Below are 229410 nucleotides of genomic sequence, written 5' to 3'. Positions count from 1 at the left end.
CTGGGGCAGACTGATTAATGAAATACATGCTAAGTATTGCTGCCCCTTCAACAGAATCAGGATCCAAATTTGTATACGTCTTAATAACTTCTACTAGCCGGTTTTGGAAAAGAGCAGGGTTTTCCTTTTCTCCCTGAGTAATTTCCCTAATTTTTTGAAAATTTATCTGCTTTTGAAATGCTGTTCTTAGGCCTTCTATCAGGCAAATTACCATATGGTCTCTCTTTTCTGTATCCTCACTCTTGATAACTCCATCCTGGGTCACTAGTGGGAACAGCAGCTGTTCTTGGGGGGTATTTTATGGGGTTATCGCTAGCCAAACGATCTCCAAATTCTTGGGCTTGTTCCCAGATCTTCCTCTTCTCCTCAGTGGTACAACAGATAGAGAAGAGGATGTGAAATTCACCCCAAGAAAGCTCAAATTGTAGGGACAGATCCCTAAAACCCTTGGTAAACTTAGTAGGGTCTTCTGAGTATCTTCCCAGCTTCTCCTTAACCTGAATGATCTCTGAAATGAAGAATTGAACATGTACCCTGATTGTCCCCATAGAGGAGGCAGGCACTTCCCTCAGGGAAAAAGCCTTGAAGTTGCTGTGGAGACTGAGGCTTGGGGAGGGATATAGGAAGTCCCACTTCTTGTGAGGTAGGGACTGGGCAGTGCTGGCTGAACTAGACTGGACTGCAAGGCCAGGGGATCAGGCTGACAAGGGAGAAAATCAGTTGCTACCTGAGAAGGGGTAGAGGTCAGAGGGGAAGATACCCCAGAGACCCAAGTGGGTGCTACCTCAGAGAGAGGAGCTAGGGGAGGAGATATTGCCATGGGGGCAGGGTCTGAGGCTGGAACCTGAGTTGGGATTGCCTTGGGGGTAGGGCCCATGGTGATAGATATTGCAGGGCCTGCAGTAGAGGCAGGCCATGAGGCCAAAACCTGAGTAGGGGTCCCTTCAGGGAAAGGGGCCACAGAGGGAGGCATCCCAACAAGACCCTTGGCTGGGACCTGAGCAGGGGTCACCAAGGGGGGAGGGGCCGAAGCCCTGGGGGCCATAAGAAAGGGGTCATCCAAAATGTCCTGTTCGCCCCCATTGCCCTTTTGTGGGGCAGCTTTAGCTACAAGCATCTTACAGTCCTTTCTGAGGACAGGGTTCCAAGAGAGCTCCATGAAGGCCATCATGTAGGCAAGTTCCATCCACTTTCCTTCTTTGCGACAGTATAATTCTAACTGCAAAAGAGTATTACGTTTTAAAGTCCCAAAAATGGGCCATACTTCGTGGCCTTCTAAGTGATACTGAGGCCAAACAGTATTGCAAAGCCGTACCAGCTTTTTCTTTTTAAGTTCTGCAGAGCAGCTAGATTTTTCCCAATTTCTCAAAAGACAACCTAAAGGTGAACTTGCAGGAATTGAAACGGTTTGACCCATTTCAGGCGTTTGGGCTGGAAATTCCTTCCTCCTTAGTAAAGGAGAAGTTAGGAGTAAGTGTAGAGAGACAAACAAAATAAAACAAGACAAAAAAGCCCACGAGAACATACCTGCTGGAGTTTCCCAATTCCCTAGTGTGAAGAGAATTGAAATAATCTGGCATATGCTTCTGGATGGGGCATCTGTCCATGTCCTCCATGCTTCAGAAACCATGCCTAGGTCCATGGCCTCCAATATAGCCACTGGACCAAGAACCACCTGAGAGCATCAGGCTGAGTACAACAAGACAGCCTCCTAGCTGTCTGACCCACTGGGACCTGCTGAGGTCAGGCCCGAAAAGCACCTCCAAAATGCTTGGAGAGCGAGGGGGGTGGGGGTTGGAAGAGGAGGAGGCTTACCTTCAAGTCCTTGGCTGGAAAGGAACTTGAGATTAGCAGTGCTTCCCGGTCAGGGAACCATAATGAAGAGGTTTTGGGGTGAGGGGTGCTCGACACCCCAAAGTACCAACACACCGGGTCATGCCGAAAGAATTTGACTCAAGCTTTCTCAGCCAAGGGAAAAGACAAAGTTTATTAAGAGTTAGCCAAATAGGCCTGCCCCAAGAGATCCCACCCCTTGCGACGCCTGTAAGGAAAGCAGGCCAGATCAATCTGAGCTAGATTGGATCTGACCCCCTTCATGGAGGCAAGATGGAGATTATATACACCAAGATTGTGGGAGGGATTGAGGGGTGGTCTGGGGTGACCAGAGGAGGGGTCTAGGGAGGGACTTGAGGAGGAGTCTAAGGAGGAGCTTGAAGGGACTGGGATGAGGTCAGACTCCAGGGTGGGAAATAGCTGAAGGCTACATGGAAATGACAGACAATAAAGGGCTAGGGTAACAGAGCTAGGGTATAGATATTTTGATCAGGATTAAGGGTGGGAAACAGCTGGACAATAGAGGGCTGGGCAAGGTAGGTATTTGGGCCTGATGGTTATAGCCTCAGGCCAAGGCCAGGTCAAGTGGGAAGATTCAAGGAGAATTCAAGGGTTCAAGGGGTTCCCAGAGACTGTGCCCTCATCAGGGTCATGGAGAGTCAGACATGAAACAACAACAACATTCCTTACGCTCTCCCTCCTCACCCAGGCCTCTTAGAATCCATAGTAGCCTTCAAAGCTCAGCTCCAACTGTGCATTTCATCCGACACCTTTCCTGATCACCAACCCCATATTCTAAAGTAGCAGCCATGACCTGGGACAGGTAAAAAAAAAATCTTTATCTTTATTAACATTTGGTTTCCTTCATCATCTTAGGTGTTTTATTTTAGGCTTTCAAACAACACGATTCTAAGAAGGGGTCTATGGATTTGACCAGACTGCCAAAGGAATCCAGGACACAGACCAAGTGAAGAGCTTCCCCAAAGCCCCTTGTATTTATTGTGGATGTACTAATGTATGATATATTACATATATATAACATATTATATACCGAATATTTATATACATTATGTATATATACCTAATACTTATATATATTAAATATACCATATATTAGTATACATAAAACATATATATATATACACACACACACACACACACACACACACACACACTAATATACTAATATATAAATGTTATGTCTTTCCTCCCCCTGTAGATTGTATGTTCCTAAAGGGCACTTTTCATTTCTGTCTTTGTTTCATTCCTGTCTTTGTATCCCCAACATATAATAGTCACCTAATAAATGCCTGTAAACTGAGTGGCTGATATCAAAAGGAGGGAATAAAAGGATAGAAAAGTAGCCTTGGAGAGCAGGAAGTGATCTACCTCCTGCCTGACCCAAAAGGCCCTACCATCCTTGCAAATCTGGGGATGGGATCAATATCATAAAGACTGTTATACAGTAGAAAGAGAGTTGAATTTGAAGTCGGTAGACCTAGGCTAAAATCTTGGCTCAACTACTTACAACCCGTGTGATTTCAAGTCACTCTGGGTCTCAGTTCCATCATCTGTAAAATGAAAAGCTTGTACTAGATATTCCCTAAGGTCCCTTCCAAATTTAAATCTTTGATCCTAGTGACAATTATAGAAGGTAAAGACCCTTTAAAGCTCTCTGGCTCCTTCCAAAGGGCAGGGCCTTCATCTCTACCAATAAGGAAAGAGATCCATGCCAGTGGGCTTTGGGTCACAAGTTATAAAACTTTATCTTGGCTGCCATTTTGTTGCAGTTTCCCATCACTGGGATTCTATCACCTGTCTCTGTGCCTTTGAACAAATTAATCCTCTCCATGTCTGGGGTATTCTCCCTCCTCACCCCTACCTCTTGAAATCTCTTCCTCCTTGGCTACTTCCTACACCTTACCTAATCCACCCCAGGCATTCCTCCCTGAAACTACTTTGTATTTACTTAGCTGTATACATCATGTTTCTCCCCAGTAGAATTACTCCTTGAGGACTAGAAATGTTTTGTTTTTGACTTGGTATCCCCAGCACCCAGCATGTACCAAATAAGTGCTCATTAAAATAGAGGCAACAGACTGGCCAGCGAATATATCAACATATTCTATCCCAGTTCCTCCTCTGAAGAATTCTTTCCTTTGTGACCCAGGACAAGTCACTTAACCTTTCAATGCCCGGAAACTCTAAGACTTGAGATGGCAGAGCCAGTATTTATCTGCTTTGGGATGGGGAGGTTCCTTAGTAAGAAGGTCCTTGCTGAAATCATTCTTCTGGGCTTTTTTTTTTTTTTTTAAAAAAAACTTCTTAGTTTGCCAAGTTTGGTTAAGAAACAATGACTTCTTTTCAAAGTTACCATAAGAGAGATCAACAGGCCAAGAGGTCTAGTTGAAACAGACTCCACTTCATTCAATCAATTGTCCCCAGGTGGAAACCCTGAGTTAAAGAAGTAACATCCCTGTGACTATATACTAAGTAGAAGAGCTAAAAAGAGAAGACTCATCTTTATATCTTTCCCCCTGTCCCCATTCAGGAGCTGTTCTCCCTCATTCTCCCTCAAGTATTTTCAGGGTAGTCTGAGAAGCACCAATGGACCTCCAAAGTGATCACCACGCTTGTGCAAGCTACACAAAAGTCTGGTGGCTTCAATTCAACAAACATTTCTTAAGCCCCTCGCTATGGGCCAGGCATTGTAGATGGAAAGACAAAATGAAACAGTCCCTGCCCTCAGGAAGTTTACATTCCCTACTGGGTTGTCTTGTCTTTTCTTTTTAAAAATTCTAATGTAGATGTTTGTTTTTTTTAAGAGCTGGAAGGGATGGTAGGGATGCAGCCTAGCCCCACCAATTTGTAGAGAAGGAAACCAAAGCCCAGGAGAGGATTTTGCTCAGGGTCACTCAGCTAGCTAGCAGCAAAGCTGAGACTGGAACCCAGGTCTCCCGATGTGGGAAAGGTGCAAGGCTTTATCGGCTTTATAAATGCTTTACCGGCGAGCCTCTCAGATGAGGCAGCCAGCCATAGATGGCTGTTTCCTCCCATTCAAATTTGAATGCGTTTTTGCTATTTCAGTGATAGGGGAGAGCAAAGAGAGAATGTATCCTTTCCCTGGGATCTTTCACCACAATAAGCTACTATTCAGGCAAAAAAAAATGCTAGTTTTACCTTGGTTACATTTTTAAAGACAAACAGCCCAACTGAAGGGAACCCCCTGTGTATCTAACCCAGTATAGGCTCTACAGAAACCCCCTCCCAACCAACACACACATACACACACACACACACACACACACACACACACACACACAGAAAGAGAGACAGACACAAAGACAGAGAGAGACAGACAGAGAGAGACAGAGAGACAGACAGAGAGATACAGAGAGACAGATGGTGGAGCCAACTCTCTATGCTAACTCACCTGGAGGATGAGGAGGATCAGCTAAGGTTGGAGCACGGGGAAATGCTGGCCCTGTCGAGGCTCTCCCACTTGTGACTCACTTCTGGTACCCGTTGCCACACAGGATATATCCCCAGAGTGACCACTGCACAAAGAGACAAATTGTTGAGAAAGTTCCTGTTCCCTGGAGGAGCCAGGAAGCACGTAAGAAGAAGCTACAGTCAGGAACGATGACAACATTACTGGTCCCTGGGGGAGATGGAAAGGATGTGTCTCTGGAGGGAGAGAAGGGGGGGAGGGGCAGAGGGATGGGGGAGGCAGTTATGGCAGAAGGCTGCCCCCACTAGAATGAGGATGCCAAGCTTTAAGGGATTTTGATGGCTTGGCCAGGGGCTTCTCAGAGGAGCTGGGGGATAAGCAGCAACACTCATTGCTTCAACCACAAACAATGGTGACAGATCCTTGGAGAACCAAGTTATTTCCAAAGGAAGTCCCCTCATTCCTTCCGGGCTTCAAAAGGCCCCCCAGCAGACATCAAAAGGCCAAGAGACAGACAGTTTCTCAATAATGAGCAAAAACAAAGAGCTGAGGGGGAAGGAAGTCCCAGAGAAATCAAAGCCAGGCCAGTCATCAAACGCTGACTTGAAGAGGAGGGAAGGAAGTCTACACTCACCTAGCAGGTCAAGGGAGACCCCATGGACCCAAGCCTTGAAGAGCTTTCCATCTCCAGGCTAGTTCTATTTAAATTCCCAACCCATGAGCTGTGTGATTGACTGAACCCAGCCCAACTCCTCTTTATTGGTCTAGGCCTGAGAAGAAACACCTACTAGGACTCAGTCTGTCCCAGCAGGTTGATGGGTGCCTTTTAAATGTGTCTGCTGAATCCAAAGCCTTTGTGAGGCTGCTCTAGTCGGCCACAGTCCTGTGGGGTTTTTCCAAGAGGTTGTTGCTAAGACACCAGCAACAGGTGTGGACCACACCTAGCCTGTGCTCCAGTACTACTGACTTCATTCTTTTCCTGAGCCCCAGGCTGACTTTAGGAATTTTTTTTGAGGTTTTGTTTTTTGTGGGGAGGAGGTGAGGGAAGGGAGATGTCTTCATAGACCTGAGGCTTTTCAAAAGAAAGAACTGAGCTTCTTGGGTTTCACTGCTAATTATTTCAATTCAGATGGGCAAATCTCTATGAAAAATCAAAGTATGTTATGAAGGAAGATCATTGTCCCTGATTGTTTTATAGGTTGCCTAGCCTAAAACTCCCTTCCCTAACCATACCCTGTGACCTCATTCCCACCCATGCCAGCCCGCATCCCACTGACATCCCTACTAAACTCTTCAAGGTTCCAAAGCCAGAGTGGGGACTAGAATTCAGCCCTCTGGAAGCTCTCTCCTACTAAGAGCAATCTGCTCTGGGCAACCCCTCCCCTCACCTGCCCCTTGGAAATCATTTTGTATAGATTTTCTATTTTCTGATATGTGTTTCCTCCCAATAAAATGGAATTTCTTTGAAGCAGGAGTTGTTTCATTTTGTTTTTGCAGCTCAGGACGTAGCACATAACAGGTATTCAATGAAAGCTTGAGTTGACTGGGTGAGGGTCTTTGGATGAACTCCTGAGACTCCCTTGCTTCCGAGGTTATTTAAATGGAGTTTAACTACAAACCTAAAGAATTTCATTTTGGCTTTAAGCAATTACTGCATGGATGTAGTTTGCTGAGTAAGCACAAGATAGAACAAGGTACATGTGAAGAAACAGCCTGTACCTTTTATCTTTTTCCCATAAACATTGCTTTGCTCTAGTTAACACATTATTGTGCCATCTATCTATCACCCCTAGCCTGTTTCTGCAGTTGCTTGCTTAGCTGCATTTAATTGTGTCTATCATAGATCATGAGTATCTTTTTTTTAAAGCAGGTGTTTCTTAATGGTGAGGGTTTTTTCTGTACTCCCATGTATTCCTGCACCTTGTTGGTATAGCCAATCAGACTAGAAAAAGCATTTCATTTGATTTTTGTTGCTTTACTATATAAAAGAAACCTTAGAGTGAATCTAATTGAGTTTGTAGTGAGCTCTTCCCTTCCTACCCCCATCTTTCTCTCTGTCTCTCTCTCTCTGTCTTTCTGTCTCTCTCTTTTTCTATCTCTCTGAGTCTCTCTGTCTCTCTCTGTCCCTCTGTCTCTGCCTCTCTCCATCTCTCTCTCTCTCTGTCCCTCCCTCCCTCCCTCTCCCTCTTTCCTCCTCGTCCCCCTTTACGCATCTCCTTTACATTTCAAGTTTTAGAAATCATCGATTCTTGACTGTGTCTCAGAAGTTTCCTTTCAGGTACCACAACCCTAGCCACATAAAAATATACAGCTGGCCCCAATCTGAAGTAGGCTGGCAGTTTCACCAGAAATGGAGCAACCTTTTTATTCCTTTCAAAGATTTTGATGGCCAGGGCTATGTTAAATATGAGCCCCTAGGGGTCCCCTCTGTTCCTTCTATGTAATGTGATCATAACCTATTACAAAGGAGGGGAGTCTGCGGCCTCGAGACCACATGTGGCCCCACCCTTAACCTATCTTACCTAACCTACCTTATTCTGCTGAGCATATATCAAGGCCAAGAGCCAAAAATACAAAGACAAAACAAAACAGCCCGCAGACTACACTAGAAGAATTCTCATTTTACTCTGCTACAGGCAGAACTTTTCTTTTTCTGTTATTTGTGTTTGTTTGTTTTGATTTTCAGTTCCAAATCTCTAGCCTGGCCTGCTCCCCAATTCGTCTTTCTCCCCCCTCCTACACCCATTGAGAAGGCAAGAAATAAGATATCTATGATATGTATTAGCCATCCACCTTAGCCATGTTGCAAGGGGGGGCAGGATAGGGAGGGGCAGAGGGGTGGGGGAGGGGGGAGCCAGAAAAACAAAGTGAAAGAAAATCTGCTTCCATCTGCGCTCAGAGTTCATTGGTTCTCTCTCTGGAGGTGGATAGCATTTTTCATCATGAGTCCTTCGGAACTGACAGAGATTATTGTATTGATCAGAGTGGCCAAGTCTTTCACAGCTGATTATCCTGACAGTACTGCTGTTGCTATGTACAATGATCTCCAAGTTCTGCAAAGTTGATCTTTTTAATACATTTCTGTCTACTCAGTTGACTTCATTGGCTTCCTAGCATGTCAAGGATAAATTATAAACTCTCCATTTGACATCAAGGCCCTTCAGAGGTAGGCCTCGCTCCCGCCTTCCAGCCTTTGTATACCTTCCTCTCCGCTCTACACTTTATGGTCCCCCCAAACTGGACCTGAGTAATTCCTGGTTTTCCAGATGATATTCCCTCTTGGGTCTCAGAGCCTCAGTGCCCCCATGTCTAGAATCCAGGCCCTATTTACCTCTGCTTCTTAGAACCCCTTATGTCTTCAAGGCAGTTCAAGAGCCCTGTTCTACATTAAACTTTTCCTGATCCTACCCCGCCCCCAAAAAAATCCCTTGTTTTTATTTTGCATATTCTGATTTCTATACATTTTGCCTACCCCAATAGAATACAAGGTTTTTTGAGGGCAAGGACTAATTTCATTTTTGTCTTCAAGTATCCAGTGCCTGGCACCAAATACAAGCTTCATAAATGCATGATTGATTATCGATTGATTGCCTGGGGCAGAGGGACTGCCCAACAAGGGAAAAGTGGTCTTGGTGGCTGAAGCCAGAAACAAGATGGTGTGGATTTATTTGGTTAAATAGAATTTATTTTGAACGGAACTATAAAGCAACTAGGTGGTGAAGCAGATAGACTCCCTGGCCTGGAGTCAGGAAAATTTATCTTCCTGAGTTCAAATCCAGCCTCAGACGCTGATTAGCTGTGTGTCCCTGAGCAAGTCACTTAACCCTGCTTGCCTCAGTTTCCTCATCTGTAAAATGAGCTGGAGAAGGAAATGGCAAACCACTCCAGCATCTGTGCCAATAAAACCCCAAATGAGGTCACGGAGAGTCGGACATTACTGAAAGGCCTGAACCACAACAACAGCATAAAGCTGAGTCAAATGGCCTCTCCTGGTTCCCAAGTCCCAGTGAGGATCACCGACCTAGGTTTTCCAGAGGACATTGTTTCAATGACCTCTCTTTGGTTGGGATGTTGCGTGTATTGCTGAGGGCGGGGAAGGGAAGGCTCAGGGTACCTGTTCTAGTCTTGTCTTGAGGGGAGTCCATCTTTGCAAGATATTCCCCGCCCCCTTCTCAAATACCTGTGTTTGTTCAGATGAAACACAGCTAGGAGGCCCAAGGTAACACGAGGCCTCAGTAAACAAAGTTGGTAATTACTACCCCATTAGCCCAGAGATTATCTTGACCAGGCCCAGGAAAACAGGTTTCTCAACAACTTCCAGGGCTGAGTCAAATAAGGTCAGCCTCCCTGTCAGCTTCTAGATAAGAAGTGTACCTCTCTCTATAATCCTCAGAAATGCTGACTTTTCAGGCCTTGGCTTTCATTCGGCTTTAAAAAATAAAAAACAAAAAGAAACCAGAATGATTCTCCCAGTGGCAAGTGGCAGTCAACAGAGGAATGACTGGTCTGCCTCCTGTGTTTATGTAGTCCTTTCTTTAAAAGGGGCACAAAACACTTTCCATGTGTTAGCTGGCTCTCTCTTCACAGTGCTCCTCTAAATGGAGGGATGGAAAATATCACAGACTTAGAGCATCTTGATCTTAGAGTCAAAAAGAGACCTTAAGATCCTCTATCCCAACCCCCTTGTTTCATCTTTTTGTTAATTGGTCGATGCTTTTTGCTTTCAGCACCACAATCAATTCCCAATTTTGCCAACTGCATGGAATCCTCCCCTAGAACCAAGAAAAACAAAACAAGCAAACCAAAGCAAAACCCACAGATAAAGGGACACCAACTGACATAGCAGCCCATAGTCTATTCTCAGAATCTGCCCACTCTCTACCGAGGGGGAGTGTGCTTCATTATTGGTCTTCTGAAGCCAAGAGGTACCATCACAGTTAGCCATAGTTCAGACTTGTTTTGGTGTCCTTTTAATTTATACTACCGCAATCATGCTGCGCTGTTCTGCTGCTTCTCTTTACTTCCTTCTGCATTAATTAATCCACAGAAGGTCTTCCCAGGTGTCTCTGAATTCCCCAATCTTGTCTTTTCTCAGAATCACAAGGTCACAGAATTTTGGTGTTGGAAAGAACGTCAACAGTCATCTAGACCAACCCATATCTGAAAAAGAATCCCTACTACGACATGCCAGACAAACAGGCATTCAACCTCCGTTTGAAGGGGCAAGCTATTGAAAAGAGTCATCATGCTTCTCCCCTCTAAACACCCCTAGTTACTTTAACAACTCTTCATAGGCCATGGACTCAAACTCTTTGACTATTCTGACTGCCCTCCCTCCAGCTTGCCAATGTCTTCATTATGAGGCTTTCATATCCCAAACTGAAAACAACACTTAAAATGTGGTCTCTAGAGTACAGCAGGCCTCTCACCTCCTTATTTCTGGAAGCTAAGCCTCTCTTAATGCTCACCAAGATTACATTAAGGTTTTAGCTGCTATGTCACGATGCCGATTCATACCGAACTTATAATCCACAAAAACCTATGTTGCCAGGAGATTCCATTACAGTTATACGCAGCACTTTGTATGTATTCTCATTAATGGACACCTACTCTTCTTCTCGCTTTTTTTTTGTTTTTTTTGGCAGGGCAATTGGGGTTAAGTGACTTGCCTAAGGTCACACAGCTAGTACATGTGTCAAGTGTATGAGGCCGGATTTGAACTCAGGTCCTCCTGACTCCAGGGCCGGTGCCCTGCTCACTGTGCCATCTAGCTGCCCCTTCTTCTTGCTTTTTACGGTTACAAAAAGAGCTTTTGTGATAATTTTGCTATAGTTATATGGGACCTTCTTTTCTGTTATTGATCTCCTTGAGCTGTATACACAGTAGAAAGGTCATGGACAGTTTAATCATTTTTCTGATACAATTACACATTTGGACCAATTCACAGTTCAATCAGTAGGACCTGACTTCCCACAGCCCTTATCTTATTTGTCAGTGTTATGGGTGTGACGTGAAACCTCCATCTGGGTTCAGTTACCATTCTGGAATGGTGATCTGGAATCCTGAGCTATTTCTCCCTTCTGTTTAGGAATTGATGCTGATGTAGCAGCTTAATTACTTAACAACTGGCATTTTTAAAGGATCTTGGCCACTATGATTAAGATATCTAGCCCAAGGCTGCCAACAATCTCTGCTTGTTTCCAAGACAGCCTAAAATGGAGATTGTGCTTCTAGCATTACATATGCTCCCAAGAAGCTCCATGAAAAGAAGGAAGGAAGGGAGAAAGATTTCATATGGATACTTTTCTCTAATAAATGCTTGTTGACGTGACTTATTGACTACCCAGGCAAAATAGAAAAAAAAGGGGCAGTGCTCACAAATTAAACAACATATCCTATAAAATATTCATAAAATAGGTGATGGGAATAACCTAGAAGAAAGGTTCCTAGGATTCTATTTCCCATAGTGCCCTAGGCCAAAAAAGCCCATTGTTTATTGGGGGAGATTTTCTCTTGCCATTAGTGATTTGCAGTTTTTTAGTATCAACATTGATAGTTTGCATTTCTTCTTTTGAACACTGTTCAGAGCTTCTGACAATCCCCTCACTTTATAGATGGGGAAAATGAGGCCAAGCAATAAGCATTCACTAAGCACTCCCTACATCCCAGGCACTGTGCTAGGAAATGTGGACACAAAGGCAAAAATGAAAGACTCCTTGCCTTCAAGAGTTTTCCTTCTATGGAGGAGATACCATGGTGAATAGAGTGTGAGAGTCAGAAAGTCTTGAATTCTAATCCTGGCCCAGCTACCTATTAGCTGTGTGATCCTGGGGCAAGTCAAGTAAACCTCTTTTGGCCTCAGTGTCTTCACCTGTAAAATAGGAAGAATAATAGCACCTACTTCACAAATAGGTTCAAAGGAAATAACAGATATGAAGTATTTTGCAAGCCTTAAAGTATATAAAATTTTAGTTATATGCAAGTTATATAAATATATATTTAGGTATAAAAAGTTAAGTTATATTATTATATTATGTTATGTATATTATATTACATTACATTGTATTATATTACATTATATTACATTATATTATATTATATATTACATTACATTCTATTATATTACATTATATTATATATTACGTTATATTATATTACATTACATTATATTACATTATATTATATATTATATTATATTACATTATATTATATATTACATTACATTATATTATATTATATTATATTATATTATATTATATTATATTATATTATATTACATTATGTCATATGTTAAGTTACATGTATAACTATATACAAAATAAGTGCCAAGTGAAAGGCAAAGGGCTGACAGCAGCTGGGGGGATTTGGAAAGGTCTGACTCAGAGGTTCCAAGAGATGAAGGAATTTGCTGGAAGTCACTTGGTCCCTTGTAAGGGGCTCTTGAGAGCCTGATGAGCTTGGGAGTTGAAGCCCAAGGACAGTCCCGTGGAAAAAAGGAATTATCTGGGGCTACACGGTCTGGCTCGGCTCCTCCTCCTCTGATAAGGCAGGCTGTGAACAGCACATGCCCCCTTTCCAAATAAGCACTGGACATGAGTTGTCCACGAGCTGTGATGCATGGCCCTGGGGCTCCTGATAGGCTTAGAGGATCGTGCACAAGCTTGCTTGCACCCAGTAACTAAGGCTAGTACTGCATAAAAATCCTGCTTGCTGTAACAATAAAGGGAGTTACTAACCATCTCGTCTCCCGCCTCATTCATTGTCCGCGAGATCAGGCCTTTGCTGGACAAAGGCCTGGGAGTTGGGGGGGCAACGGACCCCAACAGTCCCTCCTCATTTTAAAGGTTTAGAAATGTAAGTCACTCAGGGCAACACAGCAAGTTGACTGATCTGCCAGGATAAGAACCCACATGGCCCCTTCCCTGGGATAGCTCCAGCCATCTCCAGCTATAATTCCAAGACATGGTGATTGTTCAAAGATTGAGAGGGACATTCAAGCAAAAGGATGAATGCAGCGCAGGACTGCCAATTCAAGTGGGTAACTACAGCTCAGACTAAGGCATGAAGAATAACTTGCTTCCCACGTTTACTTCAGTGGGTTGGAACACAGGACAAGAGAAGCCAAGGATAAGAGTTTGACAGGCACATGAAGGAGCTGCTTTTAACATGAGTCCACAGATTGACCTGGCATCAAAATAGCCCTTGTGAATTTAGAGTCTGCTTTAAGAGAAGCAATGTCCGGGATGAAAGAGGCAATAGTCCCACCAAACTCTCTCTCAGTCAAACCACTACAGGAGTGTGATAGCCATTTCTGAATAGTAAAATTTACAGAGGCAGTGACGAAGCAGAATCAGTCTACAAGATGGCGAAAGGCCCAGAGACCTTACCATTCCAATAGTATAATAGCTATCTGCATGTATTTGAAGAACTGTCTTTTGGAAGAAAGATTAGGCTTATTCTTCTTGGGTCCCAGAAGGCAGAGCCAGGAGTGATGGATAGAAGCAGATGAGGCAGAGTTCGGATCCATTTGAGGAAAAATGGCGCACCAATTAAGAGTTATCCCAGTGTGGAATTGGCTTCTTGGAGCAGTAGTGGGTTCCCCTTACTGGAGGCTTAAGAACAAAAGCTGGATGACCCCTTTAGGGGGCATATTTAGAAGAAATTCATTCTTAAATATAGCTTATCTAAATGGCTTCTGAGATGCTATAATTCCATGGTTGACATATGGCCCCTAATCTGCCTATGGTAAGCAGTAGATAAGCAACATATCCAAGAAAATCTCCCCCAATAAAGAATGGGCTTTTCTGGCCTAGGGCACTGTGGGCAATAAAGTCCTAGGAATCTTCCTCCTAAGTCATTCCCACCACCTACTTTATGAATATTTTATATAATATAGTTTCATTCATGGGGACTGCCCTTTTTTTTTCCATTTTGCCCAAGTAGTTAATTAGTCACGTCAACAAGCATTTATTAGAGAAAAGTATCCACTGCTGAAATCTTTCTCCCTTCCTTCCTTCTTCTCATGGAGATTCTTGAGAGTATATGTAATGCTAGAAGCACAATCTCCATCTTAGGCTGGTCAGGAAACAAAAAGAGATTGTTCACAGCCTTGGGCTATCTTCATAATAATGGCCAAGACTCTCAAAAAATGCCAGTTGTTAAGTAATTAAGCTGCTATATCAGCATCAGTTCCTAAACAGAAGGGAGAAGTAGCTCAGGATTCTAGCCCACCATTCTAGAACCTGGTGTTTGAGCAGGAGGATCAAGAGCAGGCCCTGCTCACAGACTAGCTACTTTGCAGCTGTTAGCCCAAGGGAAGAACTTGATTTCTGCCACAAGAGGAGAACTCTGGAAGCTAAGATCAAAGACCATGTCAGAACTTGCCTCTGCAAAAAAAAAGTTGCTCTGATTCACCTGGCCTGAGGAGATGTGCTGCCAAGCTGGAAAAAGCCCTGCCTGTGGGGCCAGCAACCAGGAATTGCAGGAGCCGCCCCCCAACAGGGAGCAACACCCTGGCTGTAGAGCCATCAGAGGGAGCAGCAGCAACATGAAGCACTGATTAAGTGCCTACTATGTGCAAGGTACCATGTCACATACTGGGAATACATAGAAAAAACTTAATATTCTATTGGAACACTCAATCCCCAGATAGCAGATAGAAACTAATTATCCCCAAACCATCTGAGTAGCAAAAGTAGGAGGGGAAATAATCCTATCTCTTAAGGGCAGAGCTGTGGGGAGATAGGATCTGCTACACTGCCGTTGGTGGGACCATGGATTTGCTCAAATATTTTGGAGAGAAGCCGGGCAATATACATTAAAAGATGCAAAATTGGCCAAACCTAATGACCCAGTGATTCCTTTACTAGAACTTTACCCTAAAAACATGATTTAAAATGAAAAGAACATATTGACACAAAGCTAGTTATGGCTATACAAGAATATCTGTTCATTTTATTTGTGATTGGAAAAGAAATAAGTACATGGGAAAGAAGAATGGGAATGGGAAGCTGAGATTTCCCCTACGTGCCCAATGATTGAACAGCATAGTGTATGGATAAATGACATTACATTAATATGGTAGAGTAATGCAATGATGTTAGAAATAAGAAATGTAAATCTAAGGAAATATAGAAAGACCTATATTTAGTGATGAAAAAAGAGACCCACAGAACCAGAATTGTTCCCTCATTGCCTGTAACTATCTACTAAAGAAAAGAAGAAAAGCCATGAGATGAATGAACTTTGGAGTGACTTGAAAACAGACGCAGAAAATGTATTTCTTGTTGGTTTTATGGCCATTTGTTTGGTTCTGTTATACGAAATGATATAGCAGGTTATGTGAGATTCAGTGTCTTCTCTTTCAATTGGTGACCAAAATGCAGTTTAAATTGAAGAGAGAAAATGATCCTAACTCTCATTGGCAGATGCTAGGAAGACAGGAACATTGCTGTTGGTGGGATCATTTTGGAGAGCCATAGAAAAGAGTGCCCAAATTTATAATATTCTAAATAGATATATGCATTGGAAAGAAAGGCCTAATAACAGTGGCAGGGCAGGTGACTGGGGACAGGCACTAAATACCAGGAGAGAGGCAGAACTAAGAGCTGAATATGGGGAATAAGAATGAAAGGTAAGGCTGAGTAGGACAGCTTCAGAGCTATGTGACAGAATCACAGACTCTCAGAGTTAAGAGATGGGCATTTCTGCGCCATCTAGTCTGACCTATTACTAAATAATAGTCCCTACCCAACATGTCATCATAGCCATGTGCCAAGAAGTCATCATCTTCTAGCCTTGCTAGAAGACCGCCAGTGAGGGAGGCATCTGCTCCTCCTGAGACTTCTTACTACACACATGGATGGCGCTAATTGTCCTTTCAACATGGGAAAATTTGCTTCTTTGCAACTTCTGCTCATTACCATTAGCTCTGCCCTCTGTGCCCAAGCAGAACAATCTGACTATTCTTCCATGTGCCGGCCCTTGAGATATTTGGGGATAGCTACCATAATCTCCAGATTTCTTCTCCAGTCTCAACGTCCCCAGTTCTTTCAGCTAGTCCTGGTATGATGTGGTCTCCAATCCCCTCATCATCAAGATAAAAACTGTGTCCAGAACTTAACATAATGCTCCAGGTTTGTTCTGCCCAGGGCCAAGGCCAGCAGAAGTATCACTCGGAAATAGAAGGGATAAGTACCAGAGATTAGGGGCTGAATACCAAGGGTGGAGGTTAATATCAGGAATGGAAAAGGAGGCCCAGGAATGAAATAAGATTCTCAGGGATGAGATGAGACCTTGAGGGACAAGTGTATTAGAGATGGAGGATGTGGGTATTAGGAATGAGGCTGATCAGGGGTGGAGGGATCATTGTCGAAGATAGTGGTGAGTGCCAAGGATACGGACTGAGAACCAGGGGTGAGAGTATCAGAGAGGAGGGAGTATCGGGATTGGGGCTGAATCCTAGGGAGGAAGAGGGTATCAGTGATAAGGGAATATCATGGGTAGGGGCCAAGTACCAGGAAGTGGGATGATATCCAGACTTAGGGAATGAGTATCTATAGGAAAAAAACAAATTTATGAAAGCATATGAGACATACAACGAAAAGGACATTGAGGGACTCAGGGACAGAGAAAGCCTGAAAGACAAAGAGATACAAAAAGTCAGGGAGAAAGGAAGGGCATGGCATTTGAGAAGTGTTGGGGCTACTATCCTGCATCTGGCACAATTCACTCAGAGTCAGAAGGCTTAAACAAATAGTCCTTTTACTAAAATCATATTCCAAAATCCTCAGCAGGAAGCAATTCTCAAGGACAGTTTGCAAGCAAGCAGTGCAAGGGACAAAAAAATAAATAAAAGCTGGCTGGCAAGAAGGCTAAAAAGCAGCAAGCCTGGAGGTTCAAGAGCTCCCTAGCAAAATCTCCCAAATTATTTTCATTCTCCTCCTCTAAGTCCCAAATCAATCTACTTGAGGACAAAGTAAACTTCCTCTCTTATACAGCATTAGCTGGAATTGTGGAAGTGTGTGGAGTTCACTCATTCCCTGCCCTCAGTTCCACCAATACCCTGGCCCACAATAGGGAGAAGCTCAAACCGAAGGCGAGATGGAAAGTGATCAAAGTAGACAGAGAAGATGTGAAGTATTGGGATAGAGAGGAATCTCCCAGAAGAAATCATCTTCATGCCTAGATTAGGGCACCCTTGTGCCTCATCTCCCCACTTGAGAGCCAAAGGCTCTCAGGTGCTACAGGTGAAATAAATGGAAGTTTAAGCATCCTCTCTGTTCCCTTCCTCTTCTCGTCCAACCATCAGCTTGACTCCCAAGGTCACCTAGGCACCATGGACCTGCCAGAAAAGATCACTGCAAGGGAACATGCCCATCAGTGTCCTGACTCTCATTCTTCTCATTTGTTGCTTGGGCTTCTTGGTTTCCAGTATGAGAAGGAAGGGAGTCAGTGCCCATAGAATTGAACTCCAAAATGTTACTTTCGGGGAGGGGCGGGGGGGGGAACAATAAGAAAATTCATCAGGAGGAACACAAGCTTGATATCATCAAGGAAATCAATGGGAAAAAACACAGGAAGGAAGGGGACTTAGCAGTGCCAGATCTCAAAAAAAAAAAAAAACAAAACAATTTGTAAGAAATCAATTGAAATGAACGAAAAGAAATAAAGATTGATCGGTAAAACAAAATAGGCATCCAATACACAGAAGTAAATGAGCATAGCGACTTAGTGTTTGATAAACCCAAAGACCCCAGCTATTAGGGCAAGAACTCACTATTAAACAAAAACAATTGGGAAAACTGGAAAGTAGGCTGGCAGAGACTAGGTATAAGCTAACTCTCACACCATATATGAAGGTAACCTCAAAAGGGATACATAAACTAGACATAAACAATAATATCATATGCAAATTAGTGGAGCATAGAAAAAAATTATCTGTCAGGACTATGCAGGTTACAGTTCATGACCAGACAAGAAATAGGAAGGTTCACATGGATAATAAAATGGATAATTTTTTATTAAAACAATTGTTTTAAAGATTTTGTACAAACAAAACCAATGCAGCTAAAACTGAAAGAAAAACAGAGCAGAGGATGGAATTTTTGCAAAAAGTTTCTCTGATAAAGCTTTTATCTCTGAAATATAGGGAACTAAGTTAAATTTACAAGCATAAGAGTCATTCCCCAGTCAATTGGATGGTCAAAGGATATGAATTGGCAGTTTAAAGAGGAAGAAAACAAAGCTATCAAAAGCCAAATGAAAAAAATTCTCTAAATCACTAATAATTAGAGAAATACTAATTAAAATAACTCTGAGGTACCACTTGACATCCATCAGATTGACTAAGATGACAAAAAAGGAAAAAGACAGATGCTAGAGGAATTGGAGGAACATAGGTACAATGAAGCACTGTTGGTGGAGCAGTGAACCAGTCTAACCATAAAGGAAAGAAATCTGGAACTGTGCCCTAAAAGTTATTAAACTATATATACCCTTTGACCAAATAATACCTCTACTAGGCCTAAACTCCAAAGAGGTCAAAGAGGAAAGGGAGCCATGTGTACAAAAATATTTCTAGCAACTCTTTTTGTGATGGCAAAGAATTGGAATCTGAGGGGATGCCTATCAATTGGGGGATGATTGAACAAATTATGGAATATAAATGTGATGGGAATGTTATTGTATAATAAGAAATTATGAAGGGATGGTTTCAAAAAAGCCTGGAAAGACTTGTATGAACAGATGCAGATTAAAGTAAGCAGAACCAGAAGAACAGTTTATACAGTAACAGCAATATTATAAACATAATCAACCTTGAAAAACTTAGTACCAACCACAATTCCAATACTCAGGAAGAAATATGTTTTCCACCTCCAGAAAGAGAGTTGATAAGACTCAGTGTACAGATTGAAGCATATTTTCTTCTATTACTTTTTCTTGGAACATGACTAATGAGGAAATTTATTTTGCATGTCTATACATATTTGTACTGATTTTTATTTTTCTTGCCTTCTGGATGAGTTGGGGAAGAAGAGAAGAAAGGGATAGAATTTAGAACTGCAAATAAAATTGAATTTTAAAAAGTCAGCGTTTCAAGAACATGTAATGTCTATCTAGTCCAATAACCTAATTTACAAATGGGAAAACTGGGGCCCACAGGAAGGGAAGTGACATATTCAAGGTCACACAGCTGACTAATTCAATTTCCTGTAGCTCTCTGCTTCCCATACCAACCAGTGGTAGGGGGAAGCGACCATGATTGGGATCAGATTCCTAATCTTTCACGTAAATTCAAATATTGGTCCTTCCTCAGACCCTAAGCAGAGATATCAAGGTCCCTTCTTCCCACAGACATTCTCTCTTCTCAGGTTCCTGCCACCCCCCAGAAGGAGGGAAGGACAGTGTCAAAGACAGGGACAGTAAATGGAAAGAGAAAAAGAAAGAGTGGTAGAGACAGGAGAGAGGAGTGAAAATGAGAAAGGGAAAGAGACACAAAGACAGAAAGGAGACTGGAAATGAGGGGGAGAGACAGAGACAGACAGAGAAAAAGAGAGAACAAGACACAGAAGGGAGTGAAATAAAGTCAGAGAAAAATAAAATTCAAGAGACAAAGATAGAGATCCAGAGAAAGAGAGACAAGTGAATGAGTGAGAGGGTAAGAGATAAGCAGAAACAGGAGGGGGAAAAAAACCTGCAAGAAAGGAGAAGGGAATTAGCATTTATTAAGTGACTGCTACATGCCAGGGACTGTGCTGAGCATGCACTTTACCAATATTGCCTCATTTGGTGCTCCTATTAACCCCAGGAGTAGGTGTTATTATCCCCATTTTGCAGGTGAGGAAACTGAGGCAGGCAGCAATTAAGTGACTTGCCCAGGGTCACACAGTTAGTGAAGGTTTGAGGCTAGATTTGAACTCAGGTATTTCTGACTCTGGCTCAGAGGAAAAGGAAAGGGGTGGGGGGAGGGGAAGAAAGGGGGAGAAACAGAAGGGGGAGAAACAGAAGTGGAAGGAACTGGTGAGGCTCTCCATACAGGTGTAGCATGGGAATTCGTGTATGGCTCACAGGGAAGCAATAATAGACATCCCCAGTCTCTTCTCTCTCCCCCCATCCCACCTCTTCTCTAAGGGAGACTTTATTTCTTGCCAGGACAAGCAGGGCATTGGAGCCAGAAACTTGACCACTTTGCTCTCATCAGAAAGAGGGATTCGCCAGTTAGAATTATATCTATCTTCTCTCTTAAATATTATTTGCCTAGAGGATGTGATTTTGGGGTTCACTCTAAATTCCTGATTATTCTTCATTCATGGGGAAAGGAGGACTCCCTTCCCACCAAATACATAGCAAGTAACAAAGAAACGCATTTATCAAAGAAATCAGAGAAAGGTAATGTAGAATGCACGCCAGACAATAGAGTGAAGAAACTGTCTTGTTGAGAACAAGGTGACTCAGCTCAACCAATAGGGTCCCAGATCCCACCCAAGGGAAAATTTCCCCAAGTCTCAATGTAGCAAGCTGGGGGTAAGGACATGATGGAGACTCCTGGCTTCTTTCATGTCGACTTCTTCCCAGTCTCATTCTTCCATCAAGCAACCTGAAGTGGGATTGAAATTGTCCATCTTCTCTCTTGAAGCTGGAAGCCAGAAATACCCAAAGCAACTGCCAACCCCTGAAGAGACTGAAGAAACTCAGAGAAAGTGAAGAGACTGAATCTCGCATCTCTCCAACTCCACCCCACCCCTCGCCCATGTGCAGGGCATTGATTTCCACCAATGAGAAGAGTCCCCTAACAATGGGCTTTGGGATCCATCATGGCACTGTCATGAAGGGAAGGGTGAAGCTACCACTTCTTGGGAAAAACATTGGCACACCTGGTCATTCTCATAGACAGCGCTAGGCCCTGGTTCTTGCAGCACTAGTCAAGTTTGCCAGCCTAGCACATGAGGCCAAGGACAGTTGTATGTGTTGAGGAAAGTCATGGTAGGATGGGCAAGGCTGGCCCCGAAGAAACCCTGTGAAAGAGCCTTAGGAAGCCCCCAAATGCCCCACTACACATGCACCAGCTACCTCTTCTGATAATCCCACTGTCCATGCCCCCCCCCTTGGAATTTTCTTCCTTTTGGATCAGCCCTGTCCTCTCCAGACTCCCTGATCCCAACACCTGTTCCTGTGATGAATGTCATCATGGAAACCAAGACCTGGGTAAAGGGGAAGAAGCTTGTCAGATACTTTTTTTTCAGACAAGAGGCCCTTAAGGGAAAATAGAGGGGATTCAAAGCAAGAAGACAAGGGTGGGACTTCACAATTTTGCCCCAAGCTAGCCCTAGACACATACACAGGTGCAGACCCACACTTAATACACTGCACATGCATGCACCCGTGTACTCCCTGCTGCTGTGTGTGCACATACACAAACCTCTACAAATACACACACTTCTGCAAAGGCCCACATGGGGCCCTGTAATTCTGGCCTGGGTGCCCAACATGCACTTTCATCTCAGGCTGTCAATAAGCGCCCAGTTAGATTGGTTCCAGACCAATATAATCAATGAGAGGGGAGTCACAAGAAGGAGAAAGACAGTGATCATCAGGTATGGAACCCTGGCATGAAATCCTTGGCCTTAGTCAAATCCATTCACTCATCTACTCCATTCATTCACTCACTTACACATTCACTCACTTGCTCATTTATTCACCCTTTCATTCCTCTATTCGTTCATTCATTCAGCTAATCTTTATTGAGGCTCTTCTATGTCCTAGGCACTCAAATGTGACCATTTCTGCCACTGTCCCAAGGTCAGTTTTATTTAAGGAAAAAAAATACATACATTCTGGGGGGAAAGAAGATTCCTCTTAGCCTAACTGAAGGGGGTTATTTGGCAGGGGCTACAACTTGAGAGATGCCCAGCAATAAACTGGCACCAGGCACAGACTGGCTTGAAGAAAGGCTACAAAATTATTCTGAGAAAAGAATCTAAGCAGGCCCCTTCTACTCCTGCCCTATAATCATGAGGCGGAGGGGGATTCAGGGTGGGGGGGGGAAGAGGTTTAGAGGGCAGGATCAGTCCTTCACATCCACAATTAGTGGAGTGAGGTGAGGTGAATGTTTGACGCCCATGGAGAAGGAAGGTGCCTGTGGCTTATGAATGGTGACCGTTTGTACCTCATGGGAACCAGGACCTGGGTAGTTTGCCTTGTCACGGGGGTACCCAAAGAGCTTGCCCATGGAGTGGATGGGGCTCCGATTCTGGTAAACTGATGGCTCAGGCCTGGTGTGCACAGCTGGACCAGGGCTTTTGTGGATATCCTTGTTGAAACGCCATGGGTCTGAAGTGGAAGCAAAGCTATAACATGGGGCAGAATGGTTGACAGGGGTGCCATACCCCAGCCGTCGGGGCTGGGGGTAATGGTTAGGGGCTGGGTTAGGATCAGAGACACGATATGGACAGCGGTAGCCTATAGTGTACTGAGGTGACCGGCGCTCCCCAGGGGGATGAACTTTCTCCCAGAAGTATGTAGGGGGCGCTGGTGTAGACCACAAACCTAGAAGTCAAAGGGGACATCATTCAGGCAAGGTTAGCAATAGGGTCTGAGATGGGAACATTTACGAGTGGATTCCCAGTTTGTTTGTTCACGTCCCCAGTTCCCAGGAGGGCAGCCTTCTCAGGAGGGAAGTGCAGCCTCAGCTGGACACACAGCCGTTTGCTGGCCCTGATGTACAGGTCATCTCAAACCCTTCCCCAGGTGTAACATGCCTGGCTCTAGGGGGATAGACTGGCATGGCCACTGCCACAGATTGACATGATCCCTGAGGATTATATGACCAAAGCCACAGTCCCCACCCCTCTAGCCACTCCCAGAAGGCAGGGTGATCAGCCAAACACAGAGGTAAGGAATGCACAGAGGAGCGCTAAGGGTCTCAGCTAAATTAGAGCCTTTATCGACTTCTTGGCTAATCTTAGCATTCCTTGGACAGTTCCTGAGATCATTCTAAGACATCCCTATGTGGGAGACATTGAAAAAGAGAATCATTGGGCTTTGGAGGAGGACACCAGAGAGATGCCAACGACCAGTAAGGGAGCACACTGAGGTGGCGCCTGGCCATCTCACCTCCAGTGACCATCTATGAAAGATCAGTGACTTCATCTGTCTGGTAGCTAAAAGGACCCTGAAGAACTTAAGATGGCATCAAGTGGCAATCAGGATCAGATGATGGTCAGAAAGAGACCACCCCACACCTTTTATCTTTAAGACAAAAACTCCTTGTCGAGGGAAAGGAAGAGTGGAGGTAAAGGAAGAGATCTTGGTAATGTCTGAAGAACAACACAGGCAGAAATCTGGGCAGGAGAACTTGAGGTTTCAGACCTTCCAGACCCACTTCTCCGAAGTTTTAAAGCTGATACTATTGATTTCTTCCTCACTGTGACAGAGTCCATTTAAACTAAATGTGAATGAGTAACCATGCAAAGCGGGGGAGGAGATTTGAATCTCAGTGGAAAAGAGCCTAAGCCATGAGATTATTCATGAGTAATTATGTTCATGTCCCAGTTTGATAGCTGAGGAAAGCCCTCAGAAAAACCTAGGCATTGGGGAACTGGCATTTCATGAAGGCACCAAGAAGGAAAGATTGTAACAGCCCAAATTTTGAGCCCTGCTCAGTAATTTGACTGGCTACTGAAATGGCTACCTCATTTAGAGATGCCCAATGACCAAGCTGGGGCAGCCTGAATGTGCAATAGCCACTTCAAGCCATACCTCCTAGTGTTAATACATGAAACACTAACCCTCCTTGCATTGAAGTAAAGATATTATCTACAATCCAAGACATGAGGGACCTCCTAATTCTTCATGCAACCCCACACAAATGGGAGCTTGTCATTCTTGTTGTCATACAAAGATTGACTTAAGGCAGGAAGATGTGAAACAGTGAAGACTTTTCAATGCTTAAATGATCATCAATGAGCCTAAGGACCTATTGTCCAGACCTCGTGAGGGTCTCCATACTGAAACATGGATGTGGACCTGACCTCCAGGGTCCAGGAAGGGCATCTTTATTCTTTACCCATTTCCTTGCTGTTTTCTCCAGTCTCAAGATCACAGCAGAGTGCTCTGGATTTGGGGCCATAGAATGTGCATGTCTCCTATGCCAAGGCAGGCAGTCACTAGGGCTTCAGAACATTGACAAAAAAAGGTATGGGCTATCCCCTGAGGCCCACCTAGAATGAGAACTTCCCTGGGGCAAGGAGAATGATATCCTTCTTCAAAAAAAAACCTATCAGATAAGTATACATCAAGTTCTGTCGCAAGTGTGCCATAGAAAAACAACAAAGCCAGACCTCCTCCACATTTGCTTTCTCCACATGTCCCCCAGCCTATTAAGTGGCAGATTGTTGTAAGGAACACCTACACTTCTAACAGAATCTAGAGGGCCTTCCTCAGCTGTGAAATAAAACCTCTAATTGGAAACAACCTCTGCGAGGAGGTTTACTCCTTCAAGAACAAGACTCTTATAGATATTGTAGGCAATTTCAGGCAAGGAATCAGTGGCACATATGAGACTAGGTCAAAGCTGTCACAGAATTTAGGCCTGGATGGCAATAGGGCTTTATGGGTCATTGCTAAATGCAGAAGAATTTGAGTCTTCGTGTTACCAGTTCCAATCATGTTCACACACAAGCACACCCCTCATCACATATCCAATCCAGCTGCCAATAATGCCGGCCCGTCAGGTTGTTCTAATCTCACTCCAAGATGACCCGCACTCAAGACATTATGATGGCTTCTTTTCAGCCTTATTTTTTGACTTCAGACTTTGTATGAGAACCAGAGCCCTTCTGGAGGTAAAGACTGGGCTGTTCTATTTTGTGTCCTCTTGGCTCCTGCTACTTTCTCTGGGTAATGAATGTTGTATTATTCTAGAATCTCAGGAAAAGCTCAGGCTGGGGACCTGCAAGCTTTCAGTGCACTGCCCTCCTGGTATGAGCTCTGCAAGTTCCTGGCCTGGATTTTGGATCTGAACAATACAACTGCAGACTTGCCCCTGTTTGGAAATCCAGTAGACTGCTTCCATACTCCATCATCCAACTGGAAAGTTCTGCATGTTCAAAGTGACAGAACAGAAGGCTCCCCTATGATTCAGGCTTTTTGACCTGGTTATTCTGCTGCAGGATTCAGATTGGACTAAGGGCTAGATCTGAGACCCTGCACTGCCCTGGAATCAGAGTCATACAGCTTCTGTTCCCTTCTGTACTTGCTCCTACCTCAGTCAAAAGCCCATGACTATTTCATTTATCAATTTTCACCCCTCAGCAAAAGTCCCCTAATCAGTCTACACTGGATCTATGACCCAGGACTGGGCAGTAAATGGCAGCTGCCATTTGGTATCTGTTCCTGCTCCCTGTAAGGTCAAGCCCCTTTATTCCAGATCTGGGGCACACAGCCTCAGTCCTCTTTCAGTCTCTGTACTGGACTGCTCCTCAATGCCACTCCTGGCTAGACCCCATTTTTAGTGTCTACAGAACTCTTTTGTGTCTCCCTATGCTGACCTGGGCTAGAAAAAAATGACTCAGGGGGCGGAGTCAAGATGGCCACATGAAAATAGTGTCTTACCAGAGCTCTCTCACAAGGTCTGTCAGATTCCTATAAAAAAGTGAATTTGAGCAGATTTGAGAGAGTTAGAAACCGTGAGCAGTCTGAGTGGGGCAAATTTCCGAGCCAGGAGAGTCTGAAAGGCCGAAGGAACGAATCTGTAAGCTTGGAGAGTGCTCGGCATGCGAAGCTGCCCCAGGGGGCACCAAAGCAGAAGCGGCCGGCTGGGAAACCCACGTGGGAGACAGGATGGGAGAAAGCTGAGCTCCCAAAACCGGCGGAGATCCCCAGGCCTCCCAACACAGGACAGCAGTCGGAGAGGCAGCGCAAGGCCACCAGTTGTGAAACACCAACTCCTGAGGCTTGCAGCCCAAAGGTATGAAACACGGCTTCTTGAACTTCTGGGAGACATAATGTCCAGGTAAACGGCTCTAATCCCTCCCCTCCTCACCCAGAGAATTCCTCGGAAACAAACAATGCTGGAACAGAGGAGATAGAAGTGGGGCTTCAGTGGCCAAATAGTAGAAGTTCATTAATCCCAGAGGGGCAGAGGCAGCAGGGGTCAACACCAGGAGCCCAGACGTAATCTTGCTCCCCTAGGGAAAGTACCCACACCAGCTCAAACAATAAAGAGCTGAGACCATTGCTGAAGAGCAACAGTGCTGGAGAGCAACCGTGCTGGAGAGCAACCCTAGAGAAAGAGACATCAGGGAGCCAGACTTCTCCCCCACACCTCAGGAAACTGAAGGCTATATAATTCACAAAGCTAACAACTAGACTCACAATCCCCAGAATAAGAAAGCTGGGACAGAGAGCCCTGAGCCCCAAAAGCAGAAATTTATTGTAAAGCCAGGAAACAGCTAACCAACATGAAGAAGAACACAAAAAAACAGAGGCAAAAAATGACTCACTTTGTTTTTTTTCTGTTATATTTCTCAATCACAGCCTAGTGTAATCTAAATCTGGTGTAATTTTCAAGATCTATCTGAAATGGTTATGTGCATAGAACTTGGCTCTGCTCCTTCCTGCTACTCCACTGTCTTAGTTAGTCCCTAACGCATGCTTTCTTATCACTACTCAACAATGCTGGTATCATAATAGAACCTGCAACAGAGAAAAACAAACCACTGCATGCCCTTAAACTCACCCTGCATCTCTGTGGACCATTTGAGCTTCCAACCCCAAGCCTTCATATGTACTAATTTTTTCATCTCAATGGAACAAGGCTCTAAGCCCCCAAACAACTCTCATTCACACGGACTTATTCTCCTCACTCTATATTATTTACCAAAACTCCTTCTACACACCCAGGAGGCTCAGCTGCACAGCTGTCCCTCCTTTGCCAGTATACAAACCACTAAATAAAGCCAACATATTTTTATTCTAAGCACAAAGATCCCCTCGAAGAAAAATCTCAAAAACAGGAGCATCCCCTGAGCATGGGACCCCAAAGGAACACAAGCCTGCTTCAAACAAACTGAATCATTGAGATCGGTAATGACCATAACCGGGGATATGCTAATAAATGTTTAACAACTGGCTCCACTTTTAAAGTTTAATCTGAATTAACATTTTCTCCATCACTTTAAGTCTAAGATAATCAACAAGACAAAAACTCAAGCCTTGATTTGTAGTATTTCTCAGTTTCCAAGGTACAAATTACCCCAATGAGAGGTTAACAAGATTCTAGAGAGCTGGTTAGAGGTAGCTCCAGCACACTCCTGAACGTGACTGTATCCCCTCTAAGTAGTACTGTCAGTTCTCCCAGGGCAAGTTTGATCACCAACTGTTCCCTGCTTAGCCTAGCACAATGATTTCTCTCCACCAGCATTAATTAAGAAGAGTTACAGGAGGTTCCCAATTTAGTCCTTCCTCTCTCCCTGACACATCAATGTCACATTCTTGGTCTCAAGTCCTCTCCCTCTTCTCCTCCCACCAATCTCTCAAACAGACTACTATCACATCTATTATTTCTTGTCAGGCCTTTGGAGACCAAAGGCTAGGCTGATGTAGTTATTGGTTTCTACAAAATACAAACCTGAAGGATTTAGGTGATCATGGCTGCTGGGCTTTCAGAAGTGCCTCCTTCAATGCCTTTTCCTATTCAGTTCCCCATTAAGAGTTTCTGTCTCCACACTTACTAGCTGTGTGACTTTGGGCAGGTCACTTAACCCTAATTGCCTTACCTTCCCCTCTCAAAAAGAAAAAAAAATAGAGTTTCTGTTCCTCAATGTCCCATAACCTCTGGTACAGACATGCCAGAGAATAGGAACGAGGTCAGCAAGCACTGTCAGGAGCATAGCTATGGGAGTCCTTATGTCAGAATCATCGCTGACCAAACCGTCCAATATTCTCTGAGCTCCAAACCTCAGACAGGCTATTTACATGACCCATTACACAAAACATAATCAGAAATGAAAACAATACAGGGGAACATAAACATAGACATAAAAGAAAACCTCCCTGGTGCATGATAATCTATGAAACCATGCTACTATACCATGAATAAATCTCACTTCTCATGCTCTCAACATGTGTCAACAGAATCTGCCCTGCAACGAATGTTGGATAACAAAGGTCCTGGCTCTCTCTGCCTATAGACAGCCTCAGAACAGGAAAGATGTGGTGTCTTCTTAGAATGACTGGCGCAGGGGCCCCACAGCTGAATTTCACTGACTCCCTGATTGTACTAACCTCATCAATCATTGAGAACCTAGAAACAAATGCATAGTAAAAGTTGACAGCACCTCCAATGTGCTGTAAATCCTTTTTGGGAGGGGGCAGGGCAATTGGGGTTAAGTGACTTGCCCAAGGTCACACAGTTAGTACATGTGTCAAGTGTCTGAAGCCGGATTTGAACTCAAGTCCTCCTGACTCCAGGGCTGGTACTCTACTCGCTGTGTGTGCTGTAAATTCTTGACCTCCAGTGGTGAATGCTTAGATCTAGGTCTTCTGTCCTTAGGATGAATTTCCAAAATATCACCTGTTTCTGATAGAATGCACACTTCTCTGATTTGCATTACAAGCCATGATGAAGTAGGCAGGCTATTACTTCTTACACCCATGGTACATATTCCTATTTCTGATATGAGACAGGAAGGGTATCATCCTAAAATGTTGTACAGTTTGATCCAGGAATTCTGCAAGGACATTATCAATTGAATGCTGAAGTATTGCTGAGGCATTCACCAATACCCCAGCATTCATCGTGCCCACAATGTTTGTAGAAGAGCCATCTTCTACTGGCTGAAGCATGATTCAGATGAAGTTAGAGGACTCCCACAAACCCAATTTGGTACAAATTTATATCCTTCCCACCCTGATCTCCTCCTAAAATGTCAGAAGTTAGAAGAAGCGGGGAATGGCTATGGACCATAATTTCATTCTAGCCCCAGTGCAATGGTGCATCTCTCCCTCCCTTCAGGCACAAATCTCATCATCAGGGTCAGATGAAAATATTCCACAGGTAAATTCTCCTGAATTCACTCCCTCAGCACCATGCCTTTGAGCATACTTAGTACAAAACCTGTCAAGGTACCAGCTGGAGGTCGGGGAGACAGTCTCAATCACACTGTAGAGCCAAGTGATCTGTCCTTCCCTGTAAAGAAATAAATCAAGGTGGTTTCCATTCCCTTTCCTCCCAGTAGCAAGGTGATTGTATTCGAGAAGGGACTTCCATGTGTCTTCCTTGGGTGACTCCTGTTTGGCCAAGCTGAATTGGCGGCAGCCTCACTTGATAAAGTGGCCATGCTAGTGCAAACAGCCTAGTGATGACCACCTTGTACATACTACTGTAAGGTTAATAAGATAATAAGATATAATAATAAGTTAATAAGATCTTCCCTGCCCATCAATAGGCCTCACGTGGAGCTCATTAAGGGAAGCTTGCTTGCTTATAGGGAGGCTTGCACACCTTTTGTTAATAAGCTAATTAAGCAATGAGTCTGGTTGTGATGCCTTCTGGCTCTGAGCCTATTAGCTGAAAGAGTATTTATTGTGAGAGGTGAGGTTTTGCTTTGGGGGCCCACTTATGAGAAAAACATTGTGATTGCCTGATCAAGACTCTGAGGGGCCATATGTTCAGAACTCCCCAATTCATCAGAGGTAAAGGCTCTCTCGATTCAGTGGTGGATGTAAAAGCTTTGATTCAGGCAGTAGAACCATGTCTGTTGGTCTTTATTTCTCTGCTGTATGTTATTCTTTGTTTATATTTTATGTAATTAAAAATATTGTTGATCCCCTGAAACAGCTCTCTTTCCTTAGTAAAGCAGATAACAGAACTCACACTAGCAGTCATCCTGGGTATGGCTGCACCATGACCGTTACAACTGCCTGTCCCATATATCTGACTGCCATGGTAGGAGAATGGCCTCCTAACCCACCAAACTCTATTTCTCAAGTTGGGACCTTCCAGTATATCCATTCAACCATTCATTCAAGGATGTATTTCCCCCAAGAGACACTCTCAAATCTCCAAACCTGCTGTTAAACTACACAATCTTCTGAAGTCCATGTGGACAGGCCCCAGAACCCATACATTGACTTTTACCAGAAGAGTTATCATGACAGGACACTTGATCCTTCACTGTCCGCTTCAGTCCCTAATCCTCATCTAATGGACCTCAATCTGAGAGGGCTTCCTAGCTCCTTCCTGGCAGACCCTCTTTCCCGTTGGCTTAACTGAGGTGTTACCCATCGGGGTAAACCTACTCATCGCTAGCCTGACAAAGAAGATCCAAGGCCATATGTAAGGGAAACAGAGACCATGAAGATAAACTGATGATCTCTCCCCCCAGGGGAATGAGATCTCCTCCAGGCTGCCACCAGTCTGGGCTCTGGACTAGCCTGTCCTTCCCCTATCTCATCTCTAGGTTCTTGGTCTTGAGTCCAGCGCTTCCTCTTCTCCTCCCATCAATTTCTCAAATGGACTACGGTGTCTATCGTTCCTGCCAGACCTCTGAAGACCAAATGTCCTGCTTGGCAGCTCTGGGGTTCCTTAGTCAGATCTCAAGATATATCTACCCGTAGATAGCCTCCTCTCAGATCAAAGTAGCCCTTGGCTGACAAAATTTGAGGTGCAAACAACCAATAACTTCCCGACTCTTTCTCAACACAGCCTTTGATTGTGCCATGTGCCTCAGGTGTAGGGATCCAAGAACTCAGAAACTCCTACTTTGAAATGCTAATAACTCCCCAACTGGGGATCTCCCTTCCTCCATAAGAAAGAACGGAATCACAGACTGTTGGAAAGAATCTCAACAATCCCGAGAAAGAATCCTAGCCCCAACAGACTTGACAAGTGGCCACAGCCTTGGCTTAAAGACCTCCAGTGAGGGCAACCTGATATTCTCTCAAGCTGATCCATTCCCCTGGGAGCCAGCTCAAGACTCCATTGGCCTTTTCACCGCTTCCATCACTGGCCCTGGTTCTTCCCTCTGGGGCTAACCAGAACAACTATACACATACAGACACATATATGTATGTATATATACATATGTGTGTATACATATACATATATACATATACAAACAGAAATATATATACACTACCATTCTCTTAGATGTCCTCTCAGTCATAAATACTTATAAATCATAGAGTTGCTCCTGGTAATCTTTGTGCAACCTGAACTAGCCTTTCTCAACTTATAGAAGAAGAGAAGACTGGTTTCATTGTACCAAGATAGTTAAGACCATAAGGAAGTCAGAGGTCTGCAGTGGTGCTCCTTGCCTATAATCCCTGGGGAGAAATGGAGGAGGAACAGATGCCAAGGCCAATGGATTGATTGAGTTCTGGGGTCCTGAGCTGCCACAGGCCTAAAGATGATTGGATCTCCACACTAAGTCTGGTGAGTCCCTGAGTGTGAAGGGCTACCAGACTACCCAAGGAGGGGTGAAACAGCCCAGGTCAGAATAATGGATCAGGTTAAAGCTTCCTTGCCAAACCTGTGTATGGCCATTGAGCTTCAAACCTAGGCAAGATAGGGAGACCAAGACTCAGAAAAAAAGATGAAACCAGGGCAATTATCTGTGGCCCAGAAAGTCAGCTTCTAGTGCCAACAACCTGGACAAGGATACTAGTCTCTGCTTCTTAGGTTGACTCTAGCCAATATATACAAGTAGAGAGAGTTCAAAATAGTGAACCAGTGTTCCCAAATTGGCTCTCACACTGCTGAGTTGGCTGCTATGTCAGGAAGAAGTGAAAGAGCCAGACAAGGCCTCTGTGGGACTCCGGGGAGCCTGGTTTCCTGGGTGGCTTTCTCTCTGTGTCTGTGGGTTCCCCTTCTGTTGCATTGAGTAGCTTTAGCAATGGTCTATGCTGCCCAGTTGATGGATATCCAATTCACATCAAAGGTCTTGGGCAATGATGACGCTGTGTCCCAGTGACTGTCAAGATAGTTGCATCATTGATAACACTTTCCAAACCCTTTTCTATTCTCCCAGTCATGCTTATGTTATCATAGGTCATGGGAGTCATCAATCAAGGTTTATAGAATCCTAACTGTATAATTCTGACATCTCTATCACCCAGGATTTGTTATTCCAGTGGGAAAATATTGCACAATCAGACACACTGTTAATTCTTTACTGTCAGCTTTAGGTCATTACAGACCATCCTTAGAAGTTAACGTGCCCATATCAGTGTGACAAGATGGTCAAAGATGGATAAGATCCCTGGGGAATCAAGACAGACTCGTGCTCTTTGATAAGGGTTTCCAGGAGTGATCTACACCTAACATCTTGGTGGATCAGCCCGTGCTTCCCTCCTGGCATGTCATCTCATTGCAACCACAAAATCCTATCGGGCAGTATCACAGACACACCAACAGTTTTTGTATTATTACTGCCAAGCTCCCTGGGTGGGGTGCTAACAGCTGTTTCCAAAGCACCTGGGATTTCCAAAGCTCCTGGGATGTCCAAAGCAGGGGAAAGGTGTAGAAGGTGGTGAAACAGGAGGAATGGTGGGAAGCAGGAGCCCAGGCTAGAAGCAGCTCCCTCCTATGTCTCCCCACCTAGGAACCGATGGGCACACCCCTATCACCAGAGGAAGAGAATCCTCTCCTCCCAATCCCAACCTATTCAGGTCTGTCCTCCAAACACGATTCATAGCACAGTCTCCAAGCCCCCATCCATACACCCCTTTCTGCCTGAATGCTCCCCTCAGTTTCCTGGTCACAGCCCTTGTTCCTCTCCTCCCTGTGCCATGGACTGCCAGATGAGAAATGTGCTGCCCAAGATCATGGAAATGTGTGGGGAGAAGGCATTGGCAGATGCCTCAGGAGGCAGTAGCACCTAAGAGGTGCAATGGATAGAACGCTGGGCTATCAATAGGGAAGATTTGAGTTCAAATCAAGCCGCAGACACTAACTAGCTGTGTGACCCTGGGCAATGCATTTAACTGTACTCTGCCTCAGTTTCTCCAACTGCAAAGATGGGAATAAGAATATCACTATTGTTGTGAGGGTCTAACGAGATGACATCTGTAAAGCACTTAGCACAGCGCCTGGCACGTAGTAGGTACTTTAATGAATCCTCCTCCCCATCTGTATACTGAGAGAGGGAATCCTGAACACATCGAGTCCACAATGTCATTGCATTGACACTGTGGTATCAGCACTGGGGTGTCCATGTGGCATTGATTCATAGATACTGGGACACGGGCTTCGGAAGATCTGTGCACAAACCCAGATCGTGTCTCTAGAGTCCTAGGCCCGCATCAGCACAGATGCAGCAGATTAAGGAGGGAAGATGCCCAATATGCTGCCCATGGCACCACTACCCAAGAGCATCCCCAGACCATTTCTGGCTCCTCATGATTTGATGATATGTCCACAGAAATGTGTGTGCAGCAGAGTGCAGAGGGGGCTGTGTTAGAGCCCATGGAGTTGTTGGTGCAATAAGACAAGAAAGAAGCGGGTGCCAAGCGAGCCATCTCCCCAAAGGAGCACCTTCTCAGGCAAAGAAGTTACTGAAGATAAAATAGCATTTCCCAGATGTTTGCTGCTCCTCTCTGTAACCTGTTAACCCCAGCTCTGTGCTACCTTCCACAGCTTCATAGACTATTGCTTTGATTCTGGTTTCTGCCTTCTGACATCTCCACTGCATTTGATAATCCTGGTGAATTTTGGCTCAACACAGCCTCTGGTCCTCTCCCTTCTCCCCCTCTTCCTTCACTTCTCTCTCCCCCACCAAATGGCTGCCCCATTTCTCCTCTTCCGTCCAAAGGAGAGGAATCAGACTTCCCCTACCGTTGATACATATCCAGGGTGGTAACTCAAGGTCCCTCTAATCCTCTCCATTTTAAAAAACCTCAACAGGAAGCTTCACAAGCCCACAACTTCCAATCCCCCGTGACAGCCCAGCACCGTACCCTTTCCCCATCTTACGTAAGTTCGCTATCCGCTCTTCCATTGGAACCTGGGGGCAACTCGACACTCCAAAGCGGGTGAGCCTGGAGTCATAGTAATGGCAAGGCCCAGGACTGCACGAGTCAGAAATCCCTGCGGAGTGGATGGAAGAACAGCATATGCATCAGACCCAAGTCCTAGGGTTGGGACCCACAGTGGTAACTCCCTCTGACACTATAGCATTAGCACTGGGACATCCATGAGCATTGCAATGAGGACATTAAGACATGGCCTGGAGAGGATCATGGAGCCCATCCCCCTGCCCCACAGCAGCATTTCCCTTCTCAAGTGTCTTTAGATCTGTGGGCTTTAGGGCTGGCAATTGGGAGGCATATGGGGGTAACAATAAAACCTTCCAGGGACCAAGGCTGTGTCAAGAACCTTTCCTGGAAGGATTAGCCACCACAAGGAGTCACTGATCTTGGTTTGAGTTCTTCCATAGTTCTATGTCTTGCTAAAGAGAGATGGTAGGACCAAAAGGCCTCTGGGAATACACTGCTAAGAAATGTGAACTGAGCCAGATTAGCGGAGACCTAATTTGAAAGAAATTAGAGATTCATAGAAACGCATCTGTAAGCAAATAGTAACCCAGCAAATCATGATCCTAAGTGAGGCTTCATTTACAGAGCCCCAGCCCTGTTTTAATCCCTCTATAGGAGGTAGAATTTAGTCAGTGACCTTCTCAAAGACACAGTGACATGTTGAGATAACAGTGCATTCAGGCACCTTCATGACTCATTCAGCTCAGAGCTCCTGCCATGAAATCTATTAAAGGCAAGTTCCATTACTGTGTCCGAGGCTAGTGTAAAAGGCCGCAGACTGGTCTTAGGGACTGGGGTGGGATTGGGGGAACAACATTCAGAAAGCCTGGTCCATGAGGATGAGGTGGCAAGTTTAATCCTACCAGTCTCTGAGTAGACTTAAATGATGAGACCTTCCCAGTCTGGAGAAAACGAAGCTCAGAGCACCCTGAAATCATACCTTTGGAACTGAAAGAGATCCATAAATGTCATCTAATCCAACTCCTTCATTTTAAGTTAAGAAAATTAAGGCAGAGAAAGGTCAAGTGACTTGCCCACAGTTACATGGATGGGAAGTATCAGTCAGAATGTGAACCCAGGTCCTTTGACTCCAACTTTTCCAGTGGAGTATATTACCTCCAATTTATTGGGCATTAGTCCATATTTCCAGGATCAGGATTACTGAAGGGCAGTCTCTGCCCCCACAAATACCCTAAGCCCCGATTTCCATATCCACATCCTACAAAAGTGTTTACAACACTGCCCTGCCCCATTCTCTTCCCAGACAACAGGATTTGACCAAGTCTGGAAAGGGAAAGTAGCTTCAGCTTGTCCTCGGCAGCATGCCCTCTCCACCCCGCCTCCCCGGGCTCCCATTCTCCATCTCTACTTCTTCCCCAGAATCTCACGCTTCTCTGAGTGCCCGGTATGGAAAGTATAGGCTGGCGCTCTGTGCATGGAGATATCATGGCCTACGTAGCCTGTGCAGGATGGGAGGAGGTACCTCCCGGGCCCAGGACCTAGCAGGGAGAGAGGAGAAGGGAAGGAGAAAAGTCAATGCATCAGAATCTGATATACCATTGTCTTCCTAGAGACAATGAACAAGGACATCTTTGCCCACCACTGGTGAAGCAAGCAGCTCTCAGTGACATATGATAAAGGAACCAGGAAGACAACCCCACTCTTCCACTTCCCACCTTTTCCATCAATATTTCTCCCATCACTGTGCCTGGAATTTACCATTAGAGTTCCATTCCTTTGGGTTATGGCCTCATCCCCTATAATGATGCAATCCCCAAGTCCCTGAAACCTTCTTTAAATGGGGATGGAGGTCTCTACTCACTCTTCATCAGGGCCATAAGGACTGGGGTCTGCATAACTTCCTGCCTCGAGGGTCCTGATGAGAGACTCTCCTTTGAACGCTCAGCATAAAAGATGATTTTCTTCAGTTTTTTCAGTTTTTTGGTCCCCATGGTGAGGGGCCTGAGGTGCAGGTAGTAGGAATAGGTCAGCAAAGACTAAAGCTTGGAGTCAGACCCTAAACAAACAAGCAGACAGCTGGATTTGTCTGTGGTATGTAGGGGAACAGGGTTTCTCCCACACACACCTCCCAGAGTTCCCTATCTCTTTCTCCTTCGCTCCTCCTCAAAATTCTGCCTGTCTCAGCTATACTCCTCTGGCCCATTCAGCAGGGCCTGGGCAGAGCCCAAGCCCCTCTCACCACCACCACCTTCTCCAGTTCAAGCTGTCTAGAAAATAAGATGGCAGTTGGAGTTCAGGGAAGGTCGAAGGGGGATGACATCAGATTGGAACTTGGAATCTGGAGGTGTGTTTATTTCTTTGTTGCCATGGAGCCCAGACAATGTCCTGGAGGTTCCTATGCAGACCCCATCTGCAGAGTCCTTTGGATTCAGCCCACTCCGTTCACCCACCAGCTCCTCCCAGGATAAATGGATGGGGGATGAAGAGGGGACAAGGTTCCAGAGCTGGGGTGGGGTGGGAGGGCAAGGGGGTTACCCAGGAGTTAGTAGGGAGATTGGTCATGTTATCAGAAAACTAGGTCATGTCGTTCTTATAACGTTGGGAAAAGAGTTTGACAGGCAGGAAAGCAGAATTATAGAATGTTAGCCAAGCTAAAAGGGACTCTAGAGACATCCCAGAGATTCATTTCCTTGTTTATAAGGCAGAGGGGGTTTAATGGGTGGCATTTAAGATCCTATCCAATTCCGACGTCTTTGACATTATGAGTCTAGCCCAACCTCGCCATTTTGTTATTATTTAATTAACTAACGACCTTTTCTGTTTTTTCTTAAAGTGGCAGTAAGATACAGTGGAGAGAATACTGGGTTTGGAGTCAGGGAGATCTGAATCCAAATACAGCCTCTAACATTCCCTAGCTGTATGGTCCCGGAACAGGTCCCTCTGTGTGCCTCAGGAAACACTCTAGGATTTACCTACTAAATCACAGAGGGGTTGTAATATGGGACAAGGAACTCCCACCACCACTACTGGTAAAATCAGAGCTCCTTTGTCTATTCCATTACGTTATTTTCATAGATACAGAAAATTGAAGTGAATTGCCAAAGACTGTACAGCAAGTTAGTCGAAAGTGATGGTTCTGTGCAGTCAGCAGCTTGACTGTCCTTTTAGAGGTCAGACACCAGCCACGTGGACAAATCACTTAAACCTCTACTTAAATTTCCTCAACTGTAAAAGAAAAAAAATGAGGATAACAGCCCTACTGCTTACCTATGGAACCTTGGGAAGTCGTTATCCCCTTTGGGGTTTCAATCTCCTCATCTGTAAAATTAGATGGAAGGTCCTTTTTTCTAGCTCTAAATCCGTGATTCTGCAATTGGCAGAGGGGCACCAGGAGAAGGCGCAAGACCGGACACAGGTCTCCCTCACTTTGCTTCTCTCAAGGGACTCACTCTTTATGAGCATGCACCTCCTTTCCTTCCCATCAGCAGCAACTTTCATATAGTGCCTTCAAATTTGCAACACACTTTACATATGTTATCTCATTCTTATCCTCACAATACTCTGGGAGGTAAATGATATTATTAACCCCCATTTTACAGATGAGGAAATTATGGTAGATGGCAATTAAGTGACTAGAAGTTACTACTAAGTGTTCGAGACAAGATTTGAACTCAAGTCTTTCTGGTTCTAAGTCCAATGTCCTATCCACTGTACCACCTACCTAGTTGTATTTTCCATCAAGGAAGGAAACACAAGACCTTAAACCAGGAACTTGACCCAAACTGTCCACCACAGCCTGAACTACATGAATTTGCTGGAAGCTCCCAAAATGGTAAAAAAAAAAAAATCCCAATTTCAGACTGCATGAAGAAAACAAGGAAGATGAATGTGCTGTGTTCTCCCCTGGAAGGTCCACATCCGGAGGATCACTTTTAGTACTGGGCACATTTTCGTACTGGGAAGGATGCTGACAAACAGGAGCATTGCCAAGGCTGTTGACTAGGATGGAGAGGGTCCTGGAGACCAAGCCATGTGAGGACCAGCTAGAGCAACAGGAGCTGTTTACCTTCAGATTTCTGACAGACTCTCAGAACCAAATAGGAGCCATGGAAGAAAGTCACAGGAAGGTAGTCTCAGTATAAGGAAGACCTCCTTAGCACGTGGAGCTGTCTGACATTGGAACAGAAAGCATAGTGGGATTGTGAGCTCCCTGTCACTGAAAGAGTTCAAGCAGAACCGAATTCCTGAAAGAGGTGAGATGTTGAACTAGATAGCCTGAGGTCCATCCCTTCTAACTCCTGATTCTGTGACCTGGATTCATTTTTACAGAATCATAAACCAAACCATGCTTATTTTTGTTCTCCTTAAAAAACCACCAGATGAAGCCACTCAAACCACTGCCAGACCAAGAAATTTTACTGATTTTCTAAAATAACTTAATCACCCATTGACATGAACAGTCTTGACCCCAGAGAAGAGATGAATAAATTGTACGTCCCTTGATGAGGTGGGGGACCATGAGTACAAAATGTTGCATTTTCTAGCAGATGTGGTCACTGCGTGGTTTGGTTTTCCTTGACTGTTTTTCTTTATTACAAGGGAAGGCTCTCTGGGTGGAGAGATGATTTGCTTGTAAATGACATGTATAAAAACAAAAAAATCAATAAAACTTTAATTAAAATGTTTAAAAAGAAAGAAAAAAAATGATTGAATCAAGACCAAATTGAGATCAAGACCAAAGGAGCTCAGCACGGAGAAGCTGCTTCACTATCACTTCAAAAATGAATGAACCAAATTATTCCAGCCCAAAATCCGTTTCTCCTAGGGCATTCAATTCCCTTCAGACCATCAGTCATTCCAGGCCCACTTCTGACAGTGCCCTCTGCTTTCCCAGGGAGATGAGAGAGAGCTTGGGTGGAGTTCCAGCTACAGCACAATATTGGTTGGTGCAGAGTCCTGGGCACAGAGCCTCCTCACTCCTCCTAGTCAGCTTTTCCAATCTGCTCTTGAACAGAGGCAGCAACAACAGGGAGAGGAAGACAGGGAGTGAGGGAGAGAGCGAGAGAGGAAGTGAGAGAGGGAGGGAGAGAGGGAGAGGGAGAGAGAGAGAGAGAGAGAGAGAGAGAGAGAGAGAGAAGTCTGTGTGTCCCAGCCAATGTGGCCTCCTGCCATGTTTACAAGCCGCTGAGGTACAGGACGAGGGTTGGAGGAAAGGGAAATTGGGGAGGGGATGGAGGGTTGGGAACCCCCTCCCACCTTCATCTCCCCAGTTGGCCAGACTCCCTGGCCTCACTCCAGTCCTCCTCTCTGAAATGTTTCCACATGAGGCCCCACCCTTGCCCCCTACCTCCTCCTCTGCGTCATCCCCAGAGGCTGGTCTCATTTAGGAAACTGAGGCCTGGGACTTCCTTCACACACACGATCCCCCCACAGCCCTGGAGTCAAGAATGAAATCCAGCTTCCAGCAAAACTGTGGGCTCTCTCTCAAGCACCCTGAGGAAATGGGTGGCCAGGTCTGAGTGTTAAAGAAGAAACAAAATTCAAATCTGCTTTTCATACCTGCTGCCATCTCTAGTCACTCAGTAACCTCAATAATTTAATAATTACCCCCTCCAACATTTCTCGGAGTAGCCTCTCTGTCCACACTTTCCATCTCTCTTACTGCTGTCTGCCTCTCCACAAGGTGTGGACACCCTCCTTCTCAGTTACAGACCAAAGCAAGAAAGGCATTTTCACAAGAGCTTGTAAGTGATTTAGGAAAGGGTGAAAATACAAAAAATCAACAAGAGTTCTAGAAATACCAAGTTATAGAGTTTAAGAACGCGGCCCTGCTCTCCTTCTCTCCCTCTTTCTGTCAGCCCTTTCTGTGGAGGGGCTGCTATTTCTTCTCCGGAACCATGCCTGCCCTCAGACCCTTCGTGAAGCCTAAAATCGTCAAAAAGAGGACCAGGAAGTTCATCCAGCACCAGTCTGACAAATATGTCAAGATCAAGAGAAACCGTCGTGAACCGAGAGGCATTGACAACAGGGTGCAAAGACAATTCAAGAGCCAGATCTTGATGCCCAGTATTGGTTATGGAAGCAATAAGAAGACAAAACACGTGCTACCAAGTGGATTCAGGAAGGTATTGGTGCACAATGTCAAAGAGCTTAGAAGTGCTTCTGATGTGCAAAAAATCTTACTGTGCTGAGACCGCTCATGATGTTTCCTCTAAGAACTGGAAAGTCATTGTTGAGAGAGCAGCTCAGCTAGCCATCAAGATCGCCAGTCCAAATGCTAGACCGAAGAGAATGTAGAAAATTGAGACGCTACTGTTGGTGGAGCTATAAACTAGTCTAACCACTTTGGAGAACAATTTGGAACTGCACCCAAAGAATTATAAAACTTTGTATACCCTTTGACCCAGCAATATCACTACTAGGTCTGTATCCCAATGAGAGCAAAGAAAAATGAAAAGGACCCATATGTAGAAAAATATAGCAGATCTTTTTGTGGTGGCAAACAATTAGAAATTGAGGGTATGCTCATCACTTGGGGAATGGCTGAAAAAGTTGTAGTATAAGATTGTAATGGAATACTACTGTGCTATAAGAAACTATGAGGAGGACCTGGGAAGACTTATATGACACGCAACGTGAAGTGAGCAAAACCAGGAGAACGTTGTACGTAGTAAAACAATATTGTAAGGATGATCAACTGTGTAAAACTTAGCTACTCTAAACAAAACAAGGATCTGGGAAAATTCCAAAAGACCCATGATGAAAAATGCTCTCCACCTCCAGAGAGAGACCTGTGAACTCTGAGTGCAGATTAAAGCATACTTTTAAATTTTTCTTTGTCTTTACTGTTTTATTTTGTTTGCATTTTCTTTTGCAACATGGCTAAAGCGGAAATATGTTTTACATGACTCCACATGTACAATCTACATCAAATTGCTTGCTTTCTCAAGGAGTGGGGCAGGGCAAGAGGAAGAGAAAGAACTTGGAACTCAATTTTTGAAAAAAAAATATTGTTTAAAACTTTTATATGTAATTGGCAAATATTTAATGAAATAAATAAAGTTAATTTTTTGAAAATGGAAAGGCCCCATGATCTTTAGAGTATAACAGCAAAGCAAATGGTAATGCATCTTTAATGTTATTTCCACTGATAAAACTATAGACATTTCTGATATTGAAAAAAAATCCCATCAGCTGATGAAAGTGAGGGGGATGATGATGTTCCCATCATCACCTCACATTTCTTCTGCTTCTCTTTCATAAGCCCTGACTTTCTAGAGGGGTCCTAAGCATATGACATTTTCCTTAATCCTTTCCACAGTTTTCAGACAATTTGAGACTATTCCACCAAGTCCCTACAGATCTGGAAGGTAAACAGGAAGAGCTTCAGGAGATGGTGGAAGGAGGAGAGCTTCACATAGGGAATGCTTTTTTTCATTTTGTTTTCACTAGGTTTAATAATCTATCTGACCAAAGCATGCTGAATAGCAACATCTTGCTAATATTGGGAGTTTTGACAGTGAGAGGAAATTCCAGATACAGAGTGGGGAAGAGTCATAGATTTCTTATTTTTAACATTAATGAGCAGTATTTCATATCATCTCCCAGCAAAATCTGAACCCACTTAGTTAGCAAGCAGTTAACCTGCTCAGCGCTGCCGCTCCAAGTTGCACAATGCAACAGTGAGAGAGGTTTTCCTACACATGTGCCAGAGAGACTCTGATGAGTCCACTTGGCTGGTGGAGCACCACCTAATAGACAAGTCAGATATTATATTCCCTCACTGGATAAGTGATATAATGACAAACCATCATCTTTAAGAAAGCCAACACACGACTACCACCACTGCAGGGTCCCAAGTGTCTCATGGTGTACACACGAAGTAGCAAATAGAGTCAAATGACTCAGGAAGAGTAATTTCGTGACAGGCCCGCCTTTCTTCTGCCCTCTCATCTACTTCTCTCCTCTCCTCGCCAGTTCATCTCGGACCAGACCAACGTGAGCCACCCCATTTCTGGCTTGACTCAACTTGGCCTGGGCCTAAGTGATCAACCCCACCCTCCAATTTCCCCTAAATTAATTGAACTGGCCAGAGGGAGAAGAACCATAGATTTCCTATTTTTAGTAGGAATTTTCATGGGCTTCTCTTATGAATACCAGAAGCACAGTTGTCTCTAAGCCCTCTGAGTAATGACAGTGATGAGCATTGTGCTCATTGTGGACCCCAGGCCAGAACGTCCTTTTTCAGCCTTGATGACTCCCAAACCAATTTGGAGGTTCACCTACCTAAGCATCCTATAAGCTCCAGCTTCCTTTCAGCCAATCAGCAAGCTTCACAAGTGAATGTAAGGCTCAGGTACTAAATCCACATCTCTACATAAGGACTAAGGTAGTTAGATAGCTCTCTCTACCCTCAAGAGTGAACGAACCTTGAAGAACCTCACTCCAGACCATTAACTAGAATAATGCTTTATGTCATCATCGTCATTGTTTTTGTTCAGTCTTTTCAGTTATGTCTGATTCTTCATGACCCCGTTTGAGGTTTTGTTGGCAGAGATACTGGAGCGGTTTGCCATTTCCTTCTCCGGTTCATTTTACAGTTGAGGAAACTGAGGCAAACAGGGTTAAGTGACTTGCCCAGGGTCACACAGCTAGTAAGCCTCTGATTTGAACTCAGAAAGATGAGTGTTCCTGACTTCAGGCCTGGAGTCACTATCCACTGTGCCACCTAGAGCTGCCCACCAGAGCAATACTTATCCAAGATCAAATGTAGGGAACTCATTCCCCAAACCTGTAAGAGAGAGATAAAGAAAACACTTGTTGAATTGAACTACAGATGGGACAGACATAGGAGTGGAAGAAAGGAGATATCCGGGCCTCTAGGGAAGAAGAGAAGGTAAATGGTCATGTCCCCTCTAGAATATTCAGGCCTGACCTTTGTTCAATCTCCCATCTATTCCCAGCAGGCAGTTCTCATCCCAGGATCAAGGGAAGGGAAGGAAGACATAGAGCCAAGAACCTTTTCCCTGATTCCATGGGGCAGGGAAGCAGGACTAAGGGTGAGGCGAGGCTGGAACCTCTGATTCAAGGAATAAATAACCACTTACAGAGAAGCTGGACAACCTGATCCAAAACCCCACCCTTGATCAGGGAGATCCCGGCACGGTAGCCAGCAGGGTCTAAGAAATGGAACCTTGGGTTCCCAGCCGTGTCAGCAAAGGGCTTCTCTATGGCTGTTCATGCTGCCCCTCTATCAATCTTTACCTGCTAGTGGATTCAAGTGACTGTGCCAAGACAACTTCTCCAAAAAGTCCTCCCTGACTAGCCCAACTGATTTTTTTTTTTGAGGGGGAAAGGCAGGGCAATTGGGGTTAAGTGACTTGCCCAAGGCCACACAGCTAGTAAGTGTGTCAAGTGTCAGAGGCCATGAATTCTAATAGAGTCTCTACTTCACTGGATCATGAACTCATAGACCTACAACTGGCAGGAACCTTAGGCCACCAAGTCCAACCCCTTCATTTTGCACAGAAGGAAACAGGCTCAAAGGGGCAAAGTGACTTATGATAAGCGGAAGTCCTTTGGCCCTTTGTGTACAGCTTGGACAACTGTATACACTTACTTGTATTCTATCATGTGTCCTGGGACCTGCCCATTACTTTCTCTTGTTTTTTACCCTAGGACCTAAAACAACCCAGCCCTGTAATAATCTCTCTCTAGGAAGCAGAGATTGTTCTATTAGGATCATATCTTCCTTCAAACTATTCATTCATTCATTCAATAAGCAAATATTGAGCACCTGTTGTGTGTATGACATGCATTTATAACATATATGTGCATATACATATATATATATATATCCCCAGCTAGATGACTACTACAACAATAATATGTAATTATGATCCCTCAGTCCACAAGCTGTGTGGGCCAGGCACCGTCCTAGGCACTGAGGATATAAAGACAAAAACAAACAGTCCTTGCTTTCACGGGACTTACTAATAAGTTCACATGTATTTAGGACTCTTAAGTTTACAAAAACCATAATGCATATTCATATAGCTCTAAAGGCTAACAAGCGGCAGCTGGTGGCGCCATAGTGCATAGAGTGCCAGACACCGCGTCGGGAAGGCTCATCTTTCTGAGTTCTAATCTGGCTTCAGACAGTTACTAGCTGGGTGACCCTGGGCAAGTCACTTAACCCTGTTTGCCTCAGTTTTCTCATCTGTAAAATGAACCGGAGAAGGAAATAGCAAACTGCTCCAGTATCTCTGCCAAGAAAACCCCAAATGGGGCCATGAATAGTCAGACGCCACTGAAAAATGACAACAACAAAGACTAACAAACACGTGTCTCACAACAACCATTTAAACTAACTGTGGTACCCGTTTTGCCGATGTGGAAACCAAGGCTGAGAGATATTAAGTGACAGCTAAAATGCCACCTTCTGCAAGAAGCCTCACCTGATCTCACTGAACGTGAGTCCTGCCTCCCCTTTGTGATTATTTCACATTTATTCAGTATCTGTCTTGGTTGTTTGTAGTTGTTTTCGTATTGTCTCTCCTTGAGGGCACAGGCTAATCTTCTGCCTTTATTTGTATCTCCAGCACTTGAGACGGTGCCTGGCACATGGTGGGCATTTAATAAGTGCGTGATGACTTATCTGGGGTCACACAAATGGGTAGTGTTGGAAGCAAGACTCCCACCCAAGAATTCTGATTCCAAGACCCAGCTCCTCCAAGACAGGCAGGGACCAGGTCACATGAGCATATTATGTATTCATATAGTCCTTTAACAAACATTATTAACTCATAGCCCATTCTACAGATGGGGAGACAAGAGCCCAAAGAGGCTTGTTCAAATCCTATTGCAAGTTATTGTCAGAGTCAGGGCTAGGACGTACCTAAGAGTCCTGACTCCCCCTCTCCCCTCACCCCTCCCCCCGGATTTTTTCCATTACTGATTTTTACACTGGAACCTCTCACTGTACCCAGCGCCATGCTAGTCACATAAGGCACGCACTGCTTAAATACTTGTTGAATGCTAGTGGAAATATATGGCTTTCCTTCTCTCAGCCTTCGTAGCTTCAATCATCCCTGGTAGGCTGCCAGGCGTAGCAGAGTGAGGGTTAACAGCATGAAATAATATTTAGAAATCCTCTCTTTCCCCCCTCTTCACCCCATAAAAAGAAAAAAAGAATGAAAGAACACATGGTGAGTACAACTATATCTAACCATGTCATGGTGCCCTCCGGCCATGTTTATATATATCACACATGTACACACACATGCACACCAATCTCTTGCTTACTGTGGGGACAGGGAAGAGCAGATGTTACAAGGGGACAGGCCCACAGAGTTTGGACTTCTGTCTCCATTACTCCCAGCTTGGGAGGAACTTGGAACAACTCTCTGGCTAGGACTTCCATTCTTCCTCCCCCCACCCCCCCAACCTCATTGGCTTCCTCGCCCCAGCCTGGGCCCCCGGAGTGTAGCAAACAGAACCCGTTTGCTCCTGAATTGTGTAATTGTTGGGAATAAATAACCCTGTTGAAACCTTCGTCCCCCATCATCACCCCCCTTCTCCAGGCTGACTGAGTGAGGGATTTGTGTCAAACTTGGAGGGAGCCTCCTGTGGTAGTTTCCATCTGAGAGTAGGGTGTGGGGAAACTGAATACAGAAGCCTTGCTGGCCTCCAGGGAGTCTCCTGGCCCTGCTTCAGAGAATTCCCAGCTAAAGGGGTCCAGGAAACGTACTCAGATTCAAGCCATCCTGGACCCCTGCTCTTCATCTATGCAGGCCTTCATACTCTATACTCCAAGACTTCAGTCCCACTCCAGCCTTTTAAAGGATCCAGCTTCACTCTACTACAACTCCAACCCTTAACCATGCCAATTTCAGCCCTTCACATAGCTCCCAGCCCTTTCTGTGCCCCATCCCAAGTCCTTTCACTCCCAAACACAGCCTTCCTCCTCTTCCTCCCTTGACCACCAACCAACTGTAGCCCTTCCAAACCAAGCTCTTCCTACCTCTTTCCCCAGCCCTTCATGCGTCCAGCCCCAATCCTTTGCCCTGAATGTGAACAAAATGAACATTTGACATTTCAGCCTCTCTGCACCCCCCTGGAAGAAGGCACTGGTCATTTACTTGCTGGTTCAACAAGTCTTTGCTGAGCCCTGAGCTAGGTACTGAAGGGAATGACAAAAGAAGAGTAAGACCCCATTTTTGCCCTCAAAGAATCCATGGTCTGGTTGAGGAAACACCATCAAAACACAACTCGCATCACCAGCCTGGGTGTCCTACAGGCCAGAAGGGGAGTATAAATATGAAAGGTTGTGGGAGAATGGAAAAGGGGGAGATCCATAAAGGCTTAGATGGTGAGGGGAGTCTCCCGGGAGGAGAGACGGCTTGATCTGGTCCTTCAATGCCACTGTCCCCCTTCTGGGGGATGAAACAGAGGCAGAAGGTCAGGGTTTATAGCCTCCATCCAGTCCAATCCTCACCCCACCATCAAAGTGATCTTAAAGAGCATCTGACCATGTCACTGTGCTATTCAATAAAGTCCAGTGGCTCCTTATTCTCTCAGGAAGCCTTCCCTAATGTCTCTTGATTCCAGGGCTTTCTCTCTCTTAATTATTTCCTATTTATCCAGTATCTAGCTTGCTTTGTATAGATTGGTTTGCCCGTTGTCTCTCACCGTTCCATTGTAAGCTCCTGGAGCGTAGGGATTGTCTTTTGCCTCTTTTTGTATCCCCCAACACTTGGCACAGTGCCTGGCACATAGTAGGCGCTTCATAAATGTTTATTGAGTTGAATTGTTGGTTTTTAAAACCCTTCACAGATGACCCCTCTCTACTTTTCCAGTCTTATACCTTACCAACCTCCACGATCCACCTTCACTGGCCTTCTTGTTGCTCAGACATAACACTCAGTCTCTTGCCTCTCTGTATTTTTCTTGCCTAACCTCATGCCTGGAATGCTCTCACTCCTCCTCCTGCTTCTATAGCTTCATTAAAGTCTCAGCTAAAATCCCAACTTTGGCAGGAAGCCTTTCCCAGTCCCTTTCAACACTGGTGCCTTCCCTCTGAGATTGCCACCAATTTATCTTGTTTGTACAAGATATAATTGTTTGCATATCATCTTACCTATTACATTGTGAGTTTCGTGAGGGCAGGGACTATTTGCGTTCCTTTGTATCCTCAGTATTTGACACAGGGCTTAGCACATAGTAGGCACTTAATAAATGATTGTTGACTTGAGTCACCAGCTCCTAAACTCTATGATTCTAGATGAGGAAGTGTTTATATGCTGCCTACTATGTGCTAGGCACTGTGCTAAGCACTTCACAAATATTTTATTTGATCCTCACAACAAATCTGCAAGTTAGCATCCCCACTTTACAATTAAGGAAAATGAGACAGAGATTAAGTGACTCGATCAGGGTCACAAATTTGGCATCTGAGGCCATATTCCTGATTCCAGAACCAGTGCTCCATCCACTGCTGGCCACCTCTCTGTATAACCAAGGGCTACTCTTACTATGGCCCCCTCTCAGATACTCATATCTGTCGTTGTTCAAATTCATATCTCTGAGTAAACATAATCAATATGGGTCTTCATACTAGACTAAGGAAGAAGACACATGGTTTCAAAGCAAAGAATTAACACAGACCTGCAGTGTAACGACAGGTATCCAACACTCGTGGCATCCATTTCTATGCTACCATCCCCAGTGTGTCTTCTGGGCTTGCTAAACCACTCTTCCAACCCCACTGTGCCCCCAACATGGTAAGAAAAGGAAACACCAATTCACTGGGGGAAAGGAGTCAGTGCCTTAGACTGAACTAGTAACTTGTCTTTTTAACTCCCCACAAACAGCAATCTTGAGTGGAACATGACCAGAAATTACCATAGAGAGCAAAGCCCTATTGATCTTTCTCAAACAGCAGCTGAAGGCTAGGGCTTTCCTAGCTCTCATGACACTGAAGTCTAAGATTGGGGCTCATAGATTTAAAGCTAGAGATAACTTAGTCCACCAGTCTCAGTTGACAGAGCGGAATGCTGAAGACTCTCGGAGATGGTAAAAGACTTAACCATAAAAAATGAGGAGCAGACAGACTTCATAATAACCTAGAAAGATTTATATGATCTGATGCTGAGTGAGGGGAGCAGAATATGATTACAGACACACGGTATCTGCGATGACTAACTTTGATAGACTTGGCTCTTCTCAGCAATACAAGGTTCTAAGACAACTCCAAAAGACTCCTGATGGAAAAGCTATCCACATCCAGAGAAAGAATTACAGGGTCTGAATGCAGATCGAAGCAAACTATTTGCTGTCTTTTTTTGTTTTGTTTCTTTTTTCTCATGGTTCATTCCATTGATTATAGTTCTTAATAACTTGACCGTTGTGAAAATATGTTTAGTGTGAAGGTATATGTAGAACCTATATAGAATTTCATGCTGTCTTGGGTGGGGAGGGGGAGAAAATTTGAAACTCAAAAACTTGAGGAACTGAATGTTGTAAACTAAAATATAAATAAATTAATTAATTAATAAAATAAAATAAAAGACAACCAAAGTCACCCAGGAAGGAAGTGGCAGAGCTGATCTCCCTTGAGAATTGGAGGTGAAGCCTAAATCTATGCCTTACCACCTGTTGGCCTGATGCTCCTTCTACCACCTGAACTAACATAGGCATAGTCCAGAGGTGACTGCTGTTTTCTTCACACTTCTCCTTCACCAACTTACTTAATAAGGCTCCTAGAATCAATTTTAAATGGCACCTGCTGGAAGCATTATCTAATCACAGGATGTACTAAGTAACGTCACCACACTGGGGAGCTCACACACAAGCTTCTGAGACATGTAGTACAAAGAGAATTTCCTTTAATTAGTGAGATTTCTTGGCCACAAGCCTTGTGGGAATATTGGGTCTATGAATGAACACACATCCCTACACAGCTATACAAGGCTAGTCAAATAATCTAGTATTGAGAGATAACAGAGTGCAGTTTACAGAGGATGTGGGTTCAAGTTCTAGACTACTTGCATGCCTTGGGCAGGTCTATCAACCTCTTTCTCGTCATACTTTATGATTTCCCTCCCCTAATACTTTGTTTCCTCTCTCCCATCGTGATTTGTTTTCTTTGATTAAGTGGCACAGTGGAGAGAGTGCTGAGCCTGGAGTCAGGTAGATCTGAGTTCAAATCCAGACTTAGATATTTACTAGCTGTGTGACCCTGAGCAAGTCACTTAACCTCTGCCTCAATTTCATCAACTATAAAATGGGAATGATAATAATAGTGCCTATCTCTCTGGGTTGTTGTGAGGATTATGATAATATTTGTATAGAACTTGGCACAGTGCCTGGCACATAGTAGGCACTTTAATAATTAATTAATTAATTAATGCTTGTTTCTTTCTTTCCTTCCTTCCATTCTTCCTCTCTACCCTCCTGCTTGGTTTTCTTTCTTCCTGGTGATAGACTTTGGGGCAGATATTCCAGGGTTCAGATCTTCATGGCAGCTGGTGATCTGCCTGCCAGGCCTGAACCATACACAGGTTGTGTAGTTGGTTGTATGCTTTAGAAAGCCCTCTGTGAAATGCAGAGAAATCACCAAGGTAGGCTCTGCTATTTGGGGGCTGAACCTATGTGTTGAATGTACATGGTTTGGGGCAGGGGTAATGAGATGGGGAGAAGGGTAGATTCACTACAAAAGTTTTCAAGTTTCAAGGAGGCAAAACCCTAAGTTTTCCACTTGTATTTTTTTTAATTCCTAAAAAGAAAGTTATTTTGGCTTAAATGCCTCATCCCACTAGCCCCCGCCCCCAACTCTACTCCCCTGAGCCCAAACTTGGCTGGTAATTAGCCTTTAATAAAGACCATGTGCCTGCTGACATGGAAAGAGGGAACAACAACTGGAGGATTGTGGAATTAATGAAGTTAATGATGCACTGGCCTGCCATGTGCTGCTGGGCTGGGGGGAGGCTCCAGTTACACGTGTTATCCAGATGAGGATGCTGGCTGACCTGGAACCCCTCTCAGGGAACATTCTCCCCCTCCGCCCCCCCAGAGTTGCTCAGAACCTGTCTCCTCATGGCATTAGCAAGAGCCCTACTCGGAATTAATTACTGACATCTACATAATGATGGGGAAGATACTAAGAAAGCGCAGCATGGAAGATGAAAAAAGCAGACACAGGACACTGTTCTCCAGCTGCCATCCCAGCACAATTGGAAAGATACAGGCAGACAGAGAGACAGACACATCCAGGCCACAGAAGTTTCCCAGGAAATTATGCAGTGCAACAACACTACCTGGATCTCCAGAGCAAGGTCCTGGCCAGCTTAATTACTCACCAGTAACTAATGACATTCCTTCTTCCTCCTAAAATGCCCCCAGCTAATGCCACCTCTACATACCTCTACACACCATGGATGACAGCAGGGCAATGGCTTGTCATTAATTTCATCTTTTCATCCCTATACGGCTTCTTCAATGTCACTCCTAACAGACATGACAAAAGTAGTTTCAGAATCATGGGATCTCAGAGAAGAAAGGGATTTCAGAAACCATTGAGTCTAAAGAGCTGCTGTGGGGTAGTGGAGATAGCATGCTGAATGTATAGTCAGGGAAAACCAGGTTCAAGTCCTACTTCTGACTCTTAATGGCAGTATGACCTTGGATAAGTCACTTAATCTCCAGGCCTCAGTTTCCTCTTCTGAAAAAGGAGGGAGTAATACTTGATGAACTCTAAGGTGCCTCCTGGCTCTAGATTTATGATGTATAGTGAGTGGATTCATTTCCACACAAAACATTCTTCTACAATGTAACCCAACAAAGGGCCATTTAACCTTTTCTCAAAAACTTATACCTCCTAAAAGCCACCACTTCCCACAATGGCCCATTCTACTTTGGGTTAGTTCTAATTAAGAATGTTCTCCTTTCATCAAGTCTAAATCTACACCTCTGAAACTTCCACTCATTGTCCCTAGTTCTGCTTACTATAGCCAAGGAAAACAATTCTAACCCCTTTGCCACATGACCACTCTTCGAATACTTGAAGATGGCTATCATGCCCACCATAAGTAATCCTCCTCTCCACGCTAAACATCCCTAGTTCCCTCATCTGATCCTCTCATGGCACAGCAGTGAAAAGAGCACTGAATTCAGAGTCCAGGGAACTAGCTTGAAATCCTGGCTCCACTATTTCCTACTTGTGTGGCCACAGCTAGGTCACTTAATTTCTCTGGGCTTTAATTTCCTCATTTGAATAACAGGGGTAATGAAGGGAGACACTTCCCCCTGCCACCTCCCAATCTACTGGACATGCACCTGAAGGGATCATCCCATGGAACATGCACAGAATTGGTCCTGTTTGTGCCCTGGGCCACTTTTGGAGAAACATATGCTCTGGCTCAGTGCTGAGGGAATTGTGCCTTGGGAAGACACATCAGACCCATTATTGTTCCCAATGAAATTGTGTTTTGGGATGACTCAGAAATCCCTAAATGGTACCTTGGCTCCCATGACAAAGAAGGAAGGCTGTGCCAAAGAGAATTAGCCCCTGAGCCAAGAGAAGCTTCCCACTCAGGAAATTTTGAGAGGAGTGACTCCATCTTCTCTTATTCTCTTTCTGTTTCTCCATCCCTTCTGTCTGTATCTCTATCTCTATCTGTCTGTGTCTATCTCTCTCTATCTCTGTATGTATCTCTCTCTGTCTCTCTATCTCTATCTCTCTGACTATCTCTGTCTGTCTCTGTATCTCTCTCTATCTCTAGCTGTATCTCTATCTCTATCTGTGTCTGTCTCTATCTCTCTCTATCTCTGTCTGTATGTATCTGTCTCTGTATCACTATCTCTGAATATCTATCTGTGTCTGTCTCTATCTCTGTCTCTGTATCTCTCTCTGCCTCTAGTTGGATCTCTGTCTCTGACTGTCTCTATCTCTCTGTGTCTCTTTCTATCTGTATCTCTCTCTCTGTCAAGGCTGCTTAGGACACTTCAAGCTCTCTCCCAGACTTTCAGTGAGATGGGGAGAAGAATCTCTCCTTCTCCCCTTCCCTCCTGCAACTCTAGCAACTGTTCATACATGAAATCAAAATCGTATGTCTATCTAGGTGAGTCTAAGATGGGATCTCGAGGCTCTGGGTATCTCTTCAGTTTTGTGTTTCACTAAGCGTAGGTAAGTGAACAGCAATCCTGAGATGAATGTATCTACCTTGGCCGCAGATAATCTGTTCAAGGATCTAACAAAGTGTTTCATGTTTTAAGTGTTAAGCGCCTAGGAGAGTACGGCAGGAATTTTAAGTTACTGTTTCATGTTTTACAAGTTTGTCAATGAATGTTCATGAGTCTTTTGTATTCTGGAATTTATTTTTGTGGTAGAGAAAGTAAATGGCTGTCTTATAGCTTATCTACATTGTACTTTGAGTACGTTTCTAGATGACCCTCTGTTGCTCCACCTTGCCCAATATTTACCCAAATAAGAATATTCTCTATTATGTACCCAATCTGATCTCTAAGCCTTTGCCTCTCCATGAGGGGATAATCCACTACCCACCAAAGAAATCCATTAAATTTTTTAATAGTTCTTATTGTTAGGAAGTTTTTTACTTCCCATCAAGACAAAAATCTACCTATTTGCAACTTCTACCCCACAGTTCCTGGTTCTCATTTTCAGAAACTGAAGAGATTGATGCAAAGGAAACTGAGTAAGAGAAAGAAAATATAACTTGCTCGAGGTAAATAAAGAAAGAAAAACTATTCAATGAGGAAGATGAGGACAAGTCTATAAGGTTGCCTGATTTCCAGTTCTAAATTTCAAGTGACAAAAGAATGGCCCCAAAGCATTTCCTCGGAGGACAAGAATGGTTGAGAAATAGATGGCAGCATTATTATAATTCCTTTCAGTAGTGCCAATCAAAACATTCTACTATTGACAAAATATTTCCATTGCACTTTCTTCTGGGCAAGTCACTTAACCCTGTTTGCCTCAGTTTCCTCATCTGTAAAATGAGCTGGAAAAGGAAACAGCAAACCACTCCAGTGTCTTTGCCAAAAAAAACCCCAAATGGAGTCACAAAGAATTAGACACAACTGAAAACAACTAAACAACAAAAATTGTAATTTCTACAATTATAATGATTCTATCAGATCTGAATGTCTGCTTACCTACTTCAAAAGCAGGAATAAGTACCAAACCAGGCTTAGAAGGATGTCTGCAGACCATAAATATGAGAGTAATAATTTCACTCCTCAAAGATAACAAAAAAAAACTGAGACCGATAGCCAGGTTAGCCATACATAGACTATTTACCCTCCTAAATCTGCTTTGTAATTTTATCATGTCATTTAAGACTCTTCACCATCTGTATTCAACCTGCTTTTCTAGTCTCCTTTCATATCATTCCCATCCTTACACACTACATTCTGGCCAAACTAGACTACATATGATGTGTTTCCAAACTCAATATTTCAAATCTCACCTCCACACCTTACACAAGCCCTGCCTTGCCAAGGATAGACAGCCTCAGCATCTGTCTTTCAGAATTTCTCTTTTCCTTTAAGGCTGACTTCGGGTGCCATTGACTCTACAGAGCTTTCCCTCATCCCCTTTCCCTCCAAATTACCTTGTTTTTCCTTATCTGGCACAGGTTGCATCCACTCCATAGAGAGGAAGCTCCTTAAAGGAGGTGACTATCTCATTTTTGTCTTTGTATTTCAAAAGCCTAATATAGTCCCTTGTTTAGAGTGGGCACCACCTACACCAAATTGAAATAAATTGAAACTGCCCACCTGCTGATAAAACTTGGACAACTCCTAACCTAAGCCACCTGCCTTCTAGAGCCTGCACTCTCAAAGGCCATGCCAGCAGAGGGCAGATTGTGCCATGCTGGAATACCATATGACACCATCTAGGGCTGGCAACAGATGGAACTCCCTTGCCAAGAACCAGCCTATGTGAGTAGAGTAAGGCTCATCACCAATGGGCTGACCCATTGGTGGATAGACTCTTTAGCCATAGCAACCCTTGAAGCAACAACAAAAACACAAAAGGGCTGTTGGTCCTGTGTGTCTCCCTTCTGATTCTTCCATGACAGTGGTGGGATGGTGGAGAAAGGAGGCAGAGAATTCGAAGGATCACACAGTTTTTAGGGCACGTGAGCTTCTTGTCTGGTGATTGAGGCTGCATTAGCCTCAGTATTCTCACTGTCATTAAGCATTTATTTATTTTCCTTGTTCTCAAAAGACTTTGTTATCTAATGAGGCATATTAAAACATACAGAAATCTACATGGTCCACTTTACATGCAGCAGAACAGTCTTTACAGTAAGTGTCTACTACTTTAAATAATAGACCCACTGAGACTCAAGAAAGACCTTAACTGAGAAATACCAAGGTCATCCACTGTATCTTGGGCCATAGCCAATTGTCTTGACTTGTGTCTTACCACTGGACTGTGATGACTCTGGAGGAGAAGGTGAGGATGAAAACTTTGCACAACTCTGCCTTACTCAAATCCAATTGACCAGAAAGTCAAGACATCACCCTCGTGATATTGTTGGTCCTTTTCAAAAAAACAAAGGACAAACAATAGCCTGTCTTCCATTTCCAGCCACATATACATATGGATCAGATTAGATAAATAAGAATGTAGCCCAGTCAGGAAGAAGATAATAACCTGACCCTCTTAGCATTTTTATTTGCTCAGGTAAATGTGAATGATGAGATGTCAGGGATGGAGAAGAAGAGAGACAGTGGCTCCACCCAAGCAATTCTGGAGGGTTTCCTTAGAAGTCCCTCAAAACGGATTTGAGGGCACAGGATCCTCATAATGAAATTACGCAGGCATGACAAGGATTCTCTAACCCTAAGTGAAATAGAACCTTGGGACAGACAAGTGGCTTCCCTTAGCAGGAGAAAGTAAACATAGAAATCAGACTGCGGTCATTCGACTTAGGTCTCTCACCAAGCTCTCTGTACACTTGTTTTCATTACTCCTCCCTATTTTTTTAAGATAAAGCCACTCATAATCTGCCACCATCTTTCTCTGTACAATTTCTTTCAATGACTTTATATTCTAATCTGGTTTGGTTCTTGTCTGTCATATCTCTTCATCTGGAAAGGAGATTCAACAATTTATTTTTTAAGTGCATAATGCAAGATCTGTGCTAGTGACTGGGTACACAAAGGCAAAACCAAAACCATTCCTGCCCTAAGGAGGCTTACATCCTAACGGACATCCATTACTTCCTGCCAGAGAGGGGTTTTCATCTCCCCATTGTGGCAGCTGTTTTATAACAGTTAAACTTACTGGCCCAGAGAACGATGTTTTTGGTTGCTTTTGGATGCACCATAAATCCAACTCCTTCATGTGCCTCTCCAAGGAAAATTTTCCAGTTGTCCTTTCATTTAGCTGGTTTTACTTATAGCAAAAACTGACAAGATTGATATGATTCAGGTCCTCCAGCTGTATGGTCATTGAACAAGGAATTCACATTCAAAGTACCAACAGCTGGTAGAGTTGTGAATGGTTGGGATCATTCTGGAGAACAATTTGGAATGCCAATAGATAGATAGATACATAGATACATAAATAGATATGTACATAAGTATGTGTGTGTGCGTGTGTGTGTGTGTGTGTGTGTGTGTGTGTATAATCATCCTTCAGTCATCCAGCAAACATTTATTAAGTGCCTTCTATGTGTGAGGCACTATGCTAATCCCTGAGGATACAATGGAAGACAAAAGACAGTCCTTGCTCTGAAAGAACTTTCAGTGATTAAAACGCCTGTACCCCCTGAACCAGAGATCCTACATGTACCCCACGGCATAGACCCCAAGGAGATCAAAGATAGAAATCAAGATCCCATGTGCTCCAAAATATTTATAGTAAAATACATTTGCCGTATTGTGCTAAATATACTGTACTATTAAAAATATTTTTGTGTTAACAAAGAATTGGAAACAAAGTAAATGTCCATTGATTAGAGAATAACTTAATTAATTATAGCATGTAAATATAATAGAATATTACTGAACGAGAAGGAATGATGACTGTGAAGAACATAGAGAATTATGGGAAGACATGGACTGACCCAAAGCCAAATAAGCAGAATGAGAGCATTTTATTTATTTATACATATATATATGTGTGTATGTATGTATGCATGTATATAATCAGTGCAACGATGTAAGTCAAAAGAATGTTTATATAGAACTGGACACTATGTAATGATATTAATCAAGCTTGACTAAGAAGAAGAGAAGAGAAAATTTACCTCCCTCCCTTTTCTGCAAAGATGGCGGCTGTGGGTATGGAATATTGTATCTGTTGTCATTAGCATGCCTATCTATTTACATACCTAGGTATTCTCCCATTGCCCTCCAAAATTTACCTTGAGTAGATTTTGTATATATTTATTAATGCATATTAATCCCCTGAAAGAATACAAGGTTCTTGAGGGCAAGGATTTTCACTTTTGTCTTTGTTTTCCCAGCATCTATCAGAGGGCCGGCAATATAATAGGTGTTTAATAAATGCGTATTGATTGCTTGATTATCAGACTTGGTGGATGTGTTAGTTTTGCTGAACTGATTTTTTTCTTTCTCTTTTTTATCCTTTGTAAGAAGAACATGCTGTGGGGGTGGGGGAGGAAGGGATATATTTGTAAATGAAGGTGATGTAAAAACAAAAGTTGTCAATGAAATTTCTTTTGAAAGAAAAAAGCAAAGTAAAGTGCCAAAGCTCATGAGGAGCAGTGGCACACCATGGCAGAGGCAAACCTTGTGCATGAACGTATAACATGAGTGGAACGGTCGTGTGGTATGTTAGGTGGAATAGATGACCCTTAAGGTCCTTTCCAGTTCTCTAATTCCATGATTCCCTACAATTAGAGGCACACCTAACAAAATGGGAAAATCCCTAGAGTAAGACTTTGGTGAAAGAATGGCTGGGTACAGGAAGAAGAAGAAGAAGAAGAAGAAGAAGAAGAAGAAGAAGAAGAAGAAGAAGAAGAAGAAGAAGAAGAAGAAGAAGAAGAAGAAGAAGAAGAAGAAGAAGAAGAAGAAGAAGAAGAAGAAGAAGAAGAAGAAGAAGAAGGAGGAGGAGGAAGAGGAGGAGGAGGAGGAGGAGGAGGAGGAGGAAGAGGAGGAGGAGGAGGAAGAGGAGGAGAAGAAGAAGAAGAAGGAGGAGGAGGAGGAGAAGAAGGAAGAAGGAAGAGAAGGAGGAGGAGGAGTAGGAGGGAGGAGAGGGTTAGCAGAGGGGGGAGGGGGGCGAGGGGGAGGCGGGAGAGAAAGAGAAGAAAAAGAAGAAGAATAAGAAGAGAAGAAAGCAAGAAGAAGAAGAAGAAGACAGAATGAGAAGAAGAAGGAAGAAGGAAAGAAAGAGGATGAAGCGGATGGAGAGGGAGAGAAGGGGGGTAGGAGGAGGAGGGAGGAGGAGGGGGTGGAGTAGGAGGAGGGGGGAGGAAGTAAGGAAGGGTAGGAGGAGAGAAGGGATGAAGAAAAGAGCAAGACGAAGAAAGAAAGAAGACTAAGAAGAAGAGAGAAGAAGAAGGAAAGAAAAGAAGGAGAAAAAAAGAAGAAGGAAGAGAAGGAGGAGGAAGAAGGAGGAGAAGGAGAGAAAGGGGGGAAGGAGGAGGAGAGGAGGAAGGGCGAGAGAGGATGAGAGAAGAGAGGAAAGAAAAAGAGAAATAAGAGAGAAAAAGAGAAAAGAAGAAGAAGAAGAAGAAGAAGAAGAAGAAGCATTTATATAGTGCTTTAAGGTTAGTTTGGCATTTTACAAGCTTTTTTTCTCTTTTGGTCCTCACAACAATCCTTGGAGCTAGGTGCTATTATTATCCCTGTTTTACGAATGGAGAAACCGTGACTGAGAGAGGTTAGATGACTTGCTCACAGTCACACAGTTAGTAGGTGTCTAAGGCAGAATGTGAACCCATGTGTCTCCGAATCCACCCTATTCCACATTGCCTCTAGCAACATAAGCTGGCAGATCTCTAAGGTGCCATCCTGATCCAACAGGCTCAGCTGCTTCATTCAGCACCAAGGGGCACTTGAAAATACTCACTCAATGTTAATCAAGCAATCAGGCCATGTCCAGATACACCGAGCTGGGACTGTCAGCCTGACCTATGCACCTGTAGTAGACAAAGCCCGAGCCTCTCACTCTCCCACGTATCCCTGGTTTCTTTAAAGCCCTCATTTGCATGTCTCCCCTCATTTGCATATTGGTTTACATTTTCATTCATTTATCCTTCAGTGCCCAGAAGTCCTAACCTTGCCTCCTTGTGTCTGGCTAGACAAAGTGTCCCAGCGTGGAAAATTAACTGCTTGGGATTTGCTGAAACATGAGTTCCTGCACTTGTATCTGGTCCCCAAGGCCCTGTCATGTGAGGGACACTGGGGAGACTCCCTTTCAGTCTAGATGTACCAGCCCCTCCATTGTCACACTGCCTAAAATTCCACCATTAAGACTCTATTGTATCTCCAACCCAGAGAAGCATGGCTGATTAGCACTTTTCTCCCACTGCTTCTCCTGCAGAATGGCTGACTCGTGTGAATTCATTCACTGGTTCCCCTTCCACGTCACTTAGAATCCTAATAGATCAATTGATCAATCAGCAAGCATTTATTTTCTTAAAATTTTTTTCAGTTCTCCTGCATTTATTTTTTCCAGCCCACTTCTTCTCCTTCCCAATGGAAGAAAAGAAAGGCTTCGTAACAAATAAGCGTAGTCAAGCTAAACAAATTCTTGTATTGGCTACGTGCAAAAGTGTATGTCTCATTCAGCATCCAGAGTCCACCACCTCTTGGTCAGGAGGTGAGCAGCATTCTTCAGTGGTCCACAACTAGGATTCATTCATTAAGGGCTGAGCAGATGCCAGGCACTAGGCTGAGTGCCAGATATACAGAGAATGGTTTAAAAAAAAGTGCCTGCCTTCAAGGAGCTCACATTCTGCAACAGAAAACAAGCTATGACAATAATTAAGAGCATCCAAGACATACACAAAATAGACAGGAGGTAATCTTAGAGGGGAAGGCACTAGCAGTTGTGGGGAACAGGAAAAGCCCCTTGTAGAAAGTAGGATTTGAGCTGAGTCTTGAAGGAAGCCAAGAATTCTAAGAGGCCAGAGGTAAGGAAGTTAAGTGTAGAAAGTAGAATTTGAGCTGAGTCTTGAAGGAAGCCAAGAATTCTAAGAGGCCAGAGGTAAGGAAGTTAAGTGGCCCATTGGGTAGAGCATGGAGCCTGGAGTCATGAAGGCCTGAGTTCAAATCTGGCCTCAGACACCAGCTGTGTGACCCTAGACAAGTCAGTTTCCTGCTCTGTAAAATGGGGATAATGATAGCACCTACCTCTCAAGGTTGTTATGAGGATCAAATGAGATAGTCCTGAAGCACTTAACACAGTGTCTGGCACATAGTGCCGTATAAATGCAAGTTATTATTATTATTTTTGGGTAAGCTAGGTGGTGAAGTGGATAGAGCGCCGGGACCAGAGTGAGAAAGACCCGAGTTTAGATTCTGCCTCAGACACTTACTAGCTGTGTGACCCTGGGCAAGTCACTTCACCCTGTTTGCCTCAGTTTCCTCATCTGTAAAATGAGCTGGAGAAGGAAATGGCAAACCACTCCAGTGTCTTTGCCAAGAAAACCCCCAATGGGGTCATGAAGAATCAGACGTGACTGGAATGATTGTGTGTTGTTGTTCCGGGTGCCGGGACCAGTACGAAGGCACAAGCATCATGTCCTACCAACAGCCATGAGTCCAATAAGGCTGGACCGTAGAGTATACAGAGTGGAAGAAGTGTAATAAGAAGACTGACATTGGTAAAAAATGTAAATGCCAAACAGAGGATTTTCTATCTGTCTTTGGGGGGAATAGGGAGCCAATAGAGTTTATTGAGTCTTTAGCCGGGGACACAAGCAGACCTCCACTTTAAGAAAATCAGTTTGGCAGCTGAGTCAAAGTAGGGAGTGAGGAGAGACTTAGGACTTGAAAGGTCCCAAAGGGGGATTGGATGAGAACTGTAGCTCTCGCCTCTCCTACCTCCACCCCACCCCTCACGTACGGCAGGACCTTCATCTCCACCAATGGAGAGTCCCGTACCAATGGGCTTTGAGACAGGGGTGCCGTGAGCATCCCTATGTACATACGAGATAGGTACATACGATTGAGAGGAAAGAGACGAGCAAATGGTGGATCAGAAAAGGCTTTGTGTAAAAGAGACGTTTGAACTGAATCCTGAAGGGAACTTTGGGGTCAAAGACATAGAAATAAGGAGCAAATACAGTCCAGGTATGAGGGACAGTCAGCGCCAAGGGGAAAGATGGAATGCGATTTATGAGGAACAGTAAGAAAGGCAGGTTGTCTGAACAGCAGTGTCCGTGAAGAGAGTCAGTGTGTAAAGAGAAGAAAGAATGGTTGTGGCCAGGTTGTGAGAGGTTCGGGCACACACATACACACACACACACACACACACACACACACCAACATGTCCATACGTGGGCTAGCACACCCAGGCAGGAACACACGTACACGCTCAAGGTCAAGTTCATGGGCAGGCACACAGAGGTGTGGAGGCTTTAGCTCTTGGTGTATAACCACACGGTCGCAGAGAACATAGCTGTTCACATACGCTGCCCAGGTGCGGGGAGGGGCCGTTTGAGTCGAGGCACCGGGCGAGCCGAACTTTTTGTCGGGCCACAGTGACCCAGACCCTGGACCTGAATTACATATAGAGTCCTGGACCATCCTGACCTTCTTTATTTCATTCCCTTCCCCATTCCAGATCTGAACTAGGAGAAGGAACCCCAAAGATCTTTAGACACCTCTTGAGTAGGTGGATGGGTGAGAGTGAATCAGAGTATCCATGATAGAAAGGTTCCTATCTCTAATCCAAGGTAAGGGGAACTCAGCCCAGAATCCAGACCCCAAGCCCCAAATACCTCCAGGAATAAACTGGATGGAACCAGTGATGATCAGGGGGCCTCTAAGGGTCCTCTCCCCATTAATCCCACACACGCCCTTCCCAAGTCTGGCCTCAGCCAGGAAAGAGGGAAAACCTTTCTCAGTTCCAACTGGCAAGCCCTCACCTCCCAGGGGAAAAGAAACCCAATTCTAGAGTCAAGCTCTACACTGGCCCTTTAAGAAGAGTTGGTGAGGGAGGGGGAGACCCAGCCTGAAATCTGAGAGGTGCTTGTTTGAACCCAGTCTGACTAGCGGGCTGCTAGCCCCTCCTCCTTGCTCTGAGCGCTATTAAATATAGTAGTAGTCAGAGGGGAACCCACTCCACATCTTGCCTCTCCTGAGCTCTCACTGGGAAATGCTCCGGGCATTGATCTGAGGCACCCAACAAAGATGCTCCTAGTTCCGAGACCACCCCAGCAGCGGCCGCGAAGGGGGCCGTTGCTCCAGCTTCTCCTCTCTCTGCTGCTGTGTGCGCTACTGCCCGGCTCGGTTTCTGGAGGTGAGTCTTCCAGGGGCTGCTCCCCTCCTCCCGTGGTCCCATTAAAACTAGCGCCGTTATTGAGGGGAGAGGGCGGGGGAGAAAGTTGAGGCTGCGGGACCAGAGGCAGGCACTGGGCCAGGGATAGGGGGAAGCAGAGTAAAGAGTCCATGTTGGGTGACGTCTCCTCTGATTTTCAAACACCTTACTCCCTGGACCCCAGGTTCCAAGCTAAAGGGAGCAGATGGGACCCAGGCCTCCTACCATGATGGGCATGGTTCTCAGGTGGGTGATTACCCCCTCACTACAAAGCCCAGTCTTGCATAGTATAACATCTGGTCTTGGAGAGTGCCCTCTTAGGGGCCCACCTTGAGGGGTGGGGCACAGGGAGAGCTGTCTGGAGCTCATCAGGTGCTGGAATCCATGGAGGGTGGGCTGGGCAGGGTGCCCTTGGGACCAGCCTCAACCCCAGGGCTCTGGGCCAGGACCACCAGGCAGGAATTGCAGTCTGCACAAATCTGCTCCTGTCAGGGCATCCACTGCCACCCCTACCTCCCACCTCTACCCCACCCAAGCCGAACCCTGCCCCACCCCCAGCCATGTGGAGTTTAGAAACGGGACTGCCAAGCCCCAGAACCAAACAGATGTCCCTCATTGCTCTCTCGTGCTGACAAGCTGTGTCTCAGCCCGCACTGAGGTCAGCTGGTTTATGAATGATCCTACTTGGTCCCTAGGACAAGGGTCTGAATGGCGGTCTCTCCCAGGACGAGTTCTGCATTCTGCTGGAGATGAAATGAGTTAAGAGCCTCTGCTTGTTCCTAGGACAGCGGTACTTGGTGCTGGATTATCCCAGTCCTAGTTTGTTCAGGGTGTGGTTTGTCCAGCCTGTGGCTTATCCGAGCAGAGGATTGTCCAGCCTGCGGGTTATTCAGGCTTAGAGTGAATCATTACATGGTAGGGATTAGAGCTGAAAGAGACCTTGAAGGACATCTGGTCTAGCCCCCTCTTTTTACAGGAGAGGAAACTGAGGCACGGGGAGCTGAAGTGCCTGAGATCAGTGTGCGGTCCATTCAGCCTGTAATCTAGCTAGGCTGTGGTTTATCCCAGCTTTGGGACAGTTTTCAGTTCTGCCCGCCCATCCTCCCCCCTCCCAGCTTGTCCTCTGGTCTCTCCACTCTAAGGTCTGGGCATTGGGGAACTGAGGAAGCAGACTCTAAACCCCAGCTCTCAACCTCTTCTGTGTCATGGGCCCTTTGGGCAGTCTGGCGAAGCCTATTCTCAGTTTTAGATGCATAAAATGAAATGCAGAGGATTATAAGGAAACTGGCTGGAGTTATTAAAATATTTATTTTAAAATAAGTTCACAGACCCTAGGTTAAGAAATGATGTGAAAAAAAGAAATAATGCAGTTTGAGAAGTTCAGGGACCCCCCAAGACTGGAATACTGGATAGGGTTATCTGGAATGAATTCACAGACTCAAGCATTCTTTAAGTCAAGGTGGCAAAGATCATAGTTACGCTTTTCCAGTGGGCAAGAGTTCTTAAGGAACCTTCCACCTTAGAGGGGTACAGTTAGAGTTTATATAGGAAAAGTAGTGGATTATCTGGCAGATATGCTAATTAGGTAACAACTTACAACTTTGGTCACTGGCGTCATTCACTACTGGAAAGCAGGGGAAGGGGTTTCTCAGGGGTGTGTTTTTGGTCTGTTACGTCTGTAGCAAGACAGCTTTGAGAGTTGATGTCTACAACTTAACCTCTGGATTGAAAATGATAACTTTGAGAATCAATACATGATAATTCTGTGGTTACAAGACAGTCCTGTTTTTACAAGAGAATTTCTTCAGAGGTCAGCTTGTTCTTGTGATGAGGAAAGATGGTTTGTTTTACGGGGCCCACTCATAAGTAATTGTGGGGAAAGGTAGTTTGTCTTACTGGGGCCCACTCATAAGTAAGTGTGGAAGAAGGTAGTTTGTCTTACTGGGGCTAACTCATGAGTTATTGCTAGGCATAGTGTCCTTGGGCTAGGGAGAAAACCATCAGGGATAGTGTTTTGAAGCTAGGGAGAAGTGTGATCTCAGAATTGAGATCAGAATTGAGGCACCCAGGCATCCCATCAGCCAGCCGGTGGTCCCTTGGCCCCATCCCCCATCCCTTCCCCTGTCTCAGTCTCCCAAGCCTCACTCTGCTCACCTCATGTGTCTGTGTCTGTCTCTCCATCTCCCTATGGCTGTCTGCCTCTCACCGTCTCTATCTCTGCTTCCCTTTCTTTCTGCCTCTGCCCCTCCTCCCCTGTCCCTATCTCCTTCTCTCTTTCTGCTTCTGTCTTTGTCCCTCTGTCTAAATTCCACCTTTCTGGCTCTTCCGCTGCCTCTTGCTCTTTGTAGATCTGTCGGCATCTGTCTCCCACTGCCTCTGCCTATGGTTACCCTCGTGTCCTTCTTAACTGACCGTCTGTCTCCCTCCCCCAACATGCTTTCCTTGGGAAAGCCTCTCCAAAGCAGGAAGACAGCCTTAGTGACCTAGGAGACCACCCATCCAGCAACGCACTGGGTGGTTCTAGCTTCCTAGTGCCCTCAGGCAGGACCCTGGACTCCCCACACACCAACCCACATACCAGCGAGGACTCACCTTGGAGGGTGCTGGCCAGCAACCCCTACTCAGAGATCTATCCCCACCCCCAACCCCCAACCTCTGCCAGTGCCTTTTGTAATTCTCCATCCATGATGGGAGGACTGCTGTGTGCAGAAAAAGATGGGACCACACCCACTTCAGACCACAGCAATGCCCAGGGTGCTAGTGACCCTGTCAGCCTCACCCTCAGAGCCCAGTTCTGGATGAGCTTTGGGAGCTTACACCCATCATAGTTGATACAGAAGACTCTGAGAAGATTCTCCGGACCCCCCCACCCCCCCCCCCACCACCACCAATCTCTCCTCATTCCACTCTTCCAGCTTCATTTCTTTTGAATATGGCCTTGGTGCCTTCAGGTAAAACAGCAGTCCACACCACCACTACCACCACTCAAGTATGAGAGTGATACCTGAGTATCGCTGAGTTTTCTATCTAAGCTAGCTCTGATGGGTGGAGTTGGGGCAGGCTTGGATGGAGGACCTTGGACAGACCAGAGGGTACCAGCCCTGGCCAGTGAAGGAGTGTAAAAACCATGCCCCTCCCACTAGCCCCAGGGTAGGAAGAACCACACCCTTATGCCCACTAATCAGATGGGGAAGCCTCAGCTCCCTGAGAGTTTGAGGGGAGAAGCATCATGAGTTTCCTCCAGGGGAAATGAGTCAGGGTAAGATACCCCATGAGTCAGGGTAGGAGAGCCTTGGGCTTCTGTCCCAGGGCTTGGGTCCTGTCAAGAACTCCATCCTTTTCTCCGAAAATCAGATAGGGCCAAAAGGCAAGAAAATGCTGGGGCCTGAACACAGTAGCTACGAGTTGGGAGTAGTGTCAAAAGACCATTTCAGGCCCCTGCTTTTGGCGTGATAAGAATACTAGGTTAAACAAGGGAGGGACTGAAACTCTACAGTCTCCCTCTTTTCAGTTCTGGTATTTGATCCTTCCATCAGTCAGATGGAGGGATGTGACCATAACTCCTGTTGCTTTGATTTAGACTTGTTTGCTTTCATCAAAATGCAATTTTAATTTTGTTGATTCATTTTGTTTTTATATCACCCAAGCTATCCTTCCCTCCCTCTACCCCATCCCAGAGAACAATCCATTATAACAAAAGGAAAGAAAGAAAGAAGGAAGGAAGGAAGGAGAGAGGAAAGAAAGAAAGAAAAAGGAAGGAAGGAAGACAAGGAAGGAAGGAAGGGAAGGAAGAAAGGAAGGAAGAAAAGAAGAAAGGAAGGGAGGGAGGGAGGGAGGAAGGGAGGGAGGGAGGAAGGAAGGAAGGAGAGAGGAAAGAAAGAAAGAAAAAGGAAAGAAGGAGAGAGGAAAGAAAGAAAGAAAAAGAAAAGAAGGAAGGAAGGAAGGAAGACAAGGAAGGAAGGAAGGAAGGAAGACAAGGAAGGAAGGAAGGAAAGAAGAAAGGAAGGGAGGGAGGGAGGAAGGAAGGAGAGAGGAAAGAAAGAAAGAAAAAGGAAGGAGAGAGGAAAGAAAGAAAGAAAAAGAAAAGAAGGAAGGAAGGAAGACAAGGAAGGAAGGAAGGAAGACAAGGAAGGAAGGAAGGAAGACAAGGAAGGAAGGAAGGAAGGAAAGAAGAAAGGAAGGGAGGGAGGGAGGGAGGAAGGAAGGAAGGAGCCAATAACTAGTCAGCAGTCGGAAAAAGTTTGACATTATTTGCAGTTTTCCACACCCATAGTCCCTCACCTCCATAAACACACACACACACACACACACACACACACACACACACACACGTGGTTTTTCAATTCATTTTCAATCGATATTTTATTGAGCATCTGTCTGGTGCTCCATCTCTACTTCTCTCTCTTTCTGTCTCTGCCTCTCCTCCACTGTCTCTGTCACTATCTCTGTATCTGTCTTTGTCCAGCTCTGTCTGTATCCTCCTTCTCTGTCTCTTCTGACATAACCCAGCCCCTCACCTACTGGGATCCCAGACGGATTTCAGACCATCCACAGTCTGACTCTGCTCTAGCTTTCTATGGCTCTGTCTTCCTTTCCATCCGTTCTGTGGTGGAATTGGGAAAACTCCAATGTCCTGCAGTATCCTGTGAGCCTTGGTCCTCCATCTCATCACCGCCTTTAGCCCCTCTGATTGGAGGGTGGAGCATGAACTCTAAGCCTCCATTTAAGGAGGGGTCTCATCTTTCACCTGGATGCTGTGTTCTGTGACACCTCCACTTCTCCACCCAATCCCAGTTGGTACCTTCCCTCACGACCCTTCAAAGCTTCCTTTTGTTTGTTGTCTTCCCCCATTCGACTGTACATTCTTTAAGGGTAACAACTTTTTTTTTTTTGTATTTGTATCAACATCACTTAGCACAGCTCCTGGCACATCACCAGTCCTTAATACATATTTATTGACTAATGTTATTGACTTAGCCTGGCTCAGGGCATTCCTCCTTTCCTACAATTCACTCCCCCCTCCTCTTAGTACTCAAAATCCTCCTCCTCCTTCTAGGCTTAGCTCAAGTCTTAGCCCCTTCACAAAACCTTCCCAATTCCTCCCCGACCTGAGCTGTGCTCTCCCCTCCTCCACTTTGCCTAGAGGACTTTCTCTGGGGTTCTCCTTCACCTCTGGGGCCATACTGCTCTGCTAGCCTATAGAATACTTCCATATATGTGCAGACCTATGCAAAGGTCCTGATGGGAGTCACTGAGTTGTTCTTATCTTCATGTCCTCTGGTACACAGTAGGTATTTAATAAATGTTTGCCTACTTGTTCAATCAACAAGGAATTATTGAGTGCTTACCCTGGGCCGGGAACTGTGATGGGACATTATTATAAGATCCATTTTCTACCATCAAATTTATAACATAATTGGGAGACAAAACCTGAAAGTGGAAAGCCCAAGGCTGTGTAGACCAAAAACTGAGAGGTTTGAACGCTTCCAACTATAAGAGTTAGGAGGAAGAAAAGATCATGACTGTGGGCTGAGGAAGTCAAGGACTGCTTGCTAAAAAAAGAGGACCTTATTTAGACACACATACACACACATACTCACTCACTTTGAACAAAATGTACCCGGCATCCACCAGATACAATCATCGTATAAACTTCAAGTCAATAACGAAGTCAGTCGTCAGCCTCAGCACTGTAACCAGGGCCGGGTGGGCAGAGCTTTGGCCCAGGGCATCAGAATTTGGAGCGCTTGTACTTCAGCAAATAGAAACAACTAGGAAGCTGCCATACGGTGACTACCTCTACTTGGTGGCTAAACCCCGAGATGAGCTCCTCTCTGCCCCCTTTCCTGCTCACTCCCTCAGAGACTGACCCCAGTAACAATCGATCAACGAGCATCCCTGAAATACCCACCACATGCCAGCCACTGTCTAGGTGCTAGGTACAAAGACAGAAACAAAACAGTTCTTGCTTTCAAGGTGGCGTGGTGGAAAAACACTGGATTTGGAGTCAGAGGAGGCATTTTTAAATCTCACCTCTCCCATTCGCTACATCTGTGGTTGTTGAGCAAGTCACATCACCTCCATAAGCCTCAGTTTCCATGTCTGTAAAATGAAGGAGTGGGGCTGGATGGCTCTAAAGTCCATCTGGCTCTAAATCTATGATCCTTTGACCATTCAGCTAGCACCACCCAAGTGTTCTGGGGTCTCTATGTCCTGTCAAAGGGCGGTCACCCTCCCAGAGGGTCTCTTCCACACTGGCCCTTGTGTCCAGCGATCTCAGGTCTCTCACCACATCCTCCTTTTTTCCCAGCTGAATTTCTCTTTCAACATCGATTTGGGGGTGCCTTTCATCCTCCTTACCCCAGGGCCTGGGGACCAGCATTGCTAGTTTGGGTTTGACTCTTCAGCCTAGGTGCCTCAGCTGACCCGTCGCTGCTTTCCCTTCTCCCTTCTCCCTTCTCCAGAGGATAAGGGTCTCCCAGGTCATTGTTTCTTGGGTAGGGAATGTGGACAGAGGTCTCGGGCATCTATTGTATTTACCACGGGTTAAGAGGAAGGGAGCTGAGCACGGGAGTGGGTCCTAGGATCCTGGCATATTAAAATCCTATCTCTGGAGCTGGGACCTCAGAGACCAGCTAGTCTAACCCCGTCATTTAATAACAATAATGATAGCCAATGTTCATATAGCATTCACTATGTGCCAGGTACTGTGCTAAGACCTTTCTGATTTTTGCCACATTTAATCCCCACAATGACTCTGAGAGGTTACTTGTGGTAACTACTTAATTATTAGTACCTACTATTACTATAATAGTAATTACTATTAATAATAGGTACTATCATTATCCCCATATTATAGATGAGGAAACAGACCTAAAAGGGTTAAGAGACTTGCCCAAAGTCACACAGCTAACAAGTTTCAGAAGGGGATCAAGAAGGTTTAGGGAGATCCAGAGAGGAAAAATAAAAGGAAGAGTACTTGCAAAGATAAAACCTTTGAAAACTGTTGTAGGAGATGGGATGGAAGATTTCGATTCTCTTTTAGAGCTATCATAAAGGGGGTGTTTTCATCAGGCAGGAGACTGGACCAGATGATCCTTTTGGTCCTATGAAGATCCAGTCTCTACCCCTGAGAATTTTACAATCAGGCTGTGGAGACCTAAGAGAGACAAAGCCCCACAATTTGTTGGGATAGATTGAGCACCAGTGGAGGAGTCAGGAAACCTGGGGCCCTGAACCCCTGAACATCTGTCACTTATAGTCACATGGCTTTGAGCAAGTCATTTTACTGCTCTAAGGTTAAATTTCCTGATCTGTAAAATGAGATAATAATATCCATCATGCTGACCTCGCAAGGCTGTTGAGTTGTAAAGACCAAATGAAAGAAAGTGCTTTGGGAACTGTAAGCTCTAAGAATGTAAAGGATTCTTACTATTTAAAGAGACCAGGGGTACAGACAGTGAGGACTGCTGGAGATTAGGGGAGAGAGAAATCCCAGAGACACTAGAAGAGAGTAAAAGGAGAAATGGATATGGACGACCTTTGTTGTTCAGTTGTTTCAATCATGACCAACTCTTTGTGACTCCATTTGGGGTTTTCTTGGCAGAGACATTAGAGTGGTTTGCCATTTCCTTCTCCAGTTCATTTTGCAGATGAGGAAACAGAGGCAAACAGGGTTCAGTGCCTTGCCCAGGGTAACACAGATAGTAAGTGTCTGAGGCCTGATTTGAACTTACAAAGATGAGTCCTCCTCAGTCCAGACCCAGTGCTCTATCTACTGATCCCCTAAGTTGAGATTTAAGCTTCTCTCCTTGCTAATCATGTAGTCTTTGTTAAATTACTCTTCCTCTCTGGGCCTCAGTTTCCTCCCCTCTACAATGAGGTGTTTGGACTTGATGAACACAGAGTCTCTTGTAACTCAAAATCCATTGGCTGTGATTGTAGGATTGAGATAATGGAGCCAAGCTTCCTAGACCTCAAAGGATGGCAAGGACCTGAAGCAGCAAGAAAGAAAGCAGGAGGTCACGTCAGGCAGCAAAGATGCTGAGGCAGGAATGAACACGGCCTGGGCGGGTGATAATAAGGAGAACAGCCTGGCTGGAGCAGAGGGTGTGTGTAGGGGCGTAGTTGGCAATGAGCCTAGAAAGGTAGGTTGGCATCAGATTGTAGAAGGCTTTGAATGCCAAGCTAAGGAACTGGAGTTCGGTATTCTTGGACCATCTTCGTGCACCCCCTAACCCTATGGGTGGCCGGGAGCAAAAGAAGAGTTTTAGAAAGACTAACCTAGCATCAATATGCAACATGTATTGAGAGAGAATTTGGAGACTGGTGGGGGTCGGGGGAGATGTCGGAAAGGATAGGATCTTAGGATCTGTAGTGGGGAGGGACCTTAGACACGTTCTGGCCCAACCATTTCATCTCACAGAGGAGAACAGTAAGTCCCAGAGAAGCTTAGGGATTTGCCCGGGATCACACAGCTGTTATCAGAGCTGGGTGAGCTGGCTTGGCTTCTTAGGGGACTTTAAGGTTAACCCTTTCTCCATGGACCTGTCAGCCTGTGGTTCCACCTCCTGACCTCTTCCTCCCCACAACCAGCCCAGACTCTCCGCAGCTGTTGTCGTTCCCCTCCCCTCCTCTGCCTACCCCACCCGTATCCTGGGGGTCAGAATAGGGCCTCCTTCCCTGCTTCAAAAAAGCCAGACTTATAAGGAGCTCTCCAACAGCACCAGGGAACAAGCTCCCTCCCCCTCCCCCCCAAGAAAGCCTACACACTGGAAATAATTATAATAATAATTAGAATTTGTATAGCACTTTATGGTTTGCAAAACCTTTTATGAATATTATCTCATTGTATTCTCAGAACCACTCTGAGGTAGGTACTGTTATCATCTCTATTTTACAGAAGGGGAAACTGAGGCAGGCAGAAGTTAAACAACTTTTGCTGTGTCTGAGGCTGGATTTGAATTTAGGTCTTCCTGACTCCAGGGATGGAGCTCTATCTACCACATCAACTAGCTGCCCCTGAATGACCTGAATGTGTCATCAAGTCAAACCCCCTACCTCTGAAGCCCCACTGAAACCATTCCAGAGCTGTTATTCCACCCTGGGTCTGCTCACTCACTCCATTTTGCTTTCACAGAATCTTAGAGTCAAAAGGGACCTCAGAGAACCCACTGAAAGTTATCCTTCAGCTCTCCTTAGTCTGACAGAGCTAGCTCCTTGTTAACCCATTGAAGCCCCTCAGGCTCATGCCCTTGGGCTGAGGAATATGGACTATTTTAACAGGAATATCCAAACTACTGGAAAGCATGGTGTAATGGAAAGAGTACTGGATTTTGAGTAAGAAAACCTAAGTTTGTGTCCCAGTTCTGCCACTTACTAGCCTCAGTTTACCCATCTGTGAAATGAATGAATTGGACTAGATGATCTATAGCATACCTTCCAGCTTTTTTTCCCCAATTTTTAAAATATTTTTATTTAAAGTTTTGAGTTCCAAATTCTATCCTTCCCTGAGATGGCAAGCAATCAGATACAGGTTATACATGTGTAATTATGTAAAACACAAGAAGACTCAAATAAAAGAAAAAATGAAAGAAAACAAGTGACAAATAGCCTGCTTCTGTCTGTGTTCAATCAGTATCAGTTCTTTCTCTGGAGGTGGATAGTGTGCTTCATCATTAGTCTTTTGGGATTGTCTTGGATCACTGTATTGCTGAGCATAGCTAAACAGTTCTTCATCCAACAATATTGCTGTTACTGTGTACAACGTTCTCCTAGTTTTTTTCACTTTACTGTGCATCAGTTCATATTAAATCTTTCCAGATTTTTCTGAAATCATCCTGTTTATCATCTCTCACAGCACACCAATATTCCATTACAATTACATACCACAACTTATTTAGCCATTCTCCAATTGATGGGCATCCCTTTGATTTCCAGTTCTTAACCACCACAAAAAGAGCTGCTATAAATATTTTTATACAAAAAGGTCCTTTTCTCTTTTTTGGATGTCTTTGGGATATAGACCTAACAGTGATATTTCTGGGTCAAAGGGTATGCACAGTTTTATACCCCTTTGGGCATAGTTCCAAATTGCTTTCCAGAATGGTTGGATCAGTTCACAACTCTATCAACAATACATTAGTGTCCTAGTTTTCTCACATCCCCTCATCCAACATTTTACTTTTTTGTCATATTAGCCACTCTGATAGGTATGAGGTGGTAAGTCAGAGTTGTTTTAATTTGCATTTCTCTGATCAACAGTGATTTAAAGCATTTTTCCATATGGCTATAGATAGCTTTGATTTCTTTATCTAAAAACTATTCATATTCTTTGTCCATTCATCAATTGGAGAATGACTTGTATTTTTGTGAATTTGACTCAGTTATCTATATATTTGAGAAATGAGACCTTTATCAGAGATACTTGTTGCAAAAAAAATTTCCCAGTTTTCAACTTTCCTTATAATTTTGCTTGCATTGGTTTTGTTTGTGCAAAAACTTTTTAATTTTATATAATCAGAATTATCTATCTTAAATATTATATTGCTTTCTGTATCTTCTTTCATCCTAAATTCTTTCCTCATCCAAAAATCTGACAGATAAACTATTCCATGCTCTCTTAATTTGCTTATTGTATCACCCTTTAGGTATAAATCATGTACCCATTTTGACCTTATCTTGGCATACGGGCAGAGATGTTGGTCTATACCTAGTCTCTGCCATATTGTTTTCCAGTTTTCCCAGCAGTTTTGCCAATTAATGAGTTTTTGTTCCAAAAACTTGGATCTTCAGGTTTATCATAGATTACTACGCTCATTTACTATAATATAATTTGTACTCAAGCTATTCCAATGATCCACCACTCTATTTCTTAGCCAGCACCAGATTGTTTTGATAATTACTGCTTTATAATCCAGTTTAAGATCTTGTATGGCTAAACTACCTTCTGCAGTTTTTTTTTTATTGATTCCCTTAATATCCTTGAACTTTTGTTCTTCTGGATGAAATTTGTTATTATTTTTTCTAGCGCTATAAAATGTTTTTTCATACTTTGATTGGTATGGCACTGAATAAAATAGATTAATTTAGGTAGAACTGTCATGTTCGTTGTAATGGCTTGTCTTACCCATGAGCAATTAGTATTTTTCCATTTATTTATAGCTGCCTTTATTTGTGTGAAAAGTGTTTTATAGTTGTGTTCGTATAGTTCCTGGTTTTGTCTTGGCAAGTAGAATCCCAAGTATTTTCTATTGTCTACAGTTATTTTAAATAGAATTTCTCTATCTCTTGTTGCTGAATGTTGTTGGTAATATATGGAAATGCAAATGATTTATGTGGGTTTATTTTATATTCCGCAACTTTGCTAAAGTTGTTAATAATTTCAAGTAGTTTTTTAGTTGATTCTCTAGGATTTTCTATCATATCATCTGTAAAGAGTGATAGTTTTCTTTCCTCATTGCCTATTCTAATTCCTTTAATTTCTTTTTCTTCTCTTATTGCTATAGCTAACAGTTCTACAGGGTGTCCCTAAAGTCTGGACACAGAGGAAAAATGCATATTTTGAAATATTTGGACTATTAACAGACCTTAGCCCCCTTGACTTCTTTTCTGTGGTATGCTAAATGAGAAGGTATACTCAATGAAAATCATAGATGCAACACACTTGATTGGACACATAAAGAGTGAGTGTGCTAAAATTGACAGCAATGTGGAGTTATTGCATTGAGTTCACGTGAATCTTGCAAAGCACATCAACCTTTGCATCCCAAATGATGGAAATCATATTGAAGATATTATTTATTAATATTCCAATTAAATAAAATGCTGTTGAAAATTTTATTCATTTCATTTCTTGAAAATATGCATTTTTGCCTATGTGTCCAGACTTTAGGAACACCCTGTAGTACAGTATTAAATAATAAAGGTGATAATGGTAATCCTTGCTGCACCCCTAATTGTATTGAGATAGTTTATCCCCACTATATATAATGCTTGCTTATGGTTTTAGATAAATATTACCTATCATTTTAAGGTAAGCTCCATTTATTCCTATGTTCCCTATTGTTTTTAATAGAAATGGATACTATAGTTTGTCAATGACTTTTTCTGCATCTATTGAGATAATCATATGATTTCTATTAGTTTTCTTATTGATATAGTCAATTATGCTGATAGTTTTCCTAATATTGAACCAACCCTGTATTCCTGGTATAAATCCTATCAGGTCATAGTGTATAATCTTTGTGATATATTGCCATAATCTCTTTGCTAGTATTTTATTTAAATTTTTTACATCAATCTTCAGTAGGGAAATTGGTCTATGATTTTCTTTCTCTATTTTGGTTCTTTCTATGGAACCATATTTGTGCCATAAAAGGATTTTGGTGGGGACTCCACCTATTTTTCCAAGTAGTATATGTGGTACTGGGATTAATTGTTCTTTAAATATTTGGTAGAGTTCACTTGTGAATCCATCTGGTCTTGGGGATTTTTACTTAGGAAGTTAGTTGATGGCTTCTTCTAAGATTGGGTTAAGTATTTTATTTCTTCTGTTAATCTGGATAATTTATATTTTTGTAGATATTCATCCATTTAATTTAGATTGTCAAATTTATTGGCATATAACTGGGCAAAATAGCTCCTAACAATTGTCTGACTTTTCTCTTCATTGGTAGTGAATTCATCCCTTTCATTTTTGATACTAGTAATTTGGTTTTCTTCTTACCTTTTCATAATCAAATTAACCAATGGTTTGTCTATTTTATAGGTTTTTTCATAAAACCAACTTCTAGTTTTATTTATTAGTTCAATGGTTTTCTTCAATTTTATCAATCTCTCCTTTGATTTTCAGGATTTTGAATTTGGTGTTTAATTGGGGATTTTAATTTGTTCTTTTTCTAGTTTATTTTAATTGCATGCCCAATTCATTGATCTGTTTTTTCCCCATTTTATTGATGTAAGCAATTAGAGATATAAATTTTCCCTTAAGTACTGCTTTAGCAGCATCCCATAAATCTTGGTATGTTGTCTCATTGTTGTCATTTTCTTTAATTAAATTACCTGTTGTTTCTATGATTTGTTCTTTGACCAACTTGTCTTTTACAGTTGGAATACTTAATTTCTGAATAATTTTTCATCTCTCTTTCCATTGTCCATTATTGAATGTAATGTTTATTGTAGTATGATCTGAAAAGAATGTGTTTACCATTTCTGCTCTTCTGCACTTGGTTGTGAGGTTCTATTTCCTAATACATGGCCAATTTTTGTTTAGGTGCCATGTACTGCTGAGAAAAAGATATATTCTTTTCAATTCCAATTCAGTGTTCTGCAGAGATCTATTGTATCTAACTTTTCCAGAATTTTATTCGCCTCCTTAACTTCTTTCTTGTTTATTTTTAGGTTTGATTTATCTAGTTCTGAGAAGGGATATTTGGGGTCCCCACTAGTATAGTTTTACTATCTACTTCCTCCTGTAACTCATTCAACTTCTCCTTCAAAAATTTAGGTGCCATACCATTTGGTACATATATATTTAGTATTGATATGACTTCATTATCTATGGTACCTTTCAGCAAGATACAGTTTCTTTCTTTCTCTCTTTTAACTAGATCTATTTTTGCTTTCATTTTGTCTGAGATCACGATTGTTACTCCTGCTTTCCTTGCTTCAGCTGAAGCATAATAGATTCTGTTCCATCCTCTTACTTTTATCCTGTGTGTATCTCTCTGCTTCACATTTATTTCTTGTAAACAACATATTGTAGGATTCTTGTTTTTAATCCATACTCCTATCTGCTTCCATTTTATGGGTGAGTTCATCCCATTGATATTTATAGTTATGACAAATAATTGTGTATTTCCCTCCATGCTATTTTTTTGCTTGTTTATTCCTCCTTTCTCTTACCCCAACCCTTTCCCTCCACACAAGTGTTTTACTTCTGATCACCACCTTTCCCAATATATCCTGCCTTTTATCAGTCACTGCTCCCCCTTCTTCTATTATATCCATCCCTTTTTACTTCCCTATAGGGTAAGATAGATTTCAATATCCAATTGAGTGGATATCCAACTGAGCCAATTTTGATGAGAGTAAGGTTTAAGCTTTGCCCACCCCGCCCTATCTCCTCCTCTATTATAATAGCTCTTTCATACCTCTTTTATGTTAGATAATTTACCCCCATTCAATCTCCCCCCTCCTTCTTCTAGTGCAATTTTCTTTCTCACCCCTTTATTTTTTGGGGGGGGTATCACCCGATCAAAGTCACCTTATATTCATACTCTCTACATATGCTCCTTCTAATTGCTCTTATAGTAATAAAGTTGATAAGAGTTACAAATATTATCTTGCCTTATAGAAATATAAATTAAATCTGTTATATTTTCTCTTTCCATTTTTCTTTTTATGTTTCCCTTGAGTCTTAAGTATTTGGAGGTCAAATTTTTTATTCAGCTCTGCTCTTTTAATTAGAAATGTTTGAGGTTCCTCTATTTCATTAAATGTCCAGTTTTTTCCCTGAAAGATTATATTCAATTTTGCTGAGTAGGTGATTCTTGGTTGCAGTATTAATTCCTTTGACTTCCGGTATATCCTATTCCAAGCCTTCCTGTTCTTTAATGTGGGAGCTGCCAAATCCAGTGTAATCCTAATGGTAGCTTCATGATATTTGAAATGTTTCTTTTTGACTGTTTACAATTCTTTCTCCTTGATCTGTGAGCTCTGGAATTTGGCTTAATGATGTTCCTGGGAGTTTTCATTTTGGGATCTCTTTCAGGCAGTAATCAGTGAATTCTTTCCATTTCTATTTTGTCCTCTGGTCCTAATATATCAGGGCAGTTGTCTTTGATAATTTCTTGAATGATGTTGTCCAGGCTTTTTTTTTTTTCCAGGCAGTCCAATAATTCTTATATTATCATATATGCATACATACATACATTATATATACGTACATATACATACATACATATATATCTTATATTATCTCTCCTGGATCTGTTTACTAGGTCAGTTATTTTTCCAATGAGAAATTTCACATTTTCTTCTATTTTTTTCACTTTTTATTTTGTTTTATTGTATTCTGATGTCTCATAGAGTTCTTAGTTTCCACTTGTTCAATTCTAACTTTTAAGGAATTATTTTCTTCAGTGAGCTTTTGTAGTTCCTTTTCCATTTGACCAATTCTATTTTTTAGGGTGTTATTTTCCTCAGTAAATTTTTGTATATCTTTTCCTCTGCTACTGACTTTTTTCATGATTCTCTTGCATTACTCTCATTTCTTTTTCCCAATTTTTCTTCTACTTCTCTTATTTTCTTTTTAAAATACATTTAAAGCTCTTCCAGGAATTCTTTTTGGGTCTGAGACCAATATATATTGAGACCAAAATATTATTTTCTTGGCTTCACATGTAGCCATTTTGATATTATCATCCCCTTCTAAGTTTGATCCTCCCTACTACCATAGTAACCTTCTATAGTCAAACTCTTTTTTTTGTTGGTTTTTTCCCTGTTTTTTCTGCCTTTTTTGTGACATGATGTTTTTATGTGAGAGTTAGTCTCTGGTTCTGCACTGTCCCAAACCTTTTGTGCTGGGACTCTGGGCCTTACTGATGGCTTTCCCCGTGCTTCATGGCTTAGCTGCTTGCTTTCTCTGGAGGGTAGGCTTCCCTTCTGGCTTGTACTGGGGGATGGGGGCTCCATGTTGGCCCCTGCTGGGTGTGGGGTTTAGCTGCTGGCCTGCTCCAGGGGTGGGGCCTTGCTACTGGGTTGCTGTGGAAATAGGGCCTCTCTGCCAGCAGGCCCTGGAGGAATAATTTTGTTCCTGATCTACCCAAGGGGTGGGGCACTGATGCTGATTTGCCATGTAAACAGGGTCTCTTCTGCCAGTAGGCTCCAGGATTGGGGTTTCCCTTTTGGCCAGCCATAGGGAAGGGTTTCATTACTGGTCAGTAACAGGTCAAGGCCTTGCTGGTGGCTTGTGCTAAGGGTGGGGTCACTGGGATGGGGCTAATCACTTGCCTAGGTGGCTACTGGCTTGCAGAGGGTGGGGCCTCATTGGTGGATTGCCCCAGGCTTGGAGCCCTGCTAGTGGCTCCCTGCTTTGAGGCTGGCTATTAATGCTGCTCCTTTCCCACCCCAGTGAGATAGAACTTTCCTACTGGGCTGGTAAGCTGCTTCCCTGCTCCTAGATCAATTCTGAGGCCATTTTTTTTCTAGTTGTTTGGAGGGGAATTTTGGAGGGCTTCAGAGGTTTCCTTTCTCTGCCATTTTGGCACTGGAAGACCGCTTCCAGTATTTTAAAGGTCAATTATTCTGAGAGACATAGAAGCATAGAATGCTAGAGTTGGAAGTAACCATAGAAATCATCTTAAGTCAGTCCAGCCTCCTCGTTTTATAACTAAGACCCAGAGAGAGAAAGTTTCTTCCCCAAGGTCACACAATTAATTGATGTCAGAGCTGGAATTAGAATCTTGAGCCCCTAACTCCCAGTCCAGTACTTTCTCAACATCTCTTGTGCCCCCATCTACATAGGGGGGAGGCAGGAAAAGAAAACCCTATTCTTGTCCTCAGGAAGCTCCCAGTCTTACCATTGCAGAATTTACTCACTTGAAACAGGCAACAGCCCAAGATAGTATAGAAGCATGTAGCAGAGGGAAGCATTGATCATCTAGAGCAATAGGAGGTCAGAAATATTGTATATCTCCATCCTCCAATATTTGGGAAGGGAAATGGCCAGAAGTAAGGGGACAAAGGAGTTGGCCCTTCCCAGCAAAGTGGCAAGGCGATCCAGTCACCCTGTCCTAGATGTGGGAGAGTGGTAAGTCTAGGGTGAGATAGTGTAGAATTTAATGCTTACCCCAATTCTAAGCAGTTCAATAGCTAAACTAACTGTACTCCCTGCTACTTACCCTCTACCCTGGCCCCTTGGCCCTCTAGCCTGCCAAGGGTTGACAAGGAGGGGCTTTTTCAGTTCTAGTGTGGGGGAAGGGCAGCATCAGGTGGGGCAGGCAGTCTGGCTCAGTGCAGGAATCGAGGACAGGCAAGGAGCATGGCTTGTGCTGAGATCACAGAGGAAGTATATATGCTTGGAGAACTGGGCGTGCTGCCACAGGGTCGGGGGAGAGGTGGGAGGGAAAGGGAGAGGGAGGGAGGGAAGGAAAAACTGGAAATAGACATGTATACACAGAGAGAAAGAGACTGAGAAACTTTGGCTCCAGAGGTGGGGGAGAAAGGGGTTTTGAAAGATTCTTTAGCCAGTGTTATGAGTAGAAGAGAGGGATCACTCTCTGCCACCCAGAGTCAAGGCTACCCTCTGTCCGAGATTTCTTGGATCTGAGCCTGGAAAGACTTTAGGACACTATGGATGGGGACAGCCCGGGAACCAAGGAAATCTTCTGCCACCTCACAGGGCCTTTATACACAGTAGGCATTTAGTACATGTATGTTGAAATGAATGGATTGTATGAGAAGCAATGCAATGCAGGTGATAGAGTGCTGGCCTTAGAATTAGGAAGACATGGGATCAAATCCTGCCTTGGCTGTTTACTCACTGCCTGGGACCCTGAGCAAGACAATTTCTTTCTCTGTAAAATTAAGAGGCTAGACTCCATAACTTCTAAGCTCTAAATCTATGACCCTCAGGCCTCATGCAAGGCACTTTCACTCTCTGACCCTCCATTCCTATTCCTAGAAATGAGGAAGCCACACCAGACAACATCTGAGGGCCCATCTAGCTCTGACCTTTTACACTTCTATGATATGGTCCCCTAGAGATGCATTCTTTCTCTCCCACATCTTTCAGGAATCAACCCAAAGACCCCCTTCTTCCAGAAGACTTCCCTGACCAACCCAGCCTACATGCTCTCTCCCTTCTTGGGCTTCTTCCAGCCCTTTACTGTCTACACCACATAATGTCTACACCACATACTCACCTACTTAATCATATATTGTCTTGTATTTTTCTCTAACGTTTCATGTGTGGGTTTCCATTCCCCTCCTCTAGTTGTGCTCTATCTCCTTCTCTCACTTCCCTCTTTCACTGGCCACTCTCAGTGACCAACATTTCAAAGGGACCTTCCAGAAATGATAAATGTCTTCTTGCCTTCTATTCTGACATCTTCATTGATTGTCAAGCAGGGAACTTCAGGCAGACAGACTAGAATAGAGAGTGGCACCATAGCAGCCAGACAAGGAAGACATGTCGGGGTTGGCTTAGCAGCACATTTCAGGGCTCCTTGGATCAAATCATGCAGGCGATCTCCTATTCCACCTATAAATGAGACCATATGATCATAGATTTGGAGCTAAAAGGGACGTCAGGACCGGCCATGCTTTAGCACCCATCCAAGATCGAGTTCAGGAAAATGAAACCCCCGCACTCCCCTTACCTATTTCCACTTCACCATCGTCCCTCCCGCTGGTCCCTCTTTCATGTAGGTCTTTCTAAATTTCATCCATCTCTCAAAGCCTGGCTCTTATCCCAAGACTACTCCAGCCCCTTCAGGCCAACAAAGCAAAACAATGTTGCCCTAATTAAAAGGCTAAGTTCTGGGTGCAGGTGGTGAGAGGAGGGGGTTGGGTTGAAATGGGGGGGTGATAATCATCACTAGCAGAGCTTTCTACCGCATCACTGTCAACGGTGGGTCTGGTCTTCTCTGGGATGGGATATTTGTGAATGGCTTGCACTCCCCTCTCCCCACCCCCACTCCCCTGGCGGGCTCCCAGATGTGAGAGCGGCCTGGGCCTTGTTCTCACCGAGGTCTGTTCTTCATCAGATTTCCTGACTTTATCCATGGTTTAACCGTTTCAGTGTGTGGGGTGTTTCAAATGCCCCATTTCTCTCCATATGCTTCTTCCTTTCTGGGGGGCAGTATTCACCAAGGAGAAACCTCTACCACCCAGGCATCAAATCCCCTCCAAGAAGAAGAGGCAGAAGAAGAGGGGGGTGGCTGCCTGTGCCCAGCAAGGATATAATCAAGAAGAGGGAGCCCCAAATTCTAGTCCATTTAATTCAGCCAGAATTCACTCATCACATGTCTATAGGGCTTTGTGGTTTGCAAAGCACTTTAACTGTTTCCCTGTGGTATACTGGAAAGAGAATTGGCTTTTTGGTCAGACGACCTGGTTCATATCCTACTTCTGACACTTAGCACTAGCTGTGTGACTTTGGTCAAGTCATTTAACCTTTATGTAAAATGAGTGACCTGTAAGGACCCTTCCAGCTCTGATAGTCTCCCCTTCTGTGAGACTGCAACCTCCCATAAGGCCTACTGTTGAGAGCCTGGAGGTTGCCCTTGGCAGAACTGGCCAGAACTGAGTGCTATAGGTGGAGAGTTCTTTCTTTTGGGCTCCTTTGGAAAATCCTAATGGATTTATCTGTTAGGTGGTTAGTGATCCCGTTCTTCCTCCTTCTCCCCCGCCCCTGGTTGGAAAATAGACCCCATGTGTCTGGGCCAAAATGCTGAGTTGCTTTAAGAGTTTCCAGCTGATGAGAAAGCACCAATGACAGCCCCTTGTGAGCAAAGGAGGGAAGGGAAGAAGGCCCTGAGCCGTGGGAATCATGCAAAGCCCAGGCTAGCCCCAGTCAGTATTTATAGCTCCCACCCCCTCTTCCTGGCTGAGGTTGGGCCTTGGGGTCCTGATGACATTCCTAAATAGGGGAACCAGGGCAGGGCTCTCTCTTCCTCTGCCAGCATCTGGGACTTCATTCCACCAGGGTCTGTTTTCTTAGGGTCTCCATGCCTGGTGGGAACGGAAATTGTTCTTCTTCACTGCAGCCCCTGCCTTACCTCCCTTCCACTCTCACCACCCTCCCAAGGGGACAGGCAGACCCCAGACAAATGTCTTTGACCCCTCTTCTGTCCAACGGTTCCCCAGGGACCAGCCCGGAAGGCGCAGGGAGGTGTGGTGGATTTGAATCCCAGAGACAGGGATTAATCTGAGCTCTGCTAGTAACTAGAATGTTAGGAACAAATCACCACTCTCTGGGCCTCAGTTTCCCTCCTTCCAGAGAGAGGGTTGAACTCACTGAGCTCTGAGAATCTTTCCAACTCTAGCATGCCCACCAGTTAGCTGTTCTAGGCTGGGTTGCTAGTTTTGGGGCCTGAGGGAAAGTGAGAGAATTTCTTTGGAATGGGTTTTGGCGGGTAGGTGGGTGGGGTCCAGACTAGACTCTGAGTTGGGATGCCCCCCCTCTGAGTGGGCTAGGCTTGACTCCAGGAAGGCAGGCTTCTGACTGGGCTGATTGTGCTGGGGTTTAGGCCCCTGCAGCTTCCTTCTGCCCTCCCCAACTCCCCAGGTCCAACAGGTGAGTAACCGCTCCCCACCCATTTATCACAAAGGCACTTTTCTTCTCCCTGTTGGGGAGGTCCTGATTCTAGGCCATTTCCCCATACAAGGCAGAAGCAGCTCTCACCCCTGAAGTCATGCATTCCCAGCACAGGGAGAGAGCTTGTCTTTTTCCTTTCACTGCTTACCCTTTGACTTGGGCAGGGTGAGCTCAAACTCAGAATCCACTTGTTCCAGGGATGTTGGTCTATTTTTAGGGCAGTCATGGTGACTTTTCCCCTGGAGTTCTTTAACCCCATAGAAAGACTCCCTGTCGCCCAGGAGGGAGAGCTCTGGCTAGATGACTCCAAACATCTGCCCAGGCGATGTAAGCAAATGGGACCAGGATGCCTGGTGGGAGTACAAAGGAAGTCGCCTTGGGCCGGGACCCAGAGTATTTGACAGCCTCGGCCTCCAGCCTGCAGGAGGCCAGAATGGAGACCAAGATTCCATTTGTTGTCCCTTCTCCCATCCCTCACAGACTGGTGAGGTCATTTGCCCCAGCCCCCTGCCTGCAGGCTGGTGACTGGCCAAGCGCTCCCGAGCAGAATTTTGTCTTCCTGGGTGGATAATCTAAAGCTCTGTCAGTCACCTTTCCCAATAATTGATCTCCCCTGAGAGTCAGGAAGTTAATTCTTCCTTATGTCTGACTCCAGTGTCTCTGACTTTGAATTTCAACTCTTTTGGTCATTATTAATTCTCTACTATGTGCCCACCTCTGTAGGGAATAAAAGAAAAAGAGCTAACATTTATAGAGCTTGAGAGGAGATATACCATGGTAACTAGAGACCCGGCCTCAAAGCCAGGAGGAAGATGTAGGTTCAAGTGCTGCCTCTGAAAGAGTTTGGCTTTGAGACCCTGGGCATATTATTTCATCTCTCAGTGCCCTAGGCCACTCTCTAAGGAAGAGTTTCTTAACCTTTGTCAGTCTGATGAAGCCTACCAACTCCTCAAAGCTGGACTTTTTAAAAAAATTCCCAATTGAAGAATATGTTAGTTAGATAGTGGATCTAAGGATGTAAATTTTTTTCTCATCTAAGTTCATCAGCCACCAAAATCTATCCACAGATGCCTTGAAGGGGGTGGAGTTCTGGACCCCAAAGCTATTCACTGCAGAGAAGGTGCTGATCTGCACTGGTGGGGGGAATTCCCCATGCTGCCGAAATCCTGGGTTCAGGCCCTAGCTCTTTGAAGCTTGCAAAGTACTTTGTAACTCTGTGATCCTCCCAACAACCCCTTCATAGGCTCATGGATGAAGAACTAAAAGGAACTTGAAGATCATTTGATTTACAGATGAGGAAACTGAGGCCAAGAGAGAGAATAAAAGCAGTAAATAGCAAAGTTGGGATTGGAACTTGGGTCTAATAATTCCAAGTTTGGGGTCCTTTCCACTTCACTATTCAGCTGTAGACTGGAATAGATGGCCCCAGAGGTCTTTGGAGGTAGATAATGGAAGATATTATTATCCCAAATTTAAACATAAGGATGCTTCCATCTCTATCACAGCAACTTCCCCTGCAAGGAGGGGGAAAAGCTCATCTTAGAACTCTCCAATGGGTGGAAGTATGTGTCTGGTCAGGATTGGGTGGGTCCCTGGCTGAGGGCCCTCTCTTTGCCAGAAGGGAAGGACAAGCAAGAGTGGGGATCTGAGCCGTGGACCCTCAGACACAGGTCTGACCTCAAAGAGATGGGAGAGGGGAATCTGCTATGTGCTGGACTCCAGAACAGGCCAACAATGTATCAAACAACTCCATTAAGCAGAAGCCACCAGCAGCAGAAGGGCTAGGCTGTGGGCATGTGGGACAACCACAGGCCAGGGAGAGGCCCCATCAGGGTGGGGTGTGGGGGGGAGTCGTGGAGGGAGAGAAGTGGGGTAATGGCTCCATGACACATTCCCCAGGATCCCACAGCCACCACCAGTGAGTGACTCAGATGCTTAAAAAAAGGATCGTTTATGTTCCGTGAGTCATCTGGGGGGGGGAGGGAGGCGGAGTCTAGGGGCTGGGGCTGGGCCCTAAATGTGGCAGTTTGAACTTTATTTTTGGCGGTATGTGGAGCTAAGCCAAGGGTACTCAGCCCTGGGACAGCTCCACGTGCCAGGGCTCAGCTCTAGGGGAATCTTTTATGGATCCACTGCTGGGCTGGGGATCACTCAACAGATGACCTCATACCTATGGAAGCACCTTCGTAATCCATCAGGCTCTGCACAAAGAACGCAGGATGACAAATGCAGAGTTGGAAAAAATCTGCCAGAGCATCTAGACCAGGGCTCTCATTTGAAAGGGGACTTTCAGGTAGTGAGAGAAGGACAGATAGGAAGTGAGAAGGCAGAGATCCCAACTCAAGTTCATGGCAGCTCAGGACAGCTAGAGGCAGCCACTTGGCAGAGCAGAGAGAACACTGGACTGGGAGTGAGGAAGACCTGAGTTAGACCTGTGGCAAGTCACTTACCCTCTGTCTCCCTTGAGTTTCTCATCTAAAAAATGGGGGTAATAGCACCTACCTCCCAGGGTTGTTGTGAGTTAATTTGTACAAAGCACTCTACCGACCTTTAAGAGCTTGTGTTTGTCCTTCATTCTCAAAAAGGACCATGACATCAGGGAAATGATGACATGACTTGCACATGACTTTGCTTTGAGTAACAGAGGGCTATGCAAGGTCACCAGCTTCACTTTCTCCTCCAGAGCCACCTGGGTCCAGTGGCCTGGTATTCACCAGGACGTCTGGAGACAACCCAGGATGCAGTGGAAGACCCTGGCCCTTTTAGGATAAGGCCTTTTTATGTACTCAACGCCCATTCAGTGACTAGGCCTCCTTAAGAAGTGAGTCAAGAGATGGCCTCTTTAATCAAAACTAAAAAAAAAAATCAAACTGGGAGGGGAAGTCCCTCAGGGTTCCTGGCCAAAAGAGAAACTGTTACTATTGGATATTCACATTCACTCCGTGCTAGGAGGTCAGGGACGTATTGACCACTCTATGAGCTCCAGAACAAATTGGGTTTAAGGCTTGGTTTTTGAGAGAGAAATCTAGCCAGTAAACCCGAAGTTAAGGAGGCAGCCTTCGGCCATGGAAATGGAGCACAGAGAGGAGGCAGAGGCAGAGGCTACTCACAGGTTGTGTTTGTCCTTGGTTCTCAAAGAGGACCATGACATCAGGGAAATGATGACACGACTTGAAGTTGACTTTAAGAGCTATGTGACAACTGTAGGACAGGGGTGGTCATTCAAGAGAACTTTGAGAACAAGGGGCTGTGACCCCAAGTTCTAGGCCTAACTCTGCCTCCTTCCAAGTTGCTGGACCTCCCTGGGCACCTGGGAGGGAGATTCACCTGGACTACAGCACAAGCATCTTGAATGTTTGCCCGGCTCATTCCTTCCCTGAGAGGCAGTAAAGATAAAATGCTGGACCTGGCATCAGGAGGGCCCAAGTCCAACTCTTCCCTCTGGCTTTTATTAGCCATGTGATCATTGGCGAGTTTAGGCAGCTCTGGCTAAGCCACACCCTCTCCCATCTCACTTTCCTCGCCTATAAAATGAGAGGGTCAGACTCAGTGACTCACTAAGGTCTCTGCCAGCTCTAAATCTGTGATCCTAAGCCACAACCTCTCTGAGCCTCCATTTTCTGATCTGTAAAGTTGGGATTTAATAGCATTAGTATCTATCTTCTTCCCATCCATCCCACCCCCAAGTCAGGAAGACAGTGGTACCTTCCTCCACCACATCTTATGTGACCTTGGACAAGTCACTTAATCTTGTGCCCTAGACAACTCTAAGACTACATCTCAGAACAGGAGACAACCTGCATTCATAAACAGTATTCCTTACACTGATGAAGTTGCATATCCCCCTCCTAAGTAATGATAACAGTGTTTGACACAAACACTTCAAGGTTTGCAAAATGATTTGCATATGCTATTTCATTTGCTCCTCACAACTCTGGGAAGTGGGTTGCTATTATATATATATACACACATATATCCATTTTACAGAAATCTGAGGCTCAGAGAGTGATTTATCCAGAGTCACACAGCTAGCAAATGCCTAAGGCCAAATTTTAGCAAAGGGCTTTCCCATTCCCAGTACATTGCTCCATCCTGAGCCTACCACCTAGATGCCAAGGCCCACTACTTACTTCATAGGATTGTTGTAAGGCTGAAACAAAATGTACATAAAGTCCTTTGCAAATTTTAAATAGAAATTACGTATTATTATTGCTGCCCCACCCCCAATCCTGCCCTTGAAATGAGTCTGGCAGAGGAAAGGAAAGTGAAGATGAGGCATTCTGTGCTCTGAGTCAGGATTATCGTGCTTGGGTGCCCTCCCTTGCCATCTCACCCCTATCCTCCCATCCCTACATCCTTATTCCACCACATCAAGACTTTTAGCTTCTTGGAACCAGGACCTAACCAGGGTACCAAGGCCAAGGCTGTTGCTTTCACCCTCACTCCCACAGAACCAGAGCATGAGGAGCACCCCCTGATCCCCTAGTCGTCAATCACCGGAGATAAAGCACCCTGCCCTTCCTTGCCTACCGGTGTTAGCTGAGTGCCAGATGGATGGCATAAGGGTAGGGTTTCTCAAGCACGTACTACTTTTCTTCTTTTTTCACAATTTTTTTTGTCATTTTTATTTACATTTACATGTAAAAATAATTTTTAACATTCATTTTTTTTTAATTTTGAGTTCTCAATTCTCTCCTTTCCTCCCTCCCTTCCCCACTCCCCAAGATGGAAGGCAATTTGATATAGGTTCTACATGTCAAGCACATTGCACTGCAGGGGTCTAGTTGGCTAGAACTTCTAGAAGTGAGGTTCCTGAGTTCCATTTAGAATTCAACCCTGTGACTTAGTAATATGCCACCTCTCTCCACCTCAGTCCAACCTCCCACTGTCCCCTAAGGAAAAGGGGTTTCTTCCTCTCCCCAGATGACCCAGGAAGGATCTCAAAACATCCTAGGAATGGGGTTGAGGGGGATAGGCAGACAGTGTTTCTGCTAGATTAGAAACATCCCCCTATGACCACCACATGCGAAGATGCCGCTGGGTTTGAGGTTCCCCTATTTGTGCTGTTTTTCCTATATGGGTTTCTTTCTTTACTGGATCTGCTCTCCAGACTAAAGTGCAGCTTCTAGGAAAGCCCCTACCTTCCCAGAGATCTCCCCCTCTCACCTACCCCCAAAGTCTGAAACTCACCCATCGGACCTTTGACTCCTTGGGCTCTATATTGCCCTCTCCTAGAACCTCTTAAAATGGAACCTCCCACCTTCCTTTGGACAGGGAATATGTTCAGCCTCTTCTATCCTAAGGGGAAGGAGTACAGTGGACACTTGCTCCCTAAGAAAAGGACCCTAAGGAAATCAGTAAGGCCCTGCGACCTGGAAAGGGGGACAATGGGCATAGACACAGGAGGTAAACAAATTTTATAGATATTACCAGTTGGACCCCAACCTTGATGGTTAAGTATCTGTAAGGTGCTTTGAGATCATCTTCAGCTCTGAGGCCAAAGAATTATGAAAATCGCCTCCCTTTGTCTCTAGTCCATCATTCCCTCCTCCTTCCCTCCTTTGAGTCTGGATCATTCCCCCTATATCTGGGGTGTAGCCAGCTCTGAGGTGGAGTGCTAGGGAGGGGGAAATAGCTACAAAATCACTACCCTGCCCCCTGGGGCAAAAAGAGAGGCCATCTTCCTCATGTTTTATGGGTTTGTTCCATATAGATGTAGTGTGGAAGGAATTCAGGGGGCCCTCAGAAAGATATCTTTCCCCCACTGCCTCTCCCGGTTACCAACTAATGCCTGAGGTTCCTAGAATCATTGAATTTCTATGTTGGAAAGGACCTCAGAGGTCATCTGTAGGCATCTTCTCTATGGCTCATTGATTAAGTGTCATCCAGCCTCTGCTGAAGCCTTCCAGGGACAGGGAACCCACTAACAAGACAACCCGACCCATCCTTGGACAACTCGCATTGGGAAGTTCTCCCTAATCTTCCAAGTCTGGCTTGAGATCACTTACACTCATTGTTCATAGCTCTGCCTCCTGGGACCAAGCATAAGGCTTCCAGCCCCTCTTCCGCCTACAGTGCCTCTGCTGTTTGGACTCGGCTATCCTGACCCACCACTGCCAGGCCTTCTTTTGTATCCTCATATGACAGTAGTTTCCTTCCTCTGCACCCGGTCTATCTTGTCAACATTCTTTCAAAAATGTGCTGTCCAGAGCCGGACACAATAATACCCCATATGTGGTTAGACCAGGGCAAAACACAAGGGGATTATCACTCCCCTCCTTCCAAACCCTAGATTTCATTCATCGTTGGGTTTTTTTTTAAGCACTATATCACACTGTTGACTCATAAAGGAATTAAGAGCTTTTCATTCCCCCCCACCCCAATCAAAGGAGAGGTATAAAGTACAATTCTGAAATTCACACTCTGATATAGTCAATAGCAAGTCCTTTCTTGAGAGCAAATTTTCATATAAAAAATTCTCACTTAGTGTTTTAAAGTTTGCAAAGCACTTTCCTCAAGACGGACCTCTCAGGGAGGGAGCGCAAGCATTATTATTCCCATGTTACAGATGACAAAACTGAGGCTCGGTGACTTGCCTCGGGGTCACACAGCTTGAGTCAGAGCCAGGATTCTAAGTCAGGTTTCCTACTCCAGCACCTGGATTCTTTTCACTCCTCCACACCAAAGGGGAGAAAACAGCAGGACCTTGGGAACAAGAAGGGGGTAAGAGGAAAAAGGCAAAGAACAGGAGACAAAATCCATGGATGGCACTGTTCTGTGGTTAGTGGCCTGCTGAGATTTCTGGGAACTCGCTCCAATCTCTCTGCTGCTTAAGCTCTGTGGTGTTGTCATAGAAAGGGAAGAAGGAGCCTGGCTAGCTCACAAAGCCCCAGGGGAAGCCAAGCTATGAAAAGCAGGTTTGGGGGGAAAGTGCCAGCCAGGTTATACTTAGGTAGCAGTGGGATCTGCTCACCCCCATGACTATAAGAACATAGGGTCCTAGATTAAAAGGGACTGAAAGAGACTTTAGAATCCTCTACTTCAACCTCCTAATTTTATTCAGAAAAATACTGAGACCAAGCAGGGAAACCTTTTGTCCAAAGTCTCATGGGCAGTCAGCACCTGAGCTGAGGTCTAGCTAGCACTTCCCACTCTGCCACATTGCCTCTCATGTTCCCATACACTAACCTTAGCCTTGTCACAAAAATTCAAACAATACTTGTTGACTGACAGAAGCTGTGACTGTTTTGTATATCTCTTATCCCTGATGCCACAGTCCTCTTTGAAAATGAAAGACAAAAGCACGACCTACAGATTGCCTTTCCTTTCCCTTCCCTACCCTTCACGGGATTCCCTCTTTCCTTCCTCTCTCTCTGAACCCTAACTCTTTCTCTTCCTCTCCCCATATACTAAAAGTAACATAAACACTCACATTGATATGTCAATTTATGGCTCCTCTCTTTCTCTTTCTCTCTGTCTTCCCTTCTGTCTGTGTCTCATTCTTTCTCTTTTGCCTCCTATTTTCTTTCTGTCTTTCTAATGCTTGCATTCTTCTCTGTCTGCCTCCCTCTCTCTTCCTCTCCCTTTTTCTCCCCACTTCATTCAGTCCTAGTCAGAGCCTCCCTAGGGAACAGGAAGGGGAAGATTCATAGTATGGACCATGCCCCAACCCTTACATCCTCAAACATTCTCCCAAGCCTGAGGGGGTGGGTGGGGGGCGGTGAGGGAGGCAGATGACCACAGCCTTGAGAGACTAACTCAGAGAGAAGTTTCCCATTCCCTCTTACTCACTCCCCCATTCCACCCCCAGCTGCTCCCTAGAAAGCAATCTACACATCCTGTCCCACGGCTCCCAGAGCAACTTTTGGTGGGGCAAAAGAAAGGAGGGAGGGGGAGGGGACCTGGAAAATGTGCTCCCCTCTCCATGGATCCCTGTAGATGGAGTGGAGGTGTTTGTAGACCAAACAGAAATCAGAGGCCCCACATTCCTTTCTTCTAGAAATAACCCAATGGATCGAAGCTGAAAAGGAGCATCTTCTTCCCCTAGGACCTTCCCTGACCTAAGGATTATAATATCCATCCTTCAGCCTCCTATAGAGCCTCTCATCTGCCCCCTAGAGAGTTGTGACTACTCTGGGTCAGTAAGTAAAAGAGTCATGAACACTCAAGTCTCTAGCCTGAGTCCTGTGCTCTGGTCACTGCCTCCTCCTCCAAACAATTTCCTGGAATTTTCCTGATGCTTAATTGGCCAGAAAGAGTGAGCAAGGCCCTGAAGAGAATGTCAAAGATAGGAATTGATCCTAGTCTAGGTTCTCTGTGGGGACTGGTGCTGCTCTGTGCTGAGGCTGATGGGGTGAGATCTCGTCCTTTTATGGGCTTCAGAATCCTAGAATGGGCCCTCCCCTGCCTCAGCTGGGAAGCTAGGTGGTACAGTAGATAGAGCACCAAGACCTGAGTTCAAATTTAGCCTCAGACATTTACAAGCTATGTGATCCTGGACAAGTCACTTAGCCTCTGTTTGCCTCAGTTTCCTCAACTATAAAATGGGGAAAATAAAAGCACCTACCAGGATTCCTGTGAGGATCAAATGAGATAATATTTGTAAAATGCTTGTTGGCACGTAGTAGGTGCTATATAAATACTCATTCCTTGCCATTTCCCTCCTTTCCTGTAGAATGAGAGTAAAAGACAGGCAAAGACTAAGTGGGTTCACCAGAAGATTCTGTGAATCCAAAGATGGTTAGACCTGGGAAAGGCCTTGAAGATTAGCCGGTCCATCCCCTGCATGAAGCCCAGAAGCACCTGGCACAGAGTCACAAGCCATAGTGGCAGACTTGGGCCTCCAACCTCCAATGGGTTCAAAACCAGGCTTCTTCTCTCTCCACGATGACAGAGGAGACTAAAGAGGGCCAAAGGAACAGGGGCCTGGGAAGAATGGAGAATTGGAGGGTACTAGAGGCTGAAATGAGAGGGTGAGGAGCCAGAAAAGGAGACAGAGAGAGACAAAGGAGAGAAGCCAACTCAGCTGGACTATAGCTAGGCATTAGGATTAGGAAAACGGTCTGTGTACTCATCATTTCTAGGCTTTTGTAAATGTTTTCTTTTTCCTTGGCTTCATAGTAAAAGCTCGCCTTGGAAAAAAGCCCATCCTGATCTCCATGGAATTAAAAAGGGAAAGATCTATTAGAACCTAGGGCGGAGGAAGAGCAAAGGGCCCCTGATGATCTGGTTGCAGGGAGGGGGAGGGAAGGCTGCAATTTCCGTTCTGAAGTCAGGAAGACCTGAGTTCACAGCCTGCCACAGCTGAGTGACCTTGGACCTCAGTTTCCTCATCTGTAAAAATGAGCAAGTTAGAATAGATGATCTCGCATGTTCCTTCCAGCTCTCAATCTGTCATCCAATGATCCTGGGAGTTTGGAAGGCAGAAACTTTAGGTAAAAAAAAAAACAAGGAAAGAACAGAAACCAGGAGGGTAAGATTTCTGCCCAGCTGAATATGTTGGTCCTTCCCTGCCTGGGTCTTCTCCATAGGGGAATGGGTGTATTTGGAAGAGGTGACTCTCTGAGAAAAGCAAACCTTCATTCCTTTCTACTCTCATGCCAGCACCCAAGTTCAATCCCTTCTGGCCTAGATTATTTCAATAGCCTCCTAGCTGATCTTCGTGCCTCGGTTCACTCCCCTCGCCAATCCATCCTTCACACCACAAAGCCTGATCTTCCTACCAGGAAAGTCTGATCATATCACTCCTTTTCTCAAAGACCTTCAATGATTCCCTTTTGCCTCTAGGATAAAGTACCGGTTCTTTAGCCTAGCGTGCAAGGACCTCCACAACCTGGCTCCAACTTCATTTTCCAGATTTATTTCATTGTCCTGCAGCCAAACTGGGCTACTCACTGTTTCCTAATCTCTTCCTGGCCTTACTGGCCTCCATGCAGTTATACACATCATCCCTATGCCTGTGACAAATTTCCCAACAATCATAAAACCTTGCTTCTGCTTACCTACCTCCCTTCTCTCCTTCAGGGTTGTGTCCTTCAGGATTTCTTGCACTCCTCACTCCATCACACTCTAAACTCCATCGTAGTTATTTTATTTGTGTACACTGTCTGTCTCTCTCTCTACTCGACTGTAATGAAGTCAAGCACTGTGAGAGATCAGTGAGAAGACAGGAGGAAGCTCAGTCACCCAACAGCTTTCCATTTTAACTACTTATTCCTACTAAGGAGGTGCTACCTTCCCAGAAGATGCTGCTACTCTCCAAGTTTCTGGAGTCCCCTGGGAAGTATGCACTCCTAAAGCTATGAACTCCCATCTGTGATGTTTCTCTCAATAGTCAGCCAGTAGATACAATTACCCCAAAGCAACAATATTTATTAAGCCACAAAGTAGCTTCTCTTGTTACTATAACATAGTAATAAACGTGTGGCTTACTCTCCCACAGATACACACAGATGCCATGGGAAGATTAACATGAATTTAGAGTATAATGATGGTGGGACACACAGGTAGCTTAGGCAACATAGAGCTTAATAGTGCAGGGCCTGAGTGTCCTTTCTTTCCTTGTGGAGCACTTTCTGCAGCTCATCTCTAGGTTGCCAGGGCTAATTCTCCCTTGAATCCATGGTCAGCTCTCTTCACTGCTGCCAGAGGTCAAGCTCCTTAACTGCTTCCACACTTAAGTGACTGCCTTGGTCTAGTTCAGTGCCCTGCCTTGGTCTAGTTCCTACCCACATAATGTGTTATAAAAGAAAAGTCCCCTCCTTCAAAAGAGGGGCTTCAAAGAGCCATGGGATTCAGGAAGTAGAAGGTAACCTAAGAGGTGGGTTAATAAAATCTCCTCATTTTACTGAGGAGGAAATTGAAGCCAAGAAAGAGTAAAGCACTTACCCAAAGTTACACGGCAGATGTCAGAACCTGAATGAGAGTCATAAGAGCTGGGTTCTAGCATGGACATTTTCTAGTTATGTTACCATGAACAAGTCATGGGACTTCTCAAATATATGAAATAGGAGACGACACTATCTATACTGCCTACTACACAGGAGTATTGTGAAGAAAAGAAAGTGCTATAGAAATAATGGAAAGGTTAAAAATTGGCTTTATATGTAAATGGAAAAATGAAATATGTTTAAATTTTAAAATAAATTAATATTAAGATAATAAAAATTAAATTTTAAATTCAAATTAAATACTGAAATAAAAATTTTAAATAATATAATAAAAATAAATTATTGAAAAGAACTTACCTAGGAATTGTAGACAATTCTACCATTAGAGATTCGCTACTTCAGCATAAGGCTACTGCATACTGAACATACTGTTAAAATGAATATCTCCAGAGGGATAATAGGCTCACCCAATTGCTTCCATTAGCTATCAGAAAGCCAGTCCCTGAGGAATGAGGGGAAAAGAAGGGCAAGTTTTGATGACACAGAGTGGGAAGGGGAACCTTCATGAGGAGACCACAAAGGAGCACCCTATTTCTTGGGGGTAGCAAATGAGAGAGCTGACAGGGAGGAATGGGCATAGAAAAGGAAGAGGAAGGGCAGCTAGGTGGTTCAGTGAATAGATCACTGGCCCTGGAGTCAGGAGGACCTGAGTTCAAATCCGGCTTCAGACACTTGACACGCTTACTAGCTGTGTGACCTTGGGCAAGTCACTTAACCCCAATTGCCCTACCTCCCCCACTCCAAAAAAAAGAAGGTGGAAGGATACAGAGGACAATTTTGTTTACTTTATCTCTTCCCAAAAATCTGACTTCCCAGAATTGTCCTGACCCTAAGTAAGCCTTGGTCAATTGCCTCTCTCCCTTCAGTCCTCTCATTGAGATTATATTTCCATGGCTTAACACAGTGCTTGGTACATGATAGGTGCTTAATAAATGCTTATTCCCTTCCTTCCCCATTTCATAGCATTCATCTCCCTGGAGCTTCTTACTCTTCATAACCCCACCTCCACAGAGGTCCCTCCAAGCTTAGCCCCTCCCCAAGGTAAAGAGAACAAGGGTGCCAGGGAACCACAGATTAAAATATATCAATTCATAGGAATTTGGGAATGATTAGGAACTCTTCACAGAGGTGGGCACAGCACTCTATAGTAACTCTCCCTCTCTGTGCTTAGAGTTCATCTAATGCAATCTCCTCATTTTAGAGAGGAGAAAATTGTAAGCTATGAAGAAGGAGTAACCAGTCCAAGGTCACTTGATGAGGAAAACACAAAACTGAGCCTTGGCCTTTCGGTCCAGAGCTCTTTCAGCTATGAAATGTTGCCTGCCCTCCTTTTGACAGTCCTCATCAGCCCCAGCAAAGCCACAAGGAAAGGCACATTACCCAAAAAAGAAAGCCATTCACCAAAATATCACCAATGTACTATTTTGAAAAACATGTCAAATTACATTTAGAACGTTTATCTTAGGCAGGTGTTCCCACCCAGTTACTGGACAGAAACACCTTCCCCAGAGGAAAACAGCTGCATTAATAAAGGATCTGCCAAGTGGACATGGGCTTGTGAAAGCCATTATTATACAGGGGTTTTCTCATTCCAGTAGCTTTTGTGGTATCCATGTCAACAAAGAAAAGCAGGGGGTGTGGTAGTGGTCAGAGTGTTACTGAACCTGGAGTCAAGAAGACTGAGTTTAGATCTCCCTCCTGACACTTACTAGCTGTGGGGCCCAGAAAAAGTCACTGAACCTCAATGAACCTCACATAACATTCTAAGACATCTGCTTCATTACAGAAGGGGTGAGATCTGTCTTTGGAGAGACTGAGCACAACATAGAAGTCACAGATCTCAGCTCTGCAAAGTAGAAATAGTATAAGTTGGCTGGTAAGTGCAGAAATATCCCCAGGTTACAGATCTGGGCATTAGAGCAGGGCATTCACCTCCAGACCAAATTGGAGGATTTAAAGTGATAAGAAAAGTAGCAACTTGGTGTTACAGAAGTACCTTGGACTGGGAGTCAGGAAACCTTGGTTTATTCATTCATCCATTCACTTAAACAATTATGTATTAAGAACACCAGGGGTAGCTAGGTGATACAGTGGTTAGAGCACCAGCCCTGGAGTCAGGAAGACCTGAGTTCAAATCTAGCCTCAGACACTTACTTAGCTGTGTGACCCTGGTCAAGTCACTTAACTTCATTGCCTAAATAAATAAACAAATGAATACCATTATGTACCAGGTACTATGCTAGGTGATAAGCATACAAAGACAAAGAAACCCAAACAGTCCCTGACCCCAAAGTTTATTCTATTGGGGGTATACATTGATAAATAAATTTGCAAAGTAAATAATAACAGCTAGCATTTACATTTAGGTTTTATGGGTTACCAGGTGCTTAAGTTATGTCACTTAATCCTCACAACAACCCTGGGAGATTGGCACAACCATTTTACAGATGAGAAAACTAAGGCAGAAGAGGTTAAGTGACTTGCGCCCAGGTCACACAGTTAGTAAGTATCTGAGTTCAAATCTGCACTTGGATCTTCCTGACTCCAAGTCTAGCATTCAATCCACTGTACCATCTCACTGCCTGTCATAGCAAACTTTCAAAGTCATTTGGAGAGGCGGGAAGGGCGCCAACCACTGGACAGAGCAGGTTAGGCCTCAAGGAGGAGACAGCACTTGAAGAAAGCGTAGGAGGTTAGGAGGGAGAGCATTCCAGACATACAGAAGAGCCTTCAAAGGGAGATGGTCCCAGGAGATGTGAGGTCATGTGAGGGGAACAGCAAATAGCCCAGTTTGGCTGAGCTTACAAAGGAAAACAACACACCATCAGCCTGGAGAGGTGTTGTTTGTCCTTCTTTCTTGGAGAGGACCAATGACATCATGACGTCTTGACTCGTAAGTGAATTGCATTTAAGTGAGGGAGAGCTGTGCAAAGCCATCAGCCTCATTCTTTCGTCCCGCCTAGAAAGGTGGGCTGGAGTCAGGCTGGGAAGGGCTTTAAATGTCAAAGAGACAAGTCTGTATTTGATCCTTCTAGCAGAGAGATAACTGGGAGCCACGAGGGCTTTCTCAAACAGAGGTCCAATGGGACAGGGTCAGGTCTGGGCCTTGGGAATAGCAAATTGACAACTGGACGGAAGACAGGTTGGAAGGACAGAGACTGGTCCTGCCACGACCTCAGTCTTCCTCCAAAACATTTTTTGGGAGAACTCTTCTTAATTTTTTTTTTCCCTCCCCAACCTCCATCCAGGACCTCTCTGAGCCTCTTTAACTTGATACTAATCATTGACTGATTCATCTCCATCCACTCCCAGCCTCACACAGAGACACGTGGAAACGCCATTCACCAGGCTCCTGAGTAGCTAACAAACGCGATTAAAATGGCAGACTTATTGACAGCCACCTTCCACCTCCCATCCTTCGAATAGAAAATAGTAGGTTTTCACCTGCAGATCATGAAATAACTGCATTTTAACACCATTGATTTCCTTTGTAACCTTCTGTATTTTATTTTATGCATTAAGAACGTTATCCTGAAAAGGGTGTACAGGCTTTACCAGACTGCCAAAGAGATATATAAAACCACCATGATGCAAAAAAAAAAAAAAGTTAAGAACCCCTGGCTTAGAGCACACAGACCAGCTTCCTCATTTTGCAAAGAAAAAACTAAGACTAACCTAAAGCCTCAGGGAGATGGGACTCATCTACTCAGTCCCCTCGACCCCCCAAACCAGGACTCTTTTCACATAAGACACTGAGTCTCTTCAATTCATCAGTGAACATTTATAAGCAGCTACTGTGTGCCAGGCGCTGTGTTCTCCACCCAGAGTTATATCTTTTTTTTTTCTTCCCCTAGAAGCATCAAACATTACTTTTCCCCAGGGACATACCCTCCCTTCACCTCACTCCACTCCCCAACTATCTTGAAAAAGATTCAATCTTCTCATTCTTACTTAGTTGTTAATGACTGATAAGTCCCCAACTGGGGACCATCTGGAACCTGGAATGGGAGAGGAAGGGAAGGTTAGAACTCTGGAGGAGGGTGATCAGGGCTCCCCCCTGAAAATTGTGCTGCTCATCCGATGTGTCCTCCTCCCTCCCCACTCTCTCAATGGTCCATACCTCCTAGCCTGCCCCTATCTAAACCCATTCTCTGAAGTCATCCCTGGGAGAAAATGGATAAGCTCATGGGCACAAAGGTTCTGATAAACTCATCCACACCAAGGAGTCCATAGCCAAGGACAACTTCCTCTTTTCTCATTCCCAGAAAGGAGATAATGTCTATGGTGCAGAAAGAGCATTAGACTGGACGTACAAAGACATAAGCCCCCCTTTTATCTTGTGTGACTTTCTTATTTTCCCCGGCCATAAAACGAGGAGGGCAGACAGATGCTTTCTGAAGTCTTTTCCAGCTCTGACATTATGTGGTTCTGCCCCACCTCCAGGTGGCTCTGGCATGGATCAGGTCAGAGTGGGCCCTTAAACAGAAGCTGAGGGGTGGGGGGGACCCCCTCCAAGCCTCCTCATCGACAGTGAGAACAAGGACTAGGCCTTTATAACCATTTCACTGACTCCATGGCCACCTCAGCCAGGCTGGCGCTGGGCACACTCATGCTCCCTGAGGAGGCTGGACCTGGAGATGAGAATAACTATGCCCCACCCAACACCCCCCAGGCCTGGCAAAGACTTGGGAGCCCTTCCCCTCAGCTGCTTCTCATTGCCTTAGGCGGCAGACTACTGTATGAGCAACAGGGTGGGTGCCCTGCTGATGGGGGTAGGGAACAGAGAAAATGGCAAAAACCCTTCCCTGACTTCTTTGAAGGTCCATGGAAAGACCCCAGCAAACTCTCTGCCCCCAGCGCCCAGCCCAAACCTATAATCCATAGCCTGGGGGCTGGGCCTCTCCCAGGGCCACAACACCTGCCAAATAGCAGAAGCTTCATGCCCACTCCCTCTCCTGTCTCTGCTTCTGTAATGGAGAGCTTAGCCCAGGTGAAGGCACTCAAAAGTACACAGGTTGTTTCTCAGAACTGGAAGGGCCCTTAGACATCCTCTTGTCTGCAGCCCCTCCTTTGACAGAAGAACAAAACTGAAGACCAGAGAAAAGTGCCCCGGCCCAAGACCTCACAGTCAGTGAGTGTTAGAGTTAGGCCACAAGCCTCCAGTGCCCGCCCTGAGGGGCTCAGGGAAAGTGCCCAGGTAGCAGGAGCCACTTCTCCCCCCTCCTTCCCCAGGCTGACTCAGGCAGCCTGAAGAGCTTCCAAGAGAGGAGAGGCCAGAGCTCAATGAGCCCCCAGCGAAAACAGATGTGTCTCTGCCTTCCCTCGGAAAGCCCCCACTCCCAGAGCCCAGCCCTGGGGACCAGAAGGGGAAAACTTTGTTGACGTTGTTCTCTCCTTCCCCCAGGCCACCCTTCCAACTCGGACAGTCTGCTCTCCCCACTTTCTCCTCTTCTCCTCTCCCAGAGTCAGCCTGAGCCCCTGTCATTTCTTCCCATTCACACACTAGTCATGGAACTCCCTATTCATGTGTGAACACAATATGTTCTCATCCACACAGCAATGCCACACACATATACTTAAGCACATATGTAGTCACTGGCACATGTGCTCACAGGGCAACAGAAATTCAGTTGAACTCAATTCAACGTACATACCATGTGCCAGGCACCAAAACAGGAGAAAGAGAGAGAGAGAGAGAGAGAAAGGAAGGAGAAAAAAGGAAAGAGAGAGAAACAGGGGAAGAGAGAAAGAAAGAAAAATAGAGGAAAGAGAAAGAGAGAGGGGGAAGAGAAAGAAAGAAGAGAATAAAGAAAAGAGAAAGAAAGAAAAAGAGAGGAAAAGAGAAAGAAGGGAGGGAGGAAGAAAGGAAAGAAAGAAAGGAAGGAAGAAAGAAAGAAACAAGAAACCCTCATGAGATTTACATCCTCCTGAGGGGCACAACAAGTAGACATATAATATGACTTTATTTTGGAGGGGCTTATTGTGAATAGAAAGTGAGTTCTTGACACCCAGCCTGGATCCATTTGTGGTGAGAACTCCCTCCTGGAAGCTGCCCCACCTGTTGCAGGCTGATCTGCGGCTTCTGGGATTTGTAGTCTTTCTTAGAGTTTCCTGGGGGTGCTAAGAGGTTAGATGTTTGCCCAGGGTCATACAGGATGTGTGTATCAGAGGCTGGATCTGAACCTAGGGCAGACCCTTGTCACCACCTCAGGCTGCCTCTGGTATATGTGTTAGTAAATATGGAGGTATATCCTAACTAGAGTGATCAGGGAGGGCCTCCCAGCGGTTGTGGTACCTAAGCCATGATTGGAGCTAAGGACTCCACTACCAGATCCATGTGCAGGTCTTCCAAAGGCTCACTCAGACCCTCTTCCTTTAGAAAAATCCACAGCTATCCAACTCTGGTCCCATTCAAGCACCCTTCTTCACTCTAGGCACCATGTCTGATGAGCTCTTCATGACTACTCCCCATTTTATAGAGTACTTACCGATTTTATGGGTAGGGAGCCTGAGGCATAGCTCAAACAGGGATGGGCAGAGATTCTCTATTTGTCACCAAGTGTAGACTGATACCAAAAGAAACCCTACTGGGGAGGGGTGATCATGAAATGCCACAAGACCTGGAGTGTGTTTCCAAAGGGACCCTACCTTGTGGTTCCTTCCCCAGGGCCATGCAGCCCATGTCCCCAGATTCTAGGACCCAAAACAACCCAAACCCACCAGCACAGGGGAGGGGGGCACAGCCCAGATGCTCTAATTTGGCAATGCCTGGAAATCGATGTACCGAGCTCCACCTCTCTATCCTTTACAGCTGTTGCCTCTTGTCCCTGGTTAGGGTTCCTGCCTCTAAGACCCCTTCCAACTGTGTTCTGTGATGCTGTGGACTGGCCCCACCATCACCCTCTCTCAGATCTTGACCTCTGCCACTTTGGGTGAGAGAACCTTCCCTTGTGACTTGCTCCACTCTGAGGAGGAAAATAGGGGAAGAAAAAGGATAGAAACAGGGAGAGGGCACGTAGAGCCCCAGGGCGGGCCCGGAAATCCGCCTGACTCCCAAGACAGGGAGAAAAATTAGAAGGGAAGAAAACACACACTGGCACCATCCCCAACCACAGCAGCAGGCCCAGCCCCTTCCTGCCCTGGGGAAGCAGAGGGGATTTTACAAAGGCTCTATTTAGCTTCTCTCTGTCCCCCACAACACTCCCTCCCTCAGGCCTCCTGCCTGCCTCCCGCCTCCTCAGCTTCTCCAACTGCAGGCCAGACCCCTCCTTCCCATCCCCTCTCTTCCCTACCCCAAACCCTAGGCGGTTGGACTCTGTGGGCTCCAGGATTTCCTCCCAAACCCTCTTATTTGCCTTCACTCCTTTTCCTCTTCCAGGCCTCACACCCACCTAGAGGGCTGGGATCCCTACCTAGGCTCATCACTCCATCATTCCCTTGTGTACCCTCCAGGACACCCAAGCCACATGCCCAGGTAAACATCATGGCACATATGTCTGGCTGTGGTTTCTCTGTTCTATGCATAGCGAGTGGAGACTCATCCTCATTTCTGAAAGTAGGCAGCCCTTTCTTGGTTGCAGGGCCCCTCCCTTGGAAGCAGAAGATCCCTGCTTCTCTGCTCTTGGGTGAATTCCCAGCACAGTAGCTGGATGTGAAGACCATGCCCCCAAGAGATAACAAATCGGCACTGGGGGCAGTAAGCCAGACACACATGACCTCACCCAGTCCCCATCTGGAGGCTAACATGGGGGATTCCCCTTCCTTTCCCCTGTCTAGGATACCGGGCCTCAAGGCTAAGGGTATACAAGCTCAGGCCTTGGCTGAGCCTTAAAGAGATACCCCAGGTCAGGAGGGAGACAGCAGGCACAACCAAACTGAACACCCCCAAGGGACTGGAGCAGATCATTATGAATGGCTGTGAAACAGAGGGAAAGGGCGGGGAAAGGATGTGAATGTCTTATCCCTGGTCAAGGAATTCTGCAGGAAAGGAAGTCTGGGCTTGGCTGTGCCTTCTGCCCTCCCCGTCCCAGCCCCCAGAAGAGCCACAGGACAGGGCTCCCCCAGGCCTTTCCCCTGGTCACCCAGGCTTACTGAGCCTGCCCTCTGTGAAGCCTCATTAACCAGCATGAGTTGGAGCATCTCAGAGAATAACTTCTTTCTCACAAGTGCCCTCTGAAGTTAACCACCAAATTTACCTGCTACATATATTGTCTATACATTGTTTGTTTGCATGCTGTCTCCCCCTAGACTGTGAGCTCCTTGAGGGTAAGGACTAGCTAGTTTTGCCTTTTTCTTTGTATCTCTAGGGACTGGCACGTAGTAGGTACTTAAAAGCCATGTTGACTGAGTAACTGACAAGTGGCCAGGACTGGAGAACAGCCATACCCTCAGTTCTAGCAAATTCCAACCTTGGCCAAGAAGATCAACCATGACTCTCAACAATTCAGGGAAGTGTTGGGCAGTACTCTTTACCTTGTTCCCCCTCATCACTGACAAGAGTCTCTCTCTAAAATTTCTCCAGCCATGGGGATAAGCTGCCCAAAACTATCCACACTCTCAGACCCAGACCCCTTTGTGAATAAAGACATGCATAAATTAATTTGTGAAATAATTGAGGGGTTAATCCACATCTGGAATTAAGACTCAGTATGTAAACTGAGTTTATAGGCTTTAGTGACCAGGATTAGAGGCCACCCTTCAGGATCATCTGTGGCCAAGAATAGGTCTCAGTATGTGACAGTTCCATCTGGCATTGGGGGAGCAGCCCTCCCTGCAAAGGTAATCATCCCAGAGAGGAGTTCAACATTTTCTGGCCTCATTTGTCCTGGGTTCTAACCCTTTTGTATCAGGCCATAGATGGGAGCTAATAGTGTATCTCTGGGTCAGCAGGTAAGGGGGTTGTGTCTCAAGATTTCAGTCCTATCTGCAGGACCATGTGTCTGTAGGGAACCATGATCAGGACCTGCTTTTCCTGTAGGGACAGAAAGGATCAGAGAATGAGAGAGTTCAAAGGGACCTCAAAATCATCTAGTCCAGGAGCTATTAACCTGATGTCGAGGGGTCTGTGAATTTAGATGGAGGGAAAATTGATACCATTCTGTTCACTCACCTCCAACCAAAATTAAGTGTTTCCTTCAATTACTTCAAAACATGATTCCGAGGCACAGCCCATCAGCTCCACCAGACTGCCCAAGGGGAGCATAGCACAAAGAAGCTGGAGAATCCCCCTTCTCTTGTCCAGCTTTGTTTGTTAAGTATGGAAACTGAAGCACAGACAGGCCACATGCCCAGTTAGTGGCAAAGTTGGGCCCTGAGCTCAGGTGTCCTAACTCCAAGCTCTGGACTCCTTCCACTCCACCAGGTCACACATGGGCCATGTGTGATGGAGAGCCCTCAGGAGTATCCCCTATTCCCAAATATTCCTCACATCCAACAGTCAGGATACTTACTATTCCACTATCAAAACTCTATTTCTTTTGGGTAAGGTAAAACAAACACCCCTGGGAATAAGAGGACAAGTAGCTGTTCTCAGCCACTGACCCCTCAGTATAAATGAGTTTACCAGAGCCTTTCCAAGGTGACAGCTACTAAGAACTTCAGGTTTGGTTAGGAGAAAGGAAGAAGAAAAAATACTGAAAGTAAGGAAACAGTAGAGAGGAGAGGTCCTAAGAGATTTGGAGAAACTGAGGCCAAGAAAAAGGTTAAGTGACTCTCTCAGTGTCCCAGAGGTAGTCATCTATGCTAGAGGCAGCGAGGAGGTTGCAATGGCTAGAGAGTTAGACATAGAGTCAAGAAGATCTGGGTTCTAATACTTGCAAGCTGTGAGATACTAGGCAATTCACTTAACCTCTCTGGGCCTCAATTTTCTTCATCTGTAAGTTGGGAGTGATGATAGCACCTTCTTCCCTCCCTGGGTTGTTGTGATGATCAAAGGACACAATGATTGTTAATGTGCTTTGCAAACCCTCAATCACTCCTGAAATGCTGGCTAGTAGTAGTAGTAGTAGTAGTAGTAGCAGTGGTGGTGGTGGTGGTGGTGGTGGTAGTGGTAAGTGTCTGAGGCAGGAATGGAAATCATCTCTTCCTCACTTCACATCCTGTTGCTTTTTTGAGAATTTGTAACTTTGAGAAAAGCAGATTTGGCAGACTTCAGGAAAGGGGGCTTCTGGTCATGCATCTTCTTAGCAAGAGCTGCCATCCAGACAGCTCTCTAAGGTTTATAAAGTCATTCACCACTTCACAGGCATTATCACAGGGGAGCCTCCCAGAAGCCCTACAAGATACATAGCTGCGGGTGTTACTGTCACCATTTCACGGAGCTGGAGACTGAGGCTCAGAGGTGTTAAGTAACCCGCCCCAGGGTCACATAGCTATATCAGCAGTGGGATTCAAAACCAACTCTCTTTCTGCCTCTAAACCCAAAACGCTTTCCCGTCTCTCAGGCTTCCTTCTCTAAGCCCTCCTAACCCCCCCCCGCCCTGGTCCCAGACAGTGACTCCCCAGTGACTAGGGGTGTCAGAAATGCAGGGGTAAGTTAAGTCCTCCATGGAGTGAGGGAAATGGAGGAGTCTGTGTTCACTTGGATCACTTGGATCGAGGAAACATCAACCGTCAGAAAGTCATTAATGAGTTGGCTGGTTGATAAAACAGAGAATCCACTCACATAATCCCCATCTGGAAGTTAATATGGGGGATCCGCCTTTCCTCCCTTCTTTAAGATGCCAGGCCTAGGTACAAGGGAAAGGACCTTAGACACCACATGGCCCAACCCTCCTTATTTTATAGCCGGGAAATATGAGGCCCAGAAGGTGGCAGGGGCTTGAGTAGAGATCAGTGGCAGAATTTGGACCACAGCCCAGAGCCCCCTGACTCCAAACTTGGACATCAGCCCAAGGCCCCCGGATTCCTCCTACTGTGATCTTTCCCTTACACCAGCTGCCGTCCATGCACACATACACATCACATAGTGTAGCCATGTAGGGGCCTGTGTGGGGTGACTATGTGTACTCACCCACCCACCCTGACTGTTTATCTATGCTAGCAACTACAGCTATTCACTGTTAAAGGGGAATGAGAGGCTCCCTTCAATGCCTTTGGACCCCAGTGAAAAGGCAAACCCCAGCTTCCTGCTGGAAGGCCAAGGACAGTTAGAGAAAAACAGTTTGAAGGCTCCTCAAATCACAGATCCGGGGAGGGAAGGAAACTTGGAGGCCATCTCATCTAGCCCCCTCATTTTATGGATGAAGAAAGGGAGTTCCAGAGAGAAGAAAGCACCCGCCCACACTTAGGAACTGAACTCGGGCCTTCTGATTCCATTTCTTTTCAATAAGGGTTGGGGGCCAGAGACAGGGTGAAGGCCAGGAAAAATGAAGGAACTGGGGAGGAGCTGGGGGAAGGAAACTCAGCCGAGAGCAAGGGTTCTTAACCTTCTCTGTGTTGTGGCTTGGACCCCTGGGCCTTCTGGTGAAGCCTCTGGACCCCTTCTTAAAAGAATGTTTTTAAATTCATAAAATAAGACATTACAAAAGAAACCAGAGGTTAGTGAATATAAAGATGTAGGTCCTTTTTCCCATCCAAGTTCTCAGACTCCTAAAATCTCTCCAAAAACCTTTGAGAATCTGTGTTAAGAAATAAAGAACCCCTGGCTTAGAGAGATCAGAGGGAAGGAAGGAGGGGGAACTAGAACGAAAATCCAGTCTTTTACAAGAACAGTAAGAGAAGGTCTTGGCTCAGAAGGCTCTGGATTCTATGCTGGACAAAGGCCACCAGAGCTGAGGGGTCTCTGGAGATGCATCTTCTGAGTTAGAGACAGCTGGTCTCCGGCAACCCCCTCTGACCCCATGAAGTCACCCTGAATAGAACTCAGTCCTCACTCTGGGAAGGAGGTTTTATTCCTGGCCTGGCAGGAGATGGAAGAGCTGAAGTTTACAATTAGGAAAGCTTTCTGTCTCCTCTGGGGCAGTAGCCCTGCCTAGGGACAGGGGGCTGGAGCAGATGACCTCTTAAGAATACAAGGTTCCCTGATTCGATGAGGGTACCTGCTCCTGGCCTCTGGCACTCACCTATTCACAAAGCCAGCATTCAGGCTCCAAGGTGGGCTGGTCCTCTATCTCCACCCAGGGTGCAATTCCTACCATCTGGGCATAGAGACAAAGAGTCTTTGGACTTCTCACGAGTTTCTGTGTACCCCACTTGTCCCCTAATTGAATTCCCTGAAAGGACATTCCCACAGCCACCATCTCCAATCAAACCTCAAGCCAGACTCCCTGTGTGTGCTACAAGTGCCAAAAAGAACCACAGAATGTAAGAACCAGAAGGTACCTCCAGGATCATCTGGTCTAATTTTCCCTCATGTTACAGAGAGGGAAGTTGAGGCCCAGAGAATGATGGTAACATATTGATTCACATTAACCTTGTACTTTAAGGTTTACAAAGTGTCTTTCTCCCAGCCCACCTATGAGGTGGGTCACAAGGTATCCTTATCACTTCTTAAAAATGAGGAAACCAGAGACACCAAAAGTCACACAGCAAGTGCACCAGAGCCTAGGCCTTCTGACACCCTCCCAGGGCAGGGCTCTCTCCAAGAGACTGCTTGCCTACTCTGCCGTGAATGATACCACTGCATGGGGCCAGGGCAGAAGAATGAGGGAGAGATGGAAACTCTCGGGGTGAAGAGGGTGGGGAAGGGGGAAGTGAAAGCTTTGTCTGGCCTCTCCAGAGACAGGGATCGGTACTTGATCTGTGTCAGCAGTTGGGATGGAGACGATATAAGCAGACCCTAACTGGCTTAAAACCCAGTTCCATCTTGATTTTAATAATAGTGGTGATGATAATAATGAACACTAGCTAACGTTTATATAGAGTCCTAAGGTCTGCAAAACCCCTGAACTATGACCTCATTTGACCTTCACGACAACCCTATAGGCTAGGTGCTATTATTATCTATACACCTTGAGGAAACTGAGGCTAAGCGTAGTGAAGGGACTTGTCCAGGGTCTGAGGAGAGAGATCTGAAATCAAGTCTTTCTGGCTCAAGTCCAACGTTTGAGCCACCAAACCAAGCTGCCCTGGGAACCCTGCTTTCTGGCCACTCTACCAGAAGCCTATAGCTCTGGAAGATTGTTGTGTGAAGAATGAATTGGAGAATGGAACACAGTAGGTAGTTGATTATTACAGTAGCCCAGATGAGAGGCAAGACCTGAACCATGGGGGCAACAGGGATGAGTGGATAGATGAATGGATGGATGGATAGATGGATGGATGGATGGATGAACAGATGATCAATGAAAAAAGTATTTCTTAAGCACGAACTATGTGCTCAAGCACCGTGCTAACCACTGGGGATCCATGCTGCCCTCAAGAAACTTTCATTATAGTGGGGAAGCAAGGAAGGGGCAAGTGGGAGAAACGTTATGGACATAGCCTGACAACTGAATGGATATGGGGACAGACGAGGGAAGAGCCCAAAATAATTCAGATTTTGACCCTGAATAAGCAGGATGATGATGGTGCCATCACAGAAATAGGGCTGTTGATCTGTAAAATGAGGGGAGCTGACCCTCAAAGTCCCTTCCAGCTCTATGATGCTGTGGCTTTGGAGGAGGGGCAAATGTTGCTGAGAAGACGATGAGTTCAGTGTTGGCCATGTTAGGGGCTGGTTAGAGGGAAGACAAGAACGACCAGGGAGAGATGTCCAGAGGGCTGTTGGAGAGACAAGCCTGGAGCTCAGTGGGCTATCAGAGCTGAAGATAGTGACCTAGAAGGCAGAGGTGATAACCAGAGCTATGGGAAAGGGGAGGGTGGAGAGGGGAAAGAGAAGAAAAGAGGGCTGAAGACTTGGAGACGTGACCAGCATGAATATTGTACAGGGGAAAGAGTTCTGGATTTGGAGGCAGAGGATGTGCGCTTAAATCCTGGTTTTGCTGCCTGTGTGACCTTAAGCAGGTCACTTCTCCTGTGTAGACCTTCCTTACCTCCTCTATAAAAGAAGGGGGTCTGACTAAATGGCCATTGGGAAGGGTTCTAAGCTTCTTCCAAGGGGCCATCACCATCTATTGCTTCCCATTTTAACTCATCTTCTTGTTAACTGAATGCTGAGTGACAGGATCCCAGATCCCTCAGGGAATTAGAGTATGGGTAAGGCATTATGCTGGGCACTGGGGCTTCAGAAAGAAGAAAAAATGGCAGAATCCTTGACCTCCAGAAGATTACGGTCCAGTGAGAAGGGAATCAAAAACGTACACGTAGGTTTGGGGAATATACACACATCAGCACAGACATAGGACAAGGGAAAATCAGATAGGGACAAAAGAGATGCCACCACTTGGGAAAATGGAGGAAGGAGCCTTCGCTTTCATCTGGGCCAAATCTGAGAGGGCTTTATGGAGGAGATGGCATCTGGGCTGGGCCTGGGAGGAAATCAAGAATCCCAGGCTGAAGGAGATGAGGAAGGAATGCATTCCAGGCATCTAGGCCAGAACAAAGTCACAGAGCTAACTAAGGAGGCCAGGACATGAATCAGGGATCAGCTATTATTCCATTTTGGCCAAAAATGTAAGAGCGTATGAAAGGGAAACGGTGTTAAATAGATCTGAAAAGGTAGCTGGGAGCCAAGATAGCTGGTTTAAATGAGCTTCATCTGATGCCTCAGGGCTTGGACAATGGGGACCTGGGCCAGGAGAGGACCTGGGCCAGTGCTGTCCTGAGGCTCTTTCTGGGAGCTGAGTGTGGGGAGTGGGGGGCAGGAGGAACAGGCATAGCTAAGTCCAGATGTCTTTCCTGCAAGGTCTCTTGCCTAGCTGCTCTCCCTGGCAGATCTGCCCTCCCTCTCAGGTTACCTTCCATTTACCCTGCATAGATCTCCTATGTACCCAGATATTTACATATTGTGTCCCCCACTAGACCATTGAGGCAGGAACTACTTTTTCTTTACTTAGCATGGTGCCTGGCTTAATAAATATTTGTTGACTCACTAACTCAATTCTCCAGTCCCTGGTAATAACATGCTCCAGTCTCTAGGTGGTCAGGGCTGTGCCTACTGTCTCCCTACCTGTCTTGGGATATTTCTTTAAGGGACAATCGAGGCCTAGGTAGGCATCATCTCCACCTTGAGGCCTGATAGCCTAGGCAGGGGGAGAAAAGAGCATGTGGGAGGTTTTATCAACCAACCGATTAATTAATTACCATCCCTATTTCCAACCCTATCCTTCTGTGCTAGGCATGTGGAGGCAGAGAGTGGGGGGGCTTTGCCCTCTCTCACTGTTTGCCTTCCATGTATGTCTCTCTCTTTTATCTTTTTAACCACTTGCCTTGTCTCCATGATCTTTTCCCCTCTTTTTTCTTGTCTCTTCATTTTTATTTCCCAGGCTCATTCAGCCTCTTGGCCTAAATTCCAACCCCCACATCCCCATGCCTTCCAATGCCTTCTCCTTGATAGTGCTGGGTTTCTGTCTGATGGAATTTTTCTGGGTCTCTTTCTGTATCTCCCCGTATATCTCAGGGCTGGTGTTTTTCACTGTCTGGCTCTTTCCTTATCTAAATTTCGTTCTCTCTCCCCTTTTGTGCCTCTCGGCTTTTGGGTGTCTGCCTAAGCTTCTCTGTCTCTATGTGTGGCTCTCTCTCTCGTCTCTCTACATGTGTGTAGTGAGCTTTTGTCTCTCTTTGTGGATGGATATCTACATGGGTCTCTTGCTCTTCCTGACCCATGTGCATGAGCCTCCCAGTCTGCCTGAAAGCCGAGCTTCCAGTCATGCCCAGCACCACCCCAAGCCGCACCCGGCTCCTGCTCTTGCTTTCTCCCTTATAAAGTAACGAGGCCACCACTGCCCAGGAATGCTCCTGTTGGGCTGCCAGGGGCCAGCCTGGCTGCAGTGGTGCAAAGAATGTGGCAGGGAGCAGACTGGCCTTGACAGAAGGGGGTCTGGGAAGCCTGAGAAACAACAAAAAGGCTCCTGGGACAGGGGGTCAAAGAAGTGACAAGGGATAATGGACGGGTGACAAACTTGTGGATTCCAGAGTGTCTTTTGATAAGTAATTTCCCCTTTAGGTATCTCAGTTTGTCCAACCAAAACTAGGCACAGGTATCTCAGTTTGCCAGTCAAAAAATGGGCAGAAGTACCTGTTTGTCCAATCAAAAGTAGGCACAGAGATTCCCTCTTGCCTAAATTGGTTATTAAGTGCTTCTAGATCCGTGGTTGGAGGCAAAGCATGAAAGTATCTTGGAGGCACCTCAGGCCTTTACGTCTCTGCCCACCTCCTATGGAATGGAGACAAGAGGGGAGATAGAAGGCAAGAGAAAGATCCAATAAAGACAGCAAGGCAGAGACCTAGAAGGAGAGAAGAGGAAAAACAAAACTTGATAGAGAGGGACATGCAAAGAGAAGGAAAGAATGAGAAAGTACAAACAGAGGCAGGCAGAGAAAGACAACAGGACACAGGAAAGGAAAAAGACGCAGAGTGATAGGCTGAGAGATTGAGAGCTATACCAAGAGACAGAGAGCGACAGACATTTGTGTAGAAAAGACAAGGGACGTGGGCAGATTCCAGGTCCTTGGAAACTGGAGACAAGAGAAGTGAGCGCCAGATTGCCACAGGCCAAAGAGATCAGCGGGCTTACTGTACTTTGGCAGGTGGATGGGAGAGAGACAGAGACATCCAGGCTGCAAAGGCATCAAGTGTCTGTCTCACAGGGGACATCCCTGGGTGAGAGGAGGGATGGAACAAGGGGGCAGGGAGCAGCTGGGGCTTACGTCCCTGGGCACAGCTCCCAGGCCCAGGCTCCTTGGGAGCAACCTGATCAATTCTGGGGCTGGGGGCCTATCGTACAGGCCAGGCACCTGGCAGAGGTGTCCCCTCAGCTTTTTGGAGAAAAGACCTGGGTGTTCTCCACCCTCCAGAAGCATGCTTAGGGAAAGCTGGGGGAGAGTTAGGCTGACCACTGTAATTAGAGATGACACAACAAGAGGGATTCTCTCCTGCTCCAACACTGATTTCTGTGGCTTTGCTTTTTGTCTCCCTCTGAAACTCCTTTTCCTTATTCAGTTTAATTCAGCAAACATTTACCATGTGCCAGGCACTGTCTTCAAGGAGCTGACGTTCTACTCCTCTCCCAAGTGAGGGCGTTGGCCAGATAGAGTCCTGGTGTTCCTTTCTGTGTGAGGGGGACTGAGTGAGAAGACACTGCTGCTCATGACAGTTTCCCCTTAAAATATTAAGTAAATAATGCATGTGGGAAAACATTGATTACACATAGCATTTTGTCAGTGTGAGGAGGCACTTAAATCTCTTCTATATTACTCCAGAATTTTCCCCCTCCTCCTTTCTCCTAGGAATATTTCATCCCTTAAGCTCCTTGAGATTCATTTATGGGTTTCTTCAATGTAGACCAGTCTGGTATAGCGAAAAGAGCACTGGGTGATGTTGGGAGAATCACTCAGCCTCTCTGGGCCTCAGTTCCTCAAATGTAGAATGAAGGGTTTGGACTAGAAGACCTCTGAGGTCCCCCAGCTCTAAATCTGCTGTCTTATAAGAGATGCCTTCCAGGGACTGGAGTTGGCACTTTTGTAGAAGTGGGGCTTGAGAGGGGGAAATGTGGAAAGCTGGGGTGACCAGAGGCTGGAGTAGAAAACTTTTAACTCTTCCTCTAACATCAGCTCCAACATCTGGGATTCTCAGCAGCTAGTAGTCTGTGCTGTGGCCCCAGCCCCCAAACCTCTGGGCTGGCTTCTCTAGTCTCACGGCCCCCAGGTCAGCCTCTGGCCACTCCAACTCTCCTCTCTTGGGAGAAGGGCCAGAACCTCAACCCAGTGAACATAGACTCCCTCTGTGCAGCTGGGGTCCCTGCTGCTCAGGAAGGGGGTGTGGGGGACAGGAAGGACTCCACCTCCAACCCTCAGAGGTGGGCTGCCAGTCCCAGACAAGCAGGTCTTGTGTGGAGCTGGGAGCTGAAGCCAGGGCTGCCCCTCAGCCCACCGGGGCTTTTTTCCACCTTAAACAAACCCCAGCTGCGAAAGAGGTGGGGACCAGCCAGGAACATACAGCCCCTTTCATGAAACCTAGCATGGAGAGGGAGTGGGGGAAGGGGGGAGAGATGGCATGGCATTGGGGCTGGGTTTTCCTGAATCCAGTTCAACTGTTATTAACTATCCATCCTCATGGTACCCAGACCTCTCCCTCACTCATCCTCACATGCACTCTGGTAGACACCCCCACTCAGAGTGACCCCCACAAATATATACCCCCTTGTACAAACACACACTGACCCCCACAAACACACCTGCACCTTGGCACATACTCACATGCTCACCAACACCCACAGACTCACTCCTCACACATACACACTGGAACCACAAATGTACAGCCTCCCTCTGATACACACTCACACCAACACATGCCAGGGAACACATATCCCTATGTATACACTCTCACACTGACACCCCAAACACACATGTCCCCTTATTCAAAGTCACGCTGGCATCCACAAACACACCCACACTTGTACGTACACATAGGCAGAGACTTCTGCAAATACGTATTTCAAACGTACCCACATGTAGTCACATTCATGCCAGTGTAGACACACTCATGTCAACACATGTATGCACATTCCTCACTAAGCCCCAGGAGCACACAAGCTCAAGCTTGTACCTTCACACATACGCTTATAAACACACGCGCACGGTGTTCTTCCCTTTCTTCAGGATCTTCACTAGCACACTCCACTTCTAAGCCTCCCTTTCTCTTAGCCTCCTCAAGCAATACTGCCCCCCAAACTCTTCCTAGCAAATTGACTCACCTATGGCTGTCTCCCAAAAAAGCCCATGCCATTAACTCTCTGGCTGCCAGCCTCAGGCAGTCAATCAACAAACATTTGTTAAACACTTACTCTGTGCCAGGCACCAGGCTAAGTACCAACACTGTCCTCAAGGAGTTCACATTCTAATGAGGGAGGCAACCTATACATAGATCAGTATATACAAGATAAATACAGCGTAAATGGAAGGTAGAGTTAGAGGGGAACACGTAGAAGAGCCATCTTCCTGATTGTGGAGAATAAAGAAGATGAGACTTTACTTCCTCACTGCACTGCCTTGTAAGGTAGTGAGCTCCCCAACACTGGGAATGTTCAGGCACCTAACAGACATATTCTAATGGGGTGGGATGGGGGCTCTTATACTAGGTGCAAAGTTGGACCAGATAAGGGATATCTAAGGTCCTTCCAAGTCAGAGTTCAATGATCTTAGAACCAGAGAGTTTTAGATCTGGAGAGAAACTAGAAGTTGGAAGGTTGAACTAGAGAGCATCTAGTCCAAGGGCGCGGAACCTGCAGCCTTGAAGCCACATGAGGCCCTGTAGGTCCCCAAGTGCGTTCCTTTGACTGAATCTGAACATCACCAAACAAATCCTTTTATTAAGGGAATTTATTCTGGGAAGTTTCGATTCCATCAAAGGGTCACTCCTGAGGACTTAGACAGCCACATGTGGCCCCAGGCCACAGATTCCCTACCCCTGATCCAGTCCAACCTTATTTTAGAGGAAAAAGAAAGAAACTGAAGTCCTAAGAGAAGTTCTTCAAGTTTACACAGTGAAGTAGTATTGATTGGGCTGATCTAGCTTGATTAGTTAATTAGGGTTGATTGGAACTCCCATCTCTTGATACGCAACCTAGAGGGTAACGGCCCCTGATTTCCTATCCTGCCTCACAAAACCAGCACAGCCTCAGCCCCCCTCCCCCATTCTGGAATCCCGCAGTGTGGACACTCAACAGCTGTATGCCCCCTGGACAAATTCCTTCATCTCTCCAACCTCCATTTCCACATCTGTAAAGTGAAAACAGTAATACTCATCCCACCTCACCCCAGTTATTCTTGGCCATGTGGTGGCCAAAGTTACTGAGGGCCAAATAAGGCCAAACTTTAAAGTACTATATAAATGTCGATTATCATCATGACTTCCCAGACTCAGGAGAGCTAGTGCCTTATGGATGAGAGAGGACCACGAGTGTCCTTGGGAATTTCTCCAGAAGAGACAGAAGGGAGGGATCCAGGCCCATCAGCAGCTGCCCAGAGCAATCAAACAGGTGCAGAAAGAGGCTTCAGGTAGAAGTCAGAACGGGGCCCCAGGTCTGGAGCTTCTATGTGGCACCGCCCCCTACCCCCCAACCCCAAGGATCCTCAGCCTGTGTCATGGGCAGACTCACAAGCCAGGCTTTTCTAGCTAGGACCAGACGAGTCCAGACTGTCCAACAAACAGTGTTCAAAGTTCAGCAAGTCTCTCTCGGTGAAAATGAAGGTCTGAAAGTTGTTTCATGCCACAGAGAAGCTGAGTGGGTCAGGAGTCTCAGAGGATTGCCCGGGGCCCAGAATTTAAGTAACTTACCCAGGGTTACAAATCGGTGTGGGACAGAGGCACCTCTATCCAAAGTACCTTGTTATCTACTGTCTAGCACATAGTAGGTACTCAATGAACTTTCACTGATTGATTCACTGACTAATGAGAAAATTTTTATAAATAGAACCTTGTTTCAAATAGTGGCACAGTGGAGACTTGGAGTCAAGGAGACCTCAGTGCAAATCCTTCCTCAGATACTTACTGTGTGACCCTGGGCAAGTCATTTAACCTCTCTATGCCTCAGTTTCCTCATCTGTAAAATGGGGGTGATAAGGGCACCTACTTCACAGGGTTGTTATGAGGACTAAATGAAATAACAGTTAAAGTGCTTTGCAAACCTTAAAGTGTCATATCAATGCTAGCTATTACTAGTGGGTTTTTTTAAACTAGAAAGTCAATTATAAATGAAAAGGTTAAGATTTTAACAAAATGCATTAATTTTTTTTTGAGAGAGGAAGGCAGGGCAATTGGGGTTAAGTGACTTGACCAAGGTCACATAGCTAGTAAGTATGTCAAGTGTCTGAGGCCAAATTTGAACTCAGGTCCTCCTGCTCCAGGTCACCACCTAGCTGCCCCCTCAAGGTTTTTTTTTTTAATAAATGAAAAGCCTATGCATTAACAGCTGCAAAAATCTTCAGCCATACTAAAATGACAGCCAACTGTTGCTAAGGGGCAAAGGATAATGTCATTTGGGCCAAAGATAATTGACCTGAACATTTTGGGGTACACCAAGTCCAGTTTCAGTCAGCCATGTAACATGGCAGCCACAGAGTTCTCAAGATGTTATAGGATTAAAAGGGATGGGAGTGGCTGTATTAGAAGCAAAGTCCCCAAGTCTGAGAAGGGCTAGGTCCTCTATGCACTGCCTGCTTAGACCATCCACAGAATGTGTTATCATTCAATACTGTACTTAGTTCGAAGGAGGACATAGACTAGCTGGAGGATGTGCAGGGGTGGGTAACCAGTTCGGACGTCTTGGGGACCCTATTAATGGGAATAAAGGTCTTTAATCTGGGGAAGAGAAAACTCAGGAGGGATGGAAAGGCTGTGTTCAAATATCCAATGGGTTGTCACGTGGGAAAGAGTTTCGATTCATTCTATTTGGCCCAAGGGATCAAAACCAGGAGCAGGGGGTGGGAGCTTCAAGTCGAGAAGCATTAAGGACCTACTGCGGGCCAGTCATTTCGCTAAGTGCCAAGAATACAAAGAAAGGCCAAAACCAGTCTCCAGATCTGAAAGAGCTCACAGTCGAATTGGGGGCCAGGGAACAGCATGCAAACAATTATGTACTAACGAGATATAGATAGGATACATCAGAGATAATTAACAGAGGGAAAGTACTAAAAATTAGGGGGGATTGGGAAAGGCTTCCTGGAAGAGGTGGGATTTCAGCTGAGGCTGAAGGAAGAAGCCAGGAAGCAGAGATGAGGTGGGAGACAACTCACAGAAACGGGGTGTCTTGTGCTGGAGGTCAGTATCACTGAACTACAGAGCAGGCTGCGTTTCAGGGACTCTAGTTTGCTCTAAGGAAAAGTATCCTAGTAAAGAAAGCCACCCCTCCAAAGTGGAACAGACTGCCACCAGGGGAGGTCTTCCATTTGTCAGGTTTGGAAGGAAGGGAATTCTTTTTTCTGGTCCAGAGTGCTTTATGCGGCATCTGCATTCTCTTCATACTCTAAGATTCTGTAACTCCGAGCTCGGGATCGAAGCTGGGAGGTTGACCCCGCTAGCTCTGGGCTCTAACTACTGGACAAAATGGTCCAAGGGCCCTTGATACGAGCTCTAGCAGAGAGATATAGAGAGAGACCTTTTCAGGAAGGAGAAGCAGGCGACCATTTGGCCACAAGTCATGTGAGCAAGAGCGGGGGCCAAGGAAAAAGGGGTTGGAGGACGGGTGAGAGAAGACACTTTCCAGAGCCTCCCAGAGCCTGAATTGGTCCATTGAGAGCTCCTGGCCCTGCCTCTTTCCTGTGGGTGGTGGCAGCAGGGTGCTTACAGAGGACCAGGTTGTGCTCTATCCCCCAGGGTGGGGTTGGGAGACTGGAGAATTAGGGGGCAATGGGAACAGGAGAGCGGAACCAGGGTCTCCACCCACCCCACCCCTTTCACTAAAAAACAGCAGTTTAGGAGACCTGGAGTTTGGCCTGGAGTTTGGAAATTGTGACAGCCCAAGAGCCTGCCCGCCTGGCCTGCACTCACCTTCCGACTCTTCTTTTTTGCCAAGCCCACTGTGTCTTGTCTTTCACTGAGACTGAGGCTCTCATGCGCTCTCACTCTCCCTCTCTCTCTCTCTCTCTCTCTCTCTGTCTCTCTCTCCCCCCCCATTTCTCCCCCACTTTCTCTTTCTTCCTCTGTCTCTTTCTCCCTCTCTTCCTTTTTCTCTCTTCCTCCCTCTCTCTCTTTCTCTTTCTCTCTCCCCCTCTCATTCTCTTGTTCCATCTCTGTATATGTCTCTCCCTCTCATCCTTTTGCATCTGTCTCTATGCGTTTAGCTCCCTCTCAGTCTCACTCTCATTCCCTTTCCTTCTGTCTGTGTCTCTCTCTTCAGGCCCTCTGAATCTATCTTTCAGGATATCAGTCTGTGTCTTTATCTCTCTTTCATTCTTTCTTTCTCTATATGCCTCTCCTTCTCTCCCTTTCAATGTGCATATCTCTAGCCCTGATTCTCACAGTGTATCTGTGTATTCCTGTCACTCCAGCCACCATCTCTCATTCTCTGTGTCTCTGTGTGACTCTTGCTGAGTCTCTGTCTCTATCTTTCCTTCTCTCTCTCTCTTTCTCCCTCTCTCTCTCTCTCTCTCTCTCTCTCTCTCTCTCTCTCTCTCTCTCTCTCTCCCTCTCATCCTTTTTCTGCCTCTGATAAACTACAGGGACCTACCCCTTATGCCATGAGTGCCCACATGGGTAGCATGCAGAGCATGGTTAAACTAGGCCACCCTAGGCCTATGGACAGTTCATCCACCTGCAAGCATGGATCTTTATTATCCACTCTGCCCCAGGGAAGCCCACAGGCATCACTGCCTCTGTAGGGCATAGGGGAAAGTGACCCCCACCCCAGACCTATAGCCACCCCTTACCCATTAGGGTCTGACTGGCCCTGTAGAAAGCCTGTTGCCATTCCTGCTACCCCAGCACTAAGACTTCCCAATTCAGCCATCTGTCCCTCCCCTCATACCCTGAGATGAAGGTTCCCTGAAGGACAGAAAAAAAAGGAGACAAAAAGAGACCCCTAGCACCTAGAATAAGGGCCAATCCTCTTCCTCCCACACACCCCGAGTTTTCCCCCATCCTCAGAAGCAGAGAACAATGGCAGCCCACCAAGCCAGCAGGAGAACCTCATTCAGCATTTACTGCACCCCCACTCTAGGCAAGGCACTGTCCTAGGTTCTAGACTTTGATATGGCTCTGTGCTTTCATCAGGCCACATTCAATGGAAAGAATGTTTGATTTGGAGTCAAAGGACCTGGGTGTGGATCCCAGTTACACTGGCTGTAACCTCGCCGGGCTGCGGTTCTTCATCTGTCCTGGGCAATAAGAGGGGTGGGCTCAAAGACCTTCAAGGAACCTTCCAGTCCAGATCTATGTTCCTATCATCATCAATGTGGTCTCTCCCTCTGCTATACGGATCATAACTGGCCACACTTTCTTATTCTAGTAAATGCTTATCTAGACAACTGGAGACAGAGACAGACAGGGAGACAGAGAGACAGAAAGAGAGGGAGAGAAAGAGGAAGAAAGAGAAAGTGGAGGAGAGAGAGAAGAAAGAGGGAGGGAGGAAGAGAGAGAGAGAGAGAGAGAGAGAGAGAGAGATCGCCTTAGTGAAAGACAAGAGACAATGAGCCTGGTAAAGAAGAAAGAAGAAGAGTTGGAAGGTGAGTGTAGGACAGGTAGGCAGGCTCTTAGGTTCTCACAATTTCCAAACTCCAGACAACCCTCCCAAGCTGCCCTAGGTGTTCCTTGCTCTTGGTCTTCAATATTTCATAAACACCAATGTAATCCCTGGGTGGCCCATCTTCTTCTGGCTCCATGACCAGCCTGTCCTACGTGTCCTCAGCATGTCCCTGGACCTGTAAAAGTCAAAGTTTCAAGGCGAGGATATCCTCAACTTCTCAAAGCTGAGGAGCCCGCTAAGTGAAAAAAGCCAAAATATCTGTAAGCTGCTTGTGGCCACGCCCATAAGGGGACAGAATATGTGAGGATCTGTTGCTGGGGGGCCTAGCAAAAGTGTATATCAAAGACTTGAAGCTGGAAAGGATCTCAAAGAGCATCTAGTCCAAGCCTTGCATTTCACAGATAAGGACACTGAGACCCAGGAAGGGCATGCTTTTCACAGGGTAGCTCAGAGGAAGTCTCGAACTCCTGACAAAGCCAGTGATTCTGTATAAGGAATCTTATCTCCCCAAACTGGAATGTGAGCTCCCTAAAAGCAAGCAGCCTCTCTTTTCCCATTCCCCCCACCCCAGTGTCTTCCTCAGCACAGGGCATATAGCAGGGGCTCAAAAAATGCCTCAGGATTCATTTGTAAGAAGCCATCCAAGGAGATTTTCCCAACTATGAAAATCCCAATCTAAGACTGTCAGCTTGAAACACTGGGAAGCTAAGGCATGCCCCTAGTTAGGAGTTCTTTACTTGGGGGGTCTGTGGAATTGGTTTTTTAAGTATTTTGATATTGTATTTTAATAGAATGGGTTTGCCTCTGTATCTTATCTTACGCATTTAAGACATCAGTCTGAGAAGGATTCTCCAGGCTGCTGAAGGGGCCCATAACAAAAAAGGAGGAACCCCAGCTTTGGTAAAATTATCTCATTGCCCCAAAGCCTTGGCTCTAACAGATCTCAGGATGCAGTGTGATGGCCCAATCATCAACTCTCCTTATCTTTTAAACAAGTTGGGGGTAGGATGATCTCTAAAGCCTCCTCCTGTTTTAATAGTACCTGAGCTCAGATCATCTTTCCCCAGTGGAAAGAGACTGCTGGTTTAGAAAACCAGCTTTGCATACCCAAGGAAGGGAGAGGAGGAAAGGGACTTGTGCCAGGGGAATGATGGCCTAGGGTTAAGTTCATTTCCAGGGCCTTCAAAAGCCTGCCTGGGCTAGGCAAATGCTTCTTCCTGGGGCCAGCTGTCTCCCCTGCCCCCACCTCCCTGCTGGGGAACTTTTCTTTCCCTTGTATGGCTGCTGGCAGAGCTCCGGCCAGGTGAGGTTGGTCATCAAGAAACAGGAGACAGATGCCAAGTTCAAAAAGAAATCATGGAAAGAAAACAGAGGCCTTGAGTCTAAAGGTACAGGGAAGCCAGAGGGAATCCATCAATGTCATGAACCAAGTGCCCAGGAGAGAGAAACCCTTAGTCCAGGCATCATGCTCTCAGGAAGCCCCTGGCCTGGGGAGGCACAGAGTCCCAGCCTGCAGGTGGCTCCCAGTGTACATAAGTAAGGTGAGGCTGTGGAAAGGTCATTGGCCTTTGAGCCAGAGGCCATGGGAAGGTCATTGGCCTTTGAGCCAGGAGACTTGAAATCTGGTCCTGGCTCTGATACTGTGTGTCCCTGAGCAAGTCACAGCAAGGTTCAGTTTTTCCATCTACAACATGTCGTCTATAAGAGGCTGAATCTGATGGTCTCTGGGGTTTCTTCCCCTCAAATCCTTAGCTTCTCTCAAAGCACAGTTCAAATGCCTCCTCCTACAGGAAGTCTTTCCTGATCCCACCCTGTTATTCACACTTCTCTTCCTCTTCAAGGGACTTTGTATTTTACTTACTTGTATACATGTTATATACACACACATACACCTAGTAAACTATAAGTTCCCTGAGGGCAGCAAATATTTTATAAATGTCTTTACTGCCAGTGCTGAGCACAGTGCCTGGCACATAGTGGGCGCAAAATAAATCAGACTTTAGAGGTAGAAAGGACCTTAGGGGACAAACAGTGCAAACCCCTCAAATTACAGATGAGAAAATGAAGCCTCAGAGAGGTTCAGTAACTTACCTGGGGTCATACAAATAGTGTCAGGGCCAGGATCTGAACCTAGATCTTCCTGACACAAGTCTAGCACTCTCTCCACTGTGCCATGTTGGGAAATGACAGGATGAGGGCAACCTTGGGCTCTGCTGGAATGCGTCACTAGGGAAGGATGCCACTGGTTGAGTCAGGATCGCAGTCCAGAGGAGAATGACTTAAGAAGAGGCAGGCAGAGAGGTCGGCGGAGGACAAAGACCTGCTGGGGTATTTTATGAACCAGGAGCACCAGGCCAGTCAAGGCTGTTTATGCAGCCTCTGAGCCAAGGCCCAAGGCAGGCAGCAAGTAAGGGAACCAAGGCTCTAGTCTTCACGGCCTTCTCAGGGCCAGAGTCACACAGGCTTTTCCCAACCCTGGAAGCTTTCTTGATTTTTTTTAACCGAGGCCAGGTTGTGAGTAGTGCTAAAGAGAGGAAGGAGACTGCAAGAAGTTTGTTTATTCCTGAGTCCTGGCCCCTCCAACCAGAGCACCAAGGCCTCCATACTGGCATGTTCCAATCCCCATCCTAACCATGCCCCAGAGGTGTCTCCTAAGCCCAGCCTCAGACTGACCACCTAGTTGTGGCCTCAGACTGGTTTCTAGGCCCAGACACAGATTCAGTGTAGTCTGCCCTCCCAACAATAAACATGATTCAGCATTGGCCTCTCTCTAGAGGAGACACTCCATGCCCATCCTAAAGTTCTGAGAAGAGTTAGTTTGGAGTCACCAGAGGTGCCTGACTGTTAACCTCCTCCATGAGGGCATTTAAAGTCAGCTTGGTGCTCAGAGCAATGCTATTAACAAAAAGTCAGGCCTCTCATTCATTATTCATCCTCATTCCTTGACCACTTGTTAAGTATCCATCTTTCTCAAAGCACTTGTGCTAGGCACCGGAGATACCAAGGGACTAAAACAAAAGAGAAAAACCAGCCAACCACTGGAACTTACCTTCTGCCACTGGGATACCACATTTGCATGGAAGAGTAGGTGTGCCTATCATTTGAGAAGGGAGGGAGCGCTACCATCTCTGGGGGTTAAGAAGGCCTTCTTTCAGGAGAGGACATCAGAGCTGAGCCCCAGAGGAAGCTAAAGATTGTAAGACAGAGATAAAGAGAGAGGGCATGGAAAGCCACTGAAAAGAGAAATAGAATGTTGAGTTTAGAGAATATGAGGAGGCTAGTTTAGCTAGAATGAAGACCATGTGAATGGAAGTCATGTGAATAAGGCTGGAAAAAAATGGATTCCGATACGGAGCCACTGAAGATTTTTGAGTAGGGGAGTGACATGGTTAGACCTATTCTTTAGGAATATCACTTTCCAGCTAGGTGAAATATGGCCTGGAGGAGGGAAGGAGGAAATGTGGAGGAATTAGGAAGCTGTTGCGATATTTCCAAAGGAGAGGTGATGAGGGATGGTTCTAGAATGGAGGTTCTATGAGTAGAGAGAAGGGGAGAAATGCAAAAGATGCTGGGGGGAGCAAAATTGACAAGATGAGGCAACTGCTAATTGCATGTGGGGCATGAGGGAGAGGGAGGAATTGAAGATGATGCCAAGGACAATCAACAAACATTTATTAAACTACAAGCCTGAAGTTTTGCTAAGTGCTAGGGACACATACACACACAAAAGAAAGAGAGAGGGAGGAAGGAAGGAAGGAAGGAAGGAAGGAAGGAAGGAAGAGTTCTTGCCCTCAAGGAGCTTGTGATCTAATGGCGGATGCAACATGTAGATAATTTATCTACCAAAAATATACAGAGTAAATTGAAGGTGGGAAGGCACTTAAAGCTGGGGGGAATAGGAAAAGCCTCCTGAAGAAGGTGGGATTTGATCTGTCTTGAAGGAAGATAGAGAAACTGAGAGGTGGAAATAAGAGAATAGAACATTCCAGGCATGGGGCACAGCTGGTGGAAATGCATGGACATGGGAGATTGTATCATGTTCAAGGAACAGTAAGTAAGCCAGTGTAGTTAGATCATAGAGTTAAGCATAAGAATGGGGCCAAGTGATGGAAAGTCTTAAATGCCACACAGAGGACTTAATTTTGGATCCTAGAGGTAATAGGGAGCCACTAAAGTTTATTGAGAAGAGTATTGACTTTGGCAGATCTCTGCTTTAGGAAAAATCACTTCACCTGCTGAGTGAAGGATGAATTGGAATAAGGAGAGACTCTAGGCAGGTAAGCCAGTTAGAGAAAAGTGATTAGGACCTGAGCAAAGGTGGGAGCTGTGTGCGAGGAGGGAAGGGGAGATGTGAAGGTAGAAATGACAACATCAGGTGACAAGTTGGAGATGTGGGGTAGGTATGAGTGAGGGGTCAAATATGTCATTGAGCTGTGAGCCCGGGCGACTGAGATGAAGGCAGTGCCTCTGCCAGTAACAGTGAAATTAGGAAGGGGGGCGGTTAGGGAAACGTGATGAGTATGCTTTTGGATGTGCTGACTTTGAGATGTCTGTGGGACATCCAGTTTGAGATCTCTGAAAGACAGTTGACGATGAGACTGGAGTTCAGAGAGAGATAAGGACTAGATATATAGATCTGTGAGTCACCTAAATAGAGATGATATTTAAACCCATGATAGCTATGTAGATTACAAAGTGAAATAGCATAGGGAGGGGGGACAAAGGGGGAGAGGAATGAGGGGGGAGAAAGAGAGAGGGGGGAGGAAGAGAGAGGATGGAGAGAGGGAGGGAGAGAGAAAGATGGAGAGAAAGGGAGGGGGAGAAAGAGAGGGAGGGAAGGAGGGAAAGGGGGGGAGGGAGGGAGAGAGAGCAGATAGGACAGAACCTCAGGAGCTACACACGAGTGGGTGCAACAGGGGTGAAAATCCAGCAACAGATACTGAGAAGGAGCAGTCAGATAGGTAGGAGGAGAACCAGAAGAGAATTGTGTCATGAAAATCTAGAGAGAAAAAAGTATCAATGAGAAGGGGTGATCAACAGTGTCAAATTCTGCAAAGGAGCCCAACAGGACAAGGGCTGAGAAAGGAAACAAGAAAAGGACAAAAGATTTAGCAATTAAGAGATCATTGGTAACCTTGGAGAGAGCAGGGGGGTCTACCATTAGGGTTAAAAGCCAATTACAGGGGATTCAGAAGTGAGACAAGATAAGGAAATGAAGTCAGGTGGAAAACATAGCTCTTTCTAAGAGCTGGTCCATGGAGAGGAGGAGGGATACAGGATGATAGTCTGATGGGGTGAAAAGTTCCAATGAAGTCTTTTCAAGGATGGAGTGGACCTGCGCATGTTTATAGACAGCGGAGAAGAGACAGTTGACAAACTGTAAGAGACGGGGGTGAGAGGGAGATGTGGAAGGAAATAATCAAAGAAAAGAACTTCTGGAGAAAATAGAAGTAGAGAAGTTGACCTTGACAGGAGGGCTTCCATTCACTCTTGCTGCAGCTTCCAAGGAAGAAATTGCAGCAAAGGAAGAGAGAATAGGGGTAATGGTGTCGAGGGGCTTTGAGGTGTAGAGTAGGGGGGAGAAGAGTTTGCTCAAGACATACAGTCTCTGTTTTCTCAGTAACATAGGGGGCCATGTCCTTTAGTAAGAGGGACAGTAACAGTGGTTATGTAAGAGGCACAAGGAAAGAAGAGATTCAGCAGAGCTGCTATGGGGGAATAGAAGGAATTGTATGCATCAGGGAGAGCTCAGCTGACATTAGAGAACATGAATTTCTAGTGGATATTCTCAGTGTGGTTGTGTGTATTCCACCATCCATCCGCAGCAACAGGAGTGGAGAAGGCAGAGAGTGGGGGTAATCCAGGGCTTTGTTTGGCAAGGCAGGAACAATGGCAGAGCAAAGAGGCAAAGGATTCCTAGTGGGGAGCAATCTGGGGTGGGACTGGTTAACTAGAAGGTCAAGACTAAAAAGGGAGAACAGAGTAGGGACAATGGACTGGAAAACAGGGAAAGGTGGAATACCTAAGAAGGAAGAATGGATTTGGGAATAAGGCAGAGGGAGAGATGGAAAGAGAGGAGACCAGCATCCAGAGTCACAAGAGACATGGCCAGAACTGGGACACGAGGTCAGAGTAAGAGTCCACCTGGGGTGGGTGTGACCATGTCACCCTCCTACTCAACAAACTCCAATGGGCTCATGATTCCCTATAGGATCAAATCCAAAATCCTCTGTTTAACCATTAAAGCTCTTCACAACTGAGATCTTGCCTAATGGACTGGTATCTTAACACACTCCTCCTGTGCATAGACTCTGTGGTCCAGCCATAGCAGCCTACTTCCTATTCCTCAAACACACTGATCCACCTCCCACCTCCATGTCTTGGTACTGGGTGCCCTACATGACTGGAATGCTGTCATTCAGAACCACCATTTTACAGAATCTCTGACTTCCCTTAAAATTCAGTTCAGAGCTACCTCCTCCAAGGAGGCCTCCCCCAGTCCCCCACAGCTACTACTGCCTTCCCTTCTGTGGTTGTCATGGTTGTTGTTGTTCAGTCACTTCGGTTGTGTTCAGCTCTCTGTGACCCCATTTGGGGGTTTCTTGGCAGAGATACTGGAGTGCTTTGCTATTTCTTTCTCCAGCTCATTTTACAGATGAGGAAACTGAGGCAAACAGGGTTAAGTGACATGTCCAGGGTCACACAGCTTGTAACTATCCAAGGCTGAAACTCAGATCTTCCTGTTTCCATGTCCAGCATGGGCCACCTCGATGCCTGTGGCCTCATTCGAATCAGCTTCATATCACAAGGGCCTGGAGGCAGCAAAGACAAATGAAAAAAGTCTGTACCCTCGTGGAGTTTATAAGCATATAGCTGGGATACACAACAGATGCACAAATAAATATAATACAAGGTGGAATAAATAATAAACATAAAGAAAAGATGTAGACAGAGTCCTAAGAAAAGGAAGGAGACATGGGTGTCAGCTGTGGGGAACAGGGAAAGCTTCTCGAAAGAGAGACAGGATGTTGAATGTCAAGGTCAGAGACTAGTTAGTGGCCGGCCGAATATAGCCTCTGAAAAGGAGAGGAAGAGGAAATATGGTTGGGAGAAAAAAAAAAGCTCAAACAGGGCAATTTTGTAGGTACCTTATTAAATTTAATGTATATTTTAAAAATAAACTGCATGACAGAAGCTCACATATGTAATCTTCTTTCTTTCCTATATAATCTTTTTTGTTCCTTGTATATTTAAATGTGTGTGTTTGTTAATGATTGCCAAGTTCATAATATAACATGGGTTTGCTCTGGCTCCACGTTCTGAGGCCAAGTGTGTGACTACCCCTGTTCCTTCTTTGGGACTCTTAGATGGTTGAGGATTCTCTTCCCTCCTGGCATTGGTTCAAATCCCCATCAGTTCCATTCCTCCCTGTTTTAGGGGCCAGGATCAGGACCCTAGTTCCATTTCACTACTTAACATGCATTAACTTTGACAAAGGACTATTTACGGCAAAGGCATAGCAGAACAAAATTCCATCTTGGGGGCATAATCCCCCCAATAACACCTCAGTCTCTGGGGAGAAGAAGGGGATTAGACTCAAGGCTTAACTCGATTCCCACATAGAACTGGTCTGATCAAGTTCTAGTCCAAAGCCCCATTGAACTAGCCTTTCCCTGCAGGGTTGGGTGCAACATTTGGCCTGGAATACTGGGATCCAGGATCCCCATGGCTCCAGCTCCAGGGTCAGGGACTGCCCTCCCTGCACACAGAAAGAAAATGACAAACGAATGAAGACTAAAACCCTAGGCCCATTTCTCAGGGCTACATGTCTTAAGGGTGGGGGTGGGGCAAGTGGAAGGGGTAGCTATGAATGAATGAGTCCTTCCCACTAGACTAGAATGCAAGGAAATGCTTTAAACAAGTAGTTTTATAAAGAAACAAATAGTCACAGCCAAGCAACTAATAGAAAAAGATTGCTCCCAACCACAAGGCAGGCCAACCAGAATGTTCACCCATGCACGCCAGGTTTCCAAATCTCCAAGGAGCAGGTCCCCAGTATTTTCCACATGGGCGTCTCCATCTAAGGTGATTTAGGCATTCGTCAAACACCTATTACATTAATTTTTAAAATGCTTTTAAAAAGAAAAAGTATGTTGGATTCAGATTGTGGAAAGTCTCAAATGCCAAAAAAGGCAGTTTTATTTGATCCTATAGACAATGAGTTGCTGTTGAAGATTTTTGAGCAAGCAAGTAACACTCAGACCTTTGAATTGGGAAGATTATTTTAGCAGCGGAGTGAAGGATGGATTGGATGAGATTAGAGACTAAAGGGAGGAAAACCAATTAGAAGGCAAGAAAAAAGATAATGAGAAACTGAACTAGGGTGGTTGCCATATGAGTAGGGGAAAAGGAGAAAGATATGAGAGGTATTGGGAAGACAAAATTAAATAGGACTTGACAAATGATTTGGATTATTAGGGAGGAGGAAGATTCATAGATGACGCCAGTGTTTTCAGTTAAAATGACTAAGAGAATGGCAATGTCATTAACAGAAAAAGAGAAATTGAGAAAAGGAGAAAAATTGGGAGAGAGGATTATGAGTTTGTTCTGGGACATGTTGACTGAGATGTTGGCAGGATGTCATTAGGTGAAGATATCCAGCAAGGAGCTAGAAATGTAGAGATGCCAGACTGAATTTGGGCATCATCTACAAAGAATTAATAGTTCATGGAAAATGAGATTGCCAAGAGAGAGACTATAGAGAAAGAAGAAAAGAGGACCAAGAACAGAGTCTTGGGTGGGGAAATGTTGAAGGACACTCATACTTAGAGGCAGGCAAAAGAAAGTAAAACAGCAAAGAAGAATGAAAAAAGTGAGAATCATAGCTTTAGAATTGCAAGGGACCCCAGAAGTTATATAGTTAAGCCCCTTTGTTTTATAGATAAGAGGGACTGATGATCAGAAAGGTTGCCTAAAGCCACAAGGCATAAGCCAGGATCTGAATTTGGGGTCATCCAGTCATAAAATCATGGGATCAAAGATTGAGAGTAGCAAGGAACCTCACTCAACCCATATCCAGACCACATTCAGTATTTCCCAGGGCTAAGTGTGGTCCCAGGACTAAGGCTGCAGGTAGGGATCATGCGGCTCCAGCTGAAAGAATGTCTGGGCAGGAAGCCCAGCCCAACTGTGAGAACATCTTCTTATCCTGATCATTATCAGAAATGCTTACCACAGTTTACTTCCTCCTTCGAGTATGAAAATTTCCATTTTAACCCCATCATTTCAGTCAGTCACTAAGTGGGGTCCCAGAGAGAAGTTTAGACAGGGTCCTCACCCAGCCTTAACAGAGGGAGACAAGAAAGAGAAACATACACAGCGACCCATGGCTCCACATTCAAATCCTGCCATTTCCATGCGGCATGTCCTTCCTCCACAGATGTTTGTGTCTCAATAAACAGTTAAATGAGTGACTGTGGCCAAAATAGCATTTATCCTGTGGACAGCAGCCAAGGCTGTCCAAGTCAACTCCCTGGTTTTTACAGATAAAGAAACTGAGACCTAGAGAGGGGAAGTGCTTTGCCCAAGATCACACAGGTAGTGAGGGAGTGGCAGGGGTTAGATTTGAACCCAGGTCTTCCAACTGCAGATCCAGCCTTCTTTCCATAGCACCACAACTGCCTCCTGGAACAGGAGGACTGAGATGACTCAGAGGCAACAAATAATATTTTTAAAGCAAGAGACTGAGTGTTTGAGACCAAAAGATACTGGAATGGATGGGATGCCAGACCCTAGGCAGGGGACAGAGAAGAGAGAGAGAGAGAGAGAGAGAGAGAGAGAGAGAGAGAGAGAGAGGAGTCAGTGAGGAGAATTTTCTAGATGCTGTGAAGTCTCTGGCTTGAGTGACAAATTAGTAGGTGTCCAGGAGGTTCAGTAGTTAGAGCACCAGCTGGACTTGGAATAAAGAAGACTAGAGTTCACACACTTAGTAGCTGGGAGATTCTCTTAACTTCAGTTTCTTCATCCATAAAATGGACATGATAATGATGGCACCTACCACACAAGGGTGTTGGGGGGGATTAGATGAGGTAAAATACATAAAGGGCAGCTAGATGGTGCAGTGGAAAGAGAAGACTCAGGAAGACCTGAGTTCAAATCTGGACTTGAAATAAAGAAGACTAGAGTTCAGACACTTACTAGCTGTGTGACCCTAGGCAAGTCACTTAACCTTGCTTGCCTCAGTTTCCTCATCTATACAATAAGTTGAGAAGAAAATGGCAAAGCCACTCCAGCATCCTTTGCCAAGGAAACCCCAAATGGGGTCACAAAGAGTCGGACGTGATTGAATTGACTGAACGACAACAAAACATACACAAAATGTTTTGTGAGCCATAAACCATCATAGAAATGCTACCTATTACTACTGATCTGTCCAGTCTTATTCAGAAAAAGACAAGAGAGAAAAACACACAAATCAGTATCACCACGTAGGCGCACAGTCCATAAAACACTCCAGCTGGGGAGCCCTTGTATTCTCATAGCACAGATGACAAGGGGCACCATTGGGTTGAAGAGAGAATGGAGTTAATCAGGGCAGACTTCCTGGATGAGGTGGCAACTTAAACCAGGGAGAGAAGCACATGCTGCTTTGCAGATGAGGAGAATATTAGGGAAGACGATGGCCACCTGGATGCAATCCACAGCCATATGGGAAATGCCAAATCCTGGCTTCTCTCCCCAATCCAGAAGGCCATCGAGACCTAACCATTCTCCTTGGTGCAGTCAGGAAAAAAAAAATCTGTATGGGTCTGCTTACTCATCGGGGATCCTTAAATCACTCAATAACAGGAAATCATTTCACACAATGGAGGAAATTCTCTCCAGAACAGGGCATTGAGCAGACTCATTAACTGCCTTCTAATAGACTCTCTCTGGGGTCTATTGTTCAGCTAATTCAGGCCAGCTTTCTAACCAAACCAATGGCAAAGGTTTTGGAGAAGCCAGCTCCTAGCAATGGGACCTCCAAGGCCTGAGAGGAAGAAGGAGATGAGTGTGTGCCGATGCACCGCCATACCGTCTAAGCTCATTTGGATTCAGAGTCTCAAAATGGGAAGAGAATCAGTGGACCAAACCTCCTTCCTGTTGAACAGGAATCCCCTTAACATCATCCCTGATGAGTAGTCTTCCAGACTCTGCTTGAAGACCACCAGTGATGGAGAACTCACTACCAAAACATTCTGCTTTTGGAGAGCATTGCTTGTTAGGAAGTTGTTGGGGGTTTTGCCCCCTAGATTGAGCTTTTTGGCAGCTGCCCAGTAACGCCATGCTCCTTCTACATGACAATCTTGCTACTGTTTTCTCTTTTCCAAGCTAAACATTCCCAAGGTGGATTCTGAGTAAGGCCTCTTCCAGTTCTAATGTTCTAGGAGCCTAGCATTCTGAACTCCCCAGGATGCCCAAGAAGCATCCAGCCTGACCCAATCTAACCTTTCACCCTCTGCAGCTTCCTTCTTCGGAGAGAACCACGTGGAGATGCCCCTGGATGAAGCCCTGAATGACATTCACATCAAGTTCCAGTTCTTCACAGCCCAATCAGATGCCTTTCTCCTCCTGTTAGCCGGCCCAAACGATCACCTCCTGGTGGAACTGCGTTCTGGCAGCCTGCAGGTCAGTATCCCCACTCTGTATTCTGGACCCGCCTGGGGAACATGCCTGAGATATAACCTACTAGGGGGTGAGGGAGGCCCCAAACTGCAGGATCCAAGAAATCAAGGTTGATCCCTGGTGCCTAAAAGCCTGGAGAACTAGCCTGGTACTAGGAAGAGGGCAGGAATGGGAGTCAGAATGTCATAGCCCTGCCATCGATTAGCTCAGTGATGTTGGATGAATGCTTTTACTTCTCAGGGATTCCCATTTCTCCTATAGAAAGTGGAAAAGTCCCTGATGCTCCCTTCCCTATCCCTCCACCACAGCCCTTCTCTGACACCGAGCTGAACCTGGGTTCACAAAAGCTCCACAACTTAGCGCAAGACCTGGAGGACCCTGCCAGGAGGGAAAGGTCGAGAGAGAAACTTTACGTCTGCTGTCCAAGAACCAGCCCTACCTCAGGTCCATGTGGCTCATCCCCAAGTTGGCTGTAGGGAGATTAAAGTTTTGCCCAAAGCCACCCTAAGGGACCAGAAGTGGCCTTGATGAGGCAGTGTGGAGCAGTGGATAGAATGTTAGACCAGGAGCCAGGAAGACCTGAGTTCAGGCACACAGACACAAGCTGGCTTTGGGACCTTGGAAAAGTCACTTATCCTCTCTGTGTGTCAGTTTTCTCACTTGTAAAATGTGGATAACAATAATACCTATCCCACAGGGATATTATAGGGCTTGAATGAGATGTCAGTAAAGCACTTTGCAAACCTGAAATTGCTGTAGGTGCTCACTACGATTATTATTAGGAAGCAGATGATAGAGTGGATAGAGAGCCAGATTCAGAGACAAGAAGGCCTGGGTTCCAGCCCTGTCTTTGACCCATAGTAGTTGTGTGACCCTAGGCAGTCACCTAATCTCTCATTGCTCCAGGGAACTCTCTAAGACTTCTAAGTTGTTGACCTGCATTGGTGGAAGGACACTCCCTCCACCAACAAAATCCCAGGCCCAAACTCCAAAAAGATATTTGCCATTACCAATCTGTAGAGGTGTTGTGATCTGCATCAGAGAAGGGGCCATCCCTGCCAATAAAACACAGGCCCTTGAAGAATTGAGGTGTAACTCTTCCCCTGTTCACTTCCCAGGGATGTCTCAGAGGCTGATCCCCTTGCCCAGGCTCCCATTTGGGTAGGGAATAAGGCCTTGGGGGTGACCTGTGGGTCTTGACCCTATTCATCCCTCTGCCTTCTCTCCCCGCAGATCCGACTAGCCCAGGGAAATGAACAGACCACTCTGCAGTCCCCCGAAGAGATGCCACTCAATGACTTGGGGACCCATGATGTGGAGGTGATGGTGGCAGATGGCCAGGTCTCTCTCACAGTTGATGACCTCTTCAATTCCTCTACTACTGCCACTGAGGCTCCCCTCGAGGCCTCCTATGGCATTTTTGTGGGAGGACCTGGGAGCCTGCATCTATCCTACCTGGCTGGGGCCAGCCGCCCACTTCGAGGCTGCCTTCAGGAGGCCTCCCTCAATGGCCTTGATATCCTGGCCCAGCTGACCGAAGGAGTAAGGGACGGCTGTGCAGCGGAGTTCTCAGCCAGTGAGGACGAGGCTCTGGGCTTCACGGGGCCCCGCGCCCTGGCCTCCTTCCCCACCTGGAGCACTCGAGATGAGGGCACTCTGGAGTTCACACTAACCACACGGGTCAAGCAAGCACCACTGGCATACCAGGCAGGGGGCCCACAGGGTGACTTCATCTACCTGGAGATCTTTGACGGCCACCTGCGGGCCATAGTGGAGAAGGGCCACGGGGCCATCATGCTGCACAACAGCGTCTCAGTGGCCGATGGGCAGCCCCACGAGGTCGGCATCCATGTGGATGTGCATATGCTAGAGATCTCTGTGGACCAGTACCCCACTCGCACCTCCAACCGCGGCGTCCACAGCCCCCTGGAGCCCCGAGGAAGCCTGCTCCTCGGGGGTCTGGACGAAGAGGCCTCGCGCCGTCTGCGGGAGCACAGGCTAGGCCTGGCATCCGCAGTCTCCAACGTGTCTCTGACGGGCTGCCTGGAGGACCTGATCATCAATGGGGAGAGACAGGGCCTGCAGAGGGCACTGGTCACCCGAGACATCACTGCGGGCTGCGGGGTCCCTGAGGAGGATTATGAGGATGAAGCCTATGAGGTGTATGAGCTGCCATCCACCTTGGCACCTGAAGCCTGGCCAGAGCTGGAGATGCCTGAGCCCTGTGTGCTAGAGCCAGGCCTCCCACCAATTTTTACCAACTTCACTAAGCTGCTGACCCTGAGCCCCCTGGTGGTGGCCGAGGGGGGCACAGCCTGGCTAGAATGGAGGCATGTGCAGCCCACACTGGACCTGAGTGAAGCAGGCATCCGGCAGTCCCAGGTACTGTTCGGTGTGACTCGTGAAGCCCAACACGGGGAGCTGGATTTCAGCATCCCTGGAGCTCAGTCCCGGAAGAAGTTCACCCTCCTGGATGTGGTCAGTCGGAAGATTCGTTTCATCCACGATGGTTCTGAGTACCCTGAGGACCAGCTGGTCCTGGAGGTCACAGTGATGACCCAGAGCACTGTCCCTCAGTGCCTCCGCCAGGGCCAGACCTACATACTGCCCATCCGGGTAAACCCCTTGAATGACCCACCCCGCGTGGTCTTCCCACATGGGAGCCTCATGGTGATCCTTGAGCACACACAAAAGGCCCTCGGGCCTGAAATTTTCCAAGCCTATGACCCAGACACAGCCTGTGAGAGCCTCACCTTCCAGCTCATTGGAACCCAGCACCTGGAAGGTGGTACAGTGGAACGTAATGACCAACCAGGTGAGCGGGTGGCTGAGTTCTCCTGCCAGGAATTGGAAGCAGGCAGCTTGTCCTACATCCACAGGGGTGGCACTGCCCAGGACCTCTTGTTCCGGGTCACTGACAGTGTGGACACCAGCCCCGTAGCTGTGCTACGTGTGGTAGCCATCCAGCCCACCATCCAGATCCAGAATAACACAGGGTTGTTTGTGCCACAGGGTTCCTCCATGCCCATCTCAGTGGCCAACTTGTCGGCCGAGACAAATGCAGTAAACCAGGATGTGAGCATCTTGTACCGGCTTATTGGGAACCTGCTGTATGGGGAAATCCAGAAGCAGGGGGCCAGTGGAGCTGCTGGGGGGGACTGGAGGTCTGTCAGCTCCTTCTACCAGAGGGATGTAGAGCAGGAGCAGGTGCGCTACCTGAGCACAGATCCCCAGCACCACACCCAAGACACTACTGAGAAGATGACATTTGAAGTACAGGTGGGACAGAAGACCCTGACCAATAACACCTTCTTGATCACCATCAAGAAAGCTGACATCCGGATGCTAAGGCTCGTGCCCCTACTGACCCATAATACCCGGCAGGAGGTGCTCACTACAGACCAGCTGGAGGCCACTCTGGATGAGGGGTCGGGCCCTGGCCCTGCTTCCTTCCACTATGAGATTGTCCAGGCCCCCAGGAAGGGCAACCTCCGGCTGCACAGCATGAGACTGACAGATAAGCAAGGTTTCACTCAGGAAGATCTTCAGAAGGGCCACGTGACCTACCGAGCCACGGCCAGGGCCTCCGAGGAAGCGGAAGACTCGTTCCTCTTCCGTGTCACAGCCCCCCCACATTCCTCCCCACTCTACACCTACCCAATCCGCATCGGTGGGGATCCAGATGCTCCAGTCCTCACCAACGTCCTCCTCTCTGTGCCTGAGGGGGGCAAAGGCACTATCTCCCAAGACCACCTGTTTGTCAGGAGCCTCAACAGTGCCAACTACCTATATGAGGTCATTGAAAAACCACGCCATGGCACTCTGGTGTGGCAGGGGACAGGACAGGGCTCTGGGTCAGAATCCGCACCGGTAACAACATTCACCAATGATGATCTGCTCCTAGGCCGGCTGGTCTACCAGCATGACAACTCAGAGACCACAGAAGATGATATCCCATTTGTGGCCGTCCGCCAAGCGGAAGGCAGTGGTGGCATGGCCTGGGAGGAGGTGAGAGGTGTCTTCCGTGTGGCCATACAGCCGATGAATGACCATGCCCCAGTACAGACAGTCAGCCGTGTCTTCCATGTGGCTCGAGGTGGGCGGCGGCTGCTGACCACAGATGATGTGGCATTCACCGATGCTGACTCGGGCTTCACTGATGCCCAGCTGGTGCTTACCCGAAAGGATTTGCTCTTTGGCAGCATCGTGGCTGCTGATGACCCCAGCCGGCCTGTCTACCGCTTTACCCAAGAAGATTTGAGGAAGAAGAGGATCCTTTTTGTCCACTCAGGAGCTGACCGAGGCTGGATCCAGCTCCAGGTGTCAGATGGCCAACACCAGTCCACTGCCCTGCTTGAGGTCCAGGCCTCTGAACCTTACCTTCGGATCACAAACAACTCTGGTCTGGTCGTCCCCCAGGGAGGCCAGGGAACTATCGACACATCTGTGCTAGGCCTTGACACCAATGTGGACATCCGCAGTAGCGAAGAGGTCCACTACCACATTACCGCAGCCCCCCGCTGGGGGCAGCTGCTCCGAGCAGGCCAGCCCACCACCACTTTCTCCCAGAGGGATCTCCTAGAAGGTGCTGTTCTCTATCAACACAATGGCAGCCGCAATCCCCAAGATGCCCTTGGCTTCTCTGTGGAGGCTGGACACGTGACTGCAGAAGACACACTGAAGGTGACTGTCTCCCTAGACAGACCCCTGGCCCCACTTCAGATGGTACATCAGGAGAAGATCTACGTCTTCCAGGGGGAGGCAGCTGAAATTAAAAGGGATTTCCTAGAGGTGAGGCTCTTGCCCTGGGGCCCAAAATCCCCATCACTGGGGGGAAGCTGGGACTTCTCTCCCAAAATGGACATCCCCTAGGGTACATGCAAGGACCATGGGTGAGGGCACTGCTTAAAAGTCCTGAGGATTCAAGAGGAAGTTCATTGGTGAGTGGGATCTGTGGAGCAAGAAAGGGAGCCTCTCCCACCCCTTGACTCCCAAATCTCCCATCAGCCCCACTGCCTCTTAGAATTACACTTTCTCTCTCTCTCTCTCTCTCTCTCTCTCTCTCTCTCTCTCTCTCTCTCTCTCTCTCACACACACACACACACACACACACACACACACACACTCCACGCTTTCATGCCTGTGGTTTGTAAACCAAGGACCCCAAGAGCTGAACAGCAATGAAGAGGGCTCTGAGACAACCCTCTGTTTCTGAGCAGAAACCTCCTCACACACAGGAAACGGTTTCAGGTACTGAATTTGGTACCAACTCTCCGTGTGACCTTGGGCAAGCGACTTCTGGGCTTCAGTTTCCTCACCTCTAAGATGGGCGAGCTTGAAATGAGGGACTCAGCGGAACAGTCCAATCCTAATCCTCTTCTCTTCCAGAGGCTTGCAGAAAAGGAGTGAAACTTGGGGTGGAAGGGATAATGGCCAGAGGATGGATACCAGACAGTGAGGAGGCAGCTCCCTCTCTGCGTTGGGGCAAGCCCAGAATTTATAAGCAAATCTGGCCTAGGTCCTTTCAGGACTGCTGGTAGTGGGTGAACCGGCACCTGCACCATGCCTCCAAACCTCCTTAGCCCAAGAAAGTCTTTAGTGTAGAAAAGAAGTACAACCTCATTTCCAGACACAGTATGAGAAGAGGAAGGGCACCCCCTTGTGTCTTAAGATGGAACCCCCAAGTGTGTTCACTAGTCTTAGAAATCAAGGAAGGAAGGAAAAGAGGGAGGGGAGAAAGGAAGGAAAGGAGGGAGGGAGGGAAGGAAGGAAGGAAGAGAGGGAGGGAGGGAGGAAGGAAGGAAGAGAGGGAGGGAGGAAGGGGAAGGGCTGGAAGGAAGGAAAAATGAAGGGAAGGAGGAAAGGAAGGAAGGGAAGAAGGAAGGAAGGAAGGAAGGAAGGAAGGAAGGAAGGAAGGAAGGAAGGAGGGAAGGAAGGAGGGAGGGAAGGAGGAAGAAAGGAAGGAGGGAAGGAGGGAAGGAAGGGAGGGAGAAAGAGAGGGAGGAAGGAAAGAGGGAGAGAAGGAGGAAGGAGGAAGGAGGAAGGAAGGAAAGAAGGAAGGAAGGAAGGAAGGAAGGAAGGAAGGAAGGAAGGAAGGAAGGAAGGAAGGAAGAGAAGGAAGGAAGGAAGGAAGAGAAGGAGGGAGGGAGGGAGAAGAGAGAACAATGGTGGCAGCTCCTCTTCCTTCCTATTAAATATTCCATTCTTCCCTGCATTCCTCCCAATCACCCACCCTCCTTCATCCTCATCCCCACAGGTGGCCCAGGAAGATGTGCCTGCTGCAGAGATTGTCTACAAGGTGACTGACCCTCCAAGAGCTGGCTACCTTGTGACTGTCTCCCAGGGAGCCTCAGCCAATGAGCCCCCCAGCCTGGACCCTGTCCACAGCTTCACTCAGGAGAATGTGAATGAGGGCCAGGTCCTGTACTTCCACTCACAGGCAGACGGCTGGACTGACCGCTTTGCCCTGGATGTGGCTTCCAGTGTGGGGGCCACTCTAGAAGGAGTCCAGGTTGAGCTGCAGGTGCTGCCTGTCATCATCCCTCTGGAGACCCGGAACTTCAGTGTGCCTGAGGGTGGTGCCCATACCCTGGCCCCTCCAGTGCTGAGGGTCACTGGCCCCTACTTCCCCACACTGTCTGGCCTAGAGTTCCTGGTCGTGGAACCACCCCAGCATGGGAGCATCAGGAGAGGAGAGGCATCCCAAGATGGAAACCTCAGCACCTTCACTTGGAGAGAGGTACCATCATCCCCAGCAAGGAAGTGAGATCCCTTCCCAGAAGGAAAGGGCAGGGGACAGAGGCCTCTCTGATATTCCTGCAATACTCAGGTGGCCTTAGGGTGAGAATTAAAGGGATCCCTAATGAACCAATTAGTAAAGCAGTACCAAGCAGCAGCAACAGATATGTACTGAGAACCTACTGTGTGTAGGATAGAAATGATTTAGATAAGATGGGACCCTTTCCCTCAGGGTGCTCACATTCTAGCAAGGGATAAAACACCAGCATAGACAGCTATAATACAGTGCTGTGTGATAAAGGCCTTAAAGAGCAGTAAAAACAAAGTTGGGGTAGGGGAGGCTCACTACTGATGGGACAATCAGAGAGGACTTCCTGGAATAAGCGGCATCTGAGCTGGGCTTTAAAGGGGAGACAGTCCAGTCTAGATCTAGACTGCAAGAGCAAAAGCCTGGGAGCAGGACAGCCCTGGCCATGTTTGGAGAGTCCAAAGTTGCCAAGCTAAACTGGACCTTAGAGTGCAAAGGGGAGTGATGGGAGAGATGTCTGGAAAGGCAGAGCATTACCAGACCCCGTGGGGCTTAAATGTCAAGCAAGAAGAGTTTGAACATTAATCACCTCGAGCTCAGTCCCAGGCCAGGCTATTCTGGTGGTGAGATGAGAAGAGGCATCGACATGGTCTGCTCTTGGGGTGGTTCCAGTCTGGTTGGGGGGAGAGAAGTCACACCTGGAAGGGTTACTAACAGGACAAGAAAGGATATGCTAAGTGGGCATAGAGAGTGAGCAGTAAGGGTCAGAGGAGGTCAGTGTAGGTTGGGGTGGTCAGGGGAGGCTTCCTGGAAGAGGTGGGACTGAGCTGAGCCTTGAAGGATGGGCCAGGCAGAAGGGAGAGGAGAAGGAGGGGAAAGAAGCGCATGAGAAGGTGGTGAGCAGCCAATCCCAACAGGACTGGCATGGCTAGATCAGTGGCTGGATGTAGCCGGAGACAATGGTTAGACCCCAGAAACGGGCCAGGGATTCCCAAAGGAGTTAACGTCATCCCTGAACAAAGGCAGGGTGTGGGAAAGGGGCCAGCAGGGCTCCTGAGGCTCGAGGCCCTCACAGGAGGAGGCAGGCAAGGCTGGACTCTGACCCCTGTCTGTGTGGCCCTCTCTCTCCCTCTAAAGGCAGAACAGCAGCTGATCCATTATGTACATGATGGCAGTGAGACCCTGGTGGACAGTTTCACCCTTGTGGCCAACGCCTCTGAGATTGACCGACAAAGCCAGCCCGTGGCCTTTGGCATCACTGTCCTGCCCCTCAATGACCAAGTCCCAACCCTCACTGTCAACACCGGTGTACAGGTAAGGCCTCCTGGGGGTTCTAGAAGAGCTGAGAAATCTATGGTAGCCAGTGCTCCAGGCTCTCCCAGAATCCTTCCCAGCCACCCTCCCATGTGCTGGAGGAAAAGTTCAGAGATCAGGGGAGCAGAATGGCAGCTTTCTGGCTGAAAGAATTCCTACTTACACTATGAAGTCAGTGACGGCTCTGTGAAGGGCCATCCTAAACCAAGCAGCTAACAGTCATTCACAGAGTCAACAGTGTGCCACCAACCTGAAGAACTTCTACAAGAGACCAGAGCTGAGACTCCAGCAGGGGAAAAAACCCACCCTCCTACACACAATCAACTCTCATGGACTGTTAACAGGACTCTTGAGAAAGAGGGATTCCCCTAGGGCTCAGCTGGGGTAGAGTCAATAGCAGGCTCCTCTCACCTTTCATTTATTCATTCTCCAAACATTTATTAAGCACCTACTTGTGAGCAGAGGTCCCAGGTGAGATACAATCTGGTGTTCACAATCTAGTAGTGATGAGACACAGACACAGAGAACTAAAATGCACACTATTTTATGATAAGTCATCTGTTCCACTCTGATCCTTGGACCCACTCTCCTCTTGGTTGGGGACTACCCACCCTGCTATTGTTCCCCAAGGTCCATAGGGCCTTGTCATCCATGCTGCAATTTTCCCTGCCAGAATCTGAATCCTGCCTGGCCTTTCCATATTCCAGGAGCTGAACATGAACTTGACCCCTCCTTTATGTATTGTCTCTCCCAATAAGAATGTAACCTTAAAGAACAAGGGTTGGCTCCGGTTTCTGTTTGTATCCCCAGGGCTTAGTGCTGGGCACATAGTAAATGCCCTGCCATCCATTCCATTAGAATGGTGCAAAACAAAGTCTTCCATGAAATCTAAAGAGCTAGCTCATTGGGTAGGGGGTGGGGGAAAATCAGAGATGGCTTCATAGAAAAGGTGGCATTTGAGTTAGGTTAAGGTAGGATTTTGTTCTAGGTAGGGACAACAGAATGAGCAAAGGTGGGTGAGTACAGGGGGTATTCTGGGGCTGGGGAGAATAGTCCAGTTTGCCTGGAGGAGAAAAAAAACCTGGAGGCTGGTAATGTGGGATAGAGGGGAAAAGGTGGTGTCCTAGAGGATTGTGGGAAACAAAATAATGGGACAAAAGCCACATGGGAACAGGATGAGGCAGGGGCAGGTCACCCCCATCATCTTGTCTGCTGCTGGAGTTCTGGCTGGGAGCTAAGTGGTACAGTGGACAGAGTAAAGAGCTTGGAGCCAGGAGTGCTGACTTCGAATCCTGCCTCAGATTCAATGTATGACCCTGGGCAAGTCATTAACTGTTCTTAGCCTCAGTTCACTTGTCTATAAAATGAGGATGATAATAGCACCTCCCTTGTGGGATTGTTCCCAGGATCAAATGAGATAATCTTTGTAAAGTGTAGTTAGTGTCAGCCTAACAATGTTTCTCATGAAACTACAGAAGATAATTCCTTCATACCTTTGTTCAGTTACAAAAGGTGCTTATCTTCTCCCTCTGTGCCAGAATGCACAGAACATTCAATTATATAGATTTCCATAAGCAACAGAAGAGCAGCTTGTCCTGAGACTGTTTCTATCCAAACTCCACGGAAAAGCTGAGAGGACCCGGTAGGAAGAAGAAGAGCAGGGCTCTGCCCTGATGTCCCACTCTTAACTTCCCAGCCCAGTTTCCCATCCCCCCCTGGAGCAATCCTGGGATACTCAGGGCAGCCATTGTCCTGGTTGTGTCACAACTGAGAAAACAGGTCTGCGGAGAGGATGAGACCTGCCCAGATTCACAGAATTCAGGTCTCTGGAGAACCTGCCGGGGAACTTTCCTACTCGGCTCCGGGATAAATGAGTCGTTTTCTTCCAGTCTCTTAGGAACGGACTCAGTCAGGAAGCCTAGGCCAGGATGGCCCCCAGAACTTGTTTTTGCCATGCCTAAAGTGGGGTAGGGAGGGAAAAAATGTCTGGATGGGGAGGAAACCAATAAACCCATCAAAAAGCATTTATTAAACACCTACTATGTGCTAGAGATATAAGTACAAAGAGAAGATGAGAGAGTGCCCTCGAGTTTCCGTGGCAGAAACCTCCTTCCCCTTAATAACTAGGCCCAGGAAGGGAACAAGAACTCAGGTGTGCTAGCTGAGGGCCAAATCCACCCAGCACCTTCCTCTCCGGAAGAGCAGAGGACACGTAATACCTCAGTATGGCCACAAGGTGGCAGGCTCGGCACATATGTCAGAGGAGCCCTTAGAGAATTCTGCATCTCCCCTTCCCACCTCCACCAATGATGGAGGAGCGGGGGGGAAGGGCAGCCAGCACCCCACCCCCTTTCCCCCTCCACCACCCCCACCCAGGGTCCCTATCACAGTCCACGGAGCCCCCTACGCTTTTAGATCTGTCAGTCAGGCTTTCCTGAGACCCCTGTCCTGGAATGACATCTATTCCAGATACCCTCATTTTATAGAGAAACTGACACCCGAGAAATTAGACAAGGTCCTAGGACCCCGGGATCCGGGGACTAAGCCTGTAAGGGGACCCCCCCCCAGCCATCTAGTCTGCCTGCCTCATTTAACAGACGGGAAGACGGGAGCCCAGAGAAGTTCAGCTGGAGGCTGGAGAGTCAGGAAGACCTGAGTGTGACTCTCACCTCTGACGCTTGCTCTCTGTGTGACTCAGGGCAAGTCGCTTAACCCTCCTGTACCTCCATTTTCTCATCTGTAAAATGGGAAGAATACCCCCCCATACCTCTCCCCAAGTTATTGTGAGCATCAAATGAGATAATGTATGTAAAAGTGATTTACAAACCTAAAATATGAATGTTACATCATCAACATTGCTGTTACTACCACCACCACTACCACCACTACTGCTGTTAGAGATAGGGCAGCAGATAGAGGGCTGGGCTTGGGAATCAGCAAGGCCTGAGGTGAAACACTCCCTCCGACATTTTACTATTCTCTGCCTCCATTTCCCCACCTGTAAAATTAAGGGATGGACTGAGAGGTCTCTTAGGTCCTTTCAGCTCTAAATCTGTGACTGCCCAGCCTCGTGCGAATAGTGAGTGAGCATCAGAGGCAGGATTCGCTCCCAGGAGGAAGGGAGGAAGTTTCATTGGGATAACAGCCCCTACCTCCCAGGGTTGTTGTAAGGATCAAGTGAGATCATACTTCTAAAGTACTCAGCACGGTGCCTGGAACATCGGAAGCGCCGTATAAATGTTGGCTGTCATTATTATTAATAATAATACTCATAATCATTACTATCCTGGGGCTTTTTCTTACTGTGCCATCGAAGGATTTAAAGCTAACTAGGACTTTAAAGGTCATCTAAACTAGGGGTCTGGGAACTTGGATGGGAAAGAAATAACATTATTTTCACTCACCTCTAACCACAATTCAGCATTTCCTCCAATCATTTAAAAGCCTGACTCTGAGAAGGGGACCCTGGGCTTTCCTAGACTGCCGGCCAGTGGGGCCCGGGACACAAAAGAGCCAGAACTCCCACCTAGCCTCAGGTCCTGTAGGTAATGGCTTGCCGGGCTTCCTGATGCAGAGCTCTCACCCTCATGGCCATGCGGTCAGGGGGCCACTCTGAAGACTGGCTCTTGGGAGGGAAGGAACCACCACACAGAAGTGGAGGCTCTGATGGCTCCCTGGCCTAGGCTTATTCTGCTTTCCTGCAATTTCAGGCTGCTTTGGGCAGATCAAACCTCCTGGGGCAAAACTGTGATACAGCAGCAGAATTAGCCTAGGAACACACACACACTCACATTTTCAGAGCACTTTCCCTACCTCCCTGGTACCCCTTCCCACACCCACTCCGTTAGGTACCCCTAACTAGCCCTTAAGCCTGGGCTCATTACCCTTCCCTACAGCTCCTTTCTACTCCTGCCCTAGTCTGGCCCCCTGGGTGTGACTCCCCTGGGTTCCCTAGCCAACAGTTGTGCACATTCTAAGCGCACAACTCCCCATCCCCAGGGAGGAAAGGCTCTGGCTCTGGGGAAGGAGATCTCAGCTGCCCACCAGCGGGAGAGGAGGAATGGGGGAGGAAAGGGGAGTAGAGAGAGGGGGGAGAGGGATGGGGGGAGAAAACAGGCAATGGGGCCTTCCCAAGCCTCCTAAGATCATCTTCCTCAGGTGTGCTCTGCCTATGGGTAAGATCATGTCTGGTTCTGGGTAACCCCCTCCCAGGCTGGGAACACTGAGGCTAGGAAGGGAAAGGAGGAGAGGGGCAGACACACAAACCCAGTTCCTGGAGGACAGGTGTCAGTAACATGAAGGAACTGGAGCTGGCAGCCACACTGGTCCCAAGGGAAGCTCCAGTGACTGACAGGAGCCAGCTTGGCGCCTGGGAGGCGGGGGAAGGGCCAGGGGGAGTGAGCTTCCTCCCTTTTAACTTTCACCTAGGTGTGTGTGTGTATTGGAGTCCCTGCTCCTCAGGGGTGGTCACAGCCAGGGACATACTCTCTCTGTCTCTATCTCTGTCTCTCTCCCCTTTCCCTCTCACTGTATCTGCCTCTGTCTCTCTCTCTCTCTCTCTCTCTCTCTCTCTCTCTCTCTCTCATACACACACACACACACACACACACACACACACACACACACACACAGAGCCCACCTTCCTCTCTGGGCCTCAGTTCCCATTCTTTGTTCCCTTCTTTTCTCTTAATTTAGTTATGAATATATTACATCTTTTCCAGAATTCTCTATTTCATTCAGTCACCTGCCCACGTAGCTGTTTTAAAAAATCTTTCAAAATCTTTTTAAGCCATAGAATTTCAGACTTGGAAGGTACTCTAACAACAGCCAGTCTCACATTCATGGAACTCAGCCGTCACAAGGGCCTTCTTCTCCTGGCCACAGGACCTTAATGGGCCTCAACGTCTTCATTCATAAAATAAGAAAATTAGGTTTAACAATTTCTAGGGCATCCTTAAGCACCGATCCTTTAATATCATCACATAGCTAGTCGTTTCTTCAGAAATCAATCAATGGGCATTTATTAAGCACCTCCTGTGTGCTTGGACACTGGGGAAGGTAATGGATATACAAAGGCTCAATGGTCTGAACCGCTAAGGAGCCTCCATCAGCATCTGTGCTTATCGAGAGATACAGAATATATTCAAAGGAAATACAAAGTAATTTCTTGGGGGAAGAACCTAGCTTTGGGGAGGGGCGGGGCAGGAAGTGCTAAGGGAGGCAGCAGGTTAGATAGTGGTGGACCTGAAGTCCGGAAGATCTGAGTTTGAATGCCTGGGGTCACACAGACTGTGAGTAATGGAGGCAGCTTTTGACCCAGTTCTTCTGACCCTAAATGTAGCGCTCTTTGCTCTGTATCACAGAATGTGAGGACAGGGCTGTCTTTTGCCTCTTTTTGTATCCCCAGTGCTTAGCACAGTTCCTGGCATGTAGTAGGCGCTTAACAAATGTTCGTTGATTGAGAGGAGTTGTATTATGAGATAAGTTCTGAGAAGAGGGATTCAATTTTACTGTGGGCAGTGGAGAGCCATTGAAGGGCTTTGAACAGGAGTGACCAAGCTGATACTTTGGAAAGATAGTAAGGTAGCTCTCTATGCAGAAAAGGATGAATTGAGGCAGCATGCAATCAAATCCTGAGTATCATGGCCAATGGTAAGTGCCACAAGATCTAAAAGAGGAGAGAAAAGTCAATCTGGGCTGGAGTATTCAGGGAATGCTTCCTGGAAGAGGTGGGTCTTGAACCTTAGAGGATGGATAGAGCACAAATGGGAGAGGAAGGGAAGGCATTCTAAACAGGAAACAGCATTGGTATAAGTGAGGAAACAGGCTCAGAAGGGATGACTGGCTCACCCAGGGCCATACAACTAGAAAGTGTCAAAGTCAGGATTCACGCTCAAGTCGTATGAGGCCAAATCTCATGATCTCATGGCACATTGTGCCATGGGCCAGATCCTGAAAGGTTTTAAATGATGAACTGAGGCATTCAGACTCAGTTATTTTATCAGTGGAGAGTCACTGGAGGTTTGGAGGAGCAGAGGGAGAGGGGAGGTAGGTGACCACATGAAAAAGGCAGCCCTGAACCCCACATAAATAGCAGGATGGTAAGCAGCAACTCCTGTGTCCTTCCTCCCATCAAAGAAGGCCCCCAACAAGGGCCCACTGCCACATCTTAGCTGGGGTCCTAGGTCTGCTAATTGGAGATGGCCTAACAGTTGGGCTGTGCTTACAGATGTGGGAAGGAGCCATAGCCCAGATCACCCCTGATATCCTGAAAGGAGAAGATGCTGACTCCACACCTGAAGATTTGGTCTTCTCCATCGAGCCACCAAGCAACGGGAAGATTGTGCTGAGGCTGTCACCAAGGACAGAGATCCAGCAGTTCACTCAGGCCCAGATCAATAACGGGCTTGTTCAGTTTGTCCATGAAGGTTAGTGGACATATAGACCAACAGAGAAACAGACAGAGATGGACAGACAGACAGACAGATGGAGGGATGGACAGATGGACAGACAAACGGACAGATGGACAGATAGATAGATAGATAGATGTGCAAAGAGATGGATATAGATACAGATAGATATAAAAGCACATACTATGAGCCAGGCACTGTGTTTACATATTGGGGATACACATCAAAGCAAACAAGACAGTCCCTGCCCTCAAGGAGCTTATGTTCTTTTTCTCCTTTCATCCTTCCTTCCTTCCTCTCCTTCTTTCTATTTCTTCCTTCCTTTCTTTCTGTCCTTTTTTCTTTCTTTCTTCCTTCCTTCTTCCCTCCCTTCCTGCCTTCCTTCTTTCTCTCTCTTTCTCCCTTATTTTCTTCCTGTCTTTCTTTCTTCCTTCCTTCCTCTCTTTCTATTTCTTCCTTCCTTTCTTTCTGTCCTTCTTTCTTTCTTTCTTCCTCCATCCCTCCCTCCCTTCCTTCCTCCCTTCCTTCTTTCTCTCTCTTTCTTCCTTCCTTCTTTTCTTCCTGTCTTTCTTTCTTCCTTCCTCCCTTCCTTCCTCCCTTCCTTCTTTCTCTCCCTCTTTCTTCCTTCCTTCTTTTCTTCCTGTCTTTATTTCTTCCTTCCTTCCTTTCTTTCCTTCTTTTCACACTGGGTCTCCCTATCTGGTTCTGGCTGAAAGCACAGCAGCCATCCCTAGGCCCAATCCCACTGCTGATTGTTACAGAAGCTTTGACCTGTTCCATTTCCAACCTGAGCAGGTTTACCCCTCCTGAGCAGCTTGTTGGCCCCCACTCCTGAGGACTCACTATATTGGTGCCAGACTTTACTGTATATACCTGATCACCTTTAGCCCAACTGCAGCTCAGAACTCCTGAACTCAATCCACCAGCCTCAGTCTCCCCATAGCAGGGATTCCAGGTGTCCACAACCATCCCTGGCAAGGAGCCTGCATTCAAATAAGGGAATTCAGCACATACTCAGGAGCCAAAAGGGTGGGGCATAATGATTAGCCCCCCTCCCAGTGCTGTCTGCTCTTCCTCCCATCCCCCTCTTCATGGAGCAGATAGAGAAGACAGTTATCTCTTCTCAAGGAAATGGAGTCTCAAAAAAGTGAAACAACATGCCCAAGAACCCCTAGTCAGAACTAGAACACAGACTACCTGACTGCCCACCCAATATCCTTCCATGCACCCTCCAAACTCCCCCACCTCCTCCCGACCCCACTGCAGCTCCAACTTTCCATCCAAAAGGATCTGACCTGTACCAGGGGCCACACTGGGTTACCATCCCTTAGCGCCCAACATCCCACCTCTATTCCTCACAATCACAGGGCTCCCCAGCCCCATAGTGGTCCATCTCTAGGGCACAGTGAGAAGTCAAGGCCATATTCATGGCACCGCCTTCTGTCATTCTCCAGGGCCCCTGGATGGTGGATTCCACTTCAACCTCTCCGATGGAGATAACATCTCCCCAGGACACTTCTTCTCTGTGAAAGCCCTAAAGTTGCGACAGATCACTGTGGAAAGCAACCAGGCCCTGACCATCTGTCCAGGTGGGTCTGCTTTGGAACTACCGGTCTGTTTATTTACTCTCCTACTGTTGTCCTGATTGGGTCTATTAGCCTGCCAGAATGGTGCTGCTGAGCCTGGCAAAGTGATGGATTAGGTTTATGCTTACTCCTCCTGCCTGTGGAGGAGAACAAAGAAACCCCTCGACCTCAGCAGGTCAGATTCAGAGCAGCCACAGTAGCAGCAGAGACTGCCCAGGAGCCCTGATTAGCCTTTAGCTTCTAGCTACCAAGGAGTCCCTGGGCAGGTTGTCAGTGTGAAACATTGGAATTTCACTGGATTTAGAGTCAGGGGACCTTGGTTCAAAGTCAAGGTTCAAGTTCAAGGTTCAGAGGGCAGCTAGGTGACACGGTGGATAGAGCACTGGGCTTGGAATCAGGAAGACTCAAACACTTAATTAGCTTTATGACCCTGGGCAAGTCATTTAATCCTATTTGCCTCAGTTTCCTCATCTGTAAAATAAACTGGAGAAGGAAATGACCAACCACTCCCATATCTCTGCCAAGAAAACCCCAGATGGGGTAATGAAGAGTCAGATGTGACTGGACACCACTGAACACCTCAGTTCAAAAATCCCAGCTCCGTCACTTACTACTTGTGTGATCTTGGGCAAAATACATCTTTCTCTGCCTCAGTTTTGTCATCTGCAAAATGAGGAGGTTGGACCAGATGACTTCTAAGTCCTCTTCCAGCCCTAAATCTATGATCCTGTAACTACCAAGAAGCTGACAGGCTCCCAAATTGCATTCTCACAGGAACCTTCCAGACCATTACTAATCGAAACCTGAAAGTGACCACCAATGAAGACACAGACCCCCAGCACCTGTTTTACCTAGTGGAGCGAGGCCCTCGGCTGGGGCGGCTGGCCCACACTCGGCTAGGGAGCAGTGGGGATGCCCTGAGGAACTTCACGCAGGCAGAGGTAAGCACAGAATCCACTCCCCAAAGTCTCGGTGCCAGAGATTTTCTGTCTTTGTCCAGGCCCAGAAATCCAAGAGAAAAGAGCCTTAAGTCTGTCACATCCACATATGTGTATACTAACACATAGCCCTGGCCATATCTGTAACTGCACACCCTACAGAACACCCACTCCTTTACCCAATAACCATTTATTGAACACCTACTGTGTGCAAAATGGGGCAGCTAGGTGGAAAAATGGTAAGAGTGTCCGGTCTGGAGTCAGAAAGACTCATCTTCATGAGTTCAAATCTGGTCTCAAACACTAGCTGTGTGACTCTGGGCAAGTCTCTTAACCTCGTCTGCCTCAGTTTCTTCATCTGTAAATTGAGCTGGAGAAGGAAATAGCAAGCCACTCTAGTATCTTTGCCAAGAAAACCCCAAATGGGGTCACAAAGATCGGATGCAACTGAAATGACCGAACAACATGTGCAAAACCACCAAAATGAAGCTTTCCAAATAACCTGCTACAATAGCAGAGGTCCAATTCCAGGTCTTTTCCTTTTCTGTGTCATTGTTGCCGACCGTTCCTCTGAGTCTGGCAGCCTCTTTTCTCTCCAAGAGGCTGGTGCCTCCCAAAAACTCACTCTCACTGTCACTCTAGCCGACTGAGTCCGGGAACTCCCAAACTCGGGCTGGCTAACAAGGCGACTCTGAAGCTGGCGCTGGCCAGAACTGCCTCTCCTCCAACAGAGAGCTGCATTCTGGGAGGTGATGCCTAGGAACTGTTTCCCTGCCAACCACACGGCCTCCATCCAGGGATTCTCAACACACCCATCCTTCCAGTCACTCTGGCTCACAACCTCAGTGTCATCCTTGGCTCCTCACCCACATTCACCCCACCGAGTCAGGCTCTTGTGGAGTCTTGTCACTGAACATCTCAGATGTTTCCTTGTCTCTACTCACTCTCCTCCAGGTGCACCCCCTCATTACCTCACTCTTGGACTGTGGTCATCGCCTACTGCTTGAGCTTCCTGACTCAGATCCCATGTCAGTAACCCATCTTCCATTCCGCTGGCATAATGATTTTTCTAAAGCACAATCTCTCTGTCTCTGCCTCCCCTTCACTCCCTCCCAACCTCTTTCTTTCTCTCTCTCCTTTCATTCTCATTCTCTCCCTCTCTTTCCTTCCCTCTCTCTTTCTCTATCTCTCTCCTCTCTCTGTCTCTCCTCCCTCCCTCTGTTCTTCTCTCTCTCTTTCCCTCTCTTTCTCTCTCTCCCTCTCCCTCTTTCTCTCTCTTTCTCTTTCCCTCTTTCTCTCTTTCCCTCTTTCTCTCTTTCTTTCTCTCCTTCCTTCTCTTCCTCTCTCTCTTTCCCTCTTTTTCTCTCTCTCCTTCTCCTTCTCCCTTTCTCTCTCCCCTCTCCCTTTCCCTCTCTCTCTCTCTCTCTCTCTCTCTCTCACACACACATACACACACACACACACACACACAGACACTCGATGGACTCCAGTGACTTTCTGTTACTCCTAGGATCAAATATAAAGCCCTCCTTTTGACATCCAAGGCTTTTCCCAGCCTAACTCCTTCCCATTTTTCCACCTTCTTACATTTACTCTCTGCTCCAGTGGCCCTGGAATTCCTGCTGACTCTCCCATACTCCATCTCCAAACTCTCTGCCTTTCTGCTGTGTCCCCTACCTGAGATGTTCTCCTGCCTCACCTCTACCTCTTAGCTTCCTTCAAGACTTAACTCAAATCCCTCCTTCTCCAGGTGCCTTTCCTGGTCCCCATCCCCCCAAGCTCACTCCCAGGGGTCTCCCTTCCTAAGATTCCCTTCCATTTCCCTGTATATATCTTGTATGCACCTAGTAATTGGCATCCTTTTTCTGTATCCCCAGCACTTGGCACCATGCCTAGCATATAGTAAATGCTTAATAAATGTTTATTGACTGACTGACTCTCCCAAAAACCTGGTTTCACATGGTTTCCCTGGACCATCTACCTGAGGGCCTCAGCCCATCCCTTTCCATGGCTAGGTCCAGGCTCCCAGAGTCTTAACTATTGTTCCATAGCAGTGATGTGGTCAGACCTGTGCTTAGAGCAGGTATCATGAGGCAAATCTGTGCCCAAGGAAGTATGTCACAAGGCAATGTATAACCAAAGGTCTGAGAACTCGAGATAAGCCACCATGGGTGCCGTCCCTGGGGCTCAGGTGAGCTGATGGTGGAATGGTGGGGCTAGCTGATCACTCCCTCCCAAAAGCCAAGACATAAAGAGAATTGATGATGTGTTCCCATTCGTGCCTCTGCAAACATCCCCAAACTCCCTCCAGGCTGTGAGTGGGCATGTCCACTACTCCCTCTGGGAGATACAACCAAACCCCCAAACAAACCCCCTCCAAGATGATACTGCTCTTCCAGGCATTCAGGAAACCCTTCGAACCAATCCCTTCCCCATGTTTCTCTTCAAAAGCTAATAACCCCTTCGTCAACCTACAATGGTAAGAGACCCATCAAAGGCTATTTACATTTTTTTAAAACCATAATTATCCTTGGGACTGAGAGTTAATGTAAGCCCACTCTATTATTGTGCCAGGCTCACAACCACTCTTCAGGCTGAGCTAGTGTGCCCCTAATTAATAGTAAGAATTTAATAAATGCTCGCTGAATATAGGCTGACTAGCAGTCCATCCATTAATGAAATACACCATTGTTTTTTTTTAATGGAGGGTGGAATAAGCATTTAGATCGCATCTAGTATTTGCCAGGCACCGTGCTAAGGACTTTTTCCTCATAAATATTATCTCATTTGATATTCACCACAACCCTGGGAAGGTAGGCGCTAGTATTATTCCTAGTTTACTGTTGGGGAAACTGAGGCAAGCAGAAGTTAAGTGACTTACCTAGGGTCACACGGTTTGTGTTAGAGGCTGGGTTTAAACTCAGGTCTTTCTGACTTCAGGCCCGGTTTTCTAGCCTCTGCACCACCACCTGCTGAAAGTCATCGAATCCCAATCGACTGACTCAATGGTTTGTTGAAAACTCTCAGCATGATGAGAAAGGCCACCAAGCTCATTGTAACTTGAATTTCGGAGCTTTAAGATGGACAAAGCAGTTTTCCTAACAAACAAATTTTACGGATGTGAGAATAGAGTCGCACCGTTTCTACGGGTTGCTAGAAGTCGTGTCCTGCCCCTCATAAAGCCTGCTTACCCCTTGAGAAGCAAGAGATCCTGAATGGTGCTCATGAGGGGACTCCAGGAAAGGCTGTTACTGCCTTTAAAACGAGGAAAAGCTGTTAGCAAATTCATTCATTAGGCTTCTGTCCTGAGTTCTCAGATGAAGGACAGTCAGGAGATGAGAGGTAGTCACACATATTTGGGACATTCAAATCCATCATCTCTTATGGAGAGTTTGTACTGGAAAATGAAGCCACCTGCCAAAACAGATTATTATAGAGGAGGCAGCAGGTGGCGCAGTGGGTAGAGTTTGGGACCCGGAGTCGTAAAGACTGGAGTTTGAATCCCTAACTAGCTTCAAGAAGCCGGTCTCATTACTCCGTCTCTCTTTGCCTCAGTTTCCTCATCTGTAAAATGGACACAGTAATAGCACTTACCTTCCAGGCTGTCGTGAAGCTCAAATGAGACGATAACTGTAAAGCGCTTAGCGCGGCGCCTGGTGAGAAGAGTAAGTGTGTCATAAATATTAGCTGTTACTGCTGCTGCTGCTACTACCACCACCATCACCACCACCACCACCACTACTACTGCCACTACTACCACCACTACTACCACTACTACTACTACTATCACTACTACTACCACTACTACCACTACTACTACCACTACTACCACCACTACTACTACCACTACTACCACTACTACTACCACTACTACCACCACTACTACTACCACTACTACCACTACTACTAACACTACTACTACTACCACTACTACTACTACTACTACTACCACTACTACTACTACTGCTACTACTGCTACTACTACCTCCCAGGGTTGTTTTGAGGATTTAGTAAGCTATAGTTGTAAACTGCTTTGCAAACCTGAAAGTGCTACATAAATGTTCTAGCCAATATTATTCCAGGTTACCCTTCGATTTAATGTATTCCCTTGTTCCAGGCTTCCTGGTTAACCTCAGGTCAGTCCTGAAGCATGAACTGAGGCAAACACACTCACCCTGAATGGCTGTAGTAGAGTGGAAAATGTGTTGAAACTGACTCCAAATCCAGCCTCTGACACTCACCAGACCCTGAACACTAAATAGACTCAGACAAGCCATTTAACCATCTCTAAGCCTCTGTTTCTTCAACTGTAAAATGGAGGCTGTGCTTGTAGTAGCTGCCTCACAGGGCTCTTGTGAAGACTCAGCAAGAACACAAATGTAAAGTGCTTTGTAAATTTTACCACCTATGGAGAGGTCAGTTATTACTAGATCAGAGGTTTTTAAGTCCATCTAGTCCCAGACTTCCATGAAGGGGATCCACACTGTTACATACCCAACATATGATCATCTAGCCTCCTCAACTCCAAGAAGGAGAAACCCACCAGCCAGTTAGTCAGCATTTACCAAGTGCCTACTATGTGCCGGGCACTGTGCTAAACACTGGCAATACAAAGAAAGGCAAAAGACAATTCCTGCCCGCAGGAGCTCACCCTCTAAAGGGAGAAACATGCCAACAACTATGTGCAATCAAACATGTTGTTGTTCAGTTGTGTCCAACTCTTCTTGACCCCATTTGGGCTTTTCTTGGCAAAGATACTGGAGTGGTTTGCCATTTCCTTCTCCAGATCGTTTTACAGATGAGGAAACTGAGGCAAACAGGGTACGGTGACTCTCTCAGGGTCACGCAGCTAGTGTCTCAGGCCAGATTTGAATTCAGGAAGATGAGTCTTCCTGACTCCAGGCCAGCCCTCCTTGGACTGCAGCCCCATTTAGCCACCCCTATAGACAGGATAAATGGGAGAGGAATCAACAGAAGGAAGGTACTGGCTGTAAGGAGGATTGAGAAAGGCTTCTCGTGGAAGGTGGAGTTTTATCTGGGAAGTGAAAGAAGCCAGGAGGTGAAGAGGAGGGAAAGCATTCCAGCTGTGGGGGATTTGCATTTCAGTGCAAATGCCCAGGGTTGCAAGGTGAAGCGCCACCTCCAAAGGCAATTCATTCAATCAATCCATCAACCAACATTTATTAAGTGCCTACTACATGCCAGACACGTGCTAAGCACTGAGAATACAAAGAGTAGCCAAAAAAAAAAAACCCAGTCCCTGCCCTCAAGAAGCTTACAATCTAATGGGGGAGACAATATTGCAAACAAATATACAAGCAAGCTGGATGCAGGGTAAATAGAAATAATCGACACATTCCCCTTTTGGATGGCTCTAACTGCTAGCAAGTTATCAATCAAGCCTCAGTTGACCTCTTTATAATTTCCGCCCACCCATTGCTCCTGCTTCTGCCTCTGCTGTCTGGAGTCAAACTGGGTAAGTCTAATCCCTCTTCCAAATGAGATATTTGTTTAGAGAAAAAGTGCTTAGCACAGTGCCAAGCACACAGTAGGTACTCTATAAATGCTTATTCCCTCCCTCCCTCTTCCATTTGCTGACCCTTCTAATACTTGAAGACAGCTATCCCTTCCCCCCATAATCTTTTCCAGGCTAAACAAGCTCAGCTTCCTTCTTGTTTATTTATTTTATTAGATCTTTTCCAAGCCTCCAGGGTCACCGACCATATCTCTGGCTTCTCCTCCTCTTCACCCTCCTCTCTCCTCCTCATGAAATTTTCAGCAGAGCTGCCTTAGCAACCATTGTTATCAACTTTGTCACCTGAAAAATGGAAGATTTCCCCAGGGCTCCCAGGACCATGGGAAGAGGGATGGGAAAAGGAATTTTAGCCACATAATTTCCACCTTCCCTAGAGGCCACCCAAATAACTTCCCCTCCTGCTACACCTGCAGCTCTGAGCCCAAGGTATTTATTTACAAGGAAAGACACAGCCTGGAACAGCAAATTCTCCAGAGCAAGAACTTCTATGATGTTGTCTACCCCTTCCTGAATAGGACTGCCTCCTATTCCCAATATGGGGTCAGCCTAACCTTAGTGGAAAAGCCAGCCCTTTAGTGATGGAGAATGTCCACAATAGCGGACGGCTATAATAATTAGGGAGGTTTCCCCTTACATCGAGACAAAATTCATCTTTCGGCAACATCCCATCTACCCATCATATCTCAAACTACTCTCTGGGACCCAGGAGAGCAAACCTATTCCCTCTTTCATGTGACAATCTTTCAAATATTGAAGACATAAGTGTCAAAGAATAAAAATATTCGTTCTGTATTTCAGGAATGCCTGCCAGAAACAATTTTGTTAAATTTAATATTAATCTAATATCCCAGCCATTTTTAGCTTAGATTGATGTCTAAAATAGATCTCCCATGCCTTTCAATATGTCTCTGTTCCAAGAAAATTTTAGGTAACATAAGATCTTGAAGAAGAAAGTCACAATGCATATAAACAGTTTAGGTTAACATTCCGGTTGAGTAATAAGTCACCATACCATTCTTTTCTTGACCAATCCCCTTAAGGAATCAATTGGACTCCTCCCAAGTGGCGATATCTTTGGAATAGAAGAGGGCTCTTCTCTTCAAAAGGGAATAGAAGGAGTTACCTATAAGTGAGTCCTAAGGGAATTCCTTCTGGGAATAAACAACTAGAGATAGCCTTTGGACGAGCCTATAGGCAATCCCTTCAGAGGCGGGAAAGACAAGAGGACCATGACATCAGGGAAATGATGACATGACTTGCAGTTGATTTTGATTCCAGCGAGGGAGGACTATGCAAGGTCACCAGCCTCACTTTCTCCTCCGGAGCCATCTAGGTCCAGTGGCCTGATATTCACCAGGAAAGTCAAAGAGTTACTCTTTATTCTAAATTTGAGTTACCGCTTTTAACCTATCACCTTCCTTTCCAAAGGGAAACCCAAGTCTAGAAAGGGCTTTTTAGATGAGAGAAAAATATTATTTCATAATATTTTTATAAACAAGGAGTGATGTGCTTCCACACCAGTCACCTCCCCACCACAACCTTGTCTTACTCTCCCCAGTTTGTCTGTTCCCTAGGACCTTGGCTTCCATGGTCTCTAGTCCTCTCACCATTTCAGTTGGGTTGCCTGCCTTCCCATGGGCTCCTGTTTGTCAGTGACTTTCCTAAAATGTAGTGTCCACAACACTCCAGATGTTATCTAACCAGGAACCTAGTTCTAGACATGCTGTCTTTCTTAATGTGGTCAGATTGGGTAAGCTTTTTTTTTTTTAGCCAAGAGTCCAGGAGCTAAAACGTTACTTGATCAGTCAACAAGCATTTATTAAGCATTTACTCAGTGCTTGGCACTGGGATGTTATAAGATTAGAATGCTAACATTGGTGTTTGCCTCGTGGCACACTGGTTAGATTCCCCAGCCTCTCCCAGGCTCCTCAAATCCTCCTCCCTGGCCCTGCCTTCTCTGGACAGCACCAAGTGCTCTGGGCTTCCCTTCTCTCCACCAAACGCTTCAAGGAAGGATCTGACAAACTCATCTGCATTGAAGAGCCAATGATGTTACTTGAGATCTCTGTCCTGGGCATTGGAGAGGAAAATGGAGAAAGGAAAGGCATTCTTACACTGGGAAACTCTCATTCTCATTAAAGAGACATAGCTCTTTCCCTTAGTGCAGGATCCAAACTGGGAGACGTGCCCCTTGTCCTTGAGTGGCTTAGCGTCTGAGGGGGAAACGATCCCAACTTTGGAAGCCTCTGGTCTGATGAGGGAACACAGAAACCCTAACCTCTTAATTTCCCAGTTTGTGGCAGGGATACTTACTTCCCTCCAGCCTCAGAAACCTCAAGTTTCTCAGAAACCACCCCCCTACCAACCACAGATCCAAAATGATTCTCCTCTTCTAGGTGGATGCGGGAGAGATATTTTATGAACATGAGATGCCTTCGGAGCCCTTCTGGCTGGCCCAGGACACCCTGGGCCTCCGTGTGTCTTCACCTCCTGCCCGAGACGTTGCCATCAGCCTTTCCATTGCAGTATCCTTTGAGGTCACCTGTTCCCAGCGTCCCAGTCGCCTCTGGAAGAATGAAGGTGAAAGCTCTTTGTGGGTTTGGAGAAACTGATGCCAGGTTGGGTAAAGTGAGGAAGCCTCAGGGAAGGTGGTATATTGCTTGGTGGGGGGCCCAGTGGCTCATCTCAAAACCTTGGAAGGTCAAAGAACCCAAGGAGAAGATTCAAGCAGAGAGGCTATTGAGCAGTCTGATGTGGAACTAAGTGGGGGATGAGGTGGGGACCAACCACTGTCCCATGATGCTCTCTGCCCTGTCAGCAAAAGCAAGGGTAGAAATTCTGTGGCTACCTGAAGCTTCCCTCTCTCCTCCTGTTATTCAAATTTACAGCCCCAAAACCCAGTAGGGAAAGCTGTGCTCCCAAACCAACTAAGTAGAAGTGACCAACCTCTGGTCCATCAGAAAGGCTCATGGAATACCTGCTGGGGAGGAGAAAAGGCAGGCCCTCTCCTCAGAGAGCTCCCAGGCTGTTAGGAAAGATCCTTCCCTCCTCTCAGGGAGCTCCCAGTTTGATGGACTTACCCCTGAGTCAGCTTAAAAGAAGAGGACTCACAAAGATGGGGATCCTCAGGGAACCCCTGGTGGGAGGGGCAGAGTATATGGTCCTGGCCCTCATGGAGTCTTTGGTGCAATGAGGAGATCCAATCACTTTTCCCGCTCTTAGGTAGCCCTCCCCCCTCCATCTGAGGGTCCCTACCCCCCCCAAGGGGTGACACAGGAGAGATTACCCTTCAACAAGAAGTTATTCAGCCGACAACAATTAGGCTGCCACTCACTATGTGCCAGGCACTGTGCTGTTCTCTGGTGATTCAGGGGGCTGGGGGCGGTTGGGGGGGGGGAGAAACAAGTTTGTCAATAGTCAAGAAGTATCTGCAGGAAATACGCAAAACAAATAGTAGATAATTAGGTAATGGGGGGGAGGGGACACTCTCAGCTGAGGGAATCAGGAAAGGCTTGAAGTGAGCTCAGAATCTTCAGTTCACCATCCCCTGCTTGAATGAATGAATTCTTTCATTCATTCATCACATATCTGGGACACACTTCCTCCTTCTTTCAATCCTTGTCTGCTCCCCGCCCTCCAGGGATCCAGAGCAGCACTGACCTACTCTGTTTTTTTTTCTTTTTTTTCTAGGTCTCTGGGTCCCAGAGGGTCAGAGGGCAGAGATCACTCGGGCATCCCTGGATGCCTCCAACCTCCTGGCCAGTATCCCAGCCTCAGATCGGTCCTCCCACAACATAGTCTTCTTAGTAACAGAGTTGCCAGCCCATGGGGAGCTGTGGGTGGGCAGCAAACACCTGGATGGTGCCCGACCTTACTTCCTGCAGTCTGACCTGGCCAGGGGGCAGCTGGCCTACATCCATAGAGGTTCAGGGACTCAGAGAGATGGCTTCCATTTCCAAGCCTCTATCCAGAATGGACAGCAAGACTCTGCTCAGCCCCCCACAGCAGAGCATGGGCCTGTGGTCTCTGAGACTTTCCAAATCACTGTTCGGGATGTCAACGAGAAACCACCCCAGCCCCAGGCTTCCAGACCTCTACGGATCATTCGGGGTACACGTGCTCCCCTCTCCCGGGCTCAGCTAAGTGCTGTGGATCCAGACTCTTCCCCTGAAGAGATCGAGTACCAAGTCAAGAGGGCACCCCACAATGGCTACCTCCTGCTGATGGGCAGCCAGCCTTCCCCCGTGACTCGGTTCACCCAGGCAGATGTGGATGCTGGGAGGCTGATCTTCACAGCCAATGGCAGCAGCACCCTGGGCATCTTCCAGCTAAGCATCTCTGATGGGGCAAGTCCCCCTGTGGATGCCTCCCTGTCTGTGGATGTCCTGCCATCCTCCATTGAGGTACGGACCCGGTCACCACTAGAAATACCACAAGGCTTGAATTGGGCCCCACTGACCCAGCAGCACCTCTTTGTGATCTCTGACCAAGAAGAGCCAGATGCCACATATTCCATCACCCATATGCCCCAACATGGGCATGTGCTGGTCAACGGGCACCCCAAAACCAGCTTTAGCCAGAAGCAAGTAGAGCAGGGGGAAGTGGGCTTTTCCTTCAGCAATTTCACCTCAGCCTCTGATCAGTTCCACCTCCTCTCACTTGCCCGTGGCGCCAACGCATCAACGACAGTGAATGTGAGTGTGCGGGCAATGGTGCGGGCACAGGCTGGTGAACCCTGGCCCCAGGGTACCACCCTTCGTCTGGATACAGGCATCCTGGATGCTGGGGAGCTGGCCAACCAGACACAGAGCGTGCCCCAGTTCCGGATCCTCCAGGGACCACGGAGAGGCCAAATAGTGCGGATCCCCAGGGATAGGGACCAAGAGCCTCAGGTCCAGCCAGTGGAACTGTTCACCCAGGAGGACCTCAAGGAGGGGCTGATTGGGCTAGAGCTGAGCAAGCCAGAGGGTAGGGAGCCACCAATCTTGCATGACAGCATCACCTTTGAGCTCTCAGCCAGGGGTGTGCCCCCAGCCGTGGCTTCTCTTGACTACGTGTCAGAGCCTTACAACGCATCCCGGCCCTATGGCGTGACTCTACTCATCTCTCCCGGCTCCTCTGAAACCAGGGGCTCCCGTGGAGAGGACAGCTCCTCCCGGACAGTAACAGGGCCCAAGGGGCCTGAGAGACCCACCCCCAACATCAGGGAGGCAGAAGCAGCCCCCACCAGCGGGCAGGGCCAGGCAACGCCAACCAGTGCTGCGCCTGCAGAAGGGGGCACCTTCCTAGGCTTCATCGAAGCCAACATGTTTAGCATTATCATTCCCATCTGCCTCATCCTGCTCCTGCTGGCCCTCATCCTGCCCCTGCTCTTCTACCTCCGCAAGCGCAACAAGACGGGAAAGCACAACGTCCAGGGTCTGTCGGCCAAGCCTCGCAATGGCATGGCCAGTGATGCTGAGACCTTCCGCAAGACTGACCCCAGCCAGACCATCCCGCTGACCTCCGTGCCCGGCAAAGGGCCCGAGGCCAGGGGCCAGCAGGACCCAGAGCTGCTGCAGTTCTGCCGGACACCCAACCCTGCCCTAAAGAATGGCCAGTACTGGGTCTGAACCCCTGCCCCGCCAGGAACAGACAATTCTCTTCCCTCCTCGGGATCCTGGGGCCCCACTTCTACCTCCCACTTCCATTTTCCTTCCTTTTATCCAAACTAGCTCCTCTCATTCCTTCTTCTCAGGGGGTTTCTCGGGGTGACCAGGGTGGCCAACTCCCTCACTATCCCATCTGATGAGAAAGAGAAACCCAGTAAATTGTGGGAGAAAGATGAAAGGCCTAGAGGTGGAACAAAGACCCAAAAGGGTCAAGAACAAGGATCAAGGATCTTCCCCTTCCCCCACCACCATGCCTGGAGAACTCAAAAGGTTTAGTAATAAGAAGCAGGGGGCAGGGGTGGAAAACTGAACTAAGGAAATGAAGCTGGTCCCTCTGCTGGGGCACCTTTTGACAGTTAGGAGGCAGGATAGCCTTATGGGGAAAGCAGCAGGAAGAGGGCTTCTTGGGTCCATCAAAGCCCATCTCCAGTTCCTGGTATGACCTTGGGTAAGTCATGTCCCTCTGTCAAGGGAAGGGCACAGAGAGAAGGCTCTCTGCTACTAGAGAGCCTCGGCTAGGGTGGAGATTGGATAGATGGGGCTATACTTGAGGAGTCCTCACCTCAAGATTCCCCTCCCCCAGGACCCAAAATACAGGCCCTCCCTTACTCCATAATGGGGGAAACACTTTCCCGATGTGACCCACTTTGGGGTTTCTGGGAAGGAGCTTCCCCTCAGGGCCCAAGAATGGTGGCAGCCGGGAGGCAAGGTCTTCCCCCGCACAGTGGGGCTGGTGGGGACAGGGAGAGAGAGGAGGGGGGGGGGGTGACTCCTCCTCTCCAGCAGTGGCCACCCAGTCAGTAAGATATCATATTCAGAGTTTGTGGGAAGGAAGGAAGGGAGTTCCCTAGGGGAGGGTATCCACATTTATTTAAGGGATATTGCACAAAAATCTATTTAATACATTACTAAAGTGGACCATGTTGGGAGCTTGCAAACAGCCTGGGGAAGCTGGCCTTCTGGGCCAGCAAAAGCACCAGGATCCCAGCTTTAGGGTCCAGGTCTGGAAGTAACTGCCCCAGAACATGAGAGCAGGGGTTTGGCTTGCCAGCTCTCTGGGGTCACAGAGCAGCTGAGCCAGAAAACAGACCAGGTACCATCCCTAGCGCTAAGGTCCTGGGGAGATGCCATCAGAAAGACCACATTCTGCAGGGGACCAAAGATCAAGCCCATGGAGAAACCCAGGGACTGGAAGCCTCTGGCCAGCCATGGCAGGGTGCCCGCCAGTTTGTGTTCTTTGGGAGTGTGTGGGGATTGTCCGGGGCCTCTATAAATGGTGCTTTGGTTGGTTCTCAACATCTTGGTGTCCAAGCCGCCTTTATTGCCTCCATGGGAAGCGGGCTGGGGGAGGTGCCCCATTCAGTGCTAGGCTCCTTTAATGGAGAGTGATTGGGCCCAACACAGGCGTCAGAGAATCCTGGACTTAGCGCTGGAAAGGCCAACTTCCTCACTTTATCCAACATCCAGAGAAGGAAAGACACTTGTCCAGTCACACAGGTGGTGGACCAGGATTGGAACCCAGGTCCTTTGACTCAAAAGCCAGTATTGTTCCTACTACATTATAGTCTTGGCCCAGGGAATAATAATAATAACACACTTTATATATGTTACCACCCCACCCCGCCCTTGATCCTCACAACAACCCTCTGAGGGAAGTATCTCCATTATCCCCATTTTAAAGATAAGGACACTGAGGCCCAGGGTCATACAACCAGTGTACGTCTGAGACAGGCTTTGAACTGAGGTTGTCTTGACCCTAAGCTCTACCGTGTAGCGGTGCCATAAAGCTGTCTCTAGACCACTGACATGAGAAAGGAGGAATCCCAGCAGGAAGCCATCTTCACTAGTGATAAGTCCTAGGGATACAATGAAAGGCAAAAGCCAGTCCCTGCCCTCAAGGAGTTCACAATCTAATGGGAGACCACCTGGGACCGTCTATGTACAAACTGGCTTTATGCAGGATAAAGTGCACATAATCAAGGTAGAGAAGAGACTCAAATTAAGAAGGGTTCGGAAAGGCTTCCTCCCTAAGGTGGGATTTTATCTGGGACCTGTAGGAAGTATGGGAACCCTGGGAGGAGGAGGAGTCAAAGATAAGAGGGAGGGCCTTCCAGGCATGGGAGACAGCCCAAGAAAATGCTCCACCGCCTTGTTGGAGAAGCAGCCAGGAGATCAAACTGTATGCGGCTGGAGCAGGGTGGGGCAGTGGCATAAGGTATAAAAAGAAGCTTCTAGCCAACCATTAAACTCAGGTCATTTGCCTCCTAATCCAGGACGCTTCCCACTTCACCACACAGCATTAAAATAGCCTTTGCCTGCAAACAAACCCACGAGAGCAAACATCCATTGGGTCCCAAGTCCAAGGTTTCAACATTTGAGATTCATGATAACTCTGTGAGGCAGGTGGCGCAGAAATTATTAACCCCATTCCAAGGACAAAGAAACTGAGACTCAATGAGGCAAATGGACTTGCCCCAGGTCACACAGCTGATCAGGGATAGAGTCAATATTTGATCCTGGCTCTTCTGCCCTCCAATCTAGTAATGACGCCAGGGGAGAAATGGAAGAAGAATTCAATCTTCTCTTCCCTAAAGGGATATTATATAAAGATAAAATGCTTACTGACCTTCCAGCAGCAGTTTAATGTTCACAGAGTACTGCTTGTGCATGGTTTCATGGGAGTCCCACCACAGTTCTGCGGTTGGTACTATTATTAGCGCATTTCACAGATGGGGAAACAGAGGCTCACAAGGATGAAATGACTTACCCACCATCATGGTGCTGCTGCCAAACGTCAGAGGGAGCGTTCGAACCCTGGTCCACCCTTGTCTGCTGCCTCATAGGATCGTAACTAGCAGCAATGACAGCCATCTGTTACAAGGAAGACACTGGAGAACCAAAACAGGTTCTTGGGGAAACCTGTGGGATCTTCTTGCCTGTCTGGAGGTTTTTAGGAGTGACCTCACCCCTGTCCACCTGGGCTATGAGGCAGGTGAACCCAAGCACTGGACCAGCCCCCAAGAATTATATATTATTGAATGTTAGGGCTCCCTATTTTACAGATGGAGGAGCTGAGGCCCTGAGAAGCCTTTCCTCACCACCCTCCCCCACATCCAAATTCCAGGGTGGACTGGAGAGATGAGACTGCGGGAGGAGGAAGAAATTAGCTGGCAGTTTTATATGTACACACTGCTCTTAGGCTGCCCCACAATCCTTAGACTAGAATCACAGAAAGTTGGGACCTTTGAGTCAACTTAACTTAAACAGCTCATTTGACAGAGAGAGAAACTGCGGCTGGGAGAGAAGTAACCTACCCAAGATTGTACTAGCAGTGAATGGCACAGGAGGTATTAATTAGGATTCCAGTCTGCTGATACTCAGCATCTGTCTCATCAACTTACCTGCCCCTGTGAGTTCAAAGCGTGTTCAATTGATTCCAATATGGCAGACCTGTAGTGTGATGGGTTATCACTTCTCAGACCTGGGAGCCAAGAGTCTGAGTTTGGTGTCCGTCCCTCCCCTAGAAGCATCTAACAGTCTTGGCATATAGTAAGCACTTAATAAATGCTTGTTGATTGCCCAAGGTCAGTCAACCTTGGCCTCTGGGACTGGATGGTCCAATGGGTTGATTCCAAGGGTCACTGCTGATGGGCTAAAGCTCATATGACGTTCAGGGAATAAGCCTAGGAGTCAAAGAGGGAATGTGTGGTACAGTAGAAATATCATTCACCCTAGAATCTGGGTTCAAATCCCCCCACCCCAATCTCTGAGTCTTACAGTGTATCCTAAGGTAAGTCATTTAGTGGCAGCTAGGTGGCACACTGGGTCTGAAGTCAGGAAGATCTGAGTTCAAATCCAACCACAGGCACTAGTTGTATGACCCTGGGCAAGTCACTTAACCTGCTTGCCTCAGTTTCCTCATCTGTAAAATGGGGGTGTAATAATAGCCCTACTCCCCAGGGTTGTTGTGAGGACCAAAAGAGATGCCTGGCATGGTGCTTGGCACATAGGAAGCACTGTATAAAGTCAGCTATCGTGATTAGCTATTATAGCATCTCCTTCTGCCCGAGACACTGAGGTGTCTTTTAGCTCTAAAGCAATGATCCTGTGAGACCTGGATTTCAGTTGCTGCTGTCACTTGCCCCGTGTGACCTTGCACAATATTTATCAAGTACCCACTGTGCCAAGGACTGTGCTGGGCTCCATGTACAATTACAGAAGTGAGGAGGGCCCCTCCCTCAAGGCATTTACATTCCACAGCAAATCACTAAATATACCTTGGTCTGTTTCCTCCTCTGCAAAATGGGTGAAGCCAGAAGTCTCTCAGGTGTATTGTAGGTCTGGCGTTCTACAATTCTAGTCTAAGAACTTCTGGAATTATTTGCAATTATCAGCCAGAGGGAAGGGAGGGAGCAACCTGGGACAGCTGAACATGCCTGTTAAACTACCAGGCCCAGTCCTTGTCGTCCTTCTCTCCAGTTCTGGCAAACAGGCTGTCAGCAGCTCTAAGATCCGGACCCAAGGGAAGGTCATGGGAATGAGCTGCCCTCCAATGCAGCCTTCCCATGTCCTCCTTCCCAGAAGCTCCCTCTGCTCTAGAACTGTCCCTATCCCCTGGCTTCCCTGTACTATTCATGCTTCCAAGCTGGCACTTCCCATACTTTCCCTGCCGAGCAAATTAGGCAGTCGGCATGATCTGAGGGGTTCTGAATGGCCTCTGGGCCCAAATGCCCATCTCGCCCACCTGCCAGTCTAAAGTCCATTGTTAGAAGGATTGGCCAGCTGCATTATTAGCTAAGGCTTTATGTCAGAGAATACATATTAACAATTGGAGGTATCCACAAACGCAGCAGGCCGTCTCTGGAGGTCATAAGTTGGCCTTCTTTGGAGGCCTTTGAGAAGGAGCTCTGTGACCCTTTGTTGGGGACTCTTTTCCAGGTGTGGGTTAGGTTAGATCAGAGATGTCAGGCCTGTGTCCTGCAATACTGCCAAGTGTGGCCCAAACCATACTAAAATGTGATTGGGAAACAATTAACAAAATAAATACAAATATAACAAAACATACACACTATTACATTTTAAAACTAAATCAAAATGTGGCCCACCTGGATCCTCACATATGGCCCCCATTTCTATTTGAGTTTGAGACCATTGGACTAGATGACCACTGGGGTCCCTTAAAACTTGGTGGGGAGGGGTAAGGGGAGGGTTATAATATCTCCAGAAGGCCCCTCTTAAACTGCACATTTGTTACCAGGGTGGTTTGCCCTTTCCCATTAATACTTGGGAGACATGGATTAATCTTAGACATAGAGATCATCGGGTCCAACACCCTGTTCTTCCCCGGGAGGAAATTAAGAATCAGAGCTGAACTTGTACAGGCAGTCCCCCTAACTTCGGGCTGTCCACTCAGGACATATGGAGCCATCTTGGAGCCCTGGAGAAGACAGAGCTATGACCCCAGCTACTGGAGAGGCTGAGGTTGAGCTCATGTCTGAGGAACAAAAGGGTGAAACCTACCAGGTTTCCACCTGAAGCCTGGCACCAAAATGGTGAGCACCCAGAAGAGAAGTCAGGATTCACACTCAGGTCCTCTGACTCCAAAGTTAAATCAAGTCAACAAGCATTTATTAAGTGCCTTCTATATGCCAGGGGCTATATTAAGTACTGAGGATACAAAGAAAGACAAAAACAGACCCTGCTTTCAGGAAGCTTATAGTCTAATAGGAGAAAGACCATGCAAATCACAAGGTATGTGCGAGATAAACTGGAAATCATCAGCAGAGAGAAGGTGGGAGAGAATTCCAGGCATGTTGCATGACCAATGAAAATGCCCAGGAGGGGGGCCTAGTGTGGTGGCCCACACTCATAATCTCTGCCAGGGCTGGGCTGAGGCAGGTGGATCTCTTAAGCCCCCAGGGAGTTCTGAGCTGCTGAAGGAGGCCTAAAGCTGATCTGGTATCTACACTATGTCCAACACTTACCATATGGTAAGCTACTGAGAACGAGAGGACAAAGGGAGGCTTCCAAGCTGTCTAAGGAGATGTGAACCAGCCAACCTTGGTCAGAAATAGAGCAGGATGAAACTTACCTGCGGCTCAGGAGAGGGATAAGCCCATGAGTGGCTACTATATTTCCAGCCTAGGAGAGGTAGGAAGTCCCAATCTCATTTAAAAAATAATAATAATAATATTTGGGGAAATTCTCCTTGTATTGATACATGATTCTAAGCTATTTCAAAGAGAACCTCTGTGCCTAGACCTGGATCAATCACAATCTGACTTTAAGGACCACTGTCCTCCTCCACCTAACCCCCTAGGTTCTCTGCCTTTAGGGTCCAGACAGGTCAGCATACCTGACAGCAGAAAGCGCGTCTTACTCTAGGAATCAGACAAGGAAGGACAGTTTGGAGAAGAGACCTTGGTGAGGAGCTAGCTATACTCAAGGCAATCAGTGTCCAGCCAAGCTTCTAGCCCGGATTTCCTTTCCTGGCCCTAGGAATGAGGTCACCAAGGAGGTCACCAGACCCAAGTTCAAATACATTCTGGGGCAATGAGTATCCCCCAAGTCTAAAGGTAAATCTTTCTTCCCTCTCTCTTGGCGTCCTTGCTATTTCTTTCTCTCTCTCTCTTGGTCTCTTCCTCTCACAGAAATGAGTTCTTCCTGCCTACCCATCACCCTTTCCTTGGCTCCATCCTGCCCACAGCCCTAGTCCCCACCCCTTCTGGTTCCTGACCTCTGGCCTCTAGTTTCCTCTTACCAGACTCCCTCAGGCAATGGAATGCCCTGGCACGAGCTCAGCCCCCTAAGGAGCCCATTCCCTGGAAGGAGCATCAACAGCCCTGTGCTTCCCCCACCAGCCCCTGTTTTTTCCAGCCTTCCCCTTCCCCAAATGCCCAGGCCCCAGCAGCAACACCATTCTCACACTGTGGCCAGCCAGCCCAGCCAGGCCCAGAACTTTGGGAGCCAGGGACTTGGTAGGAACGAGGCCTGATGCCTGCTGGCCCAGAAATCACTGGCCCTGGGTGAGAGCTGGGTCAGTCCCCACCCCCTGGGGAGAACAGCCAGTTTCAAGGGAGACAGTAAATGGAACCGGCAGAGGGAGTCAGACCCGCCAAACAGGATGTCGAGTCTTCACTAAGGATGCCATTTCCAACCCTGGGGCCTCAAGCCCTGCTGCCCTGGCCACTGGGCTGGCCTGGCACAAGCCTGTATGGACTGCTTCCCCATAGCCAAGAGTACAGTGGCTACCTTAGGGTCTCTCCTGTCCTGGTGAGACTCTGCTCACCCTAAAAGCCAGAGCCAAGAACGCCAAGCAGGCTTCGGTGTAAGCAAACCCAGCATGTGGCAACGGAAGGTGCTGATGAGGGAGGAAAAGAGTAACAGCATCCAAGGTATGAAAGGACTGGGTTACTGGTGGAATTCCCTCAAATACGCTTCAAAAAGGGTATTTTTTCAGAGCAGGTTTATTGCGATCAGCCAGGCAGTCAACTTAGGGTCCAATAATGCCCTAAGATTTTTGGGACATTCTGCCTACCTGTATATCAGCAGAAACGGCTGGCTCCCTCTCTAGTATCCAGCTTCCTTCCATACATGCACACACACAACACGTGGAATTACGAGTGGCACAGGATGTGGAGTCTCGACTTCAAATGAAAGCGCTGGTACTTATTATTGGGGAGGCAAGTCCCTGGTACTCTGGGGTGCAGTCCTCTACTCTGTCAAACACAAGGGTAACATGAAATGATTTCTGAATTCGTTTCCGGGCACCATATTCTAAGATTCTGTTACACAGACTAATATATAAAAATCCCAGACACATACGTGTGCACATTTAAACAGGCATGCACATACAAGGTCCGGGACCTGGCTTCAGGAAGACTTGGATTCGAATCTTGCCTCAGACATTTACTAAATGTGTGACTCTAAGTCAGTTAGGCTCTCTGAAACCCAGCTTCTCTATCTGCCAAGAGGGTGGCGCCTAAGTTGGAGACCCAGTATGGGAGGAAGACCCACATTCAAGGCTTGCCTCTGACCTATACTGGCTATTATAAGACTTGACTTTTCCTGGCCCCAGACAGCACTCCAAGATTCTAACGACCATAACAGTAGTAGTGGCTGACATTTAGATAATCTTTTAAAGTTTATAAAGCACTTTGCATATATTATGTCATTTGCTCCAATCGATAACCCTGTGCGTAAGGGGTTATAATTATCCCCATTTTGCAGATGTGAAAACTGATGTTAAGAAATGACTTTTCCCAGGGCACATGGTTAGAAGTCACAGAGAAGATACAGGTCTGCGTTGGCAGGAATTTCCTACACAAATGATATCACAGGTCAGGTCCAAAAATTTAAGAAGACGTCCTCCTCTCCTCAGATGTTTCATTGAGATGGGGAGATAATCCTGCTATCCCAGCAGACCACGAGCTTTGGCCAGTTCTACCAAACTGGAAAGCCTGAAAGTGCAGACCCTGGATGGACTTCATACCTTTCGCCTATGGACCAACCTAGAAAAGTTCTAACAGTCTAATAGTTCTGAAAGTCTTTGGCTAGCTCAGTGCAGGCAGCTCTCCAAGACCATCTATGTGCTCAGCTTCAGGGGGATGTCCAGCTGCATCAGGGAAGGGAAGGCTCACCCTAGGAAATCACAGATAATTAGAGTATCAATGCATACACACACACACACACACACACACACACACACAGGGATATTACAACTCAATTCAATAAGCATTCTCCGAATACCTCCTTCATTCATCATCCTCTATATCATCTTGAAAAGCTGGACACCTCATCATGGCTTGCCCTGACTCAGAGTACTCAGAGGCTGAGCCCAGAGAGAGTAGGGAGGGCCCACCAAGCTGAAAGACTTTGGAGTATGGGCCCAGAAATGGACGATGAGCCTATCATCTGAGCATCAGCCAAATTGAGTGTTACAGGACTGATTGCCAGAAGTTGGTCCCTGGGTGGTAAATTTTGTTATCTGTCATCACAACCTCTGGCCTAAGAGTCACGTTTGGCAGAACTTGGCCATCGAAGCCTAAGTGAGTCTTCTGTATAGACCCCGTTGGCCCTGCATCATTTTAAAATTTTTGTCTCTCTGGAGATCCTAGGGTCCAGGAAATGATGCAAAGAGGGAGACAGATGGTGCAGAAATTGTGAGATCCATTAGAACTGACTGTCCCCAATCTCACTAAGAAAGAAGCGGTTAATTCTGCTCTGATCTTGCCCTTGGACACAAAGTCAGATTCATAGGGGTGACATCTGCATTTAAGAACCCTTCGAATCATCTCCAATCTTCTGCCCCTTCAAAAAAAAAAGGAGGGGGAGGTGAAAGGCTCACTAATATGCCAGAGGAGGATAGTGGAAGGGTCATCGCCTTCTGCCAGGCGAACAGAAATTACTCTGCTGACTGTCCTTTTCCATGAGTCATCTCCTTAGGGCCAGAGGAAAACAAATAAAAGACCTAAGTCCACTGGAAGGAGAATACTCCTACATATTTGCAATGACTGAGTCCGGATGGCATCTTCTGTAAACACTGTAACAGAGACCACCTTGGGTCTAGTACGCATTGTAGTAGTAGTAGCAGCAGTAGTAGTAGTGGCGGTGGTGGTAAGGGTGGTAGTAGTAGTATTGGTAGTAGTAGTAGTGGTGGTAGTAGTAGTGGGGGGGGTGGTAGTAGTAGTGGTGGTAGTAGTGGGAGTAGTGGTAGTGGTAGTAGTAATAGTAGTAGTAGTAGTAGTGATAGTAGTAGTAGTGGTAGCAGTAGTAGTGGTAGCAGTAGTAGTGGTAGTAGTAGTAGTGGTAGTGGTAGTAGTAAATTAATAACTGGCATTTATATGAGCACTTTAAAATTTTGCAAAGCATTTAGCTCATAGCTCATAGCTCATTTGAGCCTCATAACTCTAGAAAGTAAGGATAATAATAGCTAACATTATTATCTCATTTGATCCTCACAATAACTCTGAGAGATAAGTACTATTATCCTCATTTTACAGCTGGGAAACTGAGGCAAACAGAAGTTAAATTACTTACCCAGGGTCACACAGCTAGTAAGTAGCTGAAACTGGATTTGAACTCAGGTCTTCCTGATTTCAGGCTGGGTGCTGTATCCACTGTACCATCTAGCTGACAAATTTTACAGATTTGGAAGTCGAGGCTCAGGAAAGTTAAGGTTAAGACGATGGTGTTAACGTGCTGCACGCTCAATATGCTGGCAAATTTGGAAAACTCAACAGTGGTCACTGGATTGGAAAAGATGAGTTTACGTCCCAATCGTAGAGAAGGGCAAGGCCAAGGAATGTTCAAGTTACTGAATAATTGAGCTCTTTTCACACACCAGCAAGGTTATGATTAAGATTCTGCAAGCCATGGGGCAGCTAGGTAGCGCAGTGAGTGGAGCACCAGCCCTGGAGTCAGGAGGACCTGAGTTCAAATCCGGCCTCAGACACTTGACACATTTACTAGCTGTGTGACCTTGGGCAAGTCACTTAACCCCAATTGCCCTGCCAAAAACCAAAAAAAAAAAAAGGAAAAAAAAATTCTGCAAGCCAGGCTTCAGTAGTACATGAACCAAGAACTGCAAGAAGAGCAGGCTGGTTTTGAAGAGGCAGAGGAACTAGAAACCGAATTGCCAACATTCACTGGATTATGAAGAAAGCAAGAGAGTTCCAGAAAAACATCTACTTCTGCTTCATTGACTACACTAAAGCCTTTGACGATGTGGATCATAACAAAATGCAGTAAATCTTCAAAGGGATGGGGTACCAGATCATCTTACTTGTCTCCTGAAGAACCTATATGCAGGCCAAGAAGCAACAGTTAGAATGGGGTATGGAATAATTGATGGGTTTCAGACTGGAAAAGGAGCATGACAAGACTGTATAGTGTCACCTTATTTATTTAATTTACATATGGAGTACATCATGCAAAATGCCAGGCTGGATGAATCAAAAGCTGCAATTAAGGTTGCCAGGAGAAATATCAACAATCTCGCCTATGCAGATGATGCCACTCTGATGGCAGAAAGTGAAGGGCAATTAAGAGCATGAAAAAGGGGAGTGTAAAAGCTGACTTGTAGCTGAATATCAAAAAAATTGAGAACGTGGCTACTGTCCCATCACTTCCTGCAAATAGAGTGAGAAGAAATGGAAGCAGTGTCCAATTTTATATTCTTGGGCTCAAAGCTATGGCAAATCTGGACAGCGTACTAAAAAGCAGAGATATCACCTTGCAAACAAAAGTCCAAATAGTCAAAGCTATGGTCTTTCTAGTAGCAATGTATAGCTGTGAGAGTTGGACTATGAGGAAAACTGAGCGCTGCAGAATGGAAGCTTTCGAATTGTGATACTGGAGAAGACTTTTGAAAGTCCCTTGGACAGCAAGGAGATCAAATCAATCAATGCTTAAAGATATTAATTCAGTCTGTTCACTGGAATGGCAGACACTGAAGATGAAGGTTAAATATTTTGGCCACGTAATGAGAAGACAGGACTCACTGGAAAAGACTGCGATGTTTGGAAAGATTGAAGGCAAAAAGAGAAGGGGACGGCAGAAGGTCAGATGGATAGATACTGTCAGGGAAGCAACAAAGATGAGCGTGGACAGACTTAGAAGACAGTAGAGGATGTGCTAGGGTCCAAAGGGCCAGGAAGAGTTGGACATGACTGAAAGAAATTGGAATCCCATTGATTAAAAGACGAGCGCCCTGGGGTGAATGCAGACCACCCGGAGAGTATCAATGGTCTGGGGAATACCACTGAATTGAGATGAGGTGGCACAGAATAGTGCTCAGAGAGACTGGGTTCAAATCCAACCTCTGCCAACTACTACCTGCATGACCCTGGGTCACTCACTTAACCATTGTTTGCCTCGGTTTCCCCATCTGTATAGTGAAGGGATCGGATAGATAACCTAAAAGGTGCCTTGTGGCTCTAAATCTCTGATCCTCCACATGAGCTCTGGAGGGTCCAGTCAAATGTAGACCCCTAGGAGAGACGTTTGGGATGGAGGATGATGCCAGGGTTGCCCTGGGTGATTTTTCTAACACTTTAGGTACTTTCTAGAGGAGGTACCAGGAGAGAAGGGGACAGGGAAAGTGATCGGCCCAGCCAGAGGCAGCCGGAATGCAGGAGGGGATAATCAGAGAAAGGTCTCCCCACCACAGGAATTCTAGCCGCGGGTACCTCAAACTAGAGGCCCAGAAGAGAGGGAGGAGGAGGGAGGTCAAAGTCAGGCTCACATCGACCAAAGCATGCAGGAAATCCCACCAGACACTCCCCATCCAGTCTCCGGAATGGGGCCCCAGGGAAAGCTGATCTGCCCCCAAGCAGCCTCAGCCTCTGGGGATCCGGCTTTGTCTATTCCTGGCCCCTCCCCGTCTCCAGTGGGCCCAGAAAAGGGAAGGGGGGAGGTGGCAGGCCAAGGTCACACCACTGTGCGTCACTGTCTCCCCCCCCCCACCCCCAGCAAACAAGCAGGGAGGAAGAGGCCCTACGGGATGTATCCATAGCCAGGGCTGGGGAGAACAGAGGGAGTGACTTTCCCCAGCTCAGAACCGGGAGAAATGGGATAGGGGGTGGGGTGGGGGTGGAGGTGATGAGAGAGCTAGATCTTGGTTTGCTCTCAGGCAAAGCTTCCCAGTGATCGTGAGGGTCCCCAGGGTGAATGAGCTGATGCTCCCATGTCTGAGGTTCCGCAAAGGCTGACAGACAAAAGGACCCTATAGACAAAAAGTATCTACAGCAGCTCTTTTCAGGGTAGTAAAAAAAAACTGATAACTAAGGGGATACCCACCCAAGAGATGGGGGTGTCTTGTAGGAGTTAGCAACGAGGCCAGGGTCACTGGATGGAAGAGTGTGCGGGGGTGGGGGTGTAAGATGACTGACCCTGGGTAAGTCACTTAAGCTTACTTAACCTCAGCCTTCTCAACTGTGAAACAGTGATAATAATACCCCCCTCGCAGGGTTATGAGGACCAGATGAGGTATTTGTAAAATGCTTTGCATTATAAAATCCTATATAAATGCTAGCGATTATTAATTATTATTATTCCTAGTTTCCAAAAAAGCCTGGATTCTCATCCCTGACTCATCGATCATCCTCAGGTCAAGCCACCTGTCTGTTTGGGCCTGTTTCCCTGAGGAAGGAGATGAGAAAGTTACACTCCTAGATGGACCAGAAAGCACACTTTCCCTTCTCCCCACAAGACAGGCATTGTTCCTCTGGTCCCCACAAGCCTCACGATCCCCACTCCCAGGCCCAGGCAAAGCAGGCTCCTCTCTAGCCTTCAAGGACCAAGTCGAACTCGGTTGCCAGCTTCTGTAGAGATAGCCAGTCCTCTAGGAATAGAATGTTGGACTTGGAAGTCAAGAAGACCAGCTTTCAAATCTTTCTGTTAAAAAAAGGGGAGGGGGGATAATAGCTAATAGCTAATCAAATGAGATAACACATAAAATACTTTGTAAAAATCCTAAAACTAGCTGTTACCACTGTTACTATTATGAGTGAACACGATCGCTTAAGTCAGGGCTAAAGGTGCAGGCTCGCTCCCCCAGGATGTTTTAATTTCAGGAGAGAATTCGGACTCATAGCAAAGTTAGAGCAGAGCTGGCCCATTTTGGAACTGGAAAAGCTCCAAGTCCCCAAGAAGTGGGACATTAGACTGCGAATCAGGAGATCTCAGGGTGAGAGGAAGAGAGGATACTTGGGAAAACCCCTAGCCAGGGCTCAGTTCCTTGGAAACTCAGGAACGTTCTAAAGCAAGAGATTCCATAGCAGTCAGAGAGAGAGCCAAGTTCAGCTCCTGTGCAAGAAGGAACCCAGACCGTAGAGGAATGTTGTTGGGTCTTGTTAGGGAAGGTGGAGCCGATGGCGGGGAGAGAGTTCAGAGAGAGGAGGGAAGGAGAGAGCCAACGAGACAGGCAGGGAGGTGGAAAAGAGAAAGAGACAGGAAGACCCAGGAAGGAGAAAAAGACAGAGGAGAGAAAGGGAGGGGAAAGAGAAAAGGAAGTAAGAGGAGGGGAAGGAAAAGAAAAGGAAAGAGGAACGGGGAAAGGGGGAGGGATAAAGAAACCGGGAGAATGAGTGGGGAGGAAAAGGAGGAGGAGAAAAATTCCTAAGAGCAATAATCAGGTGGTTCTAGAAGAAAAGGGTGGGGGGCAGTGTGACTCAGGTCCATGGGCTCCCCTCCTTCTGAGTCAACACTAAATCCAGACCCCCACCCCTACCCCAGGGGCAAAAGAAGGGTGGGTGGGGGAAAGAGGCCAGCTGCTGCCAGGATAGTCTCTTAGGTGTGGCTTCTGGGGTGTAGAGCAGAAATAAAAGGTCCCTGGGGGGTCATTTGAAGGAAACACACCATTCTCCACCCCTAGAATGAAAGCCCTCTTCCCACCTTGGGCCCTTTTGGGACCTGGAGGGAGCAATGGCAAGCAGACCACAAAGGTATTCATTTAGAAAACTGTGTGGGGGGAGGCATGTACCCCTGTTTCTGACAGTACTTTTTAACATTGATTTTTCAAGCACCCGGCCTAAGAAAGGGACTATTTGGCATTCAAAGCCCTTTTTAACCTGGTCCCTTGTTACCTTTCCCAATTTTCTAGCATCTTACTTCCCTCCAGGTACACAGTGAGCCAGTGACACTGGCCTCCAGGACTTTACTCACATGTGACATGGTCCCTGGCTTTCTCCTGTTCCTCATCTCAGCCTCCTGGCTTCCTTCTAGACTCAACCAAAGTCCCACCTTCTACCAGAGGGCTTTCCCAATTCTCCTTAATTTTAGGCCTTCCCTCTGAGACCACCCCTAATCTATCTTGTCTATATCTTGTTCCCAGGTTGTCAGGGACTGATTTCACCTTTTCTTGGATCCCCAGGGATACATTATATGCTCAGTGCCCGGCACGCCATAAGTGCTTCATAAATGCCAGACTGAGCACCAAAGGTGAAAGGGCAGGAAGTAGGCAATGACTAGTGGGCAGCTAGCTTGGGTCAGAGACACAGGCTTTAAAAAGGGCAGCAAGGGAGCCAGAGTTGCCACATTGATCCACATTGAGACCCAAACCACAGTGAGGGGAAATGGAGGGAGAGGGAAAGGGGCATTTGATCTACAATCAGAAGACAAATGTTGGAAACCTTTCCCTGACTCTGTTCACCTGTCCTCGGGCACGTGAGCTCCTTTGGATATCAGTTTCTTCGTCTGTAAAATGGAACAAATACTGCCTGCTATTACTTAGCTCACAGCATTGTCAGAGAGACTGCTAGATTTGGAGCTGAAGAAACTCAGTTTGAATCTGTTATTTATTGATCTAGGACAAGTCTGGGTTTCCTCTTTGAGCAAATGAGGTTTGGCTAGATAATCTCTAAGGTCCCTTCAAGCATTAAATTCTGTGATGCTCCAATTAAGCTCCAGAGGTGGTGACTTAATCAGGTCTGGGCACGGTCCCGCCCCCTCACCTGGCCTCAGGGTAGAGTCTCCACCCCCAGCCCTTCTGAAGTCTATAGAGGCTCAGGATGGAGAGAAGGGGAGGATGAAGGAGAGGAGGCAACCTGCTGCTGTACCTCTGCCCCATCTAAGCAGGTAAACCAGCCTCACCAGTAAGGCCAGTGTAATAGGACTACCATGACCCGCCCCCCCACATTCACCAAGCCCTTCCCTCACACATAGCCTGTTGGCAGTGGAACCATCCAAAACAATGGTGTTTACTTCTTTTCTTTCCTGGAGTTTCCCGTTTCCTATTAAGTTTCAGGTTGTAGAGTCCAGAGGTCAAAACATTCAGTGTCCATCTCTGGAAGGAAGGGGGAAATTCTCAGAGTATGCTTGGGTGAAAGAGACGGAGGGGCTTATTCTCGGCTTAATAGACCAAATATGTCTTGTATTCTACTTTGAGATAAAGGGGGAAAGCTTTAATTGCACTTTTTTTTAATCCTTTTCCCCTTTGGGAAGGAGAAAATAGACATGACTCCTCAGCTAATGATCCTCACAACACTGGAAGGTCATTTTACAGATTAGGAAAACTGAGTCTCATGGTCACACAGGTAGTGAGGGTCAGACGCATCTTGACTCTGCATCTTTCACTTTTTCCACAATTCAAATCCAGAGTCATAACCAGAAAATTTCCACCTGCGATAAAATCCATTAGGTGGAGGGGGAAGGTAGCGGTACCATGGACTGAATATGGCATGTCCTAATTCCCCGGTGCTCAGGGTCTATGTCTGCTCATTTGTCCTTTCCTAGGGCCCACTTTCCTCCACAACCACTGTGAGGGAGACTGTTGGTATCATGTGAGTCTTGGGGACTCCTTAGGGAGGAAATCTTCCTCCCTCCCTTGGCAAGTGCAGCTTCGGTAGCACCTGGAACAACGCACCAGTAGCCCCACCCTAGTTACAGATATCTATACCACAGAGGCTGCCTCACATAGGAGAGCTTACAAAGTTTGAACTACTACCTAGTCTTGTTGTAACCCTTCTATTCCCCTTGCCCTGGTAGATTACTTCTGAACTTTTACATTCTCTTTTCCTTCATAGATAAATCTTTAAAAGTACCCTATTGTGGTTTGGAGTGGGGCATAGACATACAACAATGAGAAACAAGAGTGCAGGGGCAGGCAGGCATAGGCACAAATCTCTGCTAACCCTGGTTCTCTGAACCCCATGAGCCAAACAGGTCCTGGGACCCAGATAGAAAAGAGGCTACAGTACCTGGCAAATAGTAGGTGCTTAATGGATGCTTGCTCATTGACTAATGCTTTAAGCATGAATAATAGGGAAGTTTAGTGGAAGATGCAATCAAAAAAGGAAGTGGATAGGTCACAGAGGGCGAACCTTGGGGCTACATTGATACCTATGGAATTTTTATTTTATTCTCTTTTATTTGGCAGCTAAGTGGCTCCAGGGTTAAGTGGCTTGTCCAAGGTCACACAGCTAGTGTCCGAGACTGGATTTGAACTCAGGTCTTCCTGACTCCACTTCTATCTACTTTGACACCTAGCTGCCCCGATCCCAATGGAATTTTAAAAAACATATTAATAGCTTATATTTTGACATCACTTTTATTTTTAAATCTACCTCCTTCCTCTCCCCTACCCAACAAGTGATCCCTCAGAATAACAAATTAAAAAAAGAAAAATGAACAGTTTGACAAAACTAAGTGGCGGTGGCAGCAGCAGCAGCAACGCACCATCCAGGTCTGGCAGAATAGGCAGCCTAAGCCCCCATCATCTTTCCAGCCTGTATCCTTCTCTCCATTCCCATAGCCCCCATCCTAGGTCCCACTGCCTCCTATCTAGACTATTGCAAAAGCCTCCCGTTGTACCTGATGCAATCTCTCCCCCTCCAACCCATCCTCCACAGCTACCAACACGATTGTTCCTAAACTGAAGGTTTGACCATATCACACACACCCCACCTGCCTCAGTAAACTCCAGTGGCCCCCTATTGCCTCTGGGGATTAAAGATAAACTCCTTGGACACAACACAGCCCCTTCTTCCTTTTTCAGTCTTTTTATGTTACTCCCCTCCTTAGATTCTCTGTTCCCTCCATACCGGCCCAGGTTCTGGGTTAGACACATCTCTGCATCTTGGCATTGGCTGTTCCCCATACCTGAGATACCCTCCTTCCTCAGCTCTACCTCTTGGGAATCCCTAGTTCCTTTAAGAGCAACTGGATGGTGCAATGGCTAGAGTCAGGAAGACTCAGGTTGATGAGTTAAAATCCAGCCTCACTTACTAGCTGTGTGACCCTGGGCAAGTCACTTAACTCTGCTTGCCTCAGTTTTCCCACCTGTAAAATGAGCTAGAGAAGGAAACAGTAAACTACTCTAGTATCTTTGCCAAGAAAATCCCTGATGGGATCACAGAGTCAGACATGACTGAATAGATTCAATAACAGCAACAAGTTTCCTTAAAGACTTGATTTAATACGCATGTTCTGCATGAAGTCTTTCCTACTCCCCTCTACTGCTGGCGCACTCTCTCCCAAAGCTCTCGTGTATTCATTCTTAATATATTATGTGTGTATGTATACACATATTTGTATATATACATATACATGTAATAATTACACATATATTTATATATCCTAATGGGAGACATGTATGTGAATATATATGTATATACACATACATCTAAATGTATGTTTACACACACGTATTGTCACACACACACACACACACACACACACACCCATTAGACTACTATATAAGCTCCTGGAGGGCAGGAATTAGTTCACTTTTGTCTTTGCATTCACAGCAGTCAGCACGGTGCCTGGCAGGTTTTAAATGCTTTTTGAATGACTGAGTCTATAGAAGAAAAAAATCTTAATATTGATCTCCATGGTTTTGGAACAAGTCTGTCATTTATTATTAATTTATTAAATTGATTTATTAATTAAACTTCATTTAAATTTATTAATTTGAGCTAACCAATTCATTTCATTTTAATTAGTTAAGATTAAATTTATAAATTTACCAGTTATCTGCTATCCATGCCATTCCTAGCTTAGAGACAGCCAGAAGTCCAAATTGACATAGTTTCCCTGTGCCCTCCAACATGTCTCCCTCCCCAAGACCATTTGAGGTAACATTTCTGGGAATTTTGAACAAGGAAAAGTTCATAATGTGTTCAAATGCAGTTTAGGGTTTTTATTCCAGAACAGAATAGTCCCTGCTCATTTCCTTTCTGAGCTCCTCCTCAAGTATCTCCTAGAGGAAAGAAAGGGATTTCCTCCCCATGATAAAAAACCTTAATTTTTTTTCTCAGTGGAAACAGTTTTTTTCAGGGGATAGACAGAAAGGTAACTGCCCTCATTTGGGTCAGGTTCCCTTTATTCTCTTCCATTTTTCTCCAGCCTTAGCTCCTAACTTGCTTCTCTACCTGGACACTGCAGCCTTCTCACGAGGAAGATTCTTCTGCCCCTAGGGCCCCTTCCTCTGATTGGCCAGTTCCTTCCACAAGCATCCTTCCCCCACCCCCGTAGTATTTTATTTTTTCCAATTACCTGTAAAGATAGTTTTCAACATTCACTTTTATAAGATTTTGAGTTCCAAATTTTTTTCTCTCTCCCTTCTCCCTAAGACGGCAAGCAATCTGATATAGATTATACAAATAGAGTCATATTAAACATATTTCCACATTAGTCACATCCACAAGCTTCATTTTAAGGCAGCCATGTGCATTCCTTCATTATTCTCTGAGCTCTACTCCTGACTTCTTTCTCACTGTGTTCCATCAGAGGCACTTTCTCCCCTTCCTGCTGCTTTTAGCTTTCTGTTATTTTTTCTTTTCCGTTTCCTTTTTCAAAAATCTTTTTATTGTCTTCCCCCATTAGAATACAAGCTTCTTGAGGGCAGAAACTATCTTTCTTTTTGCTTTTCTTTGTATCTCCTTTGCTTAACACCATGTTTGGCACCTAGTAACTTGACTTGTTTTGTTCTAAGTTATGGTTATGGCCTTGAATCCATTTCCCTAAGAAAAGTCTTTCTTCCCCAGCCTAACCCACCTTCAAACACAGAAACCTTCAAACCTTTGGACCAGAAAAAATATTATGTTGATATTTCTAGAGAAACTAAAATAGAAGTTTTTTTATGTGCTTCTATAATTCTCAATTTTTCTCTGGAGCCAGACTTGGTCATTATAATTATATAACATTCAGTTTAGAGCTTTCATTCTTTATATTTACATAGTTGTAGTGAAGGTATAGATTGTTTTTCTGGTTCTGCTCATTTCACTCTGCATCAGTTCATATAAGTCTTCTGGTACTTCTCTGAATTCTCCACATTAATTATTTGAGGTTCACACAATCTAAATTTATCACCCAATCTTGATCCTGATGGCAATCATTTATCAACCCCAGGGCATTCTCTTTCCTTCTTTAAAGAGTTCAGTGTCTGGCTCACAGTCGTTCTCTTCTTCCTAACTCCATCTTACAAGTGAAAAAACTAAGGCAGACAGAGGTTAAATGACTTCCCAGGGTCACACAGCTAATAAGTGTCTGAGGCAGGATTCAAACTCAATCTTCCCCACCCCAAATCCAACACTACCTTACTCTTCAAAGCCTATGCTAGTGGAGAACAAGTCATGGCAGCTTTTAGTAAGCTGGGAAGACTTGGAGTACAATACTGTCCTGGTGCTTGTCCAAGGACAAGCTTGGATAAGTCCAGAGAGGCTTATCACTAGTAGACTGGATAAGAGGTATTGAACTTTCTAGCCATGGCAACTCATGAAACAAAGAAAAGATGTCTCTAGGTCTCACTTTCCTTATCTGCAAAATGGGAATAAGAGGAACACCAACATCAGAGGAAATATCAAAGGACATAACATGTGCACAGCCCTTTGCAAACCTTACGCTATGTAAATGCAAGTTATTACTATTTAATAACCGAGGTCCACCTCCATGCTATGATGAAGCATGGGACTTGAATTGAGCTTCACCTTCCTAGTAGGGAATCCTTCTTCTATTCTTATTCTGAGGAGAACATCATCCATGATGCCGTCAAGCACATCTCACTGGTTTATGCTTTCCTTGATATGTCTGGTACAAAGTTTTGTCTTTCTTGGAATTTCTTCAAGGGAAATAACTTTAAGAACAGAGTTCCTAAGGCTGTCCTTTGCTCAAAAGACAAATAAACTTAGTTTATAAATATTTTTTAGTTTATGAAGGTTTACAATTTTATAACTATTAGTTTATAAATAATAATAAATAAAATAAAAAATAAACGTAGTAGAATTGTGTTCTCTGTACCTCTTAGTCAAGTGCAGGACCAGGAAAATATGGCCTTCTATAGTAAATCATTTATGAAAGTCTGCCTCCTTCCTTCTCAAGTTTTCATCACGGATGCCTTTGCATTCTCTTAAAGAGTTCATAGAGTTGAGAAAGGAGTTCCGTGGGTCCCACTGTTGGCTGCAAGTGCCTTCTTACTCACCTTTGGGGGTGGATGGGTAACACTATCTGTGTCTCTCTTTTTTTAAAGAAAGATAGAGAGGATCCCTTCTTTAAAATATCTTGAAAATCCAGCCTTGGGAGCCCTTACTTCCTGCATTGATTTCTTTGGGATACATTAGGTCTAGTTCAATTGCCCTTCCTGATTTCCCTCTTTTATATGGCTTCTTCACACCAGGGACCGAGGTGGTGGGTCCACTAATGATAAGAGTAGATCATTATAGGAAGGCTGGCAAATCTGTCCATACAATCAAATCAGCTTCATCTATAAATACACTTGGGATGATCTGGCTTGGCTGGTTCTCATGCCAAGCTTTCTGAAGGCTCGTTTTCCCCTCCACTGCTTTTCCCTGTTTTGAGAGGCTGTATTGTTTGTTAAATTCCTTCCTTCTTTACAATGTTTTTCAAGTGAGCTTGTACTCTATAATGGTGTTATCTGGAGAGCAAATGTTTGCTTGCTAAGTCTGATTCTGGTCTTTCTTGACCTCCTCATTATGGTCACTATTTTTTTCTTTTCTAAAAAAAAAAAAGTGGCGATTCTTTACATCCCTTCTTTGCAGAGATCTGGGAAGAAGGAAGGGAATAAGAATCTATTAATCTGTATGCAGGAAGTCTCCTAGGGACTGGGCCCTGTGCTAAGCACTTTACAACATCCTCACAACAACAAGCCTGGGAGGTAGGCACTATTCTGGTCCTCATTCTACAGTTGAGAAAACTAAGGCAGACAGATGTTAAGTGACTTGTCCAGGATCACAGAGCTAATAAGTGTCTGAGGCAGGATTTGAATTCAGGTCTTCTGGACTCCAGGCCCAGTGCACCAATAGGGATATAAAATTTTACATACACTGTCAAATTCAGTTGACACGTTGGTTAGTTTTGCTGAACTGTTTTTTTCTCTCTTTTTTTATTATTTATCACAAGGGATTGATCCTTGGATGGGAATGGGGAGAAGGATATATTTAGAAATGGAAGTATTATAAATTTTTTATAATAACAACAAAAAAATGATGATAATTATTACTGATCACCCATTTTCCAGATTCCATAGTTTGTTTTAAAAGTTTCAGTTGGAGAGAAGAGATGAGAAAATGCACCTCCCTCCTGCCTTTCTTACTGGTTTGAAAGACTGCACATACTGTCAGATTGCGGTGGTGTATTGGCTAGTTTTGTGGCAAGTGACAGCTTGCTGGATAGGAGAGAGGGAAGGATGTATTTGGAAGTGAAGATGATATAAAAATAAAAGTTACCAACCTAAAATAAAAATGAAAACAATAGGTTGGGTTGGAGCTGGACTAACTGCATTCTCTGATATCAACCCATCTTTCTCCTTTCTTCTGATTTCATATTGATATGGACCTTTACTCTAGCCAGTTAATGATCTGACTGCATACTACTAGCTGATTTGGGAAAAAAAAATCTTCTCCCTCAGTAACTAGTCCCTTAGATCACTCATTCAGAGTGGCAGCCCAGTGGCTAAAGCAGTGGACCTGGAGTCAGGAAGACCTGAATTCAAATCTGGCCTCGGACACTTACTAGCTGTGTGACCCTGGGCAAGAAACTTGACCCATTTGCCTCAGTTTCCTCAATAGTAAAATGGGGACCATAATGGCACCTTTCTCTCTCCCAGGATTGTTGTGAGCACAGAGTATATAGAACTGGTCCAATACTCTCATTTATAGAGGCAGAAACTCAGGCTCAGAGAGTGAAAGGGACTTGCCCATGGTCACTCAGGTAGCAAATAGCAGAACCGGAATTTGAACCCAGGCTCTCTGACTCTACTACACCATTCTGATTTTCGCAGTTGCTTCCTCTGGTTTAAATATAGCCAATTTCATGTTTTCTGTATGATGTCATTCAATGCACCTTCCCACTCTCTCACATATGCAGGAAGTTTGGGGCCTTTTTAGTTTCTTATCTTGAACCATATTTTCCAAGCTATTTTTTGCTATCACTCCTTCGTACCCACCTTCCCCACAGAGATCATTCACTATCAAGGACGACATTGACTTTTACAGATAAGGAAGCTGAGATGGTATGACTTGCCTAGTGTTACATGGGTAGTATGAGCTAGAAGTGATATTTGAATCCAGGACTTCTGACCCCAGAGCTAGTGCTAGTCTCCCAGAACCGCATTCCCTCTGGAGATCCTGGGTTTCCTAGGAAATGAGATTTCTTATTGCTTTGGGGCAGAGGATTAAATCAATTTCCCAGTCTTGTCTTTACTAGTAAGAGGAGGAAAGTAATTACACCTTTTTTATTTCCCAGGGGTGACAGGATGAATTAAAGAGGAGAATGTGCAAGAAAGTAATTTAGAAAAAAGTATTTTTCTTTGCTGAGGTAGTGGACTATGGGTGTGAAATATTGCATGTACTTTCAGAAACAATTGGTGTGTCTGTTGGTTTAGCTGAATTGATTTTTCTTTCCTCTTTATACTTTGCTACTCCGTTTGGCTTGTTGGATTGAAGATAGGGACATATTTGGAAATGAAGATCATGTAAAAACAAAATATAGTATGTCCCCGAAAGTCTCAGTGCCAGGTAAAGCTATTAAAGCTTATAAAAACATTTTAGAAAAAAAATTAAAAAAAATAAAAAAGCATTTTAGAATAACAGTAACAAAGAAAGGATACTGACCATTACCCACTTTTCAGGTTCCATAATTTAAAACTGACTTAGAAAGTTGAGAAAATGTACCTTTCTCCTTCCTTTCTGTGCAGAGGAGATCAACCATCCCTCTGGAAAATCGTCACATTAAGATGATGTATTGGTTAGTCGTGCTGAACCGCTCTAGCTCATTAGAGCTTAAAACTGCACCAAATGTTGAGACTCTAGGTCGATAAAGATAAGGGGGGGAGGGGTTGAGGGGGTTGTTGTGTTATACAAGTTTATTATTATTTAAACAGAAGAGGAGCCCAAAATCTCAGAGACGGAAAGAACCTCGGTGGTCCAAAAAGATTCCCCTCTACAGTCTGCCTCCCGACAAGTGGTCATCCCGTTGTTGCTTGAAGATCCCCAGGGAGGGGAAGGAAGCCCATCGTTTTCCTGGTCAACCCATTCCATTTTTCCATTTTTCCTCCTAAACAGCCTAAATCGACCTCTTTGCAACTACTAACTACCGCTTCTAATGCCCCTTTGGGAGGAGGGGGAGGGGAGGGTCCTGGGACCAGCAGAAAAAGTTACTGCCTCTTCCTGGTGATGACCTTGAAAATACCGGCAGGCAGGTCTCCTGTCCTCTTTAACTCTCCGTTCTCCAGACCCTTCCTCTCCATCCTGGTGGCCCTCTCCGGAGGACTTTTCCAATTTGTCAACCTATTTCCTTAAATAAAGCGTCCAACTTTATGAGAGCATCACAAAAGGAGGTTTCGCGTTAAATAATTTGGGACATCACAGACCTTTCCTTCCCCATGCAGCTACTCTGCTCTGTGTCCTAGATTCCTTACTTTTCTGGACAGCTCTAGGTGGTTTTTTCCTTTTCCTATGATTGGGTTGGGGAGGGGGGCGGGCTTCCCACTCCTTCATTGAGGTCCTGAGGTCTGGAATCAGTTGGGCTGGGAATGGGGCAACAGGTGAATGGGGACAGGGGGCGTGGTCTGTCTGGGGAGGAGGGCAGGCTCCGCGGTTCGGGGAGCGCTGAGTCAGCAGAGGGAAAAGTGCGGGTCGAGGCAGGGCGGGCCCCAAGTCCTCACATGCTCCGATGCAGCGCCGGGAATGTTAATCAGAACCACGTTGTCCCTGCCCCCACCCCCCGGCCCTGTTTTGGGTGGTTTCTCGCCAGTGTTTTCTCCTCTTTTTGTGTCTTGGGGCAGAACCCGGGAGATTCCTGGAAGGTTGATTTTTGGTTTGTTTGTTTTTGGTGGAGAGGGCGAAAATCATAGCAAAGGCAGGCCAATGGGGTGCCGGCAGGGCGGAGGAAGGAAGACTTCCTGAGTCACCCTGGCATCCGGGACAGGTCTAGGCACGGCCCGATCACCCCACTGGGCCGACTCCTGCTGGGGAGAGCTAAGGGAGGGCAGACGGCACTGGAGCCTTCTTTCCGAAGGGCATCTCCTCCCCGTAGTGGCTCAGGTGTTCTGTTCGAGTGGGCTTGTGCACTGGGGTGACTGAGGTCAGGCTTAGGGGAGGGACCTCAGCAGCCTCTGCTCGCCACCCCATCCTGTGTGATCTTGAGCAAGTTATAACCTCTATGGGCCTCAGTTTCCTCATCTGTAAACTGTAGGAGCTGGGCCCTAGAGCTCCTTCCCACTCTAAATCCGAGATACAGAATGGAGGAAGGGGCTTCTGTGATAAACAATTTGTCACACCCGCGCCTTATAGGTGCATGCTAGTGACTGCGCAAGTCACTGAGAAGTGGCCGACTGTTGTCACTGGAGAGCCGGCTGCGGCTGGTGGGGAGATCGAAAGGGCACGTAAGTGCCAGAAAAGTGAATGCGGTTTGATTGAGTGCAATGCCATAGGGCATTAGAATTCCAAGATCAAAGATCTTCTCGGGTCTGGTCTGCCAATATGTATTTCTGGATTGGTGAGGACGTGGGCTTTGTCGATGTGTCAGGGTGTTTGGGGTGGGGGGGCACGACAGCCTGGTGATTGGCTGACCCCACGGGGGAGGAGGAGCAGGCTGGTTCCAGGGGCTCCTCCCATAAGCCAGTGAAGTCCTCCTCTCCATCCATCCCTGGCGCAGCACCATCTCTGGGGGTTGGGATGGAGGGGAATACCAGGCCAGGAAGCAGGAGTCAGTCTGTCCTTCCACCCGGCCTGGCCTTCTCCCATCCCCCCGGAGCCACATGGTGGGATGGGAGGGGTGTCGTAAAGGCCCATACTCAGCATCCTCCTTCAATTACATCCGACAGCCGGGGCCCCTCCCGGTTCAGTGCTCTCCGCAGCCTCATCCCTGGTCCCTTTCCTCCCTCCCCGCCCCCAGCCCGGCCGGGAAAGAGAGAAAGAGGCCCGTCATTGTTTTCCACTGAGAGCCAGAGAAAGGCCGATGGGGCCAGCGCCCGCAGTCCCCAGGGCTCGGCACATCTGTCTCCGCCACGTGACGGGGCCCCGGAGCCGGCCAGGAGGATGACCTCATTGCCACCGGCCCACCCCGCCCCCACCCGTACGCGCAGGCAGAAGTGTGGTCCAGAAGGGAAGGGGAGTGGGGGAGGATACCAAGCATTTATTAAACGCTAACTATGTGCCAGGAGCTGTGCTGAGCATGGAGAGTGGTGGGCGGATTTCTTGGAAAATCCCGAATGGTTTAGTTTCGAAGTGGGGCCGCCAGGAATCACTCCAGAAGCTTCCTGGCTCCCTTCGGGAACCACTGTGTTCACCCTCTCCCACTCCGGGTCCCACATTCCTCCAGAAATCCATCCCCTTATTTCGTGGGGTAGAAAACAAGGGAGATGGGGAAGTTAAACGACTTACCCATGGCGACACAGGAAACTAACCGCTGCCGAGCAGCTTGTGTGAGGGGCCCAGTCCCCCAATGACCCCCGAATCCTGAGATCCTTTTCTGCTACATACCGAGGCTCAGCTCCGGTGCCTGCCCGGCCCCCAGCCCCACCCCAAGCCTTTCTTCATTCCCCCTCCTCCCCAGCTGAAGGGGTGATCTCTTTCCTCAAATTTGTTATTACACCTTACACCCTATGTCATGTCCAGCTGAGTACATGTCATAGCTCTTTTTCCCTGGGGCCAAGAACTGTTTGATTTTTTTTTAGTGTTTGTAACCCCAGCATGGAGCAAAGGAAGCTCTTAATTTTTTATTTGCTTAATAGAAAAGAAGCTCCATCCTTCCTATTAGGGGCTTACAGAATAATGCCAATTCCCCTTTATGATCTCCCTCCTTGCTCACCCCGTTCCCCATTCTTTTATACCATAACCCAGCCTGGAGTCCCCTCTTCCCTGCCTAGCCAACCTGAATTCACTCTAGAAGAGCCAGCTCAAGTTCTACCCACTCCAAGGAGCCAATCCATACTGATCTTCCTCTTCTTTGGCCTCTTCTACCAGAGTAACTCTGGCAAATCACAACCTCTGGGCCTCAGCTTTCTCACCCATAAAAAGAGAGGGTTGGTCTGGACACCCTCTCAGGTCTCCTTCCAGCTCCAGCTGTATGAATCCACACTCCCCAGGGCATCTGCATAATCCCACCTCCCGTAACTGGAAGATGCTTAGAAATATGGCCCCTTGCACTTTACAAATATAGAAACTGAGGCCCAGAGTGATGGATCCAAGATTATCAAGTTAATGGCAAAGCTGGAACTACTCCCCACACACTTCCTTTGACTCTCTTCAAAACACAGGCCTGATAACAGACAGGGAGCCATCTTGAACGCTTCCCCAAATGTTTTACACACCCCTACTGTACAGTGTCCTTGGAGCCAAGGTCCAAGGCCTGTATATTCTCTTGTCTCCTCCACAGTGTAGATGAATTCAGTGGGCCCCAGTGAAACGGACTGACCGAATGGACTCTCACTGTGTTTCTTACTCTTTAGCTCTGGCACCAGGTAGTGCCACCCTCTCCACCCCATAAATCTAGTCAGAGAGCTCATTTCACTCTGGTAATTGGCAGTAGGACTGGGCCCCTCACAAAAGCCCAGGACATGGAAGCCAAGAGGATCCATCCACTCCCTTCTCAATCTCCTTTCTCCCTCCATAGCTGACTGATTCTGCTATCCACTCCCCCACCTTATGCCTTGCTCAGAAACCAAGGAGTTAGCCCCAACTGCCATAGGAGAGCATATTTGTGGCCTCATCTCTCCACTTCCTTTCTATTTCTTCTCTAGCTCCCATGCTCATCTATCAGCAGAAGGACTGAGGAGTAGGACAACACTTAAAAAAATTTAACTCTGCTGTTTTAATTGTAAAAGTTCTTTTGAGGAAAAAAAAAAAGAACAAACAAAAGCGAGAGGGGCTGCCTGAGGCCTAAAGGGGCACCACCAAGCTGTGGCCCACATCTGCCTGTGTGGCCACTGTCAGGCGGCACCCCTCCCCCACTCCAGCCCCCTAAACCTACAGGGTGTGTGGGCAGCTCCCACTGGGATGTAAACAACAACCAGAGGCATCTCTGCGGGACCTCAGGGAGGCCGGGCTGGCATCACAGTGCGTTCGAGAAGAGGGGATGGGCACCTGGAGGGCTCCCAGGGGAGCTGAGCTCTCCTGCCCCTCCTTCAGTCCCACAGATTCTCTGCCATTCACGAGCAGGCACAGCTGACAGCTTCTCTCCATGCTTGAGATTTAAGGGGATCAAAAGGCACTCAGGAGGTCTTTTAAGGCCTTGTGGAATCTATGCTATCTAAGCCCTGATCCCGTGGGTTATATGCTGGTGGGCACAAATATCAGCAAAGTTCAGCTCCAGAGTAAGAGCCAGCGTTATCTATGGGTATAGAGCACAGGTCCAGGGTGCAGAGGACCACCAAGCATGTCGATCAGGGCTAGCGCCCAGGCAGCTCCCACAGGGGGCCTTACAACCTTGGGGGGTGGGGTGGGAGGTGAGAAGGAAAAGGATGGAGTCAGACCAGGGAAAGACCTCACCTAGGCATTAGGGGCCCCTGGCAAAATCCCACCAAGTGGCCTGGTGTTAGGAGGGACTGCAGCTTCCCCTTCCCCATTAGCCATCGGGAACAGGACTAGAAGAGGGAAGAGTTAGAGACTGGGCAGCTATCATGGCCCAGTCTTCACCCCTCCTCTGGGCTCTGGCCAGATTCCCAAAGAGGAGCCAATGGCCAGAATCCATGCCGTAAGTAGACAGTGGCCGTGGTTCAGGGTGAAGACAGGTGAAGAAGCCTTAATGTTTTCAGCAGAAAGAAGGGGATGCTTGGATTTGCCCCATAACCCTATCCGGAGATGTCTAGGAGTGACCCTGCTTCACAGGGTCCTGTCATTTTGTTCAGGTAAGGATTTAGGGCTGGGGAGCAGGCTCTCCTGGGTTCTCTCTCTAGGCCACCATAGCCTTGGGTGTCCATCGGGCTCCCTCCCCTATCTGCCTCTGCTCCCACTTCCAACGAAGAGGAAGCCGAGTCACTCAAAACTAGAAACCAGATCCCTCTCCCCTACTCTTGGTCCCTTTTTCAAAGCTCAATGCTCTAACTGGGGATCAAGGCAGTTGCTGTGAGAGCCTCCCAGAAGGGGACTGATTTCCTCTAAGTCCATGCCATGAAGTCAGACCACCTTGGGCAGACATATACCTACAAAGGAGAGGGGGAGAGGGACTGGTTAACCATACAAAAGGGGCAGGGGAAAGTGGGACTTGGCCATCCCTACCAGGAAGCCCCTAGAGGCTCTCTCTCTACCTGAGCAGACATCTGCATTGGGGAAGGGGAAGGCTGGAGCAGAGGCTCAGCAGGAGAGGCGAAGGGGACAAGGTTAGAGGTTGTCATACATGCGCAGGGTCTGCTCCAGTTGCTGGCTGACCCGCTGGTAAAAGAGAATCTGCTGCCGTAGATAGGACTGCATCATGTGCTTGAAGTCCAGCACCCGACGCTCGTGGAAATGGTTCATCTCAGCCTGCAGAGCGAAGCCCACCACGCGGCAGCGCTTGCGGATCCCGTCGGCCTCGTCCTGGTCCATCTTGCCCTCATCGCTCATGCGCTGGCTCTCCTTGACCTTGGCGAAGGCACCTGGACCCCACGAGAGCAGAGAGGGAAGGAGAAACTTTGAATCTGGCCTGTGTGCATAGTCCACTCTTATCTTCCCAAACAGATTGAGGACTCAGGGAGGACAGGCAGCAGGCCTTCTCCTCTGGCTATTACGAGGCACAGCAGAACACCGGAGCCAGGACTCAGCATACCCGGCTGGGCTCAGAGAACACTAATAAATTATTCTAGTGCATCATGGTCACAGAATCATAGACTTAGAGCTGGAACGGACCCTAGAGGTCATTTATCTCTCAGTGACCTTCTCACCCTACACAACTTAAATCTGCACAATACACAGAATTGAGAATTTCCTAACCCACTGCCCTGTGTGGCTTACTATTGCTTCATGTGTGCATGCCTGACCTCTCCAACAAGAAGACAAACTCCTTGAGGGCAGGGAGGTGCCTCAGATTTGGTTCCTTCCTATCTATGATCTAGCACAGGGCCAGCTGTGTTATAAGTTGTCAACAAATATTTGCTGATGTATCAAAAACTCTTAATTTTTGGAGACAGTGAGATGTGGTAGATGAGGCCCTGGGCTGGGAGTCAGGAGGCTTGGTTTCTAGCCCCATTCTAGCTTTTCTACTAACTCACCGTGTGACATTGGACAAGTCCTCTGAGCCTCCATTTCCTAATCTGGCTAATGGGAGAATAACCATAACCTACCACCATGAAAATGAAGTGGCGTAAAATTAACTCAGATCTTATGACTTTGTGTCAATTGAATGAGTTGTGGCTTTTCTCCGTAGGAAGCACAAAGGAAAGAGTGTTGGCTTTGAAGTTAGGACACCTGGGCTTCAGAAAGTCCAGTTCTGTCTCTATGTGACGACAGTCAAATTACTTAACCTCTCTGGGTCTCAGATTCCTCACTTATAAAAGAAGAGGGTCAGACTAGATGACCTCTAAAGTCCTTTCCAGTTCAAAATCTACAACATTATAAAGAGGATTCCCTAAATGTGTATGTGTAGGTGGGTGTGTGTGTGCGCGTGCGTGCGTGTGCGTGTGCGTGTGCGTGTGCGTGTGCGTGTGTGTGTGTGTGTGTGTGTGTGTGTGTGTGAGAGAGAGAGAGAGAGAGAGAGAGGGAGGGAGGGAGGGAGAAAGAGGAAGAGGGGGAGAGAGAGAGAGAAGGAGGGAGAGAGAGGGAGGGGAGAGAGAGAGGAGGGGAGAGAAGGAGAGAGGTGGGGGAAAGGGGAGAGAGAAAAGGAGGGAGGGAGGGGGAGAGAGAGAGGGAGGGGAGAGGAGGGAAGAGAAGGAGAGATGGGGAGAGAGGTGGGGGGAGAGGGGGGAGAGAGGTGGGGGGAGATGGGGAGGGAGAGGGGGGAGAGAAGGAGGGAAGGAAAGAGAGAGAGAGAGAGAGAGAGGGAGGGAGGGAGGGAGAAAGAGGAAGAGGGGGAGAGAGAGAGAGAGAGAAGGAGGGAGAGAGAGGGAGGGGAGAGGGAGAGGAGGGGAGAGAAGGAGAGAGGTGGGGCAGAGGGGAGAGAGAAAAGGAGGGAGGGAGGGGGAGAGAGAGAGAGGGAGGGGAGAGGAGGGAAGAGAAGGAGAGATGGGGAGAGAGGTGGGGGGAGAGAGGGGAGAGAGGTGGGGGGAGGGGGAGAAGGAGGGAGGGAAAAAGATAGAGAGAGAGAGAGAGGTGCGATGTATTCTCATCAAAAGAAACAGGACGGGGGAAGTAGAATGAGATGAGCCTTGGACCTACAGTCAGAACAGACCTGAGTCTTAATTCTGTCCCAAGACACCTACAAGTTGTATGACCATGGGCAAGTCACTTCTGAACCTCAGTTTCCATATCTGTAAAATAATAATACCTCCTACCTCCCCCTCTCTCAGGGCTATTCAATGGTGCTGGACATTAAGGATACAAAAACAGCCTGTTCTCAAGGACCATACATTCTGCGTTTATGTAAATACAAGATACTGTTACTTCTTTAGAGTCTAGGGTCCTCCTCGGGCATGGTGACATGATTAAGGGAGCAGACTATTGTTAAGAACTGCAGAAGTATGTACAAACCATTCTTATCTATTCACTAGGTGACAGGTGGTTGGGGCAGTTCTGGTTTTTCTGCGTTCTTGAAAGTGATCAAACTTCATTTCCTTGAGTCTATTGTCAAATGAGCCATTAGCACTAACTCAGACGGGCCATCACCCTCCCTTCCCCCCTCGGTGAGCTTGACTGACTGAAGCTTGGCTTATGAAAATACAAACAGGACCACGGTCATGCCAATGTAGGGTTGCTTTTTCAGAAATGACAAGGTGGAGAGATGGGCTGGGGGAGGGGACGAGCCACTCCATAGACTTGATGGTAGGTTCCTCTGCCCTCGTCCCCTCAGATCCTACTGAAAGTGAGGTTTGCCAGGCCCATCTATGCCCACAGAGGATCCAAACAGTACTTTCTGAGCCAAATCATTCTTAGGAATGCTTGAGCTGTTGATTTCTTTTCCTTCTGCTCAGACCTTGTATTTGGAAGCTTTTGAAGAGCCAAAGCATACATTGTGAAATAGTCCCAGAGTCTCAAGAGATGGAAGGGAAAACTTGAGAGACCTCGGTCTAGTCCAACTCAGACCTGTGAGAGAATTCCCACCAAGTGGCTCGCCGTCCAGACTCTCTCTGCCTGAAGACCTCCTGTCAAAGGGAACCAACTCACTTGGGAAGAGTTCTAAGGAAGTTTTTCCTTCCAGACAGCCAAGCCTGCCCTGCCAGGACCAAGCAGAGTGGGCCTAATCCTCTGCCTATGTGGCAGCCCTACAAATATTCACAGGCAACCATCGTGTTCCCCTTGCCTAGCCCCAGGCACAGCCAGGTGCCACGGACTTGGAGCTAGACTCAGTGAGGGAGGAGACAATGTTACAAATGGTGTGACTCTGGATGGTTCATTTAACCTCTTAGTGCCCAGGTACGTCTCTAAGACTGTAAGACACGGAGAAGTCCCCTGTTTGCTTTGGCAGAGAAAGAAGAAATCCTGCATCTGGTCCAAAATGAAAAATCTCTCCCCAGTGAGGGCTTCTCCAGAGGGGTACCACCTTCTCTTGTCTATTTTCCTCTCTACTCTGTGTTCTAAGTATATATAACATTATATATAAGTATATATATAGTATATATAAGCATATATATACTATATATATTTAGAACACTAGTCTGCTTTAGCAGAATTATAAATGGGGCCACAGAGTCAGACCCAACTGAAAAATTAATATTTTATTATATTATGGTTATATTAATAGCATATTAGTATATTATATTGATATAATCTATGTTATTGTTATATTGATATAATGTTAACATTACATTACATTAACATATCATAATATAATGTTATGTTATTATATTAATACATTATAAGATATATTATTATATATTATTCCAAAAAAGGAAGGTGATGAGGAGTAATCATGGTGTATGGTTCATCTGGATTCAAGTTTCAGCTCTCCCCCTTACCAGCTGTGTAACCAAGGGCCGGTAACCTTTCCTTTCTAGGTCTCAGTCCCTCATCCATACAATAAGGCAATTGGACTGTATGATCGTAGTAATGCTAATAAAACAATATCCACACATTGCTTTAGGGTTTGCTAAGTACTTTCAGTACTTTATCTTACACCCTGTGAGGTAGGTTAACACTGGTGGTTATCTTCTCTGACCGGGAGCCAAGGCTGAGAGGTGTTAAATGACTTGGCCACGGTCATACAATTAGCCATGGAAATGATGCTGTGTGAAGGAAGTACAGATGCTTAGGCAGGGAAAAGACGGATGGAGGGGGCAGGGTGGGGTAGGGGCAAAGTATTTTCAAGTATTTGAGGGCCTGCCATTTGGAGAGAAGGTTAGATTTGTTCAGCCTAGCCCCAGGGGTCAGGAAGAGGAGCAATGGAGAGAAGTTACAAAGAGAGATTTGGGATCAATGAAAGGAGAGAGCTGTCCAAAAGTGCAAGAGGCTGTCTCTGGGAGCGCTGAGTTCCCCATCTCTGGAGGTCTTCAAGCAGGGCCTGGTTGAGGTGATTCCCGCATCATGAAGGAGCTAACTAGACCAGCTCTGTGCTCCTTTCCATCTCCGGGGTTCTATGATTCTACAAACATGAATAAATACTTCCTAAGAAATAGAAACAGGCTGCTTTCCAAGGAAGCCAGCTCCCTCTCTCTGGAGGTCTTTATGCGAGGGCTGGATGACCCTTACAGTGAATGCAGAGATAGATGGTTTGGGGAGGGGCTCACCTAGACCCCAGAGCTCCCCTTCTGCTCTGGTACGTCATGACTTGTTGAGCACCTACTATGCGTAGAGCAGGAAAGGGAGACAAAAAAGTCTCTGCCTTTAGGAGGCTTCTAGTCTATCTGGAGAGACGAAGCTTGAGCAATGACAGGTTAGGGTTAGAGCCGAGATTTGCGGGAGGATTAGAACACAACATTCTGAGCCCAAAGTGCGAATGCGTGGAGGGAGCTCGGTGACGTTTGGTTGGAGAGGTCAAGGAAGGCTTCCTGGAGGTGGCAGGCCATGAACTGGGGATTTTGTAAATTCAACTCAATAAGCAATTATTAAGCTCCTACTATGTGCAAAGCATCGAAGGTACAAAGATGAAATCGGATCCTGTCCCTGCCTTTAAGGAACTTCCAATGAGGAAGGGAGCTATCAGAGGGCTCTAACAGGAGCCCTACTGCTGAAATCTCCTCTTTCCTCATCTCTGATTCAGTTTAAGGCTCAAGGGCTGCCCCCTTCTCTTACTTCCCCAGTTGTTAAAGTAAGCTCCTTGAGGGCAGAAACTGTCTCACTTTTGTATGTGTCTCAAGCACCTCGCACAATGCCTGGCACATAGTAGGTGCTTAATAAATAAATGTTTGTTGATTGAATGTATGGTTAGGGAACAGGGAGAGGCCTGGCTGGACTAGCGGGTGCACGTAAAGGAATCGTGGCTGGAAGAGTCGGTGAGGCCTGTTGGTAGAAGGTTTTGAATGGCAGGTGGGATGAGAAGCGCAGATTCCGTACAGGGACAGTGAGTTGACACCAAACCTAATACCCCAGTGTGAACAAGATAAGGAAATGAGAGGCAGCTTCCACGGGTGGCCCTGGTTCTCATACCCAAAGGGTCAAACTCCTTCTGGCACCTTCTTGTTTCTGCAACTACCCTGGAGCTGTGAGCTTCATCAAATCTGGCCCTTGATTCCATTCAGCGGACATCCGGGAGACGGTGGGGTCTGGCAAGAAGAGCGTGCAGTCCTCGGGAGTCCGGAGACTCTTACTGGCTGTGTGACCCCGAGCAGCTTCCTCATCTATAAAACGGGGCTAACCACACTCGCACAACCCGCCTCACACGGTTCCTGCGAGACTACTTCATGAACTGGGAAATGCCAGAGCCGTTCACGCCGCCACGCTGCTACGCCCGACCCAACTCAACACTTCCCTCCTCTCCTGTGTTCCCGCTCCCACCGCGTGCTACTGGGTTATGATGTGAGGCAAGAGAATGAGCAGACGCCAAGGAAGTCAGAGGACCCAGGCTCAAATCCCAACTCTGACTAGGGATGTGTCCTTTCACCTCCCTGGGCCTGTTTCCTCAACTGTCAAATGAAGAGATTGGACGAGGTGACCCTGAGGTCCCTGTCTGCCCTTACTTTCTGATCCTGTGATTTGTCACCAGTGAGGGCCTTCTGAAGACCCTAGCTTGAGGCCCACCACACAGTCAGCCTTGTCCTTTCTCACTGCCCTGTGTCTCCTCCTCACTCCCCATCTCCGCCAGGTAGCCTGGTCTCTTCTCTATGCCCAGCATGCGTCCTATTCATTTTAACTCTGAGCATTTTCTTGGGCTGTGTCCCTTGCCAGGAGTATCCTTCCCTTTCTATCCAAATCCTTTAGGCTGAGCTTAAGGCTCCACTTCTCTAGGGAAAAAGACTACTCTAGCCCACAAGGATTTCTCTCTGAATCACAGTTTAGCATTGATTCCTGTTCAATATATGTAAGGTCCACCTGCCCAACCAGACTGGGAGCTCCCTGAGGGGAGAGTCCATTATCTCCTCCTCCTATCCTCCTCACAGCCTGGCACAGGACTAGGCACAAATTGGGCACAAGGAAGACTTTTTTGGGGAGGCAGTCAGGGTTAGGTGATTTGCCCAGGGTCACAGAGTTAGTAAGATTTGCACTCAGATCCTCCTAGACTCTAGGGGCGGGGCACCACCTGGCTACCCCAGGAAGACTTTTTAAAGTGTAGAATTTCAAATCTTTGGACAGGTAAGAGATATTTGGGCCCCAGGAGCTCACACCTCCAGATCACTGCAACACCCCTCAAAAGGTCCTGCACAGATGACTGGTTTCTGCAGAGAGGGGAAGAAAGGACTTGCCCAGTTTCAGAAGGCATCAGGGGCAAAGCCAGCACCGGAGTCCAGTCACCTTGCTGGCTGAGTTAGCCAGGGAAAGGTGAACCCAAAAGTCAGGCTCTACTTGGCCCAGGACTTTTACTGGGACTCTTGTATCCTGACTGCTTCAAAGGAACCCATCGACTGAGGGACAACTGAATAAATTATGATATATGGATGTAATGGAGAAGGACATGGCAAACCACTGTAGTATCTTTGCCAAGAAAACCCCAAATGGGGTCACAGACAGTCAGACAGGAACGACTGAAGGGCAACAGTAACAAATATGAGTGTAATGGGATATCACTGTGCAGGAAGGAATGATGAAGAGGAGACAGTCAGAGAAGACCTATGAATGGCTACAGGACAAAATAGCAGCATTAAGAGAATAGCCACGATGATGTCTATAAAGTAACTGAAATGATCACTACCGGGAGGAATGTTTCATTATCTCCTCAACAAGGTTCTCTGTTAAGTTTTCCACTGCTCATACTTCCTCCCTCTTGGCAGAGAGGTGGAAGACCACAGGGACAGACTAGTGTAAATACTGCCCAACAAGGTTTCTGTAGCAGATGTTTCCGATTGTTTTTCTTTGACACAAAGAAAGGGTTCGATCTGGAAGGGAGTGAGAGAGTGGTTGTGATCAAAAGACATCAATAAAACGTTTTTTAAAATAAATAGGACAGGGGCAACTAGGTGGCACAGTGGATAGAGCACCAGCCCCGAAGTCAGGATGAAGTCCAAACCTGACCTCAGACGCTTGACATTTACTAGCTATGTGACCCTAGGCAAATCACTCAGCCCCGAATGCCTCGCAAAAAAATTAAAAATGATATAACAAACAGGATAGGTTCTGCTCTATCTAGACAGGTTTGGATATAGCCCTACTCAGAAGCAGGAGGATGGACCTGAGAAGCAGGAGCTTCCATCTCAGGGCATCCGTAAAGACACTACTCTTCTAGATAGAGATTGAGCCACGATAAGGAATTCTGGTGCCTGGGGCATAGTCAGACAAATGGCAGGGCAGGGTTGGTTGAGGAGGAGAGAATCTAAGGTATGGCCACTCATGTGGGGCTGAGCGTTGGGGAGATTGAAAACAGAAGCTGGAGCACCTGGATTGAAGAACTTCGGGAACTTGGAGGCCTGGGAGTTTGAAAGGGGGTTGGGGATGCAGAAGAAGACTGGAAGCCAGGAACTGCACCAAGTGGGGAGGAAGGAGAGAGATTGGAAGGTCCAGAGATGACCCCCAACAAGGAGTGTCCAGAGGGAACATTGAAGGAGCATTGAGGGACCATGGCAAAGGGAAGCTCGGCAAGTGGCAGTGGGAACCACCTTCTCCTCCTCGCCCAGAGCAGCCAGTTTTGGAGATGGTGCCAAGAGAAGGGGAAGAGATCTAGCATCATGGGTTCATGGGACCAAGGATTTAGACCTTGGAGGTCATTGGTCCAATTCCCATATTTGACAGCTGAGGTCTGAAGAGTCAAAATTCAAAGTCAGGTCCTCCACCTACATGCAAAAATCCATAGATGACCTCTAAGGTTCTTCTAATTCTAAATCTATGAACTTATAGTCTTTCCACTGTCCCACAATGGACAAAGATTTCAGGAGATGCAGTAGAAACAGAGGGCGGGGAGGGCAGGGATTGGGAAGATCTAAGACTGACTTTATTATGGGTTGGGTAGGGGAAGACAGAAAATGGACAGTAAGAGTTAGTGAGACCAGCCTGATAGCCTGCCCCAACCATGATCTCTTATTGGGGAAATCTAGAATTCAGTTTATTATGGGCTGGGTAGGGGAAGAGAGAAAATAAGCAGTAAGAGTTAATGAGACCAGCCCATATAGACTTCCCCAACCATGATCTCTCACCATGGCCAGATGGCAGGATAGGGTCCTGTCCAAGCAGAGAGGTATGACCATTCTTGGGACTTAGACTAGACCCCTCTTTGGTCCCTTCCAGATCCAATAATCTTAAGACTCCAGGATCTCATGGGACCATGAAACATAAAAGCTGAGACTGTAGGATCTAGTCCAAAACCTTCATTTTTCACGTGAAGAAGTGGCACCCAGAGAAGTGAAGTGAGTTGGCCAAAGTCACCCAGGCAGTAAGTATCCCAGGCAGGATTTGGATCCAGGCCATCTCATTCCATACTCAACATTCTTGCCCTTAGACCAGTGCTGCCTTTAAAAACATCTCCAAAGGCTCAGATGCTGGACAGGCTGACCAGAGACCAATCCCTGCTGAGGAATCCTGGGAAAAAAAAACAGCCAGAAGGGTAGGCTACAAGTTTGAAAATTAAAGACTCAGGCCTTGACTGCTCCCTCTTCTTCTAAGAAAGAGCCCCCAAAAGCAAGGATTCCTTCAGTCCAGGGCCCCATCTTCTCTCTCCCGCATCCTACCACTTATCCTCTTTGGGACTGCAGAAGAAGTAGCCCAGGTCTTAGAGTGCCACAAGACTGAAGGCTAAGGTTAGAAAGATGAACCCGGTTCCAAAAGTCAGATTTGGCTTAAGGTGATGACAAAAGGGAGAGAGGAAAAGTGAAAGTAGGGTCTTGGGGTTGGGCTTCTCCTCGATGCAAATTTGGCATTAGGCTCTCAATGTGTTCAGAGGCAAGGAAGGAATGAAGGAAATGAGCTCACTGATTAAACACCTACTATGTGCCAGGCGCTGTGTTAAGTACTTTACAAACATCTCACTGGATCTGCACAACCCTGGCTGTTATTAATCTTCATTTTACAGCAGAGGAAACTGAGGCAAACAAAGGCTAAGTGACTTGCCCAGGGTCAAACAGTCAGGATTTGAATTCCGGTCTTCCTGACTCCAGGCCTAGGCATTCCATCCACCGTATCAATAGCTGTCTCTAGCAGGGAGATCTAAGTTATCATAAGGTCTCAGACTGAAGTGAGGCCCAGATCTGCTGCTAGCCAGTTATATAATCTGAATATCTGGGCCTCAGTTTTCTTATCTGTAAAATGGACTGGCAAACATGCAGGCTCTCCTTTCCAATGCTAACATTCTGTGGGCCCATCCTTGGTTATGGGGCAGGCCCCCTACACTGGGTCTGATATTGGTGCAGAAGACAAAGATAGAGAAGTGAAGTCTACTGCTTCCCAGAAGGCAGGTCCAGATCCCAGCCTGCTGAGTCACTGGTATAGCTCCAGAAAGGCTCCCACCCGCCCTAAGCCTGGTTTCCTTCCTCTGGCAAAGGAAGGGGTGGACTTGGGCCAACAAAGCCCTCCCTAGCCCCTCTCCTTCCTTGGATGTGGCTTCAGAGTCAGGCCTATAGGGCTGGGTCACGATATTCCTGAGGCCTCCCCTTCCCTTTCCTGCTGGGATCTTCCCTAGTGAGTGACTGGCCCTGATCTACTGATCTTCTGGATACCATGGCAGCCCATCATGCCTGACCCTCTTCGGAGGCCACAGAAGTAATCCTTCCTAGGGATTTTAGCAGACACAGAATTATAGAACGTCAGACGTGGAAGGGGATCAAAGCCTTCATCTAGTCCAATAACCTCACTTTACAGAGAAAGAAACTGAGGAGAGACAAGGACTAGAAAGGGGACTTCCTCACACTTCCTCACTGCTACCTGTCATGTGCTCACTCCAGTCACACAATAGGCAGAATAGGATGGCTCTAGGGACTTAGCACCCTGGTACTTCCTTTCTCTGGGAAAATAGGACTAATAGGGCAGGGTGCTCTTCCCAACACAACACTCCCTCACCCCAACCCTCTCAAGACTCCCAATCCAGGCTGGCTTCCCCACCTGTGTATCCTTGCCTGTGATATCAGAAAAAACCCCCGGGCAGAAGGGGCCTCCAAAGACAGAATCCAGATAGGTATAAGCTAGAAAAGTTTCAATGCATATTCTGGCTCATGCTTGCTTGCTCTCTCTGTCTCTCTCTGTCTCTGTCTCTGTCTCTCTGTCTCTTTCTGTCTCTCTGACTCTCGCTATCTCTCTCTCTACCTCTCTGTCTCTCTGTATCTCTCTCTCTCTCCTTCCCCTCTTCTTTCTCTCTCCTTCCCTCCCCCCTTTCTCTTTCTCCCTCTTTCCCTTTCTATTTCCCTCTTCTCCCTCCTGTCTCTCTCCCCCCACTTTCTGTCTGTCTGTCTCTCCATCTCCCTTGTTGTCTCTCTCATCCCCCCACTTTTTTTCTCAACCTGGAGAGTGGGTCCTTGGAGATGAGAAGCTTCTCTACCCCAAGGCTTATTACGTGGGGAGGTAGTGGGTGATCCCCCAAGTCAGGGGAGTGGCTACAGACCCAAAGTTCTGGACTTAAGGGGTCCTAAGGAGAAAGATCAACAGACAAAAAGTCCAAGGTAACCCTACCACCCTAGGCAACACCAGAGGGGAGGGAGCCCAGAGCTGGAAGTCAGATGTCTGGGTTGTCCCAGCTCTTCTCTGTGATTCTACAGCCCAGATTCCCCTACTTCTTCACAGATGATCCTCTGTGGGGCCCTTCCTCTGGAAGATGTTAAATAAAGCAACACGCATAAGATCATAAGACCAGGGTGTCATTTGGTACCTCCCTTGCTCCCAGGTAGGCCTAACCCTCTCCAACTGGCTATGATCAACAGCTCCTCTGGACAGCCAGGGCAGAAGGGCTTGGGGCATCATCTTGAAAGATACCACCCCCACAGGCAGGAAATTTGGTTTTACCTGACTCCTTTCCACTGCAACTTGAACCCAGTTACTGGGGATTATTAAACCATCCGCTCAACTTCACGGGACCGGGAGGGGATCGGCCTCAGAAGCTAATAAGAGCTCCCACTTCTGTCACACTTGACAGTTTACAAAACACTTTCCTTAAAACAACTATTATTATTATTAATTATTATGACTGTCATTGCCACTTTCCAGATGAGGAAACTTGAGGCTCCAAGAAGTCTGCCCTCTGATTTGCCCAAGGTCACACAGCTAGTAGGTGTCAGAGCTGGGACTCAAACCTAGGTCCCTTCTCACTCCAAGCCCTGAGTTTTTTCTATTACCCCAGACTATCTCCTCAACTCAGAGGCCCCAAAGATCCCCAGAGACACCCCTGCCTTCCCAAGTGGATCCAGGGCTAGGAAGAGAGCAAGCAACAGACTTCTAAGATAGGCTTCTGATCTCACCTAGATAGATAGATAGAGATAGAGGGAGAGAGAGAGAGAGAGAGAGAGACAGAGAGAGAGAGAGACAGAGAGAGAGAGACAGACAGACAGACAGACAGAGACAGACAGACAGAGACAGAGAGACAGAGAGACAGAGAGAGAGAGAGAGAGAGAGGGAGAAAGAGAAAGAGAAAGAGAGAGAGAGAGAGAGGGAGAGAGAGAGAGGAGTGGAGAGGAGGGGAAAGGACAGGAGGAGAGAGGAGGGGAGAAGAAAAGAGAGGACAGGAGGGGAGGAGAAGGGAGGGCAGGGGAAGGCAGGGGAGGGAAGGGGAGGGAAAGGAGCACATGCAAGCAGCTGCTCAGCCAGCCCCCACCCACCCCCAACCTCCCCCACGAAGGAACATACCAATCTACAGAGATCTGGTCTAACCAGCTCTTGCCAGGTCAGGCACAGGCTCTCGTGTGACCTTGTAAGGCTCAGTTCTGCCCAGAGCCTCATTTCTAGCTGCCCATCCCCCTAAGGACCCAACATCCCAGGAGACACCATCCCCTCCTCAGTCACATCTGGCCAGCTGATATAATCTGAGCAGAAAGAGACCAACAACTCAAAGGGGGCAGTGCCTTTGTAAAGGCTGACCCTACTCTGAGGAGAGGGAGGAAGCCTTTCTTCCACTCCCTCCCCACTCCCCAGGAGGAGATGGCTGGGCTGTTCCTAGAAAGGAGCAGGTGTGGAGCTGAGTCCCCAGGGGGCTATGCCCAGCACCACCCTAGCCACAAGACCCAGAGCTTCTCCCTCTGGGCTCCCCCATTCTCACCCTCTTTTCTTTCAACATCTTCCTAGCAGTTGGTGTCCCTCAAACCTCAATGCCCTACAACCTCGGAGGTCACTTAGGTCCACCTTCATCTTACAGATGAAGAAACTCAGCTCACAGATGTGTAAAGCTGGCCTGAGATCACTGCAGTGATGGGCGGCCAATCAAGAAGCGGTGCCCGGGCCTCTTGTCTTCTTAACTCAGCAGAAGCCTTGACCCCTGGTCTCAGACCACTGAAAGAGGAAGAGGAGGAAGGAAGTCCAGCCCCCACTCCCATGCCATCCTATTCTGGCTTCCTTCGATCATGAAAGGATTCTTTGAGGGGGAGAGAAATGAGAATGAAGGAAGGGGAAAAGGAGAAGAGGATAGGAAGGGGAAAAAGAGAAGAGAAAGGAAGGAGAAAGAGAAAGGGAGGAAGAGAAGGGGGATGAAAAAGTAAAAGGGAAGGGGTCTGGGGAAGACAGAGCAAATGCAGGAGAGGAAACTGAGGAAAGAAAGAAGAATGTAGAGGAAGAGAATGTAGAGAGGAAAGAAGGGGAAGGAGAGAGGAGGGAGGAAGACAGAAAAGGAGAAATAGATGGGAAAGAAAAGGGCAAAGGAAAAAGAAGGGGGAAGAGAGAGAGGATAGGACAGGAGAAAAATCCTAGGATCCCAGATTTTGAGATGGAAGAGAGCTTCCCAGGCCATCTAGTCCCACTCCTTTATTTTATATTCAAGGAAACAGGCCTAGAGAGCATGTGAATTGACCAAGGTCACCAAGGGAGCCAGAGCCAGGATTGGAACCCAGGTCTCTTGACTGCAAATTCAGGATTCTTTCCATAAAGAAAAACACAGTAGGCAGAGAGGGAAAGCAGGAAGGAGAAGGAAGGGAAGGAGGAGGAGGAAGATGACAGAGGAGGGTGGAGGAAAAGAACAGATGGGAACAGAGAGAGAACAAGAAAGAAGAGGGATGAGGAGAAAGAAGGGAAGAGGAAAGAAGGGAAGGGAAGGGGAAGGAACAAGGGAGGGAAGAGGGATGAGAAAATGAGAATAAAGTGGCAGCTAAAGGAGTGTGAGGCTGGCACAGATAGTATTCCTGGTGTGTGGAGAGGCCAGATCCCCACAGCTGATCCTCAGCATCCAGAGGCTGGGCCTCCATCCTAACCTGACCCCCAGCTTCCAGGACACAGAGGCTGGGCCTCCATCCTGACCCCCAGCTTCCAGGACACAGAGGCTGGGCCTCCATCCTAACCTGACCCCCAGCTTCCAGGACACAGAGGCTGGGCCTTCCATCCTAACCTCCAGTTTCCAGGACACAGAGGCTGGACCTCCATCCTGACCCCCTGCTTCTAGAACACACAAGCTAGGCTTCCATCCTGACCCCCAGCTTCCAGGACACAGAGGCTGGAGCCTCCATGCTAAACTAACCCCCATCTTCCAGGACACAGAGGCTGGGCCTCCATCCTAACCTAACCCTCAGGTTCTAGGACACAGAGATTGGGCCCTCCATCCTAACCCCCAGCTTCCAGCACACAGAGGTTGGGCCTTCCATTCTAACCCCCAGTTTCCAGGACACAGAGGCTGGGCCTCCATCCTGCCCTGTCAACTTGCCCTACCCAGTTTCCCCTCAATTTAACTCAATAAACACTTGTTCCCCCTTCACAGGATTCAGAACCACCCCACATCCCTAGAGGCCTCAGCCCCCATTGAACATGTTCTTTGTTCTGTCTTCCTGGGAGAAGGAAGGCTTGAAAGGAAATGCAAAGAGGTAATTTAAGCAGAAGAGTGAGGTGAGGAGGGGAGGAGAGGCAAGCAAGGGGGAGCCCAGACCCAGAGAGCTCCTGGCCCTTCCTGCAGGCCCAGCCCAACCCCCTCCAGGCAGTCTTTCTGAGTTCCAGAGCTGACCTAGGCCAGCTCCAGCCTGTGGGTATGGCCACACTTCCCCTTTGCCCAGCAGCCTCTATTCCCTTAGTGACCCCCCTCGGCCCCAGGAAGAAGCAGCAAAGTCTCCATCAAGCTTTTCCAACAGGTCCCCTCACCCCAAGATTCTGAACTGGGAGGCACCGGGCAGGGAGGCTCAGTTGTGGACCCATGCCAGGGATCCTGACAGTATGGCGGCCTGCCCAGGCAACAGGGACCTGCCTAGTTCAGCCGGTGACTCACCCAGGGTGAGGAAGAAAAGGATGAGGGAGAGGTGAAGGGTCAAGAGAAGAAAGACAAGAGGAAAGGAGGAGGTTGGACGGTTACAGGGTAAGAGCAAGGACTTCTGGTCTCCTTCCCCTGACCCACCCTGGGCTCCACTGTGCAACCTGGAATGAATCACTTCCTTTCTCTGTTTCTTGTCTACACCTTCACTTACTCTTTGGGAACTGATCCTGGTAAAAAGAATGGTGGTTTTGTTTTTTAAAGCCTTGTGACGTAGCAGAAGACTTGGGTTTAAATCCTACTCTGTCACTTAGTAGTTTGGGCAAGTCACTTAACACTCCCTGGGCCTCAGTCTCCCTCATCTGTAAAATGAGGACCAAGTTACAGGCAGTCAGAGCTCCTGACCCAAGAGGTTCGCGGTGGACTGGCATCCCCAAAGAAAGTAAACACGGGGCAGAGAGAGTGTAATGGCGAGAAGCCTGGAGGGTGAGGCAGGAGCCTTGGGTCCTAGTCTTGGCCCTGCTCCAACTAGCTGTATAACTTTTATCATTTTTCCTCTCTAGACTTCAGTTTCCTTATCTCTCAAATGGGGATAATGACCCCCTATCTCAGAAGGGTGCTGCAAGAATGAAATGAACATATCAGAGGGAAAAGTCTTGAAAAGAACCGTTTTGGCCAGACAGAAGGTGTGGGATATTGTTATTAAAAAGGAACAGGGGCTCCCCTGCCCTCCATCCTTCCCTGAGCCCCTCCTTAGGGCCAGCCCCAGTCCAGGCCTTACCTTTCTGCAGGTGGATGATGTCAGGGAAATTAGAGAGCAGGCCCTGGTACAGGGAAAGGCGATCCAGCATTTGGAAGAGGTCATTCTTGGGCTGCTCGGCAAACATCTCGCCCACAGTCTCGTAGGTCTTGCCTGTGTGGGAGATGGCGTTGTTGAGGGCATCAGAGCTGTAGGGGGGGTCCAGCTGGAAGGAGTAGCTGATGGCCTGGAAGGCATTGCCCAGCTTCTGGAACTCCTTTCGGAAGCCCCCGATGTGCTTGCGCACGAGCTCTGAGGCCACGTTGGTGAGCTGCAGCACGCTGTCATCCATCTTCTTGCTGAAGGCCTTGAAGGCATCCACACGGTCCTCCACATCCTGGAGGTCCTGGTGCTCAGTGGGGATCTGGAAGGTCAAAAGGAAGCTGGCCCCCACCATCTCATCCTTCTCCGCCCGCCGCTTGCCCATCTTCCACTGCTTGTCATCCAGGCAGCTCAGGAAGTGCTGGAAGCCCTCATACTGGGACAGCACGGGGTGGCTGGTCATGTGGTCCATCCACAGGATCAGCCTGCGCTTGCGCTTCTCAATGAAGTCCTCCTCGAAGCGGCCTGTGGCCTGCTTCTCTGGCAGGTGCGGCACTGAGATCACTGTGAATTTGTGCAGCAGCCTGTTATACAGCCAGTCGAAGTGCTTGTAGCGCCGGTAGACGGGTGAGCCCACGTGGCTGGGCGTGAGTTTGTAAGAGATGTAGCTTTTGATGCCCTTGAACTTGGTCTGCTTGGTGGGGTCTTCCACAGAACAGGCAAAGGGGTGGGGGCTGGCCTTCCACTGAGGGCCTTTGGGACCCATTTCAATGTAGTAGGCCTCAGCAATCTTGGCCATCATGGGTACATCGCCCAGGATGAAGGCCTCCACACCCGAGCGGACAAAACAGGAGAAGCGGTTCAGATTCCGCCCAACCACGCTACCCCGCTTGCCAGAGGCAGTGCTGTCCTGGCGCTCTAGGGGTGGCTTGGGCCGGAAGCTAACGTGTTGGTTGGGATAGGCACCGGGATAGGACAGGTTGAGAGGGGGGTGCCCATTGGTACCCAGCCCAACACCCCGTGGCTCCTCCACCACAGTGCCCCCGTCATCCCAATCATCCCAGTCCTCATCATCATCCTCAAAGCTGCCCTGGTGAGACATGATGCCTGTGTTGACCACAGGGGAGACATAGAAAGAAGTCTCATTGCTGGGAGAGCTGGCCGGGCTGTTTGAATAGTCTGTGTAGTTAGAGTCTGAACGACATCGGAGGATCTCCACATAGGAGGCAGGGAATAGCCCAGTCTCCCCCCGGCTGTTCTTCCCCTGTAGCCATCCATCCAAGGAGGTCTCACTGAAGACCACCAGTTCCTCATCCTGTTGGATGCTGATCTCCTCTTTGTTTTCACTCTGGAAGTCATAAAGTGCTCGGCCTTTCAATGCCATGGCTGGAGTTGGGTATTTTTGATAGGGAAAGAAAGTCTATGGGAAAGGCAGAGGGGAAGAGGGTGCAGCTCAGACCCCAAGTAAACTTAAGTAGGGACAGGGCCTTCTGACATGCACATGCAGAAACACACACACGCAGTCACCAAGGGTCCACAACAATCTTGTCCCTTTACCCTCAACACAGGCCAGAAGTTCAAGTGTGGCCCTTGCATTCCACACAGCTCTCACCCCCCTGGTGGAAAGTGACATAGCCCAGAGAGGGCTGCAAACAGTTTGTTCCAACGGGGCTCTGATTTGGTCCTAGGTGACAATACAGGCCAGAGAAGGGGGCCCTGCCAGGACACCATCACCCATTAGGTACTCATTTCACAGTCTCCATCTGGCTTCTTGTTTTCCCACAGCCTGCTCTGGGCTGCAATTTTACATCTCTTTCCTCCCTAAGTCTCCCAAAAGGGAAAAAAAAAAATCACACCTAGATACCAGCACTGTAAAACAGGCCAAGAACCCAAAGAATGCACTTTAAGTGAGAACAGTGCCCCAGAAAAAAAAGTTCAAAATGAAAAGTAGCTAACAGTTACCTCCTTCCAAAAGCTACTCACTGGTTAGTTTGCTTGTGGGGATATCTTAAGGATTTTTTGCTTGCTTTCTTTCTTCCCTTTCCTCTTCTTAGGAACTGGGTTTAAAAAAAAAATTCCAAAAAGCCCAAGAGGGGCAAAAGGAAAACCTAACAAGGCTGAAATAAATCCAAGGGTGGACGCCTCCCTCTCGCTTCCCAACAAGATCCGGGGGAAAAAAACAACAGCAATCCAAGGCTTACACAAGACCTCGGGAAAATTCACGTGAACTTTCAGATCAAAACAGACCATGCAGCAAACCTGGATCCAGAGAAAAAGGAGGGTCTTGGGGCCAAGTTCCTTTGGGCCCCTGAACCCTTGGCTTGAACACTTGTCCTCCCTCTCTACACTCCGCCCCCCCCCCAAAAAAAGACCCTCCTCAGTGCCTGGGGAGATTGAGAGGAATCAAAAAGGTACTGAAGGAAACCCTCAGCCAGATTCTTTTGGAATCTTTTGTTTGCTTAATTCTTGGTCAGTTTCCACCCGCCTGAAACTGACTCGCAGCAAAAAGCTAGGAACTTGGGAGCCAGACCAAAGTACGCGGAGGAAAGCCCCGGATAAAATCAATCATTAAAACACAAGCCAACCCACCCACCCGCCACCACCAACAGTGGGCACAAGGGCTCTCCCCCAAATCCCCGCGGAGGAAAACAAAATGCAAATTCCACACTCACGAACACGCAGACACACACAGAGAGCGGTATTTCTCAAAAAAAAAAAAAAAAAAAGGCTGAAGAGTTGGGAACGAGGTGTGATCCTGTTGGCTTGTCTCCGAGTCCCGGCTGGGAAGCGATGGGCAGACCTTCTCCCAGGACCGAGAGGCACCTCAACAATCAACTTTGCAGCGATTACAAGAAGCTGGTTTAAAAAAAATGCGATTCCGGGTTCTTGTGTCCAGAGGGGGAGGGATGATTGGAGAAGGAGGGAGGGAGGGAGAGAAGGATAGATGAAGGGAGGGAGACTCGCAGGGAGGGCGGAGGAGAGAGAGCCGCCAGAGGAGTTCAGCAAAAACAGAGGCACTTCCGTTTGGACCGAGGGATGGGAAGGAGAAAGGGATGCAGTCCCCGGCGCAGCGCCGGGGGAGCGGGGTGGCCCCGACCCAGCTGCCCACCTGCGCTCACAGCCCTCGGGGCGCGCGGCTGGCACTGGGGCTCCCTTCACTCCATCTTGTAGCCACACATCCGCAAACACACCCAAGCACGCCCGCAGAGGCCGAGGTCTCGGGGGCCCGCTCCAGGAGGGCTACTAGGTGGAGGCAGAAGCAGGAGCTGGAGGGTCCGAAGGGCTGGAAGTGGCGAAAAGGGCGCGGGCGCTCCGGCCCCGGGTGCCCCGCTGGAAGCGGATCCCGGCCCCGACGCAACTTTCAGCAGCTGCAGGCGCCTCGGAGGGCAGCTGGCCCCCCGAGCCCCTGAGAGCGGGCGCTGCCGGCGTGGAGGCGGTGTCCGTCTTCCCGGGCTCTCTAGGCCGATCTGCCCAGTCCGAGATCGAGAGCGAGCCCGGCCTCCCCACGGTCTCGCAGAGTAGTAGCCCACACACCCACACCGGTTCTGGGGCTGGGCCGCTAGACCAGGGGAGTTCTCCCGGCTTCCTGGCCTCCCACTCTCCCGGTCACCCTCCAACCTTTTCCATGACGCAAGAGCAGGAGAAACTCCGAAAGTTTGCTAAGCTCGGGAGCGAAGCGTCGGGAACAGGGAAAGGGAGAACAGGCTAACCGGCCTCCCGGGCGCCCTCTAGAGGCAGCCTCAGGCGAGGGAGGTGGGGGTGGGAGTCGGGGTAGCAACCGCCTCCTGGCTTCCCAGGGGAGGAGGAGGACAGGAGAATGACCACAGAGAGGACAGAAACTGCATTACAGGTGTCTGTGATAGAATCAAAGTAAGCTGGAAAGGTCCCCAGAGTCCAGCAAGCCCAACTTCTTTGTTTTACAAATGAGGAAACTGAGACCCAAAGACGTGACAGAGAAGCAGGCAACAAACATTCGTTAAGTACTTTCTATGTGCCCGGCACTGTGCTAAGCGCTGGAGAAGTGACTTGCCCAGGGTCCCACGGGTGGGATATTGATGGCCTCTGAACCACACTGCCAACGTTTAGACCTGGTGGGCTATCTGCTCCAACCGTTTCATTTAGAAACTGAGAAGCTTGGTGACTTGACCAAGACCACCTATGGAGCAGAATTGGGATTTCCACCCAGGCCTCTCAGTCCAAATCTTTTATGTAATCTGGGGTCACAGACTTAGAACTGGAAGATGACCTCACCCTCATTTTAAATGACTTCCCAAAGTAGTAATGGTTAGTCAGGATTTGAACCCAAAGACTCCAACTCCAAGGCTAGGGACTCTGGTCACTGCACCACAAGGCCATAGATTTAAGAAGGCACCGAGTCCAATCCTCTTTACAGATAAGAAAAATGAGACCTCTACTGTCTTAGTGACTTGACCAAGATTTCTCCGTATATGACTTCTCTCAGCCCAAATCCAGGCTTCTTTGTATTATTGCTCACCTACTATGTGTCAGGCCCTGTGCTAAGCCCCGGGGATACAAAGAAAGGCAAAAGACTGCCCCTGCTCTCAAGGGAGACAACATACAAACGACTACGTGCCAAATAGATAGATCTGCCAAATGGATAGTCAGGATAAATAAGAAATAATCATCAGAGGGAAGGCAAGCGGCACAAGGCTCTGTGCAGAAGTGGGCTGAGACTTCAGGGAAGCCAGGGAAGCTGGAGAGCAAAGAGGAAGCGTCATGGGTGAGGAATTTCCAGAAGGCCAGTGTCACTGGATCACAAAGTATATGGAGTGGGATAAGAATAATAAGATTGGAGAGGGAGGAGGGGGCCAGGCTATGAAGGGCTTTAAATGCCAGAGGATTTTATATTTGATCTTGGAGATGTTTGGGAGCCACTGGAGTTTATTAAGTAAGGGTGGAAGGGAGGTTCCATGGTTGGAGATGCCCTTTAGAATCATAAATTTAGACCTGGAAATGACTTTAGAAGCGATCTAGTCCAAACTCCTCATTTTACAGTTAAGGAAACTGAGACCTCATTGAGGTTAAGTGACATAATTGTGACAAGGTCACAATGTAGCAAGTGACATGGTCATGATTTGAACTCAGGTCCTCTGACTTCCAATCCTGTGAACCCTTCATGTATTATCATGTTAAATAATAATAGTGAAAACTAACTCTAGTGAGATTCCCACTCCCTCCGGAAATTGCTTCGTATTAGTAGGCACTTAATAAAGGTTTGCTTGTCAATTGATTATCTGTGTACCTACACGTGATTTTCTTTCTGCACAAAGTAAACTCTCAAATGGCCAGAGTCCTCTAAATGTCAAACTGAGGAGTTTATTTTTTGCCTTTCTATCCCCAGCCACCTAGCACAGCCAATTCCTTGGAGATAGCAGACGCTGAATAAATGTTTGTTGAATTGATTTGTTAGGGCTATGGAAAAACCTTGGCATTTCAATCATGGTTCTACAAGTTATTCTGTTTGGATTTAGTGGTGACCTACTAACCAATCAATCAACAAGCCTTTATTGACTGTCATCTGTGTGCCCAGAGCTAGTAGGTGAGAGGACACTGGAGAAGGAGCAAACATCTCCCTTGCCTCAGGGAACCCTCAATCTGATTAGGCAAATGAGTTGCCTGAAGTTAGTTCAAGTCTCCATTTGTCAGGATTGTACTTGGATTTCAGAAAAGAAGATCCAGTTGGTAGGAGGAAGCTTTGTAGAGCGGTGGGACTGCTGGGGACTTTGGAGCAGGACAACAAAGATTACAAAGACCCAGGGTCAGACCTTGGCTCAGCTGCTTCTTAAAAATGGGTCTTAGATAAGTCATCTGTCTAATCTTTCAGATGCTCAGTCTTCTGTAACATGAAGGGTTAGGTTAGATCCGAGGACCAAAATGTTCCCTAAGGGCCCTTCCATCTGGAACACTCCGTGGGACAGAGAGGATACAATGTTCTTGGTTGGGACAGCATGAGCCGAGACTGGAGGGGGTACTCTCAGCAGGCCTGGCCTCCAGCTCCTCAAGGTCAACTATAGATAGGAGGGTGATCAGAGAGGAGGATGAGGAGATAAGGTGGGTGCAGATTGGGGAAGGCCTTGGAGAACCTCTACTACAGGAGTTTCAGTTTGGTGTGATAAGACACACGGGGAGTCCTTGATGGCTACAGTTCTAGTAGTTTGGAACAAACTCACAGTCAGCAAAATTCAACAGATGTCTCCCGCTTCGGCCCACTGGGGCATCAGTGTTGTGGAAGTCTCATGGAATCTTCCAAATCTGTCCCTTTCTGAATATTCCCACAGCAACTTCACAGGAGATGCCACCTAACAGTATCACCACCTGCCTGGAGAGCATCCTCTCCAGTCCCTCTCCCTCCCTCTATTCTCACCCAACTTGAATCCTTTCTTTTTTTTTTTTTTTTGAGGCAATCAGGGTGAAGTGACTTGCCCAGGTGACCCAGCTAGTAAGTGTCTGAGGCCACATTTGAACTCACAAAGATGAATCTTCCTGGCATGTTATCCACTGGGCTGCCTAGCTGCCCCCTCAAGTTTTAGTTTCTTCATTTATAAAATGGGAGAGTTGGACTAGATACCCGGCAAGATTCCTTCCAGCTCCAAGTCTATAAATAATCTTATGTTACTTCTGACTGCCAATATAGACCCTATGGTGCTGCTGTCTTCCAAACCTTAGCTGGTGCAGGTCCTGTCCCTATCACTGAAATTGTTGCCAGTTCTCCTCTATCCCCCACCTGTACATGTTGAAATCCTGTCCTTCCTTTAAGACTGTCTCAAATATCACTTGGTTCATGAAGATTTCCTCAATCTCCCCCAGTCAATCATGACCTTAGCCATACCTTAATCTTTGAAAAGCAGTTGGTTTGCATCTTTCTTATATAGATGATATTTCGTATTCTTGTTATTCATCCTTTTAGACCTAAAACTCTGTGAGGGCAGGGTCTGTCTTCTCTAAACATTGGCTCTCCCCACTAGCTAGCACCATGCTCTGCACAAAGTAATTAATAAATGTTTGAATTGAAGTTGTAGGAGTCCACACTGGCAGATGGAGACAATCAGTAAACCTTCCTCCACCAACTTGGGCTGCCTCCTTTGACAGCTTGAAGTTACTTACCTATGCAAGAAGTACTTGGAAAATCAAGATGGTGTCCACTATGAAAGCTAACAAGGAAGGGAAGGCCACCAGTGGATGTCATGCTCAAGAATGCACACAAAATCATTTGCTCCTGTATGAATTACATATCTTTTTTTATTGTTCAAAGGTTTCAATTTTGTCTGACTGTGATACTATTAAGGGTTTTTTGTGTAGGATAAGAAATGGGCTAAATGAGCTCCACCGTCCCCTCCCAACCTATCATCCCAACAGCGGTTATTAATTAAATTTTATTTTTTTCAATTAACCAGCATTTCTTGTATCTCTCCTACCACCTCCACCTGCTGAAAAAAGAAAAGAAAAACCCCCATATAACAAATATGAACAGTCATGTAAAACAAATCCTCATATTGGCCATGTCCAAAAACGTGTGTCTTGTTCTACATCTTGAGTCTATCACCATTGTGGCAGGAAGTAGGTAGCATTCTTCATCACCCATCCTCAGGAATCATGATTGTGTTGGTCAGAGTTCTTAAGTCTTTTAAAACTGTTTTTTTTTACATTTCATTGTCACTATATACATTTTTCTGCTGGTTCTCCTTTATGAGAGTTAAAAGGTATGTATGTGGTATTGTACAAAGGGCTCTGGATTGGGCATCAGGAGACTTGGCTTCTCATCCTGACTGCATTTGCTAGTACTGGGATCTTGGACAAATTACTAACCCTAATTCCAATCAAATCCAACAAGCATTTATTAGTACCTATAATGTGTAAAGCATGTGCTGGGCCCAGGGATACCAACACAAAGAAAAGCAGCCTCTGCCCGAGGGACTTAACACTCTACTCCAGGGAGATAGAACATATAAAGAGAGACATAGACACATCTGAGGAGAGGAGAAAAAACTGGCAATGTGAAAGACCAGGAAAGGCTGGTAGGAGATGCCCCCATGAGCTAAGGCTCTCCAAAAAATTTTCTCTCTCTCTCTCTCTCTCTCTCTCTCTCTCTCTCTCTCTCTCTCTCTCTCTCTCCCTCCCTCCCCTCCCCTCCCCTCAAAATAATGTTTTTTGAGTATGGCAGAAAATGGGCATAGACCAACATCTGACACCATACACCAAAATAAAGTCCAAATGAGTATATGATTTAGGTATAAAGGCTAATGCTAAACAAATTAGGGGAGCAAGGAATAGTTTATCTGTCAGATTTATGGAGAACGGAGGAATTTATGGCCAAACTAGAGGTAGAGAACATTATGAAATCCAAAGTGGATAATTTTGATTACATTAAATTGAAAAGTTTTTGCACAAACAAAGCCAATGCAACCAAGATTAGGAGGGAAGCAGAAAATTGGGAAAGAATTTTTACAACTAGCATCTCTGATAAAGGCTTCATTTGTAAAATATATAGAGAACTGAGTCAAATTTACAAGAATACAAGTCATTCCCCAATTGATAAATGGCCAAAGGATATGAACAGGCAGTTTTCAGAGGAAGAAATTAAAGCTATCCATAGTCATATGAAAAAATGCTCTAAATCACTATTGATTAGAGAAATGAAAATCAAAACAACTCTGAGGTAACATATCACACCTATCAGACTGGCTAGCATGACAAAAGAAGAAAATGATAAATGTTGGAGAAGATGTGGGAAAGTTGGAATACTAAATTCATTGTTGGTGGAGTTGTGAGCTGATCCAACCATTCTGGAGAGAAATTTGGAACAATGCCCAGAGGGGTATAAAACTGTGCATACCCTTTGACCCAGCAATACCACTTCTAGGGCTATATCCCAAAGAGATCATAAAAATGTACACATGTACAAAAATATTTATAGCAGCTCTTTTTGAGGTGGCCAAGAACTGGAAATTGAGGGGATACCCATCATCAATTGGGGAATGGCTGAACAAGTTGTTGTATATGAAGGTAATGGAATACTATTGTGCTATAAGAAATGATGAGCAGGCAGACTTCAGAAAAACCTGGAGACTTATATGAACCGATCCTGAGCGAAGTGAGCAGAACCAGGAGAACACTGTATAGAATAACGGCCACAGTATGTGATGACTGATTTTGATAGACTCAGCAATTCTTAGCAACGCAAGGACCTAAAACAATTCCAAAGGACTCATGATGGAAAATGCCATCCTTATCCAGAGAAAGAACTATGGAGTAGGAATACAGAGTGCTTTGTTTTTTTATTTTTTGCTTTGTTTTGTTTTTTCTCACAGTTTCTCCCATTCATTAGAATTCTTCTTTGCAACATGACTAATGTGAAAATGTGTTTAAAAGGAATGTATATGTAGAGCCCATATCAGATTGCATGCTGTCTTGGGGAGTCAGGGGGAAGGGAGGGGGAGAAAATCTAAAACTTATGGAAGTGAATGCTGAAAACTAATTTTAAAAGTTTTTATTTTAAAATTAATTCCTCCAATTAATTCTTTAAATTAATTCTTTTAAATTAATTTTTAATAAAACATTTAAATTCTTATTTTTAAGTTTTATTGATACCTATTATTCTAGTGAGCCTTCTATCATACCAAAGAAAAAGGCAGGCTGACATAGTGGCCACATCTGGCAGCAGGTGCTACAGCCACACTCACCTCTCTCACCTCTCCAGCTAAAGGAAGCAGGTACATTTCCTCATCTCTATTCCTGGGCCAAGGATGGTTAGGGTTACACTGTGTTGAATTTCATTTGTGTACTTTTCCTTTCCATCCTGGTCATCACTGGGTATACTGTTTGCCTGGTTTTGCTTACTGAACTCAGTATAGAATACCTTTATACGACTCTTCCCATGATTCTCTGGATTCAAAAATATTCCATTACATTCATAGACCATGGTTTGTTTAGCCATTCCCTGGCAATGTTTTCCACCTTTTTGTGTTTTTTTGCTATGAGAAAAAAAAGTGATATAATGAATACTTCGAATATATAGGAACTATCTTTCTATCTTTGACAAAAAGGCTTAGACTAGCAATGGAATCTCTGGATCAAAAATCTAGGGATTCTCAGAGATAACCTGCTTTATCTAAATAATCCCAGATCATGATTTCTGTCACATCCTGCTGTCCGACAAGGCCATCTCCCCATCCACCTGCTGCCTCTCCACCTCTCCACAATGCATCTAGACAGGATCTACCAAAACACAATGACCCAAGGTCCTGAGGGACTTAATCCACTCAGCTTTGGAACTCCAGCCACTGAGCAAGCTGTCTTGATTGGTGAATGAGCTCACTGTAACCAGCTGGTACCAGACCAGCAGACCAGACCTTGTTTTATATCACGTTCAGTAGATGCTCCAGGCTTGTGGCCATCAACCAACCCACTGCCACCAGGCCACTGCTACCTGACGACCCCGACCCCCTTTTCACTTCTTCCCATGCTGCCATTATTCCTAGAAAAGACATGTCAACTCAACTTCCTTGGTGGCTCCCAGGTACTTCCTACCCTGACTAGCACTCCCGTAAATACATTGTTTTCTGAACTCTCTGAGAGCAGAAACCATTTTATTTGGTATTTGTATCTCCAGAGCTTAGCATAATTCCTGGCATATTACAAGCATTTAATAAATGCTTTTTCATTCATTCATTCAGAAGTGATGCAAAGGGGAGCAGTGTACAACACATCTAGGAAGGTAGCTGGAGCCAGATTGTGAAGGGCCTTAAATGTCAAGCTGAGGAGTTTGTATTTTATCCTTGAGGCAAGAGGGAGCCACTGAAGGTTTTTGAGCAAGGGAGTGACATGTGCTTTAGAAAGATTTAAAAAGAAATATTGGCAGCTATGCAGAAGACGGGTTAGAGAGGGGAAAGACTGGAACCTGGAGGTCCAATAAGGGGCTGTTGTAGTAGACCAGGTATATGAGGACCTAACTTCAATTCAGTTCAATTCAACCAGCATTTATTAAGGCTTACTATGTACCGAGGGGGCAGGTAGGGGGCGCCATAGTGCACAGAGCGCCAGCCCTGGAATCAAGAAGACTCATCTTTGGGGCAGCTAGGTGGCGCAGTGAGTAGAGCACCAGCCCTGGAGTCAGGAGGACCTGAGTTCAAATTCGGCCTCAGACACTTGACACATGTACTAGCTGTGTGACCTTGGGCAACCCCAATTGCTCTGACCAAAAAAAAAAGACTCATCTTCCTAACTTCAAATCCGACCTCAGACACAGTCTAGCTGTGTGACCCTGGACAAGTCACTTAACCTTATTTGCCTCAGTTTCTTCATCTGTAAAATGAGCTGGAGAAGGAAATAACTTCCAGTAAGAAAACCCCAAATGGGGTCACAAAGAGTCAGACATAACTGAAAAACAAGTGAAAAATGTGCTGACCCAGGGCAGTGGCTTGTGTAAGTGGTGGACAGAAGGGAATGAATGGAAAAGGTGTTGCGGAGGTAGAATCACCTCCCCGTTTCAAACCTCAATTTCTGGCTTTGTGAAATGAGAAAGCTGGTCTGGATCAAGGTCTCTTCCAGTACTGACCTTCTACGGGTCTGCACAATGGTTAGAACACTGGGCCTGGAGTCAGTCTGGAAGACCTGAATTCAAATGTGTGTGACTCACTAGCTGCGTGCCCCTGGCTAAGCCAGTGACACTCTCTGTGCCTCAGTTTCTCCATCGATAAAATGGGGATAATAACAGCACCTACCTCTCAGAGACAATATTTACAAACTGCTGTATAAGCGCCAGCTGTTACTATCATTAATATATTGATTACTGAGGGTTCTACATATCTCCTAGAAATCTTATTTTCCCATCATGATCAGGCACATGGGGGAAGTGGGCATGATGGTGAAGGAGGGAATGTTCGTCTTCAGTACTTGCTCCTCCCCCCACAGGTGAGACAAACACTCGCTCCTTCCAGGCTCCACAGGAACGCTCCCCCACTAAAAACCCCATGCCTGCCTTGCCCTTTGTCCTAGTATTCAGCAGCCCCAAGTGTTTCTGGCCTGCTACATTGCACCTCCACCAAAAATAGAGACCAAGGACACCAGCCCTTCTCTGCCCCTCAGGTGTTTCATGTGATCCCTCCCCCTTGCCCCCATGAGAAGCTCCAGAGATGCAGTCATATTCCTCTGTGCTCAAATCAAGCCATCCCCAGTAGCTGGAATATTCCATCCTCCCCTCCCCCAACCCCCGCCCCCATGAAATTCTACTCATCTTTAAAGTCCAGCTCACATCCCACCTCCTACAGGAAGCCTCCCCTGATGACCATTACTAACAATGACCTTCCTCCTCACCAGACTTATGTTCTTATCATGTACTATGTCAAGATATCCTTACGTTGTACACCACATTCACCTTAATAACAATACTGGATTTTTATATGTAGCGCTTTAAAGATCAGATAAACTAACTCATTTGGTTCTTACAACAACCCTGCAAGCACTTACTTACTAGAAGTATTATTGATACCTCTCTTCCTGATAGGGAAGTTGAGACTCATATTTCTTCTGGGTCTCTCCTCCATACACTACTGCCTCTGACTCCCTAATTACTAAGCTGCTGATCAGAAAGTGAATCCTTTCTAATTAATCTGACCAACTTTGTTATTACTAGATCCTACACTTCATAATGTCTTAACTAAGCTGAGGTTATCTCCCACCCCACCCCGCACTGGCCACCAACGCCCAGTGTTTCATAAATATCTGTTGACTTAAATAGAACTTTCCCCACTCTGCTAACTTTTGGTCATTTTTTTCCTTTTTGTTTTTATGGATTGCATCACTGGGTGGAGGGAGAAACAGCCTAGGAATGTGCTCAGGGAGGAGAAGCAAAGCAGGAGGGGGGGGGGGGTGAGACAAGAGGCAAGGGTAGGGGGCGGGGGTGCCGGACAGCATGATGCATTTTAGAAATACCTTTAGAAATATCATATACTTTACTGGACTTGTGATTTCATCAGTGTAGGTACTCCTTCCAATGGGGCAGATTGCCACCGGTCCATAAATTCTCTGGGTCTCAGTTTCTCCACCTAAAAAATGGGGAGGAAGGAGAAGAATAGAGATAAGACATCATCAAATTTATAGTCTAGTAGTAACAAGGCAGGAGGCAGCCAGCTGGCTCAGTGGGCAGAGGGTTGCAGCCGGAGTGAGAAAGAACTGAGTTCAAATCTAACCTTAGCCAACTTACCAGCTGTGTGATTCTGGGCAAGATACTTAACTTCCGTTTGCCTTAATCCACTGCAGAAGGGAAGGGCAAAACATTCCAATATCATCGCCAAGAACTGGCATGCTGTAGTCCACAGGGTCACCAAGAGTCAGACACTGAACAACAGTAACGAGGTTAGTTCAACTAATTAGAAATGATCTGTGATCAGTAGCTGTACTATTGGGTTTTCTCTAAAGGTCAGTGGTTCTCAGTGTTCTCTGTGGACCCTGGAGGGTCCCTGAGACCGTTTCAGGGGTTCTTCAAGGTCAAAATTATTTTCATAATAAAACTAAGAAGTTTTCATTTCTAACACAGTAAATATAGATAGATATAGCCCATATAAACAAATGTTTTTTGGGGGGAGGTCCTCAATATTTTTCAAGTTTGTAAAAGGATCTTAAGACCAGAAGCATGACAACTGGGCTGAAGGTCTTTCACCACTTCATAGATAGCAGAGAAGCACTGGGGCTGTCCATGTGTGCTCTATATCCCTACAGCCCACCCCTCCTCTGATCCTATGCTACCCCTGGTCAGGCAGTGTGAAGTCGTGGTTAGAGAGCTGTTGGGGGAGAGGGGGTCGAGGAAGGAAGCCCAGGCTTCACACCTCACCCCTTGACATTCACTAACCATGTGACCACAAGCGCAGGCCTTCACTTTCTCCTGCAGCAAGTGTCTCATTTGCAGAAGGAGGATTGCAATTCCTACCTCCCAGCTGTATAGAGACTCAAATGAGAGCATGTAAGTTAAATGCTTTGCAAACATTAAATGCTGTTTCGACGCAAACAAAGCAATCCATCAGGATGCATTTATGAAGCACCTGCAGCTGTGCTGGACACCCGGAGATTTAAAAATGAAATCAAAGGGTGCCTGCGCTCAAGGGGCTTCCACTCTGCCAGAGAAGGCAAGTATACACAAGATAAAAGCAAAATAAATAATCATATAGAGAGACATACACACACATACCTAAACTGTCTCTGCAAACATTAAAGTTACATATGTGTGTGTGTTGTCGCTCAGTTACTTCAGACCCTCCCTGACCCTTTTTGGGGTTTTCTTGGCAAAGCTATCTGGAGGGCTATGTCGTGTCCTTTTCCAGCTCATTTTACAGACGAGGAAATTGAGGCAATCAGCGTAAATTGACTTGCCCAGGGTCACACAACTAGTAAATGTCTGAGGTCGCATTTGAACTCAGGACCTCCTGACTCCCTGCTCTGTCCGCTGCGCCACCTAGCAGCCGGGTATAGACACACATATGCACATTAAACACGAATATTAAAAATACACATTGAACAGGGGCTGTCTTTTGCCTCTTTGTACCGCAGGGCTCGGCACGATGCCTGCACACAGTAGGCGTTTAATCAGCGTTCTTTTGACTTGGGACGCTTAAAGTTAAAAAGAGAGCCAAGGCCGAGGCCCGGAGTCAGTCACCTGGGCCGAGCGGGACGCCTTACACGTCTCCGATGGAGCCCAAGGCGCAGGCGCGTCAAGGGACCAGGAAGCAGGCTGTTTAGTTGGAAGCCGGAGGCTGGACGAGCGTGGCTTTCTCTGGGCCAATAAGAGCCGGGGGCGTGACCCACGCCGCCCGCCGACCAATGGCTAGGAGGGAGCCGGCCGCGGGCCCGCCTCCTAGCCTGACTCGGAAGTGCTTTGGCTTGTACGCAGAACAGACAGTGCAGGTCTGTCTCCGTGCACGTCTCGCTCGCTCTCTCCGGCCCTCGCTCCTCCGCAGCCGAAGCAGCCACCACCGCCGCCGCCGTCATGGTGCGCAAGCTCAAGTTCCACGAGCAGAAGCTCCTGAAGAAGGTGGACTTCCTGAACTGGGAGGCCACCGACCACAACCTGCACGAGCTGCGCGTGCTGCGGCGCTACCGCGTGCAGCGGCGCGAGGACTACACGCGCTACAACCGACTGAGCCGCGCCGTGCGCGACCTGGCGCGCCGCCTGCGCGATCTGCCCGAGCGCGACCCGTTCCGCGCGCGGGCCTCGGCCGCGCTGCTGGGCAAGCTCTACGCCATGGGGCTCGTGCCCACGCAGTCGTCGCTGCAGCTCTGCGACACCGTGACGGCGTCGAGCTTCTGCCGCCGCCGCCTGCCCGTCGTGCTCGTCAAGCTGCGCATGGCGCAGCACCTGCGCGCCGCCGTCACCTTCGTGGAGCAGGGCCACGTGCGCGTGGGCCCTTACGTGGTCACCGACCCCGCCTGCCTGGTCACCCGCGCCATGGAGGACTTCATCACCTGGGTGGACTCGTCCAAGATCAAGCAGCACGTGCTCAACTACAGCAATGAGCGCGACGACTGTGACCTGGACATATAGGGGCCGGCCCGGGCCGGGAGCCGCTGCTGGGGACCGTCCGAGAAGGGGCCGGGCAGGTGCCGAAGAGGCCGGACGGAAGCGAGGCGCGAGGTCGTTGTCGTCTCCCGAAGAGCAGCAGCAGCAGGACTTTTCATTTATTTAAAATAAACGGGGTTCGTTTGCCCTTGTTGTTGAATGACCTGTTTTGTGGTTGAGTCATTTCAGTCGCATCCTCTCCCCACTTGGGGTTCTCTTAGCAAAGGTACTAGAGTGGGTTGCCATCCTTCTCCAGCCCATTTGACAGATGAGGAAACTGAGGCAAACGGGGTTAGTTGCCTTGCCCCAGGGTCGGACAGCTAGAAAGTGGCTGGGGCTGGATTTGAACTCAGGTCCTCCTGAGTCCAGTCCCCAGTGGGTACCAAGGCCTTATTCCATCAGTGGCCAAATGTGCCTTGCTTTTCAACAGCTATGTTGGGGGCAGAGTTTTAAGGAAGGAGAATAGCTAGTATTGATTACTATTTAAAACATTTACATAATTATATTGATGTTTAATTTGGTAATAGGCTTTACATAAGTCAACTCATTGAAGCCTTCTGCTTGACCTCTAAACTAATGAGAAGAAAGAGGCCAAATTTCTTTGGGGTTTTTTCACCCGCTTGGAATCCCAATTTTTAAAAAATGGGTCTCAGCTGTAGATTTATTTAAACTAGGGGGCCTGGGTTGGATTGACTAAACACTCGTGGGAAGTTTTGTCAGGATAGCACCATGAGCCTGTTTGCTTTGGCCTCAGAGTACCGACCCACCCTTCCTTCATCCATCCCTTTACAAATCTCTTTTGCAGGAGGACAAATTTTGTCAATGGGGTTCCCTGCAGGACTTCCTGTGGACAGGAAGGGAACAAGAAATACTTGATTTCCTTGAATCACATGCCATCCTATGATAAGTAATTAGAAGCAGGCTTGGACTTTGTCACAGTTACCACATATTCATATTGGCTGCAGACTCTTGGCCACATTGGTGATTTGCATCTAAGATTTTAAATACATTAACTTGAGATACACATCAGTAAAATAAAATACTAGTCAAAGTATAGTTATTGGAGGAAAATCCTCTGAGGAACGTGGATTCAGAACTCCTGGGTTTGAGTCCTGGCTGTAGCATTTATGAGCAGTGATCTTAGAGCTTCCTAGCTAATTTAAACTTCTTTTTCCCCGGGTAGAAAACTGGGGTTTGTTCTTCTGGGAGGACTGAGGGCTAGATTTGCGTAAGGAGCTCCCAGTGTGGGGGACTCCTGCCAGTGCTGTCCAGCATCTGCTTTGCCATCTGTGGTCTTAGTGCTGGAACACAAGGTTAAGTGGCTTATTCAGGACCACGAAGTCAGAGGTAGAACCGCCCAGTCAGAAGAAAGAATCTGGTCTTACCCTGTGATGATATTCTACTTAATCTCCAGGCCCTAACACTCTATGATTCTATGAAAATGTGAATGTTTTCTGTTTGCCTTTTCAGTGAGAAATTCTCCCAACACCAGCATTTGCTGATCAGCACATCTCCACAGTGGGGAAGACTTGAAATGTTTGCTTCCCTGGGAAGCAAGATCACTGTTTTCGGACTAAGGTTAATGACTAGATTAGTGCAATGGTTGCCTCTTTTTTTTTTAAGGCAACTGGGGTGAAGAGCTTTCCCTAGGGTCATACAGCCAGTAAGTGTCTGAGGTCAGATTACTCAGGTCCTTCTGATCCCAGGGCTAGTGCCCCAACCCTGAATGCTGCACCACTTTCACTGCCCAATGATTGCCTTTTATTTGCTCTCCCTGACTCAGTTCCCTCCCCTTTCCAATCCATCTGCCAAAAAAACACCCCCAAAGAGATTTTCCCAAAGTACAGATCACCTCTCCCCACCCCCTTCACCTCTGTAATCCCAAGGGGCTTCCCATGACACCTGGGGTCAAATATCAACTCTGACATCTAAAGTTCTGTACACCCCAGCCCCATGTTACCTTTGTTTATTCCGTACCCCATCTCCTGTCCCCATCTTCTCCTCATCCTTGAAATGTACTCTCCCTCCACCTCTGGGAAGCCCTGGTTTCCTCCAGACTCCCCCACAGCTGCTAGTGCCTTGGTTCCGTGATGCTTTGTGTTCATTTTGGGGTTTTTGTTATTTTTTTTAAGTAATGTGATGTAACTAATATATATTTCTCAAAGTAACACTCCTTTATTTATTTATTTGGGGGGGCAGTCAATTGGGGTTAAGTGACTTGCCCAAGGTCACACAGCTAGCACATGTCAAGTGTCTGAGGTCAAATTTGAACTCAGGTCCTCCTGACTCCAGGGCTGGTGCTCTATTCACTACACCACCTAGCTGCCCCTTGTGTTCGTTTTGTAGATGCTTTGTCTGTACTTGGATGTTATTCTGCACATTGTAAGGACAAGCTTTCTCCTCTGGTAGAATGTAAGCTCCTTAAAGGCAGGCACTCTCAGTTTTGTCTCTCACTCCTGGGTTAAGCAAAGGGCTTGGCACAAAGACAATGCTTGTTGATGGATCAGTGTTGACAGTTCAGCTTTCCAGCCTTCCAGGAAGAACCTGCCAAAGCTTGCAGTCTGGGGTATGTTTTATTACAAGGCAGGAGTAATATGAGATGGAATTTCCTAATAATTGAAGCCTGCCCCCAGCGTGGAATGTGCTGCTTCAGAGCCTCTGAGGTCCTTGGAACTCAAGGGCTGGAGACAGAGATCTGGTTACCATTTGTGAGAGATGTAAGAAATGTACACGTCCTGCCCAAACCTCTCTGATGAACCTGTGGTCCTGTGTGGCCACCATTGCTTGGATGCCTGATGAGTGTCCCAAAATCAGCATGACCAAAACAACTCATCTGCCCCCCTCCAATCTTTTCCTAACTTTCCTTTTTCTGTTGAGGGCCCTACAACTCTTCACTCATCCAGGTTCAAAACCCACAGTCATTCTGAATTCTTCCCTTATTATCACCACATCCAATCAGTCTGAATTCAGTCCTGTAGGGGAACAGCATGGCCATAAAAGCAACATTCAAACCTTTGTACCTTCTAACGTTTAGTACTGAGGGGTGGTTGTCTACTTAGCCTGAGATTCCAAAATTTTGTCCAATTGAACTGTTTGCTCTGATTTTTATGGGCAAAATAGGCAGATTTTTCTACAAGTCCTTCAGGTTTCAGAAGGAAAGAATAGAATTGTCATCAACAATTGGGCTTTCTCCCGTCCAAAAAACCTTTTTTATTTATAAAAAGCCAAAATTTAACTCCAGGAGGAAAAGCATCTCACTGCCTTTCCTATCTCTAGCATCAGATTTTTATGAAATTGTGTAACTGGGGCTCTTTAGTAGGTGGTAATCCAGAATACTCCTTTTGGTAGGCTTCGTTTTACTTTGTTTTTTAAAGAGGGAAAGCCGAGGGATGCGATAATTAATAGGACAGCTATTTCACTAGGAGTGTGGAGGCCTGGGTTCTGGCTCTGACTAACTCCAGCGAGTGACCCTGGGCAATGGCTTCATTTCTCTGGCATGCAATGAGGGACAGAGAAGGGTAATTCTGGTCACCTCCCCAAAGTCTTCCAGCTTTAAGATTCTCTCATCTCTCTTTTCCTCATGCTCATTCAACAATAAATATCTTTTAGTGCCTGCTATCTGCTACACATTACTTGGGCAGTGGGAATTCAAAGACAGATGCAGCTCCTGTTTTTAAGAAACTTAGAGTCTCCTTTGGGAATACAGAAAGTATCCAGAGGAGCAAATGTGAGATAATTAAGGAGGGAGACAGCTCTAACCGGGAGCATGGGGGAGATTTCTTGGAGGAGCTGGCAACTTCAGTGAGCCTTGAGAGAAGATAAGAAAAGACAGCAAGATGTGGTTTATAAAAAAAAAAAAGAACACTGAGTGCTCTGGAGTCCAAGAGTCTGAGTTTCAATCTAGGCTTTGACACTCCCTGGGTCATGTTGGGCAAGTGCTTCAGTTTCTCATCTGTAAACTGTGTGGGTTGAACTAGATGAGCTCTGAGATCCTTCTAGATCCATAAGCCTATGAAAGTTACCCAAAAGGGCAAGACATAATAAATAAGCAGGAGAAGGTTCTGGCAAGTTTAAAAATCTATCGTGAGAGAGTATATAAAATACCTGAGTGTATACTTGCCAAAACAGACATGGGAACTATATGAGCATAAACATAAAACACTTTTTATACAAATAAGGTCAGATGTAAATAATGGGAGTGATATTTATTGTTCATGGGTAGATAAGGCCAATGTAATTTTTTAAATGACAATTTTATCTCTTTATTAACTAATATCTATTTATTCAATGCCATCCCAATTAAATTACTAAAAACAAATCTTGCTGAGGAAAAAAAAAACAATAACAAAGTTCATTTGGAAGAAGAAAAGGTCAGGAATTTCACAGAAACCAGGGGAAAAAAGATGTACAGGAAGGACATTCAATAGTATCTGACCTTAAACTATATAAGGCAACAGCATTGTTGAAATATAAAATGAACTATTTCCATTATTCTAAATTAAAATATTCTTGTAGCCAAGAATAGAAGGAATGCAGAAAACTGGGGAAAATTTTCATAGACAATCTCTCAGATGGCATGTAATTGTGTTGGAGTATTGCTGTGTTGTAGAAAATAATGAGCTGGTTGATCTAGAAAAACATGGAAAGACTTGAACCTATGAAGGAAGATGCTCTCCACCTTCAGAGAAAGAGAAGACGTAGAGTGGTTTTACATTTATGTGTATGAGTATATGTGTATATATGCGTATGTTTATAGATATGTTTGTATACAGTTATCTATAAACATACACATATATACATATATGTGTGTATGTGTTTAATTGTAGCCTTCTTGGGGGGCGAGGAAAAAATAAAGTAAAAAGTGCACAGCAGAGAACAAAAGAAAACCAACAAGGAAGCAAAGAAAAGCTGGGCAGCTTTGGAAACCATGTTTAGTATTTATTATACAGGTTTCTTGAAATAGAAATTTGTTGTTTCATATTATTCCTCTCTTATATTCTGCTGTGTACATGGCAATGCTTGTTTTATTTTCTCATTTTGTATTTAAGTTTAAAGTGAATAAAAAGAAATAATAAAAATAAAAATCTATCACAAATGAGACCAGAGTCAGCATGTACCATTCAGTGGAAACCTTGCTGACTGGCATCAGGGAAGCTGTGTTTGAATCACTCTCCTGCTGCCTAGATACCTATTGGACTATGAGCTGCTTCCATCCTCTGGTCTCCTTATCTATAAAATGACTAGACAACCTCTGAAGTTGCTTCAAGCTCCGTATCATTAGATTTGGAATCAAGAGGAATTTGTAAATCACCACCTTTCTCAGTCTCAGTTTCATCTGTTAAATATGCATAATAATACTATTAATGCTAATTATAATATGTATTACTTCTCTTACAGGGTTGTTGTGAGAAAATTGCTTTGTAAATCTTTAAGGTGCTACAGAAAGGTGACCCCATTTCAGATTATTATTCTTCAAAAATCTCTTTAAATTTTAGCTTCTAATAGCCCCAATTCTTTAGGTTCCTTGTTCCCCATATGTCCTAGTTTCGAATTTCACTCTTTGGCTAAATGTGAAAGAAAATATAAATATATTTCATTTAATTTTTGTAATCAACTGAATATCATTCACTTTATCTGTGAACTTTTGGGGGGTGGGGAGGGGGAGGAAGAATTTTCTCAAGGGTGAAGAATCAGTCTAAACATTGATTTAAAAAAAAGGAAAAATCTAGATTTAAACTCAAGGCATCATACAAAACTGTGTGATCTAAATGCATCTGCTGTAGGTGGCAGAATCAAAGGCCAAGTTAGGAAAAGGTTAATTTGTCTGGAAAAAAGCAAAATGTCAGTAAATAGAAAGGCAACAGAAAGAGCTATTTAAACAGTCTCATTAATGAAGATACAATTATAGCTAAATTGGTTCTCTCTCTCCCTCTTTCCTCCCTTCCCCCTCTCCCTTTCCTTCTCTCTCTCTCTTTCTGTCTCTCTCTCTCAATCTCTCTCTATCTCTCTCTCTCTCTCTCTTCCTCCCTCACACACACTCTCCCTCCCCCCACCCTTTTTTTTTTCTGGAACCCTCACAGAGAGGTCTGGAACAAAAGGTCCAGTGAGCTGAAACTCATTTCTATTTGGTCTTATTTCCATGTGTGCAGTACAAGTGGCTGGTTTTATCGGTCTTCACTGTGCATAGTGAACCAGTTCCTATTGTAAAGTGAAGGCTCCAGTATTTTTTCCCCCAAAGACGAACAAACAGGCAGTGAAATCAGGATCTCTCCCAGCTCATGCAATGTGAAGCATCTGACTTTAAAGAGACCCTGGGGAATTTGAAAGTGCTTAAGATTCAGGCATAAGGAATCAATTTTAAATGATCAACAGGGAAAAGAAGGGTCACTACTACAATTTTCCTGCCTCAGAATCTGGGGGTGGCACATCTCTGAGGACTTTTGAAGTTTGTGTTCTTATTTATTTTGTTGTTTGGGGTTTTTTTTTGTTTTCTGTTTGGTGTTTTTTTTGGCTGGAAAGCACAAGATTGGGGATTGGGAGAAACAATGAATGGCCTAGTCTAATGAAAACATGATGCACAAAAAGGGGAGTACTGTAACACTAGAAAGATTGATGGGAGCCTTGAATGCCAGAATTAGGAGGGAGTTACAATTTTATTTTATACTGTGGAGCCAATGGAGGTTTGGAGCTTAGGAGTGGCATGGGTCAGATTTATGCCGGAGGAAGGTTAGTTTGGCAGCTATGTGACAGATTGAAGAAGGGGGTAGAGAAACTAGAAGGAGCCAGACCAGTTGGGAAGACGTTACGGTAGTCCAGTTACCAAGAGGCGGCACAAATCTCAACCTGGAATGGCGGCAATATGGATGGAGAAGAGGGAATGGAATCTAGAGAGATTGCCCAGGCAGACTCAACATGAATTGGCTGTCCTTTATGCCTTTATTGAAGCTTAATAATTGGGGACAGCTAGGTGGCGTGGTGCACAGAGCACCAGCTCTGGAGTCAGTTCAAATCCTGCTTCAGACACTTACTAGCTGTGTGACCCTGGGCAAGTCACTTAATCCAGATTGCCTGGATGAAAGGAAATTTAATAAGCCAATTATTGCCCTACAAAACCAAGGTTACCATTATGTAGTCTCTGGACTCCAGGCTTAGCGAGGCACATAAGGCACGTACACACTCAACCACTCGTTTTCACTGACCCCACATGTCTTGGCACATAGCTACCAAATCTTGTTTCTGTCTCCACAATATCGTTCAGCCTCATCCCCTTCTCTTCAGCCACCTGGTCTCCACACTGGTTCAGGCCTCCCTAGTTCATCACCTTTTATCTGGACTGTTAGATGAGTCCATTTGGTCTTCCTGCTCCAGTCCACAGAGATGCCTCAAATCTAGATCTCAAACTACCCCCCTCCTTTCTACAGGCAGACCTTGCTTTACTGCACTTTGCTTTACTGTGTTTTTTACAAATTGAAGGTTTGTAGCAACCCTGCATCGAGCAAGTCTATCGGCGCCATTTTTCCACCAGCATGTGCTCACATCATGTCTCTGTGTCACATTTTGGTGATTCTTGCAATATGTCAGACTTTTGCATTATTGTGATTATTACCGCTGTTATGGCAACCTAGGACCAGTGATCTTTGATGTCACTACTGTAATTGTTTCAGAACACCGAGAGCTACGCCTGTACGAGAAGGCAAACTTAATCAGTAAATGTGTGTGTGTCTTCTGACTGCTTCCCCAACTGGGCCTTTCCCCATCTCTCTCCCTGTCCTCGGGCCCTCATTCCTCTGAGACATAACAATATTGAAATTAGGCCAGTTAATAACCCTACAGTGGCCTCTAAGTGTTCAAGTGAAAGAAAGAGCCAATTGATGAAGCAAACTTCATTTCTGTCTTATTTTAAGAAATTGCCACAGCCCCCTCAGCCTTCAGTTACCACTACCCTGATCAGTCAGCAGCCATCAACACTGAGGCAAGACCCTCCACCAGCAAGAAGATCACAATTCGATGAAGGCTCAGATGATGGTTAGCATTTGTCAGCAATAAAGTATTTTTAATTACAGCATGTCCATTTTTTTTAGACATAATGCTATTTCACACTTAATAGACTACAGTAGCATTTTTCAGCAATAAAGTATTTTTAATTAAGGCATGTCCATTTTTTTAGACATAATGCTTTCTCACACTTAATAGACCACAGTATAATGTAAATGTAACTTTTATATGCACTGGGAAACCAAAAATTCATGTGACTGGCTTTATTGCAACATCTGCTTTATTGGAGAGGTCTGGAACTGAACCTGCAATATCTCCAAGGTATGCTTGTAATCAGTAAACTCCAGTGGCTTTCTGTTACTGCTAGGATCAAATTAATAAACTCCTAAATTCTTCCAGAACCCCCTTCCATTCTACCTCTCTAGTCTTCTGGAGATGATCCATCTTCTAGCCTCTATGTCTTAGTACTGGTTACCTCTCATGATTGGGATGCTCTCGTTCCACGCCTTTGCCACTTGTCAGCTCTCATTTCTTTCAAGAATGAGCTCAACTGTCACCTACAGAAGTAGAAGGCCTTTCCTGGTCACCCCAGTTGCTATGGCCTCCCCACTCAAGATTACCTTCCGTCTGCTCTGAATGTCTCATTTATTTCAGTATGTATAGGTGTTTCCCTTGGTCTTTGCAGACAGGAGTTTAGCAAGATACGTGGAATGTAAGTGCTTAATAAATGCTTGTTTATTGATGGATAAATAATTGTGATAAAAAACATGAGGTGATATGAAAGAACAATACAGACTACTCCAGGAGTGAGAAAGAAAAAGCTTTGCTCTTGACTATGTTGACAAAGGAAGATTTCCAGGACCAGGTGGGATCATTGGATGAGTATATTAGAAAATTCTTCCTATTCAGTCAAAACCTATTTTCCTGTAACTTCTATTCTTTGTTCCCTGTGATGCTTCCTGGGGCCAGACTGAACAAGTTCAGTGGCCCTCCCACACAATAGCCCTTCAAGTGGGTGACGTCAGGTTTTATGTCCAGCCTTCTTCACTCCAAATCTTCTCTTTTCTAGGCCAAACATCTTTCCAGTGATGCTCATAGAACCCTCACCATTGTGATCCCCTTTCTTTGAACACGCTACAGCTTCTTCTCAGTGTCCTTTCTGAAATGTGGTGCCTGGAGCTGAACACAGACCTGCATGCGGGGTCTGGCCAGGGCTTTGGGCTCTGTTTCTATGAATGCAGGGTCCAGCCCAATAGTTTTGCTTGGGCACATTGTCTGCATCAATGCAGGGCTAACCATTGTTCGGATCACAGATACTTTGAAGTACTGAAGGGCACATTAGCATTTTTTGGCCATCACATCACACAGTTGACTTACCTTGAGCTCACAGTTCACAAAAATCCCCAGATCTTTTTCACACCAACTGTTTTCTAGTTATTCTCTGCCCTTCCCCCATCTTGTACTTGTAACTGTGTATTTTTTAAAACTTTAATATTATATATTACATTTGCCCTTGTTATATTTCATTGCTCTGGCCTCTTGCCTCCCCTATTTGTCCCCCTCTCCTGGATCCTTGGCTGTCCCAGAACACACTTTCATCTTGCCTTCCTCCCATCCCCCTTCCACCTGTCTGCTAGACTACTCACATGGCTTGGATGAGATGGGAGTCAAACAGCTCTCTTCCCTCCAATGAAATGAAAGACCACCTTCCCACCCCAGGCCTGCCCACCTGACCTTTATCTACATTCTGTAGACCCCAGCAATGTTATCTTACCTATTTATATAACCTAACAACTCGAGGGCCTTGCCATCCAACCCATGTCTGCACCCCTAGGATTTTGGGGGTATTCCAGCTGCCTCGCTGCTGAACCTTCTTTTATGTGCTGTCTCTGCCCATTAGAGAGTGAGCTCATTAAGAGCAGGGCCTAGCATACTTTTTCCTGCTCACACTTAGCATAGCACTTAGTACATAGCAATGGGTGAATAAATGTTTTTTCATTCACTCATTCATTTTTGAATCCCGGTCCTCTCATGTATTGTATTAGCTATCTCTCCCAGACTTGGGTCATTTCAGAATTTGATAAATGTGCTTTCTATGCCTTGATCCAAGCAACTGACGAAAATGTTGAATAAAACATTTGAGACCAGAGTTGGGAGGGTGCTCCACAAGAGAACTCCCTGCTCCTCAGCAGCGATGCACCACATTCTGAATCTAAGGAAAGCAGTGCTAGGGCCCCTGGAGGCTCCTTTTTGTTCCAGAGATAATGGGAACTCCTTCTTCCTTGGATGATTTAGTTCCACCTGCTACACCAACCAGCTCTCATCAAACAGGTTCTCTCTTTTCTTATGTTAGGGGCCAGGCTGGGACCTGGCACCAGAGTGTCATAGGTTTTAGAAACAGAATCGAACTTGGCAACCACTTACTCCTATTTTACAAATAAGAAAATGGAGGCCCATTGGGGGGGTCATAACCTGCCTCAAGTCACACAGAAGGTTGAGAAGCAGAGGCCATATGCAAACATGGATCTTCTAACTTCAAATGCAGGGGCTCTTTACCCTGCGCAGCACTGGATGTCGGCTACATTCAGTGGGTGGGACGTCCGGGTGCACAGTTTAATTCACAGCCAAGGTCTTTTTCTGTTCTGTTTTTGGGTTTCTTGGAGGCAATGGTGTTAGGTGACTTACCAAGGGCCACACAGCTAGTAAGTGTCTGAGGCTGGATTTGAACTCAGGTCCTCCTGAGTCCAGGGCCCATATGCTATTCACTGAGTCACCTAGTTGCCCTTTAGGTCTTTTCCCAAAGGAGATCAGTGTGGTGGAGATCCTTGGAATGATCAACAAATCAATTAAGTTGGATCCTGAAAACACTGGGAAAGAAGTCCCTGGTGACTTGAGACATGGTTTTGGCAGAGTCTGCAAGGTCCCTGAGTCTGGTTTTTTTTGTTTGTTTGTTTGTTTGTTTTTTGTGGGGAGGAGAATCATTTTTATATCACAGTCATTTCTGGATACACCCTACACTCACCCACCCACCCAGTTAGGCTTTCCCTGTGACAATGGAAAACCACCCTCAGAACCAGGATCCAAACCCTCAGACATCCATGTCACCGAGGAAAGGAAGAAAGTGCATTTTGTATCATTTCTTCCATCAAGTCTGGTAACTTTGGATCCTCTGATAAAGTCATAGGACTGAAAGCAGTAAGGGACAAGTCCTTAGTACAATACTCCTCATTTTAAAAAGCAAAACGAGTCAGGAGGGAAGCGAGAGCCAGACAAGCTGAGCGAGTTCCCTAGGGTCACTAGGTAGTTAGTCAAGAGGCAGCTGCAGTCCCCAGCGCTCCTTCCACTGGGCTGGGCTGCCTCCTACAGTCCAACCCTTTCATTTCCTCTCTCCTGATGTAAATTGGGAAAACAGTATTTATAGATTCATTCACCAACAAACACTCAGAAAATGTTGGAGCTTGAAGCATCCTTAGACATTATTATCTCCTCATTTTACAGAATGGTGGGGTGGAGATAAGCCCCCTAGCTAGGAAGTGGCAGAGCCAGGATTGAAAGTCTTTCCACTTAATACACAGGAATACATAGGAAAGAAGGCAGGAAAGTCTGAGGATTTTTAGTTTAGGGAGCCAAAATTGGAAAGGTTGGTTGGTGTTGGAATATGGACAACCTTTAAATGTAAGTCAGAAGCTTGGATTTTCTCTGGGAGACAGATGATTTTCTCCATTCTCTAGCTGACCCCAAAAATTAGAATGCTAGAGAGAACTTTCCCTAAAAAGGCATTCAGATAATCAAAGACGACTGTGTATAAGGAGGTTGAGCTATCAGACCTTACTTGAAGCAAAATGAGAGGGCTTTTCTTTTTGTCAACCTGTCACTAAAAATTTTTTTTCTGCACTTATGTGCCAGGCAGTGTCCTAAGCA

At 46.5% G+C, this 229410-nt stretch overlaps 4 protein-coding genes across 4 annotated transcripts; 2 read left to right on the top strand and 2 right to left on the bottom strand.

Moving 5' to 3' along the window:
* Window positions 1–22071: 22071 nt before the first annotated feature.
* ODF3L1 (outer dense fiber of sperm tails 3 like 1) lies at window positions 22072–36553 on the bottom strand. The gene is made up of 4 exons (XM_036769663.1): window positions 36144–36553; window positions 35710–35820; window positions 34260–34373; window positions 22072–22831 (listed from the first exon to the last, which is right to left on the bottom strand). The coding sequence occupies exons 1-4, from the start codon at window positions 36271–36273 to the stop codon at window positions 22350–22352; spliced, it is 837 nt and encodes a 278-aa protein (XP_036625558.1). The 5' UTR covers window positions 36274–36553; the 3' UTR covers window positions 22072–22349.
* Window positions 36554–40179: 3626 nt separating this feature from the next.
* On the top strand, window positions 40180–158484 carry CSPG4 (chondroitin sulfate proteoglycan 4). The gene is made up of 10 exons (XM_036736505.1): window positions 40180–40407; window positions 128773–128988; window positions 130219–133776; window positions 135242–135724; window positions 136889–137065; window positions 143295–143493; window positions 144930–145064; window positions 145836–146002; window positions 153932–154115; window positions 155226–158484. The coding sequence occupies exons 1-10, from the start codon at window positions 40180–40182 to the stop codon at window positions 157145–157147; spliced, it is 7269 nt and encodes a 2422-aa protein (XP_036592400.1). The 3' UTR covers window positions 157148–158484.
* A 26451-nt stretch (window positions 158485–184935) lies between these two features.
* SNX33 (sorting nexin 33) lies at window positions 184936–204482 on the bottom strand. The gene is made up of 2 exons (XM_036736743.1): window positions 201867–204482; window positions 184936–186716 (listed from the first exon to the last, which is right to left on the bottom strand). Exons 1-2 carry the CDS (start codon window positions 203308–203310, stop codon window positions 186463–186465), a joined length of 1698 nt encoding a protein of 565 aa, XP_036592638.1. The 5' UTR covers window positions 203311–204482; the 3' UTR covers window positions 184936–186462.
* A 12327-nt stretch (window positions 204483–216809) lies between these two features.
* Window positions 216810–217657, top strand: IMP3 (IMP U3 small nucleolar ribonucleoprotein 3). The gene has a single exon (XM_036736205.1). It carries the CDS (start codon window positions 216925–216927, stop codon window positions 217477–217479), a length of 555 nt encoding a protein of 184 aa, XP_036592100.1. The 5' UTR covers window positions 216810–216924; the 3' UTR covers window positions 217480–217657.
* The last annotated feature ends 11753 nt before the right edge of the window (window positions 217658–229410 follow it).

This window comes from Trichosurus vulpecula, chromosome 8 (assembly GCF_011100635.1).
Source record: "Trichosurus vulpecula isolate mTriVul1 chromosome 8, mTriVul1.pri, whole genome shotgun sequence".
NCBI classification, from domain to species: domain Eukaryota; kingdom Metazoa; phylum Chordata; class Mammalia; order Diprotodontia; family Phalangeridae; genus Trichosurus; species Trichosurus vulpecula.
This window is presented reverse-complemented; position numbering and strand designations above follow the sequence as displayed.

Bases quoted from the DNA above. Each gene is read 5' to 3' on its own strand.
- ODF3L1 (XM_036769663.1), bottom strand. From the start codon at position 36,273: ATGGGGACCAAAAAACTGAAAAAACTGAAGAAAATCATCTTTTATGCT. The intron at 34,374-35,709 runs GTGAGATTCTGG...TCCACTCCGCAG, and splicing joins TACCGGGCACTCAGAGAAGC to GGATTTCTGACTCGTGCAGT. The intron at 22,832-34,259 runs GTAAGATGGGGA...TTTGACTTCTAG, and splicing joins AGAGCGGATAGCGAACTTAC to GTTTGTGGTCTACACCAGCG.
- CSPG4 (XM_036736505.1), top strand. From the start codon at position 40,180: ATGCCTGCCCTCAGACCCTTCGTGAAGCCTAAAATCGTCAAAAAGAGG. The intron at 133,777-135,241 runs GTGAGGCTCTTG...TCATCCCCACAG, and splicing joins TTAAAAGGGATTTCCTAGAG to GTGGCCCAGGAAGATGTGCC. The intron at 137,066-143,294 runs GTAAGGCCTCCT...CTGTGCTTACAG, and splicing joins CTGTCAACACCGGTGTACAG to ATGTGGGAAGGAGCCATAGC.
- SNX33 (XM_036736743.1), bottom strand. From the start codon at position 203,310: ATGGCATTGAAAGGCCGAGCACTTTATGACTTCCAGAGTGAAAACAAA. The intron at 186,717-201,866 runs GTAAGGCCTGGA...CGTGGGGTCCAG, and splicing joins CATCATCCACCTGCAGAAAG to GTGCCTTCGCCAAGGTCAAG.
- IMP3 (XM_036736205.1), top strand. From the start codon at position 216,925: ATGGTGCGCAAGCTCAAGTTCCACGAGCAGAAGCTCCTGAAGAAGGTG.